We start from the raw sequence: 288,358 nt of genomic DNA, 5'->3' as shown, positions 1-288,358 counted from the left end.
CCGCAGATTTGAGCCATATGACCCCCAAAACTGGCACCACAAAATGTCTGTGTCAATGTGCTTGAATTATGTTTAAAAGTCTGATTCCCCTAGTTTTTACTGCCACATGTGCTTGCACGCTATCACATTATTCAGAAATCCACTTGAAAGAAATACAACTATACACTCTTCAACTATAGCACCAATTGATTTATCCTAAAACTGTTGCAGCTCAAAGTCATAGAAGAGTGCTAGCTTTGCTGTTATGTAAATTTTATGTCAGGTTTTTTTTTTTTCCAATGCAAAAGTATGAGAGTAGGAATGATGCGTCACCATGGGCCACAAAGCATTAAGAGTGGCACAAGTGCATCACCAGTTTGTTTATAACATGCTTACCGTACATTCTGTATGCAAAGTTGTGCAGTATAGGTCAGATTCTTGTGATTAGCAGACAGTATGCTACCATGGTAAGAGTATATAATGGTGCAAAATCAACAAGGTCTTGCAACTTGATATTTGTCTCCAGCTAGTATAGACAATTCCGACGAAATATGTTTCATGTGATTATTTTGAAAATAAGATGTGTAAGACTTATTTATGACAAGCCAAAAGCATGTTAACAGTAACATGATTTCAGTTATTGTTTTCTCCAGTGCAAAAGGATAAAAGCAAGAATGGTTTGCAAGCTTTGACCACAAAGCATTAAGAGTGGCACAAGTGCATCACCAGTTAATGTTTGTATTCAACATGCTTGCATTCCGGTCAGATTCTTATGAGTAACAGACAGTATGCTACTATGGTAAGAGTTTATTATGGTGCAAATTCAACAAGGTCTTGCAACTTGATATTTGTATCTAGGTAGTAGACAATTCAGAGGAAATATGTTTCATGTGATTATTTTGAAATTAGGTTGTGCAAGACCTCTTTATGACAAGCCAAGGACAGGTACCCAGAACATGATTTCAGTTATTGTTTTTTTTTTTCTTCCACTGCAAAAGTTTGAGAGCAGGAATGGTGTGTCAACATAGGCCACAAAGCATTAAGAGTGGCACAAGTGCATCACCATTAGTTTTGTTTATAACATGCTTATATTCTGCAAAGTTGTGCAGTAGGCCCTATAGGTCAGATTCTAATGAGTAGCAGACAGTATGCTCCCATGGTAAGAGTATATTATGCTGCAAAATCAACAAGGTCTTCCAGCTTGGTAGTTGTCTCCAGTTACCAGAAAATTCATACGAAGTATGTTTCATGTGATTATTCGATCCATCTGATCCTTTAAGTGAGGCCTCTACCAGACATAGACTTGAAGCATGTATTAATGATATGACAGCTTGGATGATACGGAACAAACTCAAACTGAATGATGGCAAAAGTGAATTCATGATAATTGCATCAGAACATCTGCCAGCAAAGGTCCGTAGTCAATCATTACGAATTGGACGTGTCAATGTACAATCTGTATCAAATTGTAGGAATCTGGGAGTTTATTTTGACCATGAAATATCAATGGCGACGCACATTACAAACACATGTCGATCTGTATATTTGCAACTAATATTCACATAAGTATCAGGAAATCCTTATAAAACAAAGTTGCAGCCTCTGTTATTCATTCGTATGTTTTGTCTCGTATTGATTATGGAAATGCATTATTGTTCAAGGCTTCATCTTACCAACTGGCCAAACTACAGCGTGCTCAGAACTCTGCTGCTCGGGTCCTCAGTGGAACATCTTGCTTCTCCAGCATTACCCCAGTTCTAAAAAATCTTCACTGGCTATAAGTATCCAAGAGGATAGAGTTTAGAATTTTTCTTCATACATGGAAAGTATTACATTCTTCAGCTCCAAAATATTTGCAAAACCTTGTTTCAGAATACGTCCCTGGCAGAAATCTCCGTTCATGTAATAATAAACAATTAACGGTTAAAAGAACAATCTCCACTCTCGGAGAAAAAGCCTTTGTTGCTGCAGCCCCATCTCTCTGGAACGCTCTTCCACTGAGGATCCGATCAGCAGAGACCATTGAAACATTTAAAAAACTTCTGAAATCACATATTATGTTCGCATCTTGTTTTGATTGAATTTTCAACGAATTGGTCATTGGGTGTACATCTCTATCTATCTCTTTCTTCTTTTTCAACCTTCTTTTGTACAATTATGACTACGATGTATGCTATTCTTTTTGTAATTACGACATTTTGCTCACAACATCTAAAATAAGCCTGTTCTGTCAATGTGGCCCACAAAGTATTTAGAAGACAATTAAGAGGAAGTATATTTCAAGTGATTATTGTGAAGTAAAGTTATGTAAGACTTTTTTTAGACAAGCCAAAGACATGTACCGAGTAAAATAATTTCAGTTATTTTGTTTTCTGATGCAAAAGTATGAGAGCAAGAATGGTGTGTCAACGTGGGCCACAAAGCATTAAGAGTGGCACAAGTGCATCACAAGTTTGTATATAACATGCTTCCATTCTGCAAAGTTGTGCAGGTCAGATTATTATGAGTAGCAGACAGTATGCTACCATGGTACGAGTACATTATGGTGCAAATCAACAAGGTCTTGCAACTTCATGTTTTTCTCCAGCTAGTCGACAATTCAGGGGAAATATGTTTCATGTTATTATTGTGAAGTTAAGATGTGTAAGACTTCTCTATGACAAGCAAAAACTTGTGTCCTGGTAACATTTTAGCTACTTTCTTTTTTATTTTTTTTACAAATACAGAAGTCTGAGGCCTGGTATAAGAAACAGTTGAAACCTTGCTCTTGTGTTTGCATTCTTTAGTATGAGAGTTCCTATGGATTTCAGGATCCATTCCAAAAGTAAGTAGTTTAATAAAAAAAAAAGTAAAGTCTTACAAGTTCAACAGTAGAAATTTGACTGAAAACTGATGAAAAATTAAGAAGTTATGAAATGTTGAAGTTTTGCTAATTTCTGCAAAACAGTTCTTGTACAGTGGACATTATGTAAATGAGTTATATAACCATGTTACAACCTCACAGTTTCTACTGATTGTGTAAAAAAAAGTGAAAATTCAATGCTTCCGTCAGTGAAATCTCAAACATGATGTTATTCCGTGTTGAATAACTTCAGAATAGTTATCAGATGGGTATATCAGGATTTCAGCTTTGGGCATAAATGCGTTTTAAACGGGAAGTTTGTCCATATTTACAAATAATATGGAAAGTTGTGAGGGGAAGGCATGCTCATTTTGCCATTTGTTTATTCATAAAGACTGTTCAAGAACTCTTTCGTGAGAAATTAGCGAAATTTCAAAATGTCACAACTTCATTGTTTTTCTTCCGTTTTGATCAGAATTTCACTGTTATACACATAATGTTGTACTCTTTATTCTGAAACTAATGTATATTTCGACTGGATTTTCCCTTCAGCCATTGTTTGCACGGAAAGAAATCAGTAACAGAAGTAGTGTGAAGGGTTGACTGCAAACCATCGATGAGTGTGCATAGAGCAGAATCCACTTCTAAGACAGTGCATCTTCAATTTTTTCTCAATTTATTTTTAGTTTTGAAGAAACTCTGAATCATATTTGTTACATGATTCTTATGTAAACATATATATATATATATATGTGTGCGTGTGTTTGTGTGTGTGTGTGTGCATTATGTACAAAACATTGACATTGGAAGAACAATCTATAAAAAAAAAATACAGGATGTTGTCATTTTTCTCTGGGTTCTTTGTCTGTCATTTTATACATAAAGTAATTCATACAGAAATATCATTTTCATTGGCAATGTCACAAGCTTTATTACCAAAATCCTCAGTCTACAGTCGCCTCAAAGCACTCCTATACTGTCGCCTGGTTTTTGAGAGTACAACACAAGCATTGGAAGAACAATTATACTAACATGATAGTCATTTTTTATGCTAAAATCACATCAAAACACCAGAGTTTAGTTCGTCACTTTATTATCAAAATATTTTGTTGTAAATCCAATTTTAGTGGTCGCCAAACCTCGGTCTACTGTCGCCTTTTTATAACACATAGGCATTAGAAGAGCACTTAATACTAAGATATTGTTATTTTCAAGGGTCAAATTGCATCAAAAGACATGAGTTCGGCTCCAGGGGCTCTGTTTGTTACTCTACTAAAAATAATTTAAGTTAAAAATTCAAGTTCATCGGTAAATTCACCAATATGACCAAACCGCACTCTACTGTCGCCTCACCACACTCTACTGTCGCCTCGTTTTATGTGTATAACGCATAGGCATTAGAAGAGCATTTGATACTAAGATGTTGTCACTTTTAACGGTCGATTCGCTTCAAAAGACATGAGATTTGGCTCCAGGGGCTTTATTTGTCACTCTACTAAAATAATAAATGTTAAAAATGCAAGTTCATCGGTAAATTCACCAATATGACCAAACCGCACTCTACTGTCGCCTCACCACACTCTACTGTCGCCTCGTTTTATGTGTATAACGCATAGGCATTAGAAGAGCACGTAATACTATAGATGTTGTCATTTTCAAGCGTCGAATCGCATCAAAAGACACGAGTTTCGGCTCCAGGGGGTCTGTTTGTTACTCTACTTAAAATAATTTAAGTTAAAAATTCGGGTTCATCGGTAAATTCACCAATATGACCAAACCGCACTCTACTGTCGCCTCACCACACTCTACTGTCGCCTCGTTTTATGTGTATAACGCATAGGCATTAGAAGAGCACGTAATACTATAGATGTTGTCATTTTCAAGCGTCGAATCGCATCAAAAGACACGAGTTTCGGCTCCAGGGGGTCTGTTTGTTACTCTACTTAAAATAATTTAAGTTAAAAATTCAAGTTCATCGGTAAATTCACCAATATGACCAAACCGCACTCTACTGTCGCCTCACCACACTCTACTGTCGCCTCGTTTTATGTGTATAACGCATAGGCATTAGAAGAGCATTTGATACTAAGATGTTGTCACTTTTAACGGTCGATTCGCTTCAAAAGACATGAAATTTGGCTCCAGGGGCTTTATTTGTCACTCTACTAAAAATAATAAACGTTAACAATTGAAGTTCATCGCTAAATTCACCAATATGACCAAACCGCACTCTACTGTCGCCTCACCACACTCTACTGTCGCCTCGTTTTATGTGTATAACGCATAGGCATTAGATGAAGAGCATTTGATACTAAGATGTTGTCACTTTTAACGGTCGATTCGCTTCAAACGACATGAGATTCGGCTCCAGGGGCTTTATTTGTCACTCTACTAAAAATAATCGATGTTAAAAATGCAAGTTCATCGGTAAATTCACCAATATGACCAAACCGCACTCTACTGTCGCCTCACCACACTCTACTGTCGCCTCGTTTTATGTGTATAACGCATAGGCATTAGAAGAACATTTAATACTAAGATGTTGTCACTTTTAACGGTCGATTCGCTCCAAAAGTCATGAGTTTCGGCTCCAGGGGCTTTATTTGTCACTCTACTAAAAATAATTAATGTTAAAAATTGAAGTTCATCGCTAAATTCACCAATATGACCAAACCGCACTGTACTGTCGCCTCACCACACTCTACTGTCGCCTCGTTTTATGTGTATAACGCATAGGCATTAGAAGAGCACGTAATACTATAGATATTGTCATTTTCAAGCGTCGAATCGCATCAAAAGACATGAGTTTCGGCTCCAGGGGGTCTGTTTGTTACCCTACTTAAAATAATTTAAGTTAAAAATTCAAGTTCATCGGTAAATTCACCAATATGACCAAACCGCACTCTACTGTCGCCTCACCACACTCTACTGTCGCCTCGTTTTATGTGTATAACGCATAGGCATTAGAAGAGCATTTGATACTAAGATGTTGTCACTTTTAACGGTCGATTCGCTTCAAAAGACATGAGATTTGGCTCCAGGGGCTTTATTTGTCACTCTACTAAAAATAATAAACGTTAACAATTGAAGTTCATCGCTAAATTCACCAATATGACCAAACCGCACTCTACTGTCGCCTCACCACACTCTACTGTCGCCTCGTTACTTTTATGTGTATAACGCATAGGCATTAGAAGAGCATTTGATACTAAGATGTTGTCACTTTTAACGGTCGATTCGCTTCAAAAGACATGAGATTTGGCTCCAGGGGCTTTATTTGTCACTCTACTAAAAATAATAAACGTTAACAATTGAAGTTCATCGCTAAATTCACCAATATGACCAAACCGCACTCTACTGTCGCCTCACCACACTCTACTGTCGCCTCGTTTTATGTGTATAACGCATAGGCATTAGATGAAGAGCATTTGATACTAAGATGTTGTCACTTTTAACGGTCGATTCGCTTCAAACGACATGAGATTCGGCTCCAGGGGCTTTATTTGTCACTCTACTAAAAATAATCGATGTTAAAAATGCAAGTTCATCGGTAAATATTCACCAATATGACCAAACCGCACTCTACTGTCGCCTCACCACACTCTACTGTCGCCTCGTTTTATGTGTATAACGCATAGGCATTAGAAGAGCATTTGATACTAAGATGTTGTCACTTTTAACGGTCGATTCGCTTCAAAAGACATGAGTTTCGGCTCCAGGGGTTTTATTTGTCACTCTACTAAAAATAATTAATGTTAAATATTGAAGTTCATCGCTAAATTCACCAATATGACCAAACCGCACTCTACTGTCGCCTCACCACACTCTACTGTCGCCTCGTTTTATGTGTATAACGCATAGGCATTAGAAGAGCACGTAATACTATAGATGTTGTCATTTTCAAGCGTCGAATCGCATCAAAAGACATGAGTTTCGGCTCCAGGGGCTCTTTTTGTTACTCTACTTAAAATAATTTAAGTTAAAAATTCAAGTTCATCGGTAAATTCACCAATATGACCAAACCGCACTCTACTGTCGCCTCACCACACTCTACTGTCGCCTCGTTTTATGTGTATAACGCATAGGCATTAGAAGAGCACGTAATACTATAGATGTTGTCATTTTCAAGCGTCGAATCGCATCAAAAGACATGAGTTTCGGCTCCAGGGGCTCATTTTGTTACTCTACTTAAAATAATTTAAGTTAAAAATTCAAGTTCATCGGTAAATTCACCAATGACCAAACCGCACTCTACTGTCGCCTCACCACACTCTACTGTCGCCTCGTTTTATGTGTATAACGCATAGGCATTAGAAGAGCACGTAATACTATATAGATGTTGTCATTTTCAAGCGTCGAATCGCATCAAAAGACACGAGTTTCGGCTCCAGGGGGTCTGTTTGTTACTCTACTTAAAATAATTTAAGTTAAAAATTCAAGTTCATCGGTAAATTCACCAATATGACCAAACCGCACTCTACTGTCGCCTCACCACACTCTACTGTCGCCTCGTTTTATGTGTATAACGCATAGGCATTAGAAGAACATTTAATACTAAGATGTTGTCACTTTTAACGGTCGAATCGCTCCAAAAGTCATGAGTTTCGGCTCCAGGGGCTTTATTTGTCACTCTACTAAAAATAATTAATGTTAAAAATTGAAGTTCATCGCTAAATTCACCAATATGACCAAACCGCACTGTACTGTCGCCTCACCACACTCTACTGTCGCCTCGTTTTATGTGTATAACGCATAGGCATTAGAAGAGCACGTAATACTATAGATATTGTCATTTTCAAGCGTCGAATCGCATCAAAAGACATGAGTTTCGGCTCCAGGGGGTCTGTTTGTTACCCTACTTAAAATAATTTAAGTTAAAAATTCAAGTTCATCGGTAAATTCACCAATATGATCAAACCGCACTCTACTGTCGCCTCACCACACTCTACTGTCGCCTCGTTTTATGTGTATAACGCATAGGCATTAGAAGAGCATTTGATACTAAGATGTTGTCACTTTTAACGGTCGATTCGCTTCAAAAGACATGAGATTTGGCTCCAGGGGCTTTATTTGTCACTCTACTAAAATAATAAATGTTAAAAATGCAAGTTCATCGGTAAATTCACCAATATGACCAAACCGCACTCTACTGTCGCCTCACCACACTCTACTGTCGCCTCGTTTTATGTGTATAACGCATAGGCATTAGAAGAGCACGTAATACTATAGATGTTGTCATTTTCAAGCGTCGAATCGCATCAAAAGACACGAGTTTCGGCTCCAGGGGGTCTGTTTGTTACTCTACTTAAAATAATTTAAGTTAAAAATTCAAGTTCATCGGTAAATTCACCAATATGACCAAACCGCACTCTACTGTCGCCTCACCACACTCTACTGTCGCCTCGTTTTATGTGTATAACGCATAGGCATTAGAAGAGCATTTGATACTAAGATGTTGTCACTTTTAACGGTCGATTCGCTTCAAAAGACATGAGATTTGGCTGCAGGGGCTTTATTTGTCACTCTACTAAAATAATAAATGTTAAAAATGCAAGTTCATCGGTAAATTCACCAATATGACCAAACCGCACTCTACTGTCGCCTCACCACACTCTACTGTCGCCTCGTTTTATGTGTATAACGCATAGGCATTAGAAGAGCACGTAATACTATAGATGTTGTCATTTTCAAGCGTCGAATCGCATCAAAAGACACGAGTTTCGGCTCCAGGGGGTCTGTTTGTTACTCTACTTAAAATAATTTAAGTTAAAAATTCAAGTTCATCGGTAAATTCACCAATATGACCAAACCGCACTCTACTGTCGCCTCACCACACTCTACTGTCGCCTCGTTTTATGTGTATAACGCATAGGCATTAGAAGAGCATTTGATACTAAGATGTTGTCACTTTTAACGGTCGATTCGCTTCAAAAGACATGAGATTTGGCTCCAGGGGCTTTATTTGTCACTCTACTAAAAATAATTAATGTTAAATATTGAAGTTCATCGCTAAATTCACCAATATGACCAAACCGCACTCTACTGTCGCCTCACCACACTCTACTGTCGCCTCGTTTTATGTGTATAACGCATAGGCATTAGAAGAGCACGTAATACTATAGATGTTGTCATTTTCAAGCGTCGAATCGCATCAAAAGACATGAGTTTCGGCTCCAGGGGCTCTTTTTGTTACTCTACTTAAAATAATTTAAGTTAAAAATTCAAGTCCATCGGTAAATTCACCAATATGACCAAACCGCACTCTACTGTCGCCTCACCACACTCTACTGTCGCCTCGTTTTATGTGTATAACGCATAGGCATTAGAAGAGCACGTAATACTATAGATGTTGTCATTTTCAAGCGTCGAATCGCATCAAAAGACATGAGTTTCGGCTCCAGGGGCTTTATTTGTCACTCTACTAAAATAATCAATGTTAAAAATTCAAGTTCATCGGTAAATTCACCAATATGACCAAACCGCACTCTACTGTCGCCTCACCACACTCTACTGTCGCCTCGTTTTATGTGTATAACGCATAGGCATTAGAAGAGCATTTGATACTAAGATGTTGTCACTTTTAACGGTCGATTCGCTTCAAAAGACATGAAATTTGGCTCCAGGGGCTTTATTTGTCACTCTACTAAAAATAATCAATGTTAAAAATGCAAGTTCATCGGTAAATTCACCAATATGACCAAACCGCACTCTATAATGTCGCCTCACAACTCTATCGCCTCGTCGTGTAAACGCATAGGCATTAGAAGAGCATGTACTCATAGAGCTCTAATACAGCTCTATGGACGTTGTCATTTTTAACGGTTGATTGAGATGAACTTCGATTCAATTAGAACTTAAGAGAATGACTGATTTCATTAAGTGTACTTTTTTGTGTTTCCTGACCCAGCCCATTTTACCCCCCCCCCCCCACGAACAAAAAAATAAAAAAATAACAACTAGGCCATACTAAAAGTATTTATTTGAAGAATCTTCTCACCCCCCTTCAAACGCACTTACCACAATGACGATCAAACTCATCGTCAAACCATGTTTGTACAGAATCTTCGGGATGTCAGCAAGGGTGAGTTGTCGATGGACATCCCTCGAGTGAGTGACAGACAGACGGACAAACACACACACACACACACACACACACACACAAACACACACACACACACACACACACATACACATACTGTTGCAACTGTGCAAGCAAAATGTGTTTACATGACGTACACTCGGTGGTGTACATAACGCAGGGGAACAGGGAATCTCGCACCTCATACATATTCAATAAGGCTCCGGCAGTCAGCGCGCCAGCTCATGAATAATTAATATCTGTGACCTTTGGTGAAACTACTTCCCGCAGAGCATTCTCGCCTCAAAAGTGCCTACCTTGAGAGTGAGACTCCCATAGGCCAATGCTATAATTTAGGAGTCAAAATGAGTGAGATCAATAGAAGTGCATGCAAATGAAATAAAGTTTTAGAGTGAGAAAGGACCAAAATGAGTGAGTCTCACTCTCAATGAGTGAGAGTTGGCAGCCCTGGTGGCAGGGTCAGCATAGTGCAGCGCCAATCGCCGTGGATGCCAATGGCAATGTCAATGAAGAGTGGACACGAATAATTGTTCTTTTACCCCAAACAAAATTATAATTATTATTATTTTCTAATTCTGCAATAGGTCTACAGAAAGACACAATCTTGCACACATGTGTAACGTTAAAGTCTAGTTAGATACTTAGATACACACAGATAAATAAATTAGCCCGACCAGGCCGGACGCCATGCGAAGCGAAGCGAAGCAAAGCGGCGTCGCTACCACTCCTCCTGTACATATACAGCGAATGTTCCGTTTAGGAACATTTTTCATCTCTCAATCGAACACTTACCTTGATATTAGAGCAGCGTCGTCTTCAGTATCAAGAACATCCCTCCGTATGCCGTACTGATGGTAGTCTTGATCTAGCGACATTTTGTGTCAAGACAATGGTCATTCAATTTCCACGATGTCTTTATCACTATTCTAAGAGAAGAAAGCAAAAATGGCTGCCAGCTACCGACGTTTTGCCCATTAGTTGTCGATGCATGCATGCATATGCATCGACAACTACTAGTAATGACGCAAGTGTTTTGGGGAAACGCCCTCTACTGGTTGTGACAATTTTATACTGCTAGCGTATGGTTGCTTGAACGCTTGGCCAGGGGCTGTTGCTGCAATAATAACAGAGCCCTTTGTTAGGTGGAAATGTGAAAAAAAAAAAAAAAGTTAGAAAAAAAAAAAACGGGAAAAAAAACCCCCTCACACTCACTCACTCACACAAATACGCACGTAAAAAAGGAAAATAGAAGTAGTTACCATGTAGGCCTACTACACCAATTAAACATACAGTGCCGGTACCAGGTACAACTTTTGTAGGCCTACCGGTATAGACAAGCAATATTGTTTCCTATAATTCTTTGTTTTCACAGTCTGCAAGGCTGACTTTCAAGGGCCATGTTTCAAGACGTATGCTAGTCCTTAACTAGAAATGTTGCTATGGTGACTGTACTGGTATGCCTCGATCCGCCATAATACAGGTAGGCCTACATGGTTCTCCCAATAGGTCTATGGTATCTTTATGTCTTGACAATGTGTGATGGCAGTTTCATATAATTGACATTTGTCACAAATGTGTTGAATGTTCACATTCCTTGAACTAGGTTTCATTGGATGAATGGTTATATTGTCTATTAAAGAGAGCAGGTAGTCCTACTATAAAAGTGGATATTTTTGCTTGACAAATTTTTCGCGCTCAGCCGGGTAAGAAGTATTTCGCCTGTTTTTAATTCATTAGTGGAAAAATTATATTCATTTCTGCGGTCAGTTTCCTTCTGTTTGCGTTTGTTTTTAATTCCAAAGGAATCAAGATATCAACTACCAGTACTGGAACATATGGGAAGCAAAATATATTTGCGTGCTTTTCTTTTTGCACTAGTTTCTGGTTGCACAAAATGCGCAAAAATGTTAACACTGTGAAAATTTCCACTTTTACAGTACCGGTACACTACCTGGTATTGGGGAATTTGAGGATTTTTACTGGACTTTTGACCCTTTTATAAGTTTATGCATTGAGTAATTTCCAAGATATGAAGAAAAAGGGTTACTTCAGTATTAAACAGTAAAATTTCAACATCTAAACCAGGCCTTTGACCCTTGACTTTGACCGACAACTAAAAAAGAAATCCCAACAGAATCACTGTCAGGCAGAACATACATAAATAGGCCTATGTACTAAGTTTCCTGATGAAACCTTGAGCCACTTCTGAGATATGGAGGAAGAGAAATTTAGCATTTCCACTTGACCTTTGACCTTTTGACCTTCGACCTTAAGGCAAAAGAAAAAATTCCATAGAAATTCGACTGGGAAATACATGCATTGGTACACTAAGTTTCAAGAAAAATCCCCCAGGTATTGCATGAGGGAAAAAGTGAAATTTTGAGGAGTTGACCTTGACTTTGACCCCAACCTTTAATCCCATGATCCAAAATTCCCTAGATAATCACCACTTCTGAGATATGGAGGAAGAGAAATTTAGCATTTCCACTTGACCTTTGACCTTTTGACCTTCGACCCTAAAGGACAAGTTCACCTTCATAGACATGTGGGTTAAGTGAATGCAGCAATATTAGTAGAACACATCAGTGAGAGTTTGAGGAAAATCCGACAATCCGTTTAAAAGTTATGAATTTGTAAAGTTTCTGCTCAGTCATGGCTGGATGAGAAGACTACTATAGCTTGTGATGTCACATGAGTACAACGGTATAAAGAAAGTATAAAGAAAATTCACCTTATTTTCACTTTTCTCGCATAACAAAAGAACACTCACCTTCTCTCTTTCAGAAGGCGAGGGGAATAATATTATCATTAACATACATCAGTAACAAGTCCAAGAAATGTGCACTTTATTCAAAAAGTAAAATTTTGTGAAATTCTCTTTTTATTTTCATTATATTGTTGTACGCATGTGACATCAAACACTGTAGTAGTCTTCTCATCCAGCAGTAATTGCGCAGATACTTAAAAAAATTCATAACTTTTGAACGGATTGTCGGATTTTCCTCAAACTTTCACTGATGTGTTCTACTAATATTGTTGCATTCACTCAATCAACATGTACATGAAGGTGAACTTGTCCTTTAAGGCATAAGAAAAAATTCCATAGAAATTTGACTGGGAAATACATGCGTACACAAGTTTCAAGAAAAATCCCCCAGGTATTGCATGAGTAAAAAAGGGAAATTTTGAGGAGTTGACCTTGATCTTTGACCCCAACCTTTAATCCCATGACCCAAAAATTCCCTAGATAATCACTGCCTGTTCCATGAAGATACTTTGAACCATTTCTGAGAATATGGAGAAAAAAGTGAAATTTCAACATTTTCACTTGACCTTTCACCTTTTAGTGAGCGTAGATGTGTGTGTGTGTTTGTATATTCGTATTGCAGGTCTGCAATTATACACTCCACAGCAACACCTACTCACTGATTAAAGTCGAATACACTATATAGAAAAAAAGAGACATCAGGCACTCCGGACGTACATTGTATTGTTGAGGTTTCACAGAGGCGAGTTGTCGGAGCGAATAACTGGATGGAATTGTGGCCCAAAACTCTAAAGAATCTTTATTGGGTAGTACATGTACACACTAAGTTTCAAGAAAATACCTCAGGCATTGCATAGATGTAAGGGAAATAGTGACATTTTGAGCATTTGACCTTTACTTTTGACCTTAAACCTCGAGCATGTGCAACAAAAAAGTTGAGAGGCTCGCCCACCAATATATACATGTATACATGCCAAGTTGTATTAGGATACCTCAAACGTTTTTTCAGTTACACTGTCCACAAAATTGATTACGGACGGACGAACGGATGAATGGAGGGACAGACGGACGGATGGACAGATGGAAGGATGGACAATCCAAAAACATAATGCTTCCAGCAATACTTTGTGGCGGAGGCATAAAAATAAGTAATCAAATTCTTCATGATTATATCAATTAGAACTATATGGATGTTTGTATGCAAGATCTTTACACCACATTTGGAGGTGCTCCAAATAGGAATACATAGGCCTGCATTCACACACCTCAGTCATTGAAATCCACCCAACATGAGCAGTCTGCTCACCTCACTCCCTCAGAAACATTCAAGTCAGGCTGCTAAATTATAACACACACAGATGCTACATCAATTAAACCGAGCATTACTGCAAAAGTGGATATTTTTGCATGTAATTGTTCGTGCTTGGCCGTGTAAAAAAAAGTTTCGCGTGTTTTTCATTCAGCAGAATCAAGACATCAACTACAGGCAAAATTATTAATGTGCTTTTATTTTTGCGCCAACTTCTGGTTGCACAAAGTGCGCAAAAAATTTCAACACCCTGAAAATTCCCACTTTGACAGTATCTAGTAGTTTCATTACGAGTATTAAGTTCCACACATTTTCCACTTCCCATGTAGGGACCAATCACTGATTATCCAATCTTTATTGAACTTTACTTGAAACTACTGTACCTGTTGAGCAAGATACTTTCACATCATGAAATTTTCGTGAATTGGAGCCGACAGTCTTTTTCACAAGTTGCCGCTGGCATTCAATGCATATACTGTAAACACAAACTTTTGCATGCATTTCAATTTTGAAAATATCGGCTCTCATGAAATTCATAAAATTAAAATGCATGCAAACATTTCTGGTTTCACAGTGAGAAAAAACACAAATATTGTGGGAAGACATTTCCATCAGTCCAATGGAAGTGAACTTGAGGGGCACTGGTCACTACGACTTGGCTGTCACGCTTCACTATGTAGAGACGATGTTTGAAATCTATCCTGCCATTGCTCCCAGGGACCTTGGCCTGCCCCTGGACCTCTTTGGGGGCCAGCTGTACCATTCGATCAACCTTGAATCCCCTTCCTATGTGAATGCCTCCTTCCCAAAGTTTGTCCTGATCTGATCATAAGTTATAAAGAAGATACAGTAAAAGGGGTGAAGAGCTAACAGACAACCAATGGCTGTCAGAAGAAGATGTCATCACCCACCTTAGCCTCAGCTCAGTTGAATCTTACACACATGCACACACATCAACATGTATGACTGTACACAGTCAGATAATGTTTATCTGTGTCCTTGCAAACAAAAATACAGTGTATACATCATAGATACTTTAAAATATAAAGTCATACCACACTCGGTAGGTTATTTATTTTGTCATTCACATCAAATATTTGAATAGAGTGTATGATGACTATGTTAAACTCTATCCTGTAATATCAAACATGCATATGAACAAATTTCAATCTTGCACTGTCTGCCACTGCGTTTATGTTGTAGACACTCTATGTTTGAGACAGAGTAAAGTGATGATAACAATGAATGGGCACTTTCATTTTGAGAGGTTATCTGGCATCCTCTCGGAAATCTGAAGTCACATGCATAGATGATGAAAAACAATGCCAGTAACAAAATGCAATTTCTAGTGGCTGTTGGTCACAAGTAACTAACTTGACCTGTATCTCCAAATTCAGTGTATATTGTCATAAATTAATCTTTGCATGTTCACTTCAAAAGGTCAGGCATCCTTCAGGCTGACCTAAATCAAGGTTTAGAATTGCATTGATTTATGTTTACAAGGAGGCGGACAAATTCAAAGTACACATAAGAAATTGGTATTTTGCACGAAACATTGTCACCTTCTTTAAGTGTATGTCACCATTCCTTTCTTTTGTTTTTGTTTGGCTTGTCAATAGACTATTTATTGTTGAAAGAGTCAGACCACCTGCAAAAAAACATACTGCATCTGGTTTGAATGTGATGGATTAAGATCCTTAATTGAATTCTTGCTCTCCAGTTTTTTAAGGCAAAAGTTTTACCCTCAAGTGAGTTTAAACCCAATAATACTATCAAATTGAAAAATAAAAATCCCTCCAACAAATGGTGTACACAAACTGGATAATATTCATGAGAGAACTCAAGCAAACCAGATGACAAATACCCACAAACCCCAGAGTCTGGAGTTTACATTGATACATACATATCTTATATTACAATACGCACATGGAGTGTGGGATCCCCCAAAACCAGAGAGGTGCCATAACAGCTGTTATGAATCAATACCAATCAAATTATGAATCTTGTTGGAAAGTTACAGTTGGATGCTTATCTAAAGCATTCTTTTCATTTCTTTTATTTTGCAGTCCACAAATTCCCTCTAAGTAGGGCTATACACTTGCTCAGAACAGGACAGTATGTTCAGACTAACAAATCATCATAGCCATCACGCTTCAGAAAGAGTCTTGTTCATCTCCACTGAGCTATAATCACTGATGCTATTCCACAGTCTGGGTCATGACAAAGCATCAGCTCATTAATAAATCCTGTACATCCTCACTGGTGCTGCAGTCTGAACCCTTCTTCCACATCAGTGCATGTAAGAACAAAGACCATCCAGCTGATCTTGCTCCAGCCTCCCTTGCATCACACTGGGAATATGAATTTCTTCACAGAGGCATGATATGTTGCTCCTAGGTACTGTTCAAGCTCGGAAGGAGTGACCCACACAAAGTCTTCAATCATTGTCTCATCTTCACTTGTTGAGAAATTGCCAGTCATGTACTGTGCCTTGAAGAAAAATACCTATGTAGTGAAAGAAGTGGATAAGAATGAATGACTGCCAAACACTGTCAACACTGCAACATACTGTATAAATATGCCTACATATAAATCTGCATTGATATCTATACTTTAATAAAATGATGGCATACAAAACAGTTTGCTTTACCATCTCAACATGAGACATCTCACTAAAAAAGACATCAGAAAAATTACAGTAATAAATGTAGATGTATCAACAAAATATTTACGTTCATAAAGAAATGTCTGTTCATAAAAAGATTTCAGCAAGAACAAACTGGTGGACACAAACACATGATAATATGATTTGCCTGGATCTCTCTTTGGTTTAATAAGAGCTACAAAACCTTGCAGCATGTTCAATGGCACACAAACATCAAAATTAAGTTTAGACAATGCCTATGAAAGGAACTGTGCTTGCCACTGAGGAAGAACTATCTCATGTATTTAGCACATACAGACACAGATAATCAGACGGTATTGTATTAAAACCTGATCACTTACAAGAGGAAAAGAGAGTGACATACTTTCATTTTCAATTCATTTTTTTTGGTGGTCATTGCATGGGAGCAAAACAACTGACATGCTTGATAATCACTTGTAACCAAAGAGAACTAAATATATCGCTACGGCGACTGATATGCCTCCGCCATAATGCATGGTTCTCCCAATAGGTCTATAGTACAATGTCTTGACAATGTGGTTTCACACAATTGGCAAAATATAAAAATGACAGGTTTGCCACAAATGTGCTGAATGTTCACTTTCCTAGAGCTAGGTTCAATTGGATGAATGATTAAAATGTCAGAGTGCAGGTATTTGGGGAACTGATGATTTTTACTTGACTTTTGACCCTTTTATAAGTTTATGCATTGAGTAATTTTCAAGGTATTGAGAAAAAGTATAATTTCAGTATAAAATGGGAAAATAGCATTATCTAAACCTGGCCTTTGACCTTTGACCTCACAGTTCCAAAGAGAATCACTGTTAGGTTGAACATGCATAAATATGTAAGTTTCATGATGATACCTTGAGTTACTTTTGAGATATGGAGGAAAAAGTGCAATTCAGCACTTTCACTTGACCTTTTGACCTTTGACCTTTTGGCAAGAAACTTCCCACAGAATATATATTGGGTAATACATGCATACATCAAGTTAAAGCAAAAACAAAAACCTTCAGGCATATTGCATTTTAAGGAAAGTAGTGATATTTTGAGGAGTTGACCTTGACCTTTGACCCCCTGACCTTTGACCCATGACCCCAACTTCCCTAGATAATCACTGCCCATCGGTACAAGCATATATACTAAGTTCCATGAAGATACCTTGAACCATTTGCGAGATATGGAGAAAAACATGAAATTTCAATTTTTTTCACAAAATAACCTGTGACCTTTGACCTTTGACCCTGTGACCCTAAAATCCACACAAAGTATTATCCCCCAAGGATATACCCTCATACCAAGTTTGATGTAAAACCACCACACGGTTCTTGAGATATCGACAAAAACAAAACGGGACGGACGGACGTACGGACGTACGGACGGACTTACGTGGGACGACCCGAAAACATAATGCCTCCGGCCACTTCGTTGCGGAGGCATAAAAATATCATCCCAAATAACATCCCAGTTCCACTTGTGTTTGAAACATGCCAAAACACTACTTTCTTGAAACATATCTTGGAATGGAATGCTGTCAATATACATACCTTGATACCAGCACTGCCAGTCTCTTCTTGAACAGCCCTCGGGAAACGTTGCTTGAAGAAGCCTACTGGTGCATTGCCCATGAAATGAGCTTGTAGAGATCCACTTGCAGCTGAACAATTAGTTAATACCCTTTGAGCAGCCTGATTTGATGCAATCAAAAGAAAAACACTAATTAGACAACAAGCCTTAAATCATATGCCAGTAATTCATAATACCACTCTCTTGTTTTGAGATTCACTGGCGAATGACAGTGCAAATCAAAGTATGGTAATGAACCTTGAATAAAGGTTTACTTGTGTACTTGTAAACACAGCCTCATTTTACTTTGCCACATCTTGTCTTGCAGAATAACATTTGAGACCTATGGAAGAATAGATTTCGGAAAGTACGGTACCTCCTTCATGGTTTCTCCTTCTTCTCTCAGGCCATGGGGTAGCATCCATGTCCTATCATCTCCAACTTTACACTTCACAAGAAGCACCAGCTTATCTGCCAGTCTGCGATTCAAGGAACGTCTGTCATCACCTTCATCTGCAGCTGTAGGCATTAAAATAGGACCATTTCACATGCTTTATCAGCAGATAAAACAAACAAAAACATAAACAAATCACTACACTGAAAACAAGTGACAACACAAACCATCGCATCTTGATGAAATAAAGGTCCTTTTATTACCTCCACCAAGGGGAGAGGTTATGTTTTTGTTACCGCCTGTTTGTCTGTGTGCAAAATAACTCAAAAAGTTGGGAACGGATAATAACTCAAAATAACTCAAAAAGTTGGGAACAGAACTTGCAGGGAAGGTCTAGAATGACACAAGGAACAAATGATTAAATTTTGGTAGTGATCCAGAAACTTTTATGAATTTTATGAAGGATTTTCGATATTTTGGTAGGTAGGGTCAATGAACTTGGGAGTTCAAGCAGCGCATTTTTGAGATTTTCATACACGCACTAAAGTGCATGCTCTAGTTTCTGCTAGGGCGAGGTGCGCCACGCAGTAGACGATTTATGATGTAACAAAGGCTTCTATATTGGGAAATAGGACGATTTTTCAGCATGTGTATGTATGGGTGGAAATCACTGATTACTATGAAAGAGCAAGATCATCAGTGGGAAGAAGCTGCTTGGCGGAGGTCTGCGCTCTCAGAGTGCTTTTCTAGTTTCAGCTTTGTTGATGATGACTGCTCATTAAACAATGGAAAAAATATTCACCAACTGATGTCAAATAGTAGCAATGTGTCATCAGATCAGCTTCATTATATGGACAGATAGTTGTAAACCAGTTGTAAATCAATGTGTCTTTGACTTCTTTACTATGTGAAATGAAATTTGAACATCTTTGACAATCAATGATGATCTGCAATGCCCACAGTCTATCCAAAGAAGAGTAAGATATTCTCAAGTGCAAACTTATGTGTTGAATACGATTTATACTGGTGAAACTAGACACTACTAATGATAAAAACATTCATTTTGAAACTGAACTATAAACAAAGTTAGTCAGTACTTTACAATCCATCTTCATATGAGTATCCTTTGCCTATCTATTAATTGTCTAAAATTGAAGTTTAATTATATGAGGCACAGAATAATCTTAATCTAAAATCCTGAACAAATCAGGATGACACTCAGAAGCCCTGTTGCAAAAGGGACTCATTACAGGACTAACTTACCAGGTAACTTAAAGAAAAATCAGCAGCTACCGATAAGTAATGATCACAATTTCTATTTGCTGCCTTTGTAGCTGCAACTATTCATCTCCATATGTTCTGTATGAAACCATTTCTCTGTTGGACATTTGCACAATTTTAATGTCCAATGAATACCTTATTGACTATTTGTTTAACATTTAGCTTTCATGCAATGGGTTGCCCTGTGAGAAATTATTTTTCCCCTTCGAGCCACGATACTCGGTATTTACAAAATCTTCTCAAACCTGTAATTCTTGAAGCAGCCTGGAACTTGGAAAGTTCTTCCGTGGCTATATCTTCCACGTCTAGGGCAGTCATCAAACCTCCTCCATCATCGCCCTCTTCAGCCTCATCGGCCTCCTGCTCACCAGCCTGCTTCTTCTCCATTCTCTTTCTGTGCCATTGTGAGAGAAAGACAAAATATTTACCTTTCTACTCCCGTGTCCTTCATAGCTTCAAGTAACCGCAATGTTCAGAATGGGAGGGCAAATGCATATAGAAGTGAAACCTGGATAAAGCCCTGAAAACAATATGAATAAGAAAATCATCATGCTGTCACAGACAACCATCTTGAAAGGAAGTTGCTTAGCAATTCTTCAGAATTGCAATCATTAGTTACTAGCTAACAGGAGGTTAAATATGCATTAAAGCAGCTTTCTTTACCCCCCCCCCCTTTTTTTTTAATGGGGGGGGGGGGGATTGGAAATTCTACATAATATATGATGAGTAGGTTGGAATATTTGGCTGCATTCTCTCAATTCCCTAATGGTCCTGTGCAGATCTATAAGGAAGGGAGCAATTGTTTGTGAATTGTTCTGACTTTATGACACTGCGCTCAACAAAGAGGGTAATCTCCATACCTGTCAGCTGTCACAGCTATCTCATGTAGGGATAATGCGCTCCTCTCAAACTCCACTGCCTTGACCATGTCCAAGTAACTTTGTTCAACCTCACTCATCTCCTGACTGATGACTGGAACTCTCTCCAAGCAGACTGCACTGACCAGCCTCCATGGTTTGTCTGTTTTTGCACCACTGTCCCGCAATGAGGTTGCACTGTTGCACTGGTTCCTAAAACTGCTTGAATGGAAGCTGCATCTCTGTGAATGCCATACACATCTTCCTCCTCCTCTTGCTCCTAACATCAAATACAAAAAACAAAAACAAAAACAAAAAAACAACTCATGATACATATTAAAATTGGTTAATAAGAACTCATCAATCTAGATAAGATTTTTACAAATCATTTAAACTGACCTACAGAGCCACATCTTTAATATCTTTGTGCAGTGTGCTCTTTGTGAGATCAATCAGGGTCTACATTTCTTTCTTTATCAGACAGCTGCACCTGCAACAAATTTCAAAACTCACTTGGCCTTGATCCAAAGTGGTTTGCCTGGATGGTTTTCACTGAAAATGAGCTAATTAAAGGTGATTTCTGCGGACTGAAAATATTTTTCAAATTCCTCTTAAGTAATGTAGCCTAGGTAAATTGTAATTCAGGTACACTTAAAGGCATAATTTACCATTTGCAGATGAAAGCATTAGTGCTTTAAAATAGTTCTAAAATGTGAGTTAGGGATAGAAACAACCACTGTCAAAATTTGAATCCGTATAATCGATGTTAAGTGTTGTTAAATACACAAAATGTGAACAATAGTTATAATAAAAATGTTTCCAGACTAAACCGTATACAGTTACGGTTTACTGAGAAAAACCCTGATATCTCCTTATATTTTAGGTTTTATTGCAAATATTTCATATGGTAGGATGTTTTATGATACAACAGACCTACACATATGCATCAAATGTGATATCTTTAACATTTTTGAAATCACTGCTCCCAAAGGTAAACTGGACCTTTAACATACCACACACGGAAAAGTATTGTATTCCTTTGGGATCTCATATTCCTGTCAGATATTCTGTACGGATATTCATTGTTCTGTAGTTTACTGTATCCTACATAGGATCTATGAGGGGATACAACTATAGGGAGTAAGCAAGAGTTACACATAAAAACTAGAGTAAGAACCCCAATTTTCGGCCGGCCTCCAAAATCCGGACACTTACCACTTATCACAAGCCAGCAAATTCTACTGTCACAACACACGCATATCACATCGTTTCACATACTGGCACACTCGTTCACCACAGGAAAGTGCCCGAGTCACCTCCAAAAATCCATCTAAAATCTTAAATTTTGCTGTCAAAAACGCAGAATCGCCGCACCTTTTCCAAAGCGTGCGCAAATTAGGTCCCATGTAAAGAATCGGGGTCGCCGAAAAAGCATTAAAAATTGAAAAATTACGGTGTTCTGTTGCGAGATTTTTCGCTTATCGCAAGCTCAGAGTGTGATGGTATCCTCCAAAACATGAAAGGAAAACAAAATCTCCGTATGTGCCGATGCAGTGAATAAATGTACAGGGGCTGAATGCACGTGCAGAGTCCCCAAAATTCGGACATGAACGGGCACCGCAATGTCCCCGATGCAACCTTGCGCCGACAAGGTATGGCGCGCGCAGATTTTTCAGCGGCCTTGTATGTGTATTGACATTGCACGCGTGTCCGAATTTTGGGGAATTGACAAGGTGATAATATTTGGGGATTCTGTGAAATTTTATGATCTATTTAACAAAATCAATATTGGGGAAAAAGTGGGTTGACATACTTAACATACATTATTATAGATATAATTTTGTAGAGTATTATTTGAGTTAGCCCGACCAGACGCTGTAGTACGCTGTGCGAATACAGCGTCTGACCAACGAGGCATGCACCTTCAAAGTGGGGAACCACAACACGACTACAAAACTTATTAAAATTTATATGTTACTCACGTTAAGTGCATGCTTGTATTACAGAAGGTTCATAAGTCCATAGAGAGCCCTCACGATAAGTCCATTGAATAAAAAAATAGCACTTTCTAGCGCAGCAGAACAGCGAAGGAGTCCCCGACCATCGGGATTCATCGTTGCAGAATTCAAAAATGGCGAGTGACTACTCAGCAGATTATGCGTGGGTGTGCGTGGCTGGAAGTGTAGCGATCTATTGCGTGCGTGCGCTCTATGGTAGCAGCACGCACGGTCGACAGATCGAGTGAACTGCCGATTATCAGATGTACCGTTTGCACATGCTGCATATTAAATCATATTAAATCATCATTTTCGGTAAGTTGTAAAATGTGAATTTCAATTTTGATAGCATATATATGAAGTCTCATTATTATTTTGTTCGTTCGATGAGTTTGAGGTGACAAAAAATGAACTAAAGTATCAAAATTCAAAGCGATCGCCATGCGATCGCTGAACTCTCTTCGTGTTTGTCAGTCCGTTGGTACAGCCCTGTCGCGCTACTGGGCTGTGTATAGTTATATTTGAGTTGAACAAATATTGCAAAAAAGCTTAAGTGTCCGAAAATTGGGGCTTCTATTCTACATGCAATTGCATGTGTGTGCGGAACATTGCACCTGTATTCAAGTCCAGTGACTATGCAGACATCTTCCACCATTAAACACTGTGCTGATGATGATGCAAGAACTTGACAGTCCTCTGACTCTGGCTTTGTGGTTTTACAGAGCATTGTGCAGCAAATACAGTGACAGTGTAGACACTTCTTTTAATGATGTCGAAAAATGGCCAACTTGGACGCACCTCTTCGATTAGATCAATAAATTTGCCTAACCTTTATACAAACGAGAAATGTTTGCATGCATTTTATTTTTAATTTCGCAAATTTTGCAAGAGCCAAGATAAAATGCACCCAATAGTTCTTGCCCATAGCTACATTATAACTTAGGATTGAATGCCAGTGGTAATCTGTGACAATTTCATGCTGCAAAAAAGGCCGTCTGCTCTAATTCGCAAAATTATTGAAATGTGTATTATTTATGCATACCGTAGATAGGCCTATTGTATTTGTTAGTTGTAATATCTACCCAACGTTAGAGCTCTACATCTAGATCTATTTACAAATGATGTATCTATAATCTGACTCGACTGTATTGTCAAACCAAGTGAAAACTGAATTTGCTTATTGTGGTGCTTTAAATTAGACAATAAATCAAATCAAATCAAATTTGTTAAAATGTCTGTATGGAAATGTCTCCAAAATTTTCATTCTTATATGAAAGTTAGAATAGATTTATATGAAATTTAGATCTAAACTAAGTTAGACCCCTAACTGTTAATGAAATCACACACTAGAATCTACAGCCTAACACAGTTACTACGTTTACGACCTACCAATATTGGCTACCATATCATTTGAGGTTGATCTCAAAATTGAAGTGAAACACCCCCAGGGCCAGGGGGGTGTTTCACAAAACCGTTCTTAAAAGTTAAGAAGGACGTAAGTGCGACTGGTGATCAGTTCTTGCGTGCTATACTTATCAGAATCTCAATAATCACTGATAATTCAGTACAACAACTGATCACCAGCGACCAGTCGCACTTAAGTCCTTCTTAACTTTAAGAACGGCTTTGTGACTATTCATTTCTCAATTTTGCCTTTGCCGCGTGCATATTGCAGCGGCATATGTGGGGGCATAGATCCCAACATGCCCAGCGGGCCAAGCAAGGGGCAAGGCAAGAGTGCACGCCGCCAGCCTGCCGGGCAGTCGTACGGCGGAGGGTTCCGTGTAGATGACTCTTGTTGTCCCATATCATTCACATGCGCGCCGCCGTGTAGCTAGACTGCAGATCTAGTAGTCTAACTCTACATGATCTAATGGTTGTCAAAATGGATTTGCTACTGCTACGTAACAGATGGAAAGCACAAAATATGGTTGAATGTGTTATCAAATCTACTTACTTGTTCCGAGCCGAGAAAAGCCAAATAATGTCGAGGTGAACTTTGTCGAGCCAACCCTCATTACCGGCAGCGCCATCATTGTCAGTCTGCTAACAAGTAATTCTAGCGCTATTTGCCACAGAACTATATAGGTAGAATGATCAAGTGGGGTATGAAAGCATAGCCAGCGCACGCGATCTCCGCCATTTTGGTTAGTCTTTTGTTACGTCACGGCTAGCGTGCGCAGAACAGGGTTTGCAGAGTTGCAGCATAGCGCAGGCCTACGCTGACTTTTTTTTCTTCTTTTTTACCTCCCCCTGTTCATCGCAAGCCGTGACGTAACAAAAGACTAATCAAAATGGCGGCATGTAATGTGCGCGCAACTGGCTATAAAGCTACGCGTGGGATGTGAATGGGCTTGATCAATCTACCTATTTATATCTGTGCTATTTGCTAGCGTATAACATGGTACACAGCGTATGGCGTTCACCAAAGATATCATCACACGTGTGCATGTGTGTTGAGTTAGGGAGGTTGGGAAGAGTGTCGATTTCGCAATCTGTGTGTACTGGCACAGGGACCCCGCTGCTAGCGTGAGGAGCATGCTAGCTAGCTGAGTACCCCCGTGACGACAGGTGAAAGAGTCCAGTCAGTGACAAGCGCAACTCATAGCGTTTAGAACGCCGCAACCAACATGTTCTTGGCCTGACAAGATATCGATACGATATCCTCATGAAGAATGAAAACTTGACGTTGCGTTGTTGACTGTTTTCTACAGTATGAACCGGAGAATACGGCAAATCTTAACTGGAGTGGTCCTTCTCTACGTTCTGGCTAGTGTTTACACGCTTTACCTATTTTTCACTGGTAGGTTCAGATATACATGTAATCATAACAAATGAGAAGTTCAAGCTATAACCAACATGACGTTGTGGATGGGGATAATAGAATTGCATCTTCACAGTCAGAATGAAATAACAGTGCTTTCATAATTTCATAATTGTCAACTAGAGGCACAGTAGTAGAGCCCAACCCTGAGTGATGGAGAGCACAATGTTGGTTGTAGCTATGTAGTGACGTGGGAAAAGAAGAACTGATGTAAGGGTTTCTAACACTACAGCTAGTATGGTTGGACCTACTACTCATCGACTGCCTAATGTTTATATGCTTGATAAGAATATTTAACACTGAAATTAACGTTAAAAACTTGACCTAAGTGATTGAGAAAATCCAGCACTATCAAATGCCGTTGTTCCCTTTTCAATTCGAAGATTCAGTGCAAAAAGTTCGCCGTCGAACTTGCGTGGCCTCGTTTCGGCTCCCCGCGGTAAAGGTCCTTATTGAGATCGACCGCTGTTTTTGCATTGACAATGCACGCAAACCGAGTTGTATTGAACACCGTGTTGTACGAAGCTTTTTAGAAACTTCGTCTACTTCGTGATCCATAGACATTACATTACGATTCGGTGAAAATATATTCATTCGAAATTTTGTCCTTGATTAAAACCATCAATGAACAGTGAATTTTTGCGTTTTCCCACACCATCCTCATCAACGGTCAAAGCCAATCCATTTTTATGTGCTCTGCGCGCAGTGAAGTGCGTGCTCTGCGCGCAGTGAAGTGCGTACTAAGCTTTCTGTGCGCCAATGTATACGCGGTCGGTTTCAAAAAGGGCGGTCGATATGTAATAGGGCTACCATACATCGTACACCTGTTTCTCTTTCCATTTATTGGTACTGGTACCTTTAAATGTCATGCATGATTGAGCACAAAGTTATATTAAAGACAACAATGACAAATTTCACTTTTTCCAAGTTTGAGTGTCACATAAAGGATGAATGAATGTCTCATTGAATCAGTGGGATCTGTATTAAGTGGCCAAAAAGGCCAGCCTGTACGAATGCAGGTTTGTATGTGTGGTAAACTTGTGTTCAGGGTTTCTTCTAACATTTTATGGTCCATGAAACCTTTAACATGGCCATCTGACTGATAACTTTGTCACTCCCACAAAGACCAGCCCACACAGTCCGTTTTACTCTGTTCATATTCAGTAGCTTGCAGTGACAATTAAACCATGTTATCAACAATGTGGTCGTGGCCATAGGCATGGTGATCGAAGGTTATGGATTGTAAAGGTCTAGTAGAAGAAACCTTTAAAACAAACCTGTAGTTGTGCAGGCTGGCTGTTAATCCATTCCTCCAGAAATTCTCCGAGTGCCCTCAATGCCCCAAAATGCATACGAAACAAAACCAAAGTTTAATTGTAAATCATCAGCAAAAGAGATATGAACTTTTTTAAATATAAAAATCATGTGACTATTGTCCAGATGAGGTCTAAGCCTAGACAAGAAAGCTGAGCAGTGTGATTTAATCAATCCCCCTCCTTTACGGCATTACTTAATTCTCTACCTCAAAAATCAATACAATACCTCAACAACCAAAGATTTGGCTCATTCTTTATGATTTCATGTCACTATAGGTTACAGGCTTTTGTTGTGGTATTTCTAAAACATATATGTCAGAATCATTAAATTAACTGAGTTTTGACCGAACTCCTGTGAAATCTGTCCCATTCCCTATACTAAGTATTTTAACCATGGAGATCATCCAAAGTGCCATTTAGGATTTCATTAAATTAACTTATGAGATCAAATTAAGGTTCAAGCGGCCATGACCTTACTGATAATACCATTGTCGCTTATTTTTTGGCGTTATGCTACTTTTATTGTGTAATAGATATGCCAGTTTTGCTGGTTATCAAACTTCACTTCCCTTTATCAGCTGTTTCTTAACATTTGTACATGTACATTTGATTGTTTGTTTGTTCATTTGTTTGTTTGTTTGTTTTTTTTTTTGTTTTGGGGTTTTTTTAGCACCAGAAGTGAAGAAGGTTTATAACTGGGTTGATGAACAGATGAGAAGCAGTGGGAAGCATCATGCTACCAAAGACCATGAGCTAGAACAACTCAACAAGCAGCCCAGACCAACTCCAGCAAACAGAGTAGAAGTCTTTGAAGTCTGGAGTAAAGTTGGACTAGGTGAGATTGGTTTTTGTTTTTGTTTTTTGTTTTTTTTTTCAAAAGGAGACAGTGATGTGTAGGTAAAACAACTTTTCACTTGTTTTGCTGTCTATATCATCATAAAGCATTTAGCAGCAGAAAATAAGAAAACTCCCTTGAGATTAATGTGAATAAACCAGTTCGTAGTTCTACTTTCCGCATGAGCAGAAAAAGGCCATTGATCATTGGAGATAAGCCTCTGTCATATTATTATAATGATTATTCATGCAATCCTTGTACATCCACCTGACTGCAAACCTGGTATTTGGCAATACGAATATAAACATGTTTTGATGCATTCAATAAAAAAAATAAATAAAAAAAATGGATGCACCCCCCCCCCCCTCCACCCTCCACCGGGTTGTTTGATGGACCATTCTGGTCACCTGGTATCGCTATGCAAGATCATTTTTTGTTTAACATGAATTCCATAAATTGGTACACCGGGCAAACTTACCGGTACGCATTATGTTGCTTTGAATATGAGTGAAGTGCCTAACCAACTAAGAAAATAGAAGGGTCATTTGTACCAACATGCACATGAGCTAATTATGAACTGGCTTATGATCATCACAAGATTGCCTATTACATACTACATCTGTTCCGGTCAGCATTTTATGTTTTGCATTGATTTCAAAGGTATTCCTGCTATCAACCTTAACATAGAATGGTCTCAAAATTTGCAACAGAATTCTCTTTGTCCCCAATGGCAAATAACTCTAAACTTCTGTGCATGTAGTGTTTAGATTTCTCAAAGCACTGTCTTGTTTTAACTCAGGCTGGCTGATGTCAGCCATGATGAGATTTAAGCAGGAAAGCATGTTTATATTTTATTCTGTTTGCATTTGTTATATATTCTATTGTAACACTTTTAACGGAAACAGGTGCATTTGATAATCAATGAGCGATAAACATCCATGTGCAGTAAGTCCAATCCATGCTCCGAGGAACATTTTGTGCCTTGTGAGAAAATGTGACTTAATCTAGCTTACACGTCAAATTCCATGGAGATCATGGCAGTCTAAAGTGATGTATAGTGATTGTAATCATATTCATTAAATGACACAGATGGAAGAGATATGATCACCGCATGTCTATTCCTTAAAAAAAAAAAAAAAAAAAAAAAAAATCAGTGAACTATAACATTGAAGTTTTAAAAGAATTTTTCTTCAGGGATAAGCCAGATCATAGTTCCACTTTGCACATAAGCAGATATCATCATTTGTTCCAGCAGACATGTTCTTTTTAAATTCACAGAGATAAGCACCTGTGATGTAATGGTTATTCATGTCATCCTTATGAATGGTGTTTGGTAGCACGTCCACCTGACAGCAAGCCTGGTATTTGGCAATATTAACTGAGAAAAAAAAAATGGTTTGTAAATGCATTCACTGCAAAACAATGAATTGAATGATTCCCTAAGTTTTGATTGATGGACCAATCTGGTCGCATGGGGGCATTTCATCAAGTTGACAAACTGTTTTGAGCTACTGAAATCCTTGCATCTGATTGGCTGAGAGGAATTTTGTCTGAAAAAAAAAAAAAAATCTGACATATCACGATGAAATGTCACCTGGTCTGCACAAGTTCATTCTTTGTGTGAATAACACAAATTCCATAAATTGTTACATCAGGCATGCTTATGCATTAGTCAACTGAAAACAAGTGACGTGCCTAACCAACGTGCACATGAGCTAATTACAAACTGGCCTATTGTGTTGACATGAAATTAGATCTGTAATGCAAAAGTGTCTTATGTAGACTAGCTAAAGCAATATATACAAGACTTTGATACTGGACCTTTTTTATGTTTGCTGAGTGTTATCAATCATTATTTGCAGGAATGAGAAAAAGCATCACAAGCAAATTCCATTGAAGAGTAAAGACTAATTTCAGTGTAATTTACTCATGTATTTTGACTTTTGCCCATCAGGGACATACACCTGGGAGCATATACTGGGTGGTCAACTTGAGCCGAGACTAGGTGGCATATGGAGTTATGGGGAGCTGAAATCTAGTGGCATTCTTTTCCGGTAACTTTATTCATTTGCACTCACAGTTTTTTGAACTGCTCCTTAGCACTATGCAATATACTGGGGTACTGACATTATTCAAATTTTATGCATGCCTTTCTGACAAGAGCTCTTCTTGACAATTTGAAAGCTTGCCCAAGGTTTGCCCAATGTAGCAGCAACTGAAGTACGCAACTTGGATTCCCAGTATGAAAAGTGTTTTTTTTCTTTCTTTCTTTCTTTCTTTTTTTTCTTTTTTCTTTTTTTTTTTTTAGGTGCAGGTTGATAGAAGAGCTTGTTACTAGGTCAGGACAGAAAACACATCCATAAATTTGAATATGTAAACCGTTCTATTCAAAAGAAATGAAAATCTTTTTCACAGGTTCTGTATGCTAGAGAAGCATTCAGTTATCATGTATTTGCATCTGGGTCTTTATTCCATATGATTTAACTACACTTTACCTGCTGTCACAGTGTGAATAGTTCCCCTCAGTTATTTGCATAATATTCAAATCTAAGCTTACTTTGAATAGGGAATAAGGGAGAACAAGAGAGTGGGCTTTGCTACCAGTCTTGCCCAGGACGGCAACAACACATAGTCCAGGGTCTTTACATTCTTGGACCAGATGTGCTCTGTTGTGTAGAAGTGGGGTCTTTTTGTGTTTGTGCATGCATGGTGCACATGAGTGGGCATAAGAGTGCTAAGATAAGAGAGGAAGGTATGATAGTGAGCAGATGACACCAAGAGCTTCTGGCAGGAGGATGCATTGTTGAGGGGCTGCCACAGGTTCCTGTGGGTGTGTGGTAGCAGTCCAATTTGAAGCATCAAGGATGAGGCACATGCTCAGACTTGCAGGTTATGCACATCGGGCACTCCCAGAGCACCGCTTCCAGTGCAAACCTTTGGCAGCACAGGCTCGGAGAAGCCTCCATTTTCCCCCAGCTTGACTAACACTTTCAAGAACTGTAAGTGGCTAGAGCTATTTGGTATGTCACTTGTATTTAGTTATGTTATTTTTCACACATTTCATGAAATGAAAGAACACTTTAATAGGCTATAAATTTAATTGGGTAAAAGAATTCCTACCAGCTGTAAATTTAAGTGTAAAAAGTCATCAATTAGAAAGTCAGAGGTAAATTACAATTATTTTTATGTAAAATTATTGTAAAATTTTTACCTGTGGTCTTTAGGAAACTAAATTGTCAATATTTAGTAGATTCAATGGTATGCAAGTGTAAGAGTGCTGGTTTTATGGTGTTGGTAGCGTGGTGTGCACTCTCAACTATAGTATACGATGTCAAGCCACAGTCGAACATTAGTTAATGCAGGAGACAAGGTGATGGTTCCAAGATATACAGTTTAGTTTATTAGATATAATAATCAGGAATTCCAGAATGGTGCATGACATTGACAAGAGAATATTGTCGGTAGTATATATAAAGAATACTGTTCCACTCCTTCTTGGCACATGACCGAACAGAGTCGGGGCCGGAGTAAGATTGCTTCCTCAACTCTAGAAGCATAAGATTTATAGGGACATGGATAGAAGTTAAGAGATTAGTAGGAGAGGGTCTATGATGTGGAGATTATAAGTTCATTGAACAGTACTGTGTAAGGGACTGGTGGTGGGAATTGTAAACACAGTTGGTTTGAATTTACTTAAACTTGATTGAGGACAAAGGGAAGGATTAACTATTGAGTAGAGATTAACCAAAGTAATAACAAAGATGGTTGGGTTCTGAATGGAAGTTTCATTGGAGGTTTGATGGTCTTGTTAATAAAAGGATATGAGACTATAAAGCTGGGAAGTGTTCATAGGGTTTGGATTGGACTGGTCGTATATCTAGACAGTATGATTGGGGCAGGAAATGGGGATAAATTCTTAACTTGGTCAATCAAGAGACACTTATAAATTACATGAGGTTTGTTCTGTTTTAAGGTATAAACTCCCTATTTCTCCATCTTACATTCGTCCAATCTTTCAAAAAGAAACGTCCTCGTTTCATAATTATATACTGCAATATTTAAAGAGTTCAAACGATTGACAAATGAAGAAATTCTGATACATTTACGGAGAAGAAAAAAAACACTGTTGACATGTAAACATAATAAGAATGATTGCTACACAAAACATAATCAAATTGAGTAGCATATTGATACACGTGTAATTAACAAATTAGTGAAATAATTAAAAAGAAGATTGATGTGTACATAAATCTTGCAAATGAGGTATTAAAAAAATCACCAAAGAAACCTATTTTCCAGGGAACATATCATTGTCTTGAGAGGTGTAGGAAAAACAGCATGGCCTACACATAGCATAGTGACCAATACATACCGAGGTAACAATATACATTCAATTTAGAATGGAAATAAAAGGGATAGGAAAATAAGAGCTCATCATAGTAATCTACAAACTGTATGTGAAACTCAAAGAACAATCAGAGATCCAAGAATTGACAAAAATTATATTACCATATGTTAAAAAAACACTTAACATAAATGACAAAACTACAAACTAGAGGAATACACTGATTGCATACATCTAGTCTTGTGCACAGCAAATATGTTGAAAAATGAACAGTATAATCATAAAAAACACTTAAGAAGAGGAACAGACAGAGGAGAAAGGAGAATGAAGCAATTAGATTGAATGACCTAAATTATACAGAGTTGGTGTCTTTGAAATGCACCATGAAAGAAACTTGTAAATAATGATGTTGATGAACAACATGTAAAAAGATATCTGGCATCAAAAGTAATTCAAATTGTGTTGATAATAATATTGTGTATAAGAAAAAGTTGGGCAAACAACAGGAAATTTATATGTGGTGAAAATGTGCATATATATCTAGACTGCAACAAGTTTACTAATGGTACAATTTTTTTATTTTTTTTTTCCATAAAAAAGCAATTGATCAGAAAAACAACATTTCTCACAAAAAAAAATCAAAAGTTACAACCATACTTAACTAAGAAATTATGCTAGAAAATAAAAATGCTTATTAATCATGTTAAAAAAATTCTTTCAGAAATTAAACACAATACACATGCTAACAATGAAAAACCTAAATACCTAATAATGCTACAAATTTACATCAGAAGTTAAACTGACATTATTGTTGAGCAAGAAGCAGAAATCGGGATATAAAACGGTCAAGAAAGGGGCAATTGAACGTGACAGAGAGTGAGAAGGAAAAAAAAAGGGAAAGTATGGACAATGCAGAAAAATGAATGAATAGCTATGTGAGAACGGAGAGGAGTGAGCAAAATATTATTGAAAGTACAAAAAGAAGGTATAAAATAAAGATGACATTAAAGTTTTATTACTAAGAAATAGGAATTCCAAGTGCCCAGGAAGTGGAAGGGATAAGGGAACTTGCCATAAATGCTCAATGATGCGTAAATAATTAATGAGAATCCTGAAATTTGAAATTTGGAAGTAAAAGAAAAATAGCCTTCATTACATTCTGTCGCAAAAATGAGATCAGAAATTATGATGGATCATAATCAGTTTGGGGATTAGGAAGCTGACCGCCGTGTGTCCGAACACTATCGGCATGGACCACAGCATGTGCATCATAAAAGAAGTGTGATGAGGCAATGGACATGTGAGAGGGGACCACAGAGTCCCAATTCGTGAAGTGGTTGGGCGACGGCTGAGGATAGTGAGAATGGGGCAGAGATGGGGGAAAGGGCTGAAATGTGTGGGTTTGCGAGGAAACAGTACAGTGAGCTTGAAGAGGGGGTTGGTAGTCGGGCAAATTAAGAGGAGAAGAGGTGGAGAAAGGGGTGGAACTGTCCGAATCAGTCCCAGTGGAAGATGATGTAGGGGCATCGGAGTCAGAGGCTAGGGGAAGAATGTCGCAGTCAATAGAAAGAGGGGAAAGTGGGCTAGAGATGGGAAGAGTGCACTTCAGAGATCGGATTGGAGTTGGGGGAGATGGGGATGAGGGGTGGGAAATCACTGCACATGTTTGTGGTAGTGAGGGAGGCGGGAAAACTGAGGTGCGATATGAATTACAGGCCTCACAGTGAGAGCAGAGGTGCGCAATGTCTTTGCGCATCCCATGCCAGTAGCAGAGCCCTTCGATAAGCTCAATTGTTTTGGCTGTACCGAAGTGAAGAGCTGACATGGAAGTATGCATGACAGACAGGACAGTAGGGATCACAGAATAGGGAATGACAACCTGTTCTATCATTATTCCAGACGGATGTCTCTTCCGCCGATACAACAATCCATCACGAATTATGAAACGTTCAAACTGATGCCGGAACTTGAACAAGCATTCCTCGTAATGAGGGATGGCCGATTTTGGGGGTACATATCCAGAACGGATCCAGGCAGCGACCTGCCGGATGATTAGATTCTGGTGCTGAGCCTGATGAAGGCGTACACCATGTTCTAACAGAACACTAAAAAAGGAGGACAGGTTAGTAGGAGGTGCGGGAGGAGAGGGAGGAGATGAAATTGACGATGAATCGGCACATGCTGATGCCGATGACGGAAGTGAAGCTACTTCAATCGGTATATCTGGTGATGGAGATGAGGGAGGGGATGGATTATGACCTCTGTCTATTGTTGAAGGGAAAGATGAAGATACAGGTAAATCGTCATGGCCACCTTTGTAATGACCACCAGGAGAAGGAGGCGGGGGTGGAGAAGAAAGCTTTCTCACACCGTGGGTATCATGTGGAGGTGGAGGTGAAGAATGAAGTCTGGTGGAGGTTGGAGAGAATGTATGGGGGCCATAGCGATAATGACTTGAATCATCATAACGATGATCGTAACCACACCGACTGGTTGAAGAGATGGACTGGTTAGAGTAGTCAGAGTAATGATCAGGGGAAGGAGAACGCGAGTGATAGCGATGATGTCGGGAATAGGAAGAACTATAGCCACGAGAAGGAGAACGAGGGCGATAGTGTGAACGAGAATGGGAGTAGGATGAATGGCGCTCCGGGGAGGGAGAACGGGAATGATAGGGGGAGCGATAGGAATGATAGGAAGGTGAATGGGGTCGAAAACTGTGAGATCGTTCTCGAGAGTAATTATGATCCCGGGAAGAATACATTGTGTTGAAAAAAAAGTACCGGGAAAAGAAGGACAATGAGGGGAAAAACAGCCAACTAAAGATAAGAACACCAACTACAAATAAGATGGCAAAAAAATATCTAAATGTTATTTACACAATGGTAACACAAAAATGTCAATCAGGGCACGTTACCTCAAGGAATTCAAGAAAAAAAAATGTTACAATTATTAAGTGTATCTACAACACAGTGTGTTGTGTAGATGAATTGATTCAGGGATCAACATGATATGGTTCAAGAAAATTCCAATGCAATTCGAATGCAAACGAGGGGGTGGGAATGATAGTGTTCAGAGTCCCAAATTAAAAAAAAATAACTCAATCAGTGAACTTAGCTGCAACCATTTAGAACTGGAATTATTATGCAGGGATGTGGAGAATCTGGAGGACACGTGTAGGAGGAACCAACATGGACGCCGTCTGATAAAAGATATGGAGGTAGTGGAGATCCTGATCAGGTAGATACGCCAATGAGCTGAAGACAGGCCGTGAGCAAGACAGAAGAAGATGATATAGGGTACAATGACATCAGATAGGATGAAGCATCTCACACCAGCACAGGATTCGATGACAAAGTAGATATAACTGGGCAGGCCACTAGCGATGGACGTTCCAAGAAAAAGAAGAGGGCAGAGGTAGTGCAGGTATGAAGGATGTCATAGAAACTGGTAAAGGAAGAGCGCAGGCATCCACAACGCAATGTAGAAACTTGAGTTCTGTATGCATATGACGATTGTATATGGTAAAGTCACAAACAGCAAAGCGTCCACCGAGTGCAGTTTTTAGGAGCTGACCATTACCCACGAGAAATGCAATGGAATCCGGCAGCTCACAAGGTAAAGGTGTGAAACAGGATTCTCCAAAAACACCAGGGCAGCAATGTTGATATAATGTAGAAAGATGAACTCACAAGTTCGATCTCCGAGCGGGAAGCGATGGCCCCAGTTTACCGCTGCCACCACTGTAAGAGTGCTGGTTTTATGGTGTTGGTAGCGTGGTGTGCACTCTCAACTATAGTATACGATGTCAAGCCACAGTCGAACATTAGTTAATGCAGGAGACAAGGTGATGGTTCCAAGATATACAGTTTAGTTTATTAGATATAATAATCAGGAATTCCAGAATGGTGCATGACATTGACAAGAGAATATTGTCGGTAGTATATATAAAGAATACTGTTCCACTCCTTCTTGGCACATGACCGAACAGAGTCGGGGCCGGAGTAAGATTGCTTCCTCAACTCTAGAAGCATAAGATTTATAGGGACATGGATAGAAGTTAAGAGATTAGTAGGAGAGGGTCTATGATGTGGAGATTATAAGTTCATTGAACAGTACTGTGTAAGGGACTGGTGGTGGGAATTGTAAACACAGTTGGTTTGAATTTACTTAAACTTGATTGAGGACAAAGGGAAGGATTAACTATTGAGTAGAGATTAACCAAAGTAATAACAAAGATGGTTGGGTTCTGAATGGAAGTTTCATTGGAGGTTTGATGGTCTTGTTAATAAAAGGATATGAGACTATAAAGCTGGGAAGTGTTCATAGGGTTTGGATTGGACTGGTCGTATATCTAGACAGTATGATTGGGGCAGGAAATGGGGATAAATTCTTAACTTGGTCAATCAAGAGACACTTATAAATTACATGAGGTTTGTTCTGTTTTAAGGTATAAACTCCCTATTTCTCCATCTTACACAAGGAGAAATTTGGGAAATTTGTGTTGTCGCAAGTGTTCGTTAGAAATTGCAAATGTGATAAACATTTGATTTCGGTTATTGAGCAGTTCATATCAAAGTAATGGTCAAGGTATGGACACAACTGCATAGCTTAATTATAGAGTAACTGCGGCAGTATGCGGCCGTGCAGCCGTTCGCGGCAGGTACAACATACACGGTAAACCGTTTAATATACCGCTAAACACAGCACTGCACTGTTACATGCACACTACACATATACTAACACACTAGCAATCAACAAAAACCAACCGATAAAATGGGAATGATCTCTGACGAAAGTGAAATTTTCTCACCTAAATGACAACATATCGCATCCAAAATGAAATTTTCGGTACTTCTTAACAGAACAGTTAAGAAACAATGGTCCAAGAAACTGGATTTTTTGTCGTTTTCTCGATGTTCATGGATTTTGAAAACATATCCTCATGTAAAATAGAACTTTCGCAAGCCGATGTGGGCCGCCATTTTTTTCAGAAAGTGGATGTCACCATCGAAAAAAATGAGAAAAACACGAGAAAGACAACAACACCGCCAGAATTGCGATCTTGTTTGCGGCCAATGCATGTGCGCCCGCTATTTTCACGTGCTTTCGCAATGGGAATTGGCGCTTACGCAATGTTCGCGAGACGTGAAGGTGTTCAGCTAAAGATCGCGGAGCACGCGCGTATTGCATAGGGATTGCACATCGTGCCGCAAGCAGAAATACTACGTCGCATATCGCCCTTATCGGCGAAAATTGTGCCGGGTTTTGCCTTGGTAAATCATGAAAACTGCGTTGGTCAATGGTAAATTTCTTTTATGAAAACAATCGCGTAAATTAATAATCTTGTCTATGATATATGAAATGGTTGAAAATAATTTGACTGATTTGTTTACAAGTTCGAAAAACCCTTAACAATGCTTAAACTGCCGCAAACGGGATATTTTACTCTATTTAGTTTAGCAGGTATAATTTTGGGGAAGATTTTATGGAGATGAATTAAGCACATTAGATTTTACAGTATAAATTCATTTGGGATAGATTTAAAAATGACAAAAAAGGCCAGTCCAATGTGAAGTTTTTGCCAATTAAACAGGCAGTTCACTGGTTTTTGAAATTGCTTTGTTTAGTTGTCCCAAGATGTAAGAGAAAGAAGTTTTAATTTATTTTGGTGGATGTAGACTAACTTTAAATTGTTTACTCTATCCAAATGGGAGCTCCAGATAATTCATTTGACAAAGTTGAGTGGCAGAATGAGGTTTTAAGGAATAAGTATGATAGACACCATTATGATTGAATCATTTCCCATCTCACTTAATTTAACCCCAAACCTGGATTCATACTACGGATGAGCTTGGCTCAGCACATCGGGAATTATTTAAAATTTATTCTTAATTTTGTCTTGGGAGTCAATCCATGAGCCACATGTGTGAGCAAGGTATAGCACCATCCTGGTTTCTGTAGTAAAGTTAAACTACTCGAGTCTTTAGACAATTTTTCTTTGATTTACTTTGGTGCCATGATATTTAACATCAAGAACTTTATTCTGAATTTAGAGATATTTTAATATTTCATTATAAGAGAGGCCTGATAAAGCTTGATGCTGTAGGTTGGATGGGGTCAGTGTAGGTAGGTGAAAGAGAGATCAGCCAAGGCTGCTTGGAGTTAATGGATGCTCATTTTGCATATTTATATTCTTTAAATTTGTTAATCTATTTTATTGTATCCCCTGGGTACTGCTATCCCAGAGGATACTTTGGATTTAGCAATGTTATGCTGCCATGGCCAGTGCCACCACACCATCCCATTTGTGTGAGCAACACTGGCCACATTTCTTGGATTTTATTCAAATTCAGAATGAAATTGTAATTAAAAAATGTAGGTGCTAATAACTTTCAGTGCTAGTGCCCTTGCTTTTTCCAAAGAAGACTACAAATATGGCCATCAAAAATCTTCACCATCTTAAAACCCTCAAGGATGCAAGAGTTACATCAACCAGATGTTGATATAGCACCCTTGAAATGGAGTAAATTTTAAACCCATAAATTTTCAAGTTATTCATTGTTTATAAGGGTATAAATTTTGGGATTTCAATTCTTGATGGCTATCTTGGATTTTGCAATTTTGCTGTGACCAGATGTGGATTTAACACCCTTGAAGTAGGATGAACTTGTCAATTTATTTTCAGTTTTTCATCATAAGTAAATACACCAAGATTTGAATTTTTGTTGACCATTTTGGATATCTGGAAACCCCCGTTAGAGGGCAAGATTCGCAATACCCATTCAAATCCAGCAACCTTGAAAATGGGTGAAACCATCAAATATTTTAGATTTTCATTATTTTTAAGGGAATATATCGGAATTTATTTTCGGCAGCCATTTTGAATATTTCAAAATCCTTGGGGATTCAAAAGTTGCATCATCTGGATTCAGATTCAGCATGCTTGAAATAGGTTAAAAACATGTTTCTTTGTAATTTTTCACCATTTATAAGGGAATATATCTAGGAATTTCATATTTTTGCCGGCTATATTGGTAGCCATTTTGAATATCTCAAAGCTCTCGAGGATGCAAGATTTGCATCATCCAGATTTGGATTTGTCACCTTCAACATTCAAGTAAACCCTCAAAGAAATTGGGTGGATGGTAAAATGATGTTAGGCTCAGAATGTGACTTTGGCACCCAGACAAAAATAAATCGATTTGCTGTAAAATTTTGTGTGCAGCACATTTTTTCTTAATGGAACATATCAAAAGTTGCATCTTGTAAATGGGTAAAAGGAAGCTCTTGGCATTGGTTTCCAAGCCATATGTTTGTAAACTTTGTCTTGGAAGGTCAATGTGATGGTAGTATTTTGTGTGCATGTATGATTTTGTAAGAAACAGAAAAGCTGTTGATACGCAATTTGCCGTCAACTACGATGATAATGCAGCAGAATTGAGTGGTGGCATATATCTTCCCGTATATAATGTCCATAATGACGTACCTACATCTTGCTCCTTTCACTTTTTACTGATGAAATTTGCCACTTCTCGCTGGTGAAGTAAAAAATCAAAGGGGGCAATATTAGGAAGATTGGTATGCAGTCAGTTTAATTGTGTAAATTTTTATAGTGTGCAAACACACACAAGATTTTGGTGGAAATTTATCATTATTTTATCTCTATTTTGTGAGAAGTCTTAGTGAGAAACTATAAATGCCATCCAATCCCGACACCCTTGTGTAAATCAAGGTATTAACCCGTTGAAAACAAGTCCCAAGTATACTCGGGCAGGTGTCTCTGAGAAATGTGTGTTATAGCAAAATCGGTCCGTCCTTCACAGGTTAAAGGAAACCAAAGTCCAAATATGTAGTAGATATGGACTGAGTGAAAACAGCAATACTAGAACATATTAGTGAAAGTTTGAGGAAAATCGGGCAATGGATTCAAAAGTTTTGGTGCCATCATCGCTGGATAAGGAGACTGCAATACTTCATGACCTCAGTATGGACGGCAATATAAAGAAAATAAAAATAAAATTCAATGTATTTTCACTTTTGTAGCATAATGAAAGAGCAATTTGACTTGCCTCTTTTAGAAAGCAGGAGGAATGATATTACCCTCAAGTTTAACACATATTCCATGTCAGGAACACGTTAGGAAAATACATGTATTTTTCGTGAAAAATGGAATTTTGGAATCCTCATCTTTCTCCATGCTGATTTCTTTTAAAGGGGAAGTCCATCCTGATATGGTGCATTGCATCTAAACAGAAAAATCAGAAAAGAAAATCAGTGATTTTTTTTTTTTTTTTTTTTTTTTTTGGGGGGGGGGGGGAAATAGATACACACAAAAAAGTCCTGAACCAATAAAGTATAGAAGGCAAAACAACTTACCAACTCTGTGACATAGGTGTTGAGCAGCTCTCCATTCTGTTTGTACTCTAAAAATCACAAATTCTTATTTTTCTTCTGTTCTTGATCATATACAATGAGACATTTAAATGCAAGATGTTTTTTTATGTCCTCAAATAAGGTCTGTGAAAATATTTGAGCAAAATGAGAATTAGTGAAATTATGTGTACAAAAATTGAGAACTGCTCAACGCCCACCTTAGAATTGCCAATTTGTCTTACTCTCTTAAACTTATTAGTTCATAATTTTGGTGTTTAATTTTTTTTCCCCCACATTTTTAGCTCACCTGAGCCAAAGGCTCAAGTGAGCTATTGTGATCGCCCTTCGTCCGGCGTGCGTCGTGCGTAAACTTTTTACATTTTCATCTTCTTGAAAACCCCATGACCGATTTTCATCAAACTTGGCAGGTAGCATCCCTAGGGGGTTAGGAACTCAGTTTGTTAAAATGGGTACCATGCCCCACCCAGGGGGCCCCCAGGGGGCCCAAACCCCCAAAATTAAGGAATCTGTAAAAATCTTCTTCTCTAGAACCAGAAGTGATAGAACTAAGTTAATACTATGAGTTAGTACATTGATGACTGTAGTTTCAAGTTTGTTCATGGCAGAATCAGGGGTGCCCCCCTTGGGACCCAGGGGAGGGGGGTGGGGAGGGGTCCTAATGGGGCCTAAATTATACATTTTCATTTTCTTCTTGAGAACCCCATGACCCATTTTCACCAAACTTGGCAGGTAGCATCCCTAGGGGGTTAGGATCTCAATTTGTTAAAATGGGCACCATGCCCCACCCAGGGGGCCCCCAGGGGGCCCAAACCCCCCAAAATGAAGGAATCTTTAAAAATCTTCTCTAGAATCAGAAGTTATAGAGCTAAGATAATACTATGAGTACATTAATGGCTGTAGTTTCAATTTTGTTAATAGCAGATCCAGGGGTGCCCCTCTTGGGGGCAGGGGGGGGGGGGGGGGCTTGGGAAGGTCCAAATGGGGGCTTGAATTGTACATTTTCATCTTCTTCCTGAAAACCTTATGATGGATTTTTGTCAAACTTGGCAGGTAGCATCGTTAGGGGGTAAGGATCTCAATTTATCAAAATGGGCACCATGCCCCACCCAGAGGGCCCCAGGGGGCCCCTAATCCCCCCAAATGAAGGAATCTTAAAAAATTTGGGCCCTTATTATACATTTTCATCTTCTGCTTGAGAATGCCTGGTCAAATTTTAGTAGAGCTGTGAATAATTTAGATTAGTGATTGCGTGAAAGGTGAACTTGCGATACTCGGGTGAGCGCTAGACCCGCGGGTCTCTTGTTACTGATCTGCTCCTGATTTTTCTGTTTTCATACAAAGCAACATATTAGAATGGAATTCCCCTTTAAGCAGAGAGATTAAGCATTGCGAATATCAGAAGGTTTTCACAATACTACCAAAGTTTGTATTTTTTATTTTTTTTATTTTGAGAGCTTAGCTTATATTCTTGTAAATGAAGAAGAGCTTGTGTATTTTGATGTGTTCATCTTTTGTGTTAATGTTTCAGAATGAGACATGGTGATGGTGTAATGCCTGAAAAAGTTCCCCAGGATGCAGAAAATGTAGTCCTCATTTTGAATGGACGATCCCGGGACACAGTTTACCACACCAAGACCTGGCTGGACCATCTGGAATCCTACCCGAGACTAGCCCGAGTTGTGCTCATGCTGATAGGCAACGAACAGTGCCAGAATGACTGGGTCTTGCCTTACATGAAGAGCAATGGAGGAAGATTAGACCTACTCTTTATTGTTTATGACACCACAATAGTGAATGGACGAGACATTCTGCAGTGGCCCTTGGGTGTGGCAACGTAAGTGATGGCAAACATTTTACCAGTACATGGAATCATTGGTAAATGTGGATTTGAATGTCCTGTACTGCTGAAGATAATCGGGAAAGAATGTTTCTGGGGTGATGAGAATGTAAGAACTGATGGATACTCGGTAGTATGTTTTTCAAACAACATGATTGGTATTTGTATTTAGAAGTTTTAAAATCTGTTAAGTTTTGCCATATGAATTTCATAGAAAAAAAATGATCCACTAATGTCTCTCTGATGGTGTGAAATTCCATTGTACAAGAGAAATTTGTTCTAGCAAGCTGTGATAAAGATATATCAAATGTTCCGAGGAAATGTCTGCTTACAAGTCTTCTTCCACACCAGTCATTGTACTGAGCTACTCTTATGAGATCGGCTGTAACCCCCCCCCAAAAAAAAAGGCTGCTGTAACAAGCTGAATTTTGTAACTTCCCAACAACACCACAACAAATTTCCAATGCCTATATGACCATAAAAACCATGCTCGGCACATCCACTTTGCCGTCATTACTATTGATGTCTTGTGCAATGCTGCGTTTCTGTTTACCAGTGTGTAGCCCACTGAACTTTGTTTATGGAAATGCAGCACACTCAGATATTCAGTGTTGTGTAACATGCACTTGGCTGTGCCTCGGGTATGTAGCACCATTCAAAATATTTTTGAATGCACCATATCTCCCCTAACGCACTCTCATCTGTGCATTATTTGTATTCTAATGTGACAGTTGCACCACATGCATGCACAATGTGTTTCGTGCTTGTTGATATTACGAGATCTTGGCTATGAGGAAAATGGGTGGATCCTGACCTCCGTTATATCAAGTTCCCTCTGCTTGTATATCTAAGGTACCGTGGCTTTCCTGTGGTCAATAGCAGTCAGCTGCACCTGGCTTCTCCACGACACTATCTGTGTAATTTCATGGGCACAGTCTATCCCGGTTCATCACGTGAACGGCTGTCGAGAATCATGGCCAGTCATCAACTCCAGAACTACTGCTACATGAAAACCCGAAAAAAGTAAGCTGTTGCACTTTGAGAAATTTCCACTGTATGTGATTAAAGACCCTAGGTATACCCAGTAAACTAATCCATGCTAGATGATTATTTCCAATTCCAGCAATTTTTAAAGGGATCAGGGTGCCATCAGTTGATGCATAGGTGGACAGGGGGTGCTCCAACCACAAATTATATTTATACTCATTTTGTGATTCTTTATAAAAAGTTCAGGTTACTGCATTTCTGATCTTTCAAGTCAAAACAATATGTGATGTCGATAGGTCAAAACACTTGTGCTGAAATATAAATGTTAAATCGGCAGATTTGAATGAACTTTTGTGTAGAATGTTCACTTTTTGACTCAACGAAATGTAAGCAAGCAAACTGACAAATGGCAATATGACTACCACTCTCTTACAAGACTGGATTTGGAAGTCATACGGCAGGCATCCACAGGGAGATGGTGTCCTATACCAACTTTCGCATTTAGAATTGCATGGTGAATATTTTGATGTAGATTTTATACACGCACCTTTTTTTTTTACCAAGGCCCACTTTGGCTCCTGAGAAGTTTTTTGAGGCCCAGTTGCATGTACATCAAATACAAATCTTCTTCATTTTTATTTTGGAAAGACATCATGGCCCATTTTAAAGAGCTTAGCAGCCCACTTGAGAAGCACTGCTCTATAGTGATTGGAGCATTTTTTTGTTTTTGTTTTTGATACCCCCGGACACAGTTTTGATCCAATCATACATTGTACAGTAGGTATTGCCAAAATGCTGGCGAGAGTAACGCAAGCTGGACACATCCAGTACTCTTCTCGCAGTTTTGAACCTCTTGAAAATCCTTGTTATATAATGACTTTCATGTTTGTCCCTTTACTAATATGTCGTCAGTGTTCTCTTCACAAGTGAATAGTAAACACGTGTAGTACCCAGGCTGCTGGAGACACCACCATGTATTCATCAGTCTTGAAAACTGTTGGTATGAAAATATGATTTGCCAGAGTAAAGGAGATAAAATAAATTCAAGATTTTGATGTCTTTTTCTTATCAATTTCTGTAGTGATTGATATTGGTCTTTCATGTGGGAACACAAATTTATATATAAATTCTGTAATTGGTCTTTCCAATCAGATTGCATATTTCATTGATATTTTTTTTTTTTAAATTTGATGGCTGTGCATGTGTATGTAGCGTTGCATGTAGCTATTTCACAATGACAAAATTCCTAGATGAATGAGGCCTGTGATCTATAGGTGATGAGAATCCCAATCATCCTATGATCTGCGTTAGAACACTTTCAGAATTATAAAAGGGTTTTGCTTTTGTGAATTTATACAATGTATCATTACCAGTTGGGAGCCAGACGAGACTGAAGCAAGCCTGCAGTCCTACATCAATGTCATCACCCAAAGTGACCTCACACTCAGTCCTGTGGGCATGAACCCAGAGTGCTACCGGATTTACGAGGCCTGCGCCCTGGGATCCATGCCAGTCGTGGAGAACCTCCCAACCGAAGGGGACTGCCTGCGCAGCCCATTCAGATTGCTGAAGGAGCACGGTGCACCATTCGTCTATGTCAAGGACTGGAGCGAGTTGCCAAATATCATCAAGGAGCAGCAAAGACTGTCGGTGGATGAAGTTATCCAGAGGCGGCAGGATCTTGTTGCATGGTATGAGGAGTTTAAAGGTACCATGAGGGATATTTTCCTAGGTAAATTGCAGGGATTGTTTCCAGGGTATCAGTTCAGGTGACAGATACTACTGTTTATGTTTCAGCTAAAAGTTTGAACTGCTATGCAATGTTCTAATGGTTCCAATTCTGTTTTTACTCTTACAACATGACATGACATGTACAGCATGGTTTTGTAGTCAAGATTACCAATCAAATCATGAACATCAATTCTTTTTCACCTCAAAGGAAATGTAATTAGGATGTGGAAGATATATGAGAGGGTACAAATAACACATACAGTACAAAGTGTCTAGAATCTGGATCCATTGTATCCTGTACTTGCCCTTTGCTTGATTTTCAAGGCTTGCCAATTTTCTAGTACAGATGTTACCAGGGTTGTCTTTCTGTTTTCACATCTTGTTGATTTTATATTCCCTGCCTTTGTGTTGGTAGTCTTTATGGGGATACGCTTCTAACCAATATGAGAGACATAGAGAACCCCCAAAATGTGTAGTCTTTTAGGCTGGTATCCCATGATTTTGGCCAGTTTATCTCAAAATCTAGAGTGAAGTGGTCTTCACACACATCTCTCCTCCTGTGATACATGTGGGAATGAATATTGAATTTTTTGCGGCCCGATGTGCAACTGTATTTTATGACGATTACCTGTCTTTTCGAAGGATCTTGAGCCCCGACACATTGGCTTGGTACATAGGTAGATGAACAACTAGGTGCTTACCTCGAATAAGAAAATCAAAAGAAATGTTGAAACAACAAGCTGAAGAACTGAATGTTCGATAGCAAGACAGGTGAAGTAAATGGTAAATTTAATTTTCCATTGTGTATTATGGTGCAGTGTCAAAATAGATGAACAGGCAAGTATGGCCTATTGAGTTTAGCCTGGGTAGACATAGCTCACATGTCTTGTAGCTCAAGACTGATTGCTCTGCTCCCTGAGTTTATATTGTTCAATCATCACAGATTGACTTGCAAGGCAAAAGATATCAAATTTCATTTACTCCCATTTTTTACTGCCCCAAATACCAATCGTACAACATCCTGCCTGGCTACCACTGAAATAGCCATGACGAGAATAAAAGCTGGGCCTTTTTAATTGTTGTAGTGATGAAGAGGTTATAAAAATGTGATTTTTTTTTTTAATACACCAATATATGTGTGACATTTAGGCAAATTACATAGATCTAGGGTTAGGCAAAGTTTTATGCCCAATAGCTTGTGTGGGTCCTTGGGTGACGCGGACTTGGCGTCCTAGGGCTAGGGTTAGGCAGGGCTCGACACTAACGGTGGCCCGGTGGCCTGGGGCCACCAAAAACGCATGTCGGGCCACCCAAATTTCAGAAATGAAGAATTTGGTGGCCTGATCGGGCCACCAAAAAAGGTCAGATATTTGCCTTTGGGCCACCAAAAATAAAAGTTAGCGTGGAGCCCTGGGTTAGGGTTAGAGTTAGTGTCCAAGAGTGGTGCGGATGATGTGGACCCCGATGCCCTGGTTCCTCAGTAATTCTGAAACCATTGGCTTTTGGTGGCCCTAATGATTTCTATATACGACCATGTTTTGTTTTTCGTAGGTCTGGAATGGATTGGCAGTAGCCTGAAATGTTTCCCATAGTCTGTTGTCAGCTTGAATTTCCTGCAGCTGATATTTCTTTTGCAGTTACCACATTTGCCCTGATCTTTAGTGCCTAAAGATATTCATTCTCCGTGAGGAAACCTGGGTTCCTTATTCAGACATGATCCTCCTTGTGTCAGGAGTAACATACTCATTTTCCCCTTCTTTCAGGGATCTTGACTGCCTTCTGTTGTAATTGTATTAGAGGCGCAAGTTCTACTACAACTGGGTCTTCCCATTTGCAGATGTGTACTAATCCATGAATACACTTTTGTAGAAACAAAGTCTAAGGGTATTACTATGTTGTGGACCCACTTCTTTGGCTTTGGTGTAGATGAAATTGTTGGTGGTAGGTATTGGTAGAAAGAGCAATTTCTTGACATATAACCAAATGGTCATATCTTTCCTCCAAATTTAGGTTCTACTGAAAATTCCTTTGATTGGTCATATGCTATTCTAATGACATGTATGGTCAACATATTTAACATCTCAATTTTAGGGCTGCCTTTTCTATATTCTCACATTAACAAATCGGTTGTTTCTTCACTTTGGTGAATACCTGGTCATGATCTAGACTAGGGACTTATCTGTATTCCCAAGTATCTGGCCATTTTTCCAGTTTCAATGGACCATGGGGGACTTGGACAATTAAACATAGTTTCCATGAGGGGTTTTGTTCAGAGAGCCAAAGGTGTTTAATATCGGGCCATTTGTTGAAGTGAATTGCCAACAGTTGACAATAGCTTTTTCGAAGGAAGAACTTTCACGGAACAAAGACTGGTGTGGGCAGTGAGACTCGTAAAACAAAGGTAAAAAGTCATTGAATCAGTGACGCCCAGGCGAGACAGCAGTCAAGAGAACAGAAGGAGATAAAAACAAGATTAGCTGATAGACTGGTTGATGTGAATAAAAACTTGACAGAATCGGGGGGGGGGGGGGGTACTTGACAAGTTATCATACATTGTGGGTATGAGACAAAGTTGGTCATTAGATAGCTGTAAATACATTTAAAAAAGACTTTTTATTAACTTATCTGTAAAACTATTTAAGTTCAACTTGCCAATTATACAACCAATTATTTCACCATTATAAAAAAGAAACAGGGCACACCTATCCATAATCCAATGAAACCAAATATTAGTACACATTTATTTCAATATTGCCTAACTATCGTACAAAAAAACAAAAACTAGACAGGGAATTAGAGAATGATGCAAAACCAAATCATTGACCAACTCAGAGAATTGGGAGGAGAGAGGTGGAGATAATGATGAAAGTAGCACCACAGCATGGAAGAACCAGACAGTTGATATGAGCTACAAGTATAAACGTCAAGCTGAAGAAACTACAAAGTGTATATAGCGATATCATCAGCATACAGATATATTTGATGCTCAGTAGTGTGTAATTTCATTAATATACAAATTGAATAATATAGGGTTGATGGCACTGCCTTGAGGGAGGCCAGCTTGGCACCTGCAAGTGTCTGAGAGAGTGGAGTTTATTCACACCTGCGTTGCCATTTAACAGATGTCCTGCCCCAGTCAAACTTCCCGGGTGAGATGACGAGTCATTTGGCTATTTTAAGATGGTAAAATTTCACGTAACGAGGCCCCGTATAGGCAAAGTGAGACTAAAGAGAAAACGGAAAGTAAAGAAGAAAAAAAAAATTACCCCAACATTGACCCATTTAATTCTTCTATTAAAACTGTATAAATATGTCTCTTTTCTACAAAACTTAAAACACATTCATCCATAACAAATTTTTTAAAAAATGGTAGAATTACATGTTACAATGCCTTGTATGGGCAAAGTGAGACTCGAGAGAAAACGGGAAGTAAAGAAAAAGAATCTTCATCAAATCAGTGTCACGCAACCAGACAAAACGAGACTCCAACCGACCCTGTCACTAACAAGCCGCAGCCAAAGGAACAGGATATTAAAAGATCAATACGATAAGAATAAAATTCAACAGAACCAGAGGGGGAGCTTGATGGATCATCGTTCGATGTGAATAAATGACATGGGGTAATTATTAGATATATATAACGAATCAAAATTATCCCAATATTGACCCATTTAACTCTTTTATTGAAACGGTGTGAATACGTCTCTTTATTACAAAATTTTAAACACATTCAACCATAACAAATAAAAAAAAAATGGTAAGATTTACACGTAACAAGGCCCCGTGTGGGCAAAGTGAGAGTCGAGAGAAAACAGGAAGTAAAGAAAAAGAATCATCTAATCAGTGATGCGCAGCCAGACAAAACGAGACCCCCACCTTCCCCTGTCACCAATGAGCCACAGCCAAAGGAACAGGATAGAAAAAGATTGGGAAGATAAGTACGATAGAAATAAAACTCGACAAAACCAGAGGGGGAGCTAGAGGGATCGTCATTCCATGTGAATAAATGACATGTGGTAATTATTAGATATATTTAACAAATTAAAGTTACCCCAATATTGACCCATTTAATTCTTCTATTAAAACTGTTTAAACGTGTCTCTTTATTACGAAAATTTAAAACACATTCAACCATAAGAAATAAAAAAAAAATGGTAGAATTACAAGTATTAAGGCCCCGTGTGGGCAAAGTGAGACTTGAGAGAATGGGAGAGAGTGGGGGGGGGGGCCCTCCACAGCAACCTGCAAAACTCGATTGTGCGATGACTGGGCAAGACGCTGCGCGACTCCTTGTCGCAGCAGTGCAGTGGAATCAAAAGATGGGAAACCGAGCCCACCATCCCAGATCTGGGCGTGGAGACTTGCGTTGTTGGTATCTTTCGGCAGATGTAAAGCCCCGCGCACGAATTTTCTTGTCTCCTTGTCAACCCTGCGTAGTTTCCATTCTTTGCACCGCTAAGCGCAAGGCTATAGCGGTGCCGAGCTAAAAGAAAAAGAATCGTCTTCCAATCAGTGACACCCTAAGCCAGACAAAACGAGACCCCCACCTTCCCCTAATAACAAGCCGTAGTGTCGGTGTTGTAGTGTCATTAGAACTTACACTACGCCAGTGCTGTAGCACGCTGCGGTAAGGCCACTACAGCTTACAGTAGATTACTTACTAAAATACACTAAAATATGCTACGATAACTATGAAGGATCTACCCAAAACTACTCTTAACTATGGCTTAACTAATCCGAGGGCTCATCTGGTGATGTGGAGGGTCTTGCCACTCACTAGCGTGTAGATGCAAACCGATTTCTGACTCTGTAAGATCTGAGTGTGTGTCTTCACTCGAGGCTGCAGTCTCACGCGGTCGAGGCTTAACCAACCAATGGCGGTCCGGAACGTCAGGCCCAATTTGCTTTACTCCGAGCTTGACAGATCATCATTCGTTGTGAATAAATGACATGGGGTAATTATTAGATATATATAACAAATTAAAATTACCCCAACATTGACCCATTTAATTCTTCTATTAAAACTGTATAAATATGTCTCTTTTCTACAAAACTTAAAACACATTACACTATAACAAATTTTTTTTGAAATGGTAGAATTACATGTTACAATGCCTCTTGTGGGCAAAGTGATACTCGAGAGAAAATGGGAAGTAATGAAAAAGAATCGTCTAATCAGTTACACGCAACCAAACAAAACGAGACTCCCACCGTCCCTGTCACTAACACGCCGCAGCCAAAGGAACAGGATATTAAAAAATCAATACGATAAAGATAAAACTCAACAGAACCAGAGGGGGAGCTTGATGGATCATCGTTCGATGTGAATAAATGACATGGGGTAATTATTAGATATATATAACAAATTAAAATTACTCCAATATTGACCCATTTAACTCTTTTATTGAAACGGTGTGAATACGTCTCGTTATTACAAAATTTTAAACACATTCAACCATAACAAATAAAAAAAAAATTGGCAAAATTACACGTAACAAGGCCCCATGTAAGCAAAGTGAGACTCGAGAGAAAACAGGAAGTAAAGATAAAGAATCGTCATCTAGTCAGTGACGCGCAGCCGGACAAAACGAGACCCCCACCGACCCCATCACTAACGAGCTGCAGCCAAAGGAACAAGATATTAAAAGATCGGGAAGATAATAATAAAGATAAGACTGGATAAGACTTGAAGGAATTATTGCAGAGATTGCATGGAAAACATTCAGTGGAGACCGTCCCACCAGTACTCCTTCCTTTACATTTGGGATAATGCCAAGCGATGCTATTAAGATTAGAGGAAACCTTATCAAATCTGCCACAACCGTATGTGATATTTAGACCATGGGACAACAGATGTTGTCTGATTAGAGAATGCTGGATAATCGACTTCCTACATGAGCAGGTATATTGGGATGTATCATTGGGATACAAGAGATGGACATGGCCATTCTCCATAACTACACACACACTAAAAGGACAAGAAAAAATGGAAAGGTTCTGTCTTTAAAAAGACAGAACCCAGGCGAGTCTCGAAAAACCAAGGCTAGTGCGTTCTTTTAAAACGTCAAAACGCAACAATGCGTGTGATACAGTTAAAGATTTCGAACGCCACAGTATACAACCAGGTTTAGAAGAAAAATCATAGAAAGAAGAGGAGCAAGTCAAATTTAGCCTGACGGAATCAGTTGCCCGGGGCTCACCACGTGGAGGTATCGACTTGCTATTTGGTACCCCAAAAAAGATCAATACAGTAAAAATAAAACTGAACAGAACCAGAGGGGGAGCTTGACGGATCATCATTCAGTGTGAATAAATGCCATGGGGTAATTATTAGATATATATAACAAATTAAAATTACTCCAATATGATCCATTTCATTCTTTCATTAAAACTGTTTACATACATCTTTATTTCAAAACTTCAAACACATTCAACCATGACAAATTAAAAAAAAAGAAGGTAGAATTACATGTAATAAGGCCCGTGTGGGCAAAGTTAGACTTCAGAGAAAGACAGGAAGTAAAGAAAACGAATCGTCATCTAATCAGTGACACGCAGGCGGACAAAATGAGACCACCACCATTCCCGTCACAAACGAGCCTGCAGCCATAGGAACAGAATATTAAAAGATCAGGAAGATCAATACGATAAAAATAAAACTCGAGAGAGCCAGAGGGGGAGCTTGAGGTATCATCATTTGATGTGAATAAATGACATGGGGTAATTATTAGATATATATAACAAATTAAAATTACCCCAATATTGACCCATTTAATTCTTTTATTAAAACTGTATGAATACATCTCATTACAAAATTTTAAACACATTCAACCATAACAAATAAAAAAAAAATGGTAAGATTTACACGTAACAAGGCCCTGTGTAGGCAAAGTGAGACTCGAGAGAAAACAGGAAATAAAGAAAAAACAGACTTAAAATACATTCAACCATCACAATAAATAACTTTCTTAACATAACAAATACAAAAACCAAAATTCATTTTACATTATACAAAACAAAAATTCATTTTACATTATAGAGGAACATGGCAAATGTCACCATGTTCGGGGGTAGTCGAATATGTAACCTGTAAGAGAAAAAGAACTGGAGAATGGAGAACACCCAAAGAAAAGTAACTAAAATATAAAGGTAGGAAAAAATGTGAATAGATGACATGGGGTGATTATTAATGTATATTACATGTTAAATTTACCCCAATGTTGACCCATTTTTTCCATTTATTGAAACTATATAATCCATCATTTATTCCAAACTAAAAAGTGTTTAACCATCACAATAATTAACTTAGTTGACAAACTGTAAATACAAAAACCAAATTAACTTGACATTATAAAAGAGAATGCAGATCGATGTGACCATGCTGGTGGGAAGTCAGTTTGTGACCGGTAAAAGAAAAAGAAGTGAGGAATGGTGAACACCCAAAGAAAGGTAAATAAAATGTAATGGTAAGAAATACACCGGTACAGCTGGCGGAAAAAAGGCAAATGTACTTGGACATGGCAAAAATTTGTTATTAGATTAAAGGGCGATCGGGTGAACTCCAACATAAATATAAATATAAGCAGTGAATGGGATAGTCAAGGAGGAAGTGATATAACACTGGAAGCAGCCGCCTGACCTCATAGAAACAACAACCAAAGTCGCCCCGTTTGGGGACCGGTGGCCATGGTGGGGACCGATGTCGATGTCTCCACGGAAGGAAGAGGGCTAGAAAGATCTTCCGTGGATTGGGAGTGGAGTGGGGCCCGGGTTCAACAGGGTTTGGTCCCACATCCGAAGCCCTTTCTCTTCTCATTTCCCCGAGGAGGGTTGAGTACCTGGCATTTTTCTTCCGCATGCCCTTAGTAGATTCTATGCTGCAGTGAGGTAGTACCTTATGTATAACCTGATTTATGTTGTACGTAGAAGCGAGTGTTTTAGTTTCCACACCTGCTGCCAGTCTCAACTCCTCATCCCACCTCATTTTCAGGCATGCCCTGATGGCATCGGCCACGCCCGAATGATATTCATCCGGATGGGACTTCCGCTCATGCTGACGTTGTCCTGCGAAGGATTTGAATTTTTTAGAACACAAGGGACAGATGGACTTGTCCTGGTTCGCGTCAGCACCATTTTTTAAACCGGTGTCACTCATGCTGTTGGTTGACATAAAACAAAAAGGTAGCAAAGCAAAGGAAAGAAAGAAAAAAGTGTGCCCCAATTACAGCCCTAAATTTGGACTGTAATAACAAAAACAAAAGGAATTTGGAAAGGGCACACAAAAAACCAAAATGGATGGTTAAGGGAGATCTGCCGTCTACGCAAGTTAGATGTTGCCTGGTGGGGCCATGAGGAGGCTCTCCCTTAGCAACTATGACTCAAAAACTCGAGTAACGAAAATAAGAGAGGACTGGAATGGAACGAAAAGGGACGCACATGCAAATCATAAACCAAAGAGAGTCACAGTTACTCCCGCCTATAATATGTCACTATCCACAGTACAATATAAAACAATTATCACTTCGATAACGGTGTGGTCAGAAATCCTAGCTGACTGCATTGCATTACATCATCCCTAAAAATAACTACTAATCATGTTAGGCTACAAGTACAGTGCATCAATCAGCCAAATATGTAGGCACTTCCTAGATCATTCCAGATTGGGTGAGCTACGTACATTGTATTTCCTGTCACATGCATGTACTGTAGCTATACCAAATAGAAAGTTCTCCACTAATCTGGTCAACTTGTATACATACATTAAAGCAACCATGCATACAGAACAACATACATGTATAATGTACAATGTATCTACTAGATGGTACATTCATGACACCATCCCCATGGGAAAACGAAAGCTTTGCCATAGCAAGGGTTTCTTTTTCCCTCACAATTTCTCATTCTTTACAATGAATGTAATGTAAAACCCAAGTCAAGCAACTATTTTCACATACTTTCACATGCCATTGTGACTAGCTAACTATGAATCAATTCCATGCTTTCTTTTCATGGATATCATTTACAATAATGTTGCTTCCTAAAGACCTAAGCTCATATAATCCTGTTGAACTGAAATTAATTACCAAACACTTCAGAAATGAATAGGCTAAACACTTGAATGATTTTAGGTGAAAACTTTTCACTTGCGATATTCTTTGTTCTACACTCTTGACAGTGCATCAGCATCCGCAATCACATCGTTTTTGCCCGACACGTGTGTAACTTTGAGCACATAAGGCTGTGTCATCATACTCCACCTTAACAACCTGTGGTTCTTCATCTTGAATCGGTCTAAAAAGACCAAGGGGTTGTGGTCAGTATAGACTGTGATTTCCCCTTTGCCGTTTGTCAGATACACTTACTATTGCTGGAGGGCAAGGAGGAGACTGAGCTTCTTTCTCAATTTTCTCAATTTTGTCAATTCAATTCAATTTATTTCACATCTCTTAAAGGTAGGGAATCCCATTTGCACGCCTTAAAGGGTGTGTACAGTTCTGGTCGAGGTGAGGATTTAGCTTTTGCGTTTTGCGAGATATTCAGAAACCACTCTATGAGATGTCAAAGAGCATGCAGTTCTAAGGGGTATCAAAAGTTTATTTGATGAAAATCGGTTTTGAAATGGCTGAGATATCCAAAAACAAGGTGAAACAAAGAGATCCTAATAAAGTTGTGGCATGTCGCCTTTTATTATTAGCACTTTTTTGGATATCTCAGCCATTTGAAAACCAATTTTCATCAAATAAATGTTGAATCCTTCTTAAAATTACATGCTCTTTCATATTTCATAAGAGGATTTTCATTATCTCACTTAGGAATGTTCAAAACATGAATCCCCACCTCAACCAGTACTGTACAGTCCCTTTAAATGAAGAGTTGTATAAATACACTGGTATGTTGAAGAGAGTATCATTTTAGAAACTCCCATAAAGTATTGAAAGTGGAAGGTAACATTTAGTACATTTTTTTGACCGTTAGATTTTGAATTGAATTGTTTTCGGGGCTCACCGTAAATTCCAGTACATTACTAGGCTACCTTTGCAGACCCATGTACTGCATGTGTGTCCATCATGTATATTTTGTGAAGAAAGTTCATCAACACTTACAAATATTTCTATATACATTCTTGCCACACACTCTATATGTTATTACATCAGCTCTTGTACTTTTAGATTTGTGTTTATAGATCACAAATACAGAAGAATGCAACAAAAAGGCTTAAGTGTGGCTGACACACAGAACTACTGAGTAGTTGAGTTTTATGCATTATTCAAATTTTAGATAACTGTTGACTTCCCAATTTCTAAGCAGTGGCCTAAGCAAGTCCCCTGAGGTCCATATTTAATGTTATGCTGCATTTTGGGAGGTCTGTAAAAGGTATCCCCTACCTTTAAAAATGCACAAATCTAGACATATAATGTATATACATGTATATACAGAACATGACATGGAGATATACACAAAACAATTTCAAAGCACAAAAAATACAAAGACTGTTGCAGTATAGAACGAAAAAGTAAGAATACTAAAATGCAGCAGATGTGAGGGAATGACAAAGGCCCTTGGCCTATCAGAGGTCAAACCCTTGGTGGACTGCATTTTATTTGTTTGCATTAAAAAAAAATACATATAAATGGACAAGAACAGAGACAAAGAGAGACAAAGCAGGCAAAATGAGGATTAAAGACATTTGTGGGAAGACAACACTCGCATGCAAAGAATCGAGTAACAAAAAAACAAAAATAGTACCGACAAAGATTTGCGGGTAATAAACTCAGAAAATGAGCCTGTGTATATAACATTTTTTTAAAATCCAAAAAGCACTTTAATGGGGGAAATTACAAACACATCTTTATATTTTCTTTTAAAAGCAGACAAAAAAGTTTTACTTCAGATAACAATGGGTACATGCATATTATTCCAAATAATAGGGCCTTGATGAAATAAACTATTTCTTGAAACTTCATATCTATAAAAGGTACATGTATCTGTTTTTGAGTTTCTGCTGGCATATACATTGACAGAAGAGTTATATGGCACATAATCCTGGATGTCAAATGGAAGAAGTTTATTTAAAAGTACGTACATAAATACAGAAATCTGATATTCATACAAATGATTAAAAGGGAGAATTTTTAGTTTCAGGGACAATGGTCGAATGTGAGCGACGTAATTTGAGTTCGTAATTACCTTCTTGCACGCTTTTGTAAGACAATTTTTTTAGCAAGTACTGGGCACAATGTCCCCACACAGTAATTCCATATGTAAGATAGGGCAAAAACATTGTATGATAAAGAGTGATCAATATACAAAGAGGGAGAATGTCTTTTACCTTACACAATACTACAATTTTCGATAATTTGCTAATAAGGTGGTTGATATGATCTTTCCATGTAAGCTTACACTCTATGATTACATCAAACAATTTTATACTTTCAAATTTTCTTATATACATATCATTCAAACACAAATTTATCACATTTTCATCAGTTATTTTATTCTTTGTCTTAAAAATCATATAACATAATTTTTTAGCATCTATTTGTAATTTGTCAAGTTTTAACCACTCTTGAAAATTCATCAACTCTTTATTCAAAATATCATTTATCCAAATTATATTACTCCCTGATAAAAATAAACTTGTATCATCTGCAAACTGGATTACAGACATCTGGGAACTAACATTTTGTAAATCATTCACATAAAGTAAAAAAAGCAATGGTCCCAATATAGAGCCCTGAGGTACCTCTAATGTTATATTCTCAGACTTGGATTTATAATTTCACATTTACAAATTGATTTCTTTTAGATAACTCTTAAACCAGTCTAGAACCACTCTCCTAATACCATAAAAATATAACTTTCTCAATAAAATCGCATGATCAATACAATCGAAGGCCTTAGATAGGTCTGAAAAGATCCCGATGGTAATTTCCTTTTTTTTTTCATATGATTTTAGTATATTTCGTATCAAATCTACTAAAGCTAAATTGGATTATAACCTTTCCTAAAACCAAATTGTTTGAGATAAAACATTTCTTATAACAAATAACATTTATTTGTCATACACAAATTTTCTCAAAAAGTTTAAAAAGAGATATGGGTTTGTAGTTTGTTAAAATACATTCATCACCATTTTTGTAAACTGGTATTACTTTGGCAAGCTTAAGGCCATCAGGGTAGACACTCGAATCCAATGAAGAATTAAATATAATACACAGAGGTTTAAGAATAATATCAATACTTCATTCCACAAGAGCAGAATCAAAACCATCATAGCCACAGCACTTTTTGGTTTGCAATTTTAACACAGCTTTCTAAATATCATATTCTGTTACTTCACTAAAGTACATAGAATCAGCAAAACTCCCTTTTTATATATTTATTATCATCAAAAGAAGAATTTCCTACTATTTGTTTGTGGATACTATGGCAAGTAGAAATAGAATATGAATATAACATCGGGGGTTTCGGAGGATATCATTGCAAAAGGAGTCAAATGGACACTTACACCAGTCGTAACTGTGCCTGCTTTCAAAACCTTCTCTGGGTTATTACATACTATATTGTCTGATGTTGTTGCAGGGGGAAGTTGTAATACGTGTGGGCTTAGTAATTGGAGGCATAAAAGAAAATGTTTTGATCAAATCAAAAAAATCATTTACACTGGACAAAATATTATACTTACATATATCAATATTAAAATCCAAAGCAACCCGCGAAACTCGATCGTCCGAGGACTGGGCAAGACGCTGCACGACTCCTCGTCGCAGCAGTGGGATGGTGGATTCGAGAGATGGGATACCGAGCCCACCATCCGGGATCTGGGCATGGAGACTTGCATTGGTTGAATCTTTGGGCAGATGTAATGCCCTGTGCACAAATTTCGTGGTCTCCTTGTTGGCCCTATGAAGGGTTCTTTCTTTGCACCGCTAAGCACAAGGCTATAGCGGTGCCTAGCTACCAGAACATTGACTAGCGCCCAGATCTTCCGTTGCGGCTTCAGTGGGGCTTGCTTAAGCAGCGAAAGGTCACTCACCAAGTGAGCTAGGGCCTTCGACGGGCCGTCCGTCCCTCCGGCTCCAACTTTTTCCGCTTGGTCGCTTACGCGCCAAAGCTGGGTAGCCAACCCTGTGGCTGTACTAGCAAAGATCACAATATCATCTGCAAAGGCTAGCTTGAAGATTCGACTGGGCCCCAGTTGGATGCCGATGTTTTTAATTCTTGTAATACTTGTAAAAGTCCCTGGGACCCATCATCCTGATCTTCCGGCCGCTCACGTCGAACGTCCTGTCCTTGTCAGTCACCCACTTTTTCCGCTTGGGGTCGCTTACGCACCAAAGCTGGGTAGCCAACCCTGTGGCTGTACTAGCAAAGATCACAATATCATCTGCAAAGGCTAGCTTGAAGATTCGACTGGGCCCCAGTTAGATGCCGATGTTTTCGTCTAATACTTGTAATACTTGTAAAAGTCCCTGGGACCCATCGTCCTGATCTTCTGGCCGCTCACGTCGAACGTCCTGTCCTTGTCAGTCACCCACTTTTTCCGCTTGGGGTCGCTTACGTGCCAAAGCTGGGTAGCCAACCCTGTGGCTGTACTAGCAAAGATCACAATATCATCTGCAAAGGCTAGTTTGAAGATTTGACTGGGCCCCAGTTGGATGCCGGTGTTTTCGTCTAATTCAGCTAGGGCCCAGATCACACATTGTCCACACGTAGTATAGACCTATTAGGAGAATCCTGCATTATGGCGAAGGCATACCAGTCGCCATAGCGACATTTCTAGTTTTTTGTTTTTTTTTGTTTTTTGTTTGCTGGTTCGACATATGAGACTCAATTTAATGTGGTGTAAATTTGCACTTTTGGACAACCTGTGTAGGCAGCACTGTGTCTTTGTCTTTTGCGTAACACTTTGGTAAAGCTAGTGTCATGGCTGGGACCTGGAAAGGAGTCGGGCTCCATATCAGAAATGAATAGACTAAACTTTTGAATGATTCGAGGTGGAAACTTTTCACCTGCAATATTCTCTTGGTTCTACACCTTGACAGTGTATCGGTAATCACATTGTTTTTGCCTGACACACATGTAATTTTGAGCGCATATGGCTGTGTCATCATACTCCACCTTAACAACCTGTGGTTCTTCATCTTGAATCATTTTAAAAGACCAAGGGGTTGTGGTCAGTATAGATTTCCCCTTTGCTGTTTGTCGGATACACTTACCATTGCTTGAGGGCAAGGATGAGACTGAGAGCTTCTTTCTCAATTGTAGAATACTTCTTCTGATATTGGTTCAATTTCTTGGAAAAATAGCTAACCGCAGGCTCAGGGTTCCCAGGCAGGCATAACTCCCCCACTCCCGATGGATGTTGGGAGCAACATCTCTGAATAGACATTGTTCACACCAGTTCCCAAGTAGCTTGGAGACATGGTTATGGAGAGCCAGACGAGACTTCAGTATGGTAGGATGTGTCTGGAGAATGTGAGCTGTCGTCTCTGGAGCTGAACCACAATGGCGACAATCAATCGTGCCTCTGGCTAAGGCAAGGTTCTTTCTGCAGGGCATAGTCTTTGATCTTAAAGGGACTGCCTGGATGTACAGATTTCCCGTGAGGATGGCGGGTTGAGTTTACCCACAACGTTGAAGCCGGGCGGCTAAAGGCCAAGATGTCTTGACCTTGCCTCATACGGGTGAAGTCCCAAAGCTTTCCTTGAATGTTCTCATGAATGCATGGCGGCAGCGACATGATCTTTGTTGATCTCACCGGACGGCAGGTTCAAGTCCTTCACCAGATTGTCTAGTACTTTTTGCACGGGGATAGATGAGAAGATTGCCTTGATGGTGGGATCTTTTAACTTGAACAAATGGAATAGATGGCATTCTACTCCAGACTACACGAGGCTGCACGAGGCTAATGTGTTCCAGTACACTGCCATACACGAGAGCCTTTTCCCGGGAGAAAGCTCCTGCAGGTCACGTAAGATGACTCGATTGTTGGCACCTTCACATTCAAACTGGAATAGAGATGTTAATGTTATCGCATAGGGTATCCTGTCACCGGACGGTGAGTCACTAGCCGAGTTTTATTTCAGATAACAATGGGTATATTATTCCCAATAATAGGGCCCTTGATGAAATCAACTATTTCTTGAAACTTAATATTTATAAAAAGGTACATATATCTGTTTGGAGTTTCTGCTGGCATATACATTGACAGAAGAGTTATATGGCACATAATCATAGATGTCAAATGGAAGAAGTCTATTTAAAAGTAAGTACATAAATACAGAAGTATGATATTCATACAAATGATTAAAAGGGAGAATTTTTAATTTCAGGAACAATGGTTGAATGTGAGCGATGTAATTTGAGTTAGTAATTACCCTTCTTGCACGCTTTTGTAAGAATTTTTTGAACAAGTTCTGGGCACAATGTCCCCACACAGTAATTCTATATGTAAGATGGGGCAAAAACATTGTATGATAAAGAGTGATCAATATACAGAGAGGGAGAATGTCTTTTACCTTATACAATACTACAACAATTTTCGATAATTTGCTAATTAGGGTGGTTGATATAATCTTTCCATGTAAGCTTACAGTCTGTGATTACACCAAGAAAATTTCATACCTTCAACTTTTCTTGTATACATATTCAAACACAAATTTATCACGTTTTCATCAATTATATTCTTTGTCTTGAAAATCATATAACATCCCGGATCTGGGCGTGGAGACTTGCATTGGTTGAATCTTTGGGCAGATGTAATGCCCTGTGCACAAATTTCCTGGTCTTCTTGTCGACCCTTCGAAGGGTTCCTTTCTTTGCACCGCTAAGCACAAGGCTACGTGGTGCCGCACTGTCAAAACATTGATGAACGCCCAAATCTTCTGCTGCGGCTTCAGTGGGGCTCGCTTAAGCAGCGAAAGGTCACTCAACCAGCGAGCTAGGGCCCTCGATGGGCCCTCCGTCCCTCCGGCTCCAACTGACACGCCCAGGTACTTATAAACGTCCCTGGGACCCATCGCCTTGATCTTCCCGCCACTCGTGTCAAAAGTCCTGTCCTTGTCCATCACCATGTCCAGGGAAGTCGAAAATGTAACCAGTTAGAGAAAAGAACTGGAGAATGGAGAACACCCAAAGAAAAGTAACTAAAATATAAAGGTAGGAAATATTGCACGGACAGCCGGCCGGATAACTAAACAAAAACGGTACGTATGTATTTGAACAAATAATAAAAGATCAAAAAGATCAATACAATAAAATTAAAACTCAACAGAACCAGAAGGGGAGCCTGATAGATCATCATTCATTGTGAATAAATGACATGGGGTGATTATTAATGTATATTACAGGTTTAAAATTACCCCAATATTGACCCATTTTTTCCATTTATTAAAACTATATAATCCATTTATTCCAAACTAAAAAAACATTTAATCATCACAATAATTAACTTAGTTGACAAACTTAAATACAAAAACCAAATTCACTTGACATTATAAAAGAGAATGCAGATGTGGCCATGCTCGAGGGAAGTTGGGTTTGTGACAGGTAAAAGAAAAGTGAGGAATGGAGAACACCCAAAGAAAAGTACCTAAAATATAAGGATCGGAAAAAACCGGGACAGCCGGTAGAAAAAAAGCATATGTGCTGGGACATGGCGAAGTTTTTGTTAAATCATAGTGTGAGAGGGTGAACTCCAACGAAAAAATAAGGAGTGGAGAGTAGATAAAATCAATGGAATTATTGCACTGGGAACAGTCTCCCATCTCGTGGAACTAACCACGGTCGCCCCGTTGGGGGACCGGTGGCCGTGATGGGGAGCCCCACCATCACCCTGCAATTTAAGGCACACAGCCCGGAGGCCCTGGGGTTGGCAGGTGGGCATAACTCCTCCACCGTAGAGACCCACTCACTAACATGCGGCAGCCAGAGAAATAGGATATTAAGGATAGGATATAACCCTGAAATATAAAAGAAAGATAAATGCTGCCCTGAGGCAATCAGTCGAGAAACTATGTAAAGAAAGATCAGAATCATATTCAAGGTTTAAAAAAAAACAGAACGAAACCTTCTCAAATTCAAAGGCAGTTCTTCTGTCCAAGCCTTATCTTAAAGCCATTGAAAGTAAGAATTTGAGCCTTTGATCACCACTTGGGTAAGAGTGCTCGATTGATTGATGTAAAGTGTGACACAACACTATTTGAAAGAGACACAGTGTTCATATGAATTTTGTCCTAATGACCACCCTGATGATTTCTCTGCATTGACACTTCATTCACAGTACTCATCAGTTCATGCAGTCCTATGGTCAATTCCTCATCACTAGGGTATTTGGTCCTCATGACCAGACTTAAAATGCAGTCAACCGTCACAATAAATAACTTTCTTAACATAATATAAATACAAAACCAAAATTCATTTTACATTATAGAGGAAGGAGTGGAGTGAGGATATAATCAATGGAATTATTGCACTGGAAACAGTCTCCTACCTCGTGGAACTAACCACGGTTGCCCCGTTGGGGGACCAGTGGCCATGGTGAGGAGCCCCACCGTCAGCCTGCAGTTTAAGGCACACAGCCCGCAGGCCCCGGGGTTCGCAGGTGGGCATAACTCCTCCACCGTGGAGACGTTCGCTAATGTGTGGCAGCCGGAGAAATAGGATATTAAAAGATCGGGAAGATCAATACGATAAAAATAAAATTCAACAGTACCAGAGGGGGAGCTTTGCGGATCATCATTTGATGTGAATAAATGACATCGGGTAATTATTAGCTCTATATATATATATATAAAACAAATTAAAATTACCCCAATATGGACCCAATTAATTCTTTTGTTAAATCTGTATAAATACGTCTCTTTATGGCAAAATTTAAAACAGTCAACCATAACAAATTTTTTTTTAAATGGTAAAATTACACATAACAGGGCCCTGTGCAGGCCAGGTAAGACTCGAGAGAAAACACGAAGTAAAGAAAAAGAATCGTCGTCTAATCGGTGACGTGCACCGGGATAAAAGGAGACCCCCACCGCCCCCATCGCTAGGGAGCCATAGCCACGGGAGCAGGATAATAAAAGATCAAAAAGATCAATACAATAAAATCAAAACTCAACAGAACCAGAGGGGGAGCCTGACAGATTATCATTCAATGTGAATAGATGACATGGGGTGACAATCAATGTATATTACAGGTTAATATTACCCCAATATTGACCCATTTTTCCCATTAAAACTATATGGTCGATCAATTATTCCAAACTAAAAACATTTAACCATCACAATAATTAACTTAGTTGACAAAATGTAAATCCAAAACCAAATAACTTGACATTATAAAAGAGAATGCAGATGTGGCCATGCTCAAGGGACGTCAGTTTGTGACCGGTAAAAGAATAAAAAATGAGGAATGGAGAACACCCAATGAAAAGCAAATTGAAATATAACGGTCAGAAAAAACCGGGACAGCCGGCTGAAAAACGGCACATGTACTTTGACATGGCGAAGTTTTTATTGAATAGTTAGGCGAACGGGTGAACTCCACCATAAAGATAAGGAATGAATGGAGTAATGGAAGGGAAGTGGTATAATATTTGAAATGGTCGCCTGACCTCGTGGAACTTGAACCAAGGTCACCCTGTTGGGGAGCCCCACCATCAGCCTGCAATTTAACATTTTTTTTTTTTCTTGAATTTGAATAACAAAGCAGTACCCGCTGCATGCTATAAGGACTAGAACCAACACTTGCTGTCGGGCGAAAGCTCGGTGGTCTAGTGGAGATGACGCCTGTCCGGTGATCAGGAGGTCGTAGGTTCGAATCCTGCTCGAGTATGTACGCCCATGATTTTTTATCATGGCTACTACTAAAACACTGATCAATTCAGTGCTTATTTACGTCGATGTAGGGCAATTTGTCAATCAGTTGCAATGAAAACATCTCGACGAAAAAAAAAAAAAAAAAATTCTTGAATTTGAATAACAAAGCAGTACCCGCTGCATGCTATAAGGACTAGAACCAACACTTGCTGTCGGGCGAAAGCTCGGTGGTCTAGTGGAGATGACGCCTGTCCGGTGATCAGGAGGTCGTAGGTTCGAATCCTGCTCGAGTATGTACACCCATGATTTTTTATCATGGCTACTACTAATTCAGTGCTTATTTACGTCGATGTAGGGCAATTTGTCAATCAGTTGCAATGAAAACATCTTGACGAAAAAAAAAAAAAAAATTCTTGAATTTGAATAAAAAAATTCTTTCCGCATGATGCTGTCGAAGATAGCTAGGCATTTTGTCCCGCATCGAGCTTTCCCTCCCCAGACATGCACTTTGTGGGGATGCTCCGGGTTCCCCAACTTCCTATTTTGGTGTCCCGAGACATCTGTAGTAGTGCCATGTGTTGTTCTCTACCCGAAAGGTGCTTTCATCCTTGTAGATGATGTCCTTAAACATTTTGTTCATTTCTTCTAAAACGAGGACAGTAGCGAAAACTTATAATTCCTGATGAGTTAACCATACAATGATCTGATCCACCCCAAGTTCTTTTGAATGTTAAGATTTGATGGATATGCTGGTGAAAGAAAAAAGAAATACCATTGCCATGCTAATAGCAAGGTGCAGTCTGTGACATTATCGATGATCTGGCTTGCTACATGGATATACTGGTACTTTGCAATTGAATATTGCTTCAACAATAGAACTTTGCAGTTTGGACACTTATAAATTAAAACAAAATCATTGAATACATTGAAAGAGAATGGCAAAATGATGGCAGGGTCTTTAGTGCATGTCCGTACATTACAGCACAGACCTTCAGTTCCCTTTTTGTTTTCATGCCGTTGCCATGGGCCTCCCAAGCCTTGAAGACATGGGATTTGCATGGTCCTATTTCACTGTCTGTGTCTTCATGTGACAAGGTGACCGTCTACCATTCTTACAGTGAGGTCCGCTAGTTGAGCTTCCTGAAGGAGGAATGATGCCAGGTGGTACGGTGCCATGCTCTTCCCACCAGCCTTCCTGTTCAGTCACTGGTTGTATCCCTCTGTGTCATTTGTTCTGATGGACTTGCCATACATACACCACACTCCTATTGGCCATGTCTGACTTTGGAGCCAAGTTATCTTCACGTAATGGAGTGGAAAGTATTGAATGAAGTAATGAATTACAAAGTATACATAATAATTTTTCTTGATACGAAAAATTTTAATGGTTTCTGTAATGCTTTCAAAAAATCCTTTAAACTGAAAAATAATACTTTATAAAATCTTTAAGTTTGATCCTCTTTTAAAATGTGTGCAGTTGCTTTGCACTGCGTGCTGCAGATAATTTGCATTCTTGTCCTACACATGTACATTCAGTTCATGGGGTGGTATGTATATGATTTTGGTGTTAAAGTGGGAAAAGATTGAGGAACTGCTTGTGCAATATAGTCTGCGCCTCATAGGTCTACTAGGAGTATTCGTTCATCCTATGATCGCATAATTAAACCGCACTAGGTTGGAACATGGAGTCATCCTGCTCATGGCACAAAAAACAAAACAAAAGATGCCAATCAACCCCCTGCCCCCTATTCCCTGGCACTTAATTGCCCCGGCTAGGAGGATCCCCTGTGCTCCCAATAACTTTTCTTTACAACTTTGAGCTATTTTGCAACCACAAAACTCTCACCACAGGTACATCACCTAAAGATGCTGGTCAAGTTGGACAAGGTCATAGGTCAAAAGGTCAATGAACTTGCATTAAAAAGTGCTTTATTCACAAATTGTGAAATGGGGGTGAGACAGCGCTTGGTGTTTGCCTCGTTTTCATCTTAGCAACCATCTGTGGATGTGTATCAGTCTCAATTACAGACACTTAAAAGTCACATAGTCCAAATCAAACCTCGTTCAAATGCTTTCATTCTATATTGGGGAGACTTTCCCACAGCTTCTTGCAAAAGGACGGTTGTCCTTGTATGCAAAATCTTCTTGGACTGTTTGTTGCAGAACGAGTATGTGCAAACGCTGGCACTATGTCCTGGAGAATCACAACTCACATCTCCATAGAGGACAACTGATGTAAGACTGGAGGAGAGCCCATTGCCGTTTGTCAAAAGTTTTAAAAGGCAGTTTTCGTAGGCAATGCACTTGCTGGTGTCGATGTGGGAGTGTTCTTCCTCGTCATCACCTGGGCCCCATTTCATAAAAAGGTGATATGATAGCAACTCTTTGGAATGGCATTTGTCAAGGTAGCAACAAGAATCCAGCATCCTCATTGACTGTTGCTATGGGAAGTTGCCATTCCAGCAAGTTGTTATCCTAACATCTCTTTACTATGAAATGGGACTTGGGAGTTTCATCTTCTGTAGTGTCATGTGTAATGCCTTCTTCAGACCCAAGATCAAGGTCAAAGACATCCACATCTAGGCCATCATAAACATGTAAATGCGTATGAAATGGGGAGAGAAGTGGTTACGAAAGTGTTTATTCAAGCAGTCATAAGTTTACTTAACTCTTATCTTACATGCACTTAATAGAGCTTTCAAAGTAAAAGAAAAGCATTCATCTGCATATCATAATTGTGTGTATGTATACAACAAAAAGTTCTGATAATGTACTTGGTGGGCCAGTAGCAAATGTAAAGGAAACATATGAAATGTTTGCATAATTGCACAGAAAGTTCTTTTTCAGCAAATCATACAACAAATGAAAATTTTGAAGAAACCAAGTAATCAATGAGTAATCAAAGAGCAATTTTGCAGAGAATGTGTCACCTTTGAAAAATTGATACTTTCATCTCTCAAGTCAGACCTAAATAAGTGCCATGCCCAAAGCGTATGCTTTCCTGGCTCTAGACATTCCTTGAACATGATGGTTTTCAAAAATGCTATCGCTTTTTATACTGATGCCATTTCCTCCAGCGTGAAATGCACTAACCAGTAATACAAACAAATTACCAAAATGCTAACTTAAAGTCAACTGTCACTCTTTTTTTTCTTGGTCAACCCTGAGAGGTTTCAGACTGTAGACAGAGAAAAATACTTCCGACAATTATTTGCGATATGATGGAAAGAATTACAGTCAGGGTTTGGATCATAAATGAAATTGAAAAATTCACAATCCCACTATTCCATCACTTTATCAGGAATACCAAAATTGTAAGTCAGAAGAGATAATTTAGCACTCGAAATTCTTCACCCAGGTATCATTAGTTTACTTACACAAACTCTTGGTTTCTTTCAACAGTACATGTATTTGGCAATTCATTCTCAAAATAATTTACTATCCACTCGCTTTGCCCACATGTAGATTTGAAGTCTTTTGAAAATGTATTTGTGTAATTTAATGGATCAAGCTTTGTGCTACACATCTGAATTTTGTCACTTTTCATCTTGCCTTGTTTCTCTTCACTCTCTCTTTCATACATAGTTCTTATAATTAAATTTCTATAGTTTCCTTCAATTTGCAAAGAGATGTAATGTTGTTTTTTTGATATGTGCTATGTAAATGTTTATTGTATTTGTTTTTTCTTTTCTTTTCCATGTCCTGTTATGCAATACCAAAAGCTAAAAATAAAAGCATTTGCTGGACAATGTAATGTCATGTCATATCATGCATAAAACAGTACTTACAATAATGTATGTAACTAAATGTTTGCAGGAAATGGAATTATTGGAGTAGTCATCTGCAATTGTAATTCAAAATCTCATTGGTAGAAGAATGTTTCAAGTCCTCAGTTAATAAAGACAAACTACAAACAAATGCTGTAGTTCCCTGCTTTGTTGTTCATGTGTCCTTGGTACACTGTGTGTCTTTGTGTCTGTGTGTGCAATTCTGAAGGCCATGAAAATGTGGACCCACCCCAGAATTACAAGCATGCCATGGGCAGCCATCGACTATGGATATCCTTCGCAGCTGAAGTACATCCATTGTAAATGCATCAAAGAACTTGATAAACTGCTTTGAACTTGTGTGATTGATCCACCTTATATCACTATGGGTCCACAATGATAGACCCATGTAGTTGGAGGATACTGTAAATAGTCCATGGGCCAAGACCCGAAAAATGGGTTATTGGTACCACCTGAGGTGGCAAAACCTTTTTGGTGTCATTTTGTTTGTCGGGCATAGATATGCTTATCAAGCTATGATAGCATTTTCAAATTAGTAGCTTAGTCATAATAAATGAAATTTTAACCAATTTGGTCTCTCGTTTTTATATCCCTATACTTCTGAATCGAAACTAACCGCTATACAAAGAAGAGCACTGTCTTCTGTTTGTCCACAGGTGTTCTGTTGTAAACGCGGTGCTCTTAGTCTTTATTCAAGGCAGCGAAGGGAATATCCAAAGGGTTATGATGTCCACAGCTGTCGCGCGGTGCGCTTAGTCTTTATCTAGAACAATGTACCGTTATTATATCTAAAGTTCCTAATAAAAGGGATTATCTTTACTGTTTTTATACTACCCTCTAAACAAATACATCGGTTTTAAACAAAAATCACTCTGTTCATTTACAATATTATTTATTATAATGTATTGTAGTGTACTGGTACATTCTTTTTGCATTATCTTTCATTGTTGGATGGAAATAAAGCGACATTAGCGTGGTATTAGCGTTTTCCACCGAAGCGTTTTCACCGGAAAATGATGATTGAAAAATACGGTAAAATTCACGAGGAATTTGTTGTTGTTGTTGTTGGTATTAGATAAAGGGATATACACTGTATCATAAGCTTTGGATATTCCCTTCGCCGTCTTGAATAAAGACTAAGCGCACCGCGTTTACAACAGAACACCTGTGAACATACAGAAGACAGTGCTCTTCTTTGTATAGCGGTTAGTCTCGATTCAGAAGTATAGGGATATAACAACGAGACCAAATTGGTTTAAAATTTATTTATTATGACTAAGCTACTCATTAGGAAATGCTATCATAGCTTGATAAGCATATCTATGCCTGACAAACAAAATGACACCAAAAAGGTTTTGCCACCTCGGGTGGTACCAATATCTGGCCTGGCCCATGGACTAAAAAGCTGTAATTTTCTGCAAGGGAATTTTTGCAAATGAGGTCAATGACATTTCGTGAAATATTGTTTTTGTGATTTTTTACACCAAGGCTATCTTAAGTGTGGCAATGCCCATCTATTCGCAATATTTTTGCATGTTAAATTTGTGTGGCCAAACAGTTCTTAGCAAAATCCCTGAAATTAACCCCTTGTGAAAATGACAGCTTTTACAGTAATCGGATGAAATATGTTTGGTCTGTTCAAATGCCTGTGTGTGTGTATGTATGTGTGTGTGTGTGGGGGGGGGGGTGGATGGGTGGGTGTGTCCATTCAAATGTCCTCCAGGCCAAACTCCATTACTTTCACCACATGAGGAACCAACTGCAAATTATGCACGCCTAACAAAACATGCATATAAAGCACAGAGATACAGTTGTAGGTATCTTGTTGAATCATTTGAATAGATGTAATTGAGCATCACTTGAACCATTTGGCATCAAGTTATAGGAGCATGGTCCTCCATTCGAGTAAATTTTCAGATGTGTGTATGTCCTGCATGTTTTGGTGTGGTGGTGGAACCATTAGGTACATGTATGTGTGAACTATAGTGTGCACGAGTGTCTGCGTGTGTGCTTGTGTGTGTGTGTCCATTTGAAAGGTCTGAATCTACTGATTTTGATTTGATCAAAGGCCATTCCAAACAATTTATTTTGTAAAGTAAAACACAAAAGTATATCACATTAGCAATGAGAACAGCTAGATAGCCATGAGGCATTTTGTGCTTGTATTATAGCTAGTAAGGATGCCGAAACATGAAAATACTGTACTTGAAGCTCAGTAGTTGATCTGGGTGAGGCATGCGGCTGGTTATTTGTAACTTTGCCTCGAAGAGGAATATGCACACAATGGGTTGAAGAGTTGTTACATTGGGTAATCAAACTTGGGTCTGCCCAGCTAGAACCGTTATGAATTCTCTGGTCGAGTGGTTAAGGCATTGGCATTCCATGACAAAGGACGTGGGTTTGATTCCCAGTGGAGACAAATTTCAATTTGTGCACTTCCATCCTCCCCCCCCCCCCAAAAAAAAAAGAGGAACAGTACGAAGAATACTGTCAAAACTACTCTCCTTTTTCTTTCTTTATATCTCAAAAATGAAAATACTTGACATAACATGTCAAGTATTTTCATTTCTGAGATAGCGATAATTCTGTGTGAAGTCAAGTGCATGAACCAGACACTTTGCACAAAGAACATTATCTACTCAGTCATGGCTAATTATTCAACATTAGAGCTCTTAATAAGGATGTGAATCTAGAATTAAATTCCATTCATTTACACCAGTGAACCTAATAGAGTGGGATCATACAGTCTCATGAGTAAATGGATACTGTAAGTTAGTCTGAGAACGAATGGAATACATGAAAATTAGAGCTTGTTTGGAACATATCAAATACAGAATATACACATATATACCTATATACCTCTATATATATTGTTCATATGATCAAAATAAAGATTGCTTTCAACAGGGAGAGGGAAGAAAGATTTTATGTACAATTTTTTTTTTTTCATTCATAATATTGACAATGTGGAATTTATGTTCTCATAATAAAATTTGTGTTATCTTTCAATATCATGAATTAATTTGTATATTGTTTATATGAAAAAGAAAGAAAAATAAAAGATTGACCAAAAAAAAAAAAAGTGTGAGTGTGTGTGCATGATTACATTTGATTCAAAGTCAATTCCTTTTCAAGACACTGAATGCTGACCTGCTGGGGAAAGTTGTTCTAGAACTGCACGCACAGGCCGAGGCAAGCGCTTACTGGGGTTGCCATACTGGTATACAGAATTAATTAAGCACCATGTCAGGGTTCCAGGACTCGAGTTACAATCAGGCACATGGATTTCAGCCGCCACTGTTTATGCATCCTGGGATGTTTATAGTCTAAATTTTAGTTCAACCTTCAGTTCAACCTTCAATTGCCAAAAGGTAATGCTCTCCCCACACCCCCCCCCCCCCAAAAAAAATCACCAGTGCTTCCATCTTTTACTACAGAGAGGACATTCAAACAACATGAGTTGGGATTACTGGTACATAATCTTCCAAATCCCTGTGGTCTTGGTTGTTTAAATGCCAGTTGAATATAATTATCTTGGCAAAATAAATCGGGCTATGATGGGCACATACAGCCATCATAGACCAGCTCATAATTCCACTTGCACACAAGCAGAAAAAGGTCATTTGTACCAACAGGCATTCTAAACACTAAACAAAAAGTAAGTTCCCCCTAAAACAAACTTCTGTAATTTATGAATCAGGAACCTTTGAGGAAATCTGAATACATGATTATGTAGCTGTATTTCTCGGCTACCTTTTATGTGAAATTCAGTGGATATCACTTGGTCACGCTTGAGTGAGCATGACTTAAAGTCAAAATGGTCACTTTTTGGAGTTCACAAGCCCAATTTTGCAACTTTGATTTGGTGATATCTGAACAAATTTCAATTTTCCAGGATAAAAATGCATGCAACGTATAATTTATGTGCTTCTTATCGTACCATGTGACTTGGGCACAAAATTTCACGGTTGAGTGAACACGGGGTGAAAATTACCAAAATGGCCAATTTGACATGTTTCTCGTGGTAATTTCTGTCAATTCAGATTGAATTCGTGTGTTGAACAGTTTTTACACACAATTCAAGTAATTTCACAGTTGAATGAGCACATCAAAAACAAAGAAAAAATACAATTTAAATTGTGCAGTAAGAATTGCGATAATTTGCGCTCTAATATCAACTGCATGATGCTTTTTTTTATATTGTGTTAACACCCACACGCATATCAGTGACTACCTGACATTTCAGTCACGCTTCAATAAGCACGTGAGGCTGGAAATCCTTTTTGTACCCTACATAATGAAAATTGTCAGTTTGGCCATAATCCCCATGGTAAGTTCATGTGAAAAGGAGGAATTTATGTTTTTGAAAGCTAACAATGGTTTATGCATGCAATGTGGTTTATTTTACGGTTGAATGACCACATTATGAAACAATGATTATCTTATTGAAATCATCCAGCAGGTGTTGCTTTGATATTCTGCATTTAAAATCAACTGAAAAACATTTCATTATTGCGTTTTAGGACCGATATAAATGTCTCAGTGATCCTTGGCATTCCTTCAGGGTACCTGGGGCCGGAAACCCCCCTTATAATCCATGGCTTCCTTTGATTAAATATTGAAGTATTCCTGGGAAATTGGTCTGCCTTTAGTTTGATGACATTCCCTTGTTGGGGCAGAGATGAGAAAGTATGCAAATTAAATCTCCGGGCCTTTGTCCTCGCGACTGAATACTGATTTTGGCATTAAGTTCTTGATGTCTTTGTGACGTCATGAAGTCATGCATTAACTCAAGGGAAAATAAATGCAATTGGTCATTGACATGGTACCAAATTTCACTTTTGTTAAACATCAATATCCTCCCGTGCTGTAAATATGCACTGAGAGTCTGGAGACAGATATTGTGGTGAGATAGTGGCCTTTGTTGTTCATATGGTGTTGATGATTGTAATGGTAATGTTAGTTGCTTAGAATGTTGGTTGACTATTATGCGATCGTTATGGCAATATAACACAGATTGGGTAGCATCTTCACTCACTTTTTAGGCTCTATCTGCTAACACCGCTGAATGCGTCTTCATAAACAAAACAAATGTAAATCTTATGGGAATTTCAGCCACGAAAAATGGTTTTGACCCGCACACTTTGCTCATCTTATGTGCTCACTGAAGCATGTCACCATGTAATTTTGTATTGAAATGTTTTTTTTTTCATTGAAATCAGAGCAATTTCCCAACATTGCAACTAAAACATAAAAAACAATGAATACTTTTTTATTATATAGGGTAAAACGGGTTTTCCAGCCCCACATGCTCATTGGAGCGTGACTGAAATGTCAGGTGATTACTGTATGCACAGTGGTATTAAACACAATACAAAAAGCATTAAACACTTGATTTCAATGCGCAAAATTATCACAATTCTTACTGCACAATTTAAATTGTTATTTTTCTTTGTTTTTAATGTGCTCATTCAACCGTGAAATTACGTCAATTGTGTTTAAAAACTGTTCAACATACGAATTCAATCTCAAATGACAGAAATTACCACGAGAAACATGTCAAATCGGCCATATCGGTAATTTTCACCCCGTGTTCACTCAACCGTGAAATTTTGTGCACAAGTCACATGGTACGATAAGAAGCACATAAATTATACGTTGCATGCATTTTTATCCTGGAAAATTGAAATTTGTTTCGATATCACCAAATCAAAGTTGCAAAATTGGCCTTGTGAACTTCAAAAAGTGACCATTTTGACTTTAAGTCATGCTCACTCAAGCGTGACCAAGTGATATCCACTGAATTTCACATGAAAGGTAGCCGAGAAATACAGCTACATAATCATGTATTCAGATTTCCTCAAAGGTTCCTGATTCATAAATTACAGAGCTTTGTTTTAGGGGGAACTTACTTTTTGTTTAGTGTTTAGTTTGTTAATTCACTGAGATAAGCATCTGTGATGCGATGATTGTTCGTGTGATCCTTATCTGAATGGTGCTTGTACCATGCCACCACATCCACCTGACAGCAAGAATGGTATTTTGCAATATGAAAAGAAATAATCTGTTATTGCAGTCAATACAAAACAATGAAATGGATGCCTGCTAAAATGTCAACTGATGGACTATTTTGGTCACCTGGTCTGAACACCAGTTCATTCTTTGTTTGAAAACAAATTCCATAAATTGCTACGTCTGGGCAAGCTTATGCATTATGCCGCTGAGACAAAGAAAGGTCATTTGTACCAATGTATACATGAGCTAATTATGAACAGGCTTATTCATGTGAGAACATTGATGCTGGTACTGCACTTGAAAACAAAAACATGCAGGCATGTACCTGGATGGGTTCCTGCAAATCTTCAACTGCTAATGGTATGTGTGGGCAAAGACCAGTACTGGAACAAGGTAAAGTGCAGAAGATAGCCAATTGTATATCTAAGGTGTAAAATAACTGTAGTCAGCTGTGATATGGTACAGTTCACAGACCTTACAATTAAGTACATGCATGAAACATGTCAAGAGATAGAGGTGGAGCCTATTTTAGTGGAATACATTGTACAATTGTATATTGTTCAGTTGATAATGGACATAAAGCCCAATGGTTGATAAAGACCTTTATCACATCAAACTGGTCTGCCTAAGAAAAACCCCACTCATGGCATGGCCAAATGTTTTTTTCACTGGCTTGATGGGGGGGGGGGGGGGGGGATGAATGAAAAATAGAGACGATATAGTGAAATAAATAAGTAGAACTGCAAATGTGTCTATTTATAGTCTCCGTAAAAATAATGAACCACAGAGGGATGGACATTCTACATATATACGTATAAACCATGTATGAAAAAAAAAAAAAAAAAAAAAAAATAACGACCTGATTTTGTGTGAGGACTCAAAATAAGTGAATTGGGTCAACATACTGTAAAAGTGGAAATTTTCGCGCATTTCGTGCAACCAGAAACTAGCGCGAAAATAAAAGCACACAAATATTTTTGCTGCCATATGTTCCTGTACTTGGTGTCTTGATTCCGCGGAATTAAAAACACGCGAAACTCTTCTCACCTGGCCAAGCGCGAAAAATTAGTCGTGCGAAAATACCCACTTTTACAGTAGTCTATTATGTTTTCTGAAAGCACACTTCTTTGTCTATTTAGTTTTTAAAGTTTGGGATCATAAAATGAATGGAATTTCTCTTTCAGTTTTAATGTAACACTTTTCTCTGTCTGTCCACCCTATATCCACACTCTTCACCTCAACTCAATACATGTATCTTAACTCTGAAAGGATTTTGCTCTATATTGTATGAAAGTTAGTATCAATCATGAAAAGAATGTTCTGTCTTTTGTCCCATTCACTGCATAGAAAATTGCTGGGTTAGATTGAGCACTTGAATAAACCCTAAACTTCGAATCCTTTCCAAGGGGACGTACAGTCAACCTTGATTGGCTTGTCCAAGTCGAATCTACATGTATTTGGAATGAAGGAACAGCCTTGACTCAAGAGAAAATTCGACTTATGAGGGATTAAAATCAAATGTAATGTAAAGAGGACTTGAAAAGGTCTTTGACTTTGGGGAGTATTCGACTTATGCAAGGTTGACTTACGCAAGGTTTACTGTTCTTTCTCTTCATCAGTTATAATATGGGCTAGGAAAGTATGAGTCTAGTTATATGCACATACACTGTACATAGAGTGTATATGGTTTTTCAGAATCTGCACTTCGCTAAAAATCCATATCTGGAGACTTTTTGTGTTTTCGTGATGCAGGGACATCTATGGTTGATGTATCTCTCACATAAGTAGATTTTAAACACATACACACACACACACATACACACACAAATGCACATTATATATCTTTACTTGATCTTGATAATTATCCACTTAAACTATATTGCTGGTGAGCCTTGAAATGAGAGTACCCAATCATGTATGTAATATACACACATCTATCCCAATATGTACACACAAATAGAACAAAAAAAAAAATCATGGTACAAGCATTGTCATAGAGTGTTTGTGTATTTGATGAACACAAGTTGCAATTCTATCAACGTTGCAGTTATTGTTGAAAATGCAATATACAGTTGAGCATTACTACACTGACAATGGTACCGGACCACTCTAGTTTGAACACTCAATTATGTTTGATACACTGTTCGAAAACAAATATGCAAATATTAAAGAGCAAAAGTAACATTTTTATGGTTTTTTTTTTTGTTTTTTTTTTGCATAAAAGCTTTACTGTATACTTACAGCAAACATTACAATTACATTGGTTCATCTGATAGACATCACATTCATTTATGATGGCCACAATATTACATACATGTGTACTATATGCCACACATATATGAAAATATTTCACAAATATTACTGGTATGCCTTGTATGTGTGATATGTCTAATGCATAGGCCTCTCTTTACAAGGCAATTATGTTTGCTCTATATCTACATTCTACAGTCCCAATAAGTCTTTAAGGGATGACATAGTTTCGACAGAGATGGGAGATTCACATAATTTTATCTTTTTGCCAGATAATTAGAAACCACTTATTTCAATTTCAATTTTAATTTTATCACTTATGAAATATAAAAGAGCATATAATTTTAAGAGGAATTCAAAGTTTATTTGATGAAAATTGGTATTGAAATGGTCGAGATATCAAAAAAACAAAGTAAAACAAAGTGGTCCTAATAAAAGTTGGGTCCCACCTTTTATTAGGACCTCTTTGTTTTTATATATCTAAGCCATTTCAACACCAGTTTTTATCAAATAAACTTTGAATTCCTAGAATTGTATGCTCTTTCATAATTCATAAGAGGTTTCTCATCTCACAAAAGAAGTTGGAAACCTGAAGCCCCATTTCAACCAAAACCATCCCTTTTTGTGTCTTTGTTTCCTAGTTAGAAATCAAATGCATTTGACCAGAGCACAGGACTGTAATCATTGTGCTTAAGCTGTACTTACTGTGACATATTACTCGGAGAGGACAAATAGTTTTGACATGAGGGATATCAAACTTACCACTGGTACATGATGTAATGTATAAACACTACTGGCTAATCCTATGATAACATTTCCCCCAGGACTGGCAGTTTTTGTTCATTACAATGTATATGTCAAAATTTTGTTATAACTGAACAAATACAGTAAATAAAGAAAAATGAATAATATTGGGACCTGAATATACTTTTACTTCCGTGTTGTTAAATTCAGTTATAACTATTTGTTTATATTTTTGGTTTTTGTTTGTCGAGTACGACATAATATACCTGTCTTTGTGATAGACTCCTCCACAAGCATGCACTGCTTATACGTGAATCTGTGCATACGAAGTGAAAATTCATTCTGTGTAGATACATAGAGACTAGAACATACATGTGTAACATGCTTCCATTATGAAAATCACCAGCAATTTAGGTAACTTTATAGTAAACAGTCAATATCCAAAAAGAAAAAGAAAATACATATTTGCATGTACAATGTATAACTGATGAGAGATTTTCTAAATATTTTAATCAAATATTTAAACTCAAAATTTGTGTTTATTTTCCATGGAAAGCTTACACAAAATCAGTCAAAATCCCAGTACCATATCACAGGAAATCATATGCACTAAGTGCACAGATATTGTGTCATGAAAGTTATATATAATCAAATAGCATTTTTGTGTGAGTCTCCCCCATCTCAGACCAACACACACATAAGATTCAACCACTTGCATAACAAACAAGTGAACATAAGTGAGTGGTACATTGATATACAGTCAACTTTGCCTGAGTCAAATCTATTTGGACTGAAGAAATAGTTTCAACTTAAGAGACATTTGACTTGCAAAGAATTAAAATTAATTGAATATAGAGAGCAGAGGACTTGAAAAGAACTTAGACTTTATGGGCAATTTAGTATTAGACTTACAAGGGATCAACTTAAACAAAGTTGACAGTACAACTGCAGCATTGAGATTCAAAGAACATATTCTATGACTGATGGACTTCTGCAAGTTTAGGAAGAATTTAACTTCATCAAGAATACCAGAGTTTAAGTTCTTTGAGATCATTCAAAAAGTTAATGTCATCAAAGTTTTTGATGACACATTTATTACTGGTGCTTTATTCAGCCTACTACAGCAAGTATACTGTATAATGACGTGTACAGCAAGTATACTGTATAATGACGTGTATGCTATGTGCTGCAGGTGCATTAAGTTATAAGACATTTTAGAATAAAAAATGGCAAGCTTTTTTAATTTCCTCCTTCTGTCATCTGTAAAATTCAAGTTGAATAAAACATCATCCTAGACTAATGAAAGTTGACATGTTACATAATAAAACTTGTAATGCTAAAAACTGATTTTCATAAGGTTCAATTAGACATACATACTCAATGACATTTTGTGAATGTCATCAAGCATTCATAAAAGATTCCCTATGAAAAAAATAACTCTGAATGACCCTTTTAGGATGACATTATGACAAATCAATTTGCACTTTAAGATCATGACATAGTATTGCATGTCTGGGAGACATGTTACAAGCATTGACAAATACATCTGAAATAGAAAACAAATGTCTTTTTCTATTACCCAAACTAAACTAGCAAAGTAAATGTTAAAAAATGCATAAATATAAAATACATACATATATCCAACACTGAAGAGCATAATAAAGTTATCTACATCTTGTTTATATGGGCCAAAGTGACACCTGATATGGTCAACAAACAACAGAACACCAAAAGAAAATCGTATCAGTTATTTTACTATGACATACATTCATGGTATCTTTGCAAGAATAATACTGCACAATGCACACCATGTACAATGAAATCCCGTTACAACGAGTTCGGTTATAACGAGGTACCGCTTTGATAAGGAGGTGATCAGGTCCGGTCCCGTTTTCCTTTGCGTGTAAACCTATGGCAGAACGAATCGGTTATAACGAGTTCGATTATAACGAGATTCCGGTTATAACGAGTTCGATTATAACGAGATTCCGGTTATAACGAGTTCGATTATAACGAGATTCCGGTTATAACGAGGACAATTTCGGTGCATCATGATAAAGAAAAACATAAGCAATTTGATCGGATATAACGAGGTTCCATTTCTTGACTTGCCACTTTCAAACATTGAAAACCGAATTTACGCTATCCACATCTCTTTCCCGTTTTGCAGAGTTTACAGTTCCTTCCATGTTTTCTTCTAACCCTCGCAATAAGACACAAGAATACCTTCCGATGTTCCTACCAAGTTATTGAATACAGTGAAACCTCGTTATAACGAGTACGGTTATAACGAGGAACCGCTTATAACGAGGTGATCGCGTCGGTCCCGTTTTCCTTTGCGTGTAAACCTATGGCAAAACGAATCGGTTATAACGAGTTCGGTTATAACGAGATTCCGGTTATAACGAGGACATTTTCGGCGCATCATGATAAAGAAAAACATAAGAAATTCGATCGGATATAACGAGGTACCATTTCTTGACTTGCCGCTTTTCAAACACGAGACAAATGAAACATTGAAAATCGAATTCACGCTATTCATGCCTTTTTCCCGTTTTGCAGAGAACGGTTCCTTCCATGTTTTCTTTTAAACCACGCCAAAAAAAAAAACCACACACACATTAATACCATTCGATGTTCCTACTAAATTATCAAACATAATCACTCGATTTTCTTTTACGCGAGATCACACGCGTGCGTAATGTTATAGGTCAGACCACAGCGCAACAAGGGAAAAAATATAACGCACTCAAAAACTTTTCATGTAGCGACACTCGTGGAAAATATGGAAATTGGAATGCGTGTGCAACTCAACATTATATCCTTTCCATTGGTAGTCCCGACTTCCAGTTGTTTTGCTGATTAGCAAATACGAATGTATGATTATAGCCGAAATAATTAATGAAATCGCGATCTCGCCTGGTGACAGTAGCGTAAAAATAGTTGAATAACGCAATCCTGTCGCAATTTTTTAAAGAACGGATGTATACAATGCGAAGGGATTTTCGGCAGATGATAAAGAACGCATCTTTAATCCTTTCGGGCGCAACGATAATACATTGTATGAGATTACAGCCGAAATGATTCATGAAATCATCGCATTCCCGCTGGGCACCAACAGCGTAAAATAACCTCGCAAGTTACGGTAAACGACGCACGAATGTTACTCTGAAATCATCGCGATCTCGCCGGATGACAGTAGCGTAAAAATAGTTGAATAACGCATGTTTAAATACTTAATCGGTGTTCAGAAGAAACAAACGTATTTAACGATTTGAATAGATCTGGGTTTGTTCATTATCACAATTTTAACAACGCATTTCACAATGAAGATTTTTCTTTCTTTCAAAATGGTCTACGAGTATCAGATTTGCGTAAAAAGGATCACAACCTTCTAAATTCAATCCTGTCGCTTATTTTTCATGCACGGATGTACAAAACGTATAGAGATTTTCGGAAGAAAATGAACAACGCATCTTTAATCCCTTCGGTTGCAACGAACATACATTATATAAGATTACAGCCGAAATGATTCATGAAATCATCGTATTCCCGCTGGGCACCAACAGCGTAAAAAGAACCCGCAAGTTACGCTTCACGACGCACGAATGTTACTCTGAAATCATCGCGATCTCGACGGTTGACAGCAGCGTAAAAATAGTTGAATAACGCATGTTAAGCTACTTAGTCGGTGTTCAGAAAAAGAAACAAACGCATTTAACAATTTGAATAGATCTGGGTTTGTTAATTATCACAATTTTAACAACGCATTTCACAATGAAGATTTTCTTTCTTTCAGAATGGTCTATGAGGAACAGATCTGCGTAAAAAGGATCACAACCTTCTAAATTCAATCCTGTCGCTTATTTTTCAAGAACGGATGTACAAAACGCGAAGAGATTTTCTGAAGAAAATAAACAACGCATTTTAATCCTTTCGGGCGCAACGATCATACATTGTATAAGAATACAGCCGAAATGATTCATGAAATTATCGCATTCCCGCTCGGACACCAACAGCGTAAAAATACCCCGCAAGTTACGGTAAACAACGTTTTTATACAATGTGATTTTAATATAATATAGGCCTATACTTCTCAAGAACATAACGTGCACTATTATGGGAAGAGATTTTCGGAAGAAAAATAAAGAATTAACCTATTTCAACCCCGACTTTTTCGCCTAATTCACAAATAATTTCCCTTTATTCTCTCGATAATAATGATCCATAATTGTGTAATAACAACGCAAAGGATGTTCTTAACTTTTATTGTTGGGTATATTATGACGTCGTGCTTATGTTTTTCTTTGTTTTTGATGCGTACGGTTATAACGAGGTACCGGTTATAACGAGGTAATATCGCCGGTCCCACGGACCTCGTTATAACGGGGTTTCACTGTATAATCATTCGATTTTCTTTTTCGTGAGATACGCATGCGTGATAGAATGTCAGACCGCACAGCAATGAGAAAAAAAAAATAGCGCATTCAAAAACTTTTCATTTAGCGAATGCAAGTGAAACTCATCATTATATCCTTTCCATTTTTTGTTCCGACTTACACTTGTTTTGCTGATTAGTAAATATGAGTGTATATGATTAAAGCTGAAAATAATTAATGAAATCATCACGATTCCGCCGAGTGACAGCAGCGTAAAAATAGTTAGATAACGCATGTTATACTACTTAATCAAGTCGGTATTTAGAAAAAGAAACAAACGCATTTAACAGTTTGAATAGATCTTGTTTTGTTCATTATCATTTAACAAGTGATAGTGTAAATATGAGTGTGTATGATTAAAGCCAATGTAATTGCTAAAATCAACGCGATCCCGCCGGGTGACAGTAGCGTAAAAATAGTTGAATAACGCATGTTAATCTACTTGAGTCGGTGTTCAGATAAAGAAACAAACGCATTAAACAGTTTGAATAGAACTGGGTTTGTTCATTATCATTTAACACTGCATTTCACAATGAAGAATTTTCTTTCTTTCAGAATGGTCTACGAGGTACAGATTTGCGTAAAAAGGATCACAACCTTCCAAATTCCCTGGCGCCCATTTTTTGTACAAAACGCAAAGAGATTTTTGGAAGAGAAATAAAGAACGCATTTTTAATCCATTAGGGGGCAACGATCATACATTGTATAAGATTACAGCCGAAATTATTCATGAAATCATCGCATTCCCGCTGGGCACGAACAGCGTAAAATACCTCAAAAGTTACATTAAACAATGTATGTTTGTTACTCTATTTGCGCTGGTGTTTAGAAAAACTTCAAGGCATTTTATACAATCTGATTTTGTTCATTGTCATTTTACACTGTATTTCACAAACGAAAAATATCATTCCTTCAGAATGGTTCAATACAAGAGGAAGAGATAGATGTAGAAAGAACCACGAATATAATAAAATGTACAGGCCTACTTGTCAAGAACATCATGTGCAACTACTATGTGAAGAGATTTTTGGAAGAAAAATAAAGAATTAACGTCTTTCAACCCTTACTTTGTTCTCGTCTTTTTTTTATCAATTCACAAATAATTTCCCTTTATTCTCTCAATAATAATGATCCATAATTGTGTAATAGCAACGCAAAGGGTGTTCTTAAGTTTGATTGATGGTATATGACGTCGTGCTTATGTTTTTCTTTGTTTTTGATGCATACGGTTATAACGAGGTAATATCGCCGGTCCCACGGACCTCGTTATAACGGGGTTTCACTGTAATGCATAACACGAGTTAGGCCACAGGTACAACTGATGGACAAAATGGTATATCCAGCATGCAAGGTAGATTACACTGAAGGTGTCCCACAGAAGTGTAACATGCCTTTCTTGCACTGGCACAAGGCTCACATTTTTTATCTTATCTACATGTTGTAAAGTCACAGCAGCAGTGCTTGACATGGAATGTTCTGAATAAGACACATTGTATGTATCTGAGGAGTTACCATCAGATAACTGCCAAGAGAGTCATCGCACACATTCAATTTCATCAAGCTCTGCATAAATTGAATCTTGGCTGTTGTCTTCTGGACACTCGGGTAAGCTGTCCCATCTTAGAACATCACAACCTGCAGTGAAGGAAAATGATATTATGGAGAGACTGAGATTCAACAGACAAGCACAAAAAAAAAAGACAAGTCCATCTCCCTTTTTTGTCACACTGATCTTTTGCTCTATCTATTCAAAACTCTTAAGAATCATGGCATTCCTTTGTACCACTACCAAACAGCTATATATGTTAATATTTTCATGATTTACTCCCCTAATTACTCACTACTAATAAACTCATTTATACATACCAAATTCAACTATGTACATGTACACTTTCCAAGCTGGAGCATCATTTCTGATTACACAGCATTTTTGTATGTCACTATTAAATAGAGCCAACTACAAGTATTTCTTGAAGCAATGCTTAACATGACAGCCATAGCCTGCATTTTCCAGCCGTTATAGTGATTTAAGTTCTTCCATGATGCAAGCACAATGAAAGTTTACATATCTCTCTCTCTATTATATATATACAGTCAAACTTGTCTTAGCGGCCACCTGTCTATAGCGGCCACTAAAAAAATCCCCCCCCCCCCCCCCCGAGAGAAAAGCCCTGTTAAAGAACCTGTGTATAGCAGGTACAAATTTTGTTTCCTGTGCTAGATTTTAATTTGTCTATAGCGGTCAAAGACCCGATGAAGCCGTAGCCGAGCAGATAATTCAGCGTGTTTTGCTGCTTTGTAACTGTGCCAATTATTCCTGGGCAACGTTCAGTGATTGCCACCGCTTCAGTTATCACTCATTGAGTCATATCAATGCACTAGTGTTAAGCTTTCTTCAGAATTGTACACATGCTACTGTGCAACAATTTCATAATCACCGGCATTGTTCAATGCATGAAACACACGTGTGCATACATGTACGTAGGCCTACACACATACATATGTGCAATATACATGTACATGTAGGCTATGCACACAAAGTTGGATAACCTGTCTATAGCGGCCACTTGTCTATAACGGCCACTTTTTTCATCTCCCTTTGGTGACCGCTATAGACAGGTTTGACTGTGTATATATATACATATCTTACTTAATTACTGACGGGAATACGGAAGTAATAAAATAATACTTCATAAGACATACTACAGAGAGAATTCACCTACATGTACAGGATAGATGTTTTTACCTGTTTTGTCAAGTTTGCCTTCTGCCCACACAGCAGTACTGTTGAAGATCCATAAGTGTCCATTGTTACAAGATTGCAGGCATGGCACACAAGGAATCATGATGGAATAACCTACATTGTTTCCACTGTAAAATAGTTTCAGTGGTGATACAAAAAAAAAAAAGAAGAAGAAAAGGAGAGAGACACAGAAATAATACATAAAAATAAAGTCACAAGTAATTGTTTTGTTTTTGTTGTTTCCTTTTTGCAGAACAGGCTTTATCCTCTTTTAGTATTTCAAAAATGTAATTCCAGTCTCAAAAGAAAATGTGATGAACTTTTTTTGTTTAGCCTGTTGGCTCTACCATTCAGTCAATGACACTAAGTTGAGCCATGCTCCACACTGGGGTCACAGTCACTTTTAAAACCATTGTATATGCAAAATACACAATTCACAAACCTCAACTCCCTAATTATTAAACTCATCCCTAATGTGTGCAAGCAGACTGCAGAGGCCTCCAATTGTGTGTCTGGGCACTTCTAAAAATTGAAATATTATGTCATTGAAATCATAGAAATATAATGTACAAATTTAAGACTGGACGCAAAATACGATAGTTTTGAAATTCGGGGAGTTTTATGTGTTTTCATAAAATGCTGATATTGGTTACATGTACAACCTCCATATTACATCAGGTAATGATATCACCTAAAAACTCTTCAATTGGTCTGTGTAACTGGCAGATTAGAAAGGTGATGTTTTTGGTCAATAATTCAGGAAGTAAAATAAAGGTCACCACGTCTGAAGGCTATTTCACCCCGCAGTAATGTGATATGAGAGAGACAAAGTATCACATTTTTCTTGGAGGGGGTAAGAGTATTACATGATTCTCAAATAATGTCAAAAAAGGAGGTACAATGTATGTGTACTGGACAATGGGAGACTTGTGAGATGATGATATCAGCTGCAACTTTTGAAGTGAAATCATGTGAAATTTTTAATCTTCAAAACCTCTTTACACATTATTTCATGTCTGATTTTTGTTGATCTCCTACTACTCTGGTTGTAGATTGTACTTCATTTATCATTTGGCCAACTTGAAAACAAGTGACATCGCATTTCACTGTTATAAATTATGTTTGTGTCCATACAAAATAGAATCATGCATGATGAACTTTCTTTACACTACATGTGAAAGTGCATTCCACTAACAGACTTACAACTACAATGAATATAGGTAGAGAATATTGACCTGTGATCAACAGAAATCCTGACCTGCTTACACTTACAGTGCAGAAATAATGCAAATCTATTTTTTGAAGACTTCTTTTCACTAACTGACTTACGAGTTAAGAAAGAGAACAATGTATTTAATGAGCGAATTCACAATCATGATATATAAGCTGAATATGGTTTGTGTTTGTTCTTGACCTTGGAATCAAAACAGACCTGTTCCTTCTTTGTTGGTCTATCACATCAAATACTCTCTTTTACAAATGACTTACACTTTCTTTTGATTTTCTTCATGCACATCATTAGATGATGTACATGTACCAGCACTGTACATCTGGAGTAGGCCAGGGTGAATTTTACATCCATGGACATGATACAATGTATGATAAATTAAACTCTTCTTGACTCACCATTTATTGCACACAGTATCTGATATCTTGCAATCACACTTCCCTGTTGAATAAGGCTGCCCTGTAGCGCTGATTGTCCTGTGAATTAATTGAAAGATAAACAAAGTTCTGTTCAGTTTTGCTGCCTACCATTTTATTCCCTTTCCTAGGAACTGCTTTGGGACCCACAAAGGCAAAGGTAGATCTTTAAAGTGCATACTCCCCTGACCTGATTATAGTACACTGTATCTCTCAAGGGAGATGTATAATTTTCAAATACAGTACCTGATATTTGATAAGACAGGATATGGCCTACAAAGCACAAGTCCAGCCATAAGTGGAATTATGGGGCTACAGTGTATTGATACCTTGAATGAAGGCATTTAAAGTAACTCCCGACCCTTCAATAATGCAAAGAAGATTGCATTCTAAACAACTTGGGATATACTTCAAAACACACAGTAACATTATGTTGGATCCCAGGAAGCAGATGGGTCCACAAGAACCATCCATTCTCGAACATCAAGGCTACTGATGTGTGTACCCCACTTCATCGATCTAGGACAGAACACCACAGACAGTCATTATTTGCAGGACTACGAGAGCATAGCCTATCTTCCTGCAGAGCACAGTCACCACTCCAGCACTGGAAGCCTTCTGTGCCACAGAAACTCAAGGCCAGCTTTTACACTTGTACTTGCACCATGTAAATACAATGCCCTTTTGCTCCCAGGTTATGTGGTTACATACACAGTAAATGTCTACACACTAACCCTGCGCGGGGTGTTGTAACCAGTAACTCGGTACGGGTTGGGGTCGCTGGTGCGGTTATCTACAGTACTACTTGTACACACCAGTTGATAAATTTGCATGACATGTCAAGTTTGATGGAGGCTTGACCAAAAGATCGGTCTGTATCTTGTCAGGGATATGTTCTGCGGAGACTGCTATTGGCTTCACAGTATCCCCTTATAGTTTACGGCTCTCTCAAGGAGAGCCGTAAATGTCAAAAAATGATTAAACTAGAAATGTCGCTACGGCGACTGGTGTATGCCTCCGCCATAATGCATGGTTCTCCTAATAGGTCTATAGCACAATGTCTTGACAATGTGTGATGACAGTTTCACACAATTGGCAAAATATTAAAATGACAGGTTTGCCACAAATGTGCTGAATGTTCACTTTCGTAGAAGTAGGTTCAATTGGACAAATGATTAAAACGTCAGAGTGCAGGTATTTGGGGGAACTGATGATTTTTACTTGACTTTTGACCCTTTTATAAGTTTATGCATTGAGTAATTTTCAAGGTATTGAGAAAAAGTATAATTTCAGTATCAAATGGTAAAATAGTATTATCTAAACCTGGCCTTTGACCTTTGACCTCACAGTTCCAAAGAGAATCACTGTTAGGTAGAACATGCATAAATATGTAAGTTTCATGATAATACCTTGAGTTACTTTTGAGATATGGAGGAAGAAGTGCAATTTAGCACTTTCACTTGACCTTTGACCTTTTGACCTTTGACCTTTTGGCAAGAAACTTCCCACAGAATATATATTGGGTTATACATGCATATATCAAGTTTTAAAAAAAATCCTTCAGGCATTGCATAAATATAAGGAAAGTAGTGATATTTTGAGGAGTTGACCTTGACCTTTGACCCCCTGACCTTTGACCCATGACTCCCAACTTCCCTAGATAATCACTGCCCATCGGTACATGCATATATACCAAGGAGGTACTAGGCGAGCCTAGTACGCTACCTCCTTGTATATATACTAAGTTCCATGAAGATACCTTGAACCATTTGCGAGATATGGAGAAAAACATGAAATTTCAACCTTTTTTTCACAAAATAACCTGTGACCTTTCACCTTTGACCCCGTGACCCTAAAATCCAAACAAAGTATCATCCCCCCAGGATATACCCTCATACCAAGTTTGATGCAAAACCACCACACGGTTCTTGAGATATCAACAAAAACAAAACGGGACGGACGTACGTACGGACACGTACGTACGTACGGACGGACGGACGGACGACCCGAAAACATAATGCCTCCGGCCACTTCGTTGGCGGAGGCATAAAAAAACTCCTGCGGACAGAGGGATTTTTCTGTCTAGAAGGAGGCAAGCTCAACATGAAGACGAAGAATGTATGAATGTTAGCTACACGCGAAGCGACAGCGGCTGCACCTCTATTCCCTCGCAGACGTTGTCATTTTTCAGTGTGGTTGTGCGACTCCTTCATGAATATCTTTATTAATCGTGGAAAACTAAAATACAAGGAATTATCGTAATCTATGATAATCATTCAATAATCGGTATGCGATTTTTTTGTTTAATTACGTCAAAAACTCACCGAAATCTGTGGCTGAAATCAGGTCTGTAAACGTCCTTATTGCTTCACTCCTCATCTGCGTGTTATTTGAATGGCATTCACTACAACGTACAACGTAGGTAGTCGGAGAGGCACCCTCTAGCTCTCCGACTACCTACGTTGTGCCATTCAAATAACACGCAGATGAGGAGTGAAGCAATAAGGACGTTTACAGACTTATTTTACATGTTATTTGAATGGCATTCACTACAACGTACAACGTAGGTAGTCGGAGAGGCACCCTCTAGCTCTCCGATTACCTACGTTGTGCCATTCAAATAACACGCAGATGAGGAGTGAAGCAATAAGGACGTTTACAGACTTGATTTCAGCCACAGATTTTGGTGAGTTTTTGACGTAATTAAATAAAAAATCGCACACCGATTATTGAATGATTATCATTGATTACGATAATTCCTTGTATTTTAGTTTTCCACGATTAATAAAGATATTCATGAAGGAGTCGCACAACCACACCGAAAAATGACAACGTCTGCGAAGGAATTGAGGTGCAGCCTCTGTCTGCGTGTATAATGTAGTTAGTATGAATGTATGCATGTCCACATTATTGTGCATTAGAGATTGCTCTAGTTTTTGTTGAGATGGCGAGTCAGATTTTAAGTTTTTGAGAGATAATTAGACAACAAATGTTATGAAATATTCAAGAACATACAATTCTAAGAGGAATTGAAAGTTTATTTGATAAAAATCTGCTTTGAAATGACTAAGATATCCAAAGTTCTATCTTTATTAAACAATTGTCACGGTTGTAATATTGTAAATTTATGTTGTCATGACGAAGTCACGATTTTTTAATGTTAATTTACGTGTATGGAGCATATTCATGATATTTAGGTTTACACTTGGCAATCATAGTTCTAACGTTACATGGGCCATGCTTGTACTGGCACAGGGGAGGCAAAAGTCGTCGTCAGATTAAAAGGGTTCTTCTACATAGGCCTGCTACAAAACCTAGAAAATGTAACTTGCAAGTCGTGCAACCACTGCACTCTACTCACCCTGAACATGGTGCATCTGTTGAATAAAGCTCAACGTTTGTGTCGGCTAACAAGACCGCCTTCATTCCACGTTTGCAGATGCACGAGTTGCAGTATCGACAGAAGAGATAAACGACTGGTTTTTTCTTGAAGCTTGAATGCATGATAGACACTCAAAAAGATGGGAAACCTCTCAGCACCACTAGTCAAAAGTTAGCTTGTGAGTTGTAGCCTTGTTCGTGTCGTTGTATCCGTAAATCCGTGGGTTTTACTTGTGAGACGTTGAACTGTAGACTCTAGTAATGAATGGAGCTACACACGTAACATGTTACACCGAACGCGAACGCTTGCTGATCAAGTAGTAGAGCTAGTCGTCCCCTTTCGCCTTCCTATGTTGCTGTGGTGAAAAGCATGGGAAGCAGCGCAACTTGCAACACGCACCATCACCAGTTACTCGACGAATATGTGACGTTTTTTATACATTTGTAGGTGTTTACCCCTTCGTTCGTGAGATCCGCAAAAAACTAATATATATATCTAATGCTGGATGTAACGTGGAACTGCTCGACCAGTACAGTAGAGTTCTATCCCCAACTGGACATAAGTGCAACCCAGCAAAACGTGGTAGCAGACGGTTAACCATCAGGTGATTTAAATGTCCACAAGTAAACAAACACGTCGCATCTCAGAATCGGGCGTCCGCGCGAGCAGGCGTACGTACAAGCGTACGCGCGTGCCGATACGCTCCGCATGCACAGTACACTCGAAGCTCGAAGACGATTGACGACTTGCAACAACGGCCGCAATGTGCACGTACTGTAGAACAAGTTGTACCGTATTCGATGAGTCCACCCACCTTGGTGTGATGGTTTCGTCAAATCAGACAAATGGATTCACAAATAACTGAGCGTTATCGTTGGTTTTTGTGATTTTGTTACGTATCGCAGTATTTAGTGGAAAATGAGCAAAGAAATTAGATTTGATCCCATTTTCTTTGCATGCTAATTTTGCTACTAATAAATTGTTTCCTAGCTTTCATGCCCTGTCTTATAAAAACCTGTGATAGAAATCAATCACACACAAATCTCTTGAAAGCGATTGATTTGGGGACTTGTGATTGATTTGAAGTCTTTATAAGACGGGATCTTCTGTTTGCGTTTATTACTGTATCTGCATTTGTATGAATTATAGTACATTCCAATTCTGCTCATTCTATACATTCCCTGAGGTTGTAAAAGGGCCTATTTTCCTCTTTATCCTTGTATGGTTCAATAATTCGGTCTCATTCACATCCGTTTACATTTTTTTTTTATTTCTTTTTTTTTCTTTATATGTTTTATTGATTTCAACTATTGGCATACAAACATAAATCATTTCCAATTATGGTATACAAATGATTTCTTTCTTAGTGTTACTCCAAAGGTTTGTAATTCGGAAAGACACGTAGAAGGTATTTATACGTTATTCCGAAGGCTTTTGATTTGAAAAATTAAGAAAAAATGTTTATGTATGAAGGCCGAAAATGAAAAGAAAGAATAAGAAGAAAAAAGAAAAGAAAAGAAAAGAAAAAGGTTCATTATGTCGTAGGTTCGTTAATCCGAAAACGAAAGTAAGTGTCGTAATTCCGAAGGTTTACATGCACCTTCTTCTTTTTCGTCTTCATCTTCGGATCAACTAACGTTATTTAGTTTTTGAATTAACGAACCTGCGGAATAACGAACCTTCGGATTCGTTATTCGGATTAACGCACCCTATAATATTTTATTGTCGGATTGACAAACAACTGAACAAATAATAATAATAATAATAATAATAATAATAATAATAATAATAATAATAATAACAATAATAATAATAATAATAAAAGTTATTATTATTATCATTATCATTATTATTATCATCATTATCATTATCATTATTATTATTGTTATTACTATTATTATAATGATAAGGTCTTTTTTATTCAGGGTAGCCTCTTCAGTGTTGCCACTGCTGCAGCTCTACCAGAGGGCCCTGCCATTAATATTATTACCCCAGCATTGCCACTACCCATATCTTTCATTTTATACACCTGGGTCGAGAGGGACATGGTGAGTAAAAACATCTTGTCCAAGGACGTGGATTTAAGCACTGGGCGGGAATCGAACTCGGGTCCTCCGATTAATTTTAGCGTGATTGGGTTGCAGGAGTGGTAGCGACTAGCGGGAGTCTATGCCACAGCGCCCCCTATATACGGAATTTTTGTATTTCAAAACCTTCAGAACAATAACCCTTTTCCACTTTCGGATACAGAATTTTCGGTTTAACGAACATTTCTAAAAAAAAAAAAAAAAAAAATGTTGTGGCCTATTGTGTGGTATGCCCTTTTGGGCGACATTATGGGAAGAGATGAAGTTAAGTATTGGGACGGGAGAGACCATTTTTTTTTCGCACCTCCTACACGATGATAGAAGCAGAAACGTCGAGACAACCAAATATTTATAATTAGTTTAAGATGTGAAAAATTCCCGATTTCGATTTGTTTTTTTGGTTAAAGCTTTAAAAGTTTAAGCATCAATGTTTTATTATTTCACTCAAAACGGACTAACCATTAAAACAATAAAACAAACGGGAAGTGGTCTTTTCAATCCTCATGTAAAGTGTCCAGACTATATATTAACCTTGCAATAATGTAAAGACAGCGAGAGATGGAACTCTTTATCAAGTGATAGGGGCTATTTGCATGACAGCAGAAAACATCGCATGTTTTACAATGTATACCAATATTCCAAGTGCATTCTTCCATCGTATAACTTCCTGACGATCTTAATCAACTTAAACGCAAATAGCAGTAATTCTGTTTTTCTTCGTGAATAGTTTGATAACCAGATTTGTAATAGTCGTTCTGCAAGCTATACGCTATCGTGAGATTTGTTCGAATCCTCCTTCAATTTCATCCTATTCCAACAGTATAATGAAAATGTTCTATTGAAATTTGACAGTTAATGGTATAGATTTATAGCTATATACGTTATACAATATTGTCAAACTTTACCGTATATATTCAAAATATGACGCACATATTGAAGTATGAAATTATTAATATTGTAACAATTTTCTCTTATTATCTGCATATCTTACCTTTGAAATTGATAATGATAAGATGACAGACAATATCCTACTTTTTCTGTGAGTCAAAAGTGGGGAAGAACAGTCGTGTGCAGAGCCAGCGGGAGCTTACAGTATCTCGTGTGCACGGCTGACACGGACTTTGAAGAGTGCTGAAGAGTATTAACTGTGATATCCAATCCTGCTTTCATATTTTTTTTTTCTTTTGTCATTAGACAAAACTGCATTCCACTGCATTCCACTGCCAGCTCAAGTTAGTAAGTCGTATATCGCCGTATATTGGTGCCACTGAAAGTAAAATTCGTTGATTTTCTTTTTCTCATAGAACAACGTTCACTTCTGCTCTAAAAAGTCATATGCTATCATACAGGAAATGGTATTGTTGTCACGTGTAATGTCCCTATAAAATTCGGAACAATAAATTCTCTCTTGAAGGAAATATTTCTTTCAAATACGTGTGTGACGTATTCCAGTCTCCAGATGATGAAAAGCTCCACATCAGATAGTGTCTTTCACTAATTTTAAACAGGACAAAACTATACGTTTCGGGGACAGTTATTAAAAAAGTTCATTTTCATGAAAATCACATTATTGATATTATTTTTACTTGATTGTCAGTTTGCTTATATGGATGGCGACTATTACATCTAAAACTTTGCGAATATGTCCATAAGTGCATGACGGAAATTGATTGCCATAAGCCGCAATAGAGGTGACTTTTGTCAAACTGACGTATAATTAACAACAGGGCTTTACTTGGAAAATGATTGTGTTTATCTTTGTGTATAGGCCTAGTTAAAAAAAAAAATGCAGGTTTTTGATCAATAATGTCTGGGAATATTTCATAATGGTGAAAATTATAAACGGGATAAATCAAGAAAACATCAAATGAACAGTTTGTCATAATGGTGCCATGTTACTCCCTCTTTGACAATAATGTATGCATTCGATTTCACACACACACACACACACACACACACACACACACACACACACACAAGAAAAGAGGAATGTGCAATCATCAATCTCGTTACGGAATAATAACCTAATTCGGGGAATTCCCTCATGTATTTTTTGTTTGTTTTTATTTTTGTTTTGTTTTCGTAGCGAGAATGGATCTCGAGTCCGATTGTGTTGTTTGAGAGACAACGTGACAGGATAGACCGGAAAAAAAAAAAAAAACCGCATAAAAGAACATGGCTTGACTCAAGCTGCAAGCTTGTTTTGAGGAATTGGAACAAGGATGACCCAGCAAACACATAGCGTTTTCAGAACGTTTCCTAAACGTTTTTTTTTTTTTTATAGGTTCCGTACGTCTTCGTATAAAATGGACGTTTTTAAAACGTACATACAAGGTCAAAGTTGGGACTTAGCATTTTGTACTGCAAAGCACAGGGTTTTTTTTGAAAACGTTTTAAAAACGTCAATGGACGTTACAAAACATTTTTATTATGTCTGCAACGTCTTCGTCCCTTATAAACGTCCACAAAACGTTTTATTAGGTCTGCTACGTCGATTTCGTCTTTAATGAACGTTTAAAAAAACGTTTTTATTTGGTCCGTGTGTGTTCGTCATTGGTTTCTTTATCATGAATATTCATGCGTATTTATGAATATTCAAATAAGAAAATCTAAGATTTGAAAACTACAAGTAGTGGAAATAGATAAAAGACATTGAAATCTAAAGATTTGTACTGGGTTCAAATTTTCTGTGTTGAAAATAAACTTTTATACCTACGTTATTGTTCAGTTATTCACAATTTCAAATTGTGTTATAAAGAGGTAGCCTTGATGTTAAAATAGGCCTATGTGTGTGATCTAATTTTAGTAACCATGTCTTCATGCATTACAACATTTTGCTGGTATATAAAAGTATGTGATACAGATTCATCAATTATTGGGAATAGCATGCATGTCGTAAATGGTAGGACATTAGAAACAGGTTAGGATAGGATTGAATAGGATTAGGATTAGGGTACATTGATCCCAGAATGTGCCTGTATAATCTCATATGATTTTCTTTTAAATTCCCTATATAAAAAAATAAACATTAGACGTTCTTAAAAGGTTTTCTGGATGTTCAATAGACGGATATGAAAGATTCTCTAAACGTTCTGGAACGGGTCATAAGACTAACGTTCTTAAAACGTTTTTTAAACGTTCTAGACGGTTTTCAAAGGTTTTCTGGACGTCCGCAGAACATCCACAGAACGTTTTGAATATTCTGAAAAGGTTTTACTGACGTCTATAACGTCCAAAAGGTTTTCTGCAGGTCCTTAAAAAATTCCGAAAGGTTTTTTTTTTTATTGGTTTTTAAACGTTTAAAAACGTTTTTATAACGTCCATCTGAAACGTTTTAAATACGTCGAAAACCTTCCGAAAAAAGACGTTCTGAAAACGTTTTGACAAATGTCCAAAAAACGAACTTGGAGCGTTTCAAGAACGTTCAGAAAACGTGTAAATGTTAGCTGGGGATCGAGAAAGTGGCTCGGAGTCGGAGTATAGCTATCGCTTTGCAAAGCTGTGCTGATAAGAGTGTGCTTTTCATTATCTGCAGATGATATTATTTGAATGCATCATGACAATGGTTTCAATGTTTTCAATATTTCAGTATTGATATGCACAACTTACAGTAATGTTCGAAAAAAGTCCCACGAAAATGTCATGAAGCTTCTTATTGTCCAGCGCTTGATTAAACTTGAAAAAGTTAAACAAAGTTGATTTGTCTTATCCATGTTGCAATCCTTATACCATGCTGGATGATATGAAGAAGTGAGTGATGAATAATATTGTTACCGTAAAACAACATAGTTAGGCCGCGACTTTTGCTTGGGATGAATACACCATGATTGTCAGGTTTATATATCCAGTGCCAGTTTGTTGTTTGTTTCAAAGTATAGGGCCTACGATATAATAATTATAAGAACAGGTATCAGATTAAGGTTCATCTCCATTCACACACAAGCTCCATACATAAAAACAATACAAGACTTTATTTACTTGTTATTGATCAATATAAATGCGAATTAGTGGAGCTCATCGCATTGACTGTAATATTGATATCTATGTTTCAGCTCTTAACTCAGACTAAAGCAATAAATAATTCATGTGATCAGGCCGTAACTAGGATTTGTATGGGGCGGTTCGGAATTAGAAAAAGTGGACCTTTTAGTTCAAGTTTATGTTCGAGATTGCTGGGGGCGCGAAAAAATAAATAATCAAAGTTGCCACTTCCGGGTTTAATCCGCTGACAAGCAAAAAAAAAAAAAAAAAAAAAAAAAAGGTTCTGGTACCACAATGATTGCCTCACAAAGATGGTTCTTGGTTTCTTCACCGAAAATTAAAGGGGGTTCCGCTGCTCATGTTTTTTTTTTTTTTTCATTTCTTTAACTTTCTTTTTGCTGCTGGCAAACGGGGGGAGGGGGGGGGGGGGTGTCCGCCGAACCCCTGAAGCCCCCTTATAGTTTTATAGTTACGGACCTGGTGATTTTCCACAGTAATTTATGACTTCGCATGCATATACTCCTCCCCCTGCCCCCCATATAGTTACTGCAAGGCCTATACGTTGTGATCGGACGGCACTATAGTTGTTGTTTGCGCTATTTGTTTGTTTGTTTGTTTGTTTCTGGTACCAATCCATTATACGCCGTAGACGCCGGTCTAAATGCTAATCATTGTGTATCATTATAGAATGCACATTGCGTGCTAAATCTGCTCATCCGGTGTACATCGAAATGAGCAAGCACTAAATATCTGGTCACAGCTCGTTATACCGAAGGTTCGTTATTCCGAAGGCTCTTTAGTCCGAAGATTCGTTATTCCGAATTTCATTTTCGGATTAACGAATCTCCGGAATAACGACCCTTCGGAATAACGAACCTTCGGAATAGCGAACCTTCGGAATAACGAACAGCACCCAAAAAACCCCAAAATCTACCACATGATTATTTAATTAGGTGATCCACTAAGAGATCTCTCGTATAATATGTGATTCTTATTGCATTCAGACTCATCACACACTCACACACACACACACACAGGTTTTGTTGATTATATATTCTAATAATCATATATATTATGCGTAACTGCACCTACAAATACAAACACAACTAAACACAAATGCAAATTCCACATAGCAATGTTTTATCTCTTTCTCACTTTCTCGAAATGTCCTCTTGTTTATATAAGTTATAACAATTTATACCTTTCTCTCTGACTTTGATGAACCTCCTACGTTCAGTTCGTCCATGTGATATTACTTTATCCAGCGAAGGGATCCCATCTCGTTTGGGCTTTTAACTTTTTGCAAGATAACCAAAAAAAAAAAAAAAAACAACAACAACAACTTATGAAATACATATAACAGAGCATTCTAGGAGGAATTCAAAATCTAGCCCTATAATGAAAATCGGTTTTGGAATGGCCGAGACATCCAAAAACAAAGTTAAACAAAGCGATCGTAATAAAAGGTGGGTCAGACCTTTAGGATTGCTCTTTTTTTTCTTCTTTTTTTTTTCTTTTTTTTGTTGTTGATATCTCAGCCATTTCAAAACTAATTTTCTTCAAATAAACGTTGAATTCATCTTGGAATTACATGTTCTTTCATATTTTTTAAAAAGTTTCTCATTATCTCACCAAAAATGTAAGAAACCTGAAGTTTGCCAAAACTATACGATCCCTTTCCACAATTCTATTTTTATTGTGTGATATCACTCGGCAGACATTGCTTGTTTCTCCAGGGGAAGCCATCCGCGTAATTCGTTACCAGCAAAGCACGCCATCATCTCATCGCTCGGCTTGTGGAAACGAATTTGAGAGTCCGCCGCGAGGTGTGTGTAATGCAACGCGTACGGACACAGAGTTGATCAAGACGCCGAAAAAAAAAAGATCGCGGAGAGGGTACTCATACTCGTACTCACAGTAGTTCACAATTACTGACCCCGGAAGTAAGAAGGAACTTTAGGACCACTGCAAGATGGCGACTGCTATTGTACTCGTGAAAACTTAGAAACTTTGAATATTTGTTACACATTTTTAATCTCACGAGAGTTTGTAGGTAATCTTTATATTTGACCAGGGAGAACTAGAGAATATTCATCAAGATGACGACGGACAAGAAGCAAGAGAGGCTAATTCAGCAAGAGCTAGAAACGAGAATAAAAGGTAAGAGTGCTGCTTGGAAGGAGCAGATTGCGCTCAGCTATTTTTGCCTCCGTTGAGTATGGGATCTTCGCCGGTGCAGACATCCCGTGGTTTATCTCCGCTGAACTGGCTTGCTGGCATCATTGGTGCCTTGCCAGCCAGGCAGCGGCTTGCGGCCCTCGGCTAGCTACGCTACGCTCACGCGTGCCTCCCTGGCCTGGTTGTAGTTTCCGCTGTTGTCCATGCCACAGTAAATTGATAAAACAAAGATGGTCAAGTTTTATCTTAGCCGTTAGGCCTCTAGGGTAATTAAGCCCGACACGACCCACTGATCTGGATTTTTTTGAATAGGTTCAACAAATTTATGTTTTTGTAAGCAGACCACCACCAAAAAAAAAAAAAAGAGAGGAATCAAAACGTTGAATGCTCACCATACCATGTAAATGCCTGATGAATCTGTTCAGTAGTAGATACAACCTACGAACAAAGTTTCAGTGACACTCTCCACTTAATAAAAAAAACAAAGGATCTATTATAGAAATCATGGAGAACTTAACTCCGAGAAGTGTTCTAATTTCATACACACGCACACAACGGTTCCTACTAGACCCACACGCTACTTAGGCCTACCACATTAAATAATTCACTCATTATACTACTATTACTAGTCTAGTGTCTACACAAGTATATTTTTCCTTCGTGACAAGTTCTAATATGACTAAAAACACCGATCTAGCATTAGGAGTAACAATAACTCTAACTTAAACTATGTTAGATCTTTCATTTCAAGTAAACTTTTACTAGTCTGTGTCTTGCTATAAAATTACTCTCTAAGTTCCAAAATCACATTTTTCTTCTAACATGTCTAACGTGTTACGTTGCTGTTTGGGACTAACCTGCCCATTCCATATCATAGATAGGCCTAAAACTGACAAAGTAGTAAATTTGCCACACATTGTTATCTACACAACCTTCTTGGAAGCTCTGAACTTTCATGGACATTTAAAAAAAAAAAGAAAAAAAAAAGGCTTACATAGATCAATAGTACCGTATACATTTTGTGCTGGGCATTATTGTCAATATTGAATGGCACACATTACTGGTAGCTATTGTTGTTTGGTAATGGTATAGTAAGTAGTGACTAGAGTTCTATTGCTGTTGTTGTTGTTTTTTTTAAAGCAGGTAATTGTATGTTTTCACTCCTTTGGAAGGTACACAATGTAAGACATCACACATTTTATACAAGAATTTTCTAAGTTTAGAAAATTCTTTGAAATGTGGTAGCCCTGTCTGGATTTAAGTGAAGGATGCCACTGCAATGAAACTCATGCTGTACAGTTTTGCCTACCAGTGTCAGTATGTCATGACAGATGTTGCAACAGTCGACATGTCAATTGTGACTGATTGTTTAGTGTTTCAAATGTCAGTCACAAGCTGTGTATTAAAGTACCGGTACCCTAAGTAAATTTTATGGGAATTGAATATTTCACACAAGTTGCACCAACTTACAGATCATGTTGACACAGATTGATTGATCTGAAGAAGACTACACTTTGTACATCACATACATTATGATAGTACACTTACTGTATATTGTAAAACGATATTTTTTCTTGCATGAAATTTTCGCAAAATCAGGGCTGCCAACTCTCACTCATTGAGAGTGAGACTCACTCATTTTGGTCCTTTCTCACTCTAAAACTTTATTTCATTTGCATGCATTTCTATTGATCTTACTCATTTTGACTCCTAAATTATAGCATTGGCCTATGGGAGTCTCACTCTCAACTAGTTTCCAATGTTGGCAGCGCTGCAAAATGGAGCTGATGGCCTTTTTCGCAGCTCACAAAATTTTCAGGAGTTGCCTCTAAAAGTCATTGCATATAGTGTAAACAAGAACTTTTGCATGCATTGCAATTTTGCAAATCTTGGCTCGCAAAATTCACGAAGTTAAAGTCCATGCGACAATACCTCATTTTATAGTACCCAATATTGTTTTAGACAGAACTCACACCGTACGCTGAGACATCCATAGGGTCTGTGTTAACCCGTTGAGGACGAGTCCCGAGTATATTCGGGCAGGTGTCTACGGGAAATACATGTTGTAGCAAAATCAAACCGTCCTAAACGGGTTAAGGTAGACCCACATGTTCTGATTGAAAGTGAGGTGTGCCCTTTATATTCAAGTAACATGAACTTCAGGCTACTGCCATATAGATAAACCTCGGTCAAGTGGTACAAATGATATTCCAAGATATTTCTGGTCATTTTGTATTTGGTCATGTTCTATGCACCATTTCAAAGCATTTTCCATCATGTAAACATTATTTCCGAGCACTACATGCTGTTCCAACAATGTAGTGCTAAGAAATGTGATTATCAAAGCATTTGTCAAAGCACATGCTAAAATACAGGGATTTAAATATGAATACAAGAACCCTCTTCAAGCCCTATCCCCAAAATACACGCATTCGACACACTGAATTTAGTGTAATTTAGAAATCTTCCCAGATGACTTGGGTCCAATGTATGAAAGAAAAGGTGTGATGTTCAGTCAACTTTTATATTTGAATTATAGTAATATAATTTCAAACAAGAATTAACAAACTTTTGTGGTGCTATACATCTACGTGTAGTTCTCATCATTGACCTTGATTAACCCATTGAGGGTGAGTCCTGAATATACTCGGGCAGGTGTCTATGGGAAATGCATGTTGTAGCAAAATCAGTCCATCCTCACAGGGTTAACAGTTGTGCTATTGTCATTTTTTTTTTCCTGCATTTAAGGGTGAATCAAGTATTCAAGTTGGATAATAAATTTTTATTCATTAATTCATTCATTATCCTATGCTTCTGGAGCTTAGCTGTTTGATGAACTTCACAGAGTTTTCTGGAGATGTGTTAAACTTTCTGTAGTAGTAAAGAATACTCAAAATACTGATTTGAGGAAGAAGGGTTTGGGTTTTTAGATTTCCCCACTAAGCTTCAGGACATCTCTCTCGACATTACACTGTGATAATGTGAACTAAATCCGCTTTCTATGGCTTGTAGACCACTGTTTACATTTCAAGTGCAATTTAGTGAAGACAAGCAACATGAGTGTAAATGGTCTGTGCGGAAGCATGCTCCAGTAGTGGGGTGACAAAGTCTTGAATACAGGACCAGCCACTTTCCTGTAAAGGATGCAAGCCAACAGATTTTGACACTTCCTGCCTGGGAGATGGTTTTCCCTTTGTTTGGCACAGATAATTTTGATGTTATTGTGAAACTGTTTGCTGACTACTAGCATTAGGGGGAGAGCAGCAACAGGGTAAGTACAACAAATCGATGCTGTTTCTAACAGACCAAGTACAAATAAATGCTATTCATTTATTTTGATATGGTAGTATACAATGTAGCCAGAGAATGAAAAATGGTTTGTATGAAATCTGCCATGGAGTCATCTCTAGCCAGCAGGAGATGGCATCACATCACTCTTGTAAAGGATTTCAGGATTCAGGATTCTCTCATGAATGTTACTAAGAGAATTGCTGGTTAGTTGCCTTGTTTGTGGATACACTAGAACCAAGTAATAATAATAATGATAATGATAATGTTAATACTACTACTACTACTACTACTACTACTACTACTACTACTACTACTAATAGTAATAATAATAAAGATAATAATAATAGTAATAATGATAATAATAATAATAATAATAATAATAATATAATACTAAAATCAGGAGGCTGAAAGCATGATACAAAGTATACATGAAAGTGTGTGCTTAGTGAGTACAAGGTTGACCTCGTGTCAAATCTTGACACATTTGCAGTTAAGCTTTTCGAAGCTAATTGTAATAAACAATTTTTGACATTTTTTTGCATAGAGAACAATTAATCAAACAGATGTGAGCCTGATCATGACCCAAATCTCAGAATTTGTTATAATGACTATGATCATATTGGTGCAATATTGCTGAACTTTCATCCATTCTATTCTGGGGTAATAACGATGACATTTTCAGACAGATAGGAAAGAAATGTAAGACATTGAGAAGGCTAACATTATCATGAGTACATATATATATATATATATCTATAGGCAAGTTAGATTAATGATCCTGTTAACTTGGTTTCTTGTCCAAAGTATGGATGCGCAAAAATAGTTCAAGACAAAAATGACAGCAACAAAAAAAAACATGTTAGGAAAAATATGAATTGTGTGATCACAGCTTTTATCAGAACACAGAATTGAAAGCTTACAATTGTACGTGTTGCATAATGAAATTCAATACTGCTTACACTAAGATACATTCTGTAAAGGTTACCCAATGGCTTGTTTCATTACATCATCAAAATGAATGAGAGGGGAATTATTTGTAATTGCCATACGGTATAAGTGCTTTGATATCATGGTGCCATGCATGTTGTTCTATGGTCATTTAAAGGCATAATTTACCTTTTGCAGATGAAGCAAAAACCCAGCATTAATGGTTTAAAATTGTTCTAAAATGTGAGTTAGGGATAGAAACAACCACTGTAAAAATTTGAATTGGTAAAATCAATGTTGAGTATTTTAAAATATACAAAATATGAACAATAGTCATAATAAAAAATTTTCGTTTCCAGACTAAACCGTCTACAGTTGCGGTTTATTGAAAAAAATACAGATATCTCCTTATATTTTAGGCTTTATCACAAAGATGTTATATGATGGGATGTTTTGTGGTACAACAGACCTACACATAATAGATGCATTAAATGTCATATCTTGAAAATTGTTTAAATCACTGTTCCCAAAGGTAAACAGGACCTTTAAGTAATGGTTTTAAATGTTTATGAAGTTCACAAGGCTAACAGAAATGTTGCAACCCATAAACACAGAAACCACATGACCTGATATGTTCAAACATAACTTTCCTTTTTGTCAGTTTATGGTGACGAATAGGTCTTTTGACAAGTTCAAGGAATAATGTAGTACATGTCAGCTACATTCATTTTTTACCTTATGGTCTATCTGCAATACATTTTAGTTCTGTCAGCATTTATAAAAATATTTTAATGAGTACATACATCATTGAAAGCTTGATTTGGGTCCAGACAAGAGAAATGTCATTTTCTTTTAAGTGATTAAACTATTGTATTGGCAAACTTGTGCTCATTTTAATGTTTGTACACAAAACAGTATCGCATGTTTTTGTTCAGTTACAAATATTAAGCCTAGGTTTTTATCATCTTATTTTGTTCTTGTGTTTTTGTCCTTTCCATCAGTGTTTGTCACTTTACTTATTACAAAGGCAAATGATATAAATGTTCATGTACATGTATACCAAAGAGAATAAAATCAGATGAACAGAAAGATCAAAGTTTCATCATAATGAGAAATAAAATAAAACAGTTGTGAAATTATAAGTTGTACATTTTCAATGAAGCAGTGATAGAATCACAAACTATAGGAGATGATGTCACCAGAGTCCTGAAATGTACATTTTGACATTTAATGTAAAGTTTTTTTCAGATACTGAAAAATTAAAACAATAACAAATCTTAAGAATAAGATTAGGAAATGAAGTAATAAATGGGTGTGATGGAGATGGAAGCATGTGGCATAGGAATAGATTTTGAAGCCAGAAGCTGCAGTCACAGAAATCATCAGGTTTTGCATTGTGACGTGAAAATCAATTTTAATTTGCCACTGTTCACACACAGCAAAAAAGAAAAGAAAAATAAATCACTTTGCTTTAGATATTTAAAGTGCTTTTAATCTCAAGAACGAGCATGCCCAAACAAATGACCAGAGCATGACCCGCGCTTCTACAGGTAAGTTTGCAACCTATTGGATTTTCAGAAATCGTTAGTTTCTCTGCCTGCTGTTTACAGACAAACACCAGGGACTTGGCAGGGTAGATTATTGCGAGAGTTTTAAAAAAAGAATCAACCTGGACTGATATTGCATCATGATGCATATTGTCAGATTAAAAAAGTTTTTTGTGTGTCCACACCTAAGATTTACTGTTTTTTGCAATGCGTTTAAAATTGATTTAAAAAAGCTCTTAATTTCAGATGCGTGCATGTGGCTTGTATGTGTGAAGGTGCTTATTTTAACTTGCCAAGCTTTTTCATCAGCAATCAGAAATCCATCCAAACTTGACCTACATGTACACTGTAGTTGTCGATAAAGCAAGCCCACTGAACGGATAGCAATAGTCCTCAATCCAACAAAAAGGTTGTAGTTGCACAATAGGAGGGGTTAGGGGATTAAATGATTTCTATTTATTGACAATTAGTTTTCAGACATCTGTGCCAATTGGTAAAGAAAGCACTCCAGTGTGTGTGAGACAATCGGCGAACAAAGCACAGTAGTGATTAACTGAAGTAAGGGTGATTGTGCAGTTTGGGATAAAATTAATACTTAAGGGTAGATCGCGTTTTGAGATACCTAAAAGCATCACTTATATTCATATGTTTAGTGATATTTCTTTCTCATCTTTGTTGGCTTTTTCTTCTTGCCCCCTTTTTTAAATCAGGTTTTTAAATATTGTCACTGAGCTTCTTTTGGTTTTGTTGTGCTTGATACTGAAGAATCTTAGACCCCGTTTACAGTGCGGGGCTGGGCCGAGCCGCGGCCGAGCCCAGCCTCAATTGCTGGGCCGAGCCCCGCAATTCTGTCTGTTTACAATGCCGGGCTTGGCCCGGGCTTTTAATTCAAACCTTTCAATATTTTGTCGTAGTGGCGCTCTGCTTGTAAACAAACGCAATTTGGTATAGTCTGGTTTCCAGACCCATTGCCAACTGGATTCTGTGGCGACGAAGTCGCCGTTCGGCAAAGGCCTTTGCCGAAGGAAGAATCCTTTGCAGGACAAAACCACCTTAAACTATACTAGTTTTTGACGTTGAGGGGGTAATATCCTTAATAGCGAAATAGTACGGGCAGAGGGTCTGGAAGCCAGACTAAATTTGGTACCGCATTTTGCCCAGTTTGCGTTTACACTGAGAAAAGGCCGAGACCGCCTCCAGAGCATGGCCAAATGCGCGGCCAATTTTGGCCCCACATTTGGCCTTTTGCGCGTTTACACTGAAATGAAGGCCAGGCTGGGCCGCGGGCGAGCCCGGCCTTTTCGCTCACTGTAAACGGGGTCCTGGAGCAACCAAAGTTACATGCTTTTATGAGCATAATCATCATGTCCAGCTACACTAGTTCTTTGTGTATTGGAATGAATTGTGAAATCCTGTTCATTTCATTGGATGCCAGACTGAAAGAGACATAGATAAATCACTATGCTGTTTACATTGCTGTATTGTGCAGCTTTATAGTGGCATGCACACATGTGGTGATTCGTGGACTTGGACCCCGTTTACAGTGCGAGGCTCGGCCACGGCCGAGCCGCGGCTGAGCCCAGCCCCGCTTCAGTGTAAACGCGCAAAAGGCCAAATGCGAGGCCAACGCATTTGGCCTCGCTCTGGAGGTGGTCTCGGCCGCGGCCGAGCCGTGGCCGAGCCCGGCCTCTTCTTGGTGTAAATGCAAACTGGGCCAAATGCGCGGCCAATTTTAGTCTGCCTTCCAGACCCTCTGCCCGTACTATTTCGCTATTCACGATTATAACCCCCTGACCGTGGAAAACTAGTATAGCTTAAGGTGGTTTTGTCCTGCAAAGGATTTTTCCTTCGGCAAAGGCCTTTGCCCGAACGGCGACTCGTCGCCACGGAATCCAGTTGGCAAAGGGTCTGAAAACCAGGCCATACCAAATTGCGTTTGCTTACAAGCAGAGCGCCACTATGACAAAATATTGAAAGGTTTTAATTAAAAGCGCGGCTGAGCCCAGCAGTGTAAACGGACAAAATTGCGAGGATCGGCCGCGCAATTCAGGCCGGGCCCGGCCCCGCACTGTAAACGGGGTCTTTGACTCAGTCTGCTCAATGCATATTATTATAACTTCCACAGTAGTAGTGCCTTACTCCAGACCACATCCGCCCAATCTCACTCACATGTTGCACACAATGTGTGTGGGCTGAGAGGCATTTCAATGACGTCTGATGCTCAAAAAGTGCCGGTATTACATGGTCCCAACCGGGAAATCAGTTCAAAGTCCCAAAACACAGATTTATGATTATGGTCGAGACCTAGAAACTGCAATATTTTTCCTGTCCTTATGGATCATGAGAATATATATTTTTTTTTTAAACAAAGTACAATGTATGATCAGAAATGTTCAACTCGTATCAGAGCATAGTGAATGAAGAGGGAAAAAAAAGTTTCATCTGATAATCAGTAAAGTGCAATGAATTGTGAGGTCAATCTTTCCACTGAAGACATCAGATTTGCATTTTTCCTCTCTCACTGTGGGCATATGGTATCAATCATATCAGCATGCACTGCATAAATCATGTAATTATGCATGCTGATATGATCTATCACATGTAGGCTAAGAGAGTGTACATGTACTGTATACCTGTACTTTTAAAGATGTGATACAGAGAGATACGATCATTTGAAAGGCAGTGCTTGCTTACAGTAAACCATTGACTCACATACTGGCAGAAAATTCAGTCAACATGCAATGCCAAAGGTAACCATGAATGTACCATTGAAATTTAAAAACCATTCAACCTGACAAGCTTGAATACTGACTAATTAATATCACATGGTGAGGTTATAGTTCAGCTACACTGTTATATCTTTCTCTTGTTACTGTGTATATGTAGAGGTTCATCTCCAATCAGAGAAAGTATTGTTCACTAGCTTGATGTCATGAATAAGCTGTTGAGACCAACACTGTGATTCCAGAATATTTGTATGGATATGAATGAGATACTGCAGTATGTCAAAACTGTTTCTGTCTCACTACATTCTATGTGTGCATGTACATTGTATGAATGTAGGTAATAATGTTCAGTGTCTTATGGCATTATTGTCTGTTCATATTATTACATTTTCTCATTTGTGAATTATTATTATATGTTCACAAGTCATTATACAATTCTAAGTAGATAGGGCATATTACAGTGCATACCGTGTTAGCCCAATCAGTGCTCTACGAACTGATGTACATTGTACAGTGTATATACAATATGTGCAAACATTATCAATATCAATGCAATGTGCAAAGTTTTCTTTAGAATAAATATCTTTACAGTGCAATACAGTGACCAAAGTTAGCTTCAATCCACTGTTTCAGTGAAGTCAAGTTGTAATGTTGCTGAGCAGTGCTTCAGAATGCTCTTGAATTGACGTACTGGATAGCCGTATTTTACAAGAAATGAAGAAGATGTCTGTTGTCGATAACTTGTTATTCTACCAAATTACTCAAGTTTTGCGAGGTGTCCTACTGTTTTAATTTCTTATAGAATGTCAGTTCAGATGAGGTTGTAACATTAACCCATTGAGGACGAGCTGTTTTTTCTACAACATGCATTTCCCATAGACACCTGCCCAAGCATACTCAGGTTAAGATGGATTTACCAATTGAATATTTGATTTTATCCACATTTTCTGTGATATGATTTTGATGTGACTGCCCTCATTTGAAATTATATTTGTGTTAGGGAAGCCTTCCTTTAAGCTGTAACTGGTGTCATAATTAATGGTAAATGCCTGAAGACCATAAGAAGCTGAAACTGAAACACTGGTATAATAGTTGCTCTGTGCTGAGTGCAGGCAACATCAACTGCCATCTAGATATACTACATGAAGTATTATCTCGAGAACAGAGATCTGTAGTAGGGAACTTCACATTAGTGGTCAGTTTGATGCTGTGCAGTGCCAGACAATAAATGCATAATTGCATTGCATACAATGTATGTTATGACTATGGATTTATATGTTAGTTTTCAATTAATATTTTCCCTATGCTACTCAGTATTCTTTTTAGGAAGGTGTGTTTCAGTTTTATACAACTGTTTTGAAATTATTTCGATGTACAATGTTTGCCTCTTGTATTGAATTATAGGTGATTCTGTTTTAATTTGCAAACCTTCATGTGATTTTACCCTTAATGCTTTTATTTCACATGACTGGTTTTGAATTCTGGTAGTAGGGATAGGTACATTTAGAGCAACTGTGCTTGCTTATTCAGAAATGTAGGATTGGGTTCACAATTCAAATTTAAATGTTAGTTCCTCAGTTTTCAAACTCTTGAGATTGGGCATTGTATATGACCCATGTCATCCTCTGAATCTGTTACTTGTATCTAATACCCCTTTCATGTGTAGCAAATATTACCTGAGATTTCCCGAGAACTTGAAGGTGACGCCATAGTATAAAGGGCATTGCAAGTAAACTCTGTGGTGAAAAGCTAAGGCCAGCATACCAACAACATTTAACGGGTCATTTTGTGTATGCACCATAATGTGTACTTGCACTGCAAAAGAACTGGCAAGAGATATTCAAGCAGGAGCTCATTTGCCAGTATGAAAGAAATTTCTTGTGGATATTCCTCGTTCGGTTCCCTGTTGAATCTCTTGGGTGGTTATCTGAGTGACTAATGTGAAAGGGGTATAAACTGCACCCTTCAACAGTGAAATATACTACGGGGCTGTCTTTGACCCTGTTTACAGTGCGAGGCTTTGTTTTGTAATTTTGTAGTTCTCAATGTAGAGTTCAAAGGATATAATATACACATGTACCGCACTACACATTATTGATGACTGGTTGTATCATATTTTTCTTCATCTGAATGGAAGGACACGATCATTTGATATTTGGTGATTTAAATAGGAAAGAAAAATCTTTGCAAATATCACACTCATGTAAAGTGAAAGGGGTTTTAATGAAATTAGCAATATTCAAACTTTCTTGACTTTCAAAATCCTTACCCCACTTCACCTGAGTTTCTGCTCATTGCATTTCTTGTCCTGAAAGACATATATATATTGAGTACAAATTGATATTAATATTGAGTTATCTTTATCTGACTCTAGCAGTGCGATAAAGGGCTGTGTAAAATTTCAGATACTTTCACCCATATAATGTACAATGTCTTTGTCTTTACTGATTGGCTGTATATAACAGACAATGGTATTGCAAAGGGGAAGGAGAGGGGGATGGGGTGTGCAGATTAATAATCTAATCTTGGAGTCGGCAATTTTAGGCCATCAAAACTATCTACCAAGCCACCATGGCTCCATTAGGGTTATCCTGGGTGCATCTCCGGGTCGGTCCCGCTGCATTTGCCATCACAAGTGAAGTGAAAGGAAAGCAGTAACGACTGGAGTAATACGATATGGCGGGTGTAATGAAGGCAGAATCCCCACCTCCACTCCTGGTTGGCCGGGAATTGAAGTCAAAGCACGCGGCTGATGGCCCGTCGCGGCATCACCGTGAATCATGCGGTAGAATGAAGATGGGAAATTAACTGGCCGAGGGATGTGCCATGAAACTGCACTGTGTGAGCAGAGAGAGCTTGAGTGGATTGGGAAGTCATGAAGCCAGCATGAGATGATAGTATGCTGTGAGAATTTGGTGTAGGATGTACAATATGTACTGGTATCATGAGGCAGCTAGCCAGAGCCTCCTACGTACTCACTGTTTGCAACATGCACAGTCTGAAGTTCATGGTAGTTGTACTCTGTAATGTACACTACAAGCTTGATGTGAAAACATGTAGGTGTCAAGGTGAACTATGCAGTGAATGCCCACCACCCATCAGAATTAGCCCGGTTCAATGTTTGTATTGAGTCAGATTTAGTCTTTTCCAAATGTCTGCTCATGTTGACACATACGTTCTCACTTCTGTCAGTGATTGAAAGAAAATATGAGGTCTTAGGGTAACAGCAGGTGTACAGTGAAATGCTGTGTTCCTTCTTATGATACGAACAGTTCACAGTGGTACTCTTACAGTGTTGATGAATTTGCAATTAAAGGACAAGTTCACCTTCATTAACATAAGGATTGAGAGAATGTAGCAATATTAGTAGAACACATCATTGAAAGTTTGAGGAAATCGGACAATCTGTTCAAAAAATCTGTTCAAGTTTTTGTGCAGTCACCGCTGGATGAGAAGACTATTACAGTGTATGATGTCACATGCGTACAACAATATAAGGAAAATATAAAGAGAATTTCACAAAATTTCATCTTTTGAAAAAAGTACACATTCCCTTGACTCATTACTGACATATGTTATGGGTAATAGTATTCCCATTGCCTTTAGAAAGAGGCAAGTCAAGTGCTCTTTTAACTATGCGAAAAAAGTGAAAATATGTTGAATTTTCTTTACATTTTCTTTATACTGTTGTACTCATATGACATCACGAGCCTTAGTAGTCTCCTCATCCAGCGGTTGAAACACAAAAGTTTTAAAAATTCATAACTTTTGCATCGATTGTCCAATTTTCCTCAAACTTTCACTGATGTGTTCTACTAATATTGCTGCATTCTCTTAATCCTTATGTTAATGAAGGTGAACTTGTCCTTTAAGAATTTTTGATACCAGATTCTGTAGAGTAGTGACTGGTACCTCATGCTGTGGTAAAAAAAAAAAAAAAAGAAAAGAAAAAAAAGAAAGAGGATAAGGAAATACATTGATAAGTAATCTCATAACTTTCATAAAGTCGGAAAATAGTTGCAACACAGTAGACAAAACAATTATTATTTTTGTTGTTGTTGGTGTTGTTGAACACAATTTATGAGTCAGCTTTGTTGCTGAAGGAATCGTGTAATATTCTGCTGATTTATATTCAAGTAATGTGCCACACCTGCCAGAGTTTGTTGTGCTGTGATGTTTGTTGTATCTGTAACTTCTCCACCTTCTTCCCTTCTCTACTTTTATCACAAGCTTTTAGAATTTTATTAAAGCTTTCAGATAGTCCTGGGATTGCCAGTCAAAAGCAAGGTCAAAATCCAAATACCATAGGCAAAACCCCATGCACTAGTGGTGTCTACCCTGCAAATGGACACATGAATCAATAGTTTCTTTGTAGCTTGTATACAGCTCCGTAATTGGGTGAAGGAAGTCATACTATACAGTACCCCTTCAGTAGAGGTTTTTTAAAGGAAATTGTGGTTAAAATGAAAGCAAGGAAGAGGAGGAGGAGGAGGAGACGGAAGTAAAAAGAAAGTACAAATGTATTGTTAAAAGTGAACATTTTAGCGTGATTGATTTATGCACTCTGCTGAGTAAGATGAATTTTGGATGTTTTTAATTCTTTAGAATCAAGACATTACATAGTGGTACATACATGTATGACAAACAAAGATATGCACATGATTTTATTCTCATGCTGGACTTTTGATGATCTCATGAAATGCACATAAACTTCCACACCATGAAATGCAGTTAGTGTAAAAGTTTGTGTGACTACATGGTGTATATAGTCAGTCAAATGTGCATGATAGTAGAGGAACTTGTAATTCTCCCTGTGCATTGTACAGGCATACTGCTTTTATGTGAATTAATTTCACGTTTTTTTGTGATGGCTCCTGATAAAGATTGAGAATTGACATCAAATTAATGTAGTTCGCGGTCGAATGCAAGACAATCATACAAAATTTTAGAGCCTAGTGAATCACAGGCTGCATGGAACCCCCTTCATTGGCTAATCATTAACAGCCTGTCAGTGGTCCAAATGATTTCATCCAAGTTTGTTTGCCTGATTATAACTGAACCTATAAATAGCTGTATAATATTCAGAGGTACTCTTGGATGGGTACACTCTCTGGTACTGTTATAATTGCCTTGTTGTGACCAATCAGTCATATTATTAGGCAAACCAGGTGTCGCTATTTCTTTGGTACTGCTGCATCCACTGGGCAAAAGACTGGAAGGGTAACTATTAGGGTTTTGCCTGAAATATCTCTTGGCATGATGGACTAGTCAAATTAGATTGGCATCTAGGGACATGCACCCTTAAAACCATTATAATGGGCTAAATTTAACTTATTAGCAACTTTTGAAATAAGATAGAATCAGAGAATGAAGTGCTGAAGCGAAAGTTATCTTCATGAAGACAGTGGTGCAAAACCAACAGGTTGAAGAATTTGAGAGTTGAATAAAGTTGTACAAATCTAGAAATTTGATATGAGCATATACAACTACCTGTCAATTATCTAGCATTACTATCTTATCAACTGCTGTCTAGTATGAAGGTATACATCTCTTTCTGTGGTCCATATCTGTTGTGTTTTATTGATGCTATATTGTCATGGTAATGCTGCTACCAGTCTGCTTGACCAATCCTGCCCAGTGTCCACCCAGGTACCTGAAATTGGGTGGTAATTTTGATAATTGTAATATCTTGTAATGCAGCAAAGTCTATTCTCCCTTTCCAGGTAAGAGAGTTCTCACATGGATATAGGACATATGTTTATTGTATGTGGGACATTTTATGTGCCTTAATGCTTGTATATTGATACATTGTTTGGGTATACAACATATGTCCATACAATGTTTGTTAATGTCTGAACGCCCTTTAATATCCATGTCATGTGAGTAGTCAGGGTTTATTCATGGTGCTTTTGAGGATTTTGCGAACTACCAGAGGAATATGCCACAAAGTGTAAACATGATGCGCAAAACCCGCACATAAAGTTAATACTGCACGAAGGAGGGACTCATACATATCCATGAGCTTCCCATCTTGAAACATGACATTGACAATACGCGAGGTCTGATGCTGCCATACAGTTGATTTATATTGGGATTTATCTGTATTTCGCGTGGATGGATAATACTCTGGTTTGAATGGTCTCATATCAGTACGACATATATCCATACAATATATGGATACAAGATAACTCTGAGTGTCTGAAAGTGGCCTTGGAGCAGTTACACATGGTCAAAAATTCGTCATTTGAATGATGATTCCAGTGAAAAATAATTCCGCTGACGAATGTTAGCACGTGTGGAAGCAAATTAGAATCACGAATGCTAATCATAATCACGAATTCAAATTCTAGTCCGGAGGTGAATTCCAGTGAAGGTTCACTCAAATTACTGTGCGAAATTTGCGTGTGTAATGCTTGACCTCCAAAACATCTTTTGAGAAGCGGAGCTTACGTGACCTTTCAGATAATACGCGCCCCGCATGCATGCACTCGATCGTACGTTTTGATTGACAAGTCACCAGGGATTATGTAGCGCCTTAAGCCCTTAGCTCGAGAATTCGAATTCTAATCACAGTTTTCAAGCGAGCGTGTGTAAGGTCCGATAATTCTAAAGACGAATTGCAATCATCATTACAATGATGATTCAAGTTACGAATTTTCTCTCGTGTGTAACCGATCTTAGTTTCATTTCATCATCCCCAAGTTATTACACTAGCTGCAGGATGCGACCTTCTTAATCAGAGTATGATAAATCAAATCAATCAACTAAATATGATGGAAACTCAGGGCGATGGAAACTGAGTCGTGATGGCATCTATTGGCACCCTGTACAAATTATACTTGATGTGTTGTATGCATTACAGCATGGTGGGTGGGGGAGGGAAGCAAGCCAGGAAGTGGTGTGTGAATGAAAATTGGTCTTTATTTGAGAATGACGTGACTCCCTAACTTCACTGCGGGGTTGGCAAAACAGGAGTCTACCAAAAACTTGTGTGATGGCCTGCTTATAAGCATGAAAATAGTTTGTTTGTGTTTGTGAAGTCACGTGTGAATCCCATTCCATATTTGTTAGAACGTGCGTCACACATTTCATTGTGGGAAGCTATTTGTTATCCCTCTACCGAACTTGTTTCATTCTCTCATCTCTCTGTCCCTCACTTTGAAATGTACAGTGTGTGTGTTAAATGCACACACACACACACACACACACACTCACTCACTCACTCACTCACTCACTCACTCATAGGCATTTATTCATGTGTGTATACACAACCTCACACACTTACATGCACACAATACATGATCCTTATTCACATTTGATGCAGTATGATATTTAGGGATGGGGATGAATAGGGAATTACATAAATTTTTGTGCTATGTGTTCATTCACTTTATACAAAGAAGGCAGCTGCTTTATGTAGGGCGTGGTTTTATTCAGTGTAGGATTTTTTTTTTTTCTTAGTTATCAGTCAGACTATAGAGAAAAGCAATTGTAACTGTTACGATCTTGGGGCAGAAAAGAAATGACTTTATATCGTCTAGTCAGACAACTACATATTTTGGATGCATGAGTATGACAGGCGTTTAAAGGTAGGGAGTCCCATTTGCATGCCTTAAAGATAATAAAAAGTTTTGGTACCTCAAAAGTTTCCCTGAATTTCCTTGTCTTGGTTTGTGTTTCACGTTAAAGTACGTTGTCTGTGAGAATTACTCGCCCCAAAGTGCTCTCATGTCTTAGTAATCATGCAATAATGGTTTCGTACCAGAGTCGTCGCCGTACAGCGTCGATAAATATTGTACGAAACCACTGACTGCGACCAGCAGCGTGCAGCCCATTGTACGCATAGCTAACTGCGACCAGCAGCCCCATACGTATAGCGTAATGGGGCTTCGCATCGTAACATTCAGGATCATGACAGAATTAGTATCGCGGGTAAATGTCAATTTAAAATTCCAAAATTTCTTCGATTTGAACACTTACCAATTAAGTTGAAGTATTGGAAACAGGCTTCGAACAACGTTTGGTTCTGCCAGTAGTCCCTTTTCGAATTGATGACTGAATGTGACTCGGTCGAGAGGACCTTGGGAGAGCTACATACACCATGGACAGATGCATACACTGACTACTACGGCGAGCGCATGCGCACACAAACATCTTATCCGTTGATATGGGATTTGAAATTTGTGCGCATGTGATGTGTTCGCATGCACTGGCTGCAGTATTCAGTGTACATGGTGTATGTAGCTCTCCCAAGGTCCTCTCGGCCGAGTCACATTCAGTCATCAATTCGAACAGAAAGGGACTGTAGGCAGAACCAAACGTTGCCCGAAGCCTGTTTTCAATACTTCACCTTAATTGGTAAGTCTTCAAATTGAAGAATTTTTGGGATTTTAAGTTAACATTTATCCCGCGATACTAAATCTGTCATGATCCTGAATGCTACAATGCGAAGCCTGATTACGTTATGCGTATGGGACTGCTGGTCGCTATGCATATGGGGCTGCTGGTCGCAGTTAATTGCATGATTACTAAGACATGAGAGCACTTTGGGGTGAGTAAGTCTCACAGTGTTAGTTATATGAAAGGTACTTTAACCTGAAACACAAACTAAGACAAGGACATTTTTGAGGTACCAAAACTTAATTATCTTTAAATGAAGAGTTGTATAAAAACAGTGGTATGTTGAAGAGAGTATCATTTTAGAAACTCCCATAAAGTATTGAAAGTGGAAGGTAACATTTAGTGCATTTTTATTGACCATTAGATTTTGAATTGAATTTTTTTCGGGGCTCACCGTAAATTCCAGTACATTACTAGGCTACCTTTGCAGACCCATGCACTGCATGTGTGTCAATCATGTATATTTTGTGAAGAAAGTTCATCAAAACTTACAAACATTTCTATATACATTCATGCCGCACACTCTATATGTTATTACATCAGCTCTTATACTTTTCGATTTGTGTTTATAGATAAAAATACAGAAGACTGCAACAAAAAGGCTTAAGTGTGGCTGACACACAGAACTACTGAGTAATTGAGTTTTGTGCATTATTTAAATTGTAGATAACTGTTGACTTCCAAATTTCTCAGCAGTGGCCTAAACAAGTCCCCTGAGGTTCATATTTGATGTTTTGCTGCATTTTGGGAGGTCTGTAAAAGGTATTCCCTACCTTTAACACAAACTGAACATGATTATTCCAATGTTTCTACACTGTGTATCTGCTTCAGGTACCCCCCCCCCCAATACTACAAGAGCAAAACCTTGTAAGCTTTGAAGTTTCAAATAGAGCAGTTAACGGTAAAGGTCAAGTTATGATCTTGCTCCGACGTCAGGCGTGAGGCATTTCCAAGAGACTTGTGTCTTTGCTGCTCTTTAAATTGCCTACAATGATCTGTTGCTGAAACTTCGGCTTCACTAAACAACTTTAAGAACTTCCTTGAAAAAGTGTTTCCCAGTTTGATAATACAGTGCTCATCCATTTAAGGGTATTAAGGTAGTTCACCCAAACTTTACTTTTGATCCGAACTGTCATGAACTCAGTAATTACATCATGATCTTGAGCTCAGGACTGTGGGCTAAAACATGCTAAAGGTTATGGAAATAAGAGAAAGAGGTTAAGCAGTTAGTTTGTGAAATGATGGTTTTGTCAAGGTCATGAATTGCTTCAACTCCCACCAATGAAATATTCAGTGTGTGATGATGTCAGCAGGAGAGCCCAAGGCAGGTGATATGACCCTGCACCATGTTGAAAATGATACCAGTAGTTGGGTGCAATTGAGACATTCTCTGTGTAGGTATTTGCTCACTCCAGTACATACTGAGTGCGTGGTAACGGAAGTTGTTGGAGCTGTGAGTAATTAGTGCTAACAGCAGGTGGGGCAGCCAGGAAATAGGGGGAATCTCTCTTGCTCTCAGCAGCAGAGAGAGAAAAACCATCTCTACACTGGATGTTTATGACGTTCTTCTTGCAGGGATTAAGACTGGATGCAAGCGCATTAGCACTATGTAGCTTGTTAATTACAATACCCCTTTGCCAAACTATATCCTTGTACTATGAGTCTTGCATGCCTGTGTTCAAGAAATGTCTTGCCACTCTTGGCACAGGATGTCAATAACGAGCTTCGGAGGGGAAGGACAGAAATTGGAATGTTAGCATTGTTTGTGCTACTCGCTCACACATTATGCCTGTTTTGATTCTCCTAAATTGTGCTGTGGCTATGTTTGGACTTGATCCAAAGTCCTATTTCAGTAGAGACCATGCATAAAAGGCATTTTATAGCACGCCGTATGTTGGAATGTGGGTGGAAACACTGAAACTATCTCAAAAAGCAAAGTCTGCATTGCAGGCTTTGTGGCACTGAGCATACACTGTCAAATGAATTTGAAATGTGCTTACAGTACTTACAGCTATAATTATTGTGTTTTTGAACAACAATACACTATATCATATAGAGTAGATATTCAATTTTGTGGGAACAGCAACATAGCAAAGTGTTCAAAGTCAAATGATGAGAGAGGCACTTCCTTTCGTAGTATGGCCAGCCAAGTTCTTGTGGTAATTATTTTATTGGCGGATAGCATGCCGCTTGAAGTGTGCAAAGAGTAATAATGTTCAAAGGACTTTTCAGAGACTATCAAATGGAGAACTGTAATCTTCCTGAGCAATTATGTTTCAGTGCAAATTTCAGGTTATATAATAAATTCAACTTTGGATGTGCCATTACTTAGAATATTCTGAAGAAAAGCAGCTGGGATATTATACTCCATTTTCATCCTGTAGCAACTCACATAATTTATTATACATAAGTCTTAATGTAATCATTTCTTTAGAAGAGCAGTTGCTTAATTGTCACCACCAACTTGTGCAATTATGTGAAAAATCTGATCGCAATAGAGTTATGTGTAAAATGTGCAGAGTCACTACATAATCTAGTGGGACACTATGTCCATGCATGCTGCAGTTTGCCAAATACCAACAGCTCAAGATTTTCAACTTGCAACTTCTGAGAATCGAGTTTAAATTTCAAGGGATACATCTTACAGTATATAAGAAATAGCTATCATACTTGCTAGCCATTGTCCTGGCTAGAACAATATTGGTACAAGTTGAAGATGAGTGCAATATGCTCCCAGGAGTCGCAGCTTATTCTAATGTCCCCCTCAAGGCCAGCTGGTGATATTAGTACTTGTGCAAATGAGGTTTGTACAACATCACACTCGCAGAATTGACAACCGGGGGGGGTATTTCATGAAACGCTTTGTCATATCTTTTTCTGACAAACTGTTATAAGCTACAGAAATCATTGCATCTGATTGGCTGAGAGCAAATTTGTCTGACAAATTTGTCGGATAGAATGCTTCATGAAATGCTCCCCTGGGCACTGATTATTTTCAGAAAATATACCAACCCCCCACTTCCATAACTTTATACATGTATGGTTAGTTATTCTCGGTGTGTGCGTTTCCTTTGCACAATTTTAAGTGAAGCAATTGATATTTACAAACTTAATAACTCATAAGAATATTACAAAATGTAATAGAATGCATCATATATCATTTCCAAGGTGGAAATTGCTGACATATATGTTGAAAAAAGGTACTTACTCTTTCTCATTTTGTCATTGTGGTTCTTGATCAGAAATTCAAGAAATATATGGAATGTAATTATAGTATGTGGTATAACGGGCACTTATAGCATACACAATCTTCATTTTTCTTTGTGATAACTTCATTTCAACTTATAAGCATGGCTGCTGATTGTAGTGGAATTTGCTTTGATTTACAGTTAAATGGAAAAAGCGATCAGTTCCTTTCAAAATATATAAATGCAATGGAACTGTACTACATGTAGGACGTGATAAAGTCCTCAAGAAATGAGTGTGTGTCTTGTTCAGGTCTTTTCCTTTTTTTGTGATTTTGAAGCTCACAGCCACTCTTAAAGGTCTTGTTTACCTTTTGGAGCAGTGATTTAAAAAATGTTCAAGATATCACTTTTGATGCATATGTGTAGGTCAGTTGTATCACAAAGCATCCTACCATATGAAATTTTTGCAATAAAGCCTAGAATATAGGGAGATATCACTGATTTTCTCTTTAAACCATAACTGTAGATGGTTTAAGTCTGGAAACATTTTTATTAAAACTATTGTTCACATTTTGTATATTTAGCAATACATACATTGATTATACTGGTTCAAATTTTTACATTGGTTGTTTCTTTCCCTAACTCACATTTTAGAACTATTTTTGAAGCACTAATGTTGGGTTTCTGATTCATCTGCAAATGGTAAATAATGCCTTTAATTACAGGTGTGGACAAGGATGTCTGAAGTAAAGTAAACATTATCCAGTACCAGCGAGCCATTTCATTTTCATGCGGCCATCCTGTCCTGTGTGTGTATTGCAGAAAATGAGTGATGCAAACTCATCTATGGTGTATTCAAAAGAGGAAGGAGGCAAGTGATGTGAATCACCCAGATTGCTGAGAAATCCTGTGCCAGGCTTATTGAGCCAAGAATAGACCCTTAAATGAATCTTGAGATTAATCCTGTAAACTGCCACACATTCTTCCTCCCTGACCTCGGCTTTGAGGTGAAGAAGACTATCAGGTCCCCTGTGATCCTCCCCGGATCCTCTCATGGTCTGTAATGAAATAGTTCAGTATTAGCAGCTGGAGTGCTAAATTTCTGTCAAGGTGGCTGTGTGTAGCATAAGGTCACATGTAGTGTGCCAGCTCACTTTCTGGCTCATGTTCATGTCTCTAATCCAGTCTTGAGTTTGCTTGTGTCTTGCTCTCATTACAAATGTGGCTCTGCATTGTGTTTGTCATACATATAGTAAGTTGTGTTCTTGTTTTTGATCCACTGTGCTTCAATATAGGTCTTGTATTAATATGTATACTTTAAAACAAGAATTTTTTTTTGCAAACTGGAGCTGACAGCATTTTTTGTGGCATGAAATTTTTATGAATTGCCACTGGCATTCAATGCACATAGTGTGACCAAGAACTTTCGCATGCATTTAAATCTGGTAAATTTTGACTTTCGCTAAATTCACAAAATTGAAATACAAGTAAAAATGTCTGGTTTTACAGAATGCTGGTGTGAAAGTTTGAATATAATTGTTTGAATATAAAATACACACCACAAATTCGTTGGTGATGATATACCTATATTAGTGATTTGATTGTACATTTGTAAATTATTTCTAAGTAATATATAAATGATGATGGTGGACTGTAGTGTTAAAACAGTGCACTGATAATGATTGGTCAAATATACAATATGTACTTTGATAAATGAGCATATAGAGTAGATAGATGTGTACATTATATCTTGTAGTGACACTGCAAGGATCCATGAGACCAATCCCCTTTAAGTGACTTTTCATCATATACATTGAAAATATCTGAAACATGCATTGAGTACATACAGAGACACATGCCTAAATATGCTCAGGTTAGAACATTTGCACAGCAGTCACATTCTAAGAGAGAGTTTGTTTGTTAGTCCATTGTGACTCATCCGTGGCAAACTCACCTTTTCCCCCCAACGCTTCAAAAGAGAGCGCATGGTGCCAGATTTTTTTTTTGTCTGAGCGGTGACCCAGTTTGAGGGTCAAGACATTGTATGTGAAGAATACTATGATGTCTGATGGGAAATACACTGCATTGGATTTCTGCTGAAGTTCATTCTTTGTGGAAATGAAGGGTTGACAAATGTTTGAAGGAGTGATTGCTGTGTCCATGGGTTGATTTGAAAGGCTGTCAAGGGCATCACGACATCCGTTTCCCACAGGAAGTCACCAAGTAACTTTATCCTGGATGAGAAAGAGGATAGCAATGAATGCCATTGAATTCTGTCTAGATCATTACTTATTACTTAAAATGCTCATGCTGACACACCATACACTTAACGCATAGGACTTACAGGATTGTACCCAGAGTCACAAAGTGGTTATAAGCAAAGAAGCACTGTTGATGGTACATTTGTTACAATATGCATGACAATTTTCAGACCGTCAATATAGTCTACACTGTGATGTAGTTGGGTTTAAGCAAGCCTGCAATTTGGTTAACTCTTTCATTCATATCATAGAGAAGCTATTCTGCACAGAAGCTGTCCTTAATTATGTAGATCATATTGGTAAGTGGATATACTGTATGATGGAATTTTCAGATATAAACTAAAGCATGCATAGAAGACTGTCTCCATTGTGACTATCAAGCTGACTTAGACGACACCTTCTTGTGTGCAAATATGAATTCTTTTAATCTTGTGTACACAGGATATCTGCATCATTCATTCAGAGACAAAGCTGTGAAGTCTTCATTGTAATCATGGTATGATCCATGGTCGGTAATTTGCTTCATTTACAATTAAATAGGCCAGAATACATGGGTTTTTATTGTCTCAGTGAGATCAAGCATTTTAGTGACGTAGGTTGGTGACTGTCGGCATTGTTGGCACAAATTCTGTGTTTGTCTGCTTGTCATATTTCTATGATTCAGGAGTCAGAAATTCCAGAGTCTACGTAATTGGAATTTGTCCTTTGGATTTTTTTTGGAAATTATTATTATTGGGGTGTTTTTTTTTTTTTTTTGTTGCTTTTTTTGTGTGTAAATAAATATGAGAGAAGGATTTTGTGATATGGATGATTTATGACTACACTATTGCAGGTAAAGACTGATAGAAAATCTGGTTCCAGTCCAACTTAACGTTCATAATTGCCTCATGGCTGTGAAGCCCACATAAATGGCAGTGTTAGCTAAAACAGTAATTTCTCAATTCAAAATAGGTGTGCATTGATGTTAATGGCCAAATATAAACTGTATTTTGTTGTTGTTGTTGTTGTTGTTGTTGTTGTTGATATTTTTTTTTGAAGAGCAGGGGTTTATTTCTTTGTTGTTGTTTTGAAAACAAACCTACTTGAATTGGTGCATGAAAGGAGATGTGCTGCTGTAAGCTACTCAGTTCAAGCAGAGTATTTCTTGCATGCTAGTTTAACAGAAGTGTCTATATAGAATAAAATATGCGTCATATATTACCAGTGGAAAATGTGTTAGTCATAGGGGTGCTGTTTGGCAATACATATTTTCCTCAAGACAGGGAATGAGGCATGCAATACAGGGTAGTGTGTAGAACATACACAGTCATTTTGTATGTCTTATATAAACATAAGCGTAACATGCATCATGCTTGTTAAAGTTGACTGGTCTCAGATGCCTGTAGACATCTACTGTATTGCAGATCTATGTTCCATTCCCATCCTATTAACTGATATGTACATAATGTACATCAAGAACTTGTAGTACGAGGATGCTATCTTTTTGCTAGGAAGTAACTTTATTTTGATGTACTGTATGTGGGAAGTGATGATTTACAAATGGATATCTTGCTCTTTGGGTAAACGGAATATTAGTGGCTGTTATTGCTTTCATCTTTCCAATGGCATAGAAAATGTCAATAACTCACGACATGATGGTACAGATGTACATTTTATTGTAACCTATTTCCATTTATATATGTCGACAGTTGCACACGAACTTTCTATTTCTGTATTGCCAAAAGTATCCTTTTGGTCTGATGAAAAATACAGGCATCATACTGTTTGAGTGCATGAGTTTGATGCTACAGGGGCCTCTGATTAAGAAGACACTTTGTAATAGTGCTGCCATTTTGTATTGTATTTTGTGCTTCAGCAGGCATATGTTACGTTTTAAAATTCACCAATTATATCCCTTCCTAAACAGCGTTGAAGCTTTATGATGAATTAAGTGTTTTATGGGTCAGTTTGATTTCAACAGCTGTTACACCCAACTCAATTTGCCTTTCAGTAGATTACCAGGTACGTTATAAATCTGGAAATAACAATTATATTCTGGATATTCAGATTTTACTTGTCAGGTTCAATGAGGCACACTACATCTATAAAATGTGCAAGGGGTAACGATTGCATTTTGCTCAGTATGACTTATGATCACACAATCAACATGTTTCATAATGTGTGTGTCATACACGTGTGGCCATGAATGTAAAGTCAGAGAAATGTAACTACCCTTTCTATAGATTCAAATACCATTAGAAGCTACCAGAAGCATTCAAAGAAATAGAATGTGCATCGAGTTGTACAAATTGTAAATACTATCGTATGTTACCACCCTGATGCAAGATATGAGGGGGGGGGGATTTGAACTCCGTATACCATTCCATCTCTAATTCAGTTCACTGTTAGATTGTTATGGAGGCCATGCGATTGGGGAAAATGATTTGAGTCACATTTGTCAAGATAGGATGTTCGAGCAGTCTTGATAACTCTGATACTCAATACCTGATAGTTGATAGAGTATTCTAAAACCAGAAACATTTGTGGCATGAAACTTTCATGTTTTGCTGACCATATATATGCCAAAATATGCCATACTATATACGTTGTAAGTAGAAACCATGCTGGTAAACCACTGTGTGAGAACTTATGGTTGAAAGCACCTAACTTTGATTTCTATGTGGTTTTTATTGTTCATTTTCCAGATATACGTCTTCATCTCAGTGAGCAACTCAAGTCACTGGACAATCGCGCAGAGGCTCAAAGAGAATTGATTTCTGATTATCAGGACTATTTTCGCCAACGGTCAGAAATAGAGCTGCAATATGCCAAAGACCTGGAAAAGTTACATGATCGAACAGTACGGAAACAGAAACAGATACAGTCACAGTAAGTATTGGTATATTTGTACCAGGACTATGCTTGTTTTGATTGCAGTGGTTGCAGTAATTGTTCTGTGTTGTGAAACGTTCCTAGGGTGGTTTTGAAAGCTTACATTCTATTGAAGTATTAGCAATTTGATTGTGATACACTTTCTGAGCCACAAACAGCAAAAAGATGGCATTAGTGCCATTCTCATTATTATTCTCATGTTCTTTTAAACTTAATATGAACAGTATTAATGTCACATTATGGATTTCTATGGAAAATCTGTAAAAATAGTATTTTGAGTGATACACCACCACTCTTGACTTCTAGTTAAGTGTAATTTGAAATCACTTCTGGAACTTTTTAGTTGTGCCGAGATTTAAATGAATTATTAAATTGTGAGGATTTAAAGAAAGGATGTGCACGATCACATGTTTAACTTGCTGGAACTTTGCTGAAGCCATGATAGTCTGTGCTTAATACGTCACCTGTGCAACACCCAGTGCATGTTGTATTCTCAATGAACTATCACCACAGTCATCGTTTTCCCCCCAAAACATACATGTATAAGAGAGATTCATGATTTGATAATTTTTGTGTGTATACTTGACAAATGTAGATATGTCTGAGAACAAGCCAGCACCATCATGCTCATGTGATTTAGAAGTGTCTTCCTGTAGGGTTCCCCCCCCCCCCCTTCACATAAAAGGTCAAACAATATAATATTGTGGCTATAGACTCACCAGTATGCTATGGATCATTTATTTGTCTATTTTGAAGGAAAAGATCAATTTTTGTTTAACATTCAATCAATGCTTTTGGATTTTTTCTCTTCCGGAAATACAAAAGTACAATGGACTTTGACAGAAAAATTAGTTTCAACTCCGGTACTGATAGTATGACCACTTGATTTGCTGAAATGAACTTCTCCAAAACATGTGGAAAATGGCACCAAGCCCAGTGTTTCATGCAAATAGTGCCTGATTACTCTTCTTAACTTAGCAAGACAATGAAGTCACCCTGTAAGGTATTGCAAATAGTGCTGCCTTGCTGAAGTGTGGTAAATTATTGGCAGAGATGAGCGGTTCCACGAGAATGATGTTATTTCCTATGTCTGTTGAAAAACAAAAAATGATGATAGGTTATTCAAAGGAATTGGACAGATTTGATTTCACTGCCTTGAACTTTAGTCTTTAAAACCTGGAATCCTGAAGTTTCCTCACAGGATGGCTTAAACATTCTTACCTCATCAAGGGCTTACACTTTGGCATGAGTCTGAAATACAGAAGTATGATATTCCACCAGGAAGAACCTGGTGCTACCACAAGCTAGAATTGTGTTTCTTTCATGCACCTCAACGAGCTACTGGATCAGCTTGTGTGATGGCAGATATTTGTCCCATGGAAGTGTGTAGATTACATCTTGACATTTGATCAGGAAAGCTTAGCAGGAGCCAGGAATGAACCAGAACGTCACAAGGCTGATGTCAGCTTCCGCAATCACTTACTTTAATAGCTGTTAATACCAGTATTACTGTGTTCAAAACTTCATCTTGTAATTCTGCACTTAAATTGAATATTTTCACATGTAGCAACAGACAGGTTATAAAAGCAACTGAAATACTGAGCCTCATTTGCTGAAAGCATAAACTCTAAAAGCCTTAATAGTCTATGCCTAATATTTGTTGGTAAACAAAAAGAATAGTAATTGGGTCATGATTTTTTTTAGAACCGTTATCCTGATTAGTTTGATTAATGAAATATGCATGCAGACAAAAATGGAAGTGATTAATTGCTATTGAACATGAAGTTAGCTTCTGTGCACATAACCATGCAAAATTATGAATGTATGCTAGCAGGTCATCAACAAGATAACCTGATGAGCTTGATGAGCATTTTTAAGAGAAAGGTCTCATTCTGGTGTACAACACTTTAAATATGCTGGCAGAAAGAAAACTCAACATGCCGGCAAACATACCAGTACAATTTTGTAGGTAACCTGGCATCTGTGGTTGCTAGGTGTACACAACAAATATTGAGCTAGGGAGACAAGTTAGTCACACCTGACTATGTTAAGTGGCCCTCAAAATAGATTCAGATTCAGATTTCATTTTTTATTGTTCAATATAGGAAATTCTTTCTGTTGGAATTAATACAAATATGTGTATGTATATGATACATTCTTAATTCATACATACACATGTACATAAACTACAGTTCTCAATACACAATTATACAATCATATACTCATAGAAGAGTAAACAAATACATAATTACTAGTTTATTATTTAATTTTAAAGGGACTGCACAGTACTGGTTGAGGTAGGGATTCAGGTTTATAACATTCCTAAGTGAGATAATGAGAATGAGATAATGAGATGGAAGAGCATGTTATTTTAAGAAAGATTCAATGTTTATTTGATGAAAATTGGTTTTCAAATGGCTGAGATATCAAAAAAATAATAAAAGGCTACAGGCCACGCCTTTTATTAGGATCTCTTTGTTTCACTTTGTTTTTGGATATCTCAGCCATTTCAAAACCGATTTTCATCAAATAAACTTTTGATACCCCTTAAAATTGCATACTCTTTGACATCTCATAGAGTGGTTTCTGAATATCTCTCAAAATGTTAAAAGCTAAATCCTCACCTCAATCAGAACTGTACAGTCCCTTTAAATAGTGCATTATATGTGGGATTTTCAACATATTTCTCTTCAGCGATTCAGAGATTTTTGACGTTTACAGTAGCTGCATAAAGCTACATGTATATGTACATATAGACAGGTAGCCCTGATATCAATTAACTGTAGTGATATTGATAAACAGGAAAACTCCTTTATATTTATCATTAGATCAACAAGTAAATTCTCTCTTGAATTAGTTGCTACACTTGTACTGCATATGTTGTGTATAATGAAGTTTCTTGTGTGATATTGTATAGATAAGACACTTTTTTGGTTTTATTTTTTATCATACAAATGACGCCCAGGTCTGAGTGCGTCAGTCGGAATTGTGTGCATAAGGTAACTATGGAATGCTTAACCCAAGAGGCGAAGCTGAGTGGGTTTAGGCTACATGTATGCCGTGGAAAAAGAAAACCCACAGAGAAGTATTGAAATGCAGGGCTTTATGGAAAGAGTTCAGTAACATACATTTAGAGTTCAGTGACATACATTGTACACCCGAAATTCTCATGGATGAAATTTTTGCTGCTGAGAGTGGAGAAGAGGAGAAAGTGTCTTAAATGTCTGTTAATTTGTGGAATATGCTCAAGGGGCCTGGCTATCTAGTGTTGCCAATGGGGATCGATCTCCCTCATACCCAGTGGAGTGGAATAAACTGATTCCACTATTGATCTGTGCCACAACCAATTTTGTTGGAATACGTGCGTCTCCGATGACACCAAGGGCTAATACCCAGGCATTCAGTGGCCTAGATCTTGGCAGACTGTTAGTTTTGAAATCATTATTTCCTGTTGTGTGCAGTGCCAAATAGTGGGAAGTACTAGTTCATAAAAATGTTTGAATAAGTATGTGTATGTGAGTTGTGCCTCATAATGTGTATGATATGTGCATACATGTTTATGGATGTTTGTCAGTGGAGACATGAATATTCAGGACCCTCATTGTTGGCGAGGTTGTTTCCTTATTAGGTGAATGAGATTTGTCCCAAGCTGAACTTGATGTGAATGCTGCGGAGGTATTGACCCAGTCCTTCCTGCCTGTCTGTCTGTCTGTCTGTTTCTTGAAGCCAGCTAGATGCCATGTCATCTAAATGGTAGTAATAGATTGCCTTGATGATGGCCCCCCACCGGCTCAGATCTGGCTGAAGAGGTCCCACCCACTGGTCCTGGTAGCTGGGGAATTCCTGGAAGTTAATGTGGTCCTACTGTGACTGTGGCCTCTTCCTTGATTCCCTACTCTTCTCTTTGTTAGTCTTACTCTTTACTAACTCTTTAGAGTGCTTTGTTTCTGTCGGTAGACAAGAAGAGGGTCAAAGGTTTGTGTGACCACTGTCCTAGCACTGTGCTTTTATACACTTACTAATATGGTAAACTTTTTCTGTGTACATACATTGCAAAATGTTAGTTTTGGCATCAGTTCTCATGATGTGCCGGCAGAAAATTGTAGGCAATATGCAGAGTGAAAACTATCTTATGAGAATGGTCTAACTGAGTTGACCTTTGTACCAGGATGCACATTATGCATCCTTAGGAGATGTGGCCCCTCAGAAAATTCACTTTATGAAAAATCTTGTGATATGAATGGATATAAACTAATTAGCATTCTTGTTGTTTGTGTTGAACACACACTATCTTTTGGAATGATAAATTGTATCAAGACTTTTTATGTCTCAGCGATGAAGTGTCGCCAGAGGCATTATGTTTTGGGGTTATCTGTTTGTCTGTCCTATCTATCCATCCGTCTGTAATCAATTTTGTGGACAGTGTAATTTACGAACCGTTTATACTTTAAGGTATCCAAATGAAACTTGCCATATGTGTGTGAGTTCATGAAGCTGTGTCTATTTTTAATTCTTTCTAGTGCACATGCTAAAGGTAAAAAGTCAAGGTCAAATACTTAGATTTAATTGTTTCCACCAATCGAAAATGCGAAGTGGTATTTTCATGAAACTTTGCGTTAACATGTATTGCCAGATAAAGATTCTCTAGGGAGTTTTGGGCAATGCGGTCAAAGTTCAAAGGTTAAAGGTCAAGCAAACATTTTAGAATTTCACTTTTTCCTCCATATCTCAGAAATTGCTCAAGGAATTTTCAGTAAACGTAGTACATACTGTATGCACGTACTGCCTGACAATGATTCTCTTGGGTATTTGGTTGTCATGGTGTCAGAGGTCAAGGGTCAAAGGTCCCGTTGAAATGCTAAATTCTGCTAATTTGTGTTGAAATTACACTATTTTCTTCATACTGTGGAAATTACTCAAAACGTGTGCTTGATTAAACTAGGCATATACAATGATTTTGTAGGGAAAGAGTTGGGCCATGGGGTCAAAAGTCAAGTGAAAATGTTAAGACTTCACAATAATTTTATTTTCCATATTTTGAAAAAAGCTCAAAGTATTGTGAAAATTGGATATTACCAGTTAGTGATTATTTGAAGAAAGTTGTGAGCCATGGGGTCAAAATGCCCAAACTCCCCAATACTTCTTGTCTGAAACAATTTAGCCATCCAAATGAAACCTTGTTCAAGGAATTCATGTAAACACTCAACAAATGTTTGGTTGTGCCAAACTTTCAAACACATCACTTGAACAGGTTTTTTTTTTTTTTTTTTTTTTGCCAATCATGTGAAACTGTCATCTCAAAAGTTCTCATACCAGTCTGAAGTCTACAGAACAAACAGAAGTACTTACAAATTACTCAGTAGATGAGTAATGTAAGTTTCATGTAATGTATTGTACTGTGCCCTAAACAAGGATACCATGTTTTCCTGCCACATGCAACACAACTTTAAGCACCATGAGTGCCCTTTAAGGGTGGATACCGGTGCTATACGAGAAGCCATCATCATCGTCATCAACTTTCTTTTCAGGGAAGATTATGATTAAAGCATGATCTTTCATCAATGCACTCAATATGTATGGGGGGGGGGGGAGGTTTTTGCAGGTATGCTAATTTTGCGATTGAAGTCTTGCTACCAGTCATTATTACAATAATTTGAAATTTGCTAGTTTTGTCTCAAGTTTTACATGACCCACCATGGCAGATGAAAAAGAGGACAGCTGGAATCCTTATGATTTTTCTGCAAACACCATGCATCTCTTGCAGATTTATTTAGGTGAAGTAGCTTGATGATAAATGACAATTGTGTCTTCTCTTGCAGACGTGAAAAGGATTCCACCGTCCCCTCACCTCAGATGTGCTGGAATCTACTTCTGGAGATGACGAAGAACCACCACCGACAACACACAACCTTAAGCCATGTCTATTCCCATAGCATGGCAAACAGATACGGGATTTTACGAGATGAGCTGGACAGTGTGTATAGGAAGGTGAGTTGTAGTAATGACAGCCACATTGTGTCTGACATTGTGATGTTGCTAGGTGTTATTATACACTCAAGTTGGTTGGATCAACCTTGCACAAGTTAGTCTTTCATGAAACTATTAAAATTTGACTTTACCAAAAGGAAAGGCAAATATCACTGATGCGCAAGTCCAAAAATGCTCAAGCTATTGTTATGTATGGCATGTATTTAGTATTGATTATTTGTTCATTCATTCATTCATTCAATAGAACATTTATTTCCAGATCAATTCGTGTAACAGCAGTAACAATTCAGTAATGACAAACTGGAGGTGACAACTCAGTAAGCACAGCTTGAAGTGAGTGCACCTTTAACATTTGAAAATGTAGTTGAATCTGATTGAAACATAGCTAAAAAGACATTTTTGTTTAAAATACACATATTTACAAGACGAAGTACAGATACACAAGAGACTAAAGCTAGGGATGCAGGAGGGAAAACAGATAGGAAGAAGGAAAAAAAGAAAGAAAAGAAAAGAGAAGAAAAAAAAATACATTAAGGAGAGGTAAAGAGAACCTAAAATACACACTTGTAATACTATAACAAACAAGGCAACATTGTACATACTGTACATGTACATGTATTTCATTTTAGTATAATCAAGAGAAATTTAGCAGCCCTCACTATAAACTACCTTATATGGATGAATACAACTTTCTCTTGAGTCTTATCTTAAAACAATTTTGAGATGGTGCATTTCTTATGTCTTTAGATAAATTGTTCCATTTCTTGGGGCCCACAAAACGAATATTATGTTGGTAAGACATGGTTCTGGGTCTGGGCAAATGCATTAATGACGAGGAGCGTGTATTGTAATTATGCACATTCTGATTGATATCAAACAATTGAACAAAATGGTCAGGCATAAGTTTGTTGACACACTGATATACAAAAATACATTGCTGATAGGTGGTGATATTTTTCAAAGTAAGCAATTTTAGTTTTGAGTATAACGGGCCTGCTTTAGATTTCGGGTTCGCTCCATGTATAACTCTTACTATTTTATTTTGCTTTGAAGTCAATTTCTTTAGACTGGACTGAAAAGTACTTCCCCACACCATGTTGCAATAAGACAAATAGGGCAAAACAAGAGTGGAGTATAACATCCGTAATACATCAGTAGGTAACATGTAGCTTAGTCTGGATATAATACCAATGCTCTTTGATATTTTTTTCTCTGTCTCTTGTATATGAGGCTTCCATGTTAATTTGGAATCTAAAATAACACCAAGAAATTTAGTTTTCTCTACCCTGGGAATTTGAACATCATTCAATTCCACTTTAACAAAATCAGTGTCGTATGATTTGTTACGATTACTAAAAACAATAAAGTTACATTTGCGGGGGTTAACAGATAATCGATTTGCCTGAAACCATGTACACAATTTTGAAAGGCTACTATTTACTTGATCTTGCAAAGAAGGAAGATCCTTACCACTGAACAATATATTAGTGTCATCAGCATATAATATGTACGATGAGGTATCGGAATTAGAAACATTTCCAATGTCATTTATGTATAATATAAACAACAGTGGTCCTAATAAAGACCCTTGTGGAACTCCACATAATATTTTTTTTAAGTCTGATATACAACTGTTATATTTTGTACATTGGTATCGATTGGAGAGGTAGCTTTTAAACCAGTTGTATGCTACACCTCTAAAACCATAGTGCTTAAGTTTAGCTAACATAATATTATGATTAATTGTGTCAAAGGCCTTTGACAAGTCAACAAAAACACCAATAAGAAAGGAATTTTCCTCAAACGTATCAACAATCTTATTCGCAATGTCAGTAAGGGCCATGGAAGTTGAATAGTTGCTGCGAAAGCCGTACTGATAACTACCCACAATATTATTTTGATCAAGAAACTTAACAGCACGGTTGTAGACAATCCTTTCCAAAATTTTTTGTCATAGAGATTTGCAACTTGATTGATATTATACATGTAAGATCAATAACGTTCTTGAATTTTGTTTCCCTTAATACAAAGAGGTATTGTCTCCACAGTGGGGAATCCCCACCTCTGCTTCTTACAGAGAGATATTAGTTGAGTTCAGATGTAGGACTATAACCTCGAGGCTATGATAGACTTGAAGCTAGCATTAACCACATGAGCCAAAACTTAAGGCCTCTTGCTGTTTGAACGGAGATGGCTATAAGATGAACCAAGATAGCCATGAGTGAGAAGTCTTAAGTTTGGCAAAAAACAACAACAACAAAAAAACAAAAAAAAACTTATGGTCTGGCTCCGTAGCAGCAAGATTTTGCACAACCATGTGCCCACTGCGCATGTGACCAGCTGCCATGTGAACAGACCTGTGACTATTATAGCCACAGGTCTTTCTCATTATATAGCCATGTTTACATGCAGTACATAGTAGCAAGGGAGCAATATTAACCACAAGTGAGCGATAGAGCAATAGTGCTGGAATCGGCGGCGTGTGAACCTGTTTTTATAGGTAGTCTTAAGGCTATCAGACCATCAAGGCTGTCTTCTAGGGTCAAGGCTATGGACTTGTATGTAAATATGACTAATTATTCTCATTCTGCCACTGTGCTTGTTGAAGACATATTTAGCCACTTGTAGAAGGACTTAGACCCCGAGTCCCAATTCTTGAAATACACACCGAATATTTTCATTGATACCAAAACATATGACCGGAGTATGACCACTGTAAAGCAGGATATTTTTGCAGCATGAAATTTATGCGAATTGGAGCCAGTGGCCTTGTCGCGGCATTAAATTTTAGCAAATTGCCACTGACATTCAGTGCATTTGGTGTAGATAAGAACTTTTGCATGCATTTTAATTTTGTGAATCCTGGCTCTCACATAATTCGTGAAATTAAAATGCAAACAAGCACTTCTAGTTTCAGAGAATGTAGTTTTGTGAAATGTATGGATGACAAAATGTATGTCAGTATGCTTTCATCTTGCATCTCCTGGTCTTGGCAGTAGATACTCTGTTGATGCTCTGTGGTTCATGCTCACTGTTCCCAACTCCCTGTTTCGACCCACCCCTGGAAAATCTCCTTGCACCTCACTGATTTAGTGCCCCTGAGACCGATCCCATTTGAGCCCATGATTTACTGGTCACCTAATATCCAAACCCCTCAGATTATAGCAACTGTCTCCAGATACAGCTAGGTGCGATATCTCACAGGAGGGTGTGATAATGTGACTGAAGCATTGTAGGTAAAGGGTGACTGGAGTAAGATTCCATGTGTCTTGACACTGATCAAGTATGCATTTTGTGGGTGTGGTCATGAATTTATAATTTAGAGTTAAACTATACATTTCTTTTCATTGATTATATTTTGAGACACTACCGTTGCAGCCACAATAAGCACTTTTTGAATGTGATTGGAGAGTTTTTAGGGAGTTCTTCATTTTTATTATTTAAAATGCAAAAAAGCTGCAAAACACCTTCCTTATGAAAATTTGTATTAAGTTTATGAGCAAACTTATGCCAGTCATATACTATCAGATAGATTAGTAGTACATGTATAAATCTAGACTTACTCCCAAGATAATGTTCAGAGGCCATATGGATCTTTAGAGAATGTACTGGAATTATCATTTTTTTTTATGTTGTGTTAAAAGATTGAAATCATGTCTAGATTGCTTCAATTCACTTTCATGATGTAGACTTTGAAGAGATTTGCAGTTTGTTTTGTTTTATTTTTTAATTATGTATGTGTCCGTTCTAATTGCCCTTTTGTCCAAGCCTGAGAATGGCGTGAAACAAAAAATTAGTGCAAGAGAAACCAGTGTGTACTGCATTTGTGTGCACATCGTGTACTCTTAAGGTTTCCATATAGAGCAAGCCAGATTTAAACCAATATTACCACATTTTTATGTAAGAGATGTGCAATGTATGCAAGAAAAAGAAATAAAAAAGTACCAATGAGAATTGGGGATATGGGAGTAGCAAGATTTTTTTTTTTTTTCAGCTGTCCAAACTGTGGTCTGAAATTCTTTCCATACATGTATAAACCATGCAGTTTGATGTTACAAATTTCCATACAAGTGTGTAAGCTGGACAAAGAAAGGAAATTTTCCTGTACTTCCTCTTGGTGTTGTGGCCTTCAAGTGATGAATACACACAAACATGACAGATTTCTGCAAGCCCTAGATGTACTATGCTATGTCTAAGTTATATATAGGGATCTGAACTTGAGATTGGCATTCTTATCAGTCGTTAAGAACCCAAAGTGTTTCAAAACTGAAACACACCACTTGGGTTTAATAAGATGATATGGGATGGGCAGACTTGTATACTGATGAAATATGAATATATGATTGTTATCTCAACTTGAAATTACAGTCTAGAGACGGATCCTTTTCAAAGGGAATGCTAATCATTATGAGAGAGAGAGTGATAGTGCAGCAGGAAGATGTGTCAGAGAAAGTGCTCTAGACTTGTATGGAGGCTGATATGTTGCAGCCCAACCTTCTTTTCCTCCATGTACAGTATGCATGAAGGCTTTCATTCAGTCATATATCACAATTACAAATTACCTCAAAGGCAATGTTTTCAAATCAACTTGAAGCATCAGAGGAGGAGTTAAAACAATATATCAGTCTAGTACTATTTTTATGATAGCAGTTGAATGCCAGTTGGTCAGGGAACATATGATATGGGGACCTTCACTGTAGAAACTCTCACTTTAAATGTGATTGAAAACCACTTTGGTTTGTCCCAAGTTTACGTGAAGGAGACTTAGTTTGAGGACGTGTAATGACTAAGTAAGTACATGTAGCATGTATCACAAAAACATCCATGAAGGAAGTGTTCCGTATGAAAAAAAAAAGCCAAATTATTTGGCAGTTTAAAGGGACTGTACAGTACTGGTTGAAGTGGGGATTCATGTTTTGAACATTCCTAAGTGAGATAATGAGAAACCTCTTATGAAATATGAAAGAGCATGTAATTTTAAGACGGATTCAACGTTTATTTGATTTTTTTTTTTCAAATGGCTGAGATATCCAAAAAATGATAATAATAAAAGGTGACAGGCCACGCCTTTTATTAGGATCTCTTTGTTTCACCTTGTTTTTGGATATCTCAGCCATTTCAAAACCGATTTTCATCAAATAAACTTTTAATACCCCTTAGAATTGCATGCTCCTTGACATCTCATAGAGTGGTTTCAGAATATCTCTCAAAACGTTAAAAGCTAGATCCTCGCCTCAACTAGAACTGTACACACCCTTTTAAATAGTTTCATGGTAAATATTACTTGAGTGCTTTATTGTCTGTTCAATCATTGCTTAACTGAATGATTGTAATGCAGAATATTTGCTATTGTAACTCCTGTACTGGTTTTGTATTCATACTGATGCTTACAATGTACATTTCACTGTGTTTGTGCAATGTAAATCTTTCAGTAGGGTTCTTCATCCCATCAAGACCTTAGCAAGACATTATACAGCCTGTTGTTCAACTGATGAATGCAGTGATCATATATTGTATAGAGGACTGCCAAGGCTCGGGGTAGAACACGTGCAACTGAAATATTGCATCTACTTCCTGATTGAAATCCCCTCTGCCCATAGCAAGTTCACATGCCTTGTGCACAGCAGACCTTGTGTATCATAGACTATATTAGCTGGTACCATGTTAGCATAGCTGTAAATCCACAGACAATTATAGCCGTTTATCATTCATGTTGTGATAAGGAGATGAAGATTTACTGCAGACAGTATGTAAAGGCCATGAACTATAAAATCTTTATAAAGGGTACTATTAGTAATTAATGTCAAATACAGAGTTACTCTGTATAGCATGAATGCTGTGCAAGAAAAGTCAGATCAAAATTTATAGCAAATGAGACAAATGTTACAGATGTGTGGATATAAATGCATGTTACATGTACACATTTTTTTCAATTTCAACTTTATTTTCAATTTCAACTTAATTTTCATTTCTATTAAATAAACGGAAAATTATATACAATGCATTAACAGAACTTCAGAATTTCAACTTAATTTTCATTTCTATTAAATAAACGGAAAATTATAAACAATGCATTAACAGAATAATTTCAAAAATGTAAATGAACAAAATACATGTGATCATGAGTAACAACATAATGGCATTTTTAAGGTATTATATGCATAGTACAAGGATGGAAATGGAAATGGAGGGTCCCACTAAAAAGCCAAGCTTGTACGATATGAGACCTTCAGAAGTACATAAGAGAACGAATAATGACTACATGAAACTACAAACAAATACATGAAATAAAATCAAAGAAACAGAAGTCATTAGTTGCTATTACTCTGTCATTATACAACGCATCCCCCTTATCTGTGTTGTTTATTTGTATGGATATACATGACAAGTAAAGTATACCCCACTCCTCACTTTTCTCATTGAAAATGACTGCATTGATGCTACTTATTGTTTTCATGAATCTCCCTGCTTTGGCTTGTGATGACTTCTGTTTAGATAATTGTTCACTCACAGCTATGGGCTATTTTTAACTTATTTGTGTAACACTCAGTTTACAAGTACAGGCAGCTACGTGCAGTAATGTGTAAGGATAGTCTCAAAGTGCAATTAGGGTGCAAGGTAATTTACACATAAATACTGGTATGTCCCTCCTCCCCAAGCATCAGAAAAGGTACAGTATTGCAAAACTTTGCTTTTCTGTCATGATAATATTAAGACAAATGGCATCAAGTGATCAGGTGTTCAAGAAATGTTTTTTACCCTCAAAATTCACATGACATTTACTTTGAATAGTTTATTATATCAGAGCAGGAACCTCATTTGCAAGTCAAAATGTCATTCTTGCTGGAAAAATTCACTTTGCCTTTAAAGTAAAGCATAGCATCCTGGTGATAGCAATTAGCGTTCGTTGGAGGCTAAGCTCTTATAAATGACCACCTGCACAGTGAATCATAGTCATGTTTTCATGTGACTGTCTTTAAAGAAGACATCAGTTTATCATTAGTGCAGGTACATTGTATGATATTGACATGATAAACATGATGAAGAGCAAATCGTGTAAAATCTTGTGCTGACATTGATAGTTCCCTTATCTGCAATGTAGTTACACTCGTAATTACTGATATCAAGATCTGTACAGTTTGATCCAGGGTTAGATTGTCCACATCAAAGTTTTGTTTGTGTGTGTGTGTGTGTACATGTGTAAGTGTGTGTGTGTGATACCGTGTATGTACAAAGGTTGGTGGTCCACGTGATTTGTAATATGTATCAAAAATTGCTAAATCAATTTTTAAAAGCAAACATTATGTAGTTACTGTCCTTTACACAAATTATGTAAAATGTTTAAATATAACATGAAAGTGCACAAAATATAAGAATCAAAAGTGGGGCTAATACATCATATCTGATTCTCAGAATTATTGCTGGTTAGACAAAACATCTGGAATTATGCAGAGGTGCTTTTAGCTTTGAATTATGATGAAAACTTTTTGACCAATGTTGTATACAATGTACTTAGGCTCTTATATCATTATATACAAGAACACTAATATCGAAATGTTAAGAAACTGTATGGGTTTACAAATGCAGGCTATCCATAAAAGTTGAGTGAAATACCCTTGACGATACAGAATGAAGGTATATCAGTATGCGTACAAATGTATTTCACAGTGTCTTTATTTTCTAGAATTTTATGACTCAACCAATATTTGTGAATGAACAGCTTGCAGAAGTACTGGTATTGCCTCCCATAATTATTTTATGTACATGTATTTTATGCCATCTACACAGTGAGAAATGGATCTTTTTCGTATAGTGCAGAGTGATGATAGTTTGTGCTCATTCTAACAGTGTGGTTGTCCATCATGAGTTCAACCACTTGGGAAGTTGTCTTACAAGTCCCGATTCTTGAAATGTGTCGCATTTATAATATCTTGCTTTAATAATCAAATAGTGCTTATAAATACCATTGTATCTCTCATGCTGTGGTAGACAATATATTTACACAGGTGTTTTATAATCAGTCAATTCTCTAAGATATGAGAATACTGCATTATACAAGGTACATGTAGAAGTCTTCCTTGTCAGTTCCTGTTGTTTCTAGATAGCAAATGTCTAACGGCCCGTCACACTACAGCGAATGCCCAACGAATGTCCAACAAATTTGAAAATTTCAAGATATGTTCGCATCCATTGGTAATACTAGGATAGTTCGTAACATGCTTGGCGTTCTTTGTATTCATTAGCCATTCGTAGGGATTCACAGAGATACGCTGGAGCCGATTTTTTTTAAAAACATGTCCAAAATCTCCTGCATATCTCTGCGAATCCCTACGAATAGCTAATGAATACAAAGAACGTCAAAACAGTTTACGAAGTATTCTAGTATTAGCAACGGATGCAAATTGTCTTCACATTTTCGAATTCGTTGGGCATTCGCTGTAGTGTGACGGGGCCTTTAACAGCCCAGAAATGTGCTAGTATAGGATGTCATTGCATTTGTGTTAACTTTAATAGTTTTAATACAACGGAAAGAGGTCTTGTTTGTGATGTAAGGTCTCATTTGTGCCATAAATGCATTTTTTGCTTTGTTTTGTTTTGATTTGATTTGATTTGTATTGTTTTGTCATGGCATATATGTATATGTGAATATGTACACTGTGTATTAGCTCATGTCTGCAACAGTACAGTTGTATGTACCATGTACAGTTGAACCTCTCGTATCCGGACAAGTCGGGACCGGGGCTCATCCGGATAAGGGATTTGGCCGGATAAGGGAGACTCAATGCTTTAGACATGTACATACCGTATAATAGAGCTCTATGGTACATACACATACACATGTACTGATGTAGCCCATTGTAGTACCACATGTAGTAATGTGTATACTGCGACCTTTTCATTGTTACACTCAGCAACAGACCCCAAAATAGAGGTTCGTGTTTGCAAGCGGAAATCATTTTCTTTTATAAATTCTTGGGATGATTTACCTAAATAATTTTTAAGAAATGTATCAAGTATATGTAATTCATGTGTGTTTCCTCCCGTAATTATTAAAAAAAGATAAAAAAATCACGGCGAGATTGCGTCCGGATAATAGAGAGATCTGGATAAAGGGAGGCCGGATAATAGAGGTTCAACTGTATGTAGATATTTTGTGCACTGCCACTATACATGTACGTAGGGCATGATGCTACTTCCATTACACAGTTAAATGTATGAAGGCAGCAAAAAAAAAAAATTTCAAACCTTATTTCCATAAAATCTAACACATTATTACTATAAACTGTTGTCAGTGACATGAGGAAGCAAGTCATGAGAAGTATCAATGTTGGATCGTTTTGGTCCATTCTTGTAGTGTATTTTAAAAAGCAAATACAGTTTCAGCATGTCAGGGCAACAAAAGCCTATCCTACCTGATGCAGTAATCTATTTTGGCAAAAGAATTGGCATTGCAGCAGTACTCTTACTGCATTCTTGGTGAATCTGTGAGAGCCAGAAGGACATTAACTCTGTATGAAGTCTGTGAAGTTACTGCCACGAATTTGTCATATGACACTAGGTGGCTGTACTCTAATGTATTTTCATGGTAGAAGCCTCAGCATGACAGTATTATGACATCATACTGTAGTCAGTAGATACTTCTTTATAGTAGACTTCTTTTTCGTGGGAATGATGGATTTATGCCGCAAAACTAGATCCGAATTAGTCTGAGGTGGGGTAGACCGGGAACAAAGACCAATAGCCTGAACCCATGAAGTTTGTTCTCACAGACTCAGAGCTTTACGAGGGATGTCACTGTTTACAATGAGGACTATTACTGCACATGCTACAAACCAAGGGGGGATAGATCTAACATAAGGTACATTCACATGAGAAATAAAAGGGTATTAAATACAATGGTAATCTGTTGGCAAAATACCATGGTAATAGGTACCATGGTATTTCTTGCCAGAAAGTATTCCTCTCCGAGGTAAACGCTGCACATATGCATACTGTATACATCTCCTTCAGGGTCAAAACAGGAAGTGTATCAGATCATGTGAGAAATAAGTGCGGTGAGTAGTATTTTGTGACACGATTCACACTGAAAGCTTGCGTGTGAATTTTGCATGAAGTTTGAATTACCACCCTGAATACCACGGCATTTTTGCTCTGTATTTCATGGTATGCGTTGACATTATGAAATACTGCAAGACATTTTACACTGTGAATGCAAATAGACCAAATGTGTTTGCACGTAGGCAACAACTCATGTTTGACATATTGATTTCTTCAGTTGGAGCTCACAATTTATTTTGCATCATATTGCATGCTGTATTTGTATGTTCACTCATTATTGTGTATCTTTTATTGATTTTATTTATTCATTTCCACAATTTATAAAGTGCGTAGAATATAAAAGTACAGACTAATGTAACATATTGGACAAAATATGAATGTGGTGAGGTCAAGAGAAGCTTTGATATTAAAACTTATCAATTGTTCACATTTGTATTGATCACTAATTATATTGATAAACAAAACTTATTCAAGATGTTACAAAGAATTCAGAGCACTAAAATTATAGTGATATAGACTTATAGTGAGAATGGGCAGTGTGTAACACAGTTGCTTTGCATACATGTACAGGTGTGATAGATGGAGAGGAGTGCTGGAAATTGGGTTATCTGTGTGACAAGGAAATGTGGTATGATTTGATCAGTTCTTCACCAATCAGTAAACCTTGCTTTCTCTATTAAAAGCAAAGATTTTTTTAAAAAATGAATAAGATCTTTGTTACTCCCAAGTCTGAGTACACTTGTGCTACATACATGCCCTCATAGGATGATGTACAAATCAGCTTCAGTCCATTTCCCTGGAGAACACAGTGTCATGATTGCCTTCACAGAGAGAGGGCAGTCATTCATCCTCCTTCACTGCATATCATTATCAGCCTTCAAAGTAGTCTCCATCATGTTGTGTGTCTGTGTGCAAGGGAACATGATATGTTTGGTACTATTCATGGATATCTTCAGTATCTGTCTAGTTTATAGGTTGAACATTGCTCAAAATTACTCTGTTCTTGACTCTGCAAGATTTGATGTGTTTGTGTACTGCATTGGATGAGAAATTAAAAAATAATGGAGATATCCAGAGAAAATAACCACTGTGCACATGTGCAAGTTGAACAAAGGCAACAAATTCCTGGAATTGATCGCAGAGGAGACAAATATGATAGTAGTTCTAATAGGTAGAAATTCAAAGTCATTAAATGAAATGCTGTGTTGCACAGATAACTTGGCAACCAGTGCTAATCTGACTGATGTGATTGTAATATCACTCATCAAAGATGCCTCATGCTGTTTTGGATATAACCACAAGTTGTCACATGTAAAGCAGCATTGCAGTTTAATGAGTAATGTGGCTACGACAGCCATATAACAGCAACAACATACTGTATGCGGCAAATATTTTGCGAGGTTTTTATTTTCGCGAATTTCGCGAGTCAGGTGCTACTCGCGAAATTAAAGATATGTGAATGTAATGACTCTGATCCCGATATGAATGTGACGCACACGTATACATTTCTCCATTCAGTACAGTACTCCACGATTGCGAATTTAACCACTCGCGAAATCGTCGGGAAGGCAGGGAATTTAGACTCACTAAATATATGGCGTATACAGTACAATAGCATTGTGGATTGTTGTTTTCACTGGCATTCAAGTGACTGTTCATCCTACAAATATTTCCAGTTCTTCTGGTAGATTACATTGAACTAGAAACTTCATCCCACTGACTAAGCTCATACATAATTTTGTCTTCAGAATGTTATTCCTTTGATTCAGAATGAGCTGTACATTTGTAATTAATCCAATACAGCAGTCTAGACAAATATTTGCACTTCAAACAATTGGAAGTGCACTGCAAGTGTGGGAAAAGATAAAAACGCAACTACATAATCAAGTACTTTGTAAGTACATTGTAGTGCATTAAATTATGAATAGTAAAGAGACAGAGAGAGAGAGAAAAAAAAAAAAACTTCACATAATTTAAAGGCAATTAAGGTACTGAGTTCCAAAGGGAGTGGTATATGTGTGCTTGGGATGCTACATTGTAGCTTTATGAGATAATTTGGCAGCCTAAGCCACAGTTTATTAACCCTGGTAGTGGCTTCATAAATACGATTAAGACAAGATACTTAAAAGCACTTATTCTGTTATTGCAGACACCACTTCATTTATTATGATAGAATACTTCACAAAGTATTCTCTTCCGTAGCAAAATGATAGTCTCCTCCAACCGCATTGTAGTTTTGCTTCCACTCAAGTTATTTCCTCTTGTCAGAATTGTAATGGCTTGTCATATAACATACTGTATCCGAGGGTCATGTTATTGACTACATGCAGGAACACCATGACCGTGTCATCAAGAGAGTGTGCGTCCTATCTTATTGTACAATGTCTCTGGCAAGAAAGGCACTGGCACAATATTGCTTCTTTCTCTCTATAGTTGTGTATTTGACATCAAACCGAAACATACATGTAGGCCCAAAGTCAAAAAGAAGTTTTAATTTAGCCCACGTATTAAATGCAAGTTTTATTTGTGTTAATCTTCATAGTAGATGACATAATGCCAACAGACATCCGATAAATAACATGCGCTGATGCGTGTGTTTGAAAAGTGTACGTATTTCATACTTGTTTAATCTATGGACTAAATTTAGACCATAGATTTGATTCAAACTTCCTTTGTGAATTCAGGCAATAACGTTGTTTGTGCCCAGAGTATCGTACTCATTTGGAAAAAAAGAAAAAGAGATAATTTGGAATAGAAAGTAGGGCATGTTAACATGATGCCAGAGCTCTGGAAAGCTATTGATGTGTTTATGTCTGTTGTAATCATGTTTTTTTTTTTTGATAAGTAAAAACAAAGGACATGTTGACATATATACCAGGTCCATGGTTCTATTCTGGACACATGGCAGGTAATGATATACTTACAAATACTTACAGTGAACAAATAACAATACAGCTATATTTACAACAGATTTGTGAGGTTTACAACAATCACACAAAATCAATTAATCACTGTACATTTCCCCACGCAGTACACATACACTGTATTACATTTTTGATTGCTGAAGTTTTAAACAACTGCACTAATTTTATATTTTCCTAGATACATATTACATAATTTTGAGTATCTAAAGTGTCAATAACCAATGACTCATTTCGTTATTTTGTCCAGGATGCTCCAATATGTACATTGTATCTTATATGTACATGAAATCAAATTTGTGCAACATGTTTCTAATCACATTTAGAGTTACCAGCCATTTAGATTCTAAAATGAGTCTGCGATCTTAAACTCCAAACAGCATTCCATTTAAAACAGCTGTGTTTCAAACTCCATATATAGCAAACTCCATATATAGCAGCACTATTTAGAACAGCTGTGTTTCAAACTCCATATAGGCCTATAGCCTATCAGTCTAACATGCAGCTCTATGTGTCCAGACACTCGTGATTAAAAATGTATTCAATACACATTCATATTCATATTTGACTAGCTTGCTCTTGTTTAGTGAAGTGAAAACAAGATATTTCTCATTTTGCTCCCCCCCCCCCCCCCAAAAAAAAAAAATGGTTCAAGTTTTGTAGATGACAAATTATGCATTCTAGAATGGAGCAAAATTTGATTGGAAAATACCTCTGGACTGTGACTGGCCAAATGTATTTTTAGAAACACAATAGACAAAATGAGATTGTAGGTTTGCTTTCTTATTCTCAAAAGTAACGCAAATAGCTTGAAACTTGTATGTAAATAAATGTAAAAACAAGTTCTTAGAGATTTGTGAAAGGGTTCAATGTTTCCCCTCTACCTTAAAGGGATGGTATAGCATTGGTTGAAGTGAGGATTCAGCAAGATATTTAGAAACCTCCCTATGAAATGTTAAAGAGCATACAATTCTAAGGGGAATTGAAGGTTTATTTGATGAAAATCAGGTTTGAAATGACTGAGATATCCAAAAACAAGGTAAAACAAAGTGATCCTTATATTAAAGTGATGGCCTCTCACACTTAATCAGGTTGACTTTGCTGGATATCTCAACCATTTCAAGACCAATTTTCATCAAATAAACTTTGAATTCCTCTAAGAATTACATATTCTTTGATATTTCATAAGGGGTTTCTCATAATCTCACAAACACACACACACACAAAGTTGGAAACCTGCAGCCCCATCTAAACCAAAAACTGAATTATCCCTTTCGCTCTTCAAGGACCAGGGTAACATCAGATCTGCTGGGAGTCTCTCTAAATGCCTCTGTCTCCCAACGCAGCCTTCTGATCTGTACGACTGTAGTCCTGTCCACCTTTTCACTGGTGCTAGTTGTTGAAAAAAGTTAATACAAGTCTCACTGAAATACCATTCATTGGTCTTCTTCCATACAGGTTACCGAAAAGCATTAGAGAAATGATATAGGGCCTACCCTGTCTCCTACTTACCTGAATTGACTTTTAACAATAACAGCAAAGTGTCCTTTGAAATCATTTGCCTTGCAGAGAATTTTAATTACCCAAGGCAAAGGGGAGAGTGTATAATGTACCTTCAGTTGCTAGCTCTATGTAAAGTGATACTGCTACATTTGTAGTTTTGTATGAAATGTGCCAGTGTATTTGGAATGAAGGCTGATGTGTTTGTTAGCTTCAAGAGCAGTGAATTTCTACTGGTTCCTGTTAAATGTTTGGGAATGACAAGAGAAGATGTAAAGGTTTTTGGCTGACCTCTGGGATCATGTCAATATGAAGACATTATAAACCTTGAGTATGAAGACAGTTGTGCCATGAAAAAAAAATGCTGACGAAAGTATCAACTTTCAAGTACAAAAAAAAAAACAATCAACCAAAACCACTCAACAATTATGCTAGTCATTCATACAAATTTGTGTTTTAGCTTGTTAATCTTTTTGTGGCAAAACTTCTGAATTGTAGAGCTATTTTGCAAGTTCAAATAATTCATGCTTTATAGAATTTTTCATTTTCACTCAAGACGAATTATGGCCTTTTTATCTTGAAATAGATATTTGTCACCTGATACTGTACAAGGACCATATAATATATCACGGGATATGTTTTTTCTTGCCAGAATAATGTCACTATAATGACATTATTCTGCCAAGGGAAAAAAAAAAACAATTCTGTAGATCCATTGTATTTGACACAATTCTATGCATATTATGCATGGCAATTTTCTCAGAACAGCTTCAGTACCATTAATGATCATATCTTGCGTGACTTCAAATTGTTTATATACTTTTCCTTCCTCCTGGTTATCTTTCAGTAAAAACGACATGAACATTTTTAGTAACAGGAAAGAATGTGCTTATATTTGAAAAAGTGCAGATCAGCCACTGGTTCCCATGGGAATTGATCTTTGCACGGTATATTAACAAGAGCAAAAGCACAAGGTTTTGTCTCTACAGCTGAATGTGTGAATGCAATGATTCAAAGGACTTGCACATCATAAGCACAGTATAACATGTTGGAAATACTGCATATTTGCAAAGGGATGAATGATTGATATTCATAAGAATATGTAATGAATATAGGTGAAGAAACAGGGCCTTCACCCCCCCCCCCCCCCAAAAAAAAAAAGCAAAACAAAACAAACAACCCAGCTTTGCAACATATCAGCCCATGATAGTAGAATGGCAGTACATAAAGCAGTGATGCTGGCCTCAGCTGCATAATGTACAGGTAAGTTCATCCGTGGAAGAACAGGAAAGGCAGTGCTTGCTACTGGCACACCTGAGGCACAGAATACAGACGCCTCCTTTCACCCCAGCCAAGGCCTACAGGCAGTAAACCAGAACCACCCCATAGCTAATGAAGGGCGTGCAAGGACTGTGATGCCTGCTTTCATGGAATTTGAATACCTCAGATCACTGGTAGAAGCCCTGTTACACTTGATATATAGGGCCTAAAGAGTAAATAGATCAGGCTTGGTAAGACAAAGAAAACTGAATCATGAAATGTCATATGCAAATGTACGCCATGTATGTACCCGGGTAATGGATAGTCTTACTATCAGTATCATAATCGGGTTCAGTTTCCACAGACCTTGTAAAGTGTCAATGTCTGTAAATTTAGTAGCTCTTCTGTGAAGTGAAAATATAAAGTCACTGTACAGATTTGATAACTGGGTAATGCCCAAACAATAGTGCATTCTTAACACAAAATCTAGCACACCCCCAAAATACAACAAGACCAACATAGGCCTAATAGAATATGAATTTATTTGCAGAATATGGTACATTTACAATGTAACTTTACAATCTGTATTGTTTGAAACACTTCTTTCATGCTTCAAATAAATCTTACTAATTTGTTTTTCACATGAATAGGAAAAACAGTATCTTGTGCTACTGTCTCAAAAAAAAAAGGGTAATTCAGCCAAAACAAATTTTGCATATCTGATGTTTATTATGTATTAACAAGTGTTGATCTAGGGTTTACTGAACACAGACACTAAGCATGTAAAAATAAGCTCTTGAAAATTGCCAGTGTATGAAATGAGAATGGAAGGGAAAGAATCCTGAAGGTAATAATAATAATAATAAGGTCTTATTTACCCAGGGTAGCCTCTTCAGTGTTGCCACTGCTCTACCAGAGGGCCCTGCTATTATTATTACCCTAGCGTTGCCAGGTACCCATTTATACACCTGGGTCGAGAGGGACACAGTGGGTTAAATCATCTTGTCCAAGGAAGTGTTTGCCACTGCTCTACCAGAGGGCCCTTGCTATATTATTACCCTAGCGTTGCCAGGTACCCTTTATACACCTGGGTCGGAGAGGGACACAGTGGGTTAAATCATCTGTCCAAGGATGTACGGAAAGCACTGGGCGGATTCGAACTCGGGTCCTCCGATCGGGAGTCGGAGTCTTATCCACTAGCACAGCGCCCCCACGGTATGCATCATTATAAAAGTGTGTGTCCTGGGTAAAGCTAGGATAGACATACAAGTAAATGCTATGATTTTATGCAGCAAGCAGTTGAGTTTCAAGGTAAGAATCTATCCCTTGGATACCAGGACTGCAGTATACATAGTGAGCAAAATCCAAGTTTTGAATTGCATGCAATGGTATGTTATAGGACCTTTGTACTCTCAGTTTTAGGAAATAAACTTGAAACCATGATACTTTATATGTACTATTCTTGTTTGCATCCTGTAGGAACCACCCGATCCAGGATATTCTTCCTTTTTACTAGAAGTTGGGTGCTGGGCATCTCTTTGTGTGGTGCATGACCAGGCTAACCTGAACCATTATGCCATATTCGTTTTGTCATGTATGGTACAACACAAACAGGTACCTATTATCCATTAGCTCAGACCATGAAAAGGTTGGGATGGTTGGTCTTGACAGTTAAGTGGTTTGATGTCTGAAAGTCTTTGTTCAAGGAATGCAGCATGAGTGACTATTTCCTCAAATATCCGCTTCTACACTATAATGTACTTCCTAGTAGTGTATGCTGACTAGGGTGATGATTTGCTAAGTGAAATGCTCTTTTTAGGCATTTTAGGGGAAGTAATGCAACTTGTATACTCAATCCTGTATCACATCAGGATGATATGAAAATGGAGTATCAATGAGGTGAATATTTTTCTTCCATCATAAGGCTATCCTTAATGCACTGTTTCCAAACTGAATTCTTGACCTCTCAAAGTCAGTATTAAGTTCTTTTGTGATGTTTCTTGAAATAGGGAGCGATCATCGGTGGTCTTGATGCACATTACAAATAGCAACAAAATGTTGCAAACTGATGCCACATTGACAGTAGCCTTTGAAACACAGTATAGACTATCAGCAACCTCGTTTTGATGCATGTAGTGTGTAATCGTTGTTGGCAATTATATTGCGTCAGTGCTTCAATTCCAGTATATTGCTTTATCATGCAACATATTACTGTAAAAGTTGACATTTTCACATGAGTCATTTCGCCCTCTGCAGGGGAATGATTTCAAATATTTTACATATAACAAGCAAAAATATTGGTGTGCATTATTCTCGTGCTAGTTTCTAGCTGCGCAGAATGTGCCAAATTTCCACACAGCAAAGTTTCAACATTTACAGTATATGAAATGAGTTATTTACAATGTAGTTGATATTGCAACACTGCCAGATCCACAGTGATGTTGGCTGAATGTTGATTGCTCAACAGAAGAGGCTTGATCCAGGCATGGGCAGTGCTGTGTGATGATGAGTATGAATACATACTAATGACTCCTATATTTTTCTAGTATTCATGGCTTATCATCAGTAAAGCCATTCACTGGTTTTAAATGTTTTTCTATTATCAGTGTGTTTCTTTCTACTCTAAAAAAGAGCGTTGTTGCTTGTATCATGTAGAGCTTTAATCATTTCTCACTGTCAGACTTCAATTCTAAAGATCACTATCAATGTTCAGTGGACATTTTGAAACATTCAAATTTATAACTGTCTTATTTTGTATTCCATTTGATGAAATTCCTTCTTCTTTTTTTCTTGGTTATGGATAGCTAATAAGTTGGGACTGTAAGTGGCACTTAACTTGAATACAAAATAATGGAATATATGAAATGTTTTGCCCTAAGACTGTTGTTCATGTAATCGAGTATAACAGTTCTGATAAGTGCAATTAGCTTGCTAAGTGAATGTCAGTGCCAAGCTGATTTCCGTCCATTAATGAGAAATAGGCAGTGGCTAAGGTATTATGGCTTGAGTTCCCCTACAGCTACTCTGCCTGTGATTGACAGTCCATTAAATGATTTCGATGTATTTTGCTTTAAAGTGTAATGGTGGCTTAGAGAAAATTTGAGCATGTCGAGGTTAGTTGATACATAGACCGAGGAAGGTGCATTAGGGGATGAGAGAAGATGGCTCAACATAATGTGAATACGTTGCATGCTGTCAATTTCAGATTTCTCTGCAATGCCAAGATGTGTGGTAGATGGCTAAATGCAGGGAATTAGTATAGGCTGAGGCAAGTATAACTGTGACTGAAGTAGAGGAGTGCCAGTCTCTGTCTGAATAGTTTGAAGATGGAGCTGAATTCAGAAAACTATGCAATTTGTTCCAACTGTTGTGTTGAGAAGGAGAACCCCCATATCTGTGGATGTCCTTAAGTTAGCGAGGCTATATGTTGAAGTTGAATGGGGGTTTATTTGGGGGGGGGGGGGGAGTGTTTTGCGAATACATAGTATTGCATTGATAATCCTTTTTTTTTTCCTGAAGCTGGGGGGGGGGGGAGACAAGAAACATATACTAGTAACATTGTATACTGCAATTATTAAATGAAAGTTTTGGTCCCTGTACTTTTGGATTGACTGGTAATATACTGTAAAACAAGGAATGTTCATTTGCATTTAATTTCGCGAATTTTGGGGAGAGCCAAGATTTGCAAAATTAAAAGCACGCAAAAGTTCTTGTCTACACTATATGCATTGAATGTCAGAGGCAACGCGTGAAATTTCATGCAGCGAAAGAGGCCGTCGGCTCCAATTCGAAAATTTCATGCCGCGAAAATATCGTGTTTTGCAATACTGTATACATGGTTTATTTTCATGGATTTTGCTATCGGTATTTGCAAAATCAAAACACAAGAAAAAGTTGCCATGTATACCATGTCTCAGGTGAGAAATTGTAATTTTTCCTTTGAAAAGGGACAATATTACTTTCTCATGCCATCCATCTACATGTAATGTTTTTCTCTGGTACGAATTGAACCACTCCAAATACTTTTCTCCTATCCCGAATTGTGAAATATAATGATTTGCAATATATTATATGGCATAACTATATACCGTATGGGACAATTTATCGCCACAACGTAAGTAAGATTTTTCATTGCAATCATAAGTGCTCAAAGAACTGAAAGAAAAAAGAAAGGAAATAATTCATGGTTTTCATTTCTTGTTGGCAGACATGAAAAGGATGTGTGAGCTCAAATTAAAGACAAAAACAGACACACATACAGAGAGAATTTAGCTTTATCATCAGTGCTGATTAACTCATTGTAAAGTATGAGATGTTTCAAATATAAGATGAATCTTAAAATTATACAGCCTGATGCCTTTAATTAGGTTTGCATTACAGTTGTGGTAGAATAAAGGAGAAAGATCCATAGGTTTCCCCCCCCCCTTTTTTTTCAGAAGAGCAGCTGGGTCCAATTTGTGTGTATTAGAACTTGGCACTCCCAAGTATGTATCAAAGGGAAAGTAAATTGCAATGGTGAGAAGGTACAATGCACTGTGGGGATGTTGATGGGAGCAAGGCCACATGGGGGGGGGGGGGGGGATCTGGAATATGATATACAGATGGAAGTCTTTGAAGTATGTTCAAGAATGTTTGTAGAAGGTTGGGGGGGGGGGGGTCCATAACGGTAGGCCATGCAGAGGAAGGAGGATATGTCCTGGGGGTAATATCCTGATGGGGTGATGTTTGCCATCATTTAGTATGATGGTGGTTTCATACATAGTGCACTGAGGCAGTGATATGGTGCCAATTGATTCCTTCTGTGAAGTATGGATAGATGAACTCTTCCTTTAATCTCTCACCAATCTGTGTATGCTAGCCTTCTTTCTGGTGAGGGTAAAGAGATGAGCTGTTGAGACATGGCAGTGGTATCATGTAGCAATGATGTCATGGAGGGATTATGCTTACTATGTTCATCTGAGAATTGCTGGATCTGGGATGCACATTAATCAAACTATCATCTCCCCCGCTGTACTTTTCCAGTTCAGCCATTTTGCCCCACCATCTCGGCATCAGCAATTTTGATTAGATACAAATTTGTAATCTTCATCAGGCCTAATCGGGGAGAAGGGTTGGGGGGAGGAAGGGGAAGAGGTAGGATTGTACAATAATTGTAAATTTACCAACTTGAGAGGGAAGGAGTCTTCCCTGTCTGGTGGACTCATCAAGAGTGCTGCAGCCATCTTCTTGAAGTGTTTGGAGGTGCTATCAGCCCCTCTCCTCTCATCACACCAAATGAGCCTAGGCCGTGGGAGTATTGTGGGAGTTTGATTTGCCCTGCAGATAGACGGACTGGGAGAAGTCCAAAGGCAGAAAAATTCTGACTGCAGGGTGTGAATCAGACAGTCATGCTCAGCATGTGTCACACGGGTTCTCTTGTGCGGTTCCCTTGTGCGGTGCAGATTACACACAGCCCAGCCCATGGTCGTAAAAACTTTCATGTACACTTGAACGCGGCAATCAAGATATTTACAACTGGCCACGCTTAATGGTTTTGAAAGCACCATTATTGTGGTCTGTCTTTGTGTAATGCATGGGTCACTAAATATTCATGTTATAAAGGCAATTGACAATGGATGAGTGTGTACCCCTTCTGTACAATGGGAGTTGTCACAATCCATTTGTCTCCAACTCTCATTTCATTTGTTTCTATGACTGTGGTTGATAATCATCTTTTTTCTTCTCGGGTATTTTTTTATTCTCAAATTTCATCATGTGCCTAATGAAAGCAACTGATGTCATAATACAATTGTGTACATCTATATGCCATGTGACCAACAACCTTTGTCTAGGCACAACGTGATATGAAGATGTCAAAGACATTTGTCTGTTTGTTCAGAGAGAAAGCTCTCTCCCCCCCCCCCCCCCTTTTGGCTGTGATGAGAAAATAAATGAAATGTTGAAATGCAAGCAAACACTGCAAAAAAAAGTAGTCTTTTGATATTGGCGAATCATCTTCAAATATATGTCATATCTTCGTCTTTAAGAGGATGTATAGGAGCATGATGTCCTTGGCAAACAGTCTTTCTCTTTGTCTGTCTGGACTTTAAGGCTAGTGACCTTTAGTGTACAGAGGAAATGAGAAGCACTATGTATGCATGTTACAGTCCTAAGACCAAAGGTTACCATGCTAAATCACTATTCTTATTTAAATAGGCTAAACTCTTGTACATGTACCTCCATCAGTAGCCTCTCTGTGCACAGTGTGAAGGCATTTTGAGGTGATAGCCCTGAAGTGGGTACCTCATTGGCCTGGAGACTAGGTGGCAAGCTTGTGGCGATTGTATCAAGTCTCCACTGGTCGCGGAGATGTCTCTGTGGTGTCTCCTGGAGACTAGCCGAGTCTCCGGGGAGTCATGGGAGAATTGAGCAAGTTCAATTTTATAGGAGAGTTTTTCCACTGTCCTGCTGGTCTCGGAGACATCTCAATGACATCTCAGTGATGTCTCCACATCAGCATTTCTGCAACCTGGAGGAGACCCATGGCGACCTACAGATGATGATTTAGAGACATCATTGAGACGTCCCCACAATGCAAATAAGTTGTCACATTGTTTTGAGACATTTCAGATGTTAATCTGATTTGAGCACAAGTCGTCTTTTTTTTTTAAATCTTTGAATCACACAAGTTGCCACACTTGATCAGTTGTGGCAGTCGCGGCAATGTCTCCTCCATTGAGATGGGCCCTTTAAGGTGTAACAATTTCATGGATTTCTAATGTACTGTTAAAGCTGTTATTTTCACGTACAGATATTTTCACAAATGAGGAGATCACAGACATTTGTGCGAGATTTTTTGAGAGTGTTTGCAAATTGACACTAGTATCGTATGTGCACTATACCCTAGCACATGGCAACATTTTCATGTGTTGTTAAATTCGTGATCACACAGTGATTCACAAAAAAGATAAACCCTCATGAAAATAACAGCTTACATGTATACAATATGTTGAAATATTCAGTGTTGTACCCGTTTGAGTGTTTTGAGCACCTACAGATGTAGTGGGAACGTGGATCGCAATGTCGTCTCTTTGTGCTCATACATGCTGATATGTTCTGTTTGACAGTTCTGGGATTAAGAGTGGGCACTCACTCTATGTTTTTCTCTCTGCCTTTTTTTTTTCAGCATTAGTTGAGTGGGACGACTAATCCAAGGTTAATATTACATAATATACAATGCAAGATGAAAACACATAATAACTATGATAGTAAACCATAAAGGCTTCACCTGCTCATAATCCTTTCCAGCCATGAGGGTAAGATGGGCATTATCTTCACAGTGAAACAGGTGTTCTATTCATGTTTGAATGCATTCATTGAAAAGACAGGATCTACATGAAGTCTTCAATGTTGAAAAGTCTGTGACGCTTGATAGGGCTGCAAATCAATCCCTCATCGATCTCTGGAGTAAAGATATGTTCTTTCTTGTTTTTATCTTCCTTCACTGCAGAGTCGAGAAATGACAGTGGAAGTGCACAATGAAATCCTTAGAGTACTGAATGAGTTATTTGCGGTAAGTGCCACTGAAAACACTGGGGGTTATAATGGAGTTGTAATACAGCTGCACATACATAGATCTTTCAACTACAGACAATATGCTATATTAACAATACCAAGGGTGATTCTATGGAATGGCAGAAAGCTTTAACCATGTAAAATCCACTAAAGACCAGTGAACATTTTGGGAAACCATCAGATAATGTAGGTAGTTTGACATAGGTTTATTATCTTATTATTATAGGTGAACATGACAAGAGATATGAAAGAATTTTTTTTACAAGTAAATATAAAGATTTAAAAGAAAATGAATATTAACCATATCACAGAAAGTATATTCCAAATCCAAGAAAGGTTCAATTTTAAGCTTAAGTTATGAAACATAAGTGTGTGATTAATGATTAAAAAAGTATGAGCAAAATGTACAAGTTATGGACATTTGTATATCTGGAAGTTATGAAACAGTTTGATCAGTAATTGTGTTTGTGTATATACTATGTGTATAATGTGTTTATTACTTTATATCAGCCTGTGTGTACATTGAGCAATTGTCTCTATGTCAGTTTTTATTGCCTTTATTGCACCTGTAGATGTGATTTAAGAATGTCTTGAATCATTGAAACCATTTAATGAGCTATTATTGTATCTAATGTTAATGAATTGAGACCAACAAAAAATGTCCCTCCTTCTCCATGAAGTAATTAGTAACATTTATGGAGTCACATTCATGCATATTGCCACTCTCATAGGCAGATCATTGTGGGGAGTCTCAAACCAAATTGAGCTGTCGTTTAAAATGACTTTTCATGTGGCAGACACAGTAACATAGCAGTGTTACAAATGACAACCTTGTGATGATACAAGAGGATACAATACTAAAGGAAGACCAAGAAGTCCTTTCAATTTTTTTTTTTCTTGGAATACAGGATATTTTGGATGAAATGTGATGCATGCAGTTCAATATCAAACACCTCCAGATGACATTGCACGGAAATTTGATAGACCTCTACGAGCAGCTTTTATTTTGATTGTACTGGCCTGCATATACTCTCTTTTTAGTCATAATGTTTGCGTAGGAGGCAAGTAGAAAAGTAGTGGGAGATGAAGGAAGTTTCCTGCATGAGAAAAAAAAAATCTTGATACTTCACAAAACAGACCATTCCAGGATGTCCCCTAAAATAACATTCTAGTGTGTTTTTATAATGTGTTAACAGACATCTGTGTTCAAAATTATAAACATGGCTTGGTAATTCACACAGTGTCATAAAATCTCCAATACAGTGCTTTTTTTTTTAATTTGTCAACCAGTGGTATGAATTTATGGCACTTGATTGCAAAAGCAGCTTTGAATGCCATTCATTAGTTCAATTTCAGGGTGAACTATGTTCTGTATAATCATAAAACTGAGTGATATGACAAATAATCATGACTTTTCACTGATGAAAATGTCCCATGTGTCTCCCAATTGCCAGGAAACCAAGTCATACCATGCAGCACACGGCAGCTACAAGACGATGGAAGACAAAATGCAGCAAATTGCAGCCGATTTGGAGAAAGCGAGGAAGAAGGGGAAAAGAGTGAAAGACCATGAAAGACAGCATGAAAAGGTGAGGACTGCCAAATGAGAAAGTAGAACAAGAACAATTTTCCCCCTCTATGATATGAAAGGCTTTCTTCTTTTTGAAGTCAGGGAAGATGATGCATGCATATATTGTGCTCAGTTGGCTTGATGTAAGAGGAAGAATGAAACATGAATGTTGAGATGTTCTATACAACCATTTCAGCAACAAAAGGAAGCTAAGTAGTGCTGAGATATGATGGTCTGTCTGATCACATTCATAAACTTTGGCCTATATGTAGGTGCTCACATTAAAACTCAGTCCTGGGGGCATTATGTCATTATATATGTGTAGCATGTCATAGAAGGCCCCCTTGTCTATTTTTACACATTCTATTAATACAGACAGTCTTATTAAGACACACAGCCAATCAAAAAAGGAAGTTAACGAGAAGTTGTAAGGCTGGCAAATGATATAAGAAAGTTTCTAACTGATTATGAAGTGGAAGATATTCAAAATGCTGAAAGCAACAGGTTCATGCACTTAAACTGATGCCATTAAAGACCGTGAGATCCTTTTTAAAGTTTCGTTTGAGAACTCATGTCCTCATCATAAATTGCTTTCCCCATCATAATAACCCTTTTCCAAACCCTGAGGTGAGAGTTTTTATTGGTGATATTAGATTGTTTCACATTGACATGCAGCCATAAATAATTTGAGAAATGTATAACTTGAGACTTAAATTCTCCCCATGATATATAACACCCGAGCAAGGCATTTTTTTTCAGTGATTTATAAATTTGAATAAAGTGTTCATTGGATTATGGCTGCCTATGTTCAAAACTGGATTGCTTTCTGTTTTCAGTCTTTGTGCTAATTTTCTCTCTAAGAATAATGATGAGTAACACCCCCCCCCCCCCCCATTAAAAAAGAAAAGGATTGTGAATTTAAATGAAGGGAGCATGTTGTTGTGTGGTGGGATTAATTATTTTGGTGAAAGATTTTCTGGGTTTGGCAATCATACCTTGCAACAGAAAAGACCCTTTCATGGAGCCTGTTGTGTTTCCCACTGTTCCTATCATTTTTTCATTGAGAATTGTAGAAACAAGATGGAATACAAAATCCATCGCTACATGTTTGATTTGGTAATTCGAGTGAGATTACTTGGGCATAACTTATTTAGCTCTATTTCTTCAGAGTTTCTCATGCTATCATCTCTAAGAGAATGACACAGGACTTTTTGTACACTATGTTCCGTAGGGTTTGAAAATAGACATCAGAAATATTAGATTGTTTTAAATGTGCTTTTTTGCTCATGGCACACACATCATGAAGAGCAGTAGCCACCTGGTTGCAAAACTGACTTGAATGTAATGACACTGATTTTACTTTCTTTTTTTTTTGCCTCAAGCATATTCTGTTTTTTAAGTTGACTGTCATAAGTGGAGTAGAAACAAACAGACAGAATGCTATACAAATAATACACAGTGACGGCATAGTAAGAATTTCTCATGCAAGGTACCTATGACACAATCTAAGATGCCTGAGGTGATAGCCAAGGATGTTTGGACTGTTTCGATGATACCGAGTGTGGATAATTGTACTAATGCCAGAACAAAACAATGTTTATTGTTTCCTGTGTAGAATGATGAAGCAGATCCTTGTTAAATGGTAGTTTGATAAATCACCCTCATCACGAGTAAATCAAACAGTGAAATCTTGCCTGATCGCCATGTGAAAGTGCTAGTGATCAGTCATAAGCAAAACTCTGTGTTTGGCAAACTAAATGCATGGTCACGTGTATGCTCTCAACCAATTATTTGATTAGGATTTGCTTCATCTTTTAATCAAAGATGTTATGATAGAATTTGACATACTGATAGCAGTTATGGGATTTTACGGTTTTATGTGTGGTATATTAAAAAAAAAAATGATATTAGTCTCTGAGAAATGATGCTAGTCTTAGTAACAGACATGAATTATATATTCAAGCTGATTCTTTCATTGAATTGCATGCAACTCTGTACAGCATTTGATTTTAATGAGAGCAATAAGAAAAACTTCACATCAAATGATTAGTGTGTTGTAATAACAGAGTATTGATGACTTTTTATGGCTTGTGTGTCCAAACCATTGGGAGAAAAGCAGGATGTGACATCATAACTTTATCTAATTTGTTGAAATTGATGAAGGCTAACATGGTCATGATGTGTCATTGCACATAAAATTGGCTACAAGCAGCTGCCGTGGGTTACGTACTCTGATCACATGGACAAATTGACCTAATTTTCATCTGCCTTTATCAAACAAGTCTGTCTTTGAACTGAACTACAGGTTATACAAAGTAGGACATATCTTTTCTGTGAAAGGTTCTTCACTATTGCACATGGTATGGTATACCTTTAAAGCAGAGAGTGAATGAGCTGTCCTACCACAGTTTATTAGTGGAATGCTTCTTGTAAGATGTCATGGTACATATATCTCTTGTGGTGGTCATTTCCACCCCCCCCCCCCTTCATATTTTCTTTTGCTGTTTGATTTGATGCTGTAACAGTTGTATATGGCAAGGTCAGACAGGCCAAGCGTAGCAAACAAAACATGATTTCCAGGAAACTGGGAGAGGAAAAGTTAGAAAGCACGCCAAGTTTGATCACTGATAGTGACATGTGGTTTTCACCTTTTTTCTCTCTCTCTCTTTTCCTGATGAATCTGATGGTACACTACTCAAAAATCACATTATGCCTTCAAACATTTACCATGGAAAAATCCCTAGGAAATCCAGAAGTATCCATCCTGTTCCAGCGTGAATATCCTGTGTATAAAAGAGAGAAAAATGTACAATGTGTTATGCAGGTGGTATGTATGAACATTGTATAAGGGCATAATCTTTAACGAATTTCTATTGCTGTGTTTTCTCTTTGATTATAATTTTAAGTAAATATCACATTGAGCAAGTCTTTAGTACCATCCAATCAGAAAAAAAAAGAATTCATCAACTTCTGATCTTTAAAGATAATAAAAAGTTTTGGTACCTCAAAAGTTTCCCTGAATTTCCTTGTCTTAGTTTCTGTTTCAGGTTAAAGTACCTTTCATATAACTAACACTGTGAGACTTACTCGCCCCAAAGTGCTCTCTTGTCTTAGTAATCATGCAATTAACTGCGACCAGCAGCCCCATACGCATAGCGTAATCGGGCTTCGCATTGTAGCAAGCAGGATCATGACAGATTTAATATCGCGGGTACATATCAAGTTAAAATCCCAAAATTTCTTCAATTTGAAGACTTACCAATTAAGTTGAAGTATTGAAAACAGGCTTAGGGCAACGTTTGGTTCTGCCAATAGTCCCTTTCTGTTCGAATTGATGACTGAATGTGACTCGGTCGAGAGGACCTTGGGAGAACTACGTACACTGAATATTACAGCCAGTGCATGAGAACACATCACATGCATGCACACAGATTTCAAATCTATGAACGGATAAGATGTTTGTGTGCGCATGCGCTGGCCGCAGTATTCAGTGTATGTAGCTCTCCCAAGGTCCTCTCGACCGAGTCACATTCAGTCATCAATTCGAACAGAAAGGGACTATTGGCAGAACCAAACGTTGTCCGAAGCCTGTTTTCAATACTTCAACTTAGTTGGTAAGTCTTCAAATTGAAGAAATTTTTGGATTTTAAACTGACTGTTACCCACGATACTAATTCTTTCATGATCCTGAATGCTACAATGCGAAGCCCCATTACGCTATGCGTATGGGGCTGCTGGTCGCTGTTAGCTACAATGTATGCGTATGGGGCTGCACGATGCTGGTCGCAGTCAGTGGTTTCGTACGTGTACTATAATTTTCGCCGCGGTACCACGACGGCTCTGGTACGAAACCATTATTGCATGAATACTAAGACATGAGAGCACTTTGGGGCGAGTAATTCTCACAGACAACGTACTTAAACCTGAAACACAAACCAAGACAAGGAAATTCAGGGAAACTTTTGAGGTACCAAAACTTTTTATTATCTTTAAGTCATTGCAAAGATTTATAAAATGATAAGTTTAGTGATCACATTGTATCATGTTGCAAGTAGCAAGTAGCAAAAGAATGATGATTTCCAGCATAGATCCTATGGGAAAATACCTGTGATTAAAATTCTATGCCATATACTCCCATGCATTCTTTGTGAAAGGCAATTTGTGCTTACAGACACTGTACATGCACCACCCAGACTATGACACACACACACACACACACACACACACACAAAGAAGTGAGACAACAGCACTGCCTTGAAGTTGTTGATTCTATTTTGACATTGATGGCAACATTTCCTATCTTGTCTTTCACTTTAGGTCCAACAGAAACTAAGCAGTGCAGAGGTCAAGGCCACAAGAGCAAGAAATGACTACCTGTTGGTCACCGCTGCAGCTAATGCCACCATACAGAAGTACTTTGGGAAGAATGGGGCAGAGTTGGTTGATGTGAGTCTGTCTGTAGTGATCAGGAAATACCTCACTGGCCTCCATCCAGTGTTTCCATCTTATACTCAAAGATGTAATCTTTGCCTTCTTGAGCTGAGGTACTCCCTTCGAGAAACAGCATCTCATAACTCTTTTCAACCAGTGTTTATAATAACTTACACTTTGTTGATGATGCAGTTGTCATGCATATCCTCCTTATGAATTCACCTTTGGTCAATTTTAAAGAGTCAATGATGTCTCTTTAGAATGAATGCTGTAATTTTCATAAGGGATTATTTTTTGCAAATTTCATGAAGCACTGTTCAGCTATGAATTTAACAACACACAAAATATTAAGAAAAGACAGTGAGTAGTTCAGAAGTAAGATAGTCTTGGTGTCTTATTACAAAAACAACATCTTGCGAAAATGTCTCTGACCTCATTTGCGAAAATATCTTTATGTGAAAATAACAGCTTTTGCAGTAATTAATGGACAAATCATTCTAAATGTCACCGTAAGTGAAATTTTCATTAATTTTGGTACTTGTGTTTTTGAAATATGTGATTTTCTTCATTGCTTACTTCTAATATTACACTAAATGTTTTTCTCAATGCTTTTTTTTTTCTTAACTAGTCACGATCTGGAGTAAGCAGTAATAAAAGAGAAAGAATTGATACCATTGTAGGAATATATCCACACTTTTTCATTAGATGAAAGTCACTGAAGCATCACAAACGGCATTATTTTATTCTTATAATTGGCATAGAGCACAGATGGCATAACACGAGGCCTGTCATTCACGAAGACTGTACTGACATTCTCTCGGTGAATGACCTTGTGGAGGGGGATACGTTGCGGCCGCAAAATTTGGCCTGCCTTTGTGCGAGTCAGTGTTGGGAACATCTTGGCAGCCCACACGTGTGAGGTTTTGTGGCTGCAATGCATGGTCAGCCATGAGCTCCCTGCAGCCTTCACACACAATGATTCCAATCATGCCTAGAACCAAAATTGGGAAGTATTTCTTTTTAGTGGGCTTACTGGATAATATTTAGACACATGCATCAAAACAGGATATTTTCTTGATGTGACTCTGAAATTGGGCCACCTGCTATATTTGTGATACATACCATCTTTTTCACTTGGATCAACCAAGGTAGTTAGGCAAAAACACAGGAACCTTCATTGACTAGACATATTTGTGTAGTACTACGGAGACTAGCAGCTGATATACCTATTACAACTGTCAATCTCACTGGTAACACCTACCTTATCTATGTAACCGCATGGGTGCAAAAACAAAATAGCATCAAGAAAAATAAATATGTCTTATAAGGTATTTCATCATGTCTGCATATTTGTTGGAGATTGTACATTCATGTTTCACATCACAGGAATGTTTTTTATGGTGACATAAAAATTTATTTTGATTATATATACATGTATCTTCTATCTTTTTATTGCACTGATATTGCATTTGCTGTTGTTTTAAAGAGAACATGTACCAGCAGACATGTACCAAGTAGTTGCTGTTCAATAAAGTAGCCTTGTGAAGTGTAAAATATTTGCAATAATAAATACACACTTTTGTTAAAAAGCAACTTGTTAGCTGGATATGAATCGATGCTACTGCTAGGGCATGATTTGATCATTACATACTAATAACTTCTACCAATTCACTGCTGAACTGGGAAGGAGCTTCAGGAATAAAATTCATGTACTATGATTGAAATCATTTTACACTTATGATTTCAAAATACTCCAAGACAACTCCTTACCCTGGCAATGTGCATCAGCCGGACAAGCTTCTTGGTAGTCCCTTTCGATATATTGCAAGGAAATTCAAGAAGGTAAAAGATGACTTCTTAGTCCTTCTGAGAAGTATGTTTTAGCTGTAAGTACTTCAAGCAGGATGCATCCATTCCATAGAAAATGTGTTATTTGTCTTGTTTTAATGAACCAGTGCTTAGACCTCGGCTATGTGCGCAAGACACAAAAGATGCTGTACGCCTTCCAGGCCTCCCAGACCCAACTACTCAGACTCCAGCAGGAAGACCTGCAGCGTCTGGAGCTCAACATCCGCAGTATGAGCGCATCGAAGGACAAGGACAGCTTCCTGGAGGCCCATCGCAATGCCTTCACCACGCCTGAGACATTCCAATTCATCCCCCATGGAGGGGACACGGTGAGTTACTGAGGAGCCCCTGCACTGGTCTCTGGGTAGGGATTGTCATGACATGGCTACTGACAGTGTACAGATTTTATTATGCCTGCTGTATGTGTGCTATGCAGCTGAATCAGAGTACCCCAGAGCACTCGCTGACATAGATGCCTTCAATGTGAACTTCTTTGCCATGCTCAAGCAATCAATAACAAACAACAGTGAATGGTTTGTTAATTGAGTGCACCACTTGTACATAGTATGTAGATGACTGTGGCTGTCCTGCACTCATTGTGTCCCTACAGTCTTTGAGAGAAATACAAGAATACATTAAATGCCAAAATTACAGAAAGTCAAAATAAAAGTTTTTAGTGTTTCATGGCAGTGGTGTTATATACACTAGAGCCTATTGAAGTGTCATGTGTTATGATTTTGTAGTATCAGAATTATGTATGTTTCCCTTCAATCTCCCAGGGCTGATTTGAAAGCAGATCACCTGATTTATAGATGAAATGTACCCTGTCAATTAGCATTATATATGTCAAACGTTTGGTGCAAGTAGTGTTCCAGTGTAGTTATCATAGTATTTGCTGTCTTTGAGAGTTAAATGTGATATTTCTTGAGATATCCTTAAAAAAGGCTTTTGAATGATGTGAATACTTTACTCTTGATATCTTTCTCTTACTAGTGTTAATTGCCAGCTATATTAGTGTTAAAAGTAATATTAAAGATAGGCATATCTCAAAATGACATTCCATTTATTCAAATGCAACTGAGATCATTATTTACACTTGCATGTTGTGCATCTGACGGGACAGTGCATCCATCAGCTTGTAGCATTATCTGATGTTGTTCAAATACAGTTGAACAAACACATTCTCAGAAGTCTTGTCAGCTTTATGCAGTGTATGAGTGTGTTCCAGTATGTGATGCGGATCCTTGCATTGCATCCGCTCCCAATGCACTTTGTGTCTTTTGAGATGAGATATGAAGCAGTCTTCTCACATCTTCTCTCATGGTTTTTCAGACAACCACGATGGTTGCTGATATCTACCCGCTCTCTGAGGAACTGAAATCAAAGTCTGACAATCTGAGTGGCCGCATCAAGCACCTAGAGACAGACACGAATGAGGTGAGCAGCTTTCCTCTCCTGCGTCAATATTTGAAGAGACGAGAAGAGTTGGGGTGAATGGTGTGAGTGAGTGGCTGACAAATAGATTTGTCTGGGATTGGCTGGCCGTACTGGGCAAATTCTGGAATGGACAAAATTTTATGCATAATTTCCCCCCCCCCCCCCACTTTGACTGCTGGGTGATGTACCAAGCTTTGAGTGTGATGTACAAACATTTGGGACTCCTACTCAAACTGAGCAGCCCTCACTCTGATGGAATTTTGAATTTTGCACTTCGATCCATGTAGATTACTGCGTCATCATGAATGCATGAGATAAAGAAATGTGTGCTCGAATGACCAAAGATATTTTTGTATCAAGTCAGTATAATATCAAATAGACCATGGTAGGGACTGAACACTTGATGAAATGTGGCAGAATGTACGTCTGCTGTGAAGAAAATCTCCAACCATATAAATACTAGGGCTTATTGGGTGCAATGATTCTGTTGAACTTTGGTATTAAACATAAAAGCAAGATTAGCTACAAGGACCATTTTTGATCAGCCTTGGATGTCATCATCTTTTTCCTCTACCCTAGCCTCTTGATCAGGCATCTTGTCTGAGGCTTGGAATAGAGACTAACTTCAAGGCAACGAGTGCAAGACCAAGTTGCGCACTCACCTTGTATAATCTGACATGAATTTCTTATTTCAAAACTTACTTCTTGATTTTGCTACCCAAAAAGTAGCAACCAGTCAGTGACCACATTACTCACAATGACATCAGCGTATAATAAATATTCATAAGTATGCAAATACTGTGGCTTGCTCATCATGACTCTCCAGCGCTAGAAATCAGCTCAGTGTCCAAAGCTTACCACGAAAACAAATCTTCTTCGTATGGCACAATGTGCCTGGTTTATACCGTTTGCTGACTATTGCTAGTCACCTGAAGAAACCACAAGGGGTTGGCATCATTTGCCCGTATTCTGGTGCAGACTTGCAGAAGGACAGCTTTACCATGTTAGCACCCACTCTGATGAATGAAGTGGGATCTTTTACGTGAGTGAGTCATGAATCCGTCACACTGGTTAACTCCATCTACTAAATGTCCTACCTGAGGAACAGAGCAATTTACACTCCATGGGAATCGAACCCGAGTTGGTTGATCATGATACAGGTTTGCTACTGACCGAACCATACCGCCCTATAACATGAATAATTCATACAGTCACGTACTTAGTGAAGTGGCAGGGAAAACCTAAGTTTCAAAAGGCCTCATGGCTGCGCCACTTGGTCTTGCATTCACCCCTTGCACGCGATACTCGGTGCGGCGAGTTAGTCTCATTCCTCAGCCATGATGCCTTGTCAAAAGGCTACTGCTACCCCTGTTCCTCTCACCAATGGGGGGCGAGGCATCTTGAAAAGCCATCAGTGAGAATGGAACACCTGCAATGTCGACGTAGATTATTCCATGAGTAGCTCCAGATGGGAGTCATGCTGAACCATATCCCTCCCCATTTATTAATCACGATACCAGAGGGGTGGTGGTGGTGAGGATCACAGACATGAGAATTGCCTTTGTGGCTCTCATCCAGGGACTGCCAGAGCCACAGCTAGAGCTTTCACACTCTACTGACAACTTGTATAAAACATGTTTCTAAACACAATTCATGCCAGTCTTAATTTGTATTTTCTTGTTTAAATCTAAATGCAAACTTCAATCCTGTTCGATTGCTGAAGTCTTTATAGTTTGCATTGGTAGTTTCATAGTTTGACCTCTAGAAGAGGTTTTGGAGGTGGAGTCTGCTTGACCATGTACTCACCTCCTCAGTGGTGTATACATATAATATACAACATATATACAGCATATTAAGAGTTACACACTTGATTTACAGGAGTTGGTAGTTGTGATGCAGCTATTGCACGAAATGTTTGTCTGCAAATACACTAAGTTGTTAACAAGGTGATTATGTGAGTGTATGAATCCCTAGTAACTCAAAATGCTGTGTATTGCTTGTATGTTTGTTTTGTGTGTGTGTGTGTAATTGTGAAAGTCCCCTGCATGCACACATAGTTTTGAGTCCTAGGTTGGGAAAGGTTCTATTTCTATTACATAGAGGATGATTTATCCTAGACATAGAAAAAATTCATTTTTAGGGTGAGATTTGCAGTAAGATCATTTCGTCTTAAAGGGCCTGTATTGGATTTCAGATACAATTGCCAATGATAACTATGCTTGCACACATACAAAGATATTCATCACTCAAATTTTCAATCTGTTTTCATGACATTCAGCAGGACTAGGAATTAAAATGCATGTAAATTCTTAACAAAAGGAAGATTTCTTTTATCTCCCTTAAAAAGCCATATTCCTGTCACAAATCTAGCCATTTGAAAGTGCACTACTCCATCTGTGTTGTTGATCTTGTAACTTGGTTTGTATAGACTGGCTTTATGTGCACTCGTGGAAGCATACATGATATGTTTGGTGTGCCGTCTTTGATACCGCTCACACAGCGTAATGTCTTCCCATATGTGATGAGAGAGATGGTAGGGTAATCAGTGTTCCTAGACCGTAACGAATTGAACCTTGATTTTGTTTTAACGAGCGGCAAGGAGAGGTTGCCCCTGATTAACGGCAGATAATTATGACTCGAGAGAGCTAGAGCAAAAACTGGCGGCCCATTTTGCAGTTGGAGACTGGATTTTCATTTCGTCCAAAGTATCATCTGTACAGTCATCTGTCTGTGGGATTCTAGGAATCTATTAGGATCTGGTGCCAACCAATATTTGTACACCATAGGATATCCTTGTGGTCATTAAAACGTGTAGTAGATGAAGAGATCCTTGTTTACTGGAAATGTAGATATAACATATAAATATGGAGTATATGCACACAGATCGAGTAAGTAATAAAAAAGATTAAATAGAAAGGTAAATGCACAAAATGATATTTTCACAATGTTGTCACTATTCAGAAGGAAGTTGTTGAGGAATAGATGATTTTACTGATTCAAAAATATTTAGTATCAAATGGATCACTCTCAAGAGTTATTTTTCATTTTCTGTATTAGCTCTGACATATGCCCAATATTATGTATTGCAGAAGGTAGTTTAAATAATGGTGTGAAAATTTCAATGTTTGAAGTAAAGATATTTGTGTCCATTGTGTCATGTAGTGTATTGTAAACAAAAATAATATTCAGTATATTCATGGTCTGTTGGATGTTTGACCTCAAATCATTCAAGTGATCCCAAATTTATCATCATCATCATTAGGACTGCTTAGTTAGATGATTGATCATAAGGATTTTAGTATTCATTCTCCCTCGCTCTGCACATTCTGCCTGACTGTATATAAACTTGCAAGCATACCTATGTGTGGGTGTGTGTACAGCCCAGATTGTAATAGAGTTTAGATTCAATCCAAAACAAATGCTGAAGTGCTCTTTTAGCTCATGATAAGCAAAATGGGAATAGCAGGACAATTTTCCCAATTTACCAGTGTGAGAAATGTACTTTATTCTTTGTCATTCTGTTTGCCTGAAGTATAGGGGGAAAAAAAGGTGATTGGCTTTGTTTGTTTGTTTTTTTAGTCACAGCAGCATGTCATATTTGCTTTGGTGTCGCAGGTGACTTTTATCAGAGAAACAAAGATAAAGAAATCTGGATACAATTACTGCAAACCTCATGTGTAGGCACAACTATTCTAAGATATGTTCTTGTTTGTTGATATCCTTCAAATTGTTCCATGATATTTGCTCCTGCAACATTTGCTTCCATGAAATATCTGCATGCTAAGCCAAATGTAAATTCTACCTACAAACATAACCCTAACCCTTATCCTAATCCTCACATCAAACTAAACCTTAAACCTTATTACAACCCTAACCCTAAGTCCTTGGAGAAAATAACACTGGAGAAATTGTCGCAGGAGCAAATGTCGTGTCACGCCTTCAAATGGACTGCATAAAACAGAGGAGCTGCATACTTTTGTAATGAAACGTGACCTGAAATTCTCTGATGGAAGACAGTGAACACTTTGTACTGTGTCACAGTTGTCTTTGAAGAGATTCTGCCAACCTGCCACCCAGACTTAAAGTGTGGGAGGTGAAAGAAGGCGTACTGGCCAACCTAGATAAGATTCTAGCCTCTGACAAACATTTGCCCACTGTGTGCAGAAATCAAAGTCAAAATACACTGCGTCCCAGATAGTTTCTGTGCGTGGGCGATTAGCAAAGTGATGGAGTACATGCATGCTTGATTTGTGTCTACATACTCTCACTGTGTGCCGTCACAACCAATTCCTTGCAAATTGATCAAGTCCTTTTTTATGACCAAACCTTGTCTCATAACCACACACAGATGTATCTACATAACTTGCCACAGAGACTGTTCGTTATCTTGAATATAAAAATGTTGCCGTACAACATTGATCACAATCAATTGTAATAAATTGTAACCCTTAACTCTGATATACTTCAAAACCCTATTAATGTACTAGATCAATTTCTAATATTTTCATTTTTGTCAAGCATTTCTTCTTCTCATGATAGAACCTTTTTGCTCTCCATACTTTGGAAAGATTATTGCAATACTGCCTGATGAATCAAAACTAATTAATGCAGATTTACATTAGTGGAAATTGCTGGTGTGTAGCTTGCCATCATGGCAAATTTAACTGTAAAACCAGAAAAATCTGTGGCATGAAACTTTCATGAATTGCTGACCATGTACAAATCACAAGTATATTACATGTACTCAACTAGTAAAACAGAGATTTGTTGAACACACACTGCTGGTCGATATAAAACACACAACAAAACTGAATGCGCACTACTGAACATGCATAGGAGTAGTTGACTTCAGAATTACTCGGCCTGACCTGAGCTGTAACATGCACAAGTGTATACATACTAGTATGTATGAATTGGATTAATTCCATTACTTGGAAGGGGTAAACTGCTTATTCCTCTTGAGTGTACCTTAAACATGTACTGGAAATAACAAACTATGCACTTTTTGATCAGCAACAGTAACGAAAAAAAAAAGACAACTTTCGTGCATATTTTACTTTTGCAGATTTTTGCTCTTTGGGAAATTTTTGAAAGTTTCATGCGCAAGAAAAAATTCTGGTTTTACCATAGTCATACAGCTTGTACAGTTTAGTGACTTTTATGTGTAAGAATTTAGATTGAAATCAGTTTACTGTATCCCTCATACCTGACCCACTATTCTGTCGATGTGTAGATCATGAAGACGCTACAAGACATGCAGAAGATGTGGGCTGATGACACCACAAACCTCACTGATGAGGAGGTGCAGGCACAGTTCCGCATCCTGAAGGCGCACGACTCCAACGCTGAGCTGTCAAGGGTACCCTCCATGAAGCGACCTCGCAGCAACCAGGAGAAGGAGCTCTACTTTCTTGGTGTAAGTCTCATGTATCAATGCTTCTTGCCGAACAACACTGGAACTTTCTGGAAATTGTGCAGCCTTACTGCCAGTGAATGCAGTTTTGGATGTGCAAGCTTCTTTTTTTTTTTTTCTTGATGTGTGACATCAGTGACGCATGATTTGGAAAGTACAGTAGATTTAAGATCATAAACAGTTAAGCCTGTATGTCTTTAAATGTGTGAAGATTCTTGTTAATCTTCCTAACTTCTTTATCTCTTTGATGAATTCTCTTGTGCAGAGATTTTGTTTTGTTTTGTTTTGTTCAAATGTATTGCAAAATCCTGTCAATGCATTTGACAAATAAAACCTTCAGGTATTAATACTCTGCGATATCATGGTCAGTAGAATATGCGTGAATGTAATCTACAATTGGATACGCAATCCAGGGAAAACTGAAGAAATTGTCCAAAAGGACATAGGTTAACCAAGTGCCCAGACTTAGGTTGTCATATTTTGTTTCGTTTCTTCCTCCATATCAGAAATTCAAAGAGAACCTTGAGAAGGGGAATGCATTGGCACGTATGCAGTCCAGACAGGAGCTAATGAAGGCAGCATTGGGATCAGGTGAGATAGACTTGCCTTAAAATCTGAGAGTCTCTTTCCCCTGATGACAGAAACTTGATGGTAGGGTTTTACTCTCAATGTTTATTTCAATTCTGTGAGAGTTCTATGCCCTTCTTGTCAACTGTGTCTGTTTTTGCCAGATTTTTTGTGAAGATGGCATCTTTGTTACCTATGTGGAATTTGAACTCCAGACAGGATAGGGAGTTTGAAGTGAGAAATGAAGGGCAGTGGATTAGTTTGGTTTGCTTAGAGTCCCTTCAGAGTCCATGAGGTAAAGCTTTCTTTCATGTTTGAATACTTGATGACTATGAGTCGGTTATTTTAGGAAGTCTTTGCATGATTCATTGCCAGTTTTGCAACAGCATCCACCATCCCTCTGTGGAGAAGTGTGATGGTGTGTATTTGGTCTGGAATCTATTCAAGGAGTTTCACACCCTCTGTCATGGTAAATTCCCACTGTCTATATTCCAAAGATGTGTGTTAGTGTTAAAATTGCTTAACACGAGAAAAATTCGTGAACGGTAGAAGTTCTTACGATGAAAGTAAAATGATAATCTAAAAGTTTAAAGTGGGTTGTTACAGGTGTGATACTTAGCCATTTTAGCGGATGATGCTGAATAAAACGTTTTTGGCCGTGATTACTCACTGAATTGTCTGATTTTTTTAATTTTTTTTTTTTTTCAGCTCATGAATCCAGTGGCACCTCTGGCTCAAGGTATGTGTTTGCTGCAGAACTTTTATCATGTAACATGTCTGTGCAGGATTCACAACATTCACAAAAAACCCTTCTCTCTCACAAAGTTATCTAAAAACATGAACAGATACAAAAATCAAGAAGAAAAGTGGAGTATGATGACACTACTAAACACAATCTCATATCTTATGTCAATACATCTGTGTTCGTCGGTTTTATCCACTTTCATTAGGTTAAAATCTATTCCAAGATATTTTGCAAGGTTTTCCCCTAAAGTCTTGCATGGTTTGATCAGACTGGTATGAAAGAAGTCAAAATCAAACATTTTGTTGCTGCCTAAAAATTGTCAGAAAGGTGATATGCCATGTTCCATCTCAATTGTTAAGCAGCTAACATCCAGAGAACATATTAGTTTGATTACGAAGGGGTAAGCAGTCTCTGTGAAGTATGAAGAGGATGTATATTGTCACAAATAATCATCTATTCCAAATTATTAGAAATGAAGGTGCTGGCTAGATTTTTTTTTTTTTTTTTTTTTTTTTTTTTGGGAGGGGGGGGGGTTGAGTTGGGTATCCTGTGGAATGTTTTCCTTTATCTGTCAGATGACTTTGAAACACAGCCATCTGTTGCATATACTTGTAGGAGTTATTAGGCAGCCTTCGTTTTTATGACATTACTCCACAGAGTGTTGAGGATTTCAAATTAAATCATTCTGGCAGTGACTGATGAAGTAGATTCAGCAACTTAAAATAATTTTTATCAGAATGTAGTGTTTACCAAAAATGTTCCTCTTTCCATAGAAAGAATAATCAGAGTTAAGCTAAACTATTCACTAGTTGGTCTTTTGATCCGAAGTATACCAAGTACCAGTAGTGAAAATTTTGAGCTCAACTAATGATTTGTTGTGCCGGTATATGGATGTGTTTCTGTGGATGAGTAGATTGTTGTTTGAAGAGGACCTTTTACAGATAGCTTTTCATGTCACTGATTTCTATCCACAGACCCCTCAATCATGTCCCTAAGAAGGAGAAGCTGAGGGAGAGACCAGGCTCTGTGTACATGCCTCTCTTTGGGGGAGATCTACAGCAGTACCTGGATGTGAGCATAGATAGAACATCACATGATATACTGTAGTAGTGGATATTTTCACGTGATAAATATTTCACGCTCGGCCAAGTAAGATGAGTTTGGCAAGTTTTTAATTCAAAGGAATCGAGACATGAACTACTTGAACATAAAGTAAGCAAAAATATTTGCGTGCTTTTATTTTTAGCGCTGGTTTCTGGTTGCACGAAATGTGCAAACATTTCCACTTATGCACACAATGTTCTCTGAAGGGAAAGAAGCGTGTCAGTGCTATAGCATTTATGTGATGTCTAGCTCTTTTGGTTCTTGTGATGGAAGTATTTGTTGATCTTGCATCTCTAGAATGTTTGCACCATCTCCTCAATGCAGGGTACAAACTTCTTTTATTTTCTTTTGTTGCTTTAATAGTGAATCATACGTAAGAACTGGCTGAAGTAATGTCACAGATTCTTTCAAAAGTGACTGTTAAAGTAGACCTGCCAGCAGGTGCAACACACAACTTTACTTTGTGGCAGAGGGAAATAGCAATCGTTTCTGTGGCTTCATCTGACAAAGAGTTTATCAGCTTCATGTGGTATATTTGCTATATATTCTTTCATCACATGTGACTGTAGAATGTCCATGTATTAGAGCTTTGTGTAAACAGATGTGAGCCAGGCACCTTTGAATGTTCTTAACCGACAAACGGTGTTATATAAATGCTGGTCATAATCGTCATCATCATCATTATCATCATCATCATCAGTAGTAATGTTGTTGTTTCTCTGTTTCCTTATATTGCAGTCTGGTAACTTTCAAATCCCACCTATTGTTGCAAGCTGCATAGAGTTTATCACAGTATATGGTAAGTATACATGTTGGAAATTGTGTGAAGGCTGTGTATGATAACTTAGGGCTTCAGTCTAACCAGACCAGGTAACACAAAGGTGTGGTTTTTAGTTCCAAAGCACATCATTTAAAGATATATTATCAAATTTTGGTAGTGATCTGGATCATCGTCTGGATCCTGGAACTTAAAAAAAAAAAAATGGGAAGGATTCTAAAAAGGGCCACACCTAGGGAATTCGAGCGATGCGTATTTGAGGTGCGCATACATTCACTGAGCGCATGCTTGGGACACAGCAAGAAAGTAATAGAGACACTTTACTAGAAAGGATTCTTTGTCATTTGGAAATTTGGTAATTTTTAGCATAATAGGTTATGATTGGAAATGAGCTTGGCTGAGATCTGCCCTCCAAGTGCTTTTCTACTTCTTGTTTTGTATTAAAGGGACAGTGATATAAAGGGACTTGATTGGATGATGTTTAACGTGCTGATAACTTGTTTGTTTGTTTTCTAGGCCTCCATCACCATGGTATCTTCCGACTACCAGGCTCTCATCTGGAGATCACCGACATGAAGGAGCAGTTTGAGAGGGGTATGTCTGCCCTCATGGCTCACTACCAGTTCAAGAGACAGTAGATCTATTTGATATCATTTCTCTGCATTTAAGTGAACGGCCATGCCAAGTCTAGGCAAATCTCACTGACACAAACCCACACACACACACACATACAGTCACATACACAGACACAAAGACGAGGTCACAGAATTTCCTTCCATTTCAAAACAGTTTGAACGAAGATATCTTATCTCTGATAATATCTTCTTTTATGAAGAAAAAAAACAAGCAGATATGCTGTGAAAGCTGTTTATGTATGGACAAACTTTGTAATGGTCATTAATTTTTACAGTGTTGTTGTTCTTTTAGTACAGATTTGTCTAATTGTACATGTCCTCATGGTAGAGACTGCAGTCTTCTTCAGAATCTTCTTCTTTCGATAAAGTACAGGCCACCATGTGGTGTATCAGTGTACAGTATTGGATTTGTATACAGTATAATTTACTCATCATCATGCTGCTATGTATGTGTCCATGCAAACATTTCGAATAACTTGAACACATTACACTTACGTTTACCCTTAGTTCCTGTCCAAGTGATTCATAGAATAGTCAACATTTCTCTTTGAAAGAATCTTGTGCTGTCTAAATTTCTTGGGGGTTTAAAAACAACAGAAGTTATGTAATGTGCCTTCCATCCCTTACATAGAACTTTCGTCCTGAATCATTATTTTGAACATTTTATTAGTAGTTTTTACACATGCACTCAGCAATTATTGATATGTTACATGTATGATCCTGGAGGTTAATGTTATTATACACTGTACCCTATTGAGAGAGAAAAACACATCATCTTTATTTATTTGGGGGGGGGGGGATTAAATAACAGCTACCATGTTTTAACCTTCCTTGAGCATATGTATTCAGCATCTGTCTCCGCCCCCCACCAAAAAAAAAAAAATACTATCAATATACTGCTCATATAAAGTCTCTTCAGAATATACCCATTGGCCTGAATTCACGAAGGTGGTACAAATGAAACCATGGTTTAAACCATGGGCAAAAACCATGGAGCGCCAAGTGTCGCACAGAATATTTCGTTACGAAATCAGTCATTTCGTCGACAAAATAACCGTTTCGTTAACGAAATGTTCATTTAGTTACAAAGTGTTGTCATTTCGTTACAAAATAATCATTTCATCGACGAAATGACTGATTTCTTAACGAAATATTCCATGCGACAATTGGCGCTCCATGGTTTTTGTCCATGGTTTAAACCATGGTTTCATTTGTACCACCTTTTAGTGTTAGCTCTCAGATTGTGCAGTTTCATGTCTTATTAAAAAAAAATAACAATGAACACTCATAGTTTGCAGAATACTCAAGGCATGATGCAACGTGTACATTTCATCTTATGCCTCCTATCAACTGCCAGAGTATGTAATGTGGATGATGCTATAGCCACACACAAATTGACGTGTGATTGATCATGAACCTGTTTTGTGTGCCACTTGATGGGACTAGTGAGTGGGAGAGTGAAACCAACGCCCATTCTGCGAAATCTTTTGGTTTCCTTTACGTAAGGCAGCAGACAATCCCGGACAATGCCAAAGTGTGTGTGTGTGTGTGTTGTTGTTGTTTTTTTTAAGTGTATTTTTTGTCACAGAAGTGTAGCGAACTTGCAACTGTAGGACACTAGAAAGTTGAACAGGAAATCTGATAAGTGGCCAGTAGTTATTGTAGATAGTGTTTCATGATGAAAAGGATTAGGATTGTTTTTATATCTCCTTCATGAAGTGGCGCTGGATGCATAATGTTGTGGATTGTCCATCCATGCATCCGTAATCAATTTGTGGACGACGTAACTTGAGAACCGTTTGAGGTAGTCAAACGAAACTTGGCGTATGTATGTAAGAATGAAAGAAGTTGTACCCATCAAAATGGGTGTATGTGCTTAAGGTCAAAGGTCAAGGTCAGATGCTAAAATTTCACTGTGTTCCTCATATCTCTGCAATGCTTGAATTCATTTTCATGAAACTTAATGTATACATGTACAGATGTGGATTCTTCATGAAAAGTTTTGGGCCATAAGGTCAAATGTCACATAAAAATGCTAAAGTTTCACTTCTTTCCTCCATATCTTGGCAAATGCAAGTATCTTCATGAAACATAGTACTTCTGTGTGTATTGCCTGACATTGATTATCTTTGGAAGTTTTTGGGTCAAAGGTCAAAGGTCAAGGGTCAGTGGTCAAGTTAAAATGGTTAAAATCTTATGCTGAAATTGCACTGTTTTCTCCATACCTTAGATATTGTTGAATGTACTTAATACACTTACATTTGTAGGAGGTATACAATTTGTAATTGCATTATCACACAGTGATTATGTAGGGAAAATTTTAGACCATGAGGTCAAAAGGGAAAATGCTAAAATTTCACTTGTTTTCCATATTGTAAAAGTGGCTCAAAGTATTGTCTTGAAAATTGGTGTATAATTAGTGGATAATGATTATCTGGCCACTTTTATCTGTGAAATTTTTGTCTGGCATTGGCAAATTGTACTGTAGACCTCTTGTGAAAATAATTTGATATGGCAGAGGCATACCGGTTGCCATAGTGACATTTCTATTTTATTTTTTTGTTCTTTCTTTGTAGAGGTGGTCTCGCTGACAACAGGGAAGTTGATATTTCACAAATGTGTCTGTACGTGAGGGTGTAATTAGTGCTGTGGGCTACATTTTGCTGGGAGTGAGATAATTTTCTTTGTTTGTTTTTCTCTCTCTCTTTGTGCATGTTATATCCAGGCAAGGACCCCATCTATGGCCTGGGTGAGGAAGGAGATGTAAATGTGGTGGCCAGTGTGCTCAAGGCCTACTTCAGAGAGCTTCCCGAACCACTCTTCCCTAAGGACAAGTTTGACAAGTTCATGGATTGCATCAGTAAGAATTACTGGTCTTGACACACATCAAAAGTTAACCCATGACACAAATGTGTGCCAACTTCTTTAGAATTCTGCAGAAAGAATGTTGTAATTATTAGACAGTTCTAAAGATATAATATCTTTGTGGTAGAATAGAGAATTTACACAGATTCACCACTATATCAACCATTAGTTTTAGAATAAATAGTGGTGTTGGGTGTTGAAACTTCACTTCTTTCCCTTTTCATGTACTTATTGATGAAGTTTGTGATTGTAAAAGCAGTGGCTCCATCCACAAGGTAAGCACCAGACATGTGGTGGAGGAAACAAACAAACACCTTTTTGTAACATTCTTCTTATATTCGAATTGGTTGTACCACTAATGTATATTCATTGGTGTTGAATATGAAGGAACACTCCTTTCTGCCCCAAGCAAGTTCTCTCTTCCGTGGTATTTTTAAAAGAATCACGCATGGCAGAGTGTCCCTACAGTTCACTGTAACAATAGTGTGTGTTCTAAGCATTTGGTGGCAGCCGACACAAATCATCACGAGTGTGTTGTTCCAGTGTGTCCATGGAGATTGTCTGTGCTTCCATTACGACAGATCTACCGCCAGGCAGGGAGAGGATAGACCAGCTGAGAGACATGGTGTCACAGCTACCAACATCTGTCATGATCCTCATGAGATATCTCTTTGCCTTCCTCAAGAAGTGAGTCTCTCCCAAGATATTCTCTTCGCTCCTTCTCTCTCTCTCTCTCTTTTGTCTCATAAATCTTTGTGTCAATTTCACCTTCTGTCTCTACTTCTCTGTCGCTTCCTAAATAACCCTAACTAGGCCGGGCTATTTAGGAAGATCATAGAGCCGGGGGGGGGGGGGGGGGGGGGGGGCCTCCCAGGACCCCCCCTCCAGATCTAGGCCGTCGACCGCGCGATCGCGATGAAGTTAAATTTAAAAAAAAAAAAAAAAAAAAAAAAATCATTTATGCTAAATTATGCTAAATTATGCTAATTTATGCGTGATGATGCATGAAATCAGACAATTTGGTATAAATCACTAAATAAAGCTCAAAATGGGCACATTTTTTGTGTAAATATTCTTTTTAGTGTCCTGAGCAAATATAAGAGAAAAAAATTGTGCCATCAGAAAAAATTTCTTAAGTATTTTATTGTTTTTTGAATTTCTTATGTATTTCCTTGTTTTTTCGACTTTATGTTTTTCATTGTTTTTTTGATGAAACTTGTTTGCGACATTGTTCCGAACAAGAAAATATATTAATAATTGATTTTAATCAATAAAACCCCCAAATAATCATGCTTTTGTGAAATTTGCCTGTAAGCACAGTTTGCATTGAAATTGTACACAAATTCACGTTTTTGAGCAATTTTTGGTCTGACATGCACATACATATTTATGCGCAGCTTCGAAACCGCGCGCCCGGGCATCGCAAATTTGGTGTCAAAAGATGCGGGAGAGTTGAAAGAAAAAAGTCATGAAACGTCGTGGCGATAGCTTTTCGCGTTAGCGATACATCGCGCGGAACGTCGAGGGGGGGGGGGGCCTCGGAGGCCCCCCCGGTCTAGTTAGGGTTAAAGGGATGGTATAGTTTTGGTTGAGATGGGGAATCAGGTTTCAACTCTTTACAAGATAATTAGGAAGCACTTATATGAAATATTAAAGAGCATACCATTCTAATAGGAATTAAAATTTTATATGATGAAAATCTATTTTGGAATGGCTGAGATGTCCAAAAACGAAGAGGTTCTCAATAAAAGGTGGCCCTTTAATTGTACAGTGCACTCCCATTAACTCTTTATGTGCCACGTTCGCACGTCCGGCTCAGTCGACGGCGTGCCAACTTCGCATATTCTGCTTAACAAACAAAGCCGCCAAAACCGATCGATATATCGCTAATCCCGCGGTACAATCAAAGCGTTTCTCGCGCTTTTGTTCCTCTCACATACAGCTTGCATTCTATGTGGTGATTGACTATCAAGCGGTGTTCCCAACTAGATTTGCGTGTACATTCTAAGTTTCTGTCACTATTTTCTGTGCAAAAGTCATGCCTTTACAGTAATGTAGCAACTGGTAATTCAAAAGAAAATTGAAAATAGAATTGTTATACATTGTATATAGAAGCAAAGTTTGGCATTCCTCTTTAACTGTGCTCACTATTATGTCCAGCTTAACAGAAAATTGTAGAAGCTATACAAATTGAAAAACAGAATTCTTTCTCAAAGCATGACTACCTTCGTGTCTCAGAATAACGTGGCACACAGGGGGTTTCCACCATGGCACATAAAGAGTTAATATTGAGCATGGTTAAAATGAAATTCTCGTTACAATGAAGTAAAAATTAAGTTTTTATATACCATACTGTTCTGCTGTAACAAAATTTCGATATAATGAAAGAAAACTGCTCATCCCAGGGACAAAGTTGTAATGGGAGTCACCTGTGCATGCAAGCCATATGACATCATCTGAACTCTGTGGCTGCAAGTGAGGGACATGTAATCATAACAAGCCTTGCTCCTTGGGATTTTGATTTATGTTGAATGAATTCTGTTGTACAAAGTAGAATAGACTATTCTTTCTGATATTAGAAATCTACATTTTCAGATCGTTATAAGGTATTCACCGAAGAGAGAAGCAATCTGGGAGATGATACCACAGCTCACATTGAGAGTATATTGAGCCTTTATTGTAAAATTGTGGTTTAATACATCGTTTACATGATCAGGTAGACAAGTATATCTGTAGGCAACTGGAAGAAAGGAAATACTACATTTAGTGCTGCTCACCAATAAAAGTAGCAGGGTAAGAGTTAGGGGTAGTGCTAGAGATATGTATTACTCATGCGAGAAGAGTCAGTGATTTTCCTGTTTGTTGTTTTTGCCAGACTGTCTCAGTACAGTGATGAACACATGATGGACACACACAACCTTGCCCTCTGCTTTGGGCCCACACTCATCAGACCACCAGATGGCTACGACGAGGTTGCCTACCAGGGCAACATCAATGACCTCGTGGAGACCATGATCCTCTTCCAGAATGAGATCTTCCCTTCAGAGCCGGGTCCACTCTTCCAGATGGAGAACAATGCTGACTTAAGGTATGTCTGCTGTAAAGCATTTCCAAGGCTTGCATACTGACTGCAGTCAAGGAATAATACTGATGATTGCCTAGTAGCCTCAATCAGATGAGTGTTTGGGATAGGGAACGATTCAGCTGTAAGAATTTATTGTTTGCTTATTAGGCTACTGAAGCTTTAAGTTTCTAGAATAAGAAGTTATTGCCAGTAAAAGTACATAGGAGTGCCTAAATGCATATTCAAATTTGGTTAGCCCATTGCATGTCCCAAAATCAAAGTCATGTATTGAAGTCATATTGTAGTAGTCAGCATTTTATTGCTGTGTGGAACAACTCAGTCGTGATAGTGATACATTTGGATGCTGTGATGTGACGATCTGAAGGCAGCCTTTATCTTTTTTTCATAATCTTTTTTTGACAGATTGAGGTTTTAAATTTCTAGTTTATGCATTTCTAGAGTACTTGTAAAAAGACTTTCAACAGTAGTGATCATGGTTTGTTGCTGATGTAAATACTTATGACTGTAGTGATCATAGTGACACTGCAGCATCTTCTGCTAATGTTTATTGTACAACTCCTGATATTGCTGCCGCTGGAGTAATAAAAACCCATGTTGTAATGTGTGAATAACAGTTTTCATTGATGTTCATCTCACAGTTGGTTACTTATTAGTCTTAATACCCATTCATTTTCTTCCCCATTTTGATGATAGTCCAACAGGCAGCCTGGAAACAATACCAGAATCAGTGCTTGATGAGACAGAAAGCACCAATGATAGTAAGTTCCATGCCATTCCAAAGTCTTTCATTGTCTTGTGAGTGGTCATGCAAATGGTTGCTTCAGTATGATTCAAATGTCGTGGAAAACTAAGGATGTAAGTTTCTCTATGCATAAATATCTATTACAGTCAACCTTGCTTATCCAAACCTCATTAGAAATGCTATTTTTAGACTGCAGCTTCTCACTATTCATATCTCAACTCAATATCATCTCAGGCAGAGGAGGGTCAGGAGAAAATGTTAGAAGGGTAGAGAAAATGCTGGAAGTGAATAGCACAAGCAGACAGGACTGTGCTGTCAAATGCTTAGCTTTAAAAAAGTACTTGGTGGTAAAAATATAATTAAGTGCGAATACAATAGAGTGGTAAACCTGTTTTTCTATTGTGGCACTTCACTTTTGTGAAAACAACGCAACTTGCAAAATATTAGTTTTATTTGTGGAAATTGAGAAGTTGCATTGCAAAATTTTCTATGAAGTGTTTGCTTGCCAATGGCGATTTATTTCATCAGTGTATGATTTGGATGTTGCAATTGCACGTAACTATCATGTTAATGTTACAAAGAAAATGAAAGCAAATTATAGATATATTCAATGGGATAGCAGTCAAGAGTGAAAGGCTATATCCTGTTGAGGGTTCATGTAGATGAGTAAATAATCAGTGTCCCTCCAGGATGTTTATAGAAATAATATTGATTGAAACAAAAAGCTGTAGGATTTTTGGCAACCTGACATCAGGTCAATTGAGTGTATGTGTGCAGGATTTTAACACATTCTGTCTGATTCTTGTAATCCTCACAAATTTTGAATACTTGTTTGTATCAGAATATTTGTTTAAAAATAATTCAGTGGCAAATGAAATGGTTTTAGTAATGTCTGGTTGTATAGAAGATGAGCTAATTCAAACTGATAATAACAGTAGCAAAGGAGGTTGTGTAATCAAATGAGTGAAATATGATCTGTGAAAAGGCAGATCTGTAACTAACTGTAGGGTGATGCCAAGAAATGTGGATACACTCTAAAGTTGTTCAGTACTTAGTATTAGGGAGCTTTAGAGTTTTGCGATGCGTACGTACAGAGGAAAAAAAAATGTTTTGGGCATGTGCAAATTTTCTAGTGAAAATCAACCTTGCATCATCTGAGTTTGAACGGTCGGTTATTTTTTGCGTCCACTCAAATATACACTGCAGAGAGCTACTTGACGCAATGATCCTATGGGGGGGGGGGAGCATTTTACTTTGTGTAGGCTGTGTCCTTGCGTAATCTAAAGCTACTTTGCAACATGACGCAGGGAGAGAGGAGAACGGTCAAGGCAATCGTCTCAAACATCTGCGTCACAAATCTAAAGCTCCCTAATGAGTTGTGTCTGTGAATAATGCTGCTCAGTCATTAACCTTTACTTCCATCGCTCCATAGATCCAATCATAGCTACAGCTAAGGAGGATTATCTTGGCAAGTCTCCAGATGAGCTCACCTTCTCCAAAGGTGACACCCTGAAGCTTTACCAGAGAGTGGATGAAACATGGTGGAAGGGTTCCCATGGAGACCAACAAGGCTTGGTCCAGCAGAACTACATCAGCTTACCAGATGTGTAAGTGCACTCCTTCTTTAGACCACATGATACTGTATGCATGGCAATGTATGCATAGGATGGAAGACTAGTTGCTATTAGTGAGTACAGGCAGTAGTTAATCTCCCCTTTCCAGGACACCGTTTCAAAAAGATTTTATAAAGATAGACATTCTCAGCCACTGCAACAATCATGACAAGAAACGAATGATTTCTAGGCGACTGGGAACATATTCTTTAATAGTGTGGTAAACACAATAACTATAGCTTTTAGTGGGTTCCACTTTACATGATAAACTAGACCCATTAGTGACTGATGATTATGTAAACTGTTTGAAGGAAGGACAATACCAACTTCACTACAGTTCTGATATTGTGGATATTATAGCTAAAGTTACACTCATGATTAAGTGGGGGCAGGGTGCTACATAAGCATTTGCCTGATTGCCCGTGGCAAGTGAAAATCAAATTCGAGCAAGTGTTTTTGAACAATAAGAACAAATGCTTGCCTTGCCCAAATTGGGCAAGCAAAAAGTTTTGAAGCCACCTGTTTTTCACTTAACCCTATTCTGACTGGGGGGGTCAAATTGATGCCCCCCCCTCGACAATTCGCGCTACGATTCCTACGATTTCATGACTTTTTTCATTGAAGTCTCTTGCATATTTTTAGACCAAATTTGCGACATCCAGGTAAACCGTTCTGAAGTTATGTAATGTTTTGCATATGCATGTCAACCCCGAAAACAGCTCAAATTTATGATATTGTGTGCAAATCCAATGCAAATCATGTTTTTTTGTTAAATTGATATGAATTCGATTATTTCAACTTTTAACCATTGAAATTAATCAATTCTAATGAAGATAAGCTTGAAAAAGTGCCTGCAATAAATTTTGGCAAAAAAACAATAGAAAACAAAAGGTCGAAAAAACAATGAAATACATGAATTAACAAAACAAAAAACAAAAGAAACTAATTTTGATTGTGCTATTTTTTTGCATGAAAATTGTTGGATGTGTCGTGAGGAACTCTGACACAAAAATTTAGCAATCCTTCAGTCTTTTTAATGGAGTTATAGGTGAAAATATGATTTCATGCGTAAATTTGCATAATTAATTAAATAAAAATAGAAAGCCAATATTTTTATATCGTATGACCATGTAATCTTATGATTGACATCCAGCTCTTCAGGCAAAATTTTGCGGCGATTGCGCGATCGGCGGGTGAGATCTGAAGGGGATCAAATTGCCCCCCCCCCCCCCCCCCTGTAAAAACTTGGTCTCAAATAGCCCAGTTAAAATAGGGTTAATGCCCCCTCCCAGCAAGCCCACAAAGTTAACCATACAAAGCCCAAAGATAATGGCTGTGTAGTGATGCAATGCACTTAACATTTTATTTCAGCAGCTTTCTAACACTTACATGCAGAAGCTCCAATGCAATGCAATGGCAACACTTGATCGGACAGAGTTTGTTACTACAATTGTGTTTAAGCATGCGATACAATGTGTGCTGTTTATTCCAATGAGTGTGTTTTATTACGCCCTTGACTATATCATTTTCTTATATTTCAGACTTTCTTTTCGGGCAAGTAAAATTAATATTCAGGCAAGTGTTTTGTAGCAAATTTGAAAATCTGCTTGCCCGATCGGGCAAGTGGTAAAATAAAGTTATGTAGCACCCTGGTGGGGGATGGGTTATATGTTCCTGCAGGGATCTTAGGATGACTTTAGTGTGTCTAGGATACAATGGACACAGCTTCACCAGGTATCACTGGTTTTCTCCTGAAGGCTTTTGAAAGGAAGTCCCTTGATCCAAGTTTCTATAGCTTTTGCTTTATATGGAGTCACAGCTACTGTAGTGACAAAGGTGATTTACTTTGGGAGCTTAATAGAATGTAGCTTAATACATACTGCTGAAGAGTGGCAATTTCATGTGATATATTTCCTCTGTTTTTCAAGGCTATTGATAAGGAGTAGTGTGATTTCATGGAGTACTCGTAATTGGGAAAGTAAAAGCCATCTGAATGGAGACTGACAGAATTTGGAGAGTATCCAAATGTCTCTACAAAGACTAGATCAAGAAGGAATATTTAGCACACATAGACTTGATAGCAGGAAATTATCAGTTCAGGACATACAGTCGTATGACAAAATGTGGAGAGACATAAATCAGTCCACCAATATAAAACATTTCAGAATGAAAGAACGAATAAAAGATCAGAGAATAAACATTTACCACAATGTGGCTGGAAATATCAGATTAACTGGTAATGCAAAATTTCCCTTAAGCATCGTTGTTTTAAATGCTCATCATGCTTAGTTACTGGTGCATATGTAGGAAATTTATATTTGTGTGTTTGGGGTCAAGATACTTCTAACCTCCAGTTAATATCAAGACATTATGTTCAAGTGTCAAGACGCAAAAAGCGAGCTCTCCAAAAATTCTATCCATATTCGTAATGAAACATAGACTTCAAAAATGCTAAATTGGCTTGTGCCGGCATCTGTGAGATCCTTTCAGCAGTTAGATGTATGTGCCATACTCGCACTCTGCTTTCTGAAGACGTCACTGATTTGAGCTGGTATTTCACTGGGAAATACCCAAATACCGAAAGCTGTCCTGAGACAAATTAAGTGTGATTATGAATGGTCGTGAAGACTGAGACTTGGTGTCACAAAGTACATGTGTATGTCACTAGCAGTGAATAAAATATGCCAAAATTGAACAAGGGACAACTGTGAACATCATCCATATTCCAAAACTCAGATTGATTGGATAAATGCCCCTTGTAGTCCTGTTAGTAGATCAGTTGAGGGGAGTGGGGGGGGGGGGGGGGGGGGGGGGTCTTTACTTTCATGCACCCTTGTGTGGAATTCACTTTCATTTCCTCATATTTTCATAATCTTGATTGAAGTAGCAGAGTTTTTATCATGTGCTGTACACACCAACATGGAGGAAATGATGTCAGTAGTTTGCACACTCTTAGCTGAAGCACCTTTCAAAAACACAGGGCATCAAAAGCATCAGCTGTCATTCATTGTAATTGCAAACGTTGTGTAAGGGCAGTCATCTTTCATGTCAAATCTGTTCTGTACTTGGAATGTTACCGTCATCATTTCATGTGATCAGCTGAAAAGATGCATGATGCATATTTATTGTACATGCATTGTATACGTGACATTTATGAATGCATGGATGTTACATTAACTTAGCCTAACCAACCATCCTTGTCCTTCTCCCAAAGTTATATGTATGAACCCACACCCAACCAAAAAATCAGATCATAGCGAAGGGCTGGGAGAAAGACTGTATCATTTCATTTTGGTCACATGGTATTCAAAAGACTCTGTTATGTAAATGGTTAAATAACACTTGAGGTTGATATGTATTGTGTCGTACATCATGGATGCAACAAACTTGGATGTGCCAGCGAGGTTATATCACAAAATTCTTGTCAACTGAATTGCACAGAATGTTTAATGTTTATATAAAAAAAAAAAAATACAGAAGTTGGAGAAAAAGGTTTACCAGCATGTTTAAATGTGAGTAAAAGAACATTATGAATATTTTTCATGGGGAGCATATACATGTAGTCATACACATAATGATTTCCAATAATCTTTGTTAGGTAATGTTAGCAAGTGAAATCTTGCTATCATCAAATTCTACATGCTGTTCACATTGCCCATTCAGTGCTGGTAAGCAGGACATTATCCATTTTCTTTTGTTTAGCCATTTAATCAAAGTGCCAAAATATTGAAGACCGCAAGCATCTGTTCACACACCAGATACAAGTGCAGTGTGACATAGAGTTTCTTGCACATTATACTGGTAGTCCAGAAAGTTGGCTGCCTATCTAGGTCCAGATCATTATTAATGCTGGTTGATTGCTTTTGGCCAATCTTCTCCCGACAGAGTCCAAATATGAAAACATTTTGTAAAGGTGACAGGTGAGGTAGAAAAAAAGAACATTTGCTTGTTAACACTTCTCATTCTACTCATTCATTTTGGATCACTACAAACTAATAGTGAAAAATGCATGCCTGTAATCACTGCAAGACCATGGTTGATTCACCATTATCACTAAGCAATGTTTAAGAAGTGGAGTGTGTGTATGTTTGCGCATTGGTCTGTGAGTTTACATGTGTGAGTGGCATTGCTGGGAATGGCACATACGCTTCGTAGTCTGTACAGCTTTTGGTGATGTGTGGGTTGGGGTTAATAGCTCATTTGTAATACATATATTATGCAGGGCTCTACACTAACGGTGGCCCGGTGGCCCAGGGCCACCAAAAACGCATGTCGGGCCACCAAAGTTTCAGAAATGAAAAATTTGGTGGCCTGATCGGGTCACCGAAAAAAGTCGGATGTATGCCTTTGGGCCACCAAAAATAAAAGTTAGTGTGGAGCCCTGTATTATGAGTAGACTTACCTGTGCATAGTGATGTATTGATTGCAAAAGGAAAAACTTTCCCCCCACTCAGTTACAAATGATGCAAGAGAATTGTGATGGTTGCAGAAATAATTGAGTTTAAAGGTGCCTATTAAAATATCTTGTCTAGAACCACAGGAGTAGAAGATGGCATTATGTTTACACCAGTCAAGTGATGGACATGAACAATGATCACACCCATGGTGGTATACCAAAGAAATATACTCAAATTTAAAAATTTGTTTCATTTAAGGGCGATATCTTTTTTTTTTCATTCTAAAGAGAGATTTTGTGAAATGTAGCCAGTATGTAAATGTAACTGATACCAGTGCAAGTACTGATCTTTTTCTGTTTTTTCCTTCTTTTAAAATTAGTGATGCTAGAGAAGTTTCTCCTGCATTTTCTATTTCTGTTGTTAAAAAATCTGTCATTTCAGGAAGTCATTTTTGCATATCAATTGCACTTTAAACGTAACGTAATGTTGGATATCCCTTTGTTATACTTGTTACCCAATTGGGTTTTGTTGGAAAAATTAATCATCTAAATTTTATCATCCAGATGAGAAACTACCATTCCATATCCTTTAAGCTGTCATTGGCACAATTTTCAGTTCAATAAAGTATAAGTTGGCAGATATAGTAACATTAGGGAAGAATTATGCCATTATAGGCTATTCATGAGATTAGCTGTTGGATCAGCCCCTTTCAGTTTTGTAGTTTTTGGTAGCTGTTGCTAGGTTGGTAGCTTCCATGGCTGTCCATTGTGAAGGAAGTGTCCATAAAGTTGATACTGTGTCCACCGTTGTAATTGTTACAGATAAATGGAAAAAAAAAGAATCAAAATAAAAACAAATTAATGAGAATTGAATTGTACCTGAAATGAATGTTTTGCAGCACTATCATTTTTTATCATGAAATCACTGGCAAAACATTGTTTGTTTGTTTTTTAGTTTTACATTTGAATTTTTTGTATTAATTTCAGCTTCTCGGATCTCATCAGCACAAATGAATGTGTTAAAAGCACCAGTTATATTTAGATACATGTGATGATTATCTACGACTGTACTGCACATGATTATAGCAAAGAAATAAGAGATATATTGAATCTTTCTGAAAAAAAAAATGCACAGACCTTTTAGGTATCCCTTCAAATTATGACATTAGTATTGTAGGACACCTATGAAGAATGGAACTTTGTATGTGGTGGGACGTGGAAGCTTCTAATTATAGTGAGCCCTGAAGGCATACCAGTCATATGAAGTAACCGTTTTTGTAAAGTAATTGTCCCAATTTTTACCAATTACAGGAAGGGTCTCGAACAAATATGTAAACTCACTATAATATAAAATATTGAATATGAAATCAGATGAGAAGGATGACAGCATAAAGGGCATTGATTGAAATCTCCCTGCAAAACTTGGGGACAGTTGAAAGGAAATTTGGCATGATTGCACAGTAGGCATTGCAACCATATTGTTATCTTTGAGTATTAGAGTCAAGACACACTAACATCTTTAACCATACATTCACAAGAGATAACTCATCAGTGCTTGTCTGCTTTAGATCAGGTCTCATGCATGTACTAGCCACTTAACAGTGGTCCAACCATGGTACTGTACACATTTATTCACCCAATACCACTGTTAGTCAAATTCATATAACCTTTACTCTTAAATGTATGACTCCTTTGTAGGTGGATGAAAAAAATTTGATGTGAATGCCTGTTAGAAGGGATAGTATGCAAAATACATTTATTGTTTTCTTTGGTTGTTGAATTGGTGCATCGTAAGATCTCCCCATTGAAGTGATTCACAAGATTAATGACTGTATGATATGCGCACACATTTATCTCAGTAGATCAATTTTTCTTCTTCCGTCAATTGCAGCTGCAAGTTTAGTTTTTTTCACTCTATGGTTACATAGTCTAGTGTTAGTCATTTCAGTGTTACAGCATAATTTGAGTTACTTGTAACTTCTTTAGACCATAGAGTCTATGCTTGTAAACTGGAGAAGAAGGGGGCAATGTGACGACCTCAGAAAGAGGAACTAAAGTGTCTAATAATCACACAAGCAGTTAATCAGTATTAGCTTCCTCAAAGTTCTTATTGTGTTTTATTTATCTTTTATGAACCGGGGCCATGTGACACACGGTAGATCAATATGTCAGTTGTAAAATCAGGTTTACTTACAGAGTTGATTTTGCCACATAGTGCACCACATGGCCTTGCCCCTCTCTTTTGCTAGCCTTGAGCTGAAGGGGTGAATCCACTATTAAGTTGTGGGGGTGCCAGCATTTGTAGTCCAAAAAGCCCAGTAGGATTTATTCCCTGCACTCTCTGTTGAATATGTTACATTGAGAGAATATCCCCTCTTCAAAAGTGTAGCTCTCTGTGTGGGAACGCATCACACTTTTGCAGTTAAGATCTTTTGGTAATGATATTTTACAAACTTTAAAGCAGAGTTGGGTAACACTCTATTTTCATTCAAACTCTACCAGATACAAAGTTTAACAAATAGATAAATGGCAGGCAGACTTTGCTACCAACTTATTTTGCATACACAATATAGATGACGCACATCCGTGCATTATCTGGAAATATTCCTATTTTAGTGCATCAGGTGATATGTATTATTAAACTGAATGAATAAAACTTATTTTAGTAGGTTTGTAGTGTCAAATATGTCAATGTACTTTTACACAAACACACACACACCCACATATCATTGACACTCGAAATGAAATTGAAAGCAGTGAAACTGGTTGGTTAACTAATACGATGGAGTGTGTATGCCTGGGACAAACTCTGCAGTGATAGTTTCGCTGCTTAACGTTTCATTATCAGTGAATTATACAGCACAGTATAACAACCTGCAAGTAGTCTTTTTTTTTCCCTCTCTTTCTTTTTGCTGCTATCCCAACATGTGTTGAATGTAAGAGGTTCAGCACATGAGAGATTCTCTCTTCAACTCACAAAAAGAGATGCAGTGGTGTTAACAAGAATATTAAGATTGATCGACAGGTCCATTCTGAGAATCAATTCTAGTCACTGCAAGTAGGCATTTTCTTAGCAATAATTCATTCACATTGACTTTGCAGAAAGCTGGGATTTATCGCTAAAAGATAAGCCCATCATCAATTCATTATTTTTAGGCATTCTGATCAATAGAACTAATGAGGACTTACAAGAATTGGAATACATGTTAACACTTACCTTCCTGCACTACAACAAAGTGTGTACTGTGTAGTTCAGTATTGTTGTGTTACAATGTGATTATCATGCTATCGATCTCTTTTCATTGCATTATATCTTAAAATCAACATTTATCAAATATCAGAGAGTGTAAGAGATACACTTTGCTCTTTCACATGTTGTATACTCTCCAGTAGAACCAGTGTAGGAGCATTGCAGTAATAGTTATGATAGAGTTTTGGGGGTTTTTTTAAAACACATTCATCAGTTCTTTGACTCTTTTGATGGAGAAATATCAGTTACAAGCAGAAAGTTATGATTTGTTGGCAAGAATACAGCATATAAATCTATTACTGAACTTTGGAGCTGTATTGACCCAACAGTATCCTTTATGTCATACATGGAATGTGCACTGATTGTCTTGAAGAGAATGTAACACAAAGTCCTCGAATACAGTGACTAGAAAAAAATAAAAATAAAATAAAGGAAACACTCATCCTTCACAAATATATCCACACACCAAGCAGATGACATACATGTCTCTATGTCCTGTGGTTGGTTAGTCAGTGGATGCCACATACCGATTGTATACTATCACCACCCTGTCTTCCCTGGACTGTTGTACAGAAGAATTGGATTACTCAATAGTTCATGAAAATCACTATTTTTTAAAAGCAAAGCTGTGATTTGAATATGTGTCAGTCTGAAAAGGGCTATCAGAATATAATGGCTGTATGAATTCAGCTAGCACAGAGAAATTCATTACGTGCTCAAGTAACTATTACTTTCAGGTGTACATGTAACATACCCACTGGTGTTTGCTTACATGTATTATGTTTATGAATGGAGTTTTGATGTATGTACCCATACTTCAAATTTGTAAAGATTATTTTTTCACATTTTTCTTATCACAAATTATAAAATACCATGCCTTATAACTTTTGTATGCATTGCAACAATGCACAGACACAAACATATATCTACACTTGAATTGATGTACAAAGATGCACAATGTATATGCACATTATTGCATATGATTCATGTACCCTATGATGTGGATAACTAAATCACTCCTAACCATCTAAGCATCGAGGGGTTTAAGTCTCTCCTATAATCTGTTTCCATTCACAGAGAATCATTCAAGTCCCTCCCAGGCAGTCTGGCTACTAGCACTTCATCCTCCACGACTGCCAGCCCAGACCACGTAAGACACCACAGCGACGAGGCCAGGCTAACCACGGCTTCCGTCGATGCCGCCCTCACCCCCGACATCGTCCGAGATGTTGTCCGTCCCTACTCGCCAGCCACCACCCCTTTGGGGGTTGGCATAGGAGTTGGAGTGTTTCCCATGACTTCTTCCTCCCCATCCACACCCACGGGGGGATCAGGGCGGAAACCGCCCCCCGTCAAGCCCAGGCCTCACCGCCCCAAGACGTCATTCAACACTCGCAATGCATCACCGTCTAAGTCACAAACACTGTAGAGTTATTTTACCCATTTTGATGGTAGATCTTGTTTGAGATGGACTGTATATGATCACTTCTTTGCCTTTCATCAACCAATATCCTTCCTACCATATGTCCTTAACTGCACCAGATGCTTAATGTCCTTATCAGCTTAGTACTCTTAGAAGTGATCAACCTTCCAGGGAGGTGTACAAACACATTTCTCAGTTGTATCTTACGGAGGTCTTGGATTCTTTTCTGTCCCTTCAACAGAATCTTGAAAATTTACTGATGGTACTTCATTTCAACACAGTTCTATCCATTGCAGAGGCACTGCTAAGTGACTCGGTCATATGCTTTAAACATGGGTTCAAAAATTTTTTGTTTAAATATCTCTATTTGATTTTGTATGTTTGTTCTTACATCGTACTTCAGTCATATCGTTATACATACCTGTTCAAGCCCAGCAGTTAGAAGGTCACAGATAACTGCTTATTGAGAAATGCACATAGTGACAAATGCGAAGCAGATATTTGCTAATGTTTTAAAAATACATGTAGAGTATTCAAATACATTTGTTACCCGAGTTTCTTGGGAATTTTCTGTCTGAAGGCTAAAAAACAGACTTGTGAGAACTTGACATGCACAATGTACATCCATTAAGATATGGAATTGCTAATTGGAAGAAGTGTGGAAAGGCTGATAATGAAAAGCCTTTTCTTTACTTTTCTTTGTTCTATCAAAACACCTTTGGCCATAGATATGATGAAGGGTGCTTAGCCTGTTCTTCCAATGTCTCCTTTCTGTAGGCGGCAATAACCTGAAACTTTCAATGTTTGCCTGCTTTGTGTGCATAAGCTGTGAAAAGGTTCATGTGAATGAAAGAACATTCAATATTTTTGTATCAGAACTGTTTTATTGCTAGCGGCCGAAAGAGGAGGAGAGTAAATAACTGAATCGTTTACTTTGCAAGAGATTATCTTCGATGATAGATAGCAGTTCATTACACAGAGCAGAGGCATAAAGTATCAGATATTTATGAGCGATTGGTGTATGGTCACCTGGTAGTTATGTCACTGGCTTTTCTACAGCCAAATCTTGTAGAATGAACAAAGAAAAGATACTAGAACTGCATAGAAAAACATAGTGTACTCTAACATTTTTCTGTGCACAGCGACTTTTTATGTGCCAAATTGTTACATGTCATATTATTCCCCATTTTAAACTTTGGAGTTATATCCTAATATTCATAGGTGTTGTGACATTGTTACTTTTTCTGCAATGATCACAGTTTGTTAAAATTTATTGTAAAGGATACCTCACTCTTGTACTGACTACGATATATTTAAACCGGTGACAACTTACTCCAGATGATGCACACTTTACTTAGAACAGCATGCAGTAGTAGGAGTGGAACTACTATGGTAGTTATTAAGAAAATGCATCAGGGTATTGTTAGGATGTTCATTCACCAGATAAAATTATTCCTTGTTGTATGAAAAGAATGTGTCTCTACAAAGCCCATTGGTAGTCTTATCTATCAAGAAGTGTTTTGATGAAAATTATTGCACTCATTGGTTTTTCTGCAGTAAGTGAACTCAGTATGGAAATTTTATTTTTATTGGTTGAGGCAAATTCCATTATTTAATGGCTGGCAATATTACTGTTTTAAGTGTACTTGTCACAATGAAATCACCCGAGAACCTTATCTTAAACTTTTTTTTTCTTCTTTCTTTTTCCTAAATCTTTCTGTATGTCACTGAACCTTTATGTACAGAATAGACCAGAGTTTGCACAATGTTGGTAACCTCATTCTGGCTATTTGCATTCCAATGGCCTCACGATGTTGGCACTGAGGTACACCAAACAAATGCTCATTGTACGTATTTATGATACTCTCAAAGGAAGTGAGGTGTATGATACAAAACAGTATTGTGCAGTTATTTTAATTCTATGCATACCGACATGCAGTGAGGAAATTTTAAAAAAATCTTTGACGGCAAATTATTTCTTGTTGGTAAAATGATGTATGTTTATATATGCATGTAAGAGAGTATGATGCAGAACAAAGATAGAATGCCCACAAATCCTGTATAAGCATGACTGCAACTCTTGATGTAAATTGAGTTTACACAGTGTATTTATTCGTCACATGACACGCAACAGTTCTCTACTTCTCAACGGAACACATATACCGTATACGCCATGGATTTAGCCAGTCTATTTTTTACATATCAGGACTTCCAGACAATTTCTTGTGTGGTTTAATTTGCAATCACGAAGTACAGTGAGAAAATGCACACACAAAGAAGTGTGCATGTTTGATCACATTCATGTCGGGATCAGAGTAAATGTTTCTGTGTGTTGTTAAATTCTCGAGTAGCACCCGACTGCTGAAATTTGCAAAAATAGAGACTCTGCAAAGCATGTGGTGAAGACAATATTCCAGATGGTTGAGAAGACATTATGACACTACGTCAGTGAGTACATATATTCAAAAGACTGGTTGAGCAAGTCCAACATTTAGACATTAAAATAGTATGCCTATCTTGTGGCAAACTTTTGTAGCACCTTATATGGCACTGTATGCAACATATCGATGATGAATCAGTTAAGTTATGCAAAATTTTAATGTTATTATGCCCACACTGAACTGTGAGACATGAAGAGCAAGATTCCGAGTGGTCAATTGTCCATTCATTTTACTTACCCTTTGCTTGTTACCAGTGACTTTTCATATAACAATTCCAGTCTTACAATTGGAAATTCTTGGATATTTGGCATATACTGTCAAATCAAATTCTATTTTTTTTTTTTTTTTTTTTTTTGTTGCTTTGTTCATTAATTCCACATTTCCAAGACATCTGGTTACAATCTCTTTGAATTCATGGAATATATCTGTCATTGCAGTTGAAATGGAAGGTCAAATATTTTTCTATCTGATGGAATTGACAGGCAGATATGAAGATGAAACCAGATTATATCAATACTTCTGGTGAAATTGAAGGTCATATCCCATACGGAATATTTTTGTCATATTTTTCTAGGTGGACATACATACACATAGAGACAAATTGAATCTAGTGTGATAAGAAAGAGAAGTATAGTATTTACATTGTTCTGCTTCATAATGTATAAACTCATATTACATCCAGCCTTGGTGAAAACATGTAATTTCCTTCAATGGCTGTATGTTAGTATGCATTTAGCTTTTTAAATGGATTACATTACACACTTATGTGCCACAAAATTAGATTTATGTAAACCATTCATCAGGAAAAAAAAAAATCCTATGAAATCCAGGCAGTGTCCTGCTGTCAAATATGTAAGTTTTCTGAGACGTCATATAAACAATGATAAACATACATCATTGACTGGTTCATGTAGACTCAAAGAGAACATACATGTACAATCAAATCTTTCATATCAACAGCTGTAACTTCGCTCTGATATATTTTCCTTAGAAACATCTCTGCACTTTGTCAAGAGAATGAATCACTGATGATTTGCCACTCTAATGTTCATGCATCTTTATGCAGTAACTGGCTACCCATGGCACACCAACTTTGAGCTCAGATGTGTATGGAAAAAAAAAAAAAAAAAAAAAAAAAAAAAACAGAGCAGAGACAGTATGAACTTTGACCTTTATCAGTATATCAATGTACCTGTTTCATGAAGTTAGGATGTAGGCAACTCCTTGATATCTCATTAGTGTTTCATTGGATTGGCTATGCCAGAAAAATCTAGTCGTACAAGGAGAATTCCATCCATGTGTGATGTGGTGCAAACAATTATTTGCAAGGTTACATCGATGATGTGAGTGACTCGTGTGAACTTGTTGCATTATGAATGGAGAACTGTTTATGAATTCCATTTTGCAGTTACAAAAATACATAGTATTGTAAGCATTCCAGAGAACTATCTAGAAGCACAAGATATATTATTGCAGTGTAAGACATTATAGTGGGATGGAAATGTATAAATTTGTATCACTAAATAGGCCTGTATGAATGAGTCTTGTATCATATGACAAATAAGTAGTGAAAAAGAAATGTACATTTTATGGGTTAATGAAATTGGCAGGTCTGCTTTTGTAAATATTTTTTTTTTTTTTTGTAGAAAAAAAAGACCATATAGGCTGTTTTCAAATGAATTATGTTGAAGTTACGAATATTATATCCCATAAAATATTGGATGCCAAGGGCAAAAGGAAATAGATATTTCAAGTGATATTTTACATTAGTTACCAGAGGGAAAAGTCAAACAGATTGAACATGCTGACCTGATTTATTACCCATGTCACAGGGTTCACCCAAGCATAAAGAGTGCTTGGCAGTGTATTGCATTCAGTAAAAATACATCTCTTTACAACTGTACATTACGTCAGGTTCAAGCTCTCTCTTACAGTAAGAGATCGAAGAGTTGGTTGGTTGTTTTTTTAAAGTTTTTTTTTTTTTTTTTTTAGGGGGGAGGTGTTATGTTCTTAAGTACCTTGATTTGGTGTAACAGGTCTGATTGAATTGTACATAATGCATTCTACTTGTCTGCATATGTTTCTTAATAAGCTGCATTGTGTAGTTTATACTTCAGTGCATGAACAAAGTTTCTGAGGTATGCCCTTGTGTTTATGCAAAATGTAATATGCAGAAGTGTATAATTAATACCAAATATTGATTATTGAAAAGTATGTCGAATATAATCTATGCCTTTATTTGGTAATAATACGGTGCTTCCTTTTTCAAATTGAGAGAGATAGAGATAAAGTTTTTGACCCTTGTTTATGAATTAAGAATGTTAATGCCATTTCAATCAATGTCAGACAGTTCTTGTGTCTGAGGCTATGACAAAAGAAAACAATCTTGAATTATATATATTTTTTTCTATACAGTGCACATACTTATTTTGTTTGTGTAAGTAGGAGACCCACAGTACTTGCTATGAGTGTGTTTCATTCTCATTCCTGTGGAAATTAAGTTTGCAATATAGCTTAACATTACCTTATCTGTGAAGTCAATCCAATCTTTAAAAATATGTAAGCAGTGAAGGCAAGACATGAAGCACACCTAGAAAGCATGACATTTTTCACTATGACACCAGCTATGTTTTGTGCAACAGAACAAAGAAAAAAGTCATTCTATTGTGAATGAAATATATATAAGTGGTTTTATTATTTGTTGGTGCAAGAAGAAAATTTGCTTTATATATTTTGAAGGAGTGCAAAATGCACGTTGCTATATGATTTGTTTTATATATAATTGTCAAACATATGTCTCTTTTGTTTTGGCTGTATTTGTTGCGAGCTCCTGTATTGTGTCTCTGATCATAGTGGGTCATACAGTATGTCTTCACAATGGTCAGAAATGATTGTGTCATTTATTGTTTATTGAAATCATTTTCTTGATGTGTAAAGATGTAATTAAGGATTTATTTCTGTGAAAAATCATTAACAATGGATTGGGTTTTAATAACACTAGAGCACACTTTGCATTAAACTCGATTTGGGATTTCATGTCTTTATTGTTTGTATGTTTTCCAACATAACTTGAAGTATGGTTGCTGGGCCTTGACCTTAACTTAATCTCAGTATTTCCTTTTTAGAACCTTCAAATACACGCGGACCTTGACATATACAGAAGCATCAACAAGTCATGAGATACGAGTGTTCACATGAAACAGAATTGCTTACCATGTAATAGGTATCTACACACAACATTGCAAGAGTATACTGTGATAGTAAGGTGTTATCCGTCATCGGTGCTTTGAATGTCATTACTCTAATTGGACTATGTACAATTCACGTACATTTGCATATAATATCACAATACTTACGGAATGATCCCTTACCTTCAAAGTATTTAATCACACATATCTTTTCCTGATGATAAAGCACGTATTTGCCCTCTCCTTCAAATGTTACCCTCCATAATGGGCTCACTTGAGCCCCACTGCTACTATCATGAACAACTTAAGCACTTCTACAATGTTCATGTAGTAGAATTTGGCTAAACAGCTTCTGAATCTAGGAAAATATGTTTGATTTTCACAGAGATTTAGCCCTTTCGGTAACTGGAACAACTTCGTATCAACTTGGATATAACAGGAGAAGATAAATGTATCAATTCCACTCCCCAATACCCCACACCAACTTGCTACTATCTGTATGATTCAAATTTTGTCCACTTTGCCACAGTCATGAGCAACTTTGTATATTGTTTGCCTCTAAAGAGGTTAAAACGATATATTTTGGTTCAACTACAACACACCTGTGGCTCTAAAGAAGAAAATCATTGAAATTTACTTACTTCAAGACCTTTTTGACTAGACCCACCTTGTCCTTGCAAAAGGGGGAAAGAATGCTAACCCATTACTTCACAGATGTAATCTGATTGATGAATCACCTTCAACTATGAGCTACTAAAGGAGAGCAATTATTTATGTCCTTGCAACTGACAGGATTACCAAAAAGTATATCTGTCGGAATCTATTACATTTTGGACGAGTGTATTGTACAGCAAATCTTGAATTCATAAATGTATGAGATTTGTCATTTTTTAAAATCTTCCTAGTTTTTTGACAAATAGTCAATCAGCAATGCTACTTGGAAAATAGTTTAGTGAGATTTAGATTCACTTGTAGTCAGCATGACACAAACACACTTGAACATTTAAAAAACTGGAAGCATACATCATGCCTCGGGTACTATTCAGAAGTGGTTAGTCTTTCTTTTTCCTGTGCACATAACGCATAAAACACAGAAAGAAATGCCCTCTTTTGTGAGGTAGACTATTTTGAAAGCCTTACAGTATTTTCTCGTGTGTTTCCTTTTAATATTCTTGTAGCCTGGTTCACACCTCATCACTGGAATCTGAAGCCAGTAGACTTGTCCCGTTCAAAATAGCTTCACATTGTGGACGACAATTTCATGTTAGAGTACTGTCTCCTGCTCAAAGTACTGGTGGTTAGCATGTTAACCTCCTTGTTTGGCCCAAGTGTCATACATTACAACATTTGAGATACGACTACGGTATACATTCAACCTTGCCTGAGATAACCTTACACAAGTCTACAAATGTGCTACTAAAGTCGAGGAAAAATTCTACTTCGAACGGAGGTAAAACGTGTTAATTCTAGTGTACATTGAAGGATAGAAGGATCCCTTCTGATGTAACTATTAAAGGCAAGGATGACTGTATTTAGCATTTCTGTGCAAACACCACACTTCTCCCTGTATGACATCTACCACCGTTATTCTTCTGCTCCTGAGCCAATCTCCTTGAAGTAGTTTGCACGGAGATTCTGCAGATAGTCCCTGAGCCCAGCCTGGTCCAGTTTGGAACTCCTGGCAGCCTGTATCAATCTATTAGCCAGTCTGTAGACAGGTCTTAGTTTGGTTCCTTCCTGTCGAGCCGATTCCTTGGTCTAACAAAAGAAACAAAAATACATAGACACAGATTGATATCATACATATCCTCATTCACTCACACTGTGCACATATGTGAGCGTGCACACTTAAATACATCTCACACACACAAATACAATACACCATCCGACATGTACTGTTTGCTTATTGCTACACTACAATGTAAGTACTTGTACTAGGTATTATTTTATCAAGATTGGTGTCATGCACAAAGTTTATAAATATTCCAAGTGCCTTCAGTTTCATAACATGTTTACGGCTGCGTAGTATAGCTGAAACATGTGCGTACAATCCTCTAGAATAAAATCTTATAATTTTTATGAAATATTTGTAAATGTTAATGTGGTAGAGGCATAAAAAGTTGTTGCACTGAAGACAAAAGTTAAAGTTAGTGTAACCACTATAACTTTTATCCCAGGACATTACAAAAGGGCTAGAGAATACAAAATATTTATTACCTCCCAACTTTGTGATCAATCTTGTTAGTTTGCATCAAGATTTGAGTATTGAGTGTGAATTCTTACTTTGAATGTGAAAGAGGAAGTCATCAGATGATTACGCTATCATACATGGACTCATTAATCTTCAGTAAATGTCTTTTAAATTTAATGCACATCTAAAATAGATTGGATTTAACCCATTGACGAGAGACTGATATTGCTATAACCATTGCTATTTCCCATGGATACCTGCCCTATTATTCTTGGGACTCATTTTCAACGAGTTAAGAGAAATTTAGAGGTTCACCTTCCTTTGTTGAGCCAACTTCTCAGATAGGTCCTTAGCCTCCTTCACAATGGACTGTGGTAGAGTGGATATTTCTGCCAGCTTGATGCCTGAAATTTATTACAGACATTTAAAGTATTAGTTGGATAGATATGGGAATCTGAAGAAATAATGGCAAAGGCACACTCTCATGTCCACACCATTAAGATATTTAGTATGAATAGTTTGTGAATTTCCCATTTAGACTGTTGGCATTTTTAAGCTGAACTGGTTTAAATATTTCAATTGTCATGAAGTCAATACTCATAAGATGTCTGACTGATTTAACCACTTGCATAGATGCTGTAGAAACCAGTTAAAATGAGAAGTGGGAATACTTGGGATAATTGCAAATACAATCAAAGTAGACCACTACTGTCATTTCTAACCACAGTCAAATATCAACTGGATGGGCTTGCTGTGTAGTCAGAAATACTTGCAAATATACACAGGAGTCATAGTCCTTGTATTTCTGAACATAAAGTATGTGATTCCACTTTAATGCTGCTGCCTAGGGTAGAAATTGTCATATTTTGGTTTTGTTTTGGTATGAAAGCTGAATTTGACTCAAATCTATGATTTAATTACTAGATGATTGCAATGTCAACTATCATTTTATATCACTGATTACAATTTAAGTCATGCACAGATATAAAAAGTATCACAGTTTACAAAAGCAACAGTTTTTGTAAAAGTAAACACTAACACTAGGTGGAACACTGCAAATAGTATCTAAGTTGATACGTATACTGAAGACTCACAGTGATTCTAATGATATACAATAAGATGCTGCAGTGCATCCTTACAAATAATACACAAGATACTCCAAATATAGTACTGTCTCACATCATGTTTCAGTAGAGCTATTGCATACCGTAGTGCTGTTCCTTGGTTCTTCCTCTGGACAAGACGTGTGTGTAGACCAGGTTGTCATGCCGACCATCATTAGCTGACTGTTCAACTTGGAAGTGGTAGCTTTTCACCACACATAGCAGAGGCAAAAGTGATGGAGGTAAAGACAAATTATCCACTTACAAATGCTGGGTCAAAAGCTACTATATCAATCAAGACAAGCAGATATAGGTGTGTGTCTCCACTTTTTTGCTCAAACTGAGTATTCCCATAAGATAATCCTTGATCAACCAGATAGAGAGAAATGCATAAAACCTGAAAACAAAACAAATTGAAAAAACAAACACAAAAAACAAACAAACAATGAACTCGTAATGTGCTGCAGAATGTCACTTTGACTTTCAATTACAAGGAGCATAATCACTAGAAATAGAATTTCCTTTATTGCATTATCAATCTGACTTGCACGAATTTAAATTAATTTGATAAACTGGAAGGTAATTTAATGTGCATGCAATACTGAAATGACAAATCTGTGGTTCAGATAAGCTACCAGTATCTGTACACGGGAACAAACCTGCCCGCAAGGAAAATGGTAAATATGCACACACATTATGGTTTCTCTCTTTTCTAATATTCCCATAATGTGCTAAATATTGTGTATAGAACATATGATTCAGCTTACTTTTCCACATTTGGGTAGAGAGCATCAAGGTTGGTGATTTCCCCAAAGTGTGTTGCGAAGAAAGTAAATGCTCTCAAACTGAGAAGATATTCACACACAGAATGACAGATTCCAACACCCTCATCACTGCTGGTACCTGTATTAAAAATGACAAATAAACAAAAATCAAAACAAGGAAAAACAACCCACATAAATTATTCAATCCTGTCCAGCTACAGGAACATACATCACATAATTTGCAATGATCTAGAAGGTGCATAACCCTACAAAAATCAAAATCTCAACAGATAGAGCATAAAGGGCCTTTATCAGATTCTAGCTTGCTTTAAACAGGTGCTTAAAGTCATACAGAGTATGTTACACAATCTTAACATACTACACAAAGATACGAACACATTGTTATCTTATTTTATTATCTTTTTCAAATATCTGGCATTCTTTTGATACAAAATAAATTCATATTCCAAGGGAACATGGGTCATGAGCGTGACAAAAAGTTTCAGACTTTCAACTGACCTCGACCCAATTCATCTATGATGACCAGTGAGTTGTGAGCACAGTTCTGAACGATGTAATTGGCTTCCCGCATCTGTCATCCTCACGCGAGATACAAATATCAAATTGTTCAACCATTGTAGGTAGGTAGGTAGGTAGATAGGCCACAGAGAGAGAGAAAGAGAGGGAGGGGGGGGGGGGAGCAAGCATATTGACTTCTTGGTATAGGCAAGTATAGAGCAAATGTGTGTGGATTTCATGTTACACACATTTTTAGTGTGACAATGATAGACAATATTTTCAGAGTGCATTTTTTTTTTCCACTGGATACAAATTGCTTTCAGAAGTAATCCCTGGTTTAGCACTAGAGTCTAGTGCATGATGTACAAACTACCAGGAAGTGACAGTGCAGGTAGAGTACATTTGGTTCAGAAAAGATATGTCTTCAAACTGTGTTTGATTTTTCTTTTCCAACTCTTGGAAAACTCTTCTGAACGATGTAATTGGCTTCCCGCATCTGCCATCCTCGCGTGAGATATGAATAACAAATTGTTTAACCATTAAGTTAGGTAGGTAGGTAGGTAGGTAGGCCATGGGTGGGGGAGAGAGAGCAAGCATATTGACTGGCTGCCTGTTTTGTAGTTTAGTTTCCTAAAAATGAAAGTGTGAAATGATGTGAGTAAAATGACATACTGTGATATTGTTATGGAACAGAAAGACACATACAAATGTATAATATATATAATTTTTGAATAGTTTGATTATACCCATTTTTATTATTACACTTCTATTTCAGTTCATTAATTGCCACTTAAATGCAAAACACAACATAATTTTAAATGTGCAATGGTCAGAAAATTAACTTTCACTATAACTTCAAGATGGCTCATAATACATGTAACGTCAGTCTATTAGAGGTGATCCCGTACTAAACAATAATATCACTTTAGAGTAACGAGAACTTTGCTATACAGAAAGAAATAAAACAGGCCAAAGAGGTAGAGACATTTATCTCCATATGTGCAACTTGGTTTGATAGTTTTTTTGGTGCTCTTACACATTTGACATAAAAGATTCTGTGAACAAAGAGATCAGTAAATAGAACATCTTATAAATAAGTGTTTCATCAAATTAAATATGTAAGTATGATAGCCATCAATGTAAGAGTACAGATGGACAAAGTCAAAGAAAAAAAAATCAATGAGCATTTGAGATCTGATATTGCAAAATATGACAAACTTGGGTATGTATCAGATTAATTTTGACATCTGAACAGGCTGCAAGTCACACACCTCAAGCATGAAGGTGGAGGCATTGGTCTCTATGTCATCATCACAGCCAATTCTTGAGAAGATCTGATCACAGATTCTAAATGAGGCGTACTCAGCTGGAACATAGCACCCAGCTTGGGCCATGATCTGAAGGAGGGCTATCTGCTTCAAGTAGGTAGACTTCCCACTCTAGAAATGTAGTAGTGACCAGATATTAAAACAGAATAATTTTAAGAGCCCCTACAAGTTTTTTTTTTTTCCAAAAACAAAAAAACAACAAAAACAAAGATAACTGCTCTTTCAAATTGGTAACAAGAATGGAACATATCCCATGAGTGTCTGTAGGTTTCAAAGGTCAAAGAAAGACATTAGGAAAAGTGGTGCCATTGTGCATGGGATCTCAATAGATGACACATCATTTCACAGTATTTGTAAGGTATGCAAAACCCAATCCATTAACAACTGATAGGTAATTATGTTTAACGATGCTGCTTGCAAGTTTAACACTGTTGATTTTTTTTAAAAAAAAAAATGATATGTTTAATGATTCAAATTGAACAGCATTTTGTTGTTTTTTAATACAATTCGGTACAACAAATAACTCTGAAAATGTCTGATATACATTGCATGACCAGACGTCAATCAGAGATGAAAGCATGCTAAATCTGCAGTTACTATTTCTGATTACCTATGTGAACCACAGCGTCATTTTACATCTTTTTTATTTACCATATTCGGACCAGTGATGACAAGGAAGTTGCTGTCCTCTGAAGCGTACTGCAGATGCAGAACAGTCAAACAAAAATTATGATTTTTTTTTTTTGAAGTGCACTCTTCTGATGTTTATCTGATCACATATGATCAGCCAAGAAACAAATCTTAGCTGCTTCAATTTACAACATTCTGTGGGGGACATTATGCTTTGATCTCAATTCATTTATAACCTTCCCATTTTGAGATATTTTCAACAATGAGGTCTTAAGCTATAGGCATGTCACTGAGTCAAAGTACCAAGTAGTTTGCTTCATGTATGAGTAAAAACAGCACTGTTTAGTAGAAAGTATGGACATATTAATATATTACTTGTCAATTAAATCGTACAAACAACAATGAAATCTTACTATGTTGTTGGGCACAGGTGGGTCATAGGAAATCTTGTCCAAGATTGGATGCTTGCCCTGCTTGATGGCCAGTGTGTCTGTGAAATCTGGTCTCACTGGGGATAGGAATGAATGTTTATTACCGGTACACAACATTGCAACCAAAGAAGTTGAAATCATGTGAAACAGGTCCCTGTGACAAGGACACCCATTGATTGTGACTACTCTTGACAGCTTCACATCCACACTGGGCAATGAATAATCCTAAATTTCTCTAACACCCAAGACTTGCCTCTCACTGATGAGAAAATATTGCTATTCAGTAAACAGATTGGTAGGATTAATTGACAGACTCCTGCAAAGTCTTACAGGCCACTGTCATTCATACGGAGCAACCATTCCTTTCCTGTCAATACTTATAATCTATGGGAAATTCTCGCACATAATGAAGAGAGTACATATAAACCCAACTCATGTAAAGATCTATGACAAGACAGCAACATTCCATACCATAATCATTGTAATGTAACGGGTGGTGTTACATCTGGAATGTTATTATGAAGCAGAAATGAAGGAGCTCAGGTACAGTTTTGGTACATTTCATCGATGCAAAGTGTTTATTCACAATCGTTCAGAAATATTATGATGAAGTTCAATGACAAGTTAAATGATGAGTATGTACATCAGAGTAAAATATAGAAGTATCAAGATGCAGGAGAGAGAGCAATATCAAGTAGAGGTCGACTCTCTGATGTCGAAATCATGATCTCCCTTGGGACCTTGGAAAGAACCCCAAACTTGGAAATGTTCAATGGGTGATGGGTGAGAATTTTGGTAAGACAACCAATCAAAAAGGGATAACTAAAAAGAGTGACCAAAGGGGTTGTCCTAAGGGGTGATGTTTGACCAATTAAAAGAGGGGGATTCTTTTGTGGAGGAGGAAGTATTATAAGATAAGGGGCAGACAAAGAGTCTGGTGGTTCACAAGGTGTGTGTATATAATCTTTGGGTAATTAAACCAGGGACAAAGAAGGGTTGTTACAAGGGTGATTGAATGACTCCTTGATGTAAACATCAAACAAGGGTAATTAACGACGGGAAATTAATAGTAAATAATCTTGGTGATATATTCTGTGGTGAGTTTACAAAAAACAAGGGAATTTAAGTTGAGTTGTTACTGAACAGGAAGTTATCCCCAAAATATCCTAAATATACATTACATCATCTCTAAAACCCAACATCAATTACAGTGGAAATCTGCAGCAGAAATAATCATCATCCCATCATCATACTGGCAACTCTTAACTGCATATCCTATATCATAGAAAGACATATCATGGAACATGTTGAATTAATGAAATCTGCACAAAATCAGGAAAAGACATAACTCTGCCAATTTTACAGAAAAGCGTTTAAGGACAAGTCCACCTTCATAGACATGTGGATTGAGTGAATGCAGCAATTTTAGTAGAACACATCAGTGAAAGTTTGAGGAAAATTAGACAATCGATGCAAAAGTTATGAATTTTCAAAATTTTTGTGTTGGAACCGCTGGATGAGGAGACTACTAAGGATCGTGATGTCATATGAGTACAACAGTATAAAGAAAATGTAAAGAAAATTCAACATATTTTCACCTTTTTTGCATAATAAAAGAGCACTTGACTTGCCTCTTTCTAAAGGAAATGGGAATAATATTACCCATAACATATGTCAGTAATGAGTCAAGGGAATGGGTACTTTTTTTCAAAAGATGAAATTTGTGAAATTCTCTTTATATTTTCCGTATATTGTTGTACGCATGTGATATCATACACTGCAGTAGTCTTCTCATCCAGCGGTGTCTGCACAAAAACTTCAAAAATTCATAACTTTTGAATGGATTGTCCGATTTTCTCCCAACTGTCACTGATGTGTTCTAATAATATTGCTGCATTCACTCATTTCATATGTATATGAAGGTGAACTTGTCCTTTAACTTCAATCTTCTAAAATGTGTTGCCAATTGAAGAATCAGTTATAACTTCAGCAAATTTAGAGGCTTCCAGAATAAACAATGTTACACAACCATGATAAAGTGCTTTTTAAAGGCAATGCTTTGTTTTCTTTATGCAATACTAATGTTGAATTGTAATAAGTAGAAATAGTACCATCACATGGAAATGTGTTTTATGAGACCTGATGAGCTTAAGTGTGTAACATAATGGCATACTGTAGACATCCAACTATTCTAGTGTTTCACTGTTATTGTATGATAACTTTCATCTGAAAAGCTTTCTTAAGAACCTTTCACAAAAAAAAAACTAGAAATGTCGCTTTGGCGACTGGTATGCCTCCGCCATAATGCATGATTTTCCCAATAGGTCTAGATAGTACATGTGGACACTGTGTGATTACATTTTCACAAAATTGGCAAAATATTGGAATGACAAGTTTGTCACAAATGTGTTGAATGTTCACCTTCCTTGACGTAGGTTTAATTGGATGAATAGGAGAGCATGTATCTAGGGATTTAAGGACTTTAACTTGACTTTGACCCATTCATACATTTAGGCATTGAGTAATTTTCAAGGTACAGGTGTGGAGAAAAAGTGCAATTTCTGAATTGAATAGTAAATTGTTACCATTTTCATCTGGCCCTTGACCCTAAAATTCATAAGATAATTACTTTCAGGTAGAACATGCATAATATGTACTAAGTTTCAAGGTAACATGAGCCACTTCCGAGATAAGTAGGAAAAAGTTAGTTCAGCAATTTCACTTGATCTTTGACCTTTTGACCTTTGAGGCAAAAAGAGAAAAAAAAAAAACTTTCCAGAGAATTTCTATTAGGTTACACACGCATACACCAAGTGTAAAAAAATAACCCTGCCGGCATTGCATAAATATGAGGGTAATAGTAAAATTTTGAAGTCTTGCACTTGACCTTTGACCCCTGACCTTTGACCCCATGAACCCTACATTCTCTAGATAATCACTTCCAGTCAGTACATGTATATACTATGTTCCATGAAGATACCTTGAACAATTTTCCAAGGTACGGAGAAAAAAAAAGAAGTTTTAATATTCTTACTTGACCTTTTGACCTTTGACCTCATGACCCAAACTTTCACAAGAGAATCTTAATTGGGTAATACATGTATACACTAAGTTTCAAGAAAATATCTTCAGGCATTCAATAGATATGGTGGAAATAGTGAAATTTTATGTATTTGACCCTGACCTTTTGACCTTTGACCTCATGACCCAAACTTTCACCAGAGAATCTTAATTGGGTAATACATGTATACACTAAGTTTCAAGAAAATATCTTCAGGCATTCAATAGATATGGTGGAAATAATTAAATTTTATGTATTTGACCCTGACCTTTTGACCTTTGACCTTTGACCTCATGACCCAAACTTTCACCAGAGAATCTTAATTGGGTAATACATGTATACACTAAGTTTCAAGAAAATATCTTCAGGCATTCAATAGATATGGTGGAAATAGTGAAATTTTATGTATTTGACCTTGACCTTTTGACCTTTGACCTTGAGCATGTGCACCCAAAAGTTGATAGGCACAACTTCACCCCCTAATACACATACATGCCAAGTTTCATTAGGATACCTCAACAGGTTTCGATAGTTACCTTGTCCACAAAATTCATTACGGACGGACGGACAGAAGGACGGACGGACGGACGGACGGACGGACGGACGGACAACCCGAAAACATAATGCCTCCGGCACCACTTCGTGGCGGAGGCATAAAAAACAAAGAAAAAAAATACTCACCATAATCAGATAGTGTACAGACATGTGCAAATGAGACCAACATGTCAATAACAGAGACACATTCTGCAAGTTTGTAGAGACAGCCCACATGTTCCCTGATGTCATTCAGTAACTTGCTCACCACGCTATTGCAAAACAGGTAAAAGAATCTTATGTAATTGATAAAGACAAAACTACACGGACCCATGTTGACAGTGTCTTACATAAGAATGTGGCAGGCTGCCATTACCTTTGAGAACACCGCCACAACTGTGGTAGGGCACTGTTGAATCCTTATACTGCTTCGAAAGTGAAAGAACTGGAATTGTACCTGATATGCATATGTTTGTAACATGAGCCAACAAGCCTGAAAATGAAAGCAACATATTATTCCGAGGGGCGACTGTTCAGGTATGAGTTTGAAGTTTTCAATTTGTCTCCCTCTACAAGAGGGAATTGAAAACACTCATACCTGCAGCCTGAAAATGTCACGCATCAACACACTTTTTGTTTCAATGTAAAGTTTTTCAGATTGCCAGATAGCAGTTTCTAAAAGAATATTATTGGCAATGTTCACGTGCCTGTAAAATGGACCAGCTATTAAACAATCCACGCAAAAGAGTTATTGTCAATTTCACATTTCTGTGAAGATATTTATCATATTTTGAATAATCGCCATTGTTTCTTTTCAAAGATATAACCTTCATGAGCATTGCAGGCAGTGCCTGTCATGAATTATTCTTCCTTTGCTTTTTTTTTTTTTTTTAATTCAAGAGTTTGAGAGTATGATATATGTATGTTCTTTAGTCTACTGCCCTGCTTTTACAAGTGTATTCTCTTGCCATTAATGTATACCCAGTGTTTGACTCGCATACCCAGAAGGGTGACTGAGTTGATAAACTAAACTGAACCAAACCTTGCAGAATCATATTAGTGAAAGCACACTGCATACAGATACTCCAGATTCAAGCCCGCATTTATGGAGTAAAAATTAGAAGTCTGATGTATGAGTCATATGCAATGAACTGCTGCACACAGATAGGTTTGTGCTTTATGATGTTGACACTGATAGTCAGAATATCAAGAAATGTTTACAGAAAAGCTTGTGAATGATTGTATCAAGACATGAAGAAGAACTGAATCAACTACTACCATAAAACCAGAAATTCGAAACTTTTGCAAATTTCGCAAAGAGCATGGATTTCCAAAATCAAAATGCACAAAAAAATTTGTTGTTGTTGTAAACAATACATTGAATGGCAGTGTCAATTCACAATAGTTTCATGCTGTAAATGTTTCTTGTTTTATAGTACTTAGAAGGTACAGGAAATTTAACTTACATGTTGGTCATCAGGTAGATCTCATTGAGGGATTCTGTCACTCTGTCTATAAAAGGAGTACAGAGTTTGTGATTACTGCAGCTAGCATTTGGAAATTTATGTAAAATCTACGACACCATCACAGCAAATATCAAATCTGGGTAACTTGCACAGTATTGTGATACTGCTCTGTGGAACAGTCATCAGTGCTATAAAACAACTGTCTTCAAACTATATTTAAAAAAAAAGGATTTTAAAATAGTTTATTTATATTCTACATATATATTCTGACATTGAATGTTAAAACACTGCAAATAGCACTTTGAGCACTGATTCTGTGAACCAGGGAGCATTATACAAGTTTTTGTTTCTGGTAAAGGGATATATAGCCATTAGCGTTACATGTTAGAATTGAACTTTTTGTTGTTTTTTTCGCAACAAGAATTTAACATCACAACTTGTTCATCAAATTGTCATTTTCTGGCAACTGCAAATTTTAGGGCAGCTATACAAAATGATTCAGATAGATAAAAAGATGATGTAAGCCAGAGAATCACATGAGACAGACTGTAGGTCCTACACCCATTCACACACAAGAGTTATTGATTTTTGTGTCACACTGCAAAAATCAATTTTGGAAAACTCTTAATTTTGGGTGTGTGTAAATGGGACTTGTAATAACCCACAAGACCTTTAGAGACCTCACAGTACTTTTTATCATTGATTAGGAATTAGGGAGAGAGCATGATTGACTCACATGCAAATATTTCAACAACTTGAACATTGTCGAAACATAGTGATCTCTGGAATGACTCCACAACCACTTAGCAGTTCTTTAAGAAAATTTGATTACAGTTGAGTGCAAATTAATGTTTAACCACATTTACATTACAAGTCCTGGATCTTCTGTATTAAAGGGGCAAACTATAAGCATATAATGTTGGCCATGCTTAATTCAGTATACATGTTTTGACAGAAATTCCACTTACCATTCATCTTGATCTGAAAAAGACAAAGAAAAAGAGAGATAGACAAAGATAATCTATTTAGGTGAATAATCATTACAGAAGAATGAAAATCAAGACTTTTAGCCCACTGATTATGTTGAGGGTGGGGTAAAATGCATTTCAGTACAAACACCAGTTATTTCGAAACAATGGATGCGTGCAGAGACGGAAACATGCCCACTCGGAGCTCTCAAATTCCCTGATTTTTCTCTCTTTGGAAAAATCTTATAAGATTGTTCCCTGGGCAAATGTGGGAAGTTATCAACACCCAATCTAATGAGCAGAATTCATGTTTTGGGTTTATTTCCCCTTTAATCATTTACTCACTTCTCTTTCTAGATGAATTCTGTTTTAAATTCATTCACAGATCTTGCATTATATGTTCTACACAAGTAGGTTATACATAGCATCCAAGAAGAAGTTTGTTATGAAATTTTCTTGTTAACTACATATATCATGTTAACGTCATGTCCATATTTCTCTCAATTTCTTTGCCATTTGTTCGTACACCAGGTATTCCAAGCCTACCGGTATGCATTTTAACTGTAAGACTCTGTCAAATTCCTGAAGTATGTAAATAGAAATGTACATGTACACACACACACACAACACTACACTAAACAAAACAAACATCTGAGTTTACGTACATCCATTCACTTTGATCATTCAATACTGTTAAAGTACTTAGCTAATATCAGGTACTTTTGAAAAAGCAAACAAACAAAAATAAACAAGCAAAAAACAATGGCTGCTCTGAAAATGAATGTGAATGATGAATATCACATATTTCATTAAAGAGGTTTCCAGTCAGTCAGCCTAAAGAGGTACCTCCTTGATCAGTCCTATTTATAGTGCACACTTTGAAACATAGCAGTCATTTATCCATTTGTACGGAGCTGTAAGAAGAAAGAGTGGGGGTGTAAATTTCAACCCTGTCAACTGTCCAACAAAACAGCAACTCTTACCAGATCAACAGTGGTGAAGCTGAGCACATTCTTAGCCCTGACAACTTTCATGAAGACTGGAGGTAGTGACTCCATGTTGAAGCTGTGTGTGCCTCCACAGTACAGCTGTATGAAGAAGCCCCTGGCACTGCTGTAGCTGGTCTTCAGGGGAAGGCTATACTCTTCTGACAGCTGTTTGGCCATTTCTAGCACACACAAAAAAAATTGCACAGTACATAGCAGACTAGTAGTAAATGCTTGTGTCTGCTAAACTATGGCTTATATAACTTGACTGCAGCCTCTTCATTCATACACACTCTATGTGAGCTTTGATATAATCAGCCCACAGAGATGGAGCCAGATGTTTTCTTGCTAGTTCGCCTACCTAGGAGCTAGGGTTGGTTATACTGAGTTTATTCTTATGCATTCACTGTTTTGTAGTAAGCTAATGGCAAAATGGGCAATGTCATTCCTTACCTGTTTAAAGACTGTCAACACTGAAGTCCATGTATATCTTAATAAAAGAGAAAGGCATTCTCTCCTTACTCCCAGTCATAGTCTTTCTCCCTCCCTAGTGCAGATATAACATGTACTAGTAGTCAGTGGACTGCAGCATTCTTTCACTTCACAACTCCACATTCTAACCCTTTCAATCCTTATCCATTTCTATAATAGACCAAAAAGCTCCCTTTCTTTGCAAACCTTAGCAAGTTTTTGACATACAGTATCCCACCTGTTATACACATCAATTTATTCATGATGGGCAATATTTCCAGAGTCTTCACCAATCAGAGTTGAACAATATTTACCAGAGGAGTGTACTTAAATGCAATGATACAATGGATTTGGACCAAAACTTTTGGAAGGAGAGAATTATGCAAGTCAATAGTGAAAGCAGTAGTGCTCCTTGATTCCTCTCTGTGCAGATTTCAATGACTGTACTTCAATGTGTGAACTTGGTGAACTGCTGCAATTAAAGTAAGTTGATGCAGAAACAGCAATTATTGTTTTCTTCTATGGAGTAAACAGGCAAAGATTGTGGGTGGCTGTATCACTAAACAATATAGGAGTAACATTTTCAGTTTTTTCCTTTTCATTTTTACTTTGAAAGGTTAAAGGGGATGGCTAGTAACTGATCAGTGGGAATCAGTGGGAATGCTGGGGGATGATTGTTCCAATACTTCTGGGATTCATTTAAGAGTTCATTATATATCTATTGTTCTGTGAAAATTATTTGCTTCAGAATGGTCTCATATTCACGTAATGTGCAGTTTAGTGTTTCCAGGTTAGCATGCCTGTACAGTGACGGGGCATTAAACTGCACATTACTTGAATATGAGACCGTTCTGAAGCAAATAATTTTCACACATCAATAGATATATAATGTACTCTTGAATGAATCCCACAAGGATTAGAACAATCATCCCCCAGTATTCCCACTGATTCCCACTGATCAGTTACTAGCCATCCCCTTTAAGTTTGACATCTGAATTTTCACTATAATGGCTCAAAGTGACTCTGATATATTTCATATTTTAGGGTAGATTTGGCAAATTTTAGCTTGTGTTTCCTCACCTGAGATGTCATCCACGAGTTCTGTGTATGTCTTCCTAGCCACGTCAAGAAGTCCTTTGAAAAAAAGCAGATACATACGTTTTCTAGCCTCCAACAAGATACTAATTGTCCTTTGAGAATTTTCTGTCATCTTTTCTGTCACAGGTGACTCCTGTTATAACAAAGTCCTCAATCCTGACCGGCTGTTTCCTTTCCTTATATCAAAACTTCTTAATAGCTCAACAGTACGTAAAAGTAAATAAATATATAGATGATAACTATAGGACCTGAATTTTTGCTTTGTTGTAACAAGCATTTCATTATAACCATGTTCATTATAGTGTGAGTACATGGGATGCTTTTCTCCCCAACAGGGTTCATTATATAGATGACTGGCGGGGGAGGGAACATACCGAATGTTCCACCCAAAGGGTTTGAAATGATATTGAGGGAGGTTATAAGTCCCGAGACAAAGTCGAGGGACTTATAACCTCCTGAAATAGCATTTCACCCTGAGGGTGGAACGTTTGGTACATGTTCCCGACAACAAGTCATCATCTGTTATATTATATGGGTTAGTCAAATGCGTCAAATACGTCAATGTCAACCACCAGCACAACGCACTCGATCGCTCACGCAGAGCCAAATTCACTCTGCACGGGTCCTTCTGTCATTTGTTACGTGAAAATGTTTTCCCATGGGAGAACATTACAAAAATGTTCTCCCATGGGCGAACATAACCAATGTTCCTCCACCACGTGACTGCGTTTAGCCAATCACTAACCAATATTTGACTAACCCATTTAATATTGTACAATGCTTTCACCCCTTATATCTTAGATATAGTAATCTTAGGTAAAGACAAGAAATAGGACATGTCACTGATGTTATGAATACAAACAAATCATATAAGCAAGAAATCTATAAATGACACATACTGCCACCTGGTCTTCTTACCATTTATCTCTGGCTTGACAGCAAAACACTTCTGGGTCCGCATGTTTAATGTTCCCTTCTGGTACCTTGTCTCATCATTGATGACAGTACCAATCTTTCCAAGGATTTCAGGAAATCTTCCATCTTGCAAAGACTAATGAGTGAATAAAGATAAACATGGAGAATGGATGATTGCCCCAAGGATCGTCATACATTGTAATCATCTCACAATCCTTTAATTTTCATGGTCCTTTCTCATGATTTATGATATATATCTATCTATCAAATTTTAGGGGATACATATCTCCATATCTTTGTCTCATTTGAGGGACTATGGTTCTTCTTTTGATGTATTTAAATTAAAACAACGAGACGTAAGGGTCTAACGCTCACTTGAGCAGGGCACTCTGCCTTCATGACAAGTACTCCGCCATAGGGAAACAATTTCCAAAGTATTGGGATTTAAGGATTGCTGTGGGCCTCTTTGGAAACACACACTTAATTTTGGATAATGTGACCTGCCCTTGGACCACCTGGGGGCACCACCACTATATTCTAAAAACCATAAGCTCCACCCCCCATGGGAGGGGGGGGGGGGCACAACCATCATTTAAATTCCCCCCCCCCCCCAAAAAAAAAATAAAAAAAAAAAAATAATAATAATAATAATAATAATAAATAAACAAAAATAAACAAATAAAAAAGTTTATGCATAATGCATGATGAAACAACAACCAACAGCCTCAGGTGAGCTATTAAATGTTTATTCACTGAGATGTTTTTGTTTTGTTTCTCAATATATACATAATTAACTGATGGTCAAGCTAGTCCCCATGAAAACAAAGTCAGATAAATCACACCTTGTGGTATGCCTGCAGAAGCTTGGTCTGCGCTGAATCTAGTGCAATCTGCAGTGGCTCTACAAGCTCTAGGGTGTGCTTCAGGTAGATGATGTTGGTAATTTTCTGTTCGGCTGACTTCACCGATTCTTGCTTTGGTATTTGAATGCACAGTGAGAGCAGGTGGTCCACATCAAGGAATCTAGACAAGACTAGGATCAAGGTAGGGAGATCAAAGAGGGTGAAAAGCATTATAGCAATGTTACATACATATGAAATATATTCTTTATATCTTACCATAGCAATGACTTACTGAGGTAATCATGGTAACTACAAAATCCAGAACTACTTTAATAGATAAATTGGTCAAACATATAGTGAAGGAAAAAAGAATGTCCAGTTGGAGTGGAGATATGTATGGCTCTGACACGTAAATTGCCAACTGAAGGAGGTATGCCTTGTGAGCAGATGTCCACTGGGAGAAAAAGATGGAGGCAATATTAAATATTTGGTGCAGGATCCGCATCTGGAATTAGTTACCATAATTATAACAATTCTTGCATTATATGTACACAATCACATTTGTGAACAGCTTTCTTTTTTACTGACAAAAGAAGGAAACATTTTGATCACTTACTTTAAAATTCATACATCTGATTTGGGGGTTTGTTTATTCATTTTTGCATATATTTTCTCACCAGACTATGACTTACAGTATTGGGTGGATTTTGCCCATCAGAAACTGCTCAACCTCATAATCACAGTGACTGTCATCAATACCATTATGGGAAAATTCTTTGAACTTGATTATTCAATGTCATCTATTGAGCTGAATCAAGGCAACCTGGTCCAGAGGCCAATAATTACCCGACTGCAGATTATAGAACCGCTCTTCATTTTCTGTCAGCTCTGCGACCACATCAAGACGTAGCTTGATAGTTTCCTCATCTACAAAGAATAAATATCATATCATTTGCAGAATTCTTTCAGCTGCAGAAATATACAGGTCAGCAGATACTTTACAAGAAAAGAATAACACAAAGAAATATATGCTACCCAACTATTATGTTTGCAGTGTCTGTAGAAGTTTTTCATGATGAAAGTCATAGGAGTGTGATGGCTCTAGAGCCATGAAGAAAAGAAAAAGGGAAAATAGTTCTATTTGGTAGTATCTGGAGATCAATATTCTATTGTGGGTATGTATACTGATCCATCCAAACATGCATCATCTGTTGCACTCTGTCCAGGATTCTGCTCAGAAAATATTTCACAATAACAATTCAAAGCATGTGCAAACTTACCCAAAGGAGGCTGCAATATGTTGGCCCTCATAAGACGTGCTGTTCCATAAAAGCAAAATTAAAGAAAAAAAAAAAAAGAAGAAGAAGAAGAAAAAAAGCCAGAGGAAAAGGAACAGTCAGCAACACACTCTTTCTCAACAACTATATAGATGTACCAAGACATCATGTGGAACACTTTTAGGAACTTGATTCACAGGGATCAAGTAAAAAATTTTGCAAACTTATGTCAAGCATAATTAAAAATTGAGCTGTTACTTCAGTGGGTCTCACCACGACTACTAGCATACTAACAAGTGTAAACTGATAATCAACAACACTGTCCTTAACTGGTGGGAGAGGAATTGCTAGTATATCAGCATTCATTCACTTTATCAATATTTCTTTTGATTTTGCTGTAGTATGACAAATTCTGGTTTTTATTTTATACAGTTTAATATCTATAGTAGATTTCTAAAACCATCTGCCTTACCACCTCCCATGGTCTTTGTGTAGTTGAGAACACCAAATAATGTGTGGTCACTCTTTGGATCCTTCCTGTTCTGCACCAATTCAAGATTCCTTGCAGTCACAGCATCTTGGTGGAAAATATCATTTAAATAAAGACATAAATGCCATCCAAAGGGAAAATAAAAAAAGATTGGTTCCAGAATATGACGCATAAGTGTGACATAGCCAATATGTCAGTCCTGAATAACACAGAAATTTTTACATGATAGCATGCTCTCAATGGTGTGTACAAATCACAAGTCAATGAATATCATGTGTCAATACTCAGAGTCGAGTGTGTCATTTTCGTACTCCCACATACATTTTGCCAGAAATATAGTACTGATATTTGTGTGAAGTCTTACCAATAACTGTTGATTGCTCACTACCCCTGAAGACAACCTTTAGGGAGTTGGGCGCATACACAGTGTTCTGTATGAACTCTACATACTTCAGCAGAGCAGCACCTGCTGCTAGGCAGTAGTATCTGAAATAAACATAGATCAAAACAAGGAAAAGTAGAAATTACGCGGTGCGTAAAATATGTCCCCGCCGGAAGTAGCATTTAGTAGCAAAATGTACAATATAGGTAAAAAGATCAAGGTGAAAGAAGTCAAGGGTCAAAATTCTATGTAGAAGTTTTGAAGCCCTCACCTAGTGCCATCACATAAAGCAAACGGAATCGAAATCGGGTTAGAAATGACGAAGGAGTAGCATTTTGTAGCGAATGTACAATATAGGTAAAAAAATCAAGGTCAAAGGTCAAAGAAGTCAAAGGTCAAAATTCTGTGTAGAAGTTTTGAAGCCCTCACCTAGTGCCATCACATAAAGCAAACGGAATCGAAATCGGGTTAGAAATGGCGAAGGAGTAGCATTTGGTAGCAAAATGTACAATACAGGTCAAAAATCAAGGTCAAAGGTCAAAGAAGTCAAAGGTCAAAATTCTGTGTAGAAGTTTTGAAGCCCTCACCTAGTGCCATCACTTAAAGCAAACGGAATCGAAATTGGGTTACAAATGGCGAAGGAGTAGCATTTGGTAGCAAAAAAGTACAATATAGGTAAAAATTCAAGGTCAAAGGTCAAAGAAGTCAAAGGTCAAAATTCCGTGTAGAAGTTTTGAAGCCCTCACCTAGTGCCATCACATGAAGCAAACGGAATTGAAATCGGGTTACAAATGGCGAAGGAGTAGCATTTTGTAGCAAAAAAGTACAATATAGGTCAAAAATCAAGGTCAAAGGTCAAAGAAGTCAAAGGTCAAAATTCTGTGTAGAAGTTTTGAAGCCCTCACCTAGTGCCATCATATAAAGCAAACGGAATCGAAATCGGGTTACAAATGGCGAAGGAGTAGCATTTTGCAGCAAAATGTACAATATAGGTCAAAGGTCAAGGTCAAAGGTCACAACTGAAATTCTGTATAGAAGTTTCAAAGCTCCTATGTAGTGCTATCATATAAAGCAAACAGAATCAAAATCGGGTTAGAAATGGCGAAGGAGTAGCATTTTGAACATTTTGATCACACACGGACGCACGGACACACGGACACACGGACGCACGGACGGACACACGGACACACGGACGCACGGACGGACACACGGACACACACACGTACGGAGCCCGTTTCATAGTCCCCTGCTCGAACTCGTTCGGCGGGGACAATAAACCAGCCAGATACCTTAAGAGATACACATAAATTTCAAAATTTTATAACATTAACGTCATACCGTTGGTCTATTAAATGTCTTCAAGATTAGCTAACACTTGTATACCATGTTGATGAACTTAGAAGCCGCATATTGCAAGACTTAAACATTTATAGACTCCTGAGGGACACACAGAAACAAGTCGTTGCGTCACAAAGTCATTTTATTTGTGTGTGTGGGGGTGTGTGTGCCAGTGTGTGTGTATTTAGCCAGAAAAGCACTGTTCTTGAAGCTAGTTTCCTCCAATAAGCTTAGGAACCTGTGGTATTTCTTCTTCTACTTCTTCTTCTTTTAAATCCGATTGCATTAACACAAAATTAAAAGATTGATGACAACTTTTAAGCTGCTTCCCCTACAAATCATCTGCTTTAGCACACAAAAATTCCATGAAGCTGCATCCAACGTCTTCCACAGACTTTGATACACATCCAATATTCTGCTATTGTTACGAATCAGTGAATCATCTGCCTGAGCATGCTGCATGATTGTAATATGAAGAGAATGCAACTCCCCAAACAGAAGGGTCGCTTCATTTAAAAGTCAGGACTTACTTTGATGTTATCTCCATTTCAACTGCCCCAAACTCAGCAACACATAACTGTTTGACCATTGCAAGTCCTAGAAACAAAAACACAGATAAATGTAAAACTCAATGTTGAAACACTTGGCTCACTAGTTTTGCAAGTAGATGGCAGCAGACTCATATTCTGCAAGCAGTATTAGCTGATATCATATTGCAACTAATTAGTAAGAGCACATACATCTCTTTGTGATTTTTTAACATATGTGGATTATGGGCTAAATATATTTGCTTAATAGGTTGCCACGGAGCATTGTGATCAGTCAGATGCCTGAAATGCTTATGCCTCTTTTTCTTTGTTGCTGAAAAGCAACAACAATACAAATAAATAGCAAATTGCTGTTCTACCCAGCTAAATTAATGCCCTGTACCTTTTGTTTCATTGAAGTACTTCCTCTGCACAGTTGTGACTTCAAGATTTTGGAAGTTATCAGTCACAAGTTTGAACAGTTTTGTCATTGCTCCTCCCTCACATGCTGTATGGGGCATGATGATCTGGGCATAAGGAAAAAAAGGTTTAAAAAAAAAAAAAAAAAAAAAAAACTTGCATGGAAAATAAGTGAGATAGAAAATATATAGCAGTTAGCTACTGACCAGATGTTTAGATTGCATGAATGTTAGTACTTTAGTAAGTGCTACGTACACACTTGCTGGCTTGCAAGGACCAAAAACGAACAAATCACTGATAACATGTCACTGATAGGTAAATATGATTGTGAATAATGAATAAATGTTCAACTTAGTTACATCTTGTATCAGATGCATCATCAACACATAGTTCCTTTCAGTTATACATGATTTTTGCTTTGAATGATAAAGGTCGTGGACTAAAGTTACAAGTATCATACCAATGCCAGTGTGTTTAGCTCTTCACTACAATGGACTTGATTAACAGTTGCTACTATATATGCATAGGTGCCCCGCACAGCAATAGATCAAGCAATTGCATAATGGAAATTTGATGCACAGAAACGGACAGTAAGTCCTTACCTCAACAGGTTGCAGGACTTGCAGCTTTGTTGTCACTTTCACATACGTTTGGCTGTCGGAAAACTAAGGGATGTTGAAATCGAATATATTTTTGATATCATTGACAAGGAAGTCAGTTTCCTACCATTACTTCATGATAATCATGTCAAACTTTATCGTCAATAAAGTTAGAAGTACAGCTGATGATCAAACTCGGCAGCCCTAACTACATTCCATTCAAATCAATTCAAAATTTATTTCATTGTTCGACAAAACACAAATCAACAATTTATGTGAATGAGGTGATGATACAATATACTCAATTGGCAATTATTACTTTTTTAAACAAATATGCTTACCATAACAAGGTAAGGTAAGTATGAAAAGCAAAAATGTAGGGACCCACTACAAAGCAGCACTGGTGATGTGTGAATCCCTCCAAAAAAAAAAAAAATATATATATATATATCCAAATAAATGAATGAGGAATAAACTTACATGGCATGGGACAATATAATATCATGCAACATTAAACAGTGATAGGACAATAGAAAGACAAGAGAAAGAAATAGAGGACAGCATTTTAGCCAATGCCTACAGAGGAAAATGGGAACTAAAGGAGAAGGATGGGACAGAAATCTGAAACATGTAGTGCTATAACTTCTTGAAGTGGATTAATGTATTTGTGATACGCATATATGTGATGCATCATCGCAAAAGCCATACAATGTCAAGAAAATAATTTTTTGGTTTTTGGCAAATCTTAATTCCTTATGTGCTAAGCTTTAAATCGATATACAATTTGCCTTACTTCATTACTCAGCAAATACCTTTAACAAAAAATAAAAGTTAGAAAACTGAAGAGGTTATATTTTGCCAAAGTCAGCTCTACACACATTTTTTGTTCTTTTATGATATCCCATTTTATACAGATAACATGATGATGCACCATATATGCAATGAGAGCTGTACAAGTACATGCAATTTACAATTCACCAAAACAGAAATTTTCAGAAATGCAACACTGCCCTCATTTAGCTTTACTGCCATCATTTCTCTGATTGTTCATGCATATGTCCATATCTACTGAAGATAGCATTTGAAAAAAGAATAAACAGTGTGAACAGGGGGAAAGGGGGGGGGGGATTGATTAACATTTCTTGAGGTTACCCTATTAGGTGGTGTCTAGCTGTTGGTAAATGTTAGTGAACAGACAGAACACACTTGCAGAAATTAGCTATTTTTTGCAGCAATTACAATCAAGTACAAAGTAAGTGTTGATGTAAGTACATGCAATCTTCTATAAAAACAGAATGAATTAGTGTTGATAACGTACCTGAGACAAGATTAGCATAGGTTGTTTGAGATCAATGCTGGCCATACCAATTTCACCCTGTGCTATACCCCTCCCTTCAACAATAGCTGGAGGAATTTGAATAAAACACAAAGCAACACATTAATCATATTGAGGGTTCAAGTTCAATTTGTTTTGCAATGTTCACATTGCAAGTAACAAGTGACAAGCACCACAGTTTTGTTTTTGTGGTTTTTTTTTTTTTTTACAATATCAGATTAAGATATTCAATGAATCTCTACATTCCAACTGTACTTCTTGTCATCACTATCATTACCTTATCTGATAATGTAGAATTATTTTTTGCATAATGGATGCACCAGAATAGGGTGTCTGGGTTAAAGAAAAAAAAAAAAAAAAACGATAAAGAAAACTGTGATTTATGATTCTTCAATTGTCGAAGATGACTTTTTTGTTCTCCCAGTGGTATTTCAAAGGACACTGACATCCATTAAAATCATCCTTCAACACATTGTAAACAGGTAACATGCATCAAAGAACATTCTTTTCACATTTCAACATTTTCTTTTCCTCTTTTTCTTCTACTCTCTGATGGGCCCACATCTTTCTAAAGATTACTGTAGGCAATGAATTTTGTACTAAAATTCAAGTGTGCATCTATTCTGGTAGTCATATTCACTTTTGTCAGACTCTCAGACCACCAATGTAATTCCTAATCAAGGATAAAACAATCATAATACAGCTGCATGTTGAGATTTTAAAGCACTTGTATACAAAATATGTGAAGCAGTAGTTACCAACAAGGACGGAGGACTGTGGTACCACTCCCATGCTGGTGCTAGTGCTGCCTAGAGTGGTCACTCTGGACCCAGGTGTTCTCTGACGAGTACTGCCAGACATCATAGGGGTGTAGCTCAAGGTCCTTTTTTTAAAAGCACAATACCCTTCCAAGTATTGCATCAAACTTGTTTCATGGATTACATGTGTTGAGAACAAATGCTTGGCCCAAAAACATTGGAACAATGTTGATAGACAAACAAACAACTGTGATACCACATCACAGAATTATAGAAAGATCGATTACTATAGCAATACTAAGCTATCAAAATGATGCCAGAAAAAAATGGATACTTTGACCCATTATGGATGGTTTTTATTCTCATCATTTGTATTCATGCTATGATTAAGTTGCATCTATTTTCCTCATACTACCCTAGCCTAAAATAAAGTTACAAGTCCTCAGGTAGGCCCTACATGATAATTCCACACATAATACTTTCCTCTAGCCATTTGGAAGATAAAACCTTCTTTTTTTTCTTACAGTTATTAAGTACCGGTATTGCTGTAACAAGAATAATTTTCCTGGTATTACATCACAATTTGCTATGCATTCTTTTGTAGCAATTTTGTTCAATAAAACTTAAAAGTGCCCAGGATACCATTTGAAATGTTATTTATCAGCTAAAGTTACTAATCAAATTTGAGTCAGAGAATTATTCCCTATTCTAATGCACTGAACTGTCTCACATTATCTCTCGCTTCAACATTTGCGATCCATACTGAGTTTGTTTGATTTGGTGTTGTGTATTTTTTTTAGTACATCTGATTTGGTTCCTGTAAGAGAGGCACCAATTCTGATCTTTGACTCTTGACCCAACTCCAGAATGTCCTCAATTAAAAGATGAATTACACTACTGAATTTAAATCTACCTTGATGCACTGTTCATTCTAGAATGCCTCCAACATGAACCTGATGATGTTTCTCCCAAAAGAGACGACGCAGAAGTGCCAGATGTTCTTCCAAGCCCTCCAGATGTACTGACTGTTGTGTTTCTTGTAACCGAAGTGGACGGTCCCACAGTGCTCCAGCCAGAGCCTTGCCCACTCCATGATCTGGGCAATGGAGTCTTTATTCCAGTACCATATATATCAAAATCTGCAGGGAATAAAGTTTGTTTTTTTTTTTAATTTGTATTTAGTGCAATACTACCTGTATCAGACACATAGTCATTTTTAGACTCTAGTCTTAGTCTTTCTTATTGAACGAGCACTTTCAACCGTCATGATACTTGCATGCAGAAAATTTAGGCTAGCTAGCTACCCGGTGCATAAGCATGATATTGATTATGGGTACTGTATTTTGAAGACACTATCTCAGTATCTGTAACTTTTGGGTTCTTCTGCGATACCAAGTAAGTAGCATTTAGATCCTACATGTTTCTAGAATTGATACTGTTGAATGTTAGTGCTGGATACCTTGTAGCAGCAGCAGTGTCTTAAATAAAATTTGAATTTAGCCACATCATCTATTGATCTAACTCTACTGTCAGATCTAGTAGAATCTATGGTACCGTACTCAGACAACATTCCTAAAGACCTAGTCCTAGATTCTACTGTGTTGTTAGGCTATAGACTCTAGCTAGTACAAGACCTAACGGGTTAGATCTACAGATGGATGTTTACTGAATGCATACTTTAAGTTAAAGCCTCTAGAGCTCACTTCTGTGTTTTGGGTCTAACGTTAGTTTAGATTCTGTCAATGTTTAATTCCTTCTTTTTTTGGTTAAGTCTGCCTCTTGAACCCTTTGTAGATTCTTGCCAACTTTAGATAGGTGTGTGTGTGAACCATAGTGGTTGAAGTGCATGGTGTAAGCTATAATAACGATAGATGAAATAGGCCAAAGTATAATTGTGTAGATCTACGCGGAGTGCCCCGGGGTTTGGTTAACTGCTAACGTTACAGAGTGAAAGTAAAAGAGTCCATGAATGACTGATCCACTACCTCTACTCAGTACTCTTATTCTAAAATATTAAAACCAACAGTTAGAACATAGATTCTAATTGCCTTAGACAATTTAGATCTACTTTGACCTTGTTCCAGACCAGCTAGAATCTAACGTTAGAAGATTACTGTTAAAAAGATGTAAGAATTCTATTCACTCTTTATGACTCTCTTGACACCACTATTTTAGAACCACTAAATGTAACAGTTAGAAACATACTGACTATGATTGCAACTTTGTATTGGAGCACGTATGAATATGATGTAACCCGTAATGCTAACACTCGAGCGTAGACCCTGTTCTAGTGAGAGTCTAACTGTATTTAACGTTAGAGTGGCTCTAACTGGTTAGACGTTCTCATCTTATCGTGCCATCATCGACGATCCGATCCTTACTGTACTTCGAATTCTTCATGGTCGTCCTGATTCTCTCTCCTCCGTCTGTTCTAATTATTCGTTGTCGGGCAATCCTTTGTAGGAACTATTGTCTATTAACAGTCAACACGTTACACGTCTCGATCTATACTGTCACATTGTGACTTCAGTGTCAGCTGTTCGTGGTAGTGGTGGTCTGGGCGGAGAGCTAATATAAAGATGTGTCTAAAGGCGTAAAATACGATCCATCCTTCCACGTATGCTTAGGCGCGGTACACCGGTTATTGTTATCGTCCGGTGGTGCGGTAACCCCTACCGACGTCGATCTGGCACCCGTACCCTCGCTTTCACAATCCTCATGTCCACAGGCACGCCTCGCATACACTTTAGGCGCAAGAAAGAGTGCGCCGTCCGATGGCTAGTGATTGTGATGTAACAATGCACATCTGAACATGACAACGGCCTCGCGCTTCGGAGACAACGCCCGCAAACAGATCGAGAAGTTTCGCGAGAAGTTTCGCGGGAAGTTTGAGGTCACACTGGCAAAACTTCGAGATCTTAAAGATCGCGATCTTAAACTTCGCGATCTTTTCCCAGTCTGACCGCGCCTATTGACGTTTTATAGTAAAGTACAAATGTGTACAGTAGTACTGATAATTTACCTGTATCTTTTTTTTTTTTTACAATGTTATTTCTGTTAAGATCGCATTGTGGTACTGATTTTCTCACATCTGTGTATACGAATGTTTCATTGTACTTCCAATTATTTTGTTTGTTGTAAATGAAATAAATCAACTTGAACTTGTACTGTACACCGCTTGTTACGCTAGGATAGCATCATCTCTATCTTGTTAGCTCTCGGCGTCGCCTAACTGCGACAGCCGCCGCATGACGTGTGGCGTCGCGAAGGTTTTATAGTCAAGAAGCGCTATCTTGGTTCCGAGGCGTATTTTGCTCCAAAACGGAATCCGCCGGCAGATCGCCAGATATCGACACTGCCCAGAACAAGATAGAATGCTCGAACAACTACTCACATCACCTTCAATACATTAGAGTTCATTACTCCGAAAGTTCGTTAATCTGAAAATTAAATAAGGTTCAGTATTCCAAAGGTTCATTAATCCGGAAACTACATGTGGTCGGTATTTCCGAAGGTTAAATTCGTCTGCATGCATATTTTTTTTTTTTTTCATGTATTCATTTTCGGATTAGCAAACCTTGTTGCATTTTCGCACTATATCGAACCTTCGGAATAACGAACCGTATTTCATTGGACTAACCAACCGCATTTTCGGTTAACGGCCCTATTTCGTTTTCGGATTAATGAACGTCTACACGTGTATACGGAATTTGTGTATTTCGGAACAGCGAATTTTGCATTCTAGCTCATACTTGAGCGAGGGTCAAGCAACATTCTGAAGATGGTCAAGGAATTTGATTTTATGTCACTAATTGTAGACATTTTTCATGGTATTGCGGTGGTGGCATAAGAAGTACATAATTCACAAAAGTGTACATCTCAACAGAATAGTTACATCAGCAACCCCAAAATATTAGAAACAACCCTAGGCCCTCCATGACAGCGTTTAATTCGTTCCGTATAGCTTAAAGGGATGGTACAGTTTCTGTTAAGATTGAGCCTCGGGTTTCCAGCATTTTTTTTATTACAAATTTATTTTTAAAGATAATGACAAACCTTTTATGAAATTAAAAAAAAAAGAAGAGAATATAATTTTAAGAGGAATTCAAAGTGTATATTTGATGAAAATTGATACTTAGATGACTGAGATATCCAAAACAAAGCAACTCTTTAATGAAAAGTGAGATCCTCCTTTTAATAGCATCGCTTTGTTTCACTTTGTTTTTTGGATTTCTCGGCCACTGCAAAACCGATTCTCATCATGTATACTTTGAATGTGTCTTAGAATAATCAATGTTCTTTGACATTTCATAAGCTGCTTTTTAAGTATCTCGCAAAAAGTTAAAATTTGCAAGCAAAGGAAAAGCACTGTTTAGGCAGGATGCAGTCCGTTTATTGTCCCTCCACCTGTGGTCGTTAGCATAAAATAACTATAATTGAGCTAATGACTCGGTGCTTTCAGTGTTGCTGTTGTTGTTGTTTTTTTTTCAATTATAGTTTTCGTATAATCACGCGATATAAGTGAACGTGATAATGTCTTTTCTCAAAAGACGGAGGCTCTTTTCTTCTTCGCATGTATCTAACTATAAGGTATACTTTCGAATAACTCCAAACATAACTCCATATCGCCAAAACACACACATACACACACGCATACATAATCACACACACTCACACGCGCAAACAAACACAAACACTATATATAATTTATGTATTTTAATGTATCAATGATTTGTGTAATCGCAAATATATGAATGGTTTTATGTTAAATAAACTTCAAATTTAAACCTTCAAACTTCAGTACGTTTTTCCTTGTCATTGCGAGTGAGTTCAAGATTTTGATTTGATTTGTATACATGTATGCCTACTCTATTCGTATAATTCTTCAAATTGATGCTTAGATTGACAAACCATTACCTATGTTGAAATCCGACCCCCGCCCTCACCCCACAAAAAAAAAAAAAAATGCATTCAATGTCAGTACATACACTTGTACTTCAAATACAACGGAAATGATAAACACATGTAAGAAATATGAAATATTATGCAACAATGGTTTATTTACAATATTTACAAGGCAAGATCGTTTGACCCCTAAATGTTAGCTCCAAGTCTGATATAGGCTTTTATTTTCGCAGTTTCTTGAAAAGGCGCTTCCAGAAAGGTGGCCGTTTGTACCGTCTTTTCAGCTCGCTGATTTCCTTGAGAATTGTAGTGAGACTCGGACGGGATTTTGGGTTTCTCGTCCTGCATCTCATGCCGAGGGAAGAGAGTTTCTGAACGGTTGGAGATCGTGAATCTGTAAGGCGAGTGAATAAAAGATATAAGATATACTATGATTCATTCTGTAAGGGATCTATCGATGCATATAAGTGTTATTTATTGAAATTGCACAAAATTAATGACAAAACCCTGGGCAATTTTTTTTGTCTTCGTATAGATTAGAAATAACGATATAATGCCTCGAACATAAAAACGATATGACTTAGACGGATGCCAGTTAGACGATCAGAAATTATTTTTGATACGATTAAGATTCAACATCCTCATTGAGCTGTGATTTGATTCAGGAAATTACCGGTGATTACCAGTTTATCAGAGTTAGTCTTGAAATTATCTATGGGAAAATACGTCATAATCGCAAACTGGCGAATCAGAGATAGTTGACCAACAATGATCAAGTGTCGAGAAAACTATTGCAAAACTTACCGTCCAGCACCTGTGCGATATCCATCAAGATGACACCTAGTGAAAAGGTGTCTGAGTGAACCGATGTCTTTTCCTCGTCGAGCACGATTTCGGGGGCAAGATAGTCCGCTTCTTCCCCCTGCAGGTAGGCAAACTTGACGGCTTCCGGGAGACCCGACATTTGAAGTGGGGAGGTCATCGATGACACCATGCCAAAGTCGATGATAACGCCGCGATAGCGACCTCCTCGGCGTTCAAGAAGGACGTTGTCGCTTTTCATGTCGTTATGGAGGAGTCTGTTCTCATGGAGCTCCATCATGCCCCTGACGACGTCCTCGGCGATGTTGAGGCCGTCCTTGGTTGAGAGAGGAGGTGGGTTGAGAAGTGGATAGCTGAGTCCCGTTTCACTGTCTCCAACAAACTGCACTCCCAGGCAGAGGTCGTTGCCATTGTCAAGTGTCCCCAAGAAACGGGGGAAGTATGGACTGTCCGAGAGAAGCTGGTGAACGAGAGCCTCCTTGTTGGCTCGCCTTCTTGTCTCTTTAAGTTCGTCCACCAGTTCGCCTGGTGAGGCATGGTTGTTGGATCGAAAGGGCTCTTTGATGGCTACGGAAGTTGATGTTTTGCTGTGTCGGGCTAGGAGAACACGGCCGTAGCTACCACGACCAATCTCAAGTAGACTGTTCATGTTCTGAAATTGCAAAAAGAGAGAAAAACATTGCGCGTATACATAATCTCATAATTTGCTGGCGAGATATACATACTACAACTTTTGTATGTAATTGCTTGCAACTGAAAAGAAGATTGATGAAAACTTGCATTCTCTCATTTTAAAAACGTTTGCGGGAATGATTACGAAGGACTTACCGACACGCTGTGGCCGCAGTTGAAAGTCAAAAGGTCATCAAAAGTCAGTGATGGACACTTGACCTTTTCTTGCAGCATGTTAACGACAACTTCGTCAACGTTTTGACTGCTTGGAGAGCTCTCTGTCGGATACCTGCCGTGATGAAAAGTCACAATGAGCAAAAAATACATTATACTTGAAATTACTTGAGTGGAACGAAAGACAAATAAAAAAAGTAATAAAAGTGTGTCAGTACATTACAGCAGGTATGCTATACTTGTTTTGAAGAAATGACTTCCACTGCATCGATTGACTTCACAGTTTTGATTGTCAACCGATTGTAAAGGTGACTTTGCATATCGTCAAGGAACAAAATTAACCACAGAATAATATGTAACATCAAACCGCTGTATACCTTAATAAAGATAATGCATGAAAGAATTACTTACCTTTGAGATGTCATTGCAGAATTTTCACTCATGCTCGACGGTGTATTTTCATCAACAGAATGGATATCCTGTAACGAAAAATGGAAGTCAAAATCAGAACTGTGAGGACAGTCTCATTTGACACAGAATATTATCACTGCCTCATGGTGTTTTAGGGTGCTGGCAGAAAAGACCCGCCGCGTCTTTCTTATGTCGGACTTTTGTTTTTGCTGTTGGTGTTGTTGTTGCTGTTGTTGTTGTTTTCATGTCCTTCACCTGTCTAAACTAAATCATGAAGGGATTACTCTTATTCTGACAATGTGTAAATATGAATCCAGTATTATTGTCCTGTGCGTATGAAGTATTTAATAATCTCGCGGTAAACTTTATTTTCGTCAATAATATGATAAACAATGTTAGGAACTGGCTATGAATAAGATAACAGATATTCACCTTTTCAGGTTCAGTACTTTGACTGCATGAAACAGGACTGCGCTGACTACCAGTTTCCTTGTTGGAGCCAGGAATGTCTTGTAGAAGAGGGAAGATTTCGTGAATTTCCGAAAGGAGGTCCAAAGATGTAGCAGGTGGAAAGGAAGACGGCGCTTCAGTTTTGTCAGAAGCCTGCAAATTCCAAATGATATACAATCGTGTTTAGACATAAGCTTCTCATTTTCCTGTCTTCATCGATAAGAAAAGATGACATTGCTGTGCGAAGGAAACGAAACGTACGAAGACATGTTCCTACTTATTTTTTTCTCACTTCTATAGAGACGCCCTCAAAAGACAATAACAAAGTCAAACAAAACAAAACGCAGATCTCATCTGAAAACAAACCCTTTTGGCAAAATCGTGTTTCATATTGATTCATTGCATCGTATTATTTTTACTACATTATGTTTGACATCAGCAATGAGAAATGAGCACTGAAAGGCATGGACAAGTTAAAACAATGTGAAATTCTACCTGGCTGTCTCCCGACGTTATTTGGCACTGTATGGGCACATCTGTTGTTGGTAACACTGTCGCCTCATTGTCGTCGATCTCAACATTCTGGTCGACGACAACATTTTCAGGGACCGCTTCGACTGTGGAAGCGGTAGTAAGTTCTGTGGTCGAGGCAACGTCATCTCCGTGGGCAGACACCATTACCGACTCCACGGTCTCTTGTACTGCCGATGAGTCGCCCTCGATCTGCACGTCATCACGAGGGGTAGTTTTGTCACCCCGTTCGTTGACAATCTTGATGGCTTGGAGTATCTCGGCAGCATGGTCGGATGCCGGCCCGAGAGCCAGCCGCTGCTTTCGTTTAGCCATCCACTTGGCTCTGCGCTGTTTCTGAGCCGACAAAGCTCCGTCCGTAGACACAGCTTGAATATCTGACATAGCCTGGCATAACCAGAAACAAAATAATTACAAGTTTGGTATATACGTTAATATCAATCTAATAGATAATGATATTATATCTACCAAACCCTTTAGAGTCATACACTGTAATATATTTGTGTCTTGCTATAAATCCATGTATTCTTTTATTATTTGAAAATAGGTATAATAATATATGGATAGATACATAGGTACTAAACGATTGTTTCGACAAATTCCATAAGAATCTACGAAACAGAACTTACTATTGATCTGCCTAGGTCAAAACCAATAGCTATATGTCAAATTTCTTCGAATATCTGCGAATTCTGAAAGCTCGGAAGGAGAACAACTGTAATAACGATCGTTACTCAGAAGCTCACTAGGAAAGAGTGAAGGATTTTTTGTTGACACAAGACCAACTCGTAACCTAGCATCGCGCACTGTAGCGTGAGCAACTTCCAGCCAATCGCCGTCTCCTAAAAACGCGTAAGCTACACATACACGCTAATGCTGTACAAGGCAACTCCAACATATTTCATGACGCAACAATACTTCGTGCGTATTGACTGGACTGTACGAGGTCTATGCAAGTGCATCCATATCGCATTGAAGCTTTGTAGGTAAGAATTAATCTAAATCCATAAGGAAATGCGCTGATATTGCTTATTATTTCTTTGTTTAATTCTCAGCTGAATCCGACGAAATACCTCTCTTTGATATTTAACCTGAAACGTGAAGAATGCTCATTTACTCAAAGTGATCACTACTTTCAGTCTCTTTCCCGCCCCCCCCCCAAAAAAAAAGAACCAAAAAAAAGAAAAAGAAAAAAAAGAATGGATACAGAAGCTGTTCCTCTGGATATCTTCTTTTTGTGTCTGCTTTTGTTAACTGAACTATCTTTCATTGTCAAAGACAGATAGCTCATTATCTGTGATTTTTTTTTCTCAAATTTCCTGGTGGGTATTGGAAGAATTTTCGACAGCAAGCTTGTTTGGGTGTATTGATTGTAGTATATACTGAACCTCTCTCTTGCCGTTCATTTTCTGTTTAATAGTGTTGTAACTTCTTTCAGCCTAATCGATGCAATTTCGGGTGAAATTGTTTCGTACGTAGAGTGTATACAAAGGGACTGATGTAGGACTCGTGAATATAGATATATCGTGTACAGGTGCGTGTACAGATGAAATCTCAGCTAACCCTGGAAACGCCGACCGACGTGCATTGCACAGACGTAAACGTCCTGGTTAACGTATCATTCTCAGGACCTGGCCCCCATTTTATAGAAAGCTTATTATGATAGCAATTCTTCCTGGAATGTCAATTGTCATAGTAACAACAAGAATCCAGCTTCCTGATTGGCTGTTGCTATCGGAAGTTACTATTCCAGCAAGAGTTTGTATCCTAACATCTTTTATGAAATGGGGCCCTGGACTCGTAATCGTGGGACACGTGACGTCACATCATCTTCAGTACATTAGAGTTCCTTACTCCGAAAGTTCGTTAATCTGAAAATTAGATAAGGTTCAGTATTCCAAAGGTTCATTAATCCGGAAACTACATGTGGTCGTTATTTCCGAAGGTTAAATCCGTCTGCATGCATATTTTTTTTTCATGTATTCATTTTCGGATTAGCGAACCTTCTTGCATTTTCGCACTATATCGAACCTTCGGAATAACGAACCGTATTTCATATTTTGGACTAACTAACCGCATTTTCAGTTAACGGCCCTATTTCGTTTTCGGATTAACGAACGTCTACGTGTATAGGAATTTGTGTATTTCGGAACAGCGAATCTTGCATTCTAGCTCATACTTGAGCGAGGGTCAAGCAACATTCTGAAGATGGTCAAGGAAATTGGTTTTATGTCACTTGTAGACATTTTTCACGGTATTGCGGTGGTGGCATAAGAAGTACATAATTCACAAACGTGTACATCTCAACAGAATAGTTACATCAGCAACCCCAAAATATTAGGAACAACCCCAAGCCCTCCATAACAGCGTTTATACTTCGTTCCGTATTATAGCTTAAAGGGATGGTACAGTTTCTGTTAAGATTGAGCCTCGGGGTTCCAGCATTTTTTTATTACAAATTTATTTTTAAAGATAATGACAAACCTCTTATGAAATAAAAAAAGAAGAGAATATAATTCTAAGAGGAATTCAAAGTGTATATTTGATGAAAATTGATACTTAGATGACTGAGATATCCAAAACAAAGCAACCCTTTAATGAAAAGTGGGATCCTCCTTTTAATATAGCATCGCTTTGTTTCACTTTGTTTTTTGGATTTCTCGGCCACTGCAAAACCGATTCTCATCATGTATACTTTGAATGTGTCTTAGAATAATCTATGTTCTTTGACATTTCATAAGCTGCTTTTTAAGTATCTCGCAAAAAGTTAACATTTGCAAGCAAAGGAAAAGCACTGTTTAGGCAGGATGCAGTCCGTTTATTGTCCCTCCACCTGTGGTCGTTAGCATAAAATAACTAGAATTGAGCTAATGACTCGGTGCTTTCAGCGTTGTTGTTGTTGTTGTTGTTGTTGTTGTTGTTTTCAATTATAGTTTTCGTATAATCACGCGATATAAGTGAACGTGATAATGTCTTTTCTCAAAAGACGGAGGCTCTTTTCTTCTTCTCATGTATCTAACTAAGGTATACTTTCGATAATAACTCCATATATAACTCCATAACGCCAAAACACACACATACACACACGCGCACATAATCACACACGCTCACACACGCAAACAAACACAAACACAATATATAATTTATGTATTTTGATGTATCAATGATTTGTGTAATCGCAAATATATGAATGGTTTTATGTCAAATAAACTTCAAATTTAAACCTTCAAACTTCAGTACGTTTTTCCTTGTCATTGCGAGTGAGTTCAAGATTTTGATTTGATTTGTATACATGTATGCCTACTCTATTCGTATAATTCTTCAAATTGATGCTTAGATTGACAAACCATTACCTATGTTGAAATCCGACCCCCCCCCCACCCCACAAAAAAAACAACAAATGCATTCAATGTCAGTACACTTGTACTTCATATACAACGGAAATGATAACACATGTAAGAAATGTGAAATATTATGCAACAATGGTTTATTTACAATATTTACAAGGTAAGATCGTTGGACCCCTAAATGTCAGCTGCAAGTCTGATATAGGCTTTTATTTTCGCAGTTTCTTGAAAAGGCGCTTCCAGAAAGGTGGCCGTTTGTACCGTCTTTTCAGCTCGCTGATTTCCTTGAGAATTGTAGTGAGACTCGGACGGGATTCTGGGTTTCTCGTTCTGCATCTCATGCCGAGGGAAGAGAGTTTCCGAACGGTTGCAGATCGTGAATCTGTAAGGCGAGTAAATAAAAAATATAAGATATACTATGATTCATTCTGTAAGGGATCTATCGATGCACATAAGTGTTATTTATTGAAATTGCACAAAATCAATGACAAAACCCTGGGCAAATTTTTTGTCTTCGTATAGATTAGAAATAACAATATAATGCCTCGAACATAAAAACGATATGACTTAGACGGATGCCAGTTAGACGATCAGAAATTATTTTTGATACGATTAAGATTCAACATCCTCATTGAGCTGTGATTTGATTAGGGAAATTAGCGGTGATTACCAGTTTATCAGAGTTAGTCTTGAAATCATCTATGGGAAAATACGTCATAATCGCAAGCTGGCGAATCAGAGATAGTTGACCAACAATGATCAAGTGTCGAGAAAACTATTGCAAAACTTACCGTCCAGCACCTGTGCGATATCCATCAAGATGACACCTAGTGAAAAGGTGTCTGAGTGAACCGATGTCTTTTCCTCGTCGAGCACGATTTCGGGGGCAAGATAGTCCGCTTCTTCCCCCTGCAGGTAGGCAAACTTGACGGCTTCCGGGAGACCCGACATTTGAAGTGGGGAGGTCATCGATGACACCATGCCAAAGTCGATGATAACGCCGCGATAGCGACCTCCTCGGCGTTCAAGAAGGACGTTGTCGCTTTTCATGTCGTTATGGAGGAGTCCGTTCTCATGGAGCTCCATCATGCCCCTGACGACGTCCTCGGCGATGTTGAGGCCGTCCTTGGTTGAGAGAGGAGGTGGGTTGAGAAGTGGATAGCTGAGTCCCGTTTCACTGTCTCCAACAAACTGCACTCCCAGGCAGAGGTCGTTGCCATTGTCAAGTGTTCCCAAGAAACGGGGGAAGTATGGACTGTCCGAGAGAAGCTGGTGAACGAGAGCCTCCTTGTTGGCTCGCCTTCTTGTCTCTTTAAGTTCGTCCGCCAGTTCGCCTGGTGAGGCATGGTTGTTGGATCGAAAGGGCTCTTTGATGGCTACGGGAGTTGATGTTTTGCTGTGTCGGGCTAGGAGAACACGGCCGTAGCTACCACGACCAATCTCAAGTAGACTGTTCATGTTCTGAAATTGCAAAAAGAGAGAAAAACATTGCGCGTATACATAATCTCATATTTGCTGGAGAGATATACATACAACAACTTTTGTATGTAATTGCTTGCAACTGAAAAGAAGATTGATGAAAACTTGCGTTCTCTCATTTTAAAAACGTTTGCGGGGATGATTACGAAAGACTTACCGACACGCTGTGGCCGCAGTTGAAAGTCAAAAGGTCATCAAAAGTTAGTGATGGACACTTGACCTTTTCTTGCAGCATGTTAACGACAACTTCGTCAACGTTTTGACTGCTTGGAGAGCTCTCTGTCGGATACCTGCCGTGATGAAAAGTCACAATGAGCAAAAGATACATTATACTTGAAATTACTTGAGTGGAACGAAAGACAAATAAAAAAGTAATAAAAGTATGTCAGTACATTACAGCAGGTATGCTATACTTGTTTTGAAGAAATGATTTCCACTGCATCGATTGACTTCACAGTTTTGATTGTCAACCGATTGTAAAGGTGACTTTGCATATCGTCAAGGAACAAAATTAACCACAGAATATGTAACATCAAACCGCTGTATACCTTAATAAAGATAATGCATGAAAGAATTACTTACCTTTGAGATGTCATTGCAGAATTTTCACTCATGCTCGACGGTGTATTTTCATCAACAGAGTGGATATCCTGTAACGAAAAATGGAAGTCAAAATCAGAACTGTGAGGACAGTCTCATTTGACACAGAATATTATCATTGCCTCATGGTGTTTTAGGGCGCTGGCAGAAGAGACCCGCCGCGTCTTTCTTATGTCGGACTTTTGTTTTTGCTGTTGGTGTTGTTGTTGCTGTTGTTGTTGTTTTCGTGTCCTTCACCTGTCTAAACTAAATCATGAAGGGATTACTCTTATTCTGACAAAGTGTAAATATGAATCCAGTATTATTGTCCTGTGCGTATGAAGTATTTAATAATCTCGCGGTAAACTTTATTTTCGTCAATAATATGATAAACAATGTTAGGAACTGGCTATGAATAAGATAACAGATATTCACCTGTTCAGGTTCAGTACTCTGACTGCATGAAACAGGACTGCGCTGACTACCAGTTTCCTTGTTGGAGCCAGGAATGTCTTGTAGAAGAGGGAAGATTTCGTGAATTTCCGAAAGGAGGTCCAAAGATGTAGCAGGTGGAAAGGAAGACGGCGCTTCAGTTTTGTCAGAAGCCTGCAAATTCCAAATGATATACAATCGTGTTTAGACATAAGCTTCTCATTTTCCTGTCTTCATCGATAAGAAAAGATGACATTGCTGTGCGAAGGAAACGAAACGTACGAAGACATGTTCATACTTATTTTTTTCTCACTTCTATAGAGACGCCCTCAAAAGACAATAACAAAGTCAAACAAAACAAAACGCAGATCTCATCTGAAAACAAACCCTTTTGGCAAAATCGTGTTTCATATTGATTCATTGCATCGTATTATTTTCACTATATTATGTTTGACATCAGCACTGAGAAATGAGCACTGAAAGGCATGGACACGTTAAAACAAAGTGAAATTCTACCTGGCTGTCTCCCGACGTTATTTGGCACTGTATGGGCACATCTGTTGTTGGTAACACTGTCGCCTCATTGTCGTCGATCTCAACATTCTGGTCGACGACAACATTTTCAGGGACCGCTTCGACTGTGGAAGCGGTAGTAAGTTCTGTGGTCGAGGCAACGTCATCTCCGTGGGCAGACACCATTACCGACTCCACGGTCTCTTGTACTGCCGATGAGTCGCCCTCGATCTGCACGTCATCACGAGGGGTAGTTTTGTCACCCCGTTCGTTGACAATCTTGATGGCTTGGAGTATCTCGGCAGCATGGTCGGATGCCGGCCCGAGAGCCAGCCGCTGCTTTCGTTTAGCCATCCACTTGGCTCTGCGCTGTTTCTGAGCCGACAAAGCTCTGTCCGTAGACACAGCTTGAATATCTGACATAGCCTGGCATAACCAGAAACAAAATAATTACAAGTTTGGTATATACGTTAATATCAATTTAATAGATAATGATATTATACCTACCAAACCCTTTAGAGTCATACACTGTAATATATTTGTGTCTTGCTATAAATCCATGTATTCTTTTATTATTTGAAAATAGGTATAATAATATATGGATAAATACATAGGTACTAAACGATTGTTTCGACAAATTCCATAATAATCTACGAAACAGAACTTACTATTGATCTGCCTAGGTCAAAACCAATAGCTATATGTCAAATTTCTTCGAATATCTGCGAATTCGGAAAGCTCGGAAGGAGAACAACTGTAATAACGATCGTTACTCAGAAGCTCACTAGGAAAGAGTGAAGGATTTTTTGTTGACACAAGACCAACTCGTAACCTAGCATCGCGCACTGTAGCGTGAGCAACTTCCAGCCAATCGCCGTCTCCTAAAAACGCGTAAGCTACACATACACGCTAATGCTGTACAAGGCAACTCCAACATATTTCATGACGCAACAATACTTCGTGCGTATTGATTGGACTGTATTTACGAGGTCTATGCAAGTGCATCCATATCGCATTGAAGCTTTGTAGGTAAGATAATCTAAATCCATAAACAAATGTGCTGATATTGCTTATTATTTCCTTGTTTAATTCTCAGCTGAATCCGACGAAATACCTCTCTTTAATATTGTAACGCGAGAAGGGGGGAGGGGGAAATAAATAGGGACTGAACATCTGAGAATATCCACGTCTCCTAATCCTGTAGTATGCTGCCACCAGGTAATTTTTGGGTGTACCACTCCCTGCTGAGAAGTCGAGAACTAACTTCCTCAGCTAACGTGTTTGGAGAGAGAGATCTGTAACTTGAGTGAGTCCTATATGTAAACGATGTCTATGCTAAAGAATGTTGTGGCTGCATGTGTACGTTACATACTGGTATTCCTCTTGCGTATAACCTTGACGCCTATAATTAATCATCACCAGTGTCAGTACTGAATGCGCACGCACACACTGCATCTCACATGCGCGCATACCTCATGTTCGCGCCACTCGAGCATGTGCACCACTCTCAGTTGAGTACTCCAGTCTAACACAGCCCACACAAACTAGCATCGGCAATCATTCGCTCATCTTATTCATCTAATACGAGGAAATACCTCAGAGAATCGACCAAGCATTTAGGGTAAGCTAAGTCAGAATTCTTCTAACCTTCTCTGTATCCAAATTAACATAGATCATGTGTAGGTAAGCATTTAAAGTAGAGCCTCAGTCTCTAACTGTCACAGCTAGACTTCACATGCGTGTACACACACAGGTATACAAACATCTCAGGCACTCACTCTCCCTCCAATCACCAAGGCTATCCAATAAGTTCTAGGACCTCGCGTTTGTTGGTAACGTGTTTAAAAGGGTTCGATGTGCGGTTCGTTTGTTCAAAGTATATGAACGTGGTGCATAAATTTGTCCAGTGTCTTTGTTAATCTACAATACTTAATTAAATCTCATATCCACAACCTCAATCACTGATCAATGTATGCATTCATTCCAGCATCCAGGCAGTACAACTACAAACTTGATGTCCGAACGTTTGAATTTAACTTATAACTTTTAGACTTTAATAAGTCTAAATTCTGTTTGTACAAGTATATATACAAATCATTTCATTTACAACATTTCAAACATCTTCTCTTAGAGACAAGAACCAACTTGAATATGAGTATTTTCCCAGCTTAATCTGACCAAGGTTCACTAACGCTGTAGACCCAACTACGAATCTACGATATCCCAGCTCAGAACGTACCACATATGACGTGGTACTGTAGTTAGACCACTCGTGACATTCAAAGTCACATGAATATTGTAAATATAATTCTCCATAATTTAGTTTAATGACTGCCTCTTTATCATGGAGACTACTATGTAAGAAATACTACTCCACTACAATGTTATTTAAAGACATCTCATTTTGAGACCCAATTTGTTGTCAGAAAGTGAAATTTCTTCCGTGCTTTTGTTCCTGCTAACCTGTGCGAACCTCATCCTACTAGCGAACTCCTGTAGACAGTAGACTCACTAAGACTCCAAGTCTTCCTACCCATCTCTTTCCGAATAACATCTCTAAGTAAGTGCACATTACTCTCTCCAATAGAATAAAGAATAAAGCAATAAAGAATAAAATCCTTTCATAACCGCTCCGGTCACCCCTCTGGGATTTCAATCCTTAACATAAAACTGCTGCACCACACAAAAGAGCATTATGCGCCCCACACACGATGTCGGTGGCCACGCGTCGCTGTCTGTCTACTCCGGCAGAATTTGGCCTCAAGTCTCTAACGACTCCCAAATTACCCCTGCCACCAAAAAGCCTACGAAATTCTACAGTGTTTCCATTAAGCCTCTAAGCACGTCGACTTGCTCATGACTCGTCCCGCGACTTTCTTGAAACAAAAAGAAGAAATTTGGCTATCTCAACAAATTAGCTTACTTTCTTATATAATGCCTACTATTATAAATCTTTTATTACTAACAGGCCAAGTTGAAAAAAAATAACCTTTTACTCAAGTGTTCGGGAATGGAGCCTGCTACTAACTGAGGGTGGGGAAATTGAAAGAGATGGAGGGGGGGGGGTGGTAAAGGATCTGGACTCAGTCTGGTAAACAGCTTCTTGTCGTTCCCCAGTAGACATCAGCGTCACCAGCTCAGTCCAGCAGCAAGTAGGCCTGCTAGTCTGTCACCATGAACCCTCAGATACAGGTAAACACAGCTCCGGTACTGTTGCCCTCAGTGGGTGGTGTCGGCACTCCAAAGGGAAGGGGGGGGGGGGGGGAAAGGGAAGGGGTAGGGGTAGGGAAGGAGTGGGAACGGTAGTGGACACCAGCCCTCGGACACTGGCATAGTAGCACCCATCTGTTGACTTCGTTGTTTTTCCCCGATATAGACTGCATTACCAGACCAGAGAGACCCTCTCTATTGGCTGCAAACCCTGACAATGTCACTCTCTCCTAGGCCTCGCCTGGTCCGCCAGCTAGTCCATTCAGTTCCCAGCTCATCCACGTAGTGGCCACGGTTGCAGGGGATGAGGGGAGTGGGGAAGGAGTGGGGAAGCAATTCCTATTCCCTCACTTGAGTATTACTTAATATTTTCCTCATATTAGATAATTAAACAAGTTGCTGATAATTGAAATCTTATACTTCTTCTTAGAACCTTGGTCATGCTCACTACCTACATGTATGACACAATAACTGTCACTTTGGCATTAAGCTGGTATGATGCATTAAGCATCCATCTTAATATTTACACAAAAGAGTATACACATAAAAAGAACGTGATGAGCATCTCTGTGCTCAATTAGTAGCGATCAATAACCACAACAGTGCACATGTATTTACAAAATTATATGATTACCCTATAAATATACCTATCGAGGGTACGCTTGGTTTATATCAAAGACATACTATGTAATAGGTGGAGGGTACTCCCTCCACTCTACCTCCATATTGTCAATTATCTGGTTCGAGTTGCTGGGATTCACCGAGTATCAAGAGAGAAAACAAATCTGTAAGCTTCTGAATTGTAACCGATCAGCTGTGTCCAGTAAACAGTCGTCTGCATATGCGCGTATTTATACCCGTCGGCCCCTTTACACAAGCGCGTACTCTACACTATTTACGCGTATTGTTTACTTCTACATTGGTAGTGTAACGCGAATGCGCTAACACAGCGCTACTCCAGCGCAACTTCCTTCCCACAGCTGCATATGGACTGATTCATTACACAAATAGGGGTTCTTGCAACTGTGAAGAAAAATTATCGTAAGTTACGTTGACAATACAAAAAGGGACTGCAAATTATGACAACTATCACCAGGAAATATGCCAAGAAAAGCAGGTAAGTACCTATAAATATGAGTCTCTTATTCGGCCCTCCGTATAATAACTGTCATTACAACCCTACTCATTAATGGACAGGGCAACTTAGATTCATGTGCTGTATGAGCGACAGCAGTGTATACAGTGTATCTGTCGACTAGCAGTGTAAGGGTTCGTATACACACGTACCGGTAAGTTCTACGCACCATACACAATCTAGCGAGTATGTCAGTATAAATGAACTCTTACATAGTCTTTCTCCATGTCTCGTTGTAGTAACACATACACATACAAGTTTAAAAAAAAAATGAAGTTCAGGGTGTTCTCGCCACATTACCCCCCTCTTACCAAGTCGCTGTCCCAGCGACCAATAGGTTTAAATGTGCACTGTCGTGAAAATACTCATTCATAGTAGAATTACAACATATATACATGTTCAATTTGTTTCTGCTAATTATCAAAAACCATTGTCTGCACTATCATAGAAGTGCTCCACATATATACAATGCAATCAGAATTGTCCAAATCCAAACTGTTCGTCGATACGATAACATTGTCCACAATAACGTCACTCCTCACTATTTGCAGGCATGGTCTCCGGAAAGGTGGTCTCCACTACTCGCTTCATCAAATGAACCTGGCCATACACTTCTGTATACCATTCGGACTCAACCGTGACTTTCTTTACTACGCGAAACCCAATCCTCGGGCGCTTAACACTGATCACAAGTTCATCCTCCTCATCGTCGGCATTGTCAGAAAGGTAAGCCACTAACTTTCTCTTTCTTGGATTGTCCGACTCTCTCTCCTCTGTCTCTACTCCTGCCTCTAGCTTGGCTTCCTCCTTTGCCTTTTCTTCCCTTTCTTTCTTCTCTTTTTCTGCCTGGAGTCTGGCTTCCTCCCTTGCCTTTTCTTCCCTGTCTTTCTTCTCCTTTTCTGCCTGCCGTATGGCTTCCTTCCATACCTTCTCTTCCCTTTCTTTCTTCTCCTTTTCTGCCTGGAGTCTGGCTTCCTCCCTTGCCTTTTCTTCCCTGTCTTTCTTCTCCTTTTCTGCCTGGAGTCTGGCTTCCTCCCTTGTCTTTTCTTCCCTGTCTTTCTTCTCCTTTTCTGCCTGTCGTATGGCTTCCTTCCATACCTTCTCTTCCATTTCTTTCTTCTCCTTTTCTGCCTGAAGGGTGGCTTTCTCCTTTGCCTTTTCTTCCATTTCTTTCTCCTCCCTCTCTGCCTTCTGCTTGGCTTCGTCCTTTCTCTTCTTTTCCTTCTCCTCCCTGTCTTTCTTCTCCTTCTCTGCCTTCTGCTTGGCTTCGTCCTTTCTCTTCTTTTCTTTCTCTTCCCTGTCTTTCTTCTCCTTCTCTGCCTTCTGCTTGGCTTCGTCCTTTCTCTTCTTTTCCTTCTCCTCCCTGTCTTTCTTCTCCTTCTCTGCCTTCTGCTTGGCTTCGTCCTTTCTCTTCTTTTCCTTCTCCTCCCTGTCTTTCTTCTCCTCTGCCTTCTGCTTGGCTTCGTCCTTTCTCTTCTTTTCCTTCTCCTCCCTTTCTTTCTTCTCCTTTTCTGCCTTCTGCTTGGCTTCGTCCTTTCTCTTCTTTTCCTTCTCCTCCCTGTCTTTCTTCTCCTTCTCTGCCTTCTGCTTGGCTTCGTCCTTTCTCTTCTTTTCCTTCTCCTCCCTGTCTTTCTTCTCCTTCTCTGCCTTCTGCTTGGCTTCGTCCTTTCTCTTCTTTTCCTTCTCCTCCCTGTCTTTCTTCTCCTTCTCTGCCTTCTGCTTATCTTCGTCCTTCTTCCTTTCTCTCTCCTTTTGTTCCTTCAGATCTCTCTCCATTTCATCAATTAGTGCTGCTAGTCCCCCTCCCTTGGAACTCCACCGTCTGTCCTCTGCAGTGTGCCGGTCCCTCTCCCAACGAAGCTGGTATGCCCTCGTTGCCAATTGAAACCTCAAGTAGTTTCCCTCATCCCGTCTGTCAGGGTGAGTGCGATTATAGTGGCGGTTCATGTCCCAACGATCCTGCATCTCTGTATTACAGACCTCACACCTTATTGTCAGCGTCGTACTGTGAATAGCTTCCAGATGACGGACGTAGCCTACATGGCTCATCATCTCAAGATCACATATTTCGCACTTCATCTACAAAAGATTGAAGTTAATGTGGAAAGGACAAAGCTAAAAAGAAAATCGAGGAAGCGGCAATTTTGTAATCAACTGCTTGTCATAACATTGTTATCATACTAAGAATCTAAATTCTACTGCTTTGACTAAAGTTTTGCTTTTGTTTTGTTGTTATTAATGTTTTGTTCTTGTTGTACACCAGAGATGACGACTGAGGTAGGGAAGCCCTCTTTTACAACTCGTCTCTGAACCGCCTGGGTGGTAATCTAACTCTAACAGGATTTCGCCGAACATTCTGACGCCAGTCACGAAGTGGTGGTCCAGTGTAGCACTTCAAACGATCTGAATGTACAACTCTAGGCTTGGTACGCAGTGAAGCTTGGATGCGATACACCACATCTGATAGTCTGTGCGTTACCATGAAGGGACCATCCCACTTCACTTGAAGTTTAGGACACACACCTCTCCGTCTAGTTGGGTTGTGTAGCCAGACCCAGTCTCCAATGTCGTATTTCACAAGTGTAGAATTGCGATCATACTGCTTGGCCTGGTGCTTCTGAGCTAGGTGTAATTTATGTCTTGCTGCTTCATGTACGTCTTGCAATCTATCTCTTAGTTGTTGAACATAATCTCCAGTCTCTTCATTTTCTACTTGCACTTCAGGTTGACTGATCGTGACATCTACTGGAAGCGTGATCTCTCTTCCGAGCATCATCATAACAGGAGACTCACCAGTTGATTCCTGAATGGAAGAACGATACGCCAGCATAGCATATGGAACCCGCTCATCCCAGTCTGCCTGATTTCTGTCAGCATCTAGTATAGACGCTACCATCGACAGTAGTGTGCGATTGAACCTCTCTATGAATCCGTCACTTTGGGGATGTAAGGGACATGTTCTTGTCTTCTTAATATGCAAAAGTTCACATACTTCTTGCATCAACTTTGACTCAAAATTCCTGCCCTGATCACTATGCAGTTCCTTAGGTAGCCCATATCTGCAAATGAATTCTTCCACTAAAGCTCGAGCGACTGTGTTTGCCTCTTGGTTTGGTAAGGGGTATGCTTCAATCCACTTCGTGAAATAGTCCCCCACTACTAGGATGTAACGATTTCCACTGTCAGTCTCTGGTAAGGGACCCAAAATATCCATGGCCACTCTCTCAAGTGGTGCACCTACTTGATATCTCTGTAGAGGGGCCTTTGCTCTCTTAGGTGGGTTCTTTAAACGTGCACAGACTGTACACTCTCGCACTGTTGATCTAACATCCGCAGCTAGTCCAACCCAGTAGTATCTCTGTTGAACTTTGTGAAGTAATTTGTTTACCCCCAGGTGGCATGCCGTATTCGCAGCATGGAGCTCAGCCAACACAATTTTTCGCAGAGAGCGTGGTAGCACAGTTTTCCACCTAACTTCTTTACCGTCGTTTGACTCCCACCTCCTCATGAGAACACCGTCCTTTACCTCTAAAAGACCCCAATTTATCCAATACGACTTCACTGCAGATGACAGGGTTGACACAGCACCCCATAATGGCCTTTCCTCACTCTCTTCCTTCCACTTCAATATGTGCTTGATATCTGCATCTTGCAGTTGAGCTCTCCTTATCTCCATAGGAGTAGTGTTAGGTGAAATAGTGACTGCATTCAGTCTTCTTACAAGCTCAGCTTCGTCATCCATCTTTAGCCTGACTCTTCTATTCTTCCTTCCATCGGCTTACTACATAAAACAGTATAAAATTATGTACACATATAATTAGAATCAACATTCACTCCATGCTTCCTAATGTCTTACACTTAAATCTACTAATTGTCTTCGCAGATATCCTCCAGTCTGCCGCACTGTGTGCAGGGCCTGCGAGACAGTCCATCAGCGTTTGAGTGGATCCGTCCAGCTCTATGCTCGAGGGTAAGTTCATATTGACTTATCACTTCAATCCATCTTGCAATCTGTCCTTCCGGATTCTTGAAATTAAGCAGCCACCTCAGTGAACTGTGATCCGTTCTCACCCTGACTCGCTGACCATACAAGTAATGCCGGAAGTGTTTCAAGAAGTTCACCACGGCGAGTAATTCACGTCTCGTGACACAGTAGTTTTGTTCAGCCCTGTTCAATGTCCTACTAGCATAAGCTATAACTCGTTCAAGCCCATCGCGTTCTTGACTCAATACTGCCCCAATGGCGAATTGACTTGCATCTGTGTCAAGTATATACTCGTCTCCTAGTCTTGGGTAGGCAAGGATAGGTGCAGAGGTCAACTTTTCCTTTAAGAGTTCGAAAGCTTGCTCACACTCTGTGGTCCACAAGAAAATGGCATGCTTCTCAGTCAGAGCCGTCAGTGGCTTAGCAATGCGCGAAAAGTCCTTGATGTATCGCCTGTAGTACGACGCTAATCCTAAGAAGCTTCGCACATCAGTGGGATTGGTAGGTCGTGGCCATTTCTGCACAGCTTCAATCTTGGCAGGATCAGTACTCACGCCTTTTGCCGATACCTTATGTCCCAGATACAAGACCTCTTTCTGAAACAGAAAGCACTTCTTTGGCTTGAGTTTGAGTTTTGCTGCTTGCAGCCTCCGCAGCACAATCTCTAGTCTTCTCAGTACTTCTTCCACTGTGGGGCCAAAAACAATGATGTCATCCAAGTAGATTAATAAGATCTTCCATTGCAGGCCAGCCATTATAGTCTCCATTAAGCGCTCAAATGTGGATGGAGCATTGCACAATCCAAACGGCATAACTTCAAACTGAAAGAGCCCCCCAGTCACTACAAATGCTGACTTTAATTTCGCATCCTCATCAAGCGGAATCTGCCAATAGCCTGAGGCAAGGTCGAGTGTACAGAAGTATACAGCTCCGTCGAGTGCATCGATGGATTCGTCGATACGGGGAAGGGGAAAAGAATCCTTAATAGTGTGCTCATTCAGGAGACGATAGTCGACACAAAATCGCATAGTCCCGTCCTTCTTTTTAACTAGTACAACCGGTGCTGACCATGGGCTGCTAGACGGTTTGATGATACCACGTTGAAGCATGTCATTCACGTGACGTTCTATTTCCTCTCGCTGCCCCATGGGAGGTCTACGAGGACGTTGTCTAATGGGTGCAGGGCAAGTAGTGTGAATAGAGTGGTGGGTAACATCCGTTCTGCCGATATCGTGGTCACCCCGTGAGAAAACATCTTGATAGTCTACCAACAAAGCTGATATCTCTTCCTCATGACCTTGTACATTCTCCAATGTTCTGTTATAGATGTCTTGTAGATGATCAGGAACCATTTTCGAAGATGGTTGGATATTTGCTAGCTCATGTGCACCATATATGTCTGTACAGTGGATCCTCTCACCATTGATGTCAATAGTCCCCAACTCACAGTTGATTGATGCATTAGTATGCTGAAGAAAATCCATCCCCAGGATACCATCATGGTCGATGTCAGCTATCACAGCGTTGATGTCATATGACTTCACCCCAATTTGAATGCTCACATTAGACTCGCCGTGTACTTGAATTGGTGTACCGTCAGCTTGTAGCAGTCTGATATCACACTCCTCCATCGAGTCAGCTAATTTACATGTCATTCTACACAAAGCTTGATGTGATATGATAGTAATTGAAGATCCAGTATCGATTAGCAGGTCCAGTCTCTCATCATCAATTATCCCTTTTATGAAGAGTCCTTGTTTGATTTCTTTTACTGTACAAATTTGTGCTCTCCTCTTAGGTTGATGGTCCAGCGGCACGGGCCCTACTTGTACTGTGGCCTTGCCCTTGCCCACTGGGAAGACCTGTTCTCGTTTCCCACCTTCTCTCTGTAGGGACACTGCTTAGCAATGTGACCATTCCTATTACAGCAGTAGCAGACAACCCAATTTGACTGTGATGCCATGTTCTCTATCTTGGATGTGAGTTGTCGCAACGCCATTCTCAGCTCAGCAATTTCTTTCTTTGTTTCACCATCTGCAGGTTCTGGCTTGGGTGACGGCATATTATCAACGGCACGAACAAGTCGAGATGGCCTGATTCTCTCTCGAGCCCTCTCTGCTTTGAGGAACGATTCTGTCGCCAATCCAGCACTTATGGCATCATCTAGCGTCATAGGGTGAGCTCGAAAAATTCCAGCCCTGATCTCAGCCTCATCTATCGCCTCAGAAAAATGAGTCTTTGCAAGGCGCTCACGAGCAGAGGCACTCATCTCCGGGTACGCCAGACCGGTTAAGTCACGAATAGCTTGCCCAAGTTGTTGTAGTGATTCGTCCTTATGTCTACGCCGTGTACGGAGCTCCATCAGAAAGTTCTCCGCCTGTTCCCCAGGTCCGAATCTCCTCTCCAACTGTGACACTAACTCAGCGTAAGAGATACAGGTAGTAGATGAAAGATTATTCAACACCTTCAGTGCTGGACCATGTAGTCGTGTAGCCAAGTATTGACCAGCTTCCAAATCAGACCATCCATTAAGTTGCATACAGGCTTCAAAGTGTCGCTTATAATCAGCCCAGGGCATCTTCCCTCCATATTTCTCTGGCACGACATCGCGACAGCTTCCAACTCTCATCACGCCACTGCCGGATTGAGTAGCTTGCCTGTTTGGAGTATATCGCGGTGATTGCCTGTAGCCTTGTGATGTGTACGTCTGACGTCGCTCAACTGGAATCGCGTCTCCAAATTCTCCTCTAACTGCAATCTCCGGGTCGGATGAGTCAACAGCCCACTGAGTCTGTATTTTGTCGTCATGATGACCATCACCCACGGCCATTTGCTCAGAAACTTTAGGACTCGCTGCATCAATTTCTTCCATCTCTGGTCTACCATATTATGTGTATAATGATAGACAATAATGTCTTTCATCTCGTTTTGTTTTGTTTTTGTGCCAAGCGTACCCTTTACAATGTTGTAAGAAGTACGACTTCATATAGATAGCTAAATATTAACTGCATATTACGTACAACATATGGATACTTCTCCATGGAAACTAAATCCATGGTGATAGCAATTTGCTAACACTTCTTTTGTACCTCTCAATATCTATTTTCTGTCAAATACTCATATTCAATAGGAGAATTCCTTATAGTACCTGCCTGGTTGCATAGAATACCATTTCTTTCAACAACATTATGCTCATACAGTGTAAAAAAAAAAAATGTGAAGCACCATCCTACCGGACAAAACACCATCCCACCGCTTGCCACCAAAAATGTAACGCGAGAAGGGGGGAGGGGGGAAATAAATAGGGACTGAACATCTGAGAATATCCACGTCTCCTAATCCTGTAGTATGCTGCCACCAGGTAATTTTTGGGTGTACCACTCCCTGCTGAGAAGTCGAGAACTAACTTCCTCAGCTAACGTGTTTGGAGAGAGAGATCTGTAACTTGAGTGAGTCCTATATGTAAACGATGTCTATGCTAAAGAATGTTGTGGCTGCATGTGTACGTTACATACTGGTATTCCTCTTGCGTATAACCTTGACGCCTATAATTAATCATCACCAGTGTCAGTACTGAATGCGCACGCACACACTGCATCTCACATGCGCGCATACCTCATGTTCGCGCCACTCGAGCATGTGCACCACTCTCAGTTGAGTACTCCAGTCTAACACAGCCCACACAAACTAGCATCGGCAATCATTCGCTCATCTTATTCATCTAATACGAGGAAATACCTCAGAGAATCGACCAAGCATTTAGGGTAAGCTAAGTCAGAATTCTTCTAACCTTCTCTGTATCCAAATTAACATAGATCATGTGTAGGTAAGCATTTAAAGTAGAGCCTCAGTCTCTAACTGTCACAGCTAGACTTCACATGCGTGTACACACACAGGTATACAAACATCTCAGGCACTCACTCTCCCTCCAATCACCAAGGCTATCCAATAAGTTCTAGGACCTCGCGTTTGTTGGTAACGTGTTTAAAAGGGTTCGATGTGCGGTTCGTTTGTTCAAAGTATATGAACGTGGTGCATAAATTTGTCCAGTGTCTTTGTTAATCTACAATACTTAATTAAATCTCATATCCACAACCTCAATCACTGATCACTGTATGCATTCATTCCAGCATCCAGGCAGTACAACTACAAACTTGATGTCCGAACGTTTGAATTTAACTTATAACTTTTAGACTTTAATAAGTCTAAATTCTGTTTGTACAAGTATATATACAAATCATTTCATTTACAACATTTCAAACATCTTCTCTTAGAGACAAGAACCAACTTGAATATGAGTATTTTCCCAGCTTAATCTGACCAAGGTTCACTAACGCTGTAGACCCAACTACGAATCTACGATATCCCAGCTCAGAACGTACCACATATGACGTGGTACTGTAGTTAGACCACTCGTGACATTCAAAGTCACATGAATATTGTAAATATAATTCTCCATAATTTAGTTTAATGACTGCCTCTTTATCATGGAGACTACTATGTAAGAAATACTACTCCACTACAATGTTATTTAAAGACATCTCATTTTGAGACCCAATTTGTTGTCAGAAAGTGAAATTTCTTCCGTGCTTTTGTTCCTGCTAACCTGTGCGAACCTCATCCTACTAGCGAACCTCCTGTAGACAGTAGACTCACTAAGACTCCAAGTCTTCCTACCCGTCTCTTTCCGAATAACATCTCTAAGTAAGTGCACATTACTCTCTCCAATAGAATAAAGAATAAAGCAATAAAGAATAAAATCCTTTCATAACCGCTCCGGTCACCCTCTGGGATTTCAATCCTTAACATAAAACTGCTGCACCACACAAAAGAGCATTATGCGCCCCACACACGATGTCGGTGGCCACGCGTCGCTGTCTGTCTACTCCGGCAGAATTTGGCCTCAAGTCTCTAACGACTCCCAAATTACCCCTGCCACCAAAAAGCCAACGAAATTCTACAGTGTTTCCATTAAGCCTCTAAGCACGTCGACTTGCTCATGACTCGTCCCGCGACTTTCTTGAAACAAAAAGAAGAAATTTGGCTATCTCAACAAATTAGCTTACTTTCTTATATAATGCCTACCTATTATAAATCTTTATTACTAACAGGCCAAGTTGAAAAAAAATAACCTTTACTCAAGTGTTCGGGAATGGAGCCTGCTACTAACTGAGGGTGGGGAAATTGAAAGAGATGGAGGGGGGGGGGGTGGTAAAGGATCTGGACTCAGTCTGGTAAACAGCTTCTTGTCGTTCCCCAGTAGACATCAGCGTCACCAGCTCAGTCCAGCAGCAAGTAGGCCTGCTAGTCTGTCACCATGAACCTCAGATACAGGTAAACACAGCTCCGGTACTGTTGCCCTCAGTGGGTGGTGTCGGCACTCCAAAGGGAAGGGGGGGGGGGGGGGGAAAGGGAAGGGGTAGGGGTAGGGAAGGAGTGGGAACGGTAGTGGACACCAGCCCTCGGACACTGGCATAGTAGCACCCATCTGTTGACTTCGTTGTTTTTCCCCGATATAGACTGCATTACCAGACCAGAGAGACCCTCTCTATTGGCTGCAAACCCTGACAATGTCACTCTCTCCTAGGCCTCGCCTGGTCCGCCAGCTAGTCCATTCAGTTCCCAGCTCATCCACGTAGTGGCCACGGTTGCAGGGGATGAGGGGAGTGGGGAAGGAGTGGGGAATAACACATACACATACAAGTTTAAAAAAAAAATGAAGTTCAGGGTGTTCTCGCCACAATATTTAACCTGAAACGTGAAGAATGCTCTTTTACTCAAAGTGATCACTACTTTCAGTCTCTTTCCCGCCCCCCCCCCCCCAAAAAAAAAAAAAAAAAAAAATGGATACAGAAGCTGTTCCTCTGGATATCTTCTTTTTGTGTCTGCTTTTGTTAACTGAACTATCTTTCATTGTCGAAGACAGATAGCTCATTATCTGTGATTTTTTTTTTCAAATTTCCTGGTGGGTATGGAAGAATTTTCGACAGCAAGATAGTTTGGGTGTATTGATTGTAGTATATACTGAACCTCTCTCTTGCCGTTCATTTTCTGTTAATAGTGTTATAACTTCTTTCAGCCTAATCGATGCGATTTCGGGTGAATTGTTTCGTACGTAGAGTGTATACAAAGGGACTGATGTAGGACTCGTGAATATAGATATATCGTGTACAGGTGCGTGTACAGATGAAATCTCAGCTAACCCTGGAAACGTCGACCGACGTGCATTGCACAGACGTAAACGTCCTGGTTAACGTATCATTCTCAGGACCTGGGCCCCATTTTATAGAAAGCTTATTATGATGGAAATTCTTCCTGGAATGTCAATTGTCATAGTAACAACAAGAATCCAGCTTCCTGATTGGCTGTTGCTATGGGAAGTTACCATTCCAGCAAGAGTTTGTATCCTAACATCTTTTATGAAATGGGGCCCTGGACTCGTAATCGTGGGACACGTGACGTCACATCATCTTCAGTACATTAGAGTTCCTTACTCCGAAGTTCGTTAATCTAAAAATTAAATAAGGTTCAGTATTCCAAAGGTTCATTAATCCGGAAACTACATGTGGTCGGTATTTCCGAAGGTTAAATTCGTCTGCATGCATATTTTTGTTTTCATGTATTCATTTTCGGATTAGCGAAGCTTGTTGCATTTTCGCACTATATCGAACCTTCGGAATAACGAACCGTATTTCATATTTGGACTAACCACCGCATTTTCGGTTAACGGCCCTATTTCGTTTCGGATTAACGAACGTCTACGTGTATACGGAATTTGTGTATTTAGGAACAGCGAATTTTGTATTCTAGCTCATACTTGAGCGAGGGTCAAGAGAATATAATTCTAAGAGGAATTCAAAGTGTATGTTTGATGAAAATTGATACTTAGATGACTGAGATATCCAAAACAAAGCAACTCTTTAATGAAAAGTGGGATCCTCCTTTTAATAGCATCGCTTTGTTTCACTTTGTTTTTTGGATTTCTCGGCCACTGCAAAACCGATTCTCATCATGTATACTTTGAATGTGTCTTAGAATCAGTGGCGTACCGTGGGTCAAGACATTGGGGGGGGGGGCACCTCATGGCAGCAACATCAGAATTGCATAACGGTATAAATAAATGCGAGCGAGCGGAGCGAGCGAGCTTGAAAATGTTGACATTTTACAGTCCCCAAACTGGCATTTGTATATAGCTGTTTGCTTTTGAAATTAAGGGCGTTGCACTGGGCGCAACTGCTGGCAGTAACATGAATGTCATAACGATTAAATGCGAGCGAGCGAAGCGAGTGAACTTGAAAATTTTGTCATTTTACCGTCCCAAAACTGCCGTTTGTAGCTATATATTTTCGCTTTGGAAATTATTGGGAGGGGGCGCACCGGGCGCCACTGCTGGCAATTACTAGTACTGACAGCAACATCAGGAGAGTTGCATAACGATTAAATGCGAGCGAGCGAAGCGAGCGAGCTTGAAAATTTTGACATTTTACAATCCCAAAACTGCCGTTTGTAGCTATATATTTTTGCTTTGGAAATTATGGGGAGGGGCGCACCGGGCGCAACTGCTGGCAATTACTGACAGCAACATCAGGAGAATTGCATAACGATTAAATGCGAGCGAGCGAAGCGAGGGAGCTTGAAAATTTTGACATTTTACGCTACAGTCCCAAAACTGCCGTTTGTATCTATATTTTTTCGCTTTGGAAATTCGCGGGGGGGGGGGGGGCGCACCGGGCGCAACTGCTGGCAATTACTGGCAGTAACATTAGGAGAATGGCATATAACGGTTGAATGCAAGCGAGCGAAGCGATCGAGCTTGACATTTTTGACATTTTACAGTCCCAAAAATGCAGTTTGTAGCTATATGTTTTCGCTTTGGAAATTCGGGGGGGGGGGGGAGGGGCGCACCGGGCGCAACTGCTGGCAATATTACTGGCAGTAACTTCAGGAGAATGGCATATAACGGTTGAATGCGATCGAGCGAAGCGAGCGAGCTTGAAATTTTTGACATTTTGCAGTCCCCAAAATGCCGTTTGTAGCTATATTTTTTCGCTTTGGAAATAAGGGGAGGGGGTGCATCGGGAGCAACTGCTGGCAATTACTGACAGCAACATCAGGAGAATTGCATAACGATTAAATGCGAGCGAGCGAAGCGAGCGAGCTTGAAGATTTTGACATTTTACAGTTCCAAAACTGCCGTTTGTAGCTATATTTTTTTCGCTTTGGAAATTAAGGAGAAGGGGCGCACCGGGCGCAACAGCTGGCAATTGCTGGCAGTAACATCAGGAGAATGGCATGTAACGATTAAATGCGAGGGAGCGAAGCGAGCGAGCTTGAAAATTTTGACATTTTACAGTCCCAAAACTGCCGTTTGTAGCTTTATTTTTCGCTTTGGAAACTCAGGAGGGGGGGGGGGGGGGCGCACCGGGTGCAACTGCTGGCAATTATTGGCAGTAACATTAGGAGAGTGGCATATAACGATTAAATGTGAGCGAGCGAAGCGAGCGAGCTTGAAAATGTTGACATTTACAGTCCAAAAACTGTCGTTTGTAGCTATACATGTATATTTTTTTTTTTTTCGCTTTGGAGGGAGGGGGCGCCCGGTGCGCCCCCTGGATCCGCCACTGGTAGTCAAGGGTGTTGGTTTATGTTCATGATTGGGGGAGTATGACCAGCGAGGGGGCGTCGAAGTGACCAAGCGCGAGAAGATGTCCAAAATCTGCACTTTAATTATAGAGCATCCCCTAATTTGTTTGCCTTTGTGAGTGTGTGTGTTTCATATAGATGGAAAAGTTAGGAAATAGCCAAGGTCAAGTCTTATTATTGGCAATGCAAGGCATCTTAATATAGACTAGTATGTAAAGCAACACTGCAAAATCAATGATGAAGCTTTGATAGCAAATGCGCACAACCCATCAAACATCACATTGCGTAACATTGCAGCGACTCTTTTTGCCATTCCGATGTTCTGAGTACACCTGCGCACATCCTGCTTATATTCAAAATGCCAACCAGGAATCACGCTGAATCACAATCTTTTGTCGTCTCCGGGCTTTTTGAACAATGTTTCACTATAATACCTCTTTAGTTATATGGTTAAAAGAAATCTTAGAAAAATATCTTTTTTTCTTGATCATCCTTTCATGTCGATTTCAAAATCAGTTTACTAACCCTTGAATTACCATTTTGGTAGTTTTTTTTTCTTTTTTTCTTCTTTTTTTTTTTTACCAGCGGATTGGGGGGGGGGGGGCACGTGCCCCCCATGCCCCCCCCCCCCCCCGTAGTTACGCCACTGCTTAGAATAATCTATGTTCTTTGACATTTCATAAGCTGCTTTTTGAGTATCTCGCAAAAAGTTAAAATTTGTAAGCAAAGGAAAAGCACTGTTTAGGCAGGATGCAGTCCGTTTATTGTCCCTCCACCTGTGGTCGTTAGCATAAAATAACTATAATTGAGCTAATGACTCGGTGCTTTCAGTGTTGATGTTGTTGTTGTTGTTTTTTTTCAATTATAGTTTTCGTATAATCACGCGATAAAAGTGAACGTGATAATGTCTTTTCTCAAAAGACGGAGGCTCTTTTCTGTATCTAACTAAGGTATACTTTTGATAATAACTCCAAACAGAACTCCATAACGCCAAAACACACACATACACACACGCACACATAATCACACACACTCACACACGCAAACAAACACAAACACAATGTATAATTCATGTATTTTAATGTATCAATGATTTGTGAAGTCGCAAATATATGAATGGTTTTATGTTGAATAAACTTCAAATTTAAACCTTCAAACTTCAGTACGTTTTTCCTTGTCATTGCGAGTGAGTTCAAGATTTTGATTTGATTTGTATACATGTATGCCTACTCTATTCGTATAATTCTTCAAATTGATGCTTAGATTGACAAACCATTACCTATGTGGAAATCCGACCCCCCCCCCACCAAAAAAAATGCATTTAATGTCAGTACACTTGTACTTCAAATACAACGGAAATGATAACACATGTCAGAAATATGAAATATTATGCAACAATGGTTTATTTACAATATTTACAAGGCAAGATCGTTTGACCCCTAAATGTCAGCTGCAAGTCTGATATAGGCTTTTATTTTCGCAGTTTCTTGAAAAGGCGCTTCCAGAAAGGTGGCCGTTTGTACCGTCTTTTCAGCTCGCTGATTTCCTTGAGAATTGTAGTGAGACTCGGACGGGATTCTGGGTTTCTCGTTCTGCATCTCATGCCGAGGGAAGAGAGTTTCTGAACGGTTGGAGATCGTGAATCTGTAAGGCGAGTGAATAAAAGATATAAGATATACTATGATTCATTCTGAAGGGATCTATCGATGCATATAAGTGTTATTCATTGAAATTGCACAAAATTAATGACAAAACCCTGGGCAATTTTTTTGTCTTCGTATAGATTAGAAATAACGATATAATGCCTCGAACATAAAAACGATATGACTTAGACGGATGCCAGTTAGACGATAAGAAATTATTTTTGATACGATTAAGATTCAACATCCTCATTGAGCTGTGATTTGATTCAGGAAATTACCGGTGATTACCAGTTTATCAGAGTTAGTTTTGAAATTATCTATAGGAAAATACGTCATAATCGCAAACTGGCGAATCAGAGATAGTTGACCAACAATGATCAAGTGTCGAGAAAACTATTGCAAAACTTACCGTCCACCACCTGTGCGATATCCATCAAGATGACACCTAGTGAAAAGGTGTCTGAGTGAACCGATGTCTTTTCCTCGTCGAGCACGATTTCGGGGGCAAGATAGTCCGCTTCTTCCCCCTGCAGGTAGGCAAACTTGACGGCTTCCGGGAGACCCGACATTTGAAGTGGGGAGGTCATCGATGACACCATGCCAAAGTCGATGATAACGCCGCGATAGCGACCTCCTCGGCGTTCAAGAAGGACGTTGTCGCTTTTCATGTCGTTATGGAGGAGTCCGTTCTCATGGAGCTCCATCATGCCCCTGACGACGTCCTCGGCGATGTTGAGGCCGTCCTTGGTTGAGAGAGGAGGTGGGTTGAGAAGTGGATAGCTGAGTCCCGTTTCACTGTCTCCAACAAACTGCACTCCCAGACAGAGGTCGTTGCCATTGTCAAGTGTTCCCAAGAAACGGGGGAAGTATGGACTGTCCGAGAGAAGCTGGTGAACGAGAGCCTCCTTGTTGGCTCGCCTTCTTGTCTCTTTAAGTTCGTCCACCAGTTCGCCTGGTGAGGCATGGTTGTTGGATCGAAAGGGCTCTTTGATGGCTACGGGAGTTGATGTTTTGCTGTGTCGGGCTAGGAGAACACGGCCGTAGCTACCACGACCAATCTCAAGTAGACTGTTCATGTTCTGAAATTGCAAAAAGAGAGAAAAACATTGCGCGTATACATAATCTCATAATTTGCTGGCTAGATATACATACTACAATTTTTGTATGTAATTGCTTGCAACTGAAAAGAAGATTGATGAAAACTTGCGTTCTCTCATTTTAAAATCGTTTGCGGGAATGATTACGAAGGACTTACCGACACGCTGTGGCCGCAGTTGAAAGTCAAAAGGTCATCAAAAGTCAGTGATGGACACTTGACCTTTTCTTGCAGCATGTTAACGACAACTTCGTCAACGTTTTGACTGCTTGGAGAGCTCTCTGTCGGATACCTGCCGTGATGAAAAGTCACAATGAGCAAAAGATACATTATACTTGAAATTACTTGAGTGGAACGAAAGACAAATAAAAAAGTAATAAAAGTGTGTCACTACATTACAGCAGGTATGCTATACTTGTTTTGAAGAAATGACTTCCACTGCATCGATTGACTTCACAGTTTTGATTGTCAACCGATTGTAAAGGTGACTTTGCATATCGTCAAGGAACAAAATTAACCACAGAATATGTAACATCAAACCGCTGTATACCTTAATAAAGATAATGCATGAAAGAATTACTTACCTTTGAGATGTCATTGCAGAATTTTCACTCATGCTCGACGGTGTATTTTCATCAACAGAATGGATATCCTGTAACGAAAAATGGAAGTCAAAATCAGAACTGTAATGACAGTCTCATTTGACACAGAATATTAGCATTGCCTCATGGTGTTTTAGGGCGCTGGCAGAAGAGACCCGCCGCGTCTTTCTTATGTCGGACTTTTGTTTTTGCTGTTGGTGTTGTTGTTGCTGTTGTTGTTGTTTTCGTGTCCTTCACCTGTCTAAACTAAATCATGAAGGGATTACTCTTATTCTGACAAAGTGTAAATATGAATCCAGTATTATTGTCCTGTGCGTATGAAGTATTTAATAATCTCGCGGTAAACTTTATTTTCGTCAATAATATGATAAACAATGTTAGGAACTGGCTATGAATAAGATAACAGATATTCACCTGTTCAGGTTCAGTACTCTGACTGCATGAAACAGGACTGCGCTGACTACCAGTTTCCTTGTTGGAGCCAGGAATGTCTTGTAGAAGAGGGAAGATTTCGTGAATTTCCGAAAGGAGGTCCAAAGATGTAGCAGGTGGAAAGGAAGACGGCGCTTCAGTTTTGTCAGAAGCCTGCAAATTCCAAATGATATACAATCGTGTTTAGACATAAGCTTCTCATTTTCCTGTCTTCATCGATAAGAAAAGATGACATTGCTGTGCGAAGGAAACGAAACGTACGAAGACATGTTCATACTTATTTTTTTCTCACTTCTATAGAGACGCCCTCAAAAGACAATAACAAAGTCAAACAAAACAAAACGCAGATCTCATCTGAAAACAAACCCTTTTGGCAAAATCGTGTTTCATATTGATTCATTGCATCGTATTATTTTCACTATATTATGTTTGACATCAGCACTGAGAAATGAGCACTGAAAGGCATGGACACGTTAAAACAAAGTGAAATTCTACCTGGCTGTCTCCCGACGTTATTTGGCACTGTATGGGCACATCTGTTGTTGGTAACACTGTCGCCTCATTGTCGTCGATCTCAACATTCTGGTCGACGACAACATTTTCAGGGACCGCTTCGACTGTGGAAGCGGTAGTAAGTTCTGTGGTCGAGGCAACGTCATCTCCGTGGGCAGACACCATTACCGACTCCACGGTCTCTTGTACTGCCGATGAGTCGCCCTCGATCTGCACGTCATCACGAGGGGTAGTTTTGTCACCCCGTTCGTTGACAATCTTGATGGCTTTGAGTATCTCGGCAGCATGGTCGGATGCCGGTCCGAGAGCCAGCCGCTGCTTTCGTTTAGCCATCCACTTGGCTCTGCGCTGTTTCTGAGCCGACAAAGCTCCGTCCGTAGACACAGCTTGAATATTCTGACATAGCCTGGCATAACCAGAAACAAAATAATTACAAGTTTGGTATATACGTTAATATCAATTTAATAGATAATGATATTATATCTACCAAACCCTTTAGAGTCATACACTGTAATATATTTGTGTCTTGCTATAAATCCATGTATTCTTTGATTATTTGAAAATAGGTATAATAATATATGGATAGATACATAGGTACTAAACGATTGTTTCGACAAATTCCATAATAATCTACAAAACAGAACTTACTATTGATCTGCCTAGGTCAAAACCAATAGCTATATGTCAAATTTCTTCGAATATCTGCGAATTCGGAAAGCTCGAAAGGAGAACAACTGTAATAACGATCGTTACTCAGAAGCTCACTAGGAAAGAGTGAAGGATTTTTTGTTGACACAAGACCAACTCGTAACCTAGCATCGCGCACTGTAGCGTGAGCAACTTCCAGCCAATCGCCGTCTCCTAAAAACGCGTAAGCTACACATACACGCTAATGCTGTACAAGGCAACCTCAACATATTTCATGACGCAACAATACTTCGTGCGTATTGACTGGACTGTACGAGGTCTATGCAAGTGCATCCATATCGCATTGAAGCTTTGTAGGTAAGATAATATAATCCATAAACAAATGTGCCGATATTGCTTATTATTTCCTTGTTTAATTCTCAGCTGAATCCGACGAAATACCTCTCTTTAATATTTTACCTGAAACGTGAAGAATGCTCTTTTACTCAAAGTGATCACTACTTTCAGTCTCTTTCCCGCCACCCCCCAAAAAAAGGACCAAAAAAAAAAAAAAATGGATACAGAAGCTGTTCCTCCGGATATCTTCTTTTTGTGTCTGCTTTTGTTAACTGAATTATCTTTCATTGTCGAAGACAGATAGCTCATTATCTGTGATTTTTTTTTTCAAATTTCCTGGTGGGCATTGGAAGAATTTTCGACAGCAAGCTCGTTTGGGTGTATTGATTGTATTATATACTGAACCTCTCTCTTGCCGGTCATTTTCTGTTTTATAGTGTTATAACTTCTTTCAGCCTAATCGATGCGATTTCGGGTGAATTGTTTCGTACGTAGAGTGTATACAAAGGGACTGATGTAGGACTCGTGAATATAGATATATCGTGTACAGGTGCGTGTACAGATGAAATCTCAGCTAACCCTGGAAACGTCGACCGACGTGCATTGCACAGACGTAAACGTCCTGGTTAACGTATCATTCTCAGGACCTGGGCCCCATTTTATAGAAAGCTTATTATGATGGAAATTCTTCCTGGAATGTCAATTGTCATAGTAACAACAAGAATCCAGCTTCCTGATTGGCTGTTGCTATGGGAAGTTACCATTCCAGCAAGAGTTTGTATCCTAACATCTTTTATGAAATGGGGCCCTGGACTCGTAATCGTGGGACACGTGACGTCACATCATCTTCAGTACATTAGAGTTCCTTACTCCGAAAGTTCGTTAATCTAAAAATTAAATAAGGTTCAGTATTCCAAAGGTTCATTAATCCGGAAACTACATGTGGTCGGTATTTCCGAAGGTTAAATTCGTCTGCATGCATATTTTTTTTTCATGTATTCATTTTCGGATTAGCGAACCTTCTTGCATTTTCGCACTATATCGAACCTTCGGAATAACGATCCGTATTTCATATTTGGACTAACCAACCGCATTTTCGGTTAACGGCCCTATTTCGTTTTCGGATTAACGAACGTCTACGTGTATATACGGAATTTGTGTATTTCGGAACAGCGAATTTTGCATTCTAGCTCATACTAACTTGAGCGAGGGTCAAGCAGCACTCTGAAGATGGTCAAGGAAATTGGTTTTATGTCACTTGTAGACATTTTTCATGGTATTGCGGTGGTGGCATAAGAAGTACATAATTCACAAAAGTGTACATCTCAACAGGATAGTTATATCAGCAACCCCAAAATATTAGGAACAACCCTAAGCCCTCCATAACAGCGTTTACTTCGTTCCGGGTATAGCTTAAAGGGATGGTACAGGTTCTGTTAAGATTGAGCCTCGGGTTTCCAGCATTTCTTTATTACAAATTTATTTTTAAAGATAATGACAAAACCTCTTATGAAATAAAAAAAAAAGAAGAGAATATAATTTTAAGAGGAATTCAAAGTGTATATTTGATGAAAATTGATACTTAGATGACTGAGATATCCAAAACAAAGCAACTCTTTAATGAAAAGTGGGATCCTCCTTTGAAAACGTGATAATGTTTTTCTCAAAAGACGGAGGCTCTTTTCTTCTTCGCATGTATCTAACTCACTATTATTCTGTCTGTTGGGAACTACCCTGACAAGACTCCGGTCTTTTGTAGTTTCCACGTTTCATTTATAGTTGTTATTGTGTTACGTATGCATGTTCATGTTCTCGTTTCCTGTCCTCAGTTTGTCATTGTACAAATTATATGTTTTTTAAATGAAACAGAATAAAGTTCAAGTTCAAGGTATACTTTCGATAATAACTCCAAACATAACTCCATAACGCCAAAACACACACATACACACACGCACACACGCACACATAATCACACACACTCACACACGCAAACAAACACAAACACAATGTATAATTTATGTATTTTAATGTATCAATGATTTGTGCAGTCGCAAATATATTAGTGGTTTTATGTTAAATAAACTTCAAATTTAAACCTTCAAGCTTCAGTACGTTTTTCCTTGTCATTGCGAGTGAGTTCAAGATTTTGATTTTATTTGTATACATGTATGCCTACTCTATTCGTATAATTCTTCAAATTGATGCTTAGATTGACAAACCATTACCTATGTTGAAATCCGACCCCCCCCCCACCCCACCCAAAAAAAAAAATGCATTCAATGTCAGTACACTTGTACTTCAAATACAACGGAAATGATAACACATGTAAGAAATATGAAATATTATGCAACAATGGTTTATTTACAATATTTACAAGGTAAGATCGTTTGACCCCTAAATGTCAGCTGCAAGTCTGATATAGGCTTTTATTTTCGCAGTTTCTTGAAAAGGCGCTTCCAGAAAGGTGGCCGTTTGTACCGTCTTTTCAGCTCGCTGATTTCCTTGAGAATTGTAGTGAGACTCGGACGGGATTCTGGGTTTCTCGTTCTGCATCTCATGCCGAGGGAAGAGAGTTTCTGAACGGTTGGAGATCGTGAATCTGTAAGGCGAGTGAATAAAAGATATAAGATATACTATGATTCATTCTGTAAGGGATCTATCGATGCATATAAGTGTTATTTATTGAAATTGCACAAAATTAATGACAAAACCCTGGGCAATTTTTTTGTCTTCGTATAGATTAGAAATAACGATATAATGCCTCGAACATAAAAACGATATGACTTAGACGGATGCCAGTTAGACGATCAGAAATTATTTTTGATACGATTAAGATTCAACATCCTCATTGAGCTGTGACTTGATTCAGGAAATTACCGGTGATTACCAGTTTATCAGAGTTAGTCTTGAAATTATCTATGGGAAAATACGTCATAATCGCAAACTGGCGAATCAGAGATAGTTGACCAGAAATGATCAAGTGTCGAGAAAACTAATGCAAAACTTACCGTCCAGCACCTGTGCGATATCCATCAAGATGACACCTAGTGAAAAGGTGTCTGAGTGAACCGATGTCTTTTCCTCGTCGAGCACGATTTCGGGGGCAAGATAGTCCGCTTCTTCCCCCTGCAGGTAGGCAAACTTGACGGCTTCCGGGAGACCCGACATTTGAAGTGGGGAGGTCATCGATGACACCATGCCAAAGTCGATGATAACGCCGCGATAGCTACCTCCTCGGCGTTCAAGAAGGACGTTGTCGCTTTTCATGTCGTTATGGAGGAGTCCGTTCTCATGGAGCTCCATCATGCCCCTGACGACGTCCTCGGCGATGTTGAGGCCGTCCTTGGTTGAGAGAGGAGGTGGGTTGAGAAGTGGATAGCTGAGTCCCGTTTCACTGTCTCCAACAAACTGCACTCCCAGACAGAGGTCGTTGCCATTGTCAAGTGTTCCCAAGAAACGGGGGAAGTATGGACTGTCCGAGAGAAGCTGGTGAACGAGAGCCTCCTTGTTGGCTCGCCTTCTTGTCTCTTTAAGTTCGTCCACCAGTTCGCCTGGTGAGGCATGGTTGTTGGATCGAAAGGGCTCTTTGATGGCTACGGGAGTTGATGTTTTGCTGTGTCGGGCTAGGAGAACACGGCCGTAGCTACCACGACCAATCTCAAGTAGACTGTTCATGTTCTGAAATTGCAAAAAGAGAGAAAAACATTGCGCGTATACATAATCTCATAATTTGCTGGCGAGATATACATATTACAACTTTTGTATGTAATTGCTTGCAACTGAAAAGAAGATTGATGAAAACTTGCGTTCTCTCATTTTAAAAACGTTTGCGGGAATGATTACGAAGGACTTACCGACACGCTGTGGCCGCAGTTGAAAGTCAAAAGGTCATCAAAAGTCAGTGATGGACACTTGACCTTTTCTTGCAGCATGTTAACGACAACTTCGTCAACGTTTTGACTGCTTGGAGAGCTCTCTGTCGGATACCTGCCGTGATGAAAAGTCACAATGAGCAAAAGATACATTATACTTGAAATTACTTGAGTGGAACGAAAGACAAATAAAAAAGTAATAAAAGTGTGTCACTACATTACAGCAGGTATGCTATACTTGTTTTGAAGAAATGACTTCCACTGCATCTTTTGACTTCACAGTTTTGATTGTCAACCGATTGTAAAGGTGACTTTGCATATCGTTAAGGAACAAAATTAACCACAGAATAATATGTAACATCAAACCGCTGTATACCTTAATAAAGATAATGCATGAAAGAATTACTTACCTTTGAGATGTCATTGCAGAATTTTCACTCATGCTCGACGGTGTATTTTCATCAACAGAATGGATATCCTGTAACGAAAAATGGAAGTCGAAATCAGAACTGTGAGGACAGTCTCATTTGACACAGAATATTATCATTGCCTCATGGTGTTTTAGGGCGCTGGCAGAAAAGACCCGCCGCGTCTTTCTTATGTCGGACTTTTGTTTTTGCTGTTGGTGTTGTTGTTGCTGTTGTTGTTGTTTTCATGTCCTTCACCTGTCTAAACTAAATCATGAAGGGATTACTCTTATTCTGACAATGTGTAAATATGAATCCAGTATTATTGTCCTGTGCGTATGAAGTATTTAATAATCTCGCGGTAAACTTTATTTTCGTCAATAATATGATAAACAATGTTAGGAACTGGCTATGATTAAGATAACAGATATTCACCTGTTCAGGTTCAGTACTTTGACTGCATGAAACAGGACTGCGCTGGCTACCAGTTTCCTTGTTGGAGCCAGGAATGTCTTGTAGAAGAGGGAAGATTTCGTGAATTTCCGAAAGGAGGTCCAAAGATGTCGCAGGTGGAAAGGAAGACGGCGCTTCAGTTTTGTCAGAAGCCTGCAAATTCCAAATGATATACAATCGTGTTTAGACATAAGCTTCTCATTTTCGTGTCTTCATCAATAAGAAAAGATGACATTGCTGTGCGAAGGAAACGAAACATACGAAGACATGTTCATACTTATTTTTTTCTCACTTCTATAGAGACGCCCTCAAAAGACAATAACAAAGTCAAACAAAACAAAACAAAACGCAGATCTCATCTGAAAACAAACCCTTCTGGCAAAATCGTGTTTCATATTGATTCATTGCATCGTATTATTTTTACTATATTATGTTTGACATCAGCAATGAGAAATGAGCACTGAAAGGCATGGACAAGTTAAAACAAAGTGAAATTCTACCTGGCTGTCTCCCGACGTTATTTGGCACTGTATGGGCACATCTGTTGTTGGTAACACTGTCGCCTCATTGTCGTCGATCTCAACATTCTGGTCGACGACAACATTTTCAGGGACCGCTTCGACTGTGGAAGCGGTAGTAAGTTCTGTGGTCGAGGCAACGTCATCTCCGTGGGCAGACACCATTACCGACGCCACGGTCTCTTGTACTGCCGATGAGTCGCCCTCGATCTGCACGTCATCACAAGGGGTAGTTTTGTCACCCCGTTCGTTGACAATCTTGATGGCTTGGAGTATCTCGGCAGCATGGTCGGATGCCGGCCCGAGAGCCAGCCGCTGCTTTGTTTAGCCAGCCACTTGGCTCTGCGCTGTTTCTGAGCCGACAAAGCTCCGTCCGTAGACACAGCTTGAATATCTGACATAGCCTGGCATAACCAGAAACAAAATAATTACAAGTATGGTATATACGTTAATATCAATTTAATGAATAATGACATTATATCTACCAAACCCTTTAGAGTCATACACTGTAATATATTTGTGTCTTGCTATAAATCCATGTATTCTTTTATCATTTGAAAATAGGTATAATAATATATGGATAGATACATAGGTACTGAACGATTGTTTCGACAAATTCCATAATAATCTACAAAACAGAACTTACTATTGATCTGCCTAGGTCAAAACCAATAGCTATATGTCAAATTTCTTCGAATATCTGCCAATTCGGAAAGCTCGGAAGGAGAACAACTGTAATAACGATCGTTACTCAGAAGCTCACAAGGAAAGAGTGAAGGATTTTTTGTTGACACAAGACCAACTCGTAACCTAGCATTGCGCACTGTAGCGTGAGCAACTTTCAGCCAATCGCCGTCTCCTAAAAACGCGTAAGCTACACATACACGCTAATGCTTTACAAGGCAACCCCAACATATTTCATGACGCAACAATACTTCGTGCGTATTGACTGGACTGTACGAGGTCTATGCAAGTGCATCCATATCGCATTGAAGCTTTGTAGGTAAGATAATCTAAATCCATAAACAAATGTGCTGATATTGCTTATTATTTCCTTGTTTAATTCTCAGCTGAATCCGACGAAATACCTCTCTTTAATATTTAACCTGAAACGTGAAGAATGCTCTTTTACTCAAAGTGATCACTACTTTCAGTTTCTTTCCCGCCCCCCCCCCAAAAAAAAAGAACCAAAAAAAAAAAAAAAAAATGGATACAGAAGCTGTTCCTCTGGATATCTTCTTTTTGTGTCTGCTTTTGTTAACTGAACTATCTTTCATTGTCGAAGACAGATAGCTCATTATCTGTGAATTTTTTTTTTCAAATTTCCTGGTGGATATTGGAAGAATTTTCGACAGCAAGCTCGTTTGGGTGTATTGATTGTAGTATATACTGAACCTCTCTCTTGCCGGTCATTTTCTGTTTAATAGTGTTATAACTTCTTTCAGCCTAATCGATGCGATTTCGGGTGAAATTGTTTCGTACGTAGAGTGTATACAAAGGGACTGATGTAGGACTCGTGAATATAGATATACATGTATCGTGTACAGGTGCGTGTACAGATGATTCTCAGCTAACCCTGGAAACGCCGACCGACGTGCATTGCACAGACGTAAACGTCCTGGGATGGTTAACGTAAGGATCTCAGGACCTGGGCCCCATTTTATAGAAAGCTTATTATGATAGCAATTCTTGCTGGAATGTCAATTGTCATAGTAACAACAAGAATCCAGCTTCCTGATTGGCTGTTGCTATGGGAAGTTACCATTCCAGCAAGAGTTTATATCCTAACATCTTTTATGAAATGGGGCCCTGGACTCGTAATCGTGGGACACGTTACGTCACATCATCTTCAGTACATTAGAGTTCCTTACTCCGAAAGTTCGTTAATCTGAAAAATAAATAAGGTTCAGTATTCCAAAGGTTCATTAATCCGGAAACTACATGTGGTCGGTATTTCCGAAGGTTAAATTCGTCTGCATGCATATTGTGACGCGAGGAGGGGGGTGGGGTTCGTTGGCCCCTATTTAAGAAATAAACTCTCTAATGAGCCACCCAAACCATTAATAAACCTCCTTTCGTAACTTGCTGCCACCACATACTTTTCAGGGGTATGAACCCTTATCGAATGACAACCTGTGAATGTCAATCAATATAACGCAAAGAAACTTCGAGGAAGTCAAATACAAAAAGGGGGGGGGGGGGGGGGGTTGTCATTCAGCTAGAATAGCAACTGCAGGCTCAACCAATAGCCAAACGCCAAACTCAACACAACCTCTTTCAATCCTACAAGTGCTCTCATTGGCTAGAGCTGGCGCCCTTTAATACATGTGCTACGTATTCATTCTGCGATCTGTATCCGTGACTGTGTGAGCCTGCAACGGTTAACTCTGTCCTGGTGCCAAACTTCTGAGCTAATTCACCATATTTCGGCCATTCATTGAAAATTTGCAGGGGTATCTGTTCAAGTTAATGGTGAGTTCTGTTTCTAAGAAGTTGTAAATGTTGACAACCACGATCTGACGTTCTATGATAGCTATTTGTTCACCGTGCAAAAGTCATTAGACTCAACAGAACATGCTCGAGATGCACACACGCATTCATGCACACATGATATGTACACACGTGCTTGAACATCGAGCAGTCTGATCACCATCGTCACACATCGCCAATCAAACACACACTCGGACAACTCCCCTTATTTTCCTCTATTGTGTAGAATTTCCTTAGTTTCTAACCAACAACCTCCTCATGTAACGTGACAAGGCATCCAAAACTTCGATGGGGGGGCCGTTCGTTGAAGGCGAACGTTTGTACTAAAGATTACTATTAACTGTTACGATACGTACTTGAACTAGACCAATAGTACTCTAACTACTCATGCTTTTACATCTTGCATTCAATACAACTGACACAATACAAGACACGGACTTCTCGACTCACACGTCCGTACAACCACACTCACATCATGACCAGGCAAGTACAGTGATAAAATTGTCTGTTTTGGAAACTGGAAAATTTGAGTAAATCTCAATCCAATGCAAGTGTGCTTTATTAACGTATTTACAATCGTAGCGTATGTACAACAGCATAGTCTTACTTACTTACTTAATACCTACTTTATTTTATCCTATGTGCGGTTGTGACTCGGCTCTATGAAACTTAGAGAAATGATATCAAAATCATATACTAATACTTGTACATACACATGTAAATAATGACACATTCAACATTTGGGCTTGTGACTCTCACCTAAGTTGTATCTATCCTTCATAACCATTGCTGTGCTCCGAGGGGCCTATTACATATACTCGTCGGTCTTCCGAACAATTCTGTCATAGTGACTAGGGTAGTTTCTCTATAACTCTTCAAAACCTTCTCTCTCCAACTTAAGCGCCTGCGCCTAGTTAACCGGTTCTCCGAAAATAATATTACGTTCCTCCACTCGTACCCGACCACTCCACCGTCTCTACTGGGATTCGAACTGGCACTCTTCCTGCCCAATACTATTATGAGTTTATCAGTCGTTCCTTTGATCTGATACAACTACCAGTATTTTATACGTTCTCCTAAGCAAACACAGCCTCGAGATTTTACCTCCTATGTTGCTCACTTATAGGGGCTTATTCCTAGCACAACGTTCTGTGTTCAACCTGGTCCATGACAATTCAAAATATTCTTCACCTTTGGTGATACACGTAAAACCTTGTATGTCAGGAACAGAAGTCATTATAATAATCCTTCACACTATAGTTTTATTATGAGTCACATTTCAATTCCGCACTATTCAATGAATAGATCCCTAACAATACTACAAGTACGACTAGAGTCAATGCTCTCAAAATGTATAAGGGGAGGGGGGGGGGAATACTTGGATGACTACATCATCTGTCATCAATTTCTCATCTTAACATGAGAAAGTCAATTCAGTCATAGGTAAAAGTCAAAAGGTTTCTTAACGAAGACAGTGGTACCTAATAAAAGGGATTTCAATAAAATGCACAAGTCAGGTACAGCTCTGCGTTGGTGCACGTGACGTTCTTTACACAAGATTGTCACCGTACGATGCATGTTGACCAGCGGCTTTGTCAGATGAGAGAACTCTACACCGGTACAGATAATGTTCCTTGTTCAGGATTGTTATGTAAGAATGATGAACACTGCTTACTAGATGAGATACCGTAACTCTGACGCCAGGTACAAATAACGTTCCTTATTCAGGATTGTTATGTATAAACATGAGGACTATTCGATGGATGCTTGTGTACGCGGGATAGAAACTCTGCACCGGTACGAATAACGTTCCTTGTTCAGGATTGTTATCATATGACAAGTACTAAATCAGACGTGCTAAAGCCAGGTAGACGGTAGATGAGACACATGGTAGCTCCACCATTGACACGAGTAACGTTCCTTGTTCAGGATTGTTACTTCACGATGAACAGTTGTCCACGTACAACGTAATAAGTCGGGATATTGGTAAAGGTCGGGGGGGGGGGGGTAACTGAATATATCACTGCCTCATCATTGACATCCTATCACTGTCATCTTCCAATGACAAGTACCGAGTACTATGTACTCTCAATACACAGAAAATTTGCTTCTAGTAAAACTAATCTATATCGTCTATGCAATATACAATTTCAAATTACATTCTTGTATATACATGTCCTACTAATGAGATACTCTGGCATGTGATTGCTTGACGTAGTAACGTCAGAAAATGTACCATAATGTTATTGAGGATTCATTTTTGTATTTTATGGTACATTGCCAAAAGATTCAAACATTTACGTAACACCCCTAACCCTCCATCGTCTATGCCTCCACATGGTTACTGTGCTGTTTGTTGTCAATAAAATGTGAAGAAAACATAAAGTCTGATGAACCATTTTGCTTGTTCTGCTCTTTCTGCTAATTTGTTTGTTAAACATTCTAGACATAAATCTCGTACTGTGATCTCCTTGACTCGAATATGGACCAAGAAACACGGCCGCCACTAACAGTTGGCCTACCTGTCAGTTTGACCTGAACCATGTTTAATTTACAGCCGCGCATAAGATTTGGAATTATATAGCCAGTATAAAAGCGCATGTATCGAAACTGACTCTCGCCTTGGAAATCACATTACGTGGGACATGAAACAAAAATATAGCTTTCATGGCATCATTTTAGAATGCAGTATTGACTTGTCATATCTATATATCTCCCTCTCTTCTAATACTAAAAACATTGTATCATATTGAATCAAGTAAACTTGAAACATTCACAGAATCTATACATCATCACCAGTTCAAAGTTAATGGTCATCAAGACCGCTACCATCAACATCCATGAACTCCTTTCCAAGGTCATCAAGACCAAATATAAACATCTTCATCTCATTTATTAGGTCATCAAGACCTCTATCAACTAACCTAAACATACTTGCAAATATTCTGTTATAATAATGTTCGATGACAACTTATACTTACTTTGGCTCTTGTACGGATAACTCAGCAAAAGAGAGGGGGGGGGGGAACAATCTTCTGAGATGAACTGGAAATCAGCTGATGAAAATTGCAAAATCTCATCTTCTGCTCCTCCTATTTATACCATAATTATGTGACGGGTTTCAAGGTTTATTATTGGGGCTATCCAGGGTTTATCCAGGGGCCAACCCTGTCCTCCAGTGATAAAAGGAACCTAAGCCACGCCCTCTCTTGACAACTATGATAATACGCAGCGTTCATTGGCTAAAAGTACGATCACGCATACGCAGCGGGAAAGAGCGTGATTTTGAACTAAGCTGCCACGATCACTCGTGCAGCGTCTAACACAGTAAAATCGCTAAAACCGTAGCAATTTCTCATCAATATACTTGGAATATCCGGAAATTATCACCTTTCTGAAAAGATCTCCATGTCATATCAAACCATAGCGGGATTTAAAGCGTCAAAGTAAGTATAACCTCGCCATCATTCTAAACATTCATCACTATTATAGTCCCACATATAAAAAATAGTGTATGTGAAATTTGTTAAAGTCTACCGTGAAAGAAAAGTGCATACACCGTACTACACGAACGGAGTGGGGAAAATAGAAGTAATCTACACACACAAAAAAAATTAAGAGCCACATTTGCCACATTGTCCCCCTCCACGTAATCGCTGTCCCAGCGATCGTAGGACACTTAGATTATTAATACTCATTATACTCATTACTTATTATACACTACCTTATTTACACAGTATGTACACATTATACATTGTAAAATTATCAACTCCTCACTCCAAATTGATGTGTGTACTCGTATTATGGAGTGTGCAAATATCCTCCAAACTTCATTTGCAATATCTATTCCTTGCAGAGATATACATGACATATAATTCTTTGTACCTTTAATCTGTGCTACATTGTATGAATATTCCAATAAATGTTCTCACTGTACATAACTGTAGCTCAGATGTATACACATCAGTTAAAACACATACTGTATGTGCACATGCATACAGTTATAATCTGTTCTAATAATTCGCCACTTGGATTGCAAGCAGAATCTTATTGCTCTCATTCAGATAATCTGTGCTATCTATCTATGGATGTTCTTACGATATACAACCATTACACAGATTTATACACATAACTTGAAACACATGCGTGCACATACACTGTACCACTCTAATGTGCATTAATTATTTATGGATGCTCCTGCCATATACAACTACTCAAACTTATTCACCTTGACTAAAACACCTGCAAATACGTACCGTTCTTCTAAAACTTCACAGATTTCACTGTATACGATACAGTGAATGTAATTGTACTTCTGTATCCATATACGATAACTATACACACTATATTACACTTTGAACTAGAACAATACTGATACAGCCAACGCTCTATTCTACACTTTTTACAGATGAAGAGTCGGGCAAACTCTCCTACGGCTCATGGTGAAAGTATCTGGTTAACACTTTTCTCTCTTGCAGCAGTTCCTTCCCATTTGCGTGCGTATACCATTCGGTTTCGACGACCAACCGACTCAGGCGAAGTGTGCCGGTACGTGGCTTTTTCAACGTGATTTGGATCATCCCGTCCTCTCCCGCCTGTTCAACGTCCATGTCCGACGTCTTCTCATCAGGAACTACCGACCCTACTGATGATGCTGCTGGAGAAACTGAAGATGCATCGCTCGATGAGGATGACGACACCGACAATGCTGGTGACCGTGGTGGTGTCTCTGACGCGGTGAGGCTTTTCTCGTCGTTGTCCAGACCAAGACTGATGGATGGCAGGTTTGCAACTTCAGCACTTCTCTTTCTGCTTTCCTTTTCAGCAACCTTTTCAGCCTTCTCCTCATCACGACCTTGTTTCTCCTTTCTGTCCTCTCGCTTCTCCCCAGCTTTCTCTCCTTCCCGACCTTGCTTCTCCTCCGGCTTTGCACCATCCCTCTCCTTTTCTCCACCTCGACGTTCATCTACTTTCTTTTCTTCCTTCTTTCTCTCCTCCGTCTTCGCATTCTTCTTTCTGTCATCTCTCAGCCTGTCTCGCTTCTCATTCGCCTTTCCTCCGTCCCTTTCTCTTTCTCCACCTCTTCGCTCATCCACCTTCCCGTCTTTCCTTCTGTCCTTTCTCTCCTCGCTACGTCTCTCGTCCCTCTGTCTCCTCTTTCGCCTCTCCTCCTCTTCCAACTCCTTTTCCATGAATCTTCTCGTTGCCACCTTATAATCAGCATATCCCGCCTCCTGCCTATGTCCAGGGTGTTGTCGCTGATAATGCCGGCTGAATTCGGGGCGTCCCCGTGATTCATAACTGCAGTATCGGCACTCTAGGGTTAACGTTGTGTTATGTATTAGATGCATATGTGTCAGAAGCGACGTCATGGATGGCTTATCCTCACGGCATATTGTACACTGCAACATCTATATAAAAAAAACAAGAAATATACCATGACGGGCTAACATTGTATTATTAATCTTCAATTAATCGTCTTGGGGCATGCCTACTTCTTGATGGGTTACGTCTGCGGGGTGTTGCATTGAGCCAGTTAACTCGGGGAGGACCATGATAAGGCTTCAACCGATCAACATGAATAACCTTGGGCTTGGATCTGCTCGATTCTTGGATTCTGTACACCACATCTGATAATTTGTGTGTGATCATGAATGGTCCCGTCCACTTGGGAAGAAGCTTTGGACATACTCCCCTCTTTCTTAGTACGTGATACAGCCAAACCCAATCGCCTACTTTGTATTGTACCAGTAGAGTGTTGCGATCATATTGCTTTGCCTGCTTATTGTGAGCTAGCGCCAGCTTTTGTCGAGCAATCTCATGCACATCGTTTAGTTTATCTCTGAGATGTTGTGCGTAATCGTCTCTCTCCGTTTCTTCTGACGTAGGTTGACTGATGGTGATATCCACTGGCAGTGTGATATCTCGGCCCAACATCATCATGACTGGAGATTCGCTGGTAGACTCTTGCACGGAGGTGCGGTATGCTAGCATAGCATATGGAATTCGTTCATCCCAGTCGGTTTGGTTCCGGTCCACGTCGAGGATAGATGCAACCATGGTAAGCAAAGTACGGTTGAATCTCTCGATGAAGCCATCACTCTGAGGATGTAGTGGAGATGTTCTAGTCTTCTTGATTCCAAGGAGTTTACATACTTCTCCCATCAGAGCAGACTCAAAATTTCTTCCTTGATCGGTATGCAATTCTTTAGGCACTCCAAATCTGCATACAAATTCTTCAACAAATACTCGGGCCACTGTTTCTGCTTCTTGGTTGGGGAGAGGGTACGACTCGATCCATTTAGTAAAATAGTCTCCAACCACAGGTACATATCGATTACCACGATCTGTCTCTGGAAGTGGTCCCAAAATGTCCATCGCTACCCTTTCAAGGGGTGCACCTACTGCATATGTCTGTAATGGGGCTCTTGATCTCTTTGGGGGATTCTTAAGTCTTGCACAAACTACACACTCTCGAACTGTTGACCTAACATCTGCAGACAAGCCGACCCAATAATAGCGTTGCTGCACTTTATGTAGTAACTTGTTTACTCCCAGATGACATGCTGTGTTCGAGCCATGAAGTTCATTGAGTACTGTTTGTCGCAGTGCGCGTGGAAGTACAGTCTTCCACTTAACTTCTTTACCATCTTCTGATTCCCACCTGCGCATGAGAATTCCATCTCGAACATCTAGTAGAGTCCAGTTTACCCAGTATGACTTAACAGCTGACGAAAGTCTTGACACTTCTGTCCATGCTGGTCTTTCTGTTCTCTCTTCTTTCCACCTCAAAATATGCTTTATGTCTCTGTCTTGTAACTGAGCCTTCCTTACGTCATCAGTGGTAATACTTGGCGAAATAGTAATTGCTTGTATTCTGCTGACAAGTTCAGATTCAGTATCCATTGTCAGTCTGTATTCTCAGCTACAGCAGTCCATCAGTTAAGCATACTGGTACTGTATGAATGTATACCAAATACAATACAGTTAATATTCATCTACATACTACACATTACATCACTAATTTACTCTACTGCTTATTTTCACAGACGTCTTCCAGTCGTCCGCACTGTGTGCATGGTCGTCGCGACAGACCATCTGCATTCATGTGAACTCGTCCTGGTCGGTGCTCAAGGGTGAGTGAATACTGGCTTATTACTTCTAGCCATCGTGCTACTTGTCCTTCGGGGTTCTTGAATTTCATGAGCCACCTCAGTGCACCATGATCAGTTCGAACTGTGACAGGCTGACCATAAAGATAGTGACGGAAATGTTTCAGGAAAGTTACAACAGCTAACAACTCTCGTCTGGTTACACAGTAGTTTTGTTCGGGTTTACTCAGTGTTCTGCTGGCATAAGCTACAACTCTTTCATGTCCATCTCTTTCTTGACTCAACACTGCGCCTATGCCAAACTTGCTGGCATCTGTATCGAGTAAGTACTCTACACCTAGTCTTGGGTATGCGAGGATTGGAGCTGTCGTCAACTTCTCTTTCAACAGTGTGAATGCCTGCTCACACTCATTAGTCCACTCAAACTTGTGATTCTTCTCTGTAAGAACATGAAGGGGCTTGGCAATACTCGCAAAGTCCTTGATGTACCGCCTGTAATAAGATGCTAGACCTAAGAAACTTCTCACGTCAGTTGGATTGGTTGGTTGCGGCCAATTTCGTACAGCTTCAGTCTTGGCTGGATCTGTGCTCACACCATCTGCCGATACTTTGTGTCCCAGATAAAGTACTTCTTTCTGGAATAGAAAGCATTTCTTGGGTTTGAGCTTGAGCTTGGCTGCTTGCAGTCTCTGTAGAACGATTTCTAGTCTTGCTATTACTTCTTCTACTGAGGGGCCAAACACTATGATGTCATCCAAATAGATCAGCAGGATTTTCCATTGTAAGCCTACCATGACGGTTTCCATTAACCGTTCGAACGTTGATGGGGCATTACATAAGCCGAATGGCATCACTTCAAACTGATATAGACCACCAGTAACTACAAACGCTGACTTGAGTTTTGCATCTTCATCTAGTGGGATCTGCCAATACCCAGAAGCGAGGTCAAGAGTGCAAAAGTACTCGGCACCATCAAGTGAATCAATTGATTCATCAATACGAGGGAGGGGGAATGAGTCTTTAACAGTGTACTTGTTCAGTTGTCGATAATCAATGCAAAATCGCTTTGTCCCATCTTTCTTGTTAGCAAGCACTACTGGTGATGACCAAGGACTGTTGGATGGTTTGATAATCCCTCTTTGAAGCATGTCAGTAACCTGCTTTTCTATTTCTTCTCTTTGTCCCATAGGAGGTCTGCGTGGATGCTGTCGTATCGGTGCACTGCAAGTTGTATGGATGGAGTGATGAACGATATCTGTACGACCGATGTCATGATCACCTCTGGAGAATGCGTCTTCATACTTGGCTAAAAGATCAGCTACTGATTCATGGCAGTCATCTGGTAGATTGGGCAATGCTCTGTGGTACAAGTCAGCGAGAAATTCAGGTAGGTGACTTGGCACTTGTCTTGTTGCATTAATCTTGTGTGTGTCACAACAATTTCCACTTGAGTCTGTGCAGTCGATGCATTCACCTTTGATTGTCAGTTGCAAATTATCACAGTCAATAGTTGAATTTGTCTGCAGCAGAAAATCCATCCCAAGTATTCCATCATACTCGATATCAGCTACTATGACACTTGCGGTATGCTGGGTTGTTCCTATTTGCATATTCACGACTGCTTCACCGTAAACTGTGATAGGGGATCCATTAGCTTGACATAGTCGTGTGCTCGTTCCACAAATGACAGGTTGACTTCCTAACTCTTGAAATGCTGACTTGGAGACTATTGTGATAGTTGACCCGGTATCAATGAGAAATCTGATAGCTGTTCCTTCTACAGTACTCTTCACAAACATGCCTTCTGTTATCACATTAACGGTACAGATAGTTGCTTGATGACGCTTGTCTCTCTCTAAGCCATCGGATCTTGTCTCTGGACTGACCGATCCACGATCCGCTGGAAAGGCCTCTTGCCGTTTCCCTGTCTGAACTTTGGACACTGTCTAGCCATGTGACCTTTCTGTCCACAATTGAAGCATGCATACTCACGAACATTGGTATCATTACTAGTGTTCTTGTTCATTTGTCTCATCATCTGCATGATCTCATTCAGACTTGCTTTGAGCTCATCAATTTCTGTTCTTGTCTTCATGTCAACAGATGCAGGCTGGATGCTGCTTTCCACAGCACGAACTGGACGAGGAGGGCGGTATCGTTCACGAGCTCGCTCAGCCTTCATAAACGACTCTGTCGCCAAACCTGCTCGAATAGCGTCGTCGAGTGTCACTGGATTAGCACGGAAAATGCCAGCGCGAATCTCGGCCTCGTCTATGGCTTCGGAGAAGTGAGTCTTGGCCAGTCGTTCCCTTGCCATGGTACTCATCTCGGGATATGCCAGGGCAGTGAGGTCGCGAATCGCCTGTCCAAGTTGCTGAATCGACTCATCTTTGCGTCGACGTCTCTGTCTCAACTCCATCAAAAAGTTCTCGGCCTGTTCTCCAGGTCCAAACCTACGCTCAAGATGCGCTACTAGCTCAGTGTACAAAATTGAATCTCCAATGGGTAGGTTATTCAACACCTTGATGGCTGGTCCATGAAGTCGCGTTGCAAGATACTGGCCTGCTTCGGCATTCGTCCATCTGTTTAACTTCATACATACTTCAAAGTGTCTCTTGTAATCGGCCCAGGGAATCTTTCCACCAAACTTCTCTGGCAGCACATCTTTGCGATGATTACCCACAGTCACAGGTAGTTGCTCCATCGCTACAGTTGACGGTTGACTAGAAACATACTCGGGCATCTCTTGAAGTGCACGTGGACTGAAAACTCGTCGTCGAACTGGCGGAATTGCATCTCCATACTCCTGTGTGACTACTATTTCTTGATCAGTTTGGTCAGCAGTCCATTGCTTTGGAGTGTGTTGTGAGATTGCTTGATCACCAGCAGCTAGCTCTACTGTCGCTGCAGCAGCTTTTTGACGGTTTTCGCTATCCATGTTGACTGTTATTTGGTTTGAATTGAAAGATAACCCGAAATGTTTATGGGTTTTAAAAGCCAGAGTATCTCTTACAATGTCAATGTAAAAAGGAGTAGAACTCCTTTACTAGCTTACACTACAGTTGCTCTTACTTACATACAGCTACACTACAATAATGTACTTGCTATATTTCATATCAAATTTGTTTGTAATTATGCTACCATGCTAAGTATGTCAAACTATTGGTGTTACTCCAACCACTTGCCTGGTTTGCGCAATTCTACTAACTGATAGACTCTAGACGTGACATATCCAACTTTGACAGTACCTACAGCGTAACCTTGACTGCACACTGCATTACTTCAAACTGACTAAACTTCAGACAAACAGACTCTTACTGTTTGCTAAGTACTAGCCTGGACCTCAAGTCACTCAACGTCATCATCAGCTTACTAGTTGCAACAACACACTGGCAACAACACTGAGACACACCAATCCTTCTTCACACACATATCAGTTTACTAAATATCACTGTATAGTGTTCTTAAAACACATACGCAATCAATCCCATCAGCGGTCTTTTACAAAAAGTAATCAATCCCACCGAACAGTGGTTTTATATTTCAGCAATCCCACCGCTGCCACCAAAATGTGACGCGAGGAGGGGGGTGGGGTTCGTTGGCCCCTATTTAAGAAATAAACTCTCTAATGAGCCACCCAAACCATTAATAAACCTCCTTTCGTAACTTGCTGCCACCACATACTTTTCAGGGGTATGAACCCTTATCGAATGACAACCTGTGAATGTCAATCAATATAACGCAAAGAAACTTCGAGGAAGTCAAATACAAAAAGGGGGGGGGGGTTGTCATTCAGCTAGAATAGCAACTGCAGGCTCAACCAATAGCCAAACGCCAAACTCAACACAACCTCTTTCAATCCTACAAGTGCTCTCATTGGCTAGAGCTGGCGCCCTTTAATACATGTGCTACGTATTCATTCTGCGATCTGTATCCGTGACTGTGTGAGCCTGCAACGGTTAACTCTGTCCTGGTGCCAAACTTCTGAGCTAATTCACCATATTTCGGCCATTCATTGAAAATTTGCAGGGGTATCTGTTCAAGTTAATGGTGAGTTCTGTTTCTAAGAAGTTGTAAATGTTGACAACCACGATCTGACGTTCTATGATAGCTATTTGTTCACCGTGCAAAAGTCATTAGACTCAACAGAACATGCTCGAGATGCACACACGCATTCATGCACACATGATATGTACACACGTGCTTGAACATCGAGCAGTCTGATCACCATCGTCACACATCGCCAATCAAACACACACTCGGACAACTCCCCTTATTTTCCTCTATTGTGTAGAATTTCCTTAGTTTCTAACCAACAACCTCCTCATGTAACGTGACAAGGCATCCAAAACTTCGATGGGGGGGCCGTTCGTTGAAGGCGAACGTTTGTACTAAAGATTACTATTAACTGTTACGATACGTACTTGAACTAGACCAATAGTACTCTAACTACTCATGCTTTTACATCTTGCATTCAATACAACTGACACAATACAAGACACGGACTTCTCGACTCACACGTCCGTACAACCACACTCACATCATGACCAGGCAAGTACAGTGATAAAATTGTCTGTTTTGGAAACTGGAAAATTTGAGTAAATCTCAATCCAATGCAAGTGTGCTTTATTAACGTATTTACAATCGTAGCGTATGTACAACAGCATAGTCTTACTTACTTACTTAATACCTACTTTATTTTATCCTATGTGCGGTTGTGACTCGGCTCTATGAAACTTAGAGAAATGATATCAAAATCATATACTAATACTTGTACATACACATGTAAATAATGACACATTCAACATTTGGGCTTGTGACTCTCACCTAAGTTGTATCTATCCTTCATAACCATTGCTGTGCTCCGAGGGGCCTATTACATATACTCGTCGGTCTTCCGAACAATTCTGTCATAGTGACTAGGGTAGTTTCTCTATAACTCTTCAAAACCTTCTCTCTCCAACTTAAGCGCCTGCGCCTAGTTAACCGGTTCTCCGAAAATAATATTACGTTCCTCCACTCGTACCCGACCACTCCACCGTCTCTACTGGGATTCGAACTGGCACTCTTCCTGCCCAATACTATTATGAGTTTATCAGTCGTTCCTTTGATCTGATACAACTACCAGTATTTTATACGTTCTCCTAAGCAAACACAGCCTCGAGATTTTACCTCCTATGTTGCTCACTTATAGGGGCTTATTCCTAGCACAACGTTCTGTGTTCAACCTGGTCCATGACAATTCAAAATATTCTTCACCTTTGGTGATACACGTAAAACCTTGTATGTCAGGAACAGAAGTCATTATAATAATCCTTCACACTATAGTTTTATTATGAGTCACATTTCAATTCCGCACTATTCAATGAATAGATCCCTAACAATACTACAAGTACGACTAGAGTCAATGCTCTCAAAATGTATAAGGGGAGGGGGGGGGGGAATACTTGGATGACTACATCATCTGTCATCAATTTCTCATCTTAACATGAGAAAGTCAATTCAGTCATAGGTAAAAGTCAAAAGGTTTCTTAACGAAGACAGTGGTACCTAATAAAAGGGATTTCAATAAAATGCACAAGTCAGGTACAGCTCTGCGTTGGTGCACGTGACGTTCTTTACACAAGATTGTCACCGTACGATGCATGTTGACCAGCGGCTTTGTCAGATGAGAGAACTCTACACCGGTACAGATAATGTTCCTTGTTCAGGATTGTTATGTAAGAATGATGAACACTGCTTACTAGATGAGATACCGTAACTCTGACGCCAGGTACAAATAACGTTCCTTATTCAGGATTGTTATGTATAAACATGAGGACTATTCGATGGATGCTTGTGTACGCGGGATAGAAACTCTGCACCGGTACGAATAACGTTCCTTGTTCAGGATTGTTATCATATGACAAGTACTAAATCAGACGTGCTAAAGCCAGGTAGACGGTAGATGAGACACATGGTAGCTCCACCATTGACACGAGTAACGTTCCTTGTTCAGGATTGTTACTTCACGATGAACAGTTGTCCACGTACAACGTAATAAGTCGGGATATTGGTAAAGGTCGGGGGGGGGGGGGGGGGTAACTGAATATATCACTGCCTCATCATTGACATCCTATCACTGTCATCTTCCAATGACAAGTACCGAGTACTATGTACTCTCAATACACAGAAAATTTGCTTCTAGTAAAACTAATCTATATCGTCTATGCAATATACAATTTCAAATTACATTCTTGTATATACATGTCCTACTAATGAGATACTCTGGCATGTGATTGCTTGACGTAGTAACGTCAGAAAATGTACCATAATGTTATTGAGGATTCATTTTTGTATTTTATGGTACATTGCCAAAAGATTCAAACATTTACGTAACACCCCTAACCCTCCATCGTCTATGCCTCCACATGGTTACTGTGCTGTTTGTTGTCAATAAAATGTGAAGAAAACATAAAGTCTGATGAACCATTTTGCTTGTTCTGCTCTTTCTGCTAATTTGTTTGTTAAACATTCTAGACATAAATCTCGTACTGTGATCTCCTTGACTCGAATATGGACCAAGAAACACGGCCGCCACTAACAGTTGGCCTACCTGTCAGTTTGACCTGAACCATGTTTAATTTACAGCCGCGCATAAGATTTGGAATTATATAGCCAGTATAAAAGCGCATGTATCGAAACTGACTCTCGCCTTGGAAATCACATTACGTGGGACATGAAACAAAAATATAGCTTTCATGGCATCATTTTAGAATGCAGTATTGACTTGTCATATCTATATATCTCCCTCTCTTCTAATACTAAAAACATTGTATCATATTGAATCAAGTAAACTTGAAACATTCACAGAATCTATACATCATCACCAGTTCAAAGTTAATGGTCATCAAGACCGCTACCATCAACATCCATGAACTCCTTTCCAAGGTCATCAAGACCAAATATAAACATCTTCATCTCATTTATTAGGTCATCAAGACCTCTATCAACTAACCTAAACATACTTGCAAATATTCTGTTATAATAATGTTCGATGACAACTTATACTTACTTTGGCTCTTGTACGGATAACTCAGCAAAAGAGAGGGGGGGGGGAACAATCTTCTGAGATGAACTGGAAATCAGCTGATGAAAATTGCAAAATCTCATCTTCTGCTCCTCCTATTTATACCATAATTATGTGACGGGTTTCAAGGTTTATTATTGGGGCTATCCAGGGTTTATCCAGGGGCCAACCCTGTCCTCCAGTGATAAAAGGAACCTAAGCCACGCCCTCTCTTGACAACTATGATAATACGCAGCGTTCATTGGCTAAAAGTACGATCACGCATACGCAGCGGGAAAGAGCGTGATTTTGAACTAAGCTGCCACGATCACTCGTGCAGCGTCTAACACAGTAAAATCGCTAAAACCGTAGCAATTTCTCATCAATATACTTGGAATATCCGGAAATTATCACCTTTCTGAAAAGATCTCCATGTCATATCAAACCATAGCGGGATTTAAAGCGTCAAAGTAAGTATAACCTCGCCATCATTCTAAACATTCATCACTATTATAGTCCCACATATAAAAAATAGTGTATGTGAAATTTGTTAAAGTCTACCGTGAAAGAAAAGTGCATACACCGTACTACACGAACGGAGTGGGGAAAATAGAAGTAATCTACACACACAAAAAAAATTAAGAGCCACATTTGCCACAATATTTTTTTTTCATGTATTCATTTTCGGATTAGCGAACCTTGTTGCATTTTCGCACTATATCGAACCTTCGGAATAACGAACCGTATTTCATATTTGGACTAACCAACCGCATTTTCGGTTAACGGCCCTATTTCGTTTTCGGATTAGCGAACGTCTACGTGTATACGGAATTTGTGTATTTCGGAACAGCGAATTTTGCATTCTAGCCCATACTTGAGCGAGGGTCAAGCAACATTCTGAAGATGGTCAAGGAAATTGGTTTTATGTCACTTGTAGACATTTTCATGGTATTGCGGTGGTGGCATAAGAAGTACATAATTCACAAAAGTGTACATCTCAACAGAATAGTTACATCAGCAACCCCCAAATATTAGGAACAACCCTAAGCCCTCCATAACAGCGTTTACTTCGTTCCGTATAGCTTAAAGGGATGGTACAGTTTCTGTTAAGATTGAGCCTCGGGTTTCCAGCATTTTTTATTACAAATTTATTTTCAAAGATTATGACAAACCTCTCATGAAATAAAAAAGAAGAGAATATAATTCTGAGAGGAATTCAAAGTGTTGATGAAAATACGTTTTGATACTTAGATGACTGAGATATACAAAACAAAGCAACCCTTTAATGAAAAGTGGGATCCTCCTTTTAATAGCATCGCTTTGTTTCACTTTGTTTTTTGGATTTCTCGGCCACTGCAAAACCGATTCTCATCATGTATACTTTGAATGTGTCTTAGAATAATCTATGTTCTTTGACATTTCATAAGCTGCTTTTTAAGTATCTCGCAAAAAGTTAAAATTTGCAAGCAAAGGAAAAGCACTGTTTAGGCAGGATGCAGTCCGTTTATTGTCCCTCCCTTTGTGGTCGTTAGCATAAAATAACTATAATTGAGCTAATGACTCGGTGCTTTCAGTGTTGTTGTTGTTCTTTTTTTTTCAATTATAGTTTTCGTATAATCCCGCGATATAAGTGAACGATAATGTCTTTTCTCAAAAGACGGAGGCTCTTTTCTTCTTCGCATGTATCTAACTATAAGGTATACTTTCGAATAACTCCAAACATAACTCCATAACGCCAAAACACACACATACACACACGCATACATAATCACACACACTCACACGCGCAAACAAACACAAACACAATATATAATTTATGTATTTTAATGTATCAATGATTTGTGTAATCGCAAATATATGAATGGTTTTATGTTAAATAAACTTCAAATTTAGACCTTCAAACTTCAGTACGTTTTTCCTTGTCATTGCGAGTGAGTTCAAGATTGTGATTTGATTTGTATACATGTATGCCTACTCTATTCGTATAATTCTTCAAATTGATGCTTAGATTGACAAACCATTACCTATGTTGAAATCCGACCCCCGCCCTCACCCCACACACACCAAAAAAAAAAAAAAAAATGCATTCAATGTCAGTACATACACTTGTACTTCAAATACAACGGAAATGATAAACACATGTAAGAAATATGAAATATTATGCAACAATGGTTTATTTACAATATTTACAAGGCAAGATCGTTTGACCCCTAAATGTTAGCTGCAAGTCTGATATAGGCTTTTATTTTCGCAGTTTCTTGAAAAGGCGCTTCCAGAAAGGTGGCCGTTTGTACCCTCTTTTCAGCTCGCTGATTTCCTTGAGAATTGTAGTGAGACTCGGACGGGATTCTGGGTTTCTCGTTCTGCATCTCATGCCGAGGGAAGAGAGTTTCTGAACGGTTGGACATCGTGAATCTGTAAGGCGAGTGAATAAAAAATATAAGATATACTATGATTCATTCTGTAAGGGATCTATCGATGCATATAAGTGTTATTTATTGAAATTGCACAAAATTAATGACAAAACCCTGGGCAATTTTTTTGTCTTCGTATAGATTAGAAATAACGATATAATGCCTCGAACATAAAAACGATATGACTTAGACGGATGCCAGTTAGACGATCAGAAATTATTATTGATACGATTAAGATTCAACATCCTCATTGAGCTGTGATTTGATTAAGGAAATTACCAGTGATTACCAGTTTATCAGAGTTAGTCTTGAAATTATCTATGGGAAAATACGTCATAATCGCAAGCTGGCGAATCAGAGATAGTTGACCAACAATGATCAAGTGTCGAGAAAACTATTGCAAAACTTACCGTCCAGCACCTGTGCGATATCCATCAAGATGACACCTAGTGAAAAGGTGTCTGAGTGAACCGATGTCTTTTCCTCGTTGAGCACGATTTCGGGGGCAAGATAGTCCGCTTCTTCCCCCTGCAGGTAGGCAAACTTGACGGCTTCCGGGAGACCCGACATTTGAAGTGGGGAGGTCATCGATGACACCATGCCAAAGTCGATGATAACGCCGCGATAGCGACCTCCTCGGCGTTCAAGAAGGACGTTGTCGCTTTTCATGTCGTTATGGAGGAGTCCGTTCTCATGGAGCTCCATCATGCCCCTGACGACGTCCTCGGCGATGTTGAGGCCGTCCTTGGTTGAGAGAGGAGGTGGGTTGAGAAGTGGGTAGCTGAGTCCCGTTTCACTGTCTCCAACAAACTGCACTCCCAGACAGAGGTCGTTGCCATTGTCAAGTGTTCCCAAGAAACGGGGGAAGTATGGACTGTCCGAGAGAAGCTGGTGAACGAGAGCCTCCTTGTTGGCTCGCCTTCTTGTCTCTTTAAGTTCGTCCACCAGTTCGCCTGGTGAGGCATGGTTGTTGGATCGAAAGGGCTCTTTGATGGCTACGGGAGTTGATGTTTTGCTGTGTCGGGCTAGGAGAACACGGCCGTAGCTACCACGACCAATCTCAAGTAGACTGTTCATGTTCTGAAATTGCAAAAGGAGAGAAAAACATTACGCGTATACATAATCTCATAATTTGCTGGCGAGATATACATACTACAACTTTTGTATGTAATTGCTTGCAACTGAAAAGAAGATTGATGAAAACTTGCGTTCTCTCATTTTAAAAACGTTTGCGGGAATGATTACGAAGGACTTACCGACACGCTGTGGCCGCAGTTGAAAGTCAAAAGGTCATCAAAAGTCAGTGATGGACACTTGACCTTTTCTTGCAGCATGTTAACGACAACTTCGTCAACGTTTTGACTGCTTGGAGAGCTCTCTGTCGGATACCTGCCGTGATGAAAAGTCACAATGAGCAAAAGATACATTATACTTGAAATTACTTGAGTGGAACGAAAGACAAATAAAAAAGTAATAAAAGTGTGTCACTACATTACAGCAGGTATGCTATACTTGTTTTGAAGAAATGACTTCCACTGCATCGATTGACTTCACAGTTTTGATTGTCAACCGATTGTAAAGGTGACTTTGCATATCGTCAAGGAACAAAATTTAACCACAGAACATCAAACCGCTATATACCTTAATAAAGATAATGCATGAAAGAATTACTTACCTTTGAGATGTCACTGCAGAATTTTCACACATGTTCGACGGTGTATTTTCATCAACAGAATGGATATCCTGTAACGAAAAATGGAAGTCAAAATCAGAACTGTCAGGACAGTCTCATTTGACACAGAATATTATCATTGCCTCATGGTGTTTTAGGGCGCTGGAAGAAAAGACCCACGTCTTTCTTATGTCGGACTTTTCTTTTTGCTGTTGGTGGTGTTGTTGTTGTTGTTGTTGTTTTCATTTCCTTCACGAGTGTCTAAACTAAATCATGATGGGATTACTCTTATTCTGACAATGTGTAAATATGAATCCAGTATTATTGTCCTGTGCGTATGAAGTATTTGATAATCTCGCGGTAAACTTTATTTTCGTCAATAATATGATAAACAATGTTAGGAACTGGCTATGAATAACATAACAGATATTTACCTGTTCAGGTTCAGTACTCTGACTGCATGAAACAGGAGTGCGCTGACTACCAGTTTCCTTGTTGGAGCCAGGAATGTCTTGTAGAAGAGGGAAGATTTCGTGAATTTCCGAAAGGAGGTCCAAAGATGTAGCAGGTGGAAAGGAAGACGGCGCTTCAGTTTTGTCAGAAGCCTGCAAATTCCAAATGATATACAATCGTGTTTAGACATAAGCTTCTCATTTTCGTGTCTTCATCGATAAGAAAAGATGACATTGCTGTGCGAAAGAAACGAAACGCACGAAGACATGTTCATACTTATTTTTTTTTCTCACTTCTATAGAGACGCCCTCAAAAGACAATAACCAAGTCAAACAAAACAAAACGCAGATCTCATCTGAAAACAAAACCTTTTGGCAAAATCGTGTTTCATATTGATTCATTGCATCGTATTATTTTTACTATATTATGTTTGACATCAGCAATGAGAAATGAGCACTGAAAGGCATGGACAAGTTAAAACAATGTGAAATTCTACCTGGCTGTCTCCCGACGTTATTTGGCACTGTATGGGCACATCTGTTGTTGGTAACACTGTCGCCTCATTGTCGTCGATCTCAACATTCTGGTCGACGACAACATTTTCAGGGACCGCTTCGACTGTGGAAGCGATAGTAAGTTCTGTGGTCGAGGCAACGTCATCTCCGTGGGCAGACACCATTACCGACTCCACGGTCTCTTGTACTGCCGATGAGTCGCCCTCGATCTGCACGTCATCACGAGGGGTAGTTTTGTCACCCCGTTCGTTGACAATCTTGATGGCTTGGAGTATCTCGGCAGCATGGTCGGATGCCGGCCCGAGAGCCAGCCGCTGCTTTCGTTTAGCCATCCACTTGGCTCTGCGCTGTTTCTGAGCCGACAAAGCTCCGTCCGTAGACACAGCTTGACTATCTGACATATCCTGGCATAACCAGAAACAAAATAATTACAAGTATGGTATATACGTTAATATCAATTTAATGAATAATGACATTATATCTACCAAACCCTTTAGAGTCATACACTGTAATATATTTGTGTCTTGCTATAAATCCATGCATTCTTTTATTATTTGAAAATAGGTATAATAATATATGGATAGATACATAGGTACTGAACGATTGTTTCGACAAATTCCATAATAATCTACAAAACAGAACTTACTATTGATCTGCCTAGGTCAAAACCAATAGCTATATGTCAAATTTCTTCGAATATCTGCCAATTCGGAAAGCTCGGGAGGAGAACAACTGTAATAACGATCGTTACTCAGAAGCTCACTAGGAAAGAGTGAAGGATTTTTTGTTGACACAAGACCAACTCGTAACCTAGCATTGCGCACTGTAGCGTGAGCAACTTTCAGCCAATCGCCGTCTCCTAAAAACGCGTAAGCTACACATACACGCTAATGCTTTACAAGGCAACCCCAACATATTTCATGACGCAACAATACTTCGTGCGTATTGACTGGACTGTACGAGGTCTATGCAAGTGCATCCATATCGCATTGAAGCTTTGTAGGTAAGATAATCTAAATCCATAAACAAATGTGCTGATATTGCTTATTATTTCCTTGTTTAATTCTCAGCTGAATCCGACGAAATACCTCTCTTTAATATTTAACCTGAAACGTGAAGAATGCTCTTTTACTCAAAGTGATCACTACTTTCAGTTTCTTTCCCGCCCCCCCCCCCAAAAAAAATGAACCAAAAAAAAAAAAAAAATGGGTACAGAAGCTGTTCCTCTGGATATCTTCTTTTTGTGTCTGCTTTTGTTAACTGAACTATCTTTCATTGTCGAAGACAGATAGCTCATTATCTGTGATTTTTTTTCAAATTTCCTGGTGGGTATTGGAAGAATTTTCGACAGCAAGCTCGTTTGGGTGTATTGATTGTAGTATATACTGAACCTCTCTCTTGCCGGTCATTTTCTGTTTAATAGTGTTATAACTTCTTTCAGCCTAATCGATGCGATTTCGGGTGAAATTGTTTCGTACGTAGAGTGTATACAAAGGGACTGATGTAGGACTCGTGAATATAGATATATCGTGTACAGGTGCGTGTACAGATGAAATCTCAGCTAACCCTGGAAACGCCGACCGACGTGCATTGCACAGACGTAAACGTCCTGGTTAACGTATCATTCTCAGGACCTGGGCCCCATTTTATAGAAAGCTTATTATGATGGAAATTCTTCCTGGAATGTCAATTGTCATAGTAACAACAAGAATCCAGCTTCCTGATTGGCTGTTGCTATGGGAAGTTACCATTCCAGCAAGAGTTATATCCTAACATCTTTTATGAAATGGGGCCCTGGACTCGCATTCGTGGGACACGTGACGTCACATCATCTTCAGTACATTAGAGTTCCTTACTCCGAAAGTTCGTTAATCTGAAAATCAAATAAGGTTCAGTATTCCAAAGGTTCATTAATCCGGAAACTACATGTGGTCGGTATTTCCGAAGGTTAAATTCGTCTGCATGCATATTTTTTTTTTCATGTATTCATTTTCGGATTAGCGAACCTTGTTGCATTTTCGCACTATATCGAACCTTCGGAATAACGAACCGTATTTCATATTTGGACTAACCAACCGCATTTTCGGTTAACGGCCCTATTTCGTTTTCGGATTAACGAACGTCTACGTGTATATACGGAATTTGTGTATTTCGGAACAGCGAATTTTGCATTCTAGCTCATACTAACTTGAGCGAGGGTCAAGCAGCACTCTGAAGATGGTCAAGGAAATTGGTTTTATGTCACTTGTAGACATTTTTCATGGTATTGCGGTGGTGGCATAAGAAGTACATAATTCACAAAAGTGTACATCTCAACAGGATAGTTACATCAGCAACCCCAAAATATTAGGAACAACCCTAAGCCCTCCATAACAGCGTTTACTTCGTTCCGGGTATAGCTTAAAGGGATGGTACAGTTTCTGTTAAGATTGAGCCTCGGGTTTCCAGCATTTTTTTATTACAAATTTATTTTTAGAGATAATGACAAACCTCTTATGAAATAAAAAAAGAAGAGAATATAATTCTAAGAGGAATTCAAAGTGTTGATGAAAATACGTTTTGATACTTAGATGACTGAGATATACAAAACAAAGCAACTCTTTAATGAAAAGTGGGATCCTCCTTTTAATAGCATCGTTTTGTTTCACTTTGTTTTTTGGATTTCTCGGCCACTGCAAGACCGATTCTCATCATGCATACTTTGAATGTGTCTAGAATAATCTATGTTCTTTGACATTTCATAAGCTGCTTTTTATGTATCTCGCAAAAAGTTAAAATTTGCAAGCAAAGGAAAAGCACTGTTTAGGCAGGATGCAGTCCGTTTATTGTCCCTCCACCTGTGGTCGTTAGCATGAAATAATTATAATTGAGCTAATGAATCGGTGCTTTCAGTGTTGTTGTTGTTGTTTTTTTTTTTGTTTTTCAATTATAGTTTTCGTATAATCACGCGATATAAGTGAACGTGATAATGTCTTTTCTCAAAAGACGGAGGCTCTTTTCTTCTTCGCATGTATCTAACTCACTATTATTCTGTCTGTTGGGAACTACCCTGACAAGACTCCGGTCTTTTGTAGTTTCCACGTTTCATTTATAGTTGTTATTATGTTACGTATGCATGTTCATGTATTCGTTTCCTGTCCTCAGTTTGTCATTGTACAAATTATATGTTTTTTAAATGAAACACAATAAAGTTCAAGTTCAAGGTATACTTTCGATAATAACTCCAAACATAACTCCATAACGCCAAAACACACACATACACACACGCACACATAATCACGCACACTCACACACGCAAACAAACACAAACACAATGTATAATTTATGTATTTTAATGTATCAATGATTTGTGCAGTCGCAAATATATGAATGGTTTTATGTTAAATAAACTTCAAATTTAAACCTTCAAGCTTTAGTACGTTTTTCCTTGTCATTGCGAGTGAGTTCAAGATTTTGATTTGATTTGTATAAAAGTCATGTATGCCTAGTCTATTCGTATAATTCTTCAAATTGATGCTTAGATTGACAAACCATTACCTATGTTGAAATCCGACCCCCCCCCCCCACCCCACCAAAAAAAACAAAAAAAAAATGCATTCAATGTCAGTACACTTGTACTTCAAATACGACGGAAATGATAACACATGTAAGAAATATGAAATATTATGCAACAATGGTTTATTTACAATATTTACAAGGTAAGATCGTTTGACCCCTAAATGTCAGCTGCAAGTCTGATATAGGCTTTTATTTTCGCAGTTTCTTGAAAAGGCGCTTCCAGAAAGGTGGCCGTTTGTACCGTCTTTTCAGCTCGCTGATTTCCTTGAGAATTGTAGTGAGACTCGGACGGGATTCTGGGTTTCTCGTTCTGCATCTCATGCCGAGGGAAGAGAGTTTCTGAACGGTTGGAGATCGTGAATCTGTAAGGCGAGTGAATAAAAGATATAAGATATACTATGATTCATTCTGTAAGGGATCTATCGATGCATATAAGGGTTATTTATTGAAATTGCACAAAATTAATGACAAAACCCTGGGCAATTTTTTTGTCTTCTTATAGATTAGAAATAACGATATAATGCCTCGAACATAAAAACGATATGACTTAGACGGATGCCAGTTAGACGATCAGAAATTATTTTTGATACGATTAAGATTCAACGTCCTCATTGAGCTGTGATTTGATTAAGGAAATTACCGGCGATTACCAGTTTATCAGAGTTAGTTTTGAAATTATCTATGGGAAAATACGTCATAATCGCAAACTGGCGAATCAGAGATAGTTGACCAACAATGATCAAGTGTCGAGAAAACTATTGCAAAACTTACCGTCCAGCACCTGTGCGATATCCATCAAGATGACACCTAGTGAAAAGGTGTCTGAGTGAACTGATGTCTTTTCCTCGTCGAGCACGATTTCGGGGGCAAGATAGTCCGCTTCTTCCCCCTGCAGGTAGGCAAACTTGACGGCTTCCGGGAGTCCCGACATTTGAAGTGGGGAGGTCATCGATGACACCATGCCAAAGTCGATGATAACGCCGCGATAGCGACCTCCTCGGCGTTCAAGAAGGACGTTGTCGCTTTTCATGTCGTTATGGAGGAGTCCGTTCTCATGGAGCTCCATCATGCCCCTGACGACGTCCTCGGCGATGTTGAGGCCGTCCTTGGTTGAGAGAGGAGGTGGGTTGAGAAGTGGATAGCTGAGTCCCGTTTCACTGTCTCCAACAAACTGCACTCCCAGACAGAGGTCGTTGCCATTGTCAAGTGTTCCCAAGAAACGGGGGAAGTATGGACTGTCCGAGAGAAGCTGGTGAACGAGAGCCTCCTTGTTGGCTCGCCTTCTTGTCTCTTTAAGTTCGTCCACCAGTTCGCCTGGTGAGGCATGGTTGTTGGATCGAAAGGGCTCTTTGATAGCTACGGGAGTTGATGTTTTGCTGTGTCGGGCTAGGAGAACACGGCCGTAGCTACCACGACCAATCTCAAGTAGACTGTTCATGTTCTGAAATTGCAAAAAGAGAGAAAAACATTGCGCGTATACATAATCTCATAATTTGCTGGCGAGACATACATACTACAACTTTTGTATGTAATAATTGCTTGCAACTGAAAAGAAGATTAATGAAAACTTGCGTTCTCTCATTTTAAAAACGTTTGCGGGAATGATTACGAAGGACTTACCGACACGCTATGGCCGCAGTTGAAAGTCAAAAGGTCATCAAAAGTCAGTGATGGGCACTTGACCTTTTCTTGCAGCATGTTAACGACAACTTCGTCAACGTTTTGACTGCTTGGAGAGCTCTCTGTCGGATACCTGCCGTGATGAAAAGTCACAATGAGCAAAAGATACATTATACTTGAAAATACTTGAGTGGAACGAAAGACAAATAAAAAAGTAATAAAAGTGCGTCAGTACATTACAGCAGGTATGCTATACTTGTTTTGAAGAAATGACTTCCACTGCATCGATTGACTTCACAGTTTTGATTGTCAACCGATTGTAAAGGTGACTTTGCATATCGTCAAGGAACAAAATTAACCACAGAACATGTAACATCAAACCGCTGTATACCTTAATAAAGATAATGCATGAAAGAATTACTTACCTTTGAGATGTCATTGCAGAATTTTCACTCATGCTCGACGGTGTATTTTCATCAACAGAATGGATATCCTGTAACGAAAAATGGAAGTCAAAATCAGAACTGTAAGGACAGTCTCATTTGACACAGTATTATTATCATTGCCTCATGGTGTTTTAGGGCGCTGGCAGAAAAGACCCGCGTCTTTCTTATGTCGGAATTTTGTTTTTGCTGTTGGTGTTGTTGTTGTTGTTGTTTTCATTTCCTTCACCTGTCTAAACTAAATTATGAAGGGATTACTCTTATTCTGACAATGTGTAAATATGAATCCAGTATTATTATCCTGTGCGTATGAAGTATTCAATAATCTCGCGGTAAACTTTATTTTCGTCAATAATATGCTAAACAATGTTAGAAACTGGCTATGAATAAGATAACAGATATTTACCTGTTCAGGTTCAGTACTCTGACTGCATGAAACAGGAGTGCGCTGACTACCAGTTTCCTTGTTGGAGCCAGGAATGTCTTGTAGAAGAGGGAAGATTTCGTGAATTTCCGAAAGGAGGTCCAAAGATGTAGCAGGTGGAAAGGAAGACGGCGCTTCAGTTTTGTCAGAAGCCTGCAAATTCCAAATGATATACAATTGTATTTAGACATAAGCTTCTCATTTTCGTGTCTTCATCGATAAGAAAAGATGACATTGCTGTGCGAAGGAAACGAAACGCACGAAGACATGTTCATACTTATTTTTTTCTCACTTCTTTAGAGACGCCCTCAAAAGACAATAACAAAGTCAAACAAAACAAAACGCAGATCTCATCTGAAAACAAAACCTTTTGGCAAAATCGTGTTTTATATTGATTCATTGCATCGTATTATTTTTACTATATTATGTTTGACATTAGCAATGAGAAATGAGCACTGAAAGGCATGGACAAGTTAAAACAATGTGAAATTCTACCTGGCTGTCTCCCGACGTTATTTGGCACTGTATGGGCACATCTGTTGTTGGTAACACTGTGTCGTCGATCTCAACATTCTGGTCGACGACAACATTTTCAGGGACCGCTTCGACTGTGGAAGCGGTAGTAAGTTCTGTGGTCGAGGCAACGTCATCTCCGTGGGCAGACACCATTACCGACTCCACGGTCTCTTGTACTGCCGATGAGTCGCCCTCGATCTGCACGTCATCACGAGGGGTAGTTTTGTCACCCCGTTCGTTGACAATCTTGATGGCTTGGAGTATCTCGGCAGCATGGTCGGATGCCGGCCCGAGAGCCAGCCGCTGCTTTCGTTTAGCCATCCACTTGGCTCTGCGCTGTTTCTGAGCCGACAAAGCTCCGTCCGTAGACACAGCTTGAATATCTGACATAGCCTGGCATAACCAGAAACAAAATAATTACAAGTTTGGTATATACGTTAATATCAATTTGATAGATAATGATATTATATATACCAAACCCTTTAGAGTCATACACTGTAATATATTTGTGTCTTGCTATAGATTTGAAAATAGGTATAATAATATATGGATAGATACATAGGTACTAAACGATTGTTTCGACGAATTCCATAATAATCTACAAAACAGAACTTACTATTGATCTGCCTAGGTCAAAACCAATAGCTATATGTCAAATTCTTCAAATATCTGCCAATTCGGAAAGCTCGAAAGGAGAACAACTGTAATAACGATCGTTACTCAGAA

At 38.5% G+C, this 288,358-nt stretch overlaps 13 protein-coding genes across 16 annotated transcripts in view; 2 read left to right on the top strand and 11 right to left on the bottom strand.

Moving 5' to 3' along the window:
* Positions 1–10,885, bottom strand: part of LOC140246202 (RNA-binding protein 10-like) — a 52,544-nt gene extending 41,659 nt beyond the window's left edge. The window contains exon 1 of the mRNA XM_072325651.1: positions 10,713–10,885. Coding sequence (XP_072181752.1) covers positions 10,713–10,795 — 83 coding nt within the window. The 5' untranslated portion in view covers positions 10,796–10,885. The remainder of the gene's footprint in view (positions 1–10,712) is intronic.
* Positions 10,886–15,028: 4,143 nt separating this feature from the next.
* LOC140246201 (large ribosomal subunit protein mL46-like) lies at positions 15,029–24,894 on the bottom strand. Its single transcript, XM_072325650.1, has 6 exons — positions 24,717–24,894; positions 20,766–21,042; positions 20,151–20,299; positions 18,607–18,749; positions 18,212–18,352; positions 15,029–16,501 (listed from the first exon to the last, which is right to left on the bottom strand). The coding sequence occupies exons 1-6, from the start codon at positions 24,793–24,795 to the stop codon at positions 16,343–16,345; spliced, it is 948 nt and encodes a 315-aa protein (XP_072181751.1). The 5' UTR covers positions 24,796–24,894; the 3' UTR covers positions 15,029–16,342.
* Positions 24,895–25,474: 580 nt separating this feature from the next.
* LOC140246200 (ribitol-5-phosphate xylosyltransferase 1-like) lies at positions 25,475–67,762 on the top strand. Of its 3 annotated transcripts, none has more exons than XM_072325649.1 (7): positions 25,475–25,562; positions 27,570–27,734; positions 29,689–29,788; positions 42,005–42,310; positions 43,166–43,336; positions 44,674–44,991; positions 64,969–67,762. In XM_072325649.1, exons 1-7 carry the CDS (start codon positions 25,475–25,477, stop codon positions 64,979–64,981), a joined length of 1,161 nt encoding a protein of 386 aa, XP_072181750.1. In that variant the 3' UTR covers positions 64,982–67,762. The 3 variants fall into 3 exon arrangements, with proteins under 3 accessions (XP_072181750.1, XP_072181749.1, XP_072181748.1); XM_072325648.1 differs by having other exon boundaries at positions 44,674–45,008; XM_072325647.1 differs by lacking the exon at positions 64,969–67,762 and having other exon boundaries at positions 44,674–45,073.
* A 14,702-nt stretch (positions 67,763–82,464) lies between these two features.
* LOC140240482 (protein FAM72A-like) lies at positions 82,465–89,085 on the bottom strand. Its single transcript, XM_072320259.1, has 4 exons — positions 88,835–89,085; positions 85,456–85,533; positions 83,833–83,957; positions 82,465–82,721 (listed from the first exon to the last, which is right to left on the bottom strand). Exons 1-4 carry the CDS (start codon positions 88,975–88,977, stop codon positions 82,621–82,623), a joined length of 447 nt encoding a protein of 148 aa, XP_072176360.1. The 5' UTR covers positions 88,978–89,085; the 3' UTR covers positions 82,465–82,620.
* Positions 89,086–96,876: 7,791 nt separating this feature from the next.
* LOC140246199 (SLIT-ROBO Rho GTPase-activating protein 3-like) lies at positions 96,877–189,159 on the top strand. Its single transcript, XM_072325646.1, has 20 exons — positions 96,877–97,083; positions 122,126–122,309; positions 128,132–128,300; positions 151,530–151,592; positions 153,049–153,183; positions 157,482–157,610; positions 159,551–159,772; positions 160,776–160,880; positions 166,114–166,296; positions 166,800–166,884; positions 167,569–167,599; positions 168,580–168,676; positions 169,448–169,508; positions 170,004–170,081; positions 172,848–172,982; positions 173,569–173,674; positions 175,863–176,075; positions 176,766–176,830; positions 178,247–178,421; positions 187,151–189,159. Exons 1-20 carry the CDS (start codon positions 97,023–97,025, stop codon positions 187,500–187,502), a joined length of 2,649 nt encoding a protein of 882 aa, XP_072181747.1. The 5' UTR covers positions 96,877–97,022; the 3' UTR covers positions 187,503–189,159.
* A 427-nt stretch (positions 189,160–189,586) lies between these two features.
* LOC140246198 (mutS protein homolog 4-like) lies at positions 189,587–220,192 on the bottom strand. The gene is made up of 26 exons (XM_072325645.1): positions 219,941–220,192; positions 218,473–218,698; positions 217,560–217,684; positions 216,784–216,869; positions 215,469–215,531; positions 214,850–214,973; positions 214,450–214,516; positions 212,564–212,685; positions 212,182–212,286; positions 211,713–211,751; positions 211,279–211,359; positions 210,433–210,623; positions 209,594–209,726; positions 208,658–208,711; positions 207,104–207,288; positions 206,121–206,133; positions 205,153–205,198; positions 203,834–203,958; positions 200,074–200,168; positions 199,682–199,729; positions 198,974–199,141; positions 197,703–197,775; positions 197,187–197,322; positions 196,524–196,624; positions 195,632–195,720; positions 189,587–194,883 (listed from the first exon to the last, which is right to left on the bottom strand). The coding sequence occupies exons 1-26, from the start codon at positions 219,957–219,959 to the stop codon at positions 194,710–194,712; spliced, it is 2,688 nt and encodes an 895-aa protein (XP_072181746.1). The 5' UTR covers positions 219,960–220,192; the 3' UTR covers positions 189,587–194,709.
* A 2,430-nt stretch (positions 220,193–222,622) lies between these two features.
* LOC140240474 (uncharacterized) lies at positions 222,623–226,234 on the bottom strand. The gene is made up of 7 exons (XM_072320249.1): positions 226,154–226,234; positions 225,489–225,911; positions 224,976–225,146; positions 224,544–224,611; positions 224,115–224,247; positions 223,269–223,938; positions 222,623–222,858 (listed from the first exon to the last, which is right to left on the bottom strand). The coding sequence occupies exons 2-7, from the start codon at positions 225,906–225,908 to the stop codon at positions 222,686–222,688; spliced, it is 1,635 nt and encodes a 544-aa protein (XP_072176350.1). The 5' UTR covers positions 225,909–225,911; positions 226,154–226,234; the 3' UTR covers positions 222,623–222,685.
* A 2,772-nt stretch (positions 226,235–229,006) lies between these two features.
* Positions 229,007–232,297, bottom strand: LOC140243005 (uncharacterized). Its single transcript, XM_072322749.1, has 6 exons — positions 231,878–232,297; positions 231,365–231,535; positions 230,933–231,000; positions 230,508–230,640; positions 229,663–230,332; positions 229,007–229,253 (listed from the first exon to the last, which is right to left on the bottom strand). Exons 1-6 carry the CDS (start codon positions 232,295–232,297, stop codon positions 229,081–229,083), a joined length of 1,635 nt encoding a protein of 544 aa, XP_072178850.1. The 3' UTR covers positions 229,007–229,080.
* Positions 232,298–233,914: 1,617 nt separating this feature from the next.
* Positions 233,915–238,858, bottom strand: LOC140246197 (uncharacterized). Its single transcript, XM_072325643.1, has 2 exons — positions 238,743–238,858; positions 233,915–238,298 (listed from the first exon to the last, which is right to left on the bottom strand). The coding sequence occupies exon 2, from the start codon at positions 238,296–238,298 to the stop codon at positions 236,751–236,753; it is 1,548 nt and encodes a 515-aa protein (XP_072181744.1). The 5' UTR covers positions 238,743–238,858; the 3' UTR covers positions 233,915–236,750.
* An 11,387-nt stretch (positions 238,859–250,245) lies between these two features.
* LOC140242994 (uncharacterized) lies at positions 250,246–253,466 on the bottom strand. Its single transcript, XM_072322737.1, has 6 exons — positions 253,116–253,466; positions 252,603–252,773; positions 252,171–252,238; positions 251,746–251,878; positions 250,900–251,569; positions 250,246–250,491 (listed from the first exon to the last, which is right to left on the bottom strand). The coding sequence occupies exons 1-6, from the start codon at positions 253,464–253,466 to the stop codon at positions 250,319–250,321; spliced, it is 1,566 nt and encodes a 521-aa protein (XP_072178838.1). The 3' UTR covers positions 250,246–250,318.
* Positions 253,467–256,397: 2,931 nt separating this feature from the next.
* LOC140240463 (probable serine/threonine-protein kinase DDB_G0281745) lies at positions 256,398–258,928 on the bottom strand. Its single transcript, XM_072320237.1, has 5 exons — positions 258,832–258,928; positions 258,400–258,467; positions 257,972–258,104; positions 257,126–257,795; positions 256,398–256,716 (listed from the first exon to the last, which is right to left on the bottom strand). Exons 2-5 carry the CDS (start codon positions 258,429–258,431, stop codon positions 256,544–256,546), a joined length of 1,008 nt encoding a protein of 335 aa, XP_072176338.1. The 5' UTR covers positions 258,432–258,467; positions 258,832–258,928; the 3' UTR covers positions 256,398–256,543.
* A 19,268-nt stretch (positions 258,929–278,196) lies between these two features.
* LOC140246194 (uncharacterized) lies at positions 278,197–281,767 on the bottom strand. 2 transcript variants are annotated; one of them, XM_072325640.1, is made up of 7 exons: positions 281,718–281,767; positions 281,053–281,475; positions 280,538–280,708; positions 280,107–280,174; positions 279,688–279,820; positions 278,842–279,511; positions 278,197–278,432 (listed from the first exon to the last, which is right to left on the bottom strand). In XM_072325640.1, the coding sequence occupies exons 2-7, from the start codon at positions 281,470–281,472 to the stop codon at positions 278,260–278,262; spliced, it is 1,635 nt and encodes a 544-aa protein (XP_072181741.1). In that variant the 5' UTR covers positions 281,473–281,475; positions 281,718–281,767; the 3' UTR covers positions 278,197–278,259. The 2 variants fall into 2 exon arrangements, with proteins under 2 accessions (XP_072181741.1, XP_072181742.1); XM_072325641.1 differs by lacking the exon at positions 281,718–281,767 and having other exon boundaries at positions 278,289–278,432; positions 278,927–279,511; positions 281,053–281,526.
* Positions 281,768–284,744: 2,977 nt separating this feature from the next.
* LOC140246196 (uncharacterized) lies at positions 284,745–288,022 on the bottom strand. Its single transcript, XM_072325642.1, has 6 exons — positions 287,612–288,022; positions 287,099–287,269; positions 286,675–286,742; positions 286,250–286,382; positions 285,401–286,070; positions 284,745–284,991 (listed from the first exon to the last, which is right to left on the bottom strand). Exons 1-6 carry the CDS (start codon positions 288,020–288,022, stop codon positions 284,819–284,821), a joined length of 1,626 nt encoding a protein of 541 aa, XP_072181743.1. The 3' UTR covers positions 284,745–284,818.
* Between the last annotated feature and the right edge of the window lie 336 nt (positions 288,023–288,358).

This window comes from Diadema setosum, chromosome 2, assembly GCF_964275005.1.
Source record: "Diadema setosum chromosome 2, eeDiaSeto1, whole genome shotgun sequence".
Taxonomy (NCBI): Eukaryota; Metazoa; Echinodermata; class Echinoidea; order Diadematoida; family Diadematidae; genus Diadema; species Diadema setosum.
The sequence above is the reverse complement of the archived record's forward strand: the minus strand, read 5'-3'. Positions and strand labels throughout refer to the sequence as shown.

Coding starts and splice junctions, on each gene's coding strand:
- LOC140246196 (XM_072325642.1), bottom strand. CDS start 288,022: ATGTCAGATATTCAAGCTGTGTCTACGGACGGAGCTTTGTCGGCTCAG. Junction 286,743..287,098: donor AGAGTACTGAACCTGAACAG/GTAAATATCTGT, acceptor TTTTCGTTACAG/GATATCCATTCTGTTGATGA. Junction 284,992..285,400: donor TATCGCACAGGTGCTGGACG/GTAAGTTTTGCA, acceptor CTCGCCTTACAG/ATTCACGATCTCCAACCGTT.
- LOC140246197 (XM_072325643.1), bottom strand. CDS start 238,298: ATGAAGTGCGAAATATGTGATCTTGAGATGATGAGCCATGTAGGCTAC.
- LOC140240463 (XM_072320237.1), bottom strand. CDS start 258,431: ATGAGTGAAAATTCTGCAATGACATCTCAAAG. Junction 257,796..257,971: donor ACTGCGGCCACAGCGTGTCG/GTAAGTCCTTCG, acceptor TTGCAATTTCAG/AACATGAACAGTCTACTTGA. Junction 256,717..257,125: donor TATCGCACAGGTGCTGGACG/GTAAGTTTTGCA, acceptor CTCGCCTTACAG/ATTCACGATCTCCAACCGTT.
- LOC140240474 (XM_072320249.1), bottom strand. CDS start 225,908: ATGTCAGATATTCAAGCTGTGTCTACGGACGGAGCTTTGTCGGCTCAG. Junction 225,147..225,488: donor TAACGTCGGGAGACAGCCAG/GTAGAATTTCAC, acceptor TGGAATTTGCAG/GCTTCTGACAAAACTGAAGC. Junction 222,859..223,268: donor TATCGCACAGGTGCTGGACG/GTAAGTTTTGCA, acceptor CTCGCCTTACAG/ATTCACGATCTCCAACCGTT.
- LOC140246198 (XM_072325645.1), bottom strand. Junction 199,730..200,073: donor CACCTGTGCCCAACAACATA/GTAAGATTTCAT, acceptor CTGCATCTGCAG/TACGCTTCAGAGGACAGCAA. Junction 196,625..197,186: donor CTCTACCCAAATGTGGAAAA/GTAAGCTGAATC, acceptor TGTGGTGAAAAG/CTACCACTTCCAAGTTGAAC.
- LOC140240482 (XM_072320259.1), bottom strand. CDS start 88,977: ATGCATTCAAGCTTCAAGAAAAAACCAGTCGTTTATCTCTTCTGTCGA. Junction 85,534..88,834: donor ACAGATGCACCATGTTCAGG/GTGAGTAGAGTG, acceptor ATTAATTCACAG/GACAATCAGCGCTACAGGGC. Junction 83,958..85,455: donor GATACTGTGTGCAATAAATG/GTGAGTCAAGAA, acceptor ACTATTTTACAG/TGGAAACAATGTAGGTTATT.
- LOC140246199 (XM_072325646.1), top strand. CDS start 97,023: ATGACGACGGACAAGAAGCAAGAGAGGCTAATTCAGCAAGAGCTAGAA. Junction 159,773..160,775: donor TCCCCCATGGAGGGGACACG/GTGAGTTACTGA, acceptor ATGGTTTTTCAG/ACAACCACGATGGTTGCTGA. Junction 169,509..170,003: donor AGAGTTTATCACAGTATATG/GTAAGTATACAT, acceptor TTTGTTTTCTAG/GCCTCCATCACCATGGTATC.
- LOC140246194 (XM_072325640.1), bottom strand. CDS start 281,472: ATGTCAGATAGTCAAGCTGTGTCTACGGACGGAGCTTTGTCGGCTCAG. Junction 280,709..281,052: donor TAACGTCGGGAGACAGCCAG/GTAGAATTTCAC, acceptor TGGAATTTGCAG/GCTTCTGACAAAACTGAAGC. Junction 278,433..278,841: donor TATCGCACAGGTGCTGGACG/GTAAGTTTTGCA, acceptor CTCGCCTTACAG/ATTCACGATGTCCAACCGTT.
- LOC140243005 (XM_072322749.1), bottom strand. CDS start 232,297: ATGTCAGATATTCAAGCTGTGTCTACGGACAGAGCTTTGTCGGCTCAG. Junction 231,001..231,364: donor AGAGTACTGAACCTGAACAG/GTGAATATCTGT, acceptor TTTTCGTTACAG/GATATCCACTCTGTTGATGA. Junction 230,641..230,932: donor TCTGCAATGACATCTCAAAG/GTAAGTAATTCT, acceptor TCATCACGGCAG/GTATCCGACAGAGAGCTCTC.
- LOC140246200 (XM_072325647.1), top strand. CDS start 25,475: ATGAACCGGAGAATACGGCAAATCTTAACTGGAGTGGTCCTTCTCTAC. Junction 29,789..42,004: donor TCTAGTGGCATTCTTTTCCG/GTAACTTTATTC, acceptor TTAATGTTTCAG/AATGAGACATGGTGATGGTG. Junction 43,337..44,673: donor TACATGAAAACCCGAAAAAA/GTAAGCTGTTGC, acceptor TATCATTACCAG/TTGGGAGCCAGACGAGACTG.
- LOC140246201 (XM_072325650.1), bottom strand. CDS start 24,795: ATGATGGCGCTGCCGGTAATGAGGGTTGGCTCGACAAAGTTCACCTCG. Junction 18,750..20,150: donor GGCTGCTTCAAGAATTACAG/GTTTGAGAAGAT, acceptor TAATGCCTACAG/CTGCAGATGAAGGTGATGAC. Junction 16,502..18,211: donor CTGGCAGTGCTGGTATCAAG/GTATGTATATTG, acceptor TTCACTACATAG/GTATTTTTCTTCAAGGCACA.
- LOC140242994 (XM_072322737.1), bottom strand. CDS start 253,466: ATGGCTAAACGAAAGCAGCGGCTGGCTCTCGGACCGGCATCCGACCAT. Junction 252,239..252,602: donor AGAGTACTGAACCTGAACAG/GTGAATATCTGT, acceptor TTTTCGTTACAG/GATATCCATTCTGTTGATGA. Junction 251,879..252,170: donor TCTGCAATGACATCTCAAAG/GTAAGTAATTCT, acceptor TCATCACGGCAG/GTATCCGACAGAGAGCTCTC.